General features: G+C 45.6%; 9 protein-coding genes, 1 long non-coding RNA gene, 1 other non-coding gene and 1 pseudogene across 33 annotated transcripts in view; 5 read left to right on the top strand and 7 right to left on the bottom strand.

Moving 5' to 3' along the window:
- The first annotated feature begins 6,960 nt into the window (after positions 1 to 6,960).
- IHO1 (interactor of HORMAD1 1) lies at positions 6,961 to 30,354 on the top strand. 2 transcript variants are annotated; one of them, XM_086368082.1, is made up of 7 exons: positions 6,961 to 7,016; positions 11,674 to 11,848; positions 13,223 to 13,386; positions 22,163 to 22,211; positions 22,400 to 22,487; positions 27,879 to 27,982; positions 28,325 to 30,354. In XM_086368082.1, the coding sequence occupies exons 1-7, from the start codon at positions 6,961 to 6,963 to the stop codon at positions 29,480 to 29,482; spliced, it is 1,794 nt and encodes a 597-aa protein (XP_086224208.1). In that variant the 3' UTR covers positions 29,483 to 30,354. The 2 variants fall into 2 exon arrangements, with proteins under 2 accessions (XP_086224208.1, XP_086224207.1); XM_086368081.1 differs by lacking the exons at positions 6,961 to 7,016; positions 11,674 to 11,848; positions 13,223 to 13,386; positions 22,163 to 22,211; positions 22,400 to 22,487 and adding an exon at positions 26,498 to 26,627.
- LOC147348518 (uncharacterized) lies at positions 17,968 to 26,218 on the bottom strand. 2 transcript variants are annotated; one of them, XR_015151699.1, is made up of 2 exons: positions 26,091 to 26,218; positions 17,968 to 18,006 (listed from the first exon to the last, which is right to left on the bottom strand). It is a non-coding gene; the product is annotated as an uncharacterized LOC147348518 (long non-coding RNA). The 2 variants fall into 2 exon arrangements; XR_015151698.1 differs by lacking the exon at positions 17,968 to 18,006 and adding an exon at positions 18,915 to 19,128 and having other exon boundaries at positions 26,091 to 26,216.
- Positions 30,355 to 32,248: 1,894 nt separating the features above from the next.
- C22H3orf62 (chromosome 22 C3orf62 homolog) lies at positions 32,249 to 40,155 on the bottom strand. 2 transcript variants are annotated; one of them, XM_086368094.1, is made up of 4 exons: positions 39,355 to 39,902; positions 38,607 to 38,698; positions 36,880 to 37,141; positions 32,249 to 33,628 (listed from the first exon to the last, which is right to left on the bottom strand). In XM_086368094.1, the coding sequence occupies exons 1-4, from the start codon at positions 39,762 to 39,764 to the stop codon at positions 33,547 to 33,549; spliced, it is 846 nt and encodes a 281-aa protein (XP_086224220.1). In that variant the 5' UTR covers positions 39,765 to 39,902; the 3' UTR covers positions 32,249 to 33,546. The 2 variants fall into 2 exon arrangements, with proteins under 2 accessions (XP_086224220.1, XP_086224219.1); XM_086368093.1 differs by lacking the exon at positions 32,249 to 33,628 and adding an exon at positions 40,095 to 40,155 and having other exon boundaries at positions 36,589 to 37,141; positions 39,355 to 39,802.
- Positions 40,156 to 40,772: 617 nt separating this feature from the next.
- On the bottom strand, positions 40,773 to 80,459 carry USP4 (ubiquitin specific peptidase 4). Of its 12 annotated transcripts, XR_015151665.1 has the most exons (24): positions 80,339 to 80,459; positions 78,439 to 78,566; positions 74,217 to 74,347; positions 72,732 to 72,858; positions 71,992 to 72,137; positions 71,800 to 71,861; positions 62,407 to 62,547; positions 61,269 to 61,386; positions 59,958 to 60,131; positions 58,079 to 58,237; positions 56,688 to 56,912; positions 55,658 to 55,741; positions 54,684 to 54,778; positions 53,089 to 53,400; positions 52,645 to 52,734; positions 51,821 to 52,012; positions 51,047 to 51,135; positions 47,821 to 48,048; positions 46,220 to 46,290; positions 45,850 to 45,968; positions 45,367 to 45,516; positions 44,237 to 44,340; positions 41,736 to 41,824; positions 40,773 to 41,338 (listed from the first exon to the last, which is right to left on the bottom strand). XR_015151665.1 is itself a non-coding variant. In XM_086368050.1 (22 exons), exons 1-22 carry the CDS (start codon positions 80,437 to 80,439, stop codon positions 41,180 to 41,182), a joined length of 2,892 nt encoding a protein of 963 aa, XP_086224176.1. In that variant the 5' UTR covers positions 80,440 to 80,459; the 3' UTR covers positions 40,773 to 41,179. The 12 variants fall into 12 exon arrangements, 6 of the variants coding, with proteins under 6 accessions (XP_086224176.1, XP_086224180.1, XP_086224179.1 ...); XR_015151666.1 differs by lacking the exon at positions 52,645 to 52,734; XR_015151667.1 differs by lacking the exon at positions 53,089 to 53,400.
- Positions 80,460 to 87,349: 6,890 nt separating this feature from the next.
- On the top strand, positions 87,350 to 87,452 carry LOC147348514 (U6 spliceosomal RNA). Its single transcript, XR_015152030.1, has one exon. It is a non-coding gene; the product is annotated as a U6 spliceosomal RNA (small nuclear RNA).
- A 2,042-nt stretch (positions 87,453 to 89,494) lies between these two features.
- Positions 89,495 to 90,622, bottom strand: GPX1 (glutathione peroxidase 1). Its single transcript, XM_086368095.1, has 2 exons — positions 90,315 to 90,622; positions 89,495 to 90,053 (listed from the first exon to the last, which is right to left on the bottom strand). The coding sequence occupies exons 1-2, from the start codon at positions 90,573 to 90,575 to the stop codon at positions 89,697 to 89,699; spliced, it is 618 nt and encodes a 205-aa protein (XP_086224221.1). The 5' UTR covers positions 90,576 to 90,622; the 3' UTR covers positions 89,495 to 89,696.
- Positions 90,623 to 92,076: 1,454 nt separating this feature from the next.
- On the bottom strand, positions 92,077 to 141,991 carry RHOA (ras homolog family member A). Of its 2 annotated transcripts, XM_086368098.1 has the most exons (6): positions 141,812 to 141,991; positions 137,806 to 137,884; positions 101,669 to 101,826; positions 97,361 to 97,481; positions 93,496 to 93,626; positions 92,077 to 92,990 (listed from the first exon to the last, which is right to left on the bottom strand). In XM_086368098.1, the coding sequence occupies exons 3-6, from the start codon at positions 101,822 to 101,824 to the stop codon at positions 92,817 to 92,819; spliced, it is 582 nt and encodes a 193-aa protein (XP_086224224.1). In that variant the 5' UTR covers positions 101,825 to 101,826; positions 137,806 to 137,884; positions 141,812 to 141,991; the 3' UTR covers positions 92,077 to 92,816. The 2 variants fall into 2 exon arrangements, with proteins under 2 accessions (XP_086224224.1, XP_086224225.1); XM_086368099.1 differs by lacking the exon at positions 137,806 to 137,884.
- A 394-nt stretch (positions 141,992 to 142,385) lies between these two features.
- Positions 142,386 to 145,296, top strand: TCTA (T cell leukemia translocation altered). Of its 2 annotated transcripts, XR_015151693.1 has the most exons (4): positions 142,386 to 142,639; positions 142,981 to 143,035; positions 144,013 to 144,753; positions 144,879 to 145,296. XR_015151693.1 is itself a non-coding variant. In XM_086368102.1 (3 exons), the coding sequence occupies exons 1-3, from the start codon at positions 142,417 to 142,419 to the stop codon at positions 144,053 to 144,055; spliced, it is 321 nt and encodes a 106-aa protein (XP_086224228.1). In that variant the 5' UTR covers positions 142,386 to 142,416; the 3' UTR covers positions 144,056 to 145,296. The 2 variants fall into 2 exon arrangements, 1 of the variants encoding a protein (XP_086224228.1); XM_086368102.1 differs by having other exon boundaries at positions 144,013 to 145,296.
- A 288-nt stretch (positions 145,297 to 145,584) lies between these two features.
- AMT (aminomethyltransferase) lies at positions 145,585 to 149,925 on the bottom strand. Its single transcript, XM_086368083.1, has 9 exons — positions 149,826 to 149,925; positions 149,555 to 149,722; positions 148,945 to 149,025; positions 148,504 to 148,635; positions 148,037 to 148,115; positions 147,608 to 147,753; positions 147,341 to 147,521; positions 146,572 to 146,727; positions 145,585 to 146,470 (listed from the first exon to the last, which is right to left on the bottom strand). Exons 1-9 carry the CDS (start codon positions 149,913 to 149,915, stop codon positions 146,292 to 146,294), a joined length of 1,212 nt encoding a protein of 403 aa, XP_086224209.1. The 5' UTR covers positions 149,916 to 149,925; the 3' UTR covers positions 145,585 to 146,291.
- Positions 149,926 to 150,397: 472 nt separating this feature from the next.
- NICN1 (nicolin 1, tubulin polyglutamylase complex subunit) lies at positions 150,398 to 154,674 on the bottom strand. Of its 4 annotated transcripts, none has more exons than XR_015151689.1 (6): positions 154,498 to 154,674; positions 153,072 to 153,248; positions 152,689 to 152,802; positions 152,187 to 152,258; positions 151,768 to 151,983; positions 150,398 to 151,693 (listed from the first exon to the last, which is right to left on the bottom strand). XR_015151689.1 is itself a non-coding variant. In XM_086368096.1 (6 exons), the coding sequence occupies exons 1-6, from the start codon at positions 154,627 to 154,629 to the stop codon at positions 151,652 to 151,654; spliced, it is 642 nt and encodes a 213-aa protein (XP_086224222.1). In that variant the 5' UTR covers positions 154,630 to 154,674; the 3' UTR covers positions 150,398 to 151,651. The 4 variants fall into 4 exon arrangements, 2 of the variants coding, with proteins under 2 accessions (XP_086224222.1, XP_086224223.1); XR_015151690.1 differs by having other exon boundaries at positions 153,072 to 153,188; XM_086368096.1 differs by having other exon boundaries at positions 151,768 to 151,872.
- A 90-nt stretch (positions 154,675 to 154,764) lies between these two features.
- Positions 154,765 to 163,080, top strand: LOC147348508 (NEDD8-conjugating enzyme UBE2F pseudogene; annotated as a pseudogene).
- An 18,284-nt stretch (positions 163,081 to 181,364) lies between these two features.
- Positions 181,365 to 222,635, top strand: part of DAG1 (dystroglycan 1) — a 48,681-nt gene continuing 7,410 nt past the window's right edge. Inside the window, exons 1-3 of one of the 4 annotated variants that reach the window (XM_086367995.1) lie at positions 181,365 to 181,507; positions 208,714 to 208,987; positions 214,306 to 214,707. In XM_086367995.1, coding sequence (XP_086224121.1) covers positions 208,766 to 208,987; positions 214,306 to 214,707 — 624 coding nt within the window. In that variant the 5' untranslated portion in view covers positions 181,365 to 181,507; positions 208,714 to 208,765. Of the gene's footprint in view, positions 181,822 to 205,917; positions 207,227 to 208,713; positions 208,988 to 214,305; positions 214,708 to 222,635 lie in introns of those variants that run through there. The other 3 variants (XM_086367993.1, XM_086367994.1, XM_086367997.1) reach the window with 3 other exon arrangements.

The following is a 222,635-nucleotide window of genomic DNA, read 5'->3' as shown; positions in this document are numbered from 1 at the left end:
GATCTTTTTACTATCTTCATAGTTTTGCCTTTTCCAGAATGTCATACAGTTGGAATCCTGCAGTAGGTAGCCTTTTCAAGATTGGTCTCTTTCATTTAGTAAATAAAATGTATTTAAGTTTCCTCCATGTCTTTTCATAGCTTAATGGATAACTCTTTCTTAGTCCTGAATAATATTTCATTGTCTGGATGTACTACAGTTTATTTATCCATTTACCTACTGAAGATGAAATCTCAGTTGCTTCCAAGTTTTGGCAATTATGAATAAAGCTGTTATAAATATCTATGTGCAGGTTTTTCTGCATGCATACATTTTCAACTTTTTTGGGTAAATACCAAAGAGCATGATTGATGGATCATTGGTAAGAGTAAGTTTAGTTTGTTTTTTTTTTTTTTAACTCAAATCTGGCTATATTTCACTCCAAAATGCTGTGTATGACTATTATTTTCTGTTTACAGTTGATCTGAGTTCCATTTCATTTGTGGTTATACAAAACTACCTGGCATTCATTGAGCACAGACATAATGACAGGGCAGACAGATGATCCAGAAATGCGGACACCCAAAATAAATGACCCTGGGGTCAAAAATTGGCCTGTGGATACTGATATCCTTCTAAGAACTCAAAAGAGAATAAACTTATTCAAACTGCCGTTCCCTCCTGTTTCTTTCCCAAATTTAATAAATACAATGATACACATAAAAATTATTCTCTCAGCAGAACCTCTTAGACGTTAATCAAGTCAAATTCTATGACAGCCAACATCAACAGATCTTTTAATGGAGCTAGAATTTCACACAGTTAAATGCTGCTTAAAGTAAGTGGGCCTACCATTAAAGCTATGTCTGTGGCAGTGATCTGACCTACAATCACTTCAATATACCTTTGCATTTTTATCAGGTAAACCTCTCAGGAGGGGACTATGACAAAGGGGGAAAAAAATTCTAAACAATCTACTTTACCTAAGCTCAGTGTGATTCCAACAGTTACTCAGTGTGACTATCACTGCATTATTTTTCAAGAAATACTGAAAACTTTCAGCAACTACAGTCTGTATTTCTAAGGTTCAATGAAGAAGTGAAGTCGCTCGGTCGTATTCGACTCTTTGCGACCCCATGGACTGTAGCCTACCAGGCTCCACCCATGGGATTCTCCAGGCAAGAATACTGGCGTGGATTGCCATTTCCTTCTCCATAAGTTTAGTTTTATAAGAAACTGTCAAAATGTACTCTGAAGTGGCTGTACATTCAGCATTCCCATCAGCAATGGATGAGAGTTCCTGTTGCTCCACGTCCTCACCAGCATTTTGTGTTGCCAGCTTCTGGGTTTTGGCAATTCTTTTTGTTGCTGGGAAAGATTGAAGGCAAGAGGAGAAGGGGGTGACAGAGGACGAGATGGCTGGATGGCATCACCAACTCAACGGACCTGAGTTTGAGCAAACTCCAGGAGATAGTGAAGGACAGGGAAACCTGGTGTGCTACAGTCCATGGGGGTCACAAAGAGTCAGACATGACTGAGTACTTGGACAACTGGTGCACAGTGGTATCTTTTGTTTATTTATTTTGTTTCTCTAATGACATACACTGTTGAACATTTTTCCTGTTTATTTGCCATCGGTGTATCTTCTCTGGAGAGGTGTTCTATCTTCAAAGTTTTTTCCTATTGTTGAATATTTTGAAATACATTTTATGTACCAGTCTTTTATCAGCTAAGTCTTTTGAAACCACATACCAATCAGGTTTTTGTCCCCTCTACATTACTAAAACTGCTCCTGTCAAGGTCACCAATAGTTAATTCTCATTTTCCTTGATTCATTAGCAGCATCTGACACTTAACTTCCTCTTTGATGGATGGTCCTGGAGGCTTCCACAACTCCTCAGTCACTGCTGGTGTTCCTCCCCTATCCCTAACCACTCCTACTCTGACTCCTTTGCTGCTTTTTCCTCATTGAAGCCTCTAAACTTTGCGTGTCTTGGGACTCAATACAATCTGTTTTCCATTCATACTCCTTCATTGGTGATCTCAAGCCACTTCACGGCTTAGACAGCCATCTATAATTATCTGAGAGCGTCTGCATCAGCGAGGGGATTCAGGGCAAGGTGTGGGTGGACAGCAGGGTATGAGTATGCAGGTGTGAGGGTCCATCTCGTCAGGTGTGTGTAGGCTGGGTGTTGCACAGCAGTATGTGGTGAAATGTAGGTCAGCGGACCTGGCCCAAGATTAAAGGCTTCACAAACTATTAGGACCGTTAAAACCGTTAGCAGCTTGCTGTGGCAGGAGCGGGCCTCATTGGTCAGAGCGCATCCTGGGGGCGTGGCCACACAGCTTAGGCAACCTCCTCGGGACCAAGCGGCCTCTAGATCAGGCGCGTGCCCTCAGAGGTGGAGGCCGGAGGGGGTTGGGCAGGGCAGGCTGGAGTGTGGTGGGTGGGGGGTGGGGAGTCGGGGGATGGAGGATGGGGGGGGGGGTCGGAGGACGGGGGATGGGGGCAGGGGGGTCGTCGGGGGACGCGGGGGGCGGGGTGGTCGGGGGATGGGAGGTGGGGGTGTGGTGTTGGGATTAGGGTTAGCCCTTTCTTTCTCTGTGAGGAAAGACCACCCTGGCTCTTCAAGGGACTTGACTTCAGCTTCCCTGGGGAGCTGTTTTCCTCAGGTTCTTTGGGGACGAAGGCTTCCCGGCCTGCCTCAGAGACCAGGAAGAGAGTCCGCCCCCGAAGTCAGGGTGAACCGGAACCCAGGGAAACCCACTGGGATTGGTCATTGATTATTATGACGGGAAATCCCTTGGAGGGGTCTGGAAAGGACAAGGAATGACTTATTTAGTCTACGATCCCAGAGCATGTCTCCTGGTAAAAGAGACTGAAAATGAGAAAGAGCGACTGAACCGAGGTTGAGGCAGGCCTGGTGGAGGCCAGAAAAACAGACTAGTTTTCCCTGTGGCCAAGTAGGGGCACTTGGAGGACCCTGCACTGCGATCTCAGGATTCTCTTAGTTGAAGATGGGGTCAGATGGGAGGGCTCGGAGCCCCTTAGGACACACCCTCTTCAGCCCCATATGTTCCTCCCTGCACATAACCATGCCAAGGCCCTTCTTGTGGAAATAGTCACTTGCACTGAAACCTTTCCCTTCCTTTTCTGCTTCCTTTAATGGGATTGGAGGATGAGAGAGGGAGGGAACTCAGCCCCTGTAAGGTGTTAATATGTGCATTTCAATTTTCATTTACCTTAAAATAGCTAAGGTCCAACTAAGAATGACTACCTCTTCATTACTAATGTTATACTAGTATCTGTGAGGAGAGGGATTTTTGTAGATGGGATTTCTACCCTCTGAGAATATAAAAGCATGTATACAGATAGCATGGTGACAGGTGAATGCACAGAGGACAGGTAAACTGAGACTCTTGGCACATAAAGCACCAGGTGGCCGTTAAGCACAATTGGTATAACCATAGAATTTCTAAAACCATATTTAAGAAACCTCTTAAGAGTAAGTTAGGTCTGGAACCTGGGGAGTAGTTATTCTAAACTGCAAACAACAGGTTATATAAATTACTCTATCAGCATAAACAGAAGTGAAAAACAATAGAGGATTTATCATCTATATGTAGTTATAAGGACCTTGTTAAAAAAAAAATGACCTTGTAGTGATATGTGTAAAAGTGTCTAGATTCTAAATCTACACTTTAGATGGAGGAAATTCTGCTAGTGTGGATGGAAGAAAAAAAACACAGACTATCAAAAAAACTCGGACATACACACCCCATAGACTGTAGCTCGCAAGGCTGCTCTGTCCATGGAATTCTCCAGGCAAAAATACTGGAGTGGGTTGCCATTTCCTACTCCAGGAGATCTTCCGGACCCAGGAATCCAACCCAGGTCTCTCCTGCGTTGCAGGCAGATTCTTTACCATCTGAGCCACCAGGGACCCCCAAACATGAAGATCAGGAATCCCATATTTACTTTATCTCCTTTATTAAAATATATAATAAAGTCTGTGATGATCCAGGGACTTAAATGTAATAATTGAAAACAATGTTTTAAATTTATGGATATTTGGAAAGTTTTGCTCCATTGTCCTAATTTAGTTCCCATTTACTCATTTAATAATATTTTGTATTATTTGCCAGCACTTATTATTTGCTATGCACAATTTGTAGATTTTGAGGGTATAGCAGTGAACAAAACAGACAAAAATTCCTATCTTCAAAGAGCTTAAAACTACATTCTGGTAGGCATGGGTGTGCATGCTGAGAGACAAAATATGATAAATTAATAAAATGTATAATATATTAGGATGATAGGGTAGAGAAAAAGCAGGGAAAAGACATAGTGATGATGATGATGATGATGATGATGATGGTTTTGGCCTCACCACTTGGCATGCAGGATCCTAGTTCCCTGACCAGGGATAGAACCTGTGCTCCCTGTAGTGGAAGCTCAGAGTCCTAACCATTGGACAGCCAGGGAATTCCCATATAAGGGCTTTTGTGTTTCTTTTACTGTGAACCATTGGCTCAGATGTCCTGACCATTTTCTGTAAGATTTGTAGTGTGATACAAAATTTTCTTTTTAAAAATGTTATGTAGTCAGATTTGTCAGTTTTTTTCTTCTGGACTTTTTGAGTCAAAGTTTTCCCCACTTCCAGGCTATAGAGAAATTTACGTTTCCTCCACTCCAGTGCTTTTATGGTTTCATATTTATTTTATCTCTGATTCATTTGTAATATTTTGTGACATATGGTGAACAGACTAGATCTGATTTTTTTTGATATATCTATTCAGTTATCCCAACTCTACTTTAAAATGTTTATCTGTCCCCAACAAATCTGAGATACTACCTTTATCATAAACATACATTTCCATTTCAGAAAGATTTATTGCTCTGTTCTACTGGTTTGTCTATCTAATCCTGTGCTAATTTATGTGATGAGATGTGAGGAAGCATCTTGCATTGTTCCTGATTTTAGTGGGAACGTTTTTAGTTTCTGACCATTAAGTGTAATGTTAGCACAATATTGTAAATCAACTATGCCCCAATGAAAAATTTTTTTAAAAAGATGATGTTAACTTTGGGTTTGGGGGTAGATGTTTTCTATAAAGTTGAGGAAATTTCTGTTTTTTTACTTTGCTGAGAGTTTTTATCATGAATGGGTGTTGGATTTTATCAAACGCTTTTTTGTATCAATATGGTTGTATACTTTTTCTTCTTTAGCCTGTTGATGCAATGAATTAGCAGTTCAGTTCAGTCTCTCAGTCCTGTCTGACTCTGCGGCCCCATGGACTGCAGGATGCCAGGCCTCCCTGTCCATCACCAACTCCTCGAGTTTACTCACACTCATGTCCATTGAGCCGGTGATGCCATCCAACCATCTCATCCTCTGTCATCCCCTTCTCCTCCTGCTTTCAATTTTTCCCAGCATCAGGGTCTTTTCCAATGAGTCAGGTCTTCGCATCAGGTGGCCAAAATATTAGAGTTTCAGCTTCAATATCAGTCCTATAATCCTAATGGATTATATTAATTGATTTTCAAATGCTGAACTAGCCCTGCTTGCATCTCCTGTTGTGTATAATTCTTTCTATGCATTGTTGGATTCAATTTGCTAATAACTTGATGAGGACTTTGCATCTATGTTCATGAGAGACACTGGTCTGTAGTCTTCTTTTTTTGTAATGTCTTTGGTTATATTATTAGCATAATGCTGGCCTCATAGAATGAGCTAGAAAGTGTCCCTTGTGCTACCTCTTGGGTGAGGTTATACAGAATTAGTATGGTTTTGTCTATAAATGAATTGGTAGAATTTACCTGTGAACCCATCTGGACAATATTGCCAGTTTTTAAAATGAATTTTCTTCAGTTTTCATCTCAATGATCTAGCATATTTATCAAGAATTATTTAGAATTTGAGCTAATTATTTAGCCTATCTGAATCTTCACAAGCTTTTAAATGGGGATAACAAAATCTGCCTCACAAAATCATTAAGCTTATATTCTGCAATGTGTCCAGCACTGTGCCTAGCACACAGTAGATACTGTGAAAGTAGTACTACCTTTAGCCCCTTGATTCTGTGGTCTATTGACTTAACTTTCTTGCAAAACAAATGCTTATAAACACACAAATGTGTGTAATGTTTTAGAAAGTTAGAAAACTTCAGTGTAATACATTTCTCTAAACAAGGTTAAATTATATTAATGTATACCAAACTACCTGTATTTGTTCAGAACTTATGCTTCATCTTATCTAGATCTATACTGGGGATCTCATATGTGTGGGTATCATTTTCTGATGCTCTCAGTGGTAATATACAATCTGATACATATGAATGTTCTGTGGGATCAAGGAGACAAAATTGAAAATTGGGCTTGTTTCATAAAATCCAGGCACTATGATCATCATATGAACTGTATTATGTAGTATGTTAGATTGGCAGTGAGCGGAATAGGAAACTGCTGTAAGAGGTGTGGGAAGACACTTTTGCCCATAGCACTTATTCTTCAACCAGCTTCTTACTGCCTAAATTCCACAGCTTTCTTGGCATTCCAATATCCTATGGGCTGAGAAGAACCAGTCTTTTCGGGAAAGGTTATAGATTAAGTCATTCTTTGTATCGGGCAATGAAAGAGGGGTTTATTGGTCTTTTTCTAAAAGCAGATTATTAGTAGAGGTGGCAGAACAAGAAACAAGAAAGCAAAGGATGGCAGGCAAATTTACTTTTTTACAGGTGGCTGGGTTTGGGCTCTGATATTGCGGGGAATTTGCATGCAATTTAACTGCAAGGAAAAAAAAACACAAAACCTATTTCTGGCAGATATGTAATGGGAATTTTCACCAACTGGATGAGAATATAACTGCTGAAATGCCCTCATCTACATATAACAGTCACTGTAAAGTAATCTTTGGAAAAGTACTGTATTAACCTTTTAAATGAATGTTCCTCTCTTTTTAAAGGGAATAATCATAAGACATGAATTTTAATGTCTGGAATATCAAAGATATGTTCAGTATCCCCTCAGGCTCTGGGTAAGTTTTCTGGTTATGTATTCTTCTACTTGAGAAGATTGATTTCATGAAAACAGGCTCCCCTTCATATGGGTTTATAGTAATAGAGTTACCCCATATAGCTTCTTCCCCTCGCTTGTCAGCACTGTAACCCCCTCATACTGTCTTCTCCCTTTGCCTATTTTCTGATTATAAAATTAATATCAATTCAGCTATGTGTGCTAATTGAACAATGACTGTCCAGCACCAGACCTAGGGACTATGAGGCCTGTGAGAGTTAGACATGGTCCAACATCTAGAAACTCTAACCTCATTTGGAGCAATTGCTATTGAAACAGCAAGGAGCAAACTCAAGACAATGTATTCAGCTGTATCGTACAATTTGTAGGTATCCACTCCAACTGCTAACAGGCCTCATTGAAATATTGTTCCCTCTACCACTCTGCTGAAGTACTTAGATTGGTGTCCTCTAGCCATGCAGAAGGGCCTGCTATTGCTAGTTTGGTGGGTATGCCCCAGAAGTGGTATATATGGAGGGATTTCCAATTGTTTTTGGCATGCTTTAATCTTTGAATAGTTTTTTTTCCTCCTAACACCTTCCTAAAGACAGCAAAAAACCTAAAACATTGTTCTTTTTGTTTTTTCCTTGAAAAGAAAAAAAAGGCTTACAGTTGATACAGAGTAGGGGAAAAAATATATGTTTAATTCCAGATCGTAGCTTGAAGATACAAATCCTACATGACTTCTGTAGGCTCACAGAGCTGTTTCTTTTCCAGCCCAGCTAATTATTCTCTTTGACCTAAGAATGGAGTCACAGAGAGCTATTTAGCTATTTTGAGCAATGATTATGCAAACCATATTATAATATATGTGTGTAGCCCATTACCTTAGCTAATCTTAGAAAATGATTCTATGAGTCAAAATAATTTCTCTTCTCTGTTCTGAACAAGTAGGGTTTATTTCTTTCTTGTATTAATATATAATGATTCCTTTGGCTTAGAATATGTACTTATGTGCTATCTATTTTAAATTTAGCATTTGGAAAAGGAATGATCTGCCTGTGTGTTTTAATGAAAAGGATGTTTTCTTGGGTTATACAACAGCATTAAGTAACATAAACTGTTATTGAGATGTCTTTCAAGTAAAAACTTGAAGACTATATGTTTGTCTATCCACTTATGTGCTATCTCTGTGTAGACTCAGTACACTGTATTCAAGTGTGATTGTATCATTATCAATATCATTATCCCCTTCAAATGTGAGATTTAGACTGGCATAGGTATCCATGGGAAGCAAGTTGGGGGTCCACAGCTAGAAGTATATAAAACAATCAAGGATAAGACACTAAAGTGTAAAAGGGAATAATACAGTGCTTAATGGATCTTTCTGTGTGCAAATCTGAGTTGATCATATTCTTCAGTCTGTATGAGACCTATATTAGTCTGCTTGGGTTGCCACAACAAAGTACAATAAACTGGATGGCTTAAACAACAGAAAGTTATTTTCTCACAGTTCTGGAGATTGAAAAGTCTTAGAATTGAAAGTCCTATGCCAGCATGATTGGTTTTTGGTGAAGACTCCCTTCTTGGCTTGCAGACAATTGCCTTTTTCTGTGTCCTCATATGATGGAGAAAGAATGAGGGTAAGCTCTTTGGTGTCTGTTCTTATCAGGACACTAATCTCATCAGGAGGGTCCCATCCTCCTTACTTCAGTCGCTCAGTTGTGTCCGACTCTTTGCGACCCCATGAATCGCAGCACGCCAGGCCTCCCTGTCCATCACCAACTCCCGGAGTTCACTCAGACTCACGTCCATCAAGTCAGTGATGCCATCCAGCCATCTCATCCTCTGTCATCCCCTTCTCCTGCCCCCAGTCCCTCCCAGCATCAGAGTCTTCCAGTGAGTCAACTCTTCGCATGAGGTGGCCAAAGTACTAGAGTTTCAGCTTTAGCATCATGCCTTCCAAAGAAATCCCAGGGCTGATCTCCTTCAGAATGGACTGGTTGGATCTCCTTGCAGTCCAAGGGACTCTCAAGAGTCTTCTCCAACCACAGTTCAAAAGCATCAATTCTTCAGCGCTCAGCCTTCTTCACAGTCCAACTCTCACATCCATACATGACCACTGGAAAAACCATAGCCTTGACTAGACGGACCTTTGTTGGCAAAGTAATGTCTCTGCTTTTGAATATGCTATCTAGGTTGGTCATAACTTTCCTTCCAAGGAGTAAGCGTCTTTTAATTTCATGGCTGCAGTCACCATCTGTAGTGATTTTGGAGCCCAAAAAAATAAAGTCTGACACTATTTCCACTGTTTCCCCATCTATTTCCCATGAAGTGATGGGACCGGATGCCATGATCTTCGTTTTCTGAATGTTGAGCTTTAAGCCAACTTTTTCGCTCTCCACTTTCACTGTCATCAAGAGGCTTTTGAGTTCCTCTTCACTTTCTGCCATATGGATGGTGTCATCTGCATATCTGAGGTTATTGATATTTCTCCCAGCAATCTTGATTCCAGCTTGTGTTTCTTCCAGCCCAGCATTTCTCATGATGTACTCTGCATATAAGTTAAATACGCAGGGTGACAATATACAGCCTTGCCGTACTCTTTTTCCTATTTGGAACCAGTCTGTTGTTCCATGTCCAATTCTAACTGTTGTTTCCTGACCTGCATACAGGTTTCTCAAAAGGCAGATCAGGTGGTCTGGTATTCCCATCTCTTTCAGAATTTTCCACAGTTTATTGTGATCCACACAGTCAAAGGCTTTGGCATAGTCAATAAAGCAGAAATAGATGTTTTTCTGGAACTCTCTTGCTTTTTCCATGATCCAGCAGATGTTGGCAATTTGATCTCTGGTTGCTCTGCCTTTTCTAAAACCAGCTTGAACATCTGGAAGTTCACGGTTCACGTATTGCTGAAGCCTGGCTTGGAGAATTTTGAGCATTACTTTACTAGCATGTGAGATGAGTGCAATTGTGTGGTAGTTTGAGCATTCTTTGGCATTGCCTTTCTTTGGGATTGGAATGAAAACTGACCTTTTCCAGTCCTGTGGCCACTGCTGAGTTTTCCAAATTTGCTGGCATATTGAGTGCAGCACTTTCACAGCATCATGTTTCAGGATTTGAAATAACTCAACGGGAATTCTATCACCTCCACTAGCTTTGCTTGTAGTGATGCTTTCTAAGGCCCACTTGACTTCACATTCCAGAATGTCTGGCTCTAGGTCAGTGATCACACCATCGTGATTATCTTGGTCGTGAAGATCTTTTTTGTACAGTTCTTCTGTGTATTCCTGCCACCTCTTCTTAATATCTTCTGCTTCTGTTAGGTCCATACCATTTCTGTCCTTTATTGAGCTCATCTTTGAATGAAATGTTCCCTTGGTATCTCTAATTTTCATGAAGAGATCTCTAGTCTTTCCCATTCTGTTGTTTTGCTCTATTTCTTTGCATTGATCTCTGAGGAAGGCTTTCTTATCTCTTCTTGCTATTCTTTGGAACTCTGCATTCAGATGCTTATATCTTTCCTTTTCTCCTTGCTTTTCGCTTCTCTTCTTTTCACAGCTATTAAGACCTCCTCAGACAGCCATTTTGCCTTTTTGCGTTTCTTTTCCATGGGGATGGTCTTGATCCCTGTCTCCTGTACAATGTCACGAACCTCCGTCCATAGTTTTTTTTTTTTTTTTTTTCCGTCCATAGTTCATCAGGCACTCTATCTATCAGATCTAGTCCCTTAAATATATTTCTCACTTCCACTGTATAATCATAAGGGATTTGATTTAGGTCATACCTGAATGGTCTAGTGGTTTTCCCTACTTTCTTCAATTTAAGTCTGAATTTGGTAATAAGGAGTTCATGATCTGAGCCACAGTCAACTCCTGGTCTTGTTTTTGTTGACTATATAGAGTTTCTCCATCTTTGGCTGCAAAGAATATAATCAATCTGATTTCGGTGTTTCAACGTAAATTTGGGAGGACACACACATTCAGTCCGTATCTAGGTCTATACTGTGATTGTGTATTATAGCGTCTTCTCTCCCTCCAGTCCTGCTCCTTTCCTTCCCGACAGACACACATTCTAGGGGAGTTAATCTGTATCCTTCCCATTAATCTTCTACATATTCAATTACATACTTGTTTAATATGTATGATGTAGGCTTATAAATTACATTAATACATGAGAGAGTTCATTACATTTTTATTTTTCTTCACTCAAAATTATGTTTCTGAGACTTATCCATGTAGTTATATGTAAATCTAGTTTATTAATTCTGACTACTGAATCGGCTACATGCATAAGCTGTATTTTATTTTTAATCTGTTCCCTTACTAATAAACAAATTCAACCTTTTAAAATGTTCTCTTAATCCCTAAAGATTTTCTGACCTTTGATCTCCAAAATGGTGTTAAAGCCCATAATCTTGTTGTACAAGAAATAATGGTGTTAGTCCTTAATGTTTGAATTTCCATCTGATTGTTCCAAGGTTGTTGTAATCAAAATGTCTGGCATTCATAATTTCCTTCTTTCTTTAGAGGTAGTACTGGCAGTGTGCAGGGGACTGGGAGGTCAAAAAAAAGCTAGCATTCTGCCCAGAATATTCTGAAATAATTTTGAATTATGGTTTTCATTTGTTCAGGATGTTTGTCTACTTGATATACTTTTATCGTCTTGCTTAATTTCAGGGCCACTAAGTCATCTAACTGGAATAACAATCAGACTGATTACTCCAGTCTCAGTGATTCCCAGTTCCTTTTTGGATCCCAGTTCTGTCCAGAAGGTTCACAGACCCTGTCAACACCCGTGGACTCTGAAGTCCACTTGAGACATCCAAAACAGTCACAACAGAATTCTCTGGATGTGAGTTTGAATTCCAGAATTTCTCTGCACATGTTTCACAGTCATTATGGAGATAAACTGTAAAGATGACTTATTATGCTGCACTATATTTTAGAATTGTACACCTCTAAGGATCACTGCCCTAAATAGATTTGTGTTTGATTGGTGATTCATTTGACTTGGTAGTCTGAAATGGAAAACATTTAATTTGCATTTTCTTCTATTACTAAAGCAACACAGAATATTTCCAGTACTTTGACCACTCCTAGGGAGTGCCAAATATTACATGGCATTTTCTAAGGCTTGTCATATTATTGTTTGTGAATATTCAATAAGAAAAAAGAACTTTAGAAATAGGGACAAAGTAATATAAATATTATTCTATATGGACATTTTTTTCCTAAGAAACATCAGATGCTTTGTAGATTTAGTCATTAACTCCTTGAAGGAGGAGATGAGGATACTGAGGCCTAAGTTGATGAATAAGGGCCAGAAAGTGTGAAAGTGAAAGTCACTCAGTCGTGTCCGACTCTTTGCAACCCCATGGGCTATACAGTACATGGAATTCTCCAGGCCAGAATACTGGAGTGGGTAGCCATCCCCTTCTCCAGGGGATCTTCCCAACCTAGGGATCGAACCCAGGTCTCCTGCATTGCAGGTAGATTCTTTATCAGCTGAGCCACACGGGAAGCCCAAGGGCCAGAATCTCTTGATTTTTTGGAGATCAGCTTGTTTTCTTTTGTGAGTCAGAAATATTTTTTTTAATTTATTTATTTTGGTCTAGAACCAGATTTAACTTTATACACAGACTTAACTGCATCAGATAGACTTAATAAGATTAGGTCACTACTGTAACTTAGCAAGGTATGCTCTGAGATAAGTATTTTAGTACAAAAATTGGTACCCAGTGATGTGAAGGAGTAAGTATACTACCTGAACGTTTCAGAGTAAGTTTTGCTTTGGAATGCAGGAAATGGCTTACCATGTGCCATTTACATTACATGTCAAACTTATCAGTAAGTCTAGTTCATCAGCAACTGAGCAACAACAACTTGAGTTAAACTTATTAATATAAAAACTTTAACACATTATCTCAACACAGCGTAATTTTCTGTTGTTCCCTTTAAACTTATATAATTGATTTTAAGCCATTTTAGCTGACATTTTAAATATCTCTGGGCTGGTAAAGCAGAAATTATATTAGTAAAAAGAGTTGCTTTTCTTTAATATAATTTTCTGGTGCATATGAAATAAAAAGGAAATACTACATGCTGCATTGGATTTTAGTATTATAGTTTGCACTTAAGTGTAACTCTGCTTTGTATAGAAAATAGTGAATGCTATAAATATTTTTATGTGTGAAAGGCTATGATGTTTTTCTTTTCCACTGAACAGAGTGAACCTAGTATTTTCACAAAGTACCAAACAAAACCCCAGCTGCTTGGAGGAGATCCAAAAGATGGAGGCTTGTTTCCTCTTCCTTTGTCTCTTGGAAAACCAAAAGGCCTCTTGGAACAGTTTGAGGAGAAAAAGAAAAGTGCAAAAGACAAATGTGACAGGTACACAAAAACCTTTCAAGTGGATGAGACAGCTTCTCTTTTCTGAGTGAAATAGCAAATGGAATGTCAGTAGTTGAATAATTCAGTTTCAGCATGATAGCATTCTTACTTTTACAGCTCATCTAGTAATTACTCTTTATTTGCTTTCTTAGGCTGCCACAGTTTTGGTGTCTCTGAATATTAAGCTAAAGGACTTCTTAGAGAAATGCAATATTCAAGTAATGTTAGGTTTATTCTGCCTAAAATTCTGTCCTTTTTCTTCAGATCATCAGACTTAGGAACTTAGTTAACATTTGTTTCAGAGTCAAGAATATAGCACATGAATTCTTAAATCATAATTCAGGCTGATTTTCTCACTTTGAAATGTTGGTATTTTTAAAGATATAGCCTAAATTTTATACATATTCTTATTTGTTTTATATATATATAATATATATATAAGCAAATTTAGGACTATACATTAATTTGTAAATAAATAAGTTGCAGTCACTGAGGAAATTAACTTGTTCATTTCTCCATAGTAAGTTAAGAGGACATCCTTAGTTATCACAGAAATTGTAACACCCAAGCAGAAATATACTTTATTATTTCTGTCAGTAAAGATGTGTCATTTAGCATCACCACTAATGCTTTTATGTTGATTTTGTTGTTGTTCAGTTGCTCAGTCATGTCTGACTCTTTGTGTTCCCACAGACTGTAGCCCACCAGGTTCCTCTGTCCATGGGATTTTCCAGGCAAGATTACTGGAGTGGGTTGCCATTTCCTTCTCCAGGGGATCTTCCTGATCCAGGGATAACTCATATCTCCATATCTCCTGCATTAGGAGCCAGGATTTCTTAAAGAATTCTAGATTAGGAATTCTTCAAAAGATTAGGCATATTCTCCACCGTATACCTATACTCCTTTAGTGAGAAAGGCAAAATACTCTATTTGAAGTGTTTGATTCTGCTGGTAAGTAAACATTTCCCAGATGCTGACAGATTTCTTTCCTCTAGGAATCTAGGCTCTAGGATTCATAACAATGGTACAGTACTACACGTGAGCAGGTTCCGCTCATCTTACTGCCTCAAATTAGTCTTAAGGTTTTTGTTCTCTGGGCTTTTGGATTATATTATTTTGTTTGATCACAATTTCTGTAACTAAAAAAACTTTTGGAAACATTAAGTTCTTGATATTTCTTTCTTCCCTCTCTTTCCGTCCCTTCCTTCATTTCTTTATTTCATTTTTCATTTCCTTTGCTGTTTTGGTAGTGAAATGAGTTTATTTTCTTTTCCTTTTTTTTTTTGTTTGCATGGCTTGTGGGATGTTAATTCCCAGACCAGGGATTGAATCGAGGCCCTCAGCATTGAGAGCGTGGAGACGTAACCACTGGACCACCAAAGAATTCCCAGAAATGAGTTTCTGTTAACAATTATTTACAAGATGGAAAAAAAAATAGTATTTATACAGAAAGAATAGATGATAAGGACACTGAAGATCCTCTTATCCATTAAAAAAATTTCAAGTTTATGATATTGATTTAAATGCTAAGCAGAAAATCATAATTTTCACAAATTCTGGCAAAAACAAACCCCATTTTAGATTGCTGTTTTCTGTCAATAAGTGCTTGTCAGAAATGTGATGAAGAGTGAGAAAAGTTTAAATGAGAGAGAGAAAGTATACCATTGTAAATCTGGAAGCAGGAAAATGATAAGGCATGGTACAGAGTTAACATAAGAGATGCTACTAATCAATAAAACATGTATTTACATATTGTGTTTTGAAAGTACATGTTTTCCCAAATGAGTAGAAAGAGCACATGAGGTTAAAAAAAATCTCACAAGAAGCCTTACTCATTCACGTTGCATTTGTTATAACTCTTTTGATAGCAAATAAACTAGCCTGGATAAAAAGGAGGATATATTAGTCCTCTTAACCAATCTGGGAAGGACAGGGAATGAAATGAAATAAAAATCTGTCTCTTTTCTGTGCTTCCCTCCCCATCTATGCTTCATTCTCTTCTACTAGAGACCAGCTTCCTACTAACACAGAAAAAGAGACTCTCACCCCTTAGTTACAATTTGAAAATCCTAGTGAAAGCTTCTGATGGATTTGTTTATTTGGTTATTGAGGGGTGAGTGAAGAGGGGGGTATGACTTGAAGTTCTCATCGTAATCACTTTTTGGATGCAAAAAGAAACAATTCTCCATTAGAGGTGGATGCTGGGCATACTAGACAATGGGATGTTCATTACCCAGATTATTATTATTTTTTAATCAATCATGTTTGAGAAAACAGATTAGTCTCATAACTAATGAATAACCTAAGGAACACAAGGAAATTATAAAATGAGCCATATTCTTTCAAGATTGGGGATCACCACAGTGAAATCTGTTCATTCACTCACTCAGTAAATGCTGTGCTAGGCCCAATAGGGCACACTGGGGATCCCAAGGGGAGGAATAATGGTACCTGTCTTTGAAGTTCTCAGTCTTGTTAAGGAAACAGGCATGTGATGGATAAATTAACAAGTGAGCCAGAGTTAATAGTTGTGAGCAACAGAAATAACTATTTAAATGAAAAAGGAATTTATTAAGAGGGTATTGGAATGGCTTCTGGTTCTGAGTAAGACAGAATAAGTATATAACATCCTATTGCTCCCACTGAATGCAACCAAGCCCTGATGGTGTGCATGTAGCATCTGAGGACTCTGAAAAATAAATAGTAGCAGATAGATTAAGGAAGGGAACTTGAATTTGAAGTATGATAGCCTACCCTTAAGATTTCTGGGGTTTTGTTTTTAACCAAAATGTAAGATGTTTGCTCTGTGACAGACACTGTTAAGAAAATGAAAAGACAAGCTACAGACTGGAAAAAATATGTGCAAACCACATTTTCAACAAAGGACTTGTATCCAGAATATATCAAGAACTCTTAAAACTCAACAGTAAGAAACAAGCAACTGAATAAAAAAATGGGAAAAAATTTTAGCAGACACTTCATCAAAGAAAACATATGGATGGCAAATAAATACATGAAAAGTTTCTCAACACCATTAGCTATTTTGGAAATACAAATTAAAATCACAATGATATTACTAATATGAGCAGATGATATTACTACTCATCTATTAATGTGACTAAAAATAAAACAGACAAAATTTGACAATGCTGGGCAAGAATATAGACCAAATGGAAATCTTGCTGGTGGATATGCAAAACGATACAGCCCCTTTGGAAAAGTTTGTCAGTTTCTTATAAAATTAAACAATTTATTGTCTGCCTCTGCAGTTCTACTGCTAGATATATATCCTAGATAAATGAAAACATGTTTTCATAAAAGTCTATACAATAAAGTTTATTGTAGCCTAGTTCATAATCACCAAGAACTGGGCACAACCCAAATGCCCTTCAATGTATGAATGGATAGACTATGGTGTGCCCATACAGTGGAACACTACTCAACAACACAAAGGAATGAACTATCGCTACACAGCAACACAGATGAGCCTTAAAGGCACTCAGTTCAGTTCAGCTCAGTTGCTCAGTCGTGTCCCGCTCTTTGTGACCCCATGGACTGCAGCACACCAGGCTTCCCTGTCCATCACCAACTCCCGGAGCTTGCTCAAACTCCTGTCCATTGAGTCGGAGATGCCATCCAACCATCTCATCCTCTGTCATCCCCTTCTCCCGTGCCTTCAGTCTTTCCCAGCATCAGGGTCTTTTCAAATGAGTCGGCTCTTTGCATCAGGTGCCCAAAGTGTTGGAGCTTCAGCTTCAGCATCAGTCCTTCCAATGAATATTCAGGACTGATTTCCTTGAGGATTGACTGCTTTGATCTCCTAGAAGTCCAAGGTGCTCTCAAGAGTCTTTCAAAGGCACTATGCTGAAAGAAACCAGTCCAAAGACTATATACTATATGATTCAATTTATGTGACATTCTGAGAAAAGCAAAACTATAGGGATGGGTATTAGGTCAGTGATTACCAGGGATTAGGGGTGTGGGCTGGTCTTTACCACAATGAGACAGCCTGAAGGATTTGTTTGGGGGATACTGTCTCATATCCTGGTTGTGGTGGTTGTTACATGAATCCTAAATTTGTGATAAAACTCACAGGACTGTGTACACATACATATACAAATTTCCTATGTTAATTTAAATTTTTTAAAGTGTTAAACATTATTGAAAGATCTTAAGTGGTTCATTTTATTAGGATTATGTTCAACTGCATTGACATGTACTCTCATTCTCGTAATAATAATAGAAGTATTTAAAAGATGATTATTTTTCTTTAATGCAAAAAATCAGCCTGAAGTGTGTGGTCCAGGGCTAGAATGGTAGCTCCATGGACCTCATGGCTCCTTCTAGAAGCGTGAATCTAGCAGATCCCTAAAGTATGATCCCTCTCAGTCCTCACAGTGCTTGGAGCTTTTATATCAGATTTCCAGACAGTTGATGGATGAAGGAAGGAAGAAGGGTATTTTCTGTTCCCTTTAGGACTTTGTTTTTCTTGGTCATGCCATGTGGCTTGCAAGATCTTAGTTCCTCAACCAGAGACTGAACTTGGGCCAACGGCAGTGAAGGCATGGAGTCATAACCACTGGATTGCCAAGGAATTCCCGAGGATGGAATGTCATCTACCTAGGTGGCAGGACATGGCGGGTGGAGATTAGGAATCCAGTTTGCAAGGAAGAAAATGAGGCCAATTTAAGTTTTTGCCACAGTCATACAATTGCCAACAACTACCTACCATGGGCAACTTTCCAAACAAAGTCTCAAAATCAGTCCCGTGCAGATTCTGCTGCCTTCTAGCCTCTGCCCAGAGTGCACTGGACCCTTCGCTCCATTGTTGTCAGTGTAGTCCACTTTCATCAATCCCATGGAGCTCCATCTTTCTACCACGAGAGCCACAGCCACCAGAGAAAGAGGTCACAGTATTTTTACCCTGACTCCCAATCTGACAAGGTGTATGTGAAAGGAGAGCCCAAGTTCAGGAAAAGCTCAGAAAGCAAGCCCTGGCACTCTCAGCCTCAAGAGGAGGAAAAGGACTCTGCTTCTTCCCAAGATCCCTGATCTGAGGAACTCCTCAAACAGTAAAGAGGATCAGATGGAGAACAACCTAAAATAAAGAAACTAGACTTTTCACTCTAAGTACAAATTTGTAAATGCTGTAGTAGAGGTTTCATCCAAATGCTTTGGGAGCCCTGAGGACAGGCTTCCAGTTCTGACTGGGGGCGTGAGGAAAAACTCCATCCAAGGGAGCACATCTAAACTGAGTAGGAGTTTTGGGCAGAGATCTTGGGTCTGTCAGATTCTCAAGTCTGCCTCTGAATCAGCCTATTCTGTGAACCACCATTAACACTGTTTCATATAATTCTGCTCTATTTTTGCATACTTTCAAAAAATAAAAATGGAATTGTTTCCTATGGATTATTTTCAATCTGTTTTTTAATTTAATAATATTGAACGGTTATATTTCTATTTCATCTATAAAATCATTTCAGTGGCTGCACTGTGCTCTTTTATATGGATCATTTAGAGGGTTAGGGTTTTTTTTTTTGAGGGTTAGGTTTTAAATGTTTAATACATATGAGAAATACCAAGAATATACAGTGAGGTAATGATAATCTTTCAACAAATGATGTTGGGAAAACTGAATCCCTATGCAAAACAATGGAAAAGGATCTTTAACTTATACCATTCACAAATATCAACTCAAAATGGATTAAAGACGTAAATGTGAGACTTGAAACCACAGAACACCTAGAAGAAAACATAGGGAAAAACATTCTTGACATTGGCCTTGGCAATGATGTCTTGGATATTACACAGGTAACAAAAGCAAGAATAGACAAATGAAATGACATCCAAGTACAAGCATCCCTCAGCATCCACAGAAGACTAGTTTCAAGAGTCCTTGCATATACCAAAATCCAATGATGCTCAAGTCCCATAGTCGGCCCTCTATATCTTCAGTTTTGAATGCACAGATTTAACCAATTGAAGACGGAAATTTCTGTCCATGTTTGGCTAAATCTGCAGATGCGAAACCCTGGAACGTAAGGGGCCACTGTATTTATTGAATGAAAAATCAGCATATAAGTGGACCCATGCATTTCAAACCTATGTTGTATAAGGGTCAACTGTAAAAAGTTTCTGCACAGCAAATGAAATCAACACAGTGAAAAGGCAACCTATGGGACAGAATATACTTGCAAACCATACATCTGATAAAGGGTTAATATAAACATTAAAGGAATACCTACAACCCAGTCGCAAAAACAAAATAACCCCGAAATATCCTGATTAAAAGATGAGCAAAGGAATTGAATGGACAGTTCTCCAAAGAAGACATTCAAATGGCCATCGGTTATACGAAAAGATGCTCAGCTTCACTAATTAACAGGGAATGCTAATCAAAACCACAATTAGATATCATCTCATACCTATCAGAATGATTATCATTTAAAAAATTAGTAACAACTGTTGGCAAGTATATATACACTGTTGATGGGTGTGAAAACTGGTGCAGCTACTTTATTTATTTTAATTTTTTTGCCACATCGTAAGGCTTGGGGGATCTCAGTTCCTCGAGGTCACAGCTGCGCCCTCGGCAGTGAAAGCTCAGAGTCTTAACCACTGGACCTCCAGGGAATTCCCTAGTGCAGCCACTTTAGAAAACAGTATAGAGGCTTCACAAAACATTAAAAACAGAACTACCACATGATCCAGCAATTCCACTTCTAAGTATATACCCAAAGGAATTGAAATCAGGATCTTGAGGAGATATCTGCACTCTCATGTTCATCACAGCATGGCTATTATTTAAAATAGCCAAGAATGGAAGTAACCTAAATATCTATCAATGGATGAATGGGAAAGAAAAAATGGTATGTACATACAGTGAAATATTCTTTAGCCTTAAAAAAGAAGGAAATCCTGTCACTTGTAACAAATGAATGAACCTGAAAGACATTATGATAAATGAAATAAGCCAGACACAGAAGGAAAAATACTAATTATATGCTACCACTTATACGAGGAGTGTGAAATATTCAAACTCACAGAAGCAGAGAGTTGAATGGTGGTTGTCGGTGGGGAATGTGTGGGGGAAACAGGAAGTATTACTCAAAGGGTACAAAACTTCAGTTTATATAAGACGAATAAATTCCAGAGAGCTACTATACAGCATAGTGTCTACAGTTAACAATACTCTATACTTGAAATTTTGTTTAGAGGGTGGATCTTTGTTAAGTGTTCTTATCACTAATAACAATAAAGAAAGAGGGTAGAAGGAAACTTTCTGAGGTGGCAGATGTATTTATGGCATAGATTGTGGAGATGGTTTCATGGTTGTATACTTATCTCCAAACTTGTATATGTTAAATATGTACAGCTTTTTGTGTGTTAATCATACCTCAGTGAACTAATTTAAAAAATTGAGTACTGACCACTGAGAAGAGATGATGACTACAAGCAACTGGCACAGCTGTCATTGTACAAGACTAGGAGTTCTTTTTGTTCAAAATTTCTACAGTATTGCTCCACTACCTTATAGATTTCTGGGTGCTTTTAAGCGGTCTGCTGCCATGCAGATTCCTAAGCCTGTATAAATCACCTGCTTTATTTCTGCAAATTTTTAGGACCTTCTCATTATCCTTAGAGTTCTGAAATTTTACAGCACTATGGTTTGATGTGGCTCATCATGAACCCTTGGCATGGAGGAATTCCTTTTGCCCTATAAACTTGTGTCTTTTGGTTCTGGGAATTTTTCTTTTATTATACCTTGGAAAACCTCCTATTTTCACTCTTCTTATTGTCTGGATCTCCAATTTTGTCCAAGCATTGAATCTCCTGCATTGATTCTCTAATTTTTTTTTTTTTTTTACTATTTACTTGTTTTTCATCTGTCTTTTTTCTGTTTTCTATCACATTTCCATACTGTATCTTCTGGTTAATTCTATTTGTTTAATTTCTGCTATTTTAATTTATAAGTACCTTTTGTTATTCTTATTATCTACTTTTATAATTTAATATCATTCTGTTCTTATCCTTAGTTCACTAAATTTTTCATTTTAGATTTTCATTGTTTTCAGGTCATGTCTTAATCTTATTCATAAAACTGTATGGTTTGTAAGACTCTGAAATGGTACTATCAAATTCCTCTTTTAAAGTCAGTCTTATGGAGCATCCATAAGACTGTGGCATGAAGAGCTGTCCTATTGGGGTTCAAAAATTGATATATGCATTGTATAAAGAAACAAAATCTGTAAAAAATTTTAATGATGAACCTTGTCTGATTTTTTTCAAAAGTGGGATATTTGAGGAATAATTATGATAATTTATTTTTCATTAAAAATCAATATCATTCCCAGAATTATCTCCATTCTTACAGACAAAATAATAGTCATTAGACTAATATGTGTCCAAGAATTTTTGACTATCCATAGGAAGTCACTATCCTCTGAAGCCATGTTGCCATAAAAATGGAAGCTGGTGTGTTCTACTATAGAAACCACTTGAATTGCTAAAATTCAACCTCATTTAAGATCCATATAGAGTAAATTTTAAAAAACAGAATAAAGTTTTGTTTCACTTTGGAAATGATCACGAAAAGTCAGTGTCTCCTTTTCTAATCTGGGCACTAAGATTTCTCAGGGTTAAGTCTTCAGCTCTGATCAACCACTGTTTTGATGTTGCACCGGTAGAATCCTGCTATGTTCATGGAATCAATTTTGTTACCTACTGCTTAAATATTTTGCAAAGGTTCACTTTCCTTTTTTCTTTCCTATTTTAGTGAGACTTTATACAACTTCATTTCCCATATCAAAGAAAGCATTCACAAGGTAAGTGTGCCACATTTCAAGGTGTTAAAACATCTTACATTTTAAGAAGTTTAATAATTGTATTGGTTTTTGTTCATGTAAAACGGCAGTATTTTAACTACCCTTTTTTTATCATTAAGTGACAGTTTGCCAAGTTAGTAAAATGAGGCAACAGTCTGTGAATTATTTCCTAATTTGGGGTTTCTTAGTTACAGACGTCAGTGGAAGAGTCTGAGGAACATCTCAGTTCCAGAAGTCAGTCTATTGTGGATTCTTTGGAAACTGTGGCCAAGACATGTGAGTGTCTCGTGTTTGAGGTTATCAGCAGGGGGCACTGGTGAGCAGTGACCGTGAACTTGCTGACCCTAGTCAGGTTTCTGCCAGTGGTGAGGTTCCACAGAGTGTTTCAGATGAGAGAATGGGTACATAAGATGAGCCCTGAAGGGATGTGGAGCTGAACTGGGTAGCAGGCCCCAGCCCTGTATGGGAATGCCTGGTCCCTCCATGCCTTTTTTGAAGCACCAATCCCCTACCCAGTAACCCAGCTGCTTCAAGGCAGATGGTTCTGCCAGATTTCTAATCTCACCACCTGAAGTGAATCAACGGCAGCCCTGAGTCTCAAATGAACTGCTGACTGTGTTGTCTATAAAGGCTCCCTTGCTCCCTTAGGACTTAGAAATAAAGATACCACTCCTTCAGGAGTCAGAAATATTCCAGTCACCTACTGTTTTGCTTGCTGCCTTCACTTCAATGACAGCTGTTTTGTAGTGAATCACAGCATCTTTCTCAATTTCAGTTACAGTCTGTGGTCTGTAAAGTCCTCTGTTCGGTCAATTAGTGATTTACGTTTAGGTGAAACCATGGTTTAGGCCCTTATTCATCAGAAGGGAGCCATGACACAAGTTTCCTTAGATGAACACTTCCCCTGGAACCAACAGCTTTTCAGCTCAACAGCAAGCTGATGACTGCATCTGCACTTGTTTGCATTTGTCTCTGTGTTTATTTTTTTTACTTTAAACAAATTGAAGTCAACTTATTCAAATGCCAAGGGATGGATTGCTCATGATTTACAAAAATTAATGCCTTTGTGTAACTTTGAAATTAATCCCCATCTGTCTGCAAAGAAGAACTGTACTGTCTGCTGGCTTCCAACCTGAGTATGCCACACACGGGGCCTCTGTGCATTTGTTTAGAGACCAGTTCTGGAAGCCCAGACTGTTACCCTCACAACAAGATGGGAGACAAAGAGCAGAAGGAAAAAGGCGGCTAACGGTGTTTAACATGATAAAATAGCTCACTGTAAGTGCCGAAAGGCAGGCACTCTTTTTACTCCTCACATTTAAAACTGGGTGAAATACTGATACAGAAAGGAGGACTGCAGCAGAGGTGTGGCATTTAAGGCCCAGAACAGGGAATGGAAGTGCTCAAGGCCACAGCACAGGGTCAAGGCAGAGAGAGGAGAACTGAGTCTGCAAAGGGAGACATAGGGATGCCTCGGTAGGCATAGGGATCCTGATTCTGCACTCCTGACAGTTCCTTAACTTTCAGAGCTTAAGACTGACCAGGCAAACAGTAAAACACTGTGGCATTACACTAATTAAAAGCCAGGTCATTCTTAAAAATAGGCACGCAAGTAGCCTGCCCAGAACCATTCCCTTTCTTGCTAGGTAGTCACTTAGGAACCAGGTAAATCTGCTGTCAAATGGCTAGGCCCAGTCCAGCTCACCTAGAGCACCGAAGCTGCCAGTCAGTGCATTCTGCAGGCTTTCACTAGGCACTCACTGTGCTTGGAAGGGGGAAGATACTATGTGAAAGCACTCTCTTGGTTTATTATGTAATTCATGCCTTCACAGAATGAGGTCATAAAGTCTTTCCCCAGTCACACTATGCCTGTACAACCAGAAGGATCACTCAAAGCCATCTAATCTAACTCCCCTTCTTCTTCAGTTGAGGACACCAAGAACCAGACGAACAGAATGAATTGCCAAGGCCATTCACAATCCACTTTACCTTGGGTTTAGGTGGGGTAATTAGTACACAGCAGTACTTTCACCTAAGATGTATAAATTCTATTAAAAAGTATGGTCATTAGGAGAATAAAAAGGAGAGGCCACTATCAAAATCAGGAAATATCTCTTTTGGAAAATAGGTAACTCCATACATCAAAATTCATTCCATAGGAATCAACATACTGTGTGGTGATTAAATCATAAATAGAACTATAAGAAGCATAAGCAACATTTTTATAATTTTAGAAGGAGAAATGCCTTTCTGAGCAAGGCACAAGAAGAATGAAAGCCATCTATATGAACCATGTTGGAATGGAAATATTTATTAATTGGTAAATGAAGATAGCAAGGTGCTTGTGTTCACATGGCTTGCTCCAGGACACATCTTATGGCAGAGAGAGATCAGTCAGTGAAAATTGGGAAGGGTACCCTATAAAAAGGGAGGCCTGAGCAAACTCCTCTTGTACATGGAGCCTTCCAGACCTTTACTCAGGTGGCTTTCATTAGCACAGCAGGGAGAGCAAAACTATGAAGGGGAATCACTGGCCGTCAGCGGAAAAGCATCAGCATACAACCTCATCTCAATGGAGCCCTTGTTGAATCTCTAAAATAGAAATAAAATCTTTTTTGAGGATGGCAACAAGGTGATGGGGAGTAGAAGGACCTTCAGTTCACCTCCTTTTACAAGCATGCCAAAATCACAAGTAACTGCTGAACAACCACCAATAAAAAAGACTGGAATCTACCAAAAAAGGGGGGGTCAAATTCAAAGACATAAAAGAGAAACCATGGGATGGTAGGAGTGGCACACTTACAATATAATCAAATCCCATCCCACCCAGGTGGGCGACCCACAGTCTGGAGAATCATTATGTTGCAGAAATTCTCCCATATGAGTGAGAGCTCTGAGCCCCGTGCCAGGCTCCCCAGCCCGGGAGTCCGGCACGGGGAGGAAGAGCCCCCAGAGCATTTGGCTTTGAAGAGCAGTGGGGCTTGACTGCAGGAGCCCCTCAGGACTGGGGGAAAGAGAGACTCCATGCTTGGAGGGCAAAAGCAGCGACTCCCTGCTGGTCTTGGAGGGTTTCCTGGAGAGGTGAGGGCAAGGGCGGTGGTGGGGGACTTAGCAGGGTCCTGCATGAACTCTGGCTGGAGGCGGACATTCCGGGTCCCTGGTACCAAGACCCGGCCCCACCAACAGCCTGCAAACTCCAGTGCTGGGACGCTCAGACCCCACAGAATCATCTTTATAAGAAAACAGAGAGCTTCCCTGGTGGTCCAGTGGTTAACAATCCGCCTGCCAATGCAAAGGACACAGGTTCAATCCCTGGTCTGGGAAGACTCCACATGCCAAGGGGCAACTAAACCTGTGCAGCACAACTACTGAAGCCAGTGCACCATGCGCTGAGAGCCTGTGCTCTGCAGCAAGAGCCACCGCAGTGAGAAGCTGTGCACCGCGACAAGAGAGTAGCCCCCAGCTCACGGTAACTCGAGAAAGCCTTCGAGGCGAGGAAGACCTAGTACAGCCCCCAAATAATTAAATAATCAATAAAATTATTGTAAAAGAAAATAGAAATATTGGCTGTATACTGGCAGTGCACTCAGGGGTCCTGCGGATCTGTCTCTTCCTTCAGCAGTATTTGGATGGAACAGACCTAGGGATGCCCTTTGCTCTCGCCTCTGACCACCCTCCAACTTTTTTTCCATTCACAGATTTAAGAGTCAGCCACTCAGCTATCCTTGGCCACGAGGCCCAACCAAGACCATTTTTTGAGATTAACTCCTTATTACCCATCAACCATGTGAGCTCCCAGATTTGTCACAATTATTCCATCAAGGTGGAGGCCGCTGTCAACTGCCTGGTCAACAGGCCTCTGCAGGCCTCATCTCCTACCTCTCTCTAGAGGGTGCAGGACACTTTTTTCCGCATATTGGATGAGCAGAAGCACCAGGGTGTTAGTGTCTCTGGAAAATGCAAAACCAGTGTGGTGGCCACTCCCTGTTCCAGGACGTGCCAAAGCCATCTCAAGAGAAGTGGGTAAGGCCCATGACGCTTATGGAGATGGCTATGTTCATGGAGAAGAACCGGAACCAGGCCTGTGTTGACCTGCGCGCCCTGGGCTCCGTCGCGCAGAACCCGCCTGTGGCTTCCGGGAGAGCCGCTTCCTGGAGAGGCAGGTGAAGCTCATCAAGAAGATGGCGACCACCTGATTAACCTCTGTGGGCCGGCTGGTCCCCAGGCAGGGCTGGGCGAGCATCTCTTTGGAAGGCTCACCCTCAAGTCTCCCTGTGGTTTCCGCGCTTCTGCCTGAAGCCCCTCTCTGCAGCCACAAGGCAGCTTTTTAACCACCCTGGAGCCCTCTCCCAAGCCTTGGACCAAGTGTAAACAGGAAACCTTTTTGAAGAAAAAGAGATTGTGCAGAGTATGGAGGTGGGCTTTAAATGGCATATTTTTCTTAAAAGCTAAAAATACTGTTTATAACCAAAGCAGAAATGAAACGAGTCCTCTTCTCTGGAAGACACACACACACAGGATCTATAACCTATACGTGGGTATGTGCATATATTAATACAAAACTCCAGAAAATGCTCATAATGCTAAATCCAGGAAGCGAGAACAAAGTCTACACGGGAGCGATTTGATCATTTTTCACTGGAAGCATTTTTATACTGTTATAGTTTTTAATATATGTTTATTGGCTGTGTCAGGTCTTAGTTGCCAGCACTTGGGATCTTTCCTTGCCGCAGAATGGACTCTCTGGTTGTGGTGCCTGAGGTTGGTTGCTCCAAGGCATGTGGGATCTTAGTTCCCCAGGTAGGGATTGAACCCGTGTCCCCTGCATTGCAGGGCAGATTCTTAACCACTGGACCATCAGGGAAGTCCCTATGCTGTGATAGTTATTAAAACAAACAAAAAAAAATGGATAGATTTTGGAAGTAATGTGCTCAATACAAAAGCTCTTTAAGAGAAGACACTAAAAAAATAAATAAAAAAGTAAAAGACCCTGAATGTGTTTCCTAGGGACAAAGAAAGAATATGTGGGATCACAGACTGATGCTTACTGATTGCTGAATCTAGACTTGAACACTTTGCTTGCCTTCTTCATTCTCTGCTTTTGTGGCTGGTAATGTTCACTGTTCCTAAGAAACATTGCTATTCATGAACTCATCTAGGGTAGGATAATTACATTTGCTTTCTACTACAAATATCAACATAGATGTCTGGAAAAATATTTCATTAACTGAGTTTAGGAGCAGGGATCCAGTGCTTGAAATACGAGTAAACAGTCTTTTTCTAATTGGTCAACACATGGAATTTACCATGATCATAACTGCATTCTAGAAAGATCACTCTGGTGACAGAGCCAAGAAGGCAGGTCAAAGATGACTTGGTGCCGTCACTGGGGGAGTAGGTTTCAGAGTCCCAGCAGGTGCTGAGGTTGAGTCTGCTTTGGCCAGGATGTCCTCAGGGAGGGAGGGAAGAAGAAACAGTGGGGGAACCACCCTGCTCTTGCTTTATCTCCTCAGCAAGGTTGATCCAGATAGGTGCTGGCAGAACAGGCTCAGGTGGCCCATGCCAGCTTCCAGTTCCTCCTCCCCCCCCGACCCCCCAACAGCAGCCTAGGCAGGGTGGAGCATACCACAGTCTTCATGTGGTGAATTGTCATTGTTTTGTATTTAGGGCAGGAGACTGCAAAAGCTCAGAGTGGTCTGATGTTGGAAATAGTGCAGGACAAAGGCAACGTGGACCAGGCCATCCTTGAGTTGCAAAAGAGACTCGAAGCTGTAAGTGTTAGACTCTGACCCCTCTCCCCAAGTGTGTGTTTCTGGCTTTGTTACTAAGACCTAGAGACATCTTTAAAATTGCAAATTTTCAGCCAAGAACAGAGGCCACCACAGGCCCCTTGGTATCAGGTCGGGGGAGAGCCCAGCTTCCTTTCTCAAGGTTCTCTGGCATGTGGACCCTAGGGCCCCTGCTCCAGAGTGTTGCCATGCTTCCGCTCATAGTACCCAGCAGGGTACAAGGTTCGGTTCTGCTGGCCCATCCTTTGTTTTGTTCATACATTTTATTGTGCCTTCTGAGTTGCACTGTCCATAACTCCTTACTTTTTCACTGCCTTTGTTTAGAGACAAGCAGAGTTTACAGAAATGAAGTCCGACCTGAAGCACCTTGAAGTTTTGGTTATCCAGCAGAGTAAAGACTTTCAGCAGCTATGTGAGCATCTAGGTCAGCTGAATATGCCCAGTGTTCTAGCAGAGTTAAAGCGATTGACCTCCATCGCTCTGACACCCAAACACGTGAAAGACAGTGCCTCTCAGACCTCACCACCTCTGGCGCAGAGCCTCAGTTTCCCCAGGCAGGACAAATATACCTCTGAGAAGCCAGTTACGTGGCAGGCCCAGGCCCTCCCTGCTGCATGCAGTCTTAGTGTGGGCTCCCCGAGGCCCAGGGAGTTTGCTGTCTGGGGTGAGGGATCAAAGAGGGATGCTCTCCAAGAAGAGGCTGTGCAGCCGGCAGTTGGAACCGGCAAAAGAAACAGGCAAATCAAGGGCAGGGCCGTGAAGACTAACTGCCAGAACTCTGTTACTAAAACAGGCTCTGAGAACTGTGGCTCTGCCATCCTGGGTCACAAGGTTCCTAAAGATAGGGACCCAGTTTTCCAAGGAGACTCGCAACTTATATCTCGAGGATATAAGGACTTAAACAACTCTGCAACCAGCATTAAGAACACCAGCCAAAAATGGCAAGCTAAAGGCGCATTTTCATGTCACCCTTGTGAGCAAAGGTTGGTGACTGAACAGAAAGGCGTAACTGTAGAAAGAGGGAAAAAAGACAAGCAGCAGCCCAGGAAAGCCCCCAGGAGAAGGTCCCTACGCAGGAAGCAAGAACAAATGCCCAGCAAAACCTGTGTTTCTAATTCTAAATGTCCTCGGCCTCCAGTTTCCAGCCCACAAAGTTCCCCCTGGGGGCAGCAGGAAACTCTAGCTCAGCCCCTGCAACTTTGGGGCCCTAGGAGCCCCACAAATCTAGTCTGCTCTGCTCAGGGAGGAACAGTCATGCCCAGTAAGACCACGAGGGCAGAGCAAGGGAACCTCGTGCAGTGTAGCGGGCATTCCTCCCAAGACAACAGCCTGCTTTTTCCCAGTTTCCAGGGGGACCACAAGATGAGCTGGTTCAGTGATCTCAATGACCTCAACCCCAGGGCAGAGTCCCTTCAGTCCCAGGAGTCAGGGAAGAATATACTCTATGACCTGGGTTTTGATAGCAGCGATGATGGCTTCTGACCAGCCCATAATGACTTTGGCTGATGGTTTTTGGTCTCATTGGAAAGACAAATCACAGAACATTTCGGGTGGCTGATGGCAGAGTTTTCAAAGCCTGCCTGGAGTCTTCAGGGTCAGAGGCTGGGCTTGGATGGGGTGGTGGTGGGGGTCAGTGGAGGGCTGGGGAGCACATCTGGCATTCTGGGTACCGGGCACTCCCCAAGACAGAGCATAAGGGAAAAGTGCATCCTTATTCATGGGAGTGAAATGTGTGAAGAGGGTGTGAGGAGAGCTGGGGCAGCAGCCCGGGAGTGGGGCATCAGCAGGAGGGTATTGGGTCTGGTACAAGGAGAACTGCCCTCCATATGGAACATCCAGTAGGAGAAGGGCTCTCACAAAACTGTTGTTATGGCAGCAGGACTCCCAAACACATCTTTTTGGTCTTCAAAACATTTCCTTCAGATGACTAAGATCTTTCCGGGCCTCACGATTTTTTAAAAAATTGTATCCGTTTTTGCTGTGAGAAATGTCCATTTTTGGGGTCAGTGGATGTATTCGGGGCACACACTAGGTCAGACTTCTTGTGAACAGAGAAATAACAGTGTTAAAGCCACGAAGGAAAGACAGGTGACTCACACTGCATGCTGGGAGCTGCACTTGTCACAGCCACGGAGTCCCAGTCTTCTCCCCAGCTGTTTTCCCCTGCCCTGTTTTCCACCCCTTTTGAAAAGCTAATGAGAGCTGCTGCAGGCCCTGCATCATTTCTGGAGAACAGTGGGCTTATATGAGACTTTGGCTTTCCATCTGTATCTTGTTAAAGTTTTTGAATTTTTGCAACACATATTTCTTTTGTAATTCAAAATGATCAAATAAAGATAAAACTTTAAAAAGCATGTTTTTTTCATTAAGTTTGTTGATCTTCAGTTTACTCAAGATCAAGATGCATACCATCTTTTTATTCCTTCTCATAAGTTTTAATAAACCACACCCTACTCAAACTGTTATGAAAGTAAAAATGCTCACGGATGGACAGCTTCCAGAATTTGCCCATTTTCAAGCCAGTACAGGGTTGAAATAGGGCTTTTGTGTGTGGGGGGGTGGCGGGGAGGGGTGCTGTGCCAGGTGGCTTTTGGGGATCTTAGTTCCCCAACCAGGGATTGAACCTGGGCCACTGCAGTGAAAGTCCTAACCACTGGACTGTCAGGGAATTCCTGAAAATGGGGCTTCTAGGTGGACCATAATAGCTCCTGATTTTTATTTTCAGGGGTACATATCCCACAAAAATTTGGTAGAGTTTAATTTGCCTGTGATACCTTTGGCAGGGCTACCAGGCAACCTAAGCTGCTTTCAGTCTCATTTCCAGACCAATGGCCTCCTGTGTTCTATGGCCACAAGCAATGGCAGCAGCCCTCTGTAAGGGCAAGAAAGTGAGACTTGGGCCCTGCCTCAGGCTGCCCTGGACTGTGCGCCCTCTATGGATCTCTCGGGGTTATCTGTTCACCCCTCTGCTAGCCTCCACTGCCTTCCCTGCTGGTTTTCTTTGCTTATGCCAAGGTGGCAAGGGGAAATGGAACCCAGCCCTTCCCAAAAAAGCTACAGGCGGCTGTGCAGCAGTTACTCTCAGGCTTGTAGAGCAGAGCAGTCTGCATTTGGAAATGTTTTATTGCTCTAAGTTGAAAAGTTTAATCATTTTACTTCAAAGCTGAGACCCTGTTGAGAAAACTCCACCAACATTTATGACTGTGGCCTTCTCATTGAAGTTTCCTTCCAACTTTAGAATGCCAAGGCAGGACCCTCTATTCCTTAATTCTGCTGTGTTATGAAATCCTGTATTTCTTTAGAAGTATTTTATTTTGTTTAAAGTCAAAAGGCCAGAGTGACTCAGTGTTACATGAGCTGGGTGTTTTTGTAGAATAAGCAGTACATTTAATACCTAACAAGGCTGGGCTAATTAAAATTACACTGCCTGTCTCTAGTAATCATCAGGAAAGGATATTATATTTCTTATTTTATTCCTAAGGGTTTTTTTTTTTTAAAAAAAAAACAAACTATTGTGTTCCTGCCAAATTTGGTGAGCATGACACAGCCCAGCACATCCCTGAAGCAACATTTTTGGTTCTTTGGATGCTGATAGAGATGTATGTAGCTATATAGGGGCGGATGTGGTGGGAGGTCTATTGGCCCAGGGCCCACCTAGGGGCTCCTCTCTCTATACAACCCCAGCTACAGTCTGAGGATGGAAAAGAAGCCACTCGCAGCACCTGTCTCGACAGTCAAGTATCAATTTAAACATCACCTACAGAGAGCCCTCTGAAGGGGCCTGCCCTCCTCATTGCCCATTCCCTTAGCCTGTTTTCATTTCTCTCAGGTAGTTCCATCTGAAATGATACTTTAAATCTGTATTTTTGCCCACCTTGCATAGTGGAATATAAACTCCAGAAGCAAGAACAGCAGCTGTAAAAAATAAAAGAACAGCATCCATCTCATCCCTACTGTATTCTCAGCATCCAGGAGCGGTGTGTCACTAGGAGACGCCTGACAAATATGTGCTGAGGGCAGGGCCAGCTTGCTTTTCAAACAGCTCCTGGCAGCCTGTCCTGAAAGTTGGGTCTCTCCAGTAGCCTTCTGCAACTTCCCTTTTTGTCTCAGATGTTCCAAAGGGCTCCTGACGACAGGTCTCCTATAAGATGCCCATTCCTTTCTCCCAGGCCAGCTCCCACCCAAAGTACCCAGAAAACCACAGCCTTTTTGCCCTCAAAAAAGATAGCTGCTTCCTACAAGAGCTGATTAGGTTTTAAAATTATTTTTCATGCCAGGCCTTAGGCCAAAACTCTTCATCAAATCAGGCATTTTCCAGCTGGCCTAGCACAGAAAGTCCTTCCCCACTAGGGCTGCAATCCATTGTCAGTAGATTTCCTGAGTAAAACTTTGTTCCCTCTATAAATATTTAGCAGGAACCTAAAATATTAATGTTCTCCCACGTACCCCAGGGAGAAAGCAAATTACCAGAGGCTCAGATTGTCACCGGATGACAGCCTTTTCAATAACGACCCACAAGCAGGTTCGGTGGCCTCTCGAGTTCCCCTTTCTGGTTCACTGGCCTTCTCTGCCGTATCAAACATCTTGTGCCTCGGTTAAGAGGAGGCTCCCTCTGGTAGCGGGTGAGCCCCTGGCCAGTCATTCAGGAGGAGGGAATCCTTTTCACCAATTTCTTTGACCATTAACAGCTCACGGCTTCTCCTGTGGCAGGATGGTGCTGCCTTACCAGCACATTCCAGGATGCCAAGGTGAGAGGCACAGATCCCCCAGGTGGTCTGTCTCCATCCTCCTGGTCTCCTGACCCCCTTGGAGTCTTCCCTGGGCTTGGAAATGCAGGGTCCAGCAGAATGTTAAGGAGGCAGGGCAGGTGGGCCAAGAGGTGGCTCCCCGACTCCCCTGGTGAGGGGAGCAGGGGGCGGGCAGCCCTGAGACTCAGAGATGAGAAGGTAGGCTTGTGTGCCTGATTATGCTGGCTGGAGCCACACTGAGGCAGACGCCTACTGACCATCAGTGCCCCCAGAGCTTACCTGGCAAGAATTCAGGCTCTAGTCTCAATCTCTGTGGCTAGACAGCCAGGCCCAGGAATGTAGGGAAACACTGAAATCTGGAAGGGGCTAAGGGCGGGGTCACTGTTTCCAGTCCTTGGCCACCCTTGAATCGTCCTCTTGAAAGAACTGCTGCTTTACTCTCAAGCCTCAGCTGTGGCCTCTGCTCCTTGCTGGACCTTCACTTGGCATTTACTCATCTTTCCTCTTTTCTGTCCCTTCTTCTCCTGTCTTTTCCTCCAGTTCCCAGCCTCTCCTTGCTTCTGTAGACCACCTTCTGCCCTAAGGTTTGTTACAAAGTTTACCAGTACACCGACAGAGCTGGTTTCTAGTGATTTTGGCCTCGACCCTGCAGGCAGGATGCAGCCAGAGGACCTGGAAACCCCTCCTTACAGAACTGGATGGGCCCAGCTTCTCACATGCCTTGTGCTGTAAGTTGAACTCGCAGTTGGCGACTAGCCGGTTCCAAAGCTCCTATTTATTCTTGAAGCTGCCTTGTTTCTATTTTGATTCTGCTAATCCAAACTGCAGTTTGGTGTTTCCACGGAAACAATCCAGTGATTGTTTGGCTTGCCAAAATGAACTGCGGGGGAGAGAACCAAATGACGTAAAACATTTTTAGTTTCTCAAATATCAATGTCTCCCCAAGAAGTCTTTGGTCTCAAGTTTTATTAAAATAAATGTTCTAGGCGAATTAAAAAAAAAATCTAGGCTCCTGTTATTCCTCCATCTCAATCCCTAGAGACTGGCTCCCCAACCCTCTGCTCTGAGCAGATGAGCACGCTTCTGCCTGCTGCCCTGAGGCACATGACAGAGGCAGATGTCCCTTGGGCACCTTGGGGAGCCAGGGAGGCAGAGACGAGAGACGGTGTCACCAAGGCAATGACCATGTGGCCATCCCAGCTACTCTGGGAGTGGCATGCCAGAGGCTCAGGGCTCACCTGCTTTACCCAACAGCTGTTTCTACAGTGAGGAAAAGTTCCTCCTTTAAGGAGTCCAGGCTGGATTAGTTCTTTGGTAAATCTGAATTTTCACACAAAGGCTTTGCTAAGCTAGAGGTATACTTGTCTATCCAGCCAGGAGAATCTAAAGCCTCCCTTCTGCCCCACCCCTAACCCAGGCTCAGCCCTCATTCCCAAGTGCCACAGTCCATGTCGCAGGCAGAAAAAAAGTCCTCTCATTTCAGTCTTGTAGGGTTAGCACTGGATCTCTGCTCCCAGCAGACACCCCCTCTGCAAAGCCTCTCCAGGGAGAACTAAGTGCTGAGAAACAGCTCTGTGAGACCTAGAGCTTCTGGCCCTGAGGGTCCAGCACTGCAGGGAAGGGTGAGCCACTAGTGAGGGTCCTGCCAAGCCTCCCGTGCCAGCCCTGGGCCTGCTGCAGTTCCCGAAACTGTGAAGGTCACCTCTGGGCAGGTATCTGGTGAGGGATGCCCACGGCTGGCTGGCGGAGGTGAGGGTTTTAAAAACAACTCTAATTTCTTCTTTCTGCAGATGTGATTCAGGTCCACTGCAGATAAACTGAGAAGCATAGACAAAAAAGACTAAAACCCTCCTTGTCTTCCTCAGTAACAATGTCACAAACTTGGGATCAACTGCATTTAAAAAATTTTTTTTTGCAAATTTTGGAATAAATTCAGATTTACAGGAAAGGTACAAAGATAGTAAGTTCAAATATATCCTTCACTTAGCTTCTCTTAAAGTTAACCTCTTGCATAACTGTGGTGTACATGTCAAAACTAAGAAACTAACATAAACATATTAAGAACTAAACTTGAGCTTGTATTTGATCTATTTTTCCATGAGCGTCCCCTCTCCATTCCAGGACGCAATCCAGGATACCACTGGATTTAGTCACTGTGTCTCCTCAGTGTCTGCTGCTGTGTGACAGATTTTGAGTTTTTCCTTGCTTTCCTGACATTGACAATCTAGGGTACTGGCCAGGCATCCAGAGAATATCCCCCAATCTGGGTTTAAAATGAAGGCCCCATCTCGTTGCATCCTGTCAGGGCTGGGTGAGGGGCACACCTGAGGACAGCATGGGTGGGATGCACCTCCATCACCTGGTTAAGTGGTGTCTGCCAGGCTTGTCCATGCCTCTGCTCTCTTCCCCAGCTCTCTCCCTGGAAAGTGAGTTACTAAGTCCAGCTCACTCTCCATGGGTAGTGATGGGCAGAGACTGGGGAGGATGGGGATTACTATGCCTCACCTCCTCTGTGGGAGACGATCCACATCAATATATATTATTTGGAACTCACTGTTGGGAGACCTGGTGTTCTGAATATCAAGTCGCCTGACATGTATCCATCCAGACAGCCCCTTCTCCCGAATGCGGCAGCCAAGAGGCTGTAAGCATTTCTTCTCACCTGCTCCTGTCCCACCGGCTCAGGGACTAAAAAGTGAACCTCGACACCACCGTCTGTGAGTGTTTATTATCCACTGCAGGGACTGTCAGGTGGCTTGGGAGGAGCCTCTGGTTAGCCCCTCTGCCCTTCACCCGGCAGTGGAGGCCTGTCCCTTGAAGTGGCCAGAGGCTAGTCCTCAGGGTCAGGCAGGTGCCTGGCTTTGCACCACTAGGAACTAGGTGCCAGGTTTCCACCTGTGGGCGCAGATGAATCTCTAGGCCTGTGGTGGTGACGGGGTGTTGCCGCCAGCCCTGCAGCCTGCCTTATGAAAACACAGCCTTGTGGGGCATCTTCGGCCCCTGGGCCTTCCTCCCCAGCTCCTTGAGTTTTATGTTACAACAAACAGCTCTGCACCAGCCTTGTCGCCCCCATCCTCTCCTATGAGCCAAGCGGGTGAGCAGTTCCCTGACACTCAGCTTCTGGGAGATATCATACCTTACTCAACAGTTTATTAGGTTTCCTGAAAGAACATCATGGTTTTGAGAGATGGGTCCAAATAATCCCTGATGGTGTCCTTTCTCTCAAGTGGTGGGGCTGGAGCCAGCCCTGCTGAGCGGCTGCCGCCACGCTGACCTCAGAGGGCAGTGGGTCAGCCCCTCCCTGCCCCGGTCCATCTTATCCCAGTACAGTCACTGTCATGGGAACCACCTGTGGCCTCCCGGAGGTCCAGTCCTGGAACGGGATGGATGAGGTTCAGGTACGAAGTGAGTGAGCAGGACCTGTGTTCATCCCTTCCTTCCCCCCTCAGCTGAGGACCCAGATGTCTGATGTGAGTGTATGGTGGGCTGGCCTCACGGGAATGTCCTGCCAGAACAGGAGCTGGATGCTGCCAGCTCCCTGGACACTAGTAGGAGGCCTCTGATCTGGGCAGGGGTGAGGATGGAGGGGCTGAGGCTCTGGCCATGAGGAGGGCATGATGCCAATGCAGGGGACAGGCAGCCATGTGTGTGGTGTGTACAAATGTGGCAGAGGGCCTGGGGCCAAGGTCCCTCTTGAGGCCAGTTCCTCCACTGAGCTGGCCTGGGATGGGGGGGGTCCCAGGGGATCAGAAAGCCCACACTGCTTATGGAACTTGTATGTTTTCAGGGGCCCATGGAAAAGAACATCAAGAGACACAGCAGAGGCCCACGACCTGCACCTGCCTTGGGTACTGCGTATATTGAACAGCAATCCAAAAAACAGTCAAGACGTTGGGGGGAAAAAAAAGTGAAAAAAGAAACATTTTAAAGCAACAGAGTTAAAAAACAACAACAACCAAAAAACTGAGCTGTCAGCTGAAAAAGGGACACCACTAGAAGTTAAAAGGTCATGGTAATTTGGATTCTGCTAAGCCTTTGAAGTGGCCCCTGGTGACTGTGACTAACCTGCACAGACATCCTAACCTCAGTCTCCTACTGTAAGGAATCAAAGCTGAAGTCAACTGTCCTTACTCAATTTGGTATTTAAAAGAGGTCATCAAATTGTAGTCCTCTTCCAAGTCCAGAACAGTCTCCACGATATTGTGGTCATCAAAAGCCTGCCTGAGGCTGCCAGAGTCTGCATCCGGGGCCTTCTGAGGGCTCTCGTCCACCAGCAAGGCCCAGGCTTCCTCCTTGAAAGGCGAATCTTCGCAATGGCCACACACACGGTTCAACTCGTTTTCAAATTCTAGTTTACCAGCCAATTCTTCAATAGTTCGGATGCTTGTATGGTCTTAAAAATAAAAACATTCAGCATTAGAATTCCAGTGGGAGAATTCTGAAGACATTTCGGGCAGAAGTTAAAAACCCAAATGGGTGGCCGTGTCCTGGGAGCGTGCAAAGCCGGTGCTCCTGACCCGGGCTGGCACGCTGTCGCACTGTGATGTGGGCATGGTGCCCCCCTTTCTAGTGCAGGTATTTACTGAGTCCCAAACATCCACTGGTCTCCAAGGAGGGTGTACATGGGAGCATACAGAGATGCGTGTGCTTATTCTGGCTCTTGGGGAACTATTCCCTGACCTGAGGACACAAGACACTGTGTGGGGTCTTTTGAATAAGTAAAATGCTGCCTATTGGGATTTCCCTGTCGGTCCAGTGGTTAAGACTTCATAACCTCCACTGCACGGGGCGTGGGTTCGATCCCTGGTCAGAGAACTAAGATCTAACCTGTTCAGGTGGCACTGGTGATAAAGAACCCACCTACCAGTGTGGGAGAGATAAGACATGTGGATTGGATCCCTGGGTCAGGAATATCCCCTGGAGGAGACCATGGCAATCCACTCCAGTATCCTTGCTTGGAGAAACCCATGGAGAGAGGAGCCTGGCGGGCTATAGTATATGGGGTGCAAAGAGTTGGACATGACCCAAGCGACTGAGCACAGCACTTAGCACAGACAGCCATGGACCACAGCCAGAAGGGAGAAAAATGCTCCCTGTAGATGTTAGGGGCCATGCAAGGAGGTAAGCAGAGGCAGTGATGACTTCTGTTCGCCTACTGGGACCATGGGAGGAGGCTCAGGTCACTAGAGCAATGGCAGGGATCTTGCTTTGTGCCCCAGGGCATGCACCACCCCTCACCAGACTGCCTCCTTTCCTGCCCCATAACCTGGTGACCCTTCAGAGCCAACAGCTTTGGGCTGCTCCCAAGGCTACGTATCTCTTAATTAGGAGTTGTCTGGCCACTGTGCCTTGTGTAAAAATAGGGCGCATGAAGTTCACATACAGAATATACAGATGTGCATATAGCAAAAGTGTCTACGCCAGGATATACCGCACTATGTCGCCTTTGTGGTGGATGGCAGAATTAAAGGGGAGCTTTCGGCTTCTAACTTTTCTTTCAATCTTGTGTTGCCACCACCCACCCGAGCTGGACTACTCCCCCTCTCTTCATCTCTGCCTATGTCCTGTTTCCGTCACAAATAAACTCATCCACCAATAGCGGCTGCAGTCCTTGGCCTCTGGGGATTCACTCTAACTGTACATTTATGAAACATTTATGAAATAACTTGATGGATGTGACTCCTCCAGGCTATCAGCTCCACAAAGGCTCTCTGCATGGAGCCTGCTGTGAACCAAACAAAGCTACCAAGCCGATGGAAGAGACATTAAGTATTTTTTATAAGACACTTGCTGACCTGGGGGCTTGGGTGAAGGATCTATCCTTTCAGGGAGAGGATGGAGCAGCCCTCTGAACTCACCAATCATATCAAGCAGATCCTTTGTGACCTCTTGGCTGGAACCACTGAGTGGGATGCCTGTGTCAACTTTCAAATCCTTCTCTGTATCATTCCTGCAGCCCCCGGGAGAAAAGAAAAAGGCAGAGGATTAGATCCTCTTTCAAGAAAGTATTGGAGGTGAACTCAGTATTAGATAATCTTAAAGGCAAACACTAGTCCTTTAAATTGCCATTTATGTTGTGATTTGAAAACTGGGAACCACTAAGTCAGTGAAGTTGACTAAAAGCATCCTAATGCCCATTAATGTCTGTGAATAAGGGAACAGATATTTGTAATACTGAAACAATTAAATGGCTTCTTCAGTCTCTGCTTCCAGGGCAGCCAAGATAGCAGGAACTGGAAATTTCAGCCCACATGGTCCTCCTTGCTAAGAGATGATGCAAAAATAAACTTAAATTTTAATTAAGCCTTTAAAAGGTACCTAAGACCGGGCAGTTTGCAACCACCTGGGAGAAGACAAGGCCCAGGGAAGACTTAGAGCCCCCAGTGAGTGAAGTTGCTCAGTGGTGCCCGACTCTGTGTGACCCCATGAACTGTAGCCTACCAGGGTCCTCTGTCCGTGGGTTGCCACTTCTATCTCCAGTAGAGTCCCCAAGGGGAGGGAAAATCAGTGTTATGAACCCAGCTTAGGATTTTCAACAATTTTCCCCCCCTCCAGATAGGCGATTCCCCCTAATTGTAGCTGTTAAGCCCATGAGATTGGAATCACCTTAGACTGTCTTTTCTCCAGATCTCCTCATCTCCTGCTGCTCGCCAAAACTGTCTTTCGGGTGCCAAAATGGAGGAACGCATCAGGATGTTTTCCTTGCTGCTCAGAGGTTTTCTTTTGGGGCAGAGCGCCTGGGGCTTTGCATTCACGGGGGCATGGTTTGGTGCAAAAGCCACATTCTCATTCTCCGGAGCGCCAGGGACCGGAGAGAATGGAGCCGCAGAGGAGCAGGCTACCAGTGGGTGCCTCCGGCAGAGGAGCCGGTGCACCGGGAGGGGGAAGGAGAGCGGGGCGGCGTCGAGCTCCACCCGCGGGCGGCCCGAGCACTCCTGGGAATGGCTGACTCCTTCAAAGGCCCGGTCGATGGCTGCAGTCAGCTCCTTTCTGCATCTCCTCAGTTTCTCAGACATCTTCCCTACAAGCGACCGTGTCTTTATTATGTAATACACTGGAAATGCACAAAACAATGTGAGAATCGCGGTACAGATGAGGTTGTAAATCGCCCACGAAGGGGTATTTGTCACCGTTTCCTTGAGCCACGCCACAGGTCAGACCCGAGAAACCCACTCTCAGGAGATTTTCTCCTCGCGGGAACAGCTGCGTCCCTACTTCTCCACCGGAGAGGGAGGAACCCGCGATCGATTGAGCCCGGCCCTCCTCCTCGGCTCCCGGCCACCCCTACTCCTCTCAGGCCCCACCCCGCGGCCGCCCAGGGCGGAGATCCATGGCCGCGTCCTCACCCATCAGCCGGAGAAACCGCACCGCCGACGCCGCCAACGGTCGGTAGGTCGGTCGTCGCGCACTCTCATCATCTGATCGCGCGTGTCCGCGACTGACGAGCCCAACCCCCACGGCTCGGGTTAAAGGTCAGACAAGGGACACACGGATGGCCTCGGTTCTTTGAACCCACGCAGCGTGATGGGGAAGCAGAGGGTCCACGCACGCACGGAGGGGACAGCGACAATGGCCGTGAGAGCAGGCCCGGGGAAAGGGTGGGGAAATCAGACCACGGTGGCCGTAGCCGAGGGGCGGGGATCTCACTTCTAACCAAAGTCCCGGGCAGAACGGGAGCCCTTTCCAAGCCCAGGAAAGTTCCTCTTCTGAAGCCAACACGGAGAAACGGCTCCAGGAGACCTGGTACCCCGCAGTGTCCTGTCCTGATATTTAAGTGAGACCTAATACAAGCGCCACACGATATCCAACTGCCTCAATTCATCAAGGATGCTGGGAACAGAACTGCTAGGTTCCACAGGAGACTGAAGGGCAGGAAACCCCACCACCAAATAGCATTTGGGAGATGGAAGCTGGAAATTCCTAGGTGACTCAAAGGGAAACAGGAAGGGGCGTCAGTGGCAACTTTTTAGGGTTATTATAAACCCATCTCAGTGCACAGCAAGGGAAAAGGGGACGACATCAAGTTTACTTGAGGTTGATTTACTGTGGGTAGACCACTGGGAGGACCAGCAACCAGCACCAGAATCCGAAATCCAGGAGGGCAGGGCGGCCCCAAACTCCATGACAGTGTGTTCCCCTCCACTCTTTGGAATCCGTCAGACATTCTCCACTGTGTGCTCCCCACCGCCAACCCCAACTCTGCAGCTCTACCTGTTTTACAGAAAATTTTTACCACCTGTATAAAAAAAAATAATTCAGCCTCTTGACATAACCCTTCTGACAAACAGGGTCTTTTTTTTTTTTTTCTTCTGCTCATAAAAGAAGGAAATTTCCTCATCTGGTTTTTAGACAGAACACTAGCAGTCTTCAGTGCCAAAGGTGTTCTCCTGGGGGACGGCACTGGTGCTGTGGTGCAGGGTCACTGGGCAGGTCAGTTGGTGTCCATGCTGTAAGTCTCGTCATCCCCCGTGCCCTGCTGTGAGCTGCTTGGTCTTGCACCTCCATCAGAAGAGCCAGGAAAACTGAGTGACGGCGTCTTATGAAACTCATCGTCTCGACGCTGGTAGAACAGCACGTAAGCTGCTTTCGTCTAAACACAAGAGGCACAACATCCATTCACAGGTTCGAATAATCACCCATTCCCCCCAAGCTTTGCTGTCTGTTCAAAACACACCACCCTCAGGGATCTGCTGTCTCGCCCTGCACATCCACACACTGAAGTGATGGTGAAAACCGTACCACCTACGGCTGGCTCATGCTGACCATGCCCAGGGAGTCGGGAAAGGTAGGAGCCCTGTGACAGACTCAGGAGAGTCAAGTGTCTCGTTTAGGAAGGGTCCCGGAAGGAATGGTAGTGAATTCTTTCTCCACCACATTTAGCTCCCACTGTCCCAGCAGGATGACTCAATAACCAACCGCCTGGGAGACTCTTCCTAGCTCTAATCCCTAAAGGTAAGAGTGGGAACCAGATATGAGGGCCTACTCACCACTATCTGATCCTCACAGGCCAGGGACACATTGCTATCATCAAAGTAATACCACTTCCCGTTCAGTTTGTTCTTCGCGTACGCAGTGTCTGCCAAAGCAAGAGAATATGCTAGTTGGTCATCAAGAGAAATGATCTGGCTAGCTCAGTAGGCTGGCACTCAACAGCTCCAAAACATGACACATATCAAGAGTCTGAAATTAAAGGTAATTTACGCTTGTGTCCTAACAACGGAAAAAGAACTCATCCTTAAAAAAAAATAAGATCTTCCCTTCTCAAGAAGGCACTAAAAGGGTAAAAATGGAGCTGCTGGGGACTAAGGCTTTAAACTGTAATTTTGGGGAAAACAGCTATGAGCACTAATTCAGAGCTAGGGGACCCATAAAAGGAGCTGATATATTTTAAGATTTAAGCAAAAGAATATTTGTCAAAAACATGCCAAGTCAAACATTCCCACTGTATCCAGGAATGGCTGTCTATTGTTGTCTCTCACTGCTTCTGGAGCCTGTGGGGTTATCCCAGTGAGAGACACACTGGGGGCTTGGGTTGGCAGAGCTGGGATGTGAACGAGAAAACTTAAATTTATCTGTCTTTGAAACTCTGAGGCAAGAATCTGTGGCTCAGTAACAATTCCTCACACCAGTCCAAGTATTTTCCAGAGTGAACACTTCCGGTTTTGATTTTACACTTTCCGAGCAAGATGTGTTTACAACAACAGTCCCAGCAGTGATACCCGATTGCTGCTCTACTCAGACTCTCAGAAACGACTGAATCTGATGGAGATCTGGTTTCTGGTCTCGACCTGCTGCATGGCTCTGGCAAGCTGTTTAACCATTCTTCGCTGCAGTGCTTACTGTACCAGGCGGTGGTGAAGAACACAGGACAAAGTGACAGAGAAGGTGCCAAGGGCCTGTCCCTGCTGTCCATGCTTGGCAGAACAGTATCAAAATCACGGTGTTCCAATTGTGGACCCAAAGTGGGTCTGCACACAACCAGCCTAACCTGGATAAGGAAACTGAAGCATATGGAAGCTAAGTAACCTGCCCAAGCAGTACGTTTTTATGCCAAAAGAATTAAAAATGAATACATGGGTCCAGTATGAATGAATACAGATATCAAAATTAATTTGCACAGAAAAAAAGTGCTATAGGATGCGGTATGATCACAGGTATTCCAAGTAGCCACTCTAGAAGAGTCCCAATTTTTAGACAGGCACAATTTTTCTTTCCCACCCATTCCTACAGCTAGTTGGTAGTCCTGTGACCAAGCTGTAGCCAATGAGACGTATGTAGAGGAGTTGAGGGGGATTTCTGGGAAGTCTACTTAAAAGGGAAGGTCACGCCCTTTTTTCCCCTTCTTCCGATGGCCTGGAATGTAGACCCGAGGGCTGGAAAATGAGCAGCCATCCAAAGGCAGGAGGTGATATGGTAAGAATAGAGAAGCAGGAGAACCGACTTGGGCCAACAGAAAAAGCTTACCAGTACAGGGGAAAAGACTGGGGTTTGGGGCAGTTCATAATCCACTGTGAGGGTAAATGGAACTAACACCTCCCATGGTGTCATCTCTTGGGATCCTGACACGGGGTGTAGTGGCAGTTCTCATGGTGCAGATGCAACAGAGGAGACGTGAGGAGACCCAGCTCCTCACTTCAACATCACTAAGACCTTTCCATGAACAAGTAACCAAACAGACTAGTAAAAGTATAAATGTGAAATTAAACCCACACATTACAGACATTTCGCAAAATAAAGTAGAGCAAAGTAAAAAAAAAAAGTAAAACGAACATTCTGGTCCCTCTCTTTCTAGGCTGTCCCCTCTCCTATCACAGTTTGCCTTTTGTTTCAATGTACATAGTTGTGATACTACTTTCTGTAATGATGCGATTTTGTGTAGCTGTTTCCCCTGAACACATCATGGGCATTTCCCCACGGTATTAATAATTTTATTTTGCAATGGCTGTGTGCTCTTCCATGAAGCACATGGAAAATACTGCCAGCTGCTGATCACCAATGCTGTTACTCATTTTCCACTAGTGAAGTGAAGTCGCTCAGTTGTGTCCGACTCTTTGCGACCCCATGGACTATAGCCCACCAGGCTCCTCCATCCATGGAATTTTCTAGGCAAGAGTATTGGAGTGGGTTCCCATTTCCTTCTCCAGGGGATCTTCCCAACCCAGGGAGCAAACCCAGGTCTCCTGCATTGTGGGCAGATGCTTTACCGTCTGAGCCACCAGTATAAATGGGTAAATATCTTTGTATATGAAGCTTTTCCCCAAAGTCCAGTAATTTCAGAAGAGTAGATTTACTGGAAGTGGATTATTGGATTAAAGGATATGAAGCACCACCCTAGCAAAACAACTGAGGGGCAGCCTGCAACTGGAGGCCTGCAGAGCTGTGTAAGTTAAGTCCTTAGGGCAGTGGCTGGCACACAGGGAAGGCTGGTGACAGATGAGTGGCCAAGGGCGTTTCAACATCTCAGAGGGGAGCAGATGCCAGTACTCACAGTGGCCAACCCCCATGGCTCCATAGTGATTGGACACGGCGATAAGATCGTACACATATGGCCTCGCTGACGGGTCACAGACAAACTCCGACATGTTCAGACCTCTAAGCACAGAAAACAAAAAGAACCCTTCAATACCTTAAACTGTGAGAAGTCAGAGCGATCTAGCCACCCCTTTCATAGCAGGAGGCCCTCAGAGACTGCAGAAAGAACAGATGAAGAGTCCAGACAGAAGGCGCCCTGGGGTCTTGCTCTGACCACGGACATGTTAGGCTGGAGAAGGGAAGCCTCCTGGGGAATTCCAACCCCTGACAAGATGGCAAGGAAGGGCTCTGGGCACAGACATGAGGACTGTTGCAACTGTGTAGAAACGGCTATTACTGTCAGAATCACAGTTAGTGCCATAAAAATGTAAGCTAAATACCAAAACAGGCCCCTCAAAGCATTTTTTCCCCTAATGTTTTATTTCTAAAATTTTAAATATACAGAAAAAAAGAATTTGACGACAAATACCTCTATTTGTTGACTTACTGCCATCTAGGTCCTCCCACTGATATGTCTTACACTGCATCTATCTGTCTACCCGTACACCTGCCCCTGAAGAAAGCATTTTTAAATCTGCATGTTGTGGGCAACGCCTACCTTGCTGACCGATTGTGTCACCTACACTCTGTACCCTGGGACCTGAGAGGACCCAAGCAGACAGCCAGTCCCAGCCCCTGCCCCAAGGACAGGACTGCGATGGATCTGCACCACCAAGGGCGGCCCCCAGCAATCCAGTTCTCCCCAGCAGATTACTCCCCGGTTCCTTGTGCCCCTGCATTAACGTGGTGCAGCACATTCGTGTGCTGTCCTACTGAGTCTGGGCTCCCAGGAACCAAGGTAAGAAGACAGGTAAGAAGACCAGGTCAGTCAAGCAGCATAGGGACTCAAGAGGGGACGTGGTTCTACCAGAGAGACTTCCCCAAACAAGGAGGAGAAATGAGCCTAAAATCTTAACTGCCCAGAGCCCAACAACACACACATCTTAATGCAGAAAAGCCTTTGGTGGCAAAACACTCTATCAGTGCCCAGATGGTCTGCCTGGTTTTTAATTTTCCCCAAAATACCACTGCAGCCCAGGGACCCACCTGACTGGGAACTCCACGACTGTATCAAGCTTATCCCTCCAGTATCTATTGTAGGAGAAACGTTTGAGGTGGACCACCAGGATCTTCGGCAAGGACCACAGGTCAAACTTCTTTGTGGCCTGCTGGTGCTTCTTACAGTTGGGACAGTACCTGAAACAAAAACCTCTGCTAAGTGGGGAGGCGGGGAGCCAGGGAGCCAGGGCCACCTGGGCACACAAGCCTGGGGGTAACCCCGTAACATCCTGTCTTGCAACCATCAGACTGCTTCAGGGCAGCGAGGTCTCTAAGCCACCTTCCCACAGAGGGTGATGGCCTTCTGAGGCTGGAAAGCACAATTCACGCAGAAACACCTGTGTTTCTCTGTCAGCCATGTACAAAAGTGACGGATCCAAATGAAAAGGTTTGTGTTACACAGATGGCCCCAGCAGATCTCGGAGCCCCAGGGTGCCTGGGCGCCCCTGCTCAGAGTGGGGAGCTGCCTACCAGGGGTCATGTTCCCCAAGGGTCTCCATGGTAGTGAAGAGCTCGATGCAGTCCCTCAGGGCCACCGCTGTCTTCTTTTTCTTCTGAGGTTGCAACATGCTGACGTGCTTCTCGTACGTCTGTGAGGAACAAAGTGCTGAGTTGGCTGAGGAAACAAAACCTCACCAGGCTGAGCCACCACCTCATGAGCTCTCATGCCTGGAATATAACGTACTTTCTGGAGCTGCGAGGATTTAATAACAAAATCTTTTGCTGCTTTTCATTCTCAGTCTAAAAGATAAGCTGTGAAGCCGGCTGTGGAACTGGTGAGAGAGACCTCCCCAGAGCAGAAACCAGCACTTCCCCTGACCAAGAGTCCCGAGTGACCTACCTCAGATTCCTGTTCGTTGTAGTAGCAGCTCCGGGTCTCACTGTCCCAGTCGATGGCTAGCGTGGACCGAGCTGTGGAGGAGGACCAAAGTGTCACTCGCTACGGAAAGGCCAGCAACAGGAGAGGCTCTGCCAGCGACGGGGGGGAGGAGCAGCACGCTCAGGCTGTGTTCTAATACCTGCCCACCCAGAAGCAGCCACCGCCGAGAGCAGCGCTCTGTCTGGGGCCAGCCAACCCGGAACCCCTGGGCCCCAGAGCCTCTGGCAAAGACTTCCTCCGTATACGCTCTAAAGACTGTGATATGCTCTAAAGGCTGTGATACACTCTAGACTCATGGAACGACACAGAATTCTGAAAGGACGCAGGTCGAGATGGAGTAACAGTGATTGGCTTCTCCTCTCTTCTTAAACCACAAGAAAACCTGACAAGATACATAACACGACTGTTTCCAGACACTGAGTATTAAGCAAAGCAAGAGTGAGATCCCTGAAAGAAGGCAGAAAATAAGGTGATGCCCACATGGCCCACGCTTACTGCCTGAAGGCATCTTCCAGGCCATAGCATAGAAGGAGACAAGGGAGATTTGATTCCTGGGTTGAGAAGACCCTCTGGAAAAGGGATAGGCTACCCACTCCAGTATTCTTGGGTTTCCCTAGTGGCTCAGCTGGTAAAGAATCTGCCTGCATTGTGGGAGACCTGGGTTCGATCCCTGCACTGGGAAGATTCCCTAGAGAAGGGAACGGCTACCCACTCCAGTATTCTGGCCAGGAAAATTCCATGGACTGTGTGGAGCTGGGACACGACTGAGCGATTTTCACTTCACACTAAACAGAAGAAGCTGCCCAGACACCATGGAGCTACAGAAAGACTGACAGACATAGAGATCCAAAGCGATCTCAATAAAGCTGTTTCAAAAACTCAGTATTTTTAAGTTTTTTGTTTTTTTTTTTAAGGGAAGAAAGCAAGGTAGCTAGCTGGAGAACATGTAGCAAATCTCTTCTCTAATGAAGAAAGTTAAAGACACGAGATGCTTTTGCAGCTCCCTTCCTGACCCTGGGCGGGCACCTTCATCATCCACATGCACTTTCAACACACAACACACACTCCATGTGGATGTCCCTTCTTGTCTACAGATCAAATCAGGCTCCAGGTAACAGCCTGTGAAATCCATGCGCATCCTCTAGACTGGCCGCATCTCTAGAGTATTCTCATGGAACAAAAGAAATCTGCATTTATTCTCCTATGTCCGGGGAAATGCTGCCACCTAAGGAGGGTCACGAGAAGTGTTATCACTGACAGCAAAGGTCCCGAAGGGTGGTGGGACTGAAGGGACAGCGTACTTCATTCTGAAGTCATCAAGGACTGAAGAGAAAAGCCTGACAAGAAGGCCGAGGAAGCGGCGGCAGGAAGGGCTAGAGCCAGGTTCCGTTTCTGAAATGGTCTTTGGGGAGCTGCCAGCCAAGGATCACTCAAGTGTCTGTCCCCGGAGTCACATGATGACACTACAGAAGCCCAATGTGGTGAGCGCTGAGTACAAAGGACTTTCCAGTAGACCCTAAGTCCCCCAAAGCCGAGTTTGCAAAGTCAGAGAAGGTGCTTACAGTTGAGTTTCAGTAGTTTCCCATCAGTGGCAAGGGAATTTATGTCAGCTGTGCCATAGGAGTTCACGAGGCTGAAGGTAAAAAGCCTTCTGGGGCAAGGCCGGCCTTTGTTCTTCTTTTGGGTGGCCTCGCCGTGGTCACTTCCCGGCTCATCGTCCCCACTGCCCTCCGTTTCTGAGAGCTGCTCTCTGCCTTCTTCCTGATGCTCCATTTCTTCTTCATCTTCACCTAGCACACAAATGAGAAAGAAAAAAAAAACAGTGTACGGAACATGCCACTGTTTCAACGCTGAAATTTGTACTTCATGCCTAAGTGTGGTGCTTCCTTCCAGGTTCTGTCCTGTGCATGGGAAACTATATACACTTCTCTGCATTCACAAGGCACTTAAATTCACGCGTGACCCTCTTCACAACCTGGTCAGCAGGCAAGAGGGCACTGCTATTCCACGAGGAGGACGCAGGGGCCCAGAGAGGTTCAAGGAATCAGGCAAAGGCACAAACCTGAGTCAGCAATCCTGCCAGTCCTAAACTTGGGCCTCTTAACACTTGGTTACTTTACTGGGCTTCACCTGACACAGTCTGACTCTTTAACTTGATCATTAGGCCAACAGAGAGAAAAGGACCAAATATTTATTTTTTTTGGCCACACAGCATGTGGGATATTAGTTCCCTGACCAGGGACCGAATCTTCGCCCTGTGAAGTGGAAGCACAGAGTCTTAACCACCGGACCACTAAGAAAATCACCAAAAGACCAAAATTAAACACATACTCAATACTCAGGAAGACAGGCTGGTAAGAAACAATTTAAATGCAAATTTTTAAACATGATAACACAAATATTAAGTGAAAATCTTCAGTTCCTCCACAAGGAACCTGCTGACTCTCTCAGCAAGTATTTCCTGAATGTCCTCCAGGTGCAGCTGCCATGACAGGTCCCAGTAACAGGGCATACAGGATCCTCCCCTCCTTTTTTCTCTTTATTCCTTTGGATTGCCAAGTTTCAGGAGTTTTAAGAAGGGGAATTCCCTGGTGCTTCAGTGGTTAGGACCCAGTGTTTTCACTGCTGTGGATCAGGGCTGAATTCCTCAGCAGGGAAGTAAGATCCTGTAAGCCAAGTGGCACTGCACAGCTCTCCCCCACCAAAAACGAGAGAGAGAGAATTAAAAAAAGAGAGAGAGAGACAGAGCTTTAAGAGGCACTGTACAGACATACACTGATGAGTATTTTTCCCAGAAAACTGGCTGGTACATATGGCTGCAATAAAAAGATCCATGATCATATTTTTTGCTGTTGGGCAGCCAAAGGGGAAAGCTTAAGGTATCAGGTACGTCATTTCAACAAAGATGGGGACAACTCCAAAAGGTGATGTAAAAGTAACAGGGGAAGAAAAGATTCAAAGTAAGAAGTTTATATAGTCAGGGAAATAGCAGTAGAAATGGAAACTGATGAAAAGAGGTCAGATGTATATTGTCCATAAAAATTCACTTTCAAGGACAGTGTGTCTTGGGAGTGTTCATGAGGAAGGAAAAGTCGGGCCCAGGATAATGCAGCACAGTTCCCTGCCAGGCCCCAGGAACAGCAGAGCCATGGATGAGGGTGTGACATGGGTCCCCATGAACAGGGCTCTGAAACAGCCAGTGTGCACGAGACTGCCAGTCCCAGCTCTCACAGAGGTTCCTTCCCTAACCAGCTCACTTCACTCCTGGAGCAGTGGCACTGCGCCGTTTACACCCAGCCCTGCCAGGGATTCAAGACTCAGCAGGGCAGCCACCATGGACCTAACAAGCAGCCATGACAGTAAAGAAGTGAGAATTATTTCAACATTAAACAAGAGTTTGAAGCCTACGCACCAAGACTCACTGCTCGGATTTGAAAGAAGGCAGTAATTCTTCCTAATTAGGAGAATGACAGATGGAATGTCTAAGAAACTAGGCTAAGTGTGTAACAACAGCAAATACTTACATGGTGCTATTATTAACTGAGCATCTAGCATGTGCCAGATACTCTAACCACACTACCTCATTAAATTGTAACTTCAACTTTGTGAAGCTGTTGTCATCATCCCATTTTGCAGATGGATAAACCAAGATTCAAAGGTATGATACAGTGACTTCTTGAAGTCCACCTCCACACCTCAAGCTGGGAGTCACAGTGCCACAACTTCCAGAGCACCAAGAACCTACAAGTCACCGCAGGTCTGCTAAGAGAATACCACTATCCTCAAACATCTCTGCTTGTGGGACTTCTACACAAAATATGCTCCTGTTCGTCCCTAGTGGGATGAGAACATGATATTCTGGGCAAGAATAGGAGTATGATTATAATAGACACATAAATCACTAGGACGATTTGGAACATCCTGCCAGGACCAAGTCTATGGTTGTTACTTTTTTAATGTCAATTTCTCACTTTTCGAGACCCTTCATGTCATGCAGAAATGTGGGCATTTGCAACTGAGAATTTATATATTCAGCTCTTTGCGAAGCATAGCAATTGGAGGACATTTCCAGTTTTATAGGAATAAAGCCACCAAATCAGTCACCTAGGCCGCCCAAAGCAGGATGACAGCCACAATGCAGGTCAGACACAGTTTACTGTTCAGACGAGCTTGCGAGCACAAGGCCACAGGAGGACGGCAGCGAGGGCTCTGGGTTTCCTACAGTATGGTTACCCTACTGCTAATCCAGCTGTGGCTCTTCACTCTCACAGCAGGAGCTGTCCAGAGCTGGCCACCACCCGTAGCTTCCTGGGTAGAAAGAAACACCCAAGAGAGCCTGTCTCTGCCTTCTGACAGGCTGGGAGGACGCCTGGGGCAGCAGCTGCAGCACGGTGATGGGGAAGGGCCAGATAACAGCTCTGCAGACAGAGCCGGGCTGTGGAGGCAGCCGAGTGTGTATTCAGCAATCCCAACAGAGCAGAGGCAGATCCTGGCTCTGCTTCAGGACCATGGGCAAGTCACTTGGTCCTATTAATGCTTATTGTCTCCCTGAGGTGAGACCCAGCCTCCACGTCTAAATTCCATGAGGCGTCCAAGGCAGACAATGGGCTCTGCCAGAGCAAAATGGTGCAGACACGGCTGTCAGGTCTGCTCTCTGGACTTAGCCCCCAGCACCCTCTTCCCCCTGCCTGCTCAGAGCCTCCCTCTCCCAAGTGTACAACACCTTTAGAAGAGGGAGGCCAGGAGGGGTTTGACTAGTCACAGCCCCACACCGAGGCACGCGCTCACCTGCACAGCCGCTCCTGGAGCCATTGCAGGCTCCCAGCTCCAAGGGCGAGCTGCCTGACTCATCAGGCAAAGGCTGTTTTATGTATCGGCTGGAAAGAAGAAAGAAATCGTTAGTTGCAACCGTTCACTATTTTTCTCCTCTCCTCAGCTGGAAGTTGTTCCTATATATTTGGGCATTATATATTCCTATATATTATATATTCAACTATTCACAAAGCAATTTATGTAAATAAAAGGGCCTTAAAAATCATGGTATGGCTTAACACTTCAAGAAACTGAGAGGAATCCAAGAGATAAGATGCCTAACTACCAGGTCACTGAAGACTCTCAGAAAGTCTGTTCCTAACCTTTGATGACTGTTACATGGCACCCTCATGTAAAAAAAAAAAATTCCCAGTAATGTTAACGATCAGCTTCAGAATGATGGAGTACTTCGGAAACTGTACTCAAAAAAAAAAAAAAAAAAAAACAAAACTGTACTCAAATATAAAATACCATCAAAGCACCAGACTTCCTCAGGCAGGTGACTGAGAAGTGTGAAGACATGACTCCAGGGACCAGAGGAGCCTGAGGTGCTCAGTGTCATGTGCTTCAGGTATGCCCGTGGCCTGTCCCAGAAGCACCTGCCCCTGCCCTCCCAAGGGTCACCACGATGGTATTTCTGAGAGAAGGGAGCACAGCAGGGCCACACTGGCACTCTGCAGGGGGCAGTCGCTGCGACTACTGGACATCTCTGATGTTAGAGAACCAGCAAATGGCATTCCCCCCACCAACCTGATGCGCTCACAAACCGCCTGGTACAAAGACTCGAGGGTGAGCTTGTGCTTGGGGACAGAAACCAGCAGTGGCTGCCCGTACAGCACTGCCCCGGTAGAAGTGCTCGACGGCCTAGATTTCCTCTCCCTGAAGTACACGGGAAGCGTGACACACTCAGAGCCATCCGGGGAGGTGCTGCAGACTTCGTACCTGTGTCAATCACACGAGAGAGCACTTTTAATGGCAGGCTCCGATGAGCGATGGAGATCCGCACTTCAGCTACATGGCGGCCAGGACTAGGGCTACTAGAACAGAGCGTTCTTCAGTACAGAACGTGAATAAGGCATTTCCAAGAGGATGCTAGAGGCTGGGTCAGGAATTTCAAGAGGGTCACTGTCTGTCAACACGTGAACCTATACCACCGAGGCCCTGGGGCTAACGTGATCCTCCTTCCCACAGCCATGGCCTTCAAGTCTGTGCTCCTTCAACTGGGACTCAACACAGACTGAAGCTGGCATCCAGACCATCACCTCAGACACAAAGGCACATGGGGGGCCCAGCCACCAAGTTCATCTTCCGTGACCCACCAAGGAGCTCAACTTTTAGAAAAGGCATTCTTAGTGCACTGCCCTTTGATCAAACCAAATACTGTACAGGACGTATACCTAAAATAGAAAGCCAAAGACTCTTCATTTCCAATGAGAAAGCAAATTTATAAATCCGTTGGCCATCTTTGTTCAAAAACACTCAAGTAAAAGACTCAGATTTAATTTTTTCAAAAATCAAGATAACCAATGAAACTACTAAAAGACAAACCAATGATTTTGAAAAATGTGTCTTACTTAGCGAATACATGGGAGATTTATAGATGTTTTATCCTGGAACAGATGTTACCAAAATTGCTGGCAACCGACTGTAGTCTTTCCCTCTTCCTATAGGGGGAGACACAAACTTACTGATTCAATTCTCGAAAACTAAACACACACACATACAACCCTCCCCAGATGCCTGACAAACAGTCCTGACTGCAATATGTGCAGGAGTTCAAAGAAAAACTCACGAAGACGGCTAAGATGTGCTCTAAGGTAAGAACCCTAGGGTCCAGCAGAAAGGTCAAGAACGAAGCCTTGAACCGGGAGGCTGGCTCGGGATCCAGTCCCCCTTGCCTCTCGCTGGCTGCGGGGACCAGGCCAAGCGCCTAAACCTCTGTTTATTCAGGGACAATGGGATCTACCATCTACCGTACAGTGTGGAGGTAGTAACTAAGAAACTCAGTCTCACAGTACCTCACATGCTCATGAAGTATTAAGTGCTCCAACTGTGTTTTCGTAAGACCATTATCAACTTATCATAACAATTTGCTTTCATAATGACTGGCCCTCAAGCCCTTGGAAAAATCCTCTGTGGGTGGTTCGCCAATCTTTCCACAAGGTGATGCCCCAGTTCTTCTCAGTTTAGCTATGTTCGAACATTAGTCTCTGGAGTTGAGGGAGACTGTGTTGAGGACTTGGGGTCAGAAGTGGACAGTCCCAGCTCTGTGGCCCCTCCATCTGTGAAGTACGGGAAGGTGGCTGGGAGTAGGGCAGCAGCCTGTGCTCCTGTGTGAACGGAATTAAGAATCTTGGGTGTGGTTAAGAACGCTTCCTTTTAGAGTGACCAGAAGTTACAGGCCCCAGAAACATAAAGGGAAGGAAATGCCTCCCTTGTGGACTGTATTCCTCAACCCAAACCAAAAACCAAAACGAAAACCAAACCCTGAAAACCTCTCTCAGCAGAGACAAATTTCTGAGTGAGAGGGACTGAGGAATATGCAATGCAGGTGTGGTCCCCATGCAAACTGCTCTGACAAGCGGCTGCTGGGGGGTGCAGGCAAGCTTCCGCTCCACCCCACCCCACCCGGAAGAGGGATGGACACACACACAGTCACACACACAGTCACACACACAGAGACACACAGTCTCACACACACACACAGTCACACACACACACACAGACACACACACACACACAGTCACACACACACAGTCACACACACACAGTCACACACACACAGTCACACACACACACAGTCACACACACACACACACACACACAGTCACACTGAGCAGCCCTGAGGCAAGAGGACTTGGGAGGGGCTGAGGAGATGGGCTGCAGTTGGAGTGCACTGTCCCCAAAGGGATGAGAAAATTCCATCTGCTGCTGCTGCTGCTAAGTCACTTCAGTCGTGTCCGACTCTGTGCAACCCCACAGACGGCAGCCCACCAGGCTCCCCTGTCCCTGGGATTCTCCAGGCAAGAACACTGGGGTGGGTTGCCATTTTCTTCTCCGAAGCATGAAAGTGAAAAGTGAAAGTGATGTCGCTCAGTCCTCCGACTCTCAGCGGGCTCCTCCATCCATGGGATTTTCCAGGCAAGAGTACTGGAATGGGGTGCCATTGCCTTCTCTGACTTAAATCGACTTTCCCTGTTATTCTGAGATGGCACCAGTGTGAGGACCCACTACCTATGGCTTGGAGAAAGAAAAACCCCCTTCCTGTACTGTGTCCCTTCTCCTGTCTTCCCATGACCCCTCACAAAGCTGTGACTCTTCTTGAGAAAAGCATTTCTGACAGCAGTATCATCTGCAGGACCACTGAACAGGCTTTCTTAACAAGGAGCAACTGCTGACAAGAGCCTTGCCCACGCCGAGAAAAGGTATCTGGATTGCCTAGCTCTGAGTGCCTGTAGGCACTTAGCACTGGTGGCTGCCCACAATTCTCTGAATGTCCATCTCATGCGCTCAGGGGTCAAGGCAAATCCACCAGCTGCCAGATCTTCACCAACTAGGCAAAGCCTCTGGAATTTTTCCACTGACCCCACAGCAGAAACCCCTAAGTACTCACACAAAAATGTCATCCCGAGGCATGATGTGGTTTAAACCTTCATCCATTTGGAAAATCTTGTGGAACCGGTGATTATACACATCTGTGACCACCATCTAAGAATCAACAGGAATAGCGTACTTAATACTCAGGTGCAGATGAAAAAAAAATGTGCTGCAGGGGTGCTGCTTCCAGAGAGATTACAATGTGGCCAGGCCCAGAGCTCAGGCGTCAAGGGCTAATGGAGAGCAGCAAGGCTGTCGCCAGCAGAGAACATGCCGGTAACACCTGTCCCAAGGTTTATGACAGGATCTGCCCTCCAGTGGTGGGAGTGGTGGGAAGTGGCTGCGGACCAGAGACCAGTCGTCATCCAGATCGATCTGGGGTGTTCCCTGGGGCTGGAGGTCCCCAAGCCATCCTCACATACAGAGGAAAAGAGCAAACCCCAACCACCAAGACCTACAACTTGACACCAGCAGGAGGTGCAAGGGGAGTGGGGAGAAGGGCATTGACCAGGGCTGGGACAGGGGAGGGGCTGGGGGGTCTCCAGGAGGAGGGGTCCTCATGCATGGAGAGGTCTTCACTTTCCCCACCTCCACGTGGGGCCAGGCTCAGCAGAAGGGCCAGCATGAGCAACTGTTTTAAAATAAAGATTTCCTTTGCGACAGGAAAGAAGGTGAAGCTTCTCACAATACAGATGAGGTCAAGGTCAGGTAAGAAAGGGAGGGGAGGTGACAGCAGAGTCCCACTCCTGGCCCTCTGACCACAGCCAGGTGTCCTCCATGATGGAAAGACTGTTCCAAAGGCCAGAAGGGACAGTCTCAGCCACACTGAGCACAGTGAACAGGGACCAGGATGTCAGAGGCATCCAGATACAATCACATGTGCTGGCCATAAGAACCAGCCCCCAAAAGTGACTAAAAGTTTGAAAACTAACTCCAAAGGACTATGAAATGCCCCCAATAGGCAGAGAGCTACAAAACACCCCGCCTTACGTTTTCTGCAGCAATGCCAGACAGCTTGGAGAGAGCCTCACACAGGTCGGACACGGCCCCCATCAGTGGCACAACCACACGGTACTGCAGAGGAGAGAGAGGAGGGGTGACGAGGGTGCTCTGGAGAGGAGCGGGGAGATGAGCTGGGAGGAGCAGGCACCATGGAGGGTGGAGGTGCCCGTGGTGAGGACAGGGCCAGATGAGCTGCCAGCAGAGCGAACGTGGAAGTCTTTGGCCTCAATGTCTGTCTCTCTATTCAGGCAGCACCACGTAGAAGCTGGGCCATCTCTTTCTCTGCTACACATGGCTTCGTTTTTTTAACTTTTTGGAGATGGTCACTACTTCCTTTTAAAAAAATGTTAAAATTCTACAAATTGCCAACCAGTCTTTGTCATCTTTCTTTAGACAGAAGAAAATAAAACTAGAAGCAGCATGCAGTGAGCCGCCAGCTGGGCTGAACACCTTTCCATCTAGCCTTTTGCTCTGGCCAGGCTCTCCCAGTTGATTCAGGGGTGAACATGACCAAGGAAAGTACTGTTTCTAGTTCCTTAACGTTCAGATTTAAGTATTTTGTAGCAGATCAGCCAGGTTCCTTTAGACAAATGAATGAAGCATGGGGGAAAAGGTGACAGCAGAGCCCAGAGGACCTCCACAATACACATTAAAAAAAAATTCTTCATTCATTGGGCTGTCCCGGGCCTTAGTTGTGGCACACAGACTCTACTTGTGGTGCATGAGCTCAGTGGCCCTGTGGTATCTGAGATCACAGCTTCCCAACTAGGGATTGAACCTGGGAACCACACACTGGAAGGCGGACTCTGGATCACTACCTGGAAGTCCCCATGATGTGCTGGAATGCCACGGGATTACACAGAGGTCTGATGGAGGACACAGGCACACGCTCAAGGCAAGCACCAAGGGATTTCAGAGGCAGCTGATGGAGCTCCTGTCGTAACAGATGGAAGCAGCCCCACTCTGGGTCTGCAGGCCTCTCACAACAAGGTATACGTGAGGGTGCCGACTCTCTTACCTGGGTAGGCCTGCAGCGAGGGTCGGCAGGAACTAGGAAGATCTCCATAACTCGGTCTTTCTTCAAGGGCAATGGGAGAGTTAGATAGCAAAATGGGTCAAAGGTCACAGAAACCTTAGCACATTCTGGGCAAACCAATGTAGATTTGAAGAGGCCATGGAACGTGTCCACGATCACAGAATCATTCCTCAACCTATGATTCTCCCAGGCTTCCTTTGCCACCACCTGGAAGAAAGGAAAGCGGATAAATAAAACATTCTCAACATCTCCCAGTTCTTAACCTCTGCACCCGGAATGATTCACAGCAAAATCTGAGATGGACTGTGAGGCAGTCTGTGTAGCCAAATACTGGGTCCAGGCCAGTGAGGGCCAAGACTGCTCTTAGCACACCAGACTCACTGCACATGCCAGCCCAGTCCCACATGTAACAAAGTGCGAGCACAGGTTCTGGGACAGAGACGAACTGACAGCACTGTGGACACGTGGGCCTGCCGGGGGGGACTGTCTCCTAAAGCTCCCAATAATTCAAAGGCCCTTCAGGGACTTCCCTGGCGTCCTGGAGTTCAGACTTGGCCTTCCAAAGCAGGTGAGTGTGGGTTCAGTCCCTGGTCAGGGAGCTAAGATGCCACATGCCTCTTGGACAAAAAAATAGAAAAACCAAAAACAGAAGCAACAAGTTCAATAAGAATTTTTAAAAAATGGTTCACATTAAAAAATACCACTTGAATTTAAAATTAAAAAAAAGCTGCTTCATGAGCTAGCTCATGGTTTTTCCTTTAAGATGTGAATTCTACTTTGAAGTATTCACATTGAAGGGACTTCCCTGGTGGCCCAGTGGTTAAGACTCTACATTTCCACTGCAGGGGTGCTCCAGCCTTGAGCCCTGGTTGGGGAACTAAGATCCCACAGGCTACACAGTGCAGCCAAACATTAAATAAGTAAGTTAATTAAATAAAAATTTAAAGCATTCATATTGATCACACCAATGTGATAGGATAACTTAAATACTAAATTCCCTCTTTAGAGATCCGAAAATCAAGGCAAAAAAAAAAAAAGTGCCCTAAATAATATTATTAACAAAATACTTTTAACAATCATAGTTGGATTTTAATGAGAGGAGTAATAATCCCAAAGGCCCACACTACAGGCACTTTTTTCAGGGGCTTCCCTGGTGGCTCTGATGGTCTGGTATACCAACAAGGAGCATCAGAGGTAACCAGAGTTAGCCCCTTTGTAATCTGCAACACATTTCTCTATGAGACTGCATGTCCATGTCACCAATAACAGTGAGAGAAAACCAGAGCCCCGCCACCAATACTCTGAGACCAGAAGAAGGCCCCTGGAGGTGGCTTCTGTGGAATATTTTTGTCCAAAAGTCTCTAGTATCATACCGCATCTGGCCGCCCATTGGCATCCTTCAGCTCTAGGTAGGGTTTTTTCTTCACACGGTTCAGATCTTCATGTAAGCCATCTAGAAGAAAGGCTAAAAGCTCCTGAGAGTCTTGTTGTTGGTAGCCAGAAAACTGAGGGGCAAAACGTCCCACCTGAGTCTACAATAAAAGCAACCATATTAGAAGGTTTTCAGTTATAAAGAACCAGGGAAGTCAGATGGGAAACTGTCATCAGAAATAACTTTGCCGTCACCTAGGACCAGAAGGAAGAAGACCCTTGGTCCAGTAGTCCCATTAACTTCGCAAGGGCCTAAAGGCAGGTAGTTCTCACCGGAGAGAAGAGGGCTAAGATCTGAAATTCAGGATGACTACAGATTGGGAACCTGAGCCACCACCTTACAAGTAGAGTAAACACTGACTCCCTAACTACATCTCCATGAATCTTTCTCCAACTTCCTCCTTTGGTTCAGTCTCCCTAAGAACTTCACAAATGGTACCTGCATCAGCCAAAGGAATCCTCCTGTACGTAAGAGCCCTCCTAAGGGATAGAGAGCTTGGGATGGACATGTACACACTGCTATATTTATAATGGAAAACAAACAAGGATGTACTGTATAGCACATGTACCATGTTTCATGTTAAGTGGCAGCCTGGATAGGAGGGGAGCTTGGGGCAGAATGGATGCATGTATAGGTATGGCTGAGTCCCTTTGCTGTCCACCTGAAACTATTACAACATTGTTAACTGGCTATACGCCAATACAAAATAAAAAGTTTAATTTAAAAAAAAAGAGAGAGAGAGCCCTCCTGGCCATAAATGTCTGCCCTGTACTGTTCTACGTCACTGATCCTCAGAATGCAGTGCCCAACCAGTGGCATCAGCAATACCTGAGCACTTGACAGAAATGCACGTTCTCAGGCCCCAGCCCAGACCTATGGAAACAGAAACTCTGGGAATAGTCATTTACACGTGTTGCCCAGGGATTAATGTGACCAAGAGGATGGAAAGAATCTGTTTTCAATTTTAATAAACAATATAAGGTTTTAATTTTCTCCTTGAGCTTAGGTGCTATTTTTTTCCCTCTGTGAATCAGATGCTTCATTAAGTCTCCTTGAACCAAATAGGATTCCCAGATTTCACCACATGGAGGCAAGCCACGTCTCCCTCGGCAGGAACATTCAGAGCAAAGGAAGAAGGAGCTGTTTCAAGTGCCCACTGCAGTTCACCCACCTCCCCATCTCCCTAACTGATGGATCCAAGTGAGAACTGCCCCTCACACCACCTTCCCAGACTGTCAACCGAATTCCTGACTGAAGGGGCTAAACTGAAGCCACAGTTGGTGTAAGTTCCAGTCTCAGAGAATCTGGAAGAACATCTCAGGTAATACTGGATATTAGGTTGAATTTTTATGGTCTGGTTTAGGGTACCAGCCATTTAAAGTGGCTCAGCTAGTAAAGAATCTGCCTGCAATGTGGGAGACCTGGGTTCAATTCCTGGGTTGGGAAGATCCCCTGGAGAAGGGAGCAGTTACCCACTCCAGTATTCTGGCCTGGAGAATTCCATGGACTGTATAGACCATGCGGTCGCAAAGAGTTAGACACTACCGAGCGACTTTCACTTTCACTTTTTTCACGGTAGAATACGGCATTCTGAGCAAGCAGCTTACAATACAAATGGCATCTGAAGAACCCTCATCCCAGAGGTGAGGGTTAAGTCACTTAAGATAAGTATGTGCTAAACGACTGAACAGAAAAGAAGGATCTGACCATGCAGTCTCAGAGCCCATCTTAATGCCAAAGTGCAAGTAAGGGAATACTTCATTACAACATTAAATCACTCTCCCCAAAATAGGAAAAAGGAAAGACATATATCAACCCACCTTGAACATGCGAGGTGCCACGTGAGCATCCCTGCCAGACCACATCTGCTTAATGAGCTCTGCGTAGGCCTCTGCAATTTCCCCTTTCATTCCCAGGGGGTTGTCCCTGTTGATTTCGGCTTCGTATTCATCTTTGAGAAAGTAGTCAGTCAACGGTGCTGTGTTGCTTAAGCACTGAAAGAGAAATGATCACAGCTCACACGCCTTCTGGAAAGCACACAGACACACAGGAAAAACCCAGTTCTAAATGAGCAGTGAAGGTCACTCCACAAAATGAAGGTCACTCCCTTCAGATTCTCTGGAGGGCTCACAACAGGAAGGCACAGTCTCTCAAAGGCCAAGGCTGGTGGCCACATAGTGATGAACCTTCCAGGAACACTGTCTTGAGACAAGCTCACCACCTAAGAACTGTCTCTGAGACAAGCTGAGAGCAGAGGCCATTGATCCCAAGTGCCTGATCACGCAGTTTACTCCTTCACTCTGTCAGTATATTTACAGACACTGCTTAATTTTTCAGGTGTTTAAAGCAGTCTGGTTTTCCTAGCACAAACCCCTCCCGCTTGTTATGTGTTACTTTTACTTAGACCTTACTGATTTTGATTTGCTAAAATGTTATCTACATTACCATATCTCACAAGTATAGCAGCAAGTAATCTGTATTCTTTCCCTATAATATACTGTAACTGTAAGGAGAATTACTTTCAAGTGAAGTCTATGAGTCTGAGCAAATTAACAAACTGAGGGTCATCTTTAGGGACCCCCAAACTTGCAATGGTGTCAGAAATGAAGGCAGTTATTAGGGACTGTGCCCTCTTAACTTTGTAGCTGGGCTCTAACTCCAGCCCATGACCCCAACAGTCCCATTACACAGTAAGCACCCAATAAATATTTGGTGGATGAATAAATGAGGTTTCAACCGGCATGAGCTGAGATAGCTCACTGGTGAAGATGGTCAGCCTCAGGCAAGAATACAGTGGCACGGTACCAGCTGCTCTGAGATCTCATCCCATTAGAAACCAACCAGGCATGTATTTCAGTACTTTTTGAGATCATTCTCTAAGGGTCAACAAAACTCAAAATATTTTCACTATAAAACCAAACCAAACTGAGAAGACATTTTGAAGCCAGGAACACTGATGAGGCCATTCTGTACCACCCAGTGGCTATGCACTGGCAGATTCCTGAAGTACTAACCATGGGTCGTTAGGGACCCTGGAGAGGATCCTCCCAACACCGCAGAGGCCACTCCCACCCCAGCCTCAAGTACTGTGGAGACCCGGTGTTAACTGAGATGGCAGCTCTCCCCCTTACCTGCAAAGCGGAGTTCATGAAGCAGGTGTTCCCCAGGTTTCCAAGTCCGCAGAGCCCAGGTTGGACGTGAGTCAATGGGGACTCCTGACAATTATACGAAGCAGAGAAGCCAGATCCACTGGAAAACACAACCCACACCAGCAATCAAGTGAGTGCTGCTCACATGCCCTCAAGATGCCTCTTGGGGCTTCACCTGGGCCTCTAGAATTCTCACTTGATAATGACCCCATGATATAAATTCTCTTTACTCCCCTCCCCAGCCCTCCAGCTCCCCCAACCCCCACCTTGACCTGACATGCTGCTGCTGCTAAGTCGCTTCAGTCGTGTCCGACTCTGTGCAACCCCATAGACGGCAGCCCACCAGGCTCCGCTGTCCCTGGGATTCTCCAGGCAAGAACACTGGAGTGGGTTGCCATGACCTGACATAATAGGTGGTAAGCACATCCTTAAGGGGAAGAGATGCCGTTTGAATCCTCTGCTCTCTAGCTTTATTATGGAGAAAGAAATGGCAACCCACTCCAGTATTCTTGCTTTGGAAATCCCATGGACAGAGGCGCTTAGTGGGCTACAGTCCACGGGGTTGCAAAGGCTTCAGCAAATGCTAATTCTATATCCCTCCAGAGGGCTAACTGCCAGGTGATTTTGGGGAAGAGCACTGTGGTTACCAATATGGAAGCCTGCGCCTGCCAACACCCACCCGGCCACGCTTGGTCTTGGCAGTGCCTGAGTGTACGTGCACTCTCTCTCTCGCCTCACCTTCCTCTACCACTCTATCTGCACTCTACGGGAGGTGCTCTGACACACCTGGAAAAAGGATCACAGACACACAGAGGAGAAGCAGGCAGTCCATGCCCCACCCCCCCAGCAGCTGACAGTCACCCTGATAACCATTCTGCCAGAAGGCCAGCCCATCCCTTCACAGACAAACGCAGTGATGGGAAACATCAGCTGGTAGGAAGACAAGAAACGTACACCAGAACTAGGAAGCACTCTTTACTGGGGGGATGAAATGGAACGAGAAGCCACGTGCAGCGGGTTCTCACGGGGAACCTGAGTCCTGCATGTGCTCAGGGCAGCAGCAGAGGAGCTGGGAGGGAGGGCCCGGGAGAGGAAGGAAAGTGAAAGGACCTGCTCTTACCCCCTGCTGACACCGGAGCTGTGCATCCCCGAGGTGTTAGTGCTATCACCATTTGCAATGGGAGAGGCAGACACTGAGGAATAGGGACTTGCTGATGATTTTGGAGAGGTAGTAAAATTTCTGCTAGGCGCAGTGCTTGATCTGGGAGAGAGAAGCAGAAACAATGCTACTGACTTTGTGCACAGAAGCAAGTCCTCTTTAAGGCTTGCTTGAGAAGAAGGTGTCTTCTCAAGAAACACATGTTCTCCACATTCAGTTATTTAAAATTAATTGCAAATAGCCCGTTTTCATGCTACTTCAAGGTAAATTTTTATTGACGTGAGAGTAAAGAAATTAATTGGTCTTCCTGTCTCATTCATCCACATGGTCATACACTGAATCTTTCAGTGAGATAAACCACAAGGCTGACCTTCAGGGCATCCTGGTTTGATTGATAAATCATCAGCTTCCCTGAATTATAAGAGTTGCCAGTGAAAGAGAAAGAAAAATGGTGATAAGAGATGAATTATCTCAAAACGCTAGACCTAAATTAAACAGATGGCTGTAAGTACACCAGAACACGAAAATGGCAATTTAGTGTCACTGTGCTATTCCAGGCAACTGCTTTTGTTTCCTGAAATTTACCAAAGTGAAAAACCTCTCTGTTTCAAACTTCTGTTTCAGTATTTTTCAGAGTGTCTTATTTTAGATTTATTCATAATTTTGGACTAATTAACTCAAGGACTAATTGCCCCAAATCTTAAATTGACAACAATTTTATCAAGTTTTCTACCAAAATCCACATAAGACAGGTAGAAGAAAATGAGTTATCTGCAATGTTTCAAATACGTAGTACAATGATGATTTTCCTTCCAGATTGGGAGTTATTTTTAGAATAGAGAAAATAATTAAGCTGGGTTGTCCCTGCAGAGTGCCCAGCCTCATTGGATCTGATGTCAACCAGGGCTCCCTGTGAGAAGAAAGTGGGGTGTAGCAATAAAGATGAGCGATCCTGTACCCACACTGCAGGCAGATGTCAGGGACTATTGAGGGGCCTCAATGGGTGTCAGGAACTGAGTTCTGCTTCACACTCTGAAGTTACAGCAAGGGAAAGGGAAAGAGGGCTCCCCAGGCTCTCAACCACCCACAGAAATGCACCTTCGCTAATCCTGAAGAACATTTGCTTCACTGAGCCTCATCTTCATGCTGCAGAGAAGTCCAAGAACTATGGCAGCTCCTTAAGTGAGGCCTGGCAGAGCCAAGGGACACACTCTTATGGCACACAGGGGACTTCAACAAACATCTAAGGCCTGTCCCAGGTGCTGCCAGAACGCCCAACCTCCTATGCAGACAAGTCGCTACCCAAGGCTGGGCTCATACAGCAGATTCTGTTAACTCAGGTCTACAGATACTATAAGACAGTGAAATTCAATTTCTGACATACAAACCTCAAGGCACATGGCTTAATACTCCCTTTTTTAGTCATCGTTCACTGGTAACTTATTTTATTCTCTGAACTTAAGAGGGCAAAAATCCATATAAGGCCATTACACGTATTCAGCATCTGTCAACTTCTTAAACAGACAACCCTTCTGGTTGAAATGAAAGAAAATGAGAAAAATTTTATTTGACATTCATATACAATGTTTCAGAAAATAGTGCCAGTAGTTTTCAGAGTAAACTCAGTCAAAAAGAAACCCAGGGACTTCCCTGGTGGTCTGGTGGTTAAGAATCTGCCTTCCACTTCAGGGGATGCGGGTTCAATACCTGATCAAGGAACTAAAATCCCACATGCCTTGTGGTCACACGCCGCAATGAACGATGACCCAGCTGAGATCCAACACAGCCATAGGTAAATAAAAAAAAAAAAAAAAAGAAACCTAATGATGACTATCTAAGGATATGTTTTATATGCCTGAAAACTTACATAATACAAAGTGCTCTTTGTTGTTTTTTAAACTCTACCTTCGAAAGACAAATCAAAAAGTAAGACCTCTGTACACAATGCCTTGACCTGTACCTGGGAAACGCTTGGGCGCTTGTCACTTGTCAGGCAACTTGCGAGCACACCCGAGGGCACTGCGAGCTGGGAAGCAGGCAATGGTAGGAAGGAGCTGACATGGGGCAAGACCTCACTACCAACTGTGACCGAGTCTCATGCCACGAACATTCTGAAAACAGAGGCTACGTCTCCAAATAATGGTCCCCCTGCTCCCAAAAGATACTCTGGCCAAGCCTCTGGTCTCCTGGCACCTTTCTCCTGAGGCATCTCCTGATCCCAGGCACACCAGGTCGTTACCATCACACGGAAGCAAGCACTGACCAACGGCTCTGTAACACTCACGCCTGCCCTCCTTGCTCCGTCGCGCTCTGCCTGCCTCTCAGACGCTCTCCAGGCTGAATGCTATGCGGAGGAGTCCACTCTTTAAGTCTACCCTCTAAACCCAGAGCCCAGCATCTGGCATTATCCTTAAGACAACAACCAACTAGTAGCCACAATCCTCACCGCCTTCACAACATGCTAGGCTGTGATCTTCCCCACACACACCAACACTGTTAACAAGAGCTAGAAGGAGATGATGGAAAATAAATAAATAAATAAAGGGGACGGTGGTACAGAGCTAACTAGGCCTTATAGATATCAGGCAAGTAAAGTTAGAATTAAGAAAGAGACAAAAAAATTGCGACCGGATCTACAGAAAACCTTGGCAGAACAGAGAGGTTGGAGTAATCCACAGAAAAGGGAAAAAAAATAATTGCAGATGCTCACAATTAATCAGGTGGCTTTAACTGGTGAAAAAAAAGCTGAATGGAAACAATTTCATTATGCTTTCCTCTTGCCAGGATACATGGAAAACTGATTTTATGAGTGGGTTGTTTTTTTAAAAGAAAAACAGTGATTAAGCCAATCACTGACATTCCCTGGATGATATATTGACTTGACATACTTTTCACATTCCCTCAATTTCATCCTACATCTTCTCTTACAGACAACACGTTACTGAACATTATTTTTAAAAAAAATTCGATTTGTCTTTTGAATAAGCTGAACGCATCCATAGGTATTCTAATTACCGTTATAGCTGGACCTAATTCAGTCTATGTTTTTTAATTACCATACTTTGCCGTTGTTTTTTCCCCTCATTCTTGCCTTCCATCTCAATTTCCCTTTTAGATGACAGTTTCCTAGCTGCATCCTATGGTGCTGTGATTTAGAAGAGGAAATACATGCTTTGGTTTGGTGCAAGGTTCTTGGTACACAGCTTCTGAAATTGTTGCAATGTCTCAAGTGGTAAGAGGAATGGGAACATCTTTCGTTACATTTTGGTCTTCTATCTTTGGCTCCTGAAATTGCTCCAAAGTGATAAAGGTGAAAAGTGTCTGTTGTTCCTCCGGACACAGATCTTTCACCCACATCTCAATTCATGCATATGACTTTTGGAAAGTTCCAAAGGATTGGTGGGGGTGGGGGGCGGCTTGCTGCTGGCCAGGGGAATCAACCTTGTGATGAGAAGGTTGGCTCTTTTGCCCTTACCCCCCCACACCCACCTCTGGAGAGGGGAGAGGGGCTGGGGATTGAGTTCTGCCACCAATGGCCAAGCAGTTGAATCAATTCTGCCTGCTTACTGAAGCATCCACAAAAACCCCTGAAGTATGAGTTTTGCTGAGCCTCCAGGTTGGTGAACACACGGAGGTGCTAAAAGGGTGACTGCCTGGAGAAGGCACACAAGCACCTCACTCTTCTCCTGCATCCTGGCTATCCATCTCTACCACTTCACTGTTCCAGAGTTATACATTTCCATAATAAAGTGGTCAAATAGCAAGCTACCTGAGTTCTGTAAACTGTTATAGCAAAGTATCAAGCCCGAGAAGAGGGTTGTGGGAACTTCTGATTTACAGCCAGTGGGTCATCAGAAGCACAGGTTAACACCCTGGCTTTGGGAGTGGCATCTGTAGGGGAGGCAACCTGGTGGGACTGAGCCCTGAGCCTGTGGGGTCTGATGCCATCTCCAGATGAACAGCTGCAGAACTGAGTTAAATTGCAGGACACTCAGCTGGTTTCAGAGAACTGATTAGCATGAGGGAAAACCCTCACATACTGGGTGGCTAGAAGTACTAGTGGAATAAAGTTGTTGTTTTGGTTTTTTCACCTCCCAATAGCTATTCTTCCATTCTTCTTTAGTTTCTAAATTCCGAGTTTTAGCTAGACCCCTTGCAACTGCTGAAAGGCATTTCCCAGCCTCCTTTGAAGCCAAGTGTGGTCACAGAATTTGCCAGAGAGGTATAAAGGGCCATCTTCTATGTGATTTCTGAGAAATATCCTTACAAGGGAGGGGCACGCCCTTTCTCCTGATTCCTCCTCAGCTACCTGAATGCACATGGGATCGGTTCAACTACAGCGGTCACCCTGGACCCTGAGGTGACCACCTTGGGAGCTGAGCCCACACAAAGCAGTCACATGGCAGAGCAGCCGGGTTTCTAACAGCAGCAGTACTGCACTGTCCTCCTCAGAGATTCTTTTTGGAAAGATGTGTGTGTACCCTACTTAACAGACTAATTTTCAGGTCTTTCTTCACTGCTAGCAAACCTTTCCTAATCAATACAACATGTTAAATAAAAGACATAAATTCTACTTTTGTACTTCTGGTAGTTATTCCATTAACTTATTAGGATCTGTTAACTATTTTTCTCTTTCCCCATCAATTACTTCAACTTACTAACTACATTTCCATCTCTCTTTACTGCCTCCTCTCCTCACCTGTCTTCCATGTCAGGATTATTCGGTATTTACTTCTGGATTGCTATTGATGCAGGCTTTCTTAAACCTTTCTTCTTAACTATTACTAAACTTTTTATTGAAGTGTTACATACAGAAATATATAAATCATGAGAGTACAAAAGTGAAGACTTTCTTGGGAATTCCCTGGTGGTCCAGTGGTGAGGACTTGGTGTTTTCACTGCTGAGGCCCGGTCTGATTCCTGGTTGGGGAATGAAAATCCCACAAGCCATCAGTATGGCCAAAAAAAACCCCTCAAAAGACGTTCTTATCAAATGATGGCAAAAATGTTAATTACTCAGTCATGTCCAACTCTTTGCAACCCCATGGACTGTACAGCCTGCCAGGCTCCTCTGTCCATGGAATTCTCCAGGCAAGCATACTGGAGCCGGTAGCGATGACCTCCTCCAGGGGATCTTCCTGACCCAGGGACTGAACCCGAGTGTCCTGCACTGCAGGCAGATTCTTTACTGTCTGAGCCACCAGGGAAGCCATGCACCTATATAATCACTACTGCACTCTCCCCCAGACCAAGAAGCAGGACAGCACTACCTCCCACGTGTCCTCCTCACGCTCCCTGCAGTCACAATTCTTTCCAAAGCTAACCTCCATGGTGACCTTGAGACGCACAGATCGGTTGTGCCTGTTCTTAAGCTTAGTATCAGGGACTCATACAGTAGGCCATGTTTTGGGTCTGGCCTCTCTCATTCAACATCACTGATGAGCCTCAAGGCTGTCATGGCCGGAGAGAATTCTGTCACATGCACACACCACAATTCATTCTATTTTGGGTGGCTATTTGGGTTAGCTCCAGTTTGTGACTATGACAAGCTGTGCTGTCATGAACATCTTTGAACGTATCTTTAAGTGAATGTGAGATGTATTTCTGTTGGTTGTAAGCCTAGGAGAGGCTCGCTGGGCTGTAGATGCACACAATTATTCATTTAGTGCTTGCTGCTAAATCTTCTAAACTTGCTATACCACTTTATACACCCCACCAGCAGGGTCCAACACCTCAACCACACTTGCTACTACCCACCGTTTTCATTTAGCCACGCTGGGGATGTGCAGAGGTGCCGCATTATGGCTTGAATTCACCATTTCTGGATGCTTGCCAAGGCTGAACGCCTCTCCGCATGCTCACTAGCCACAGGGATAACTTCTTTCTTCAAGTCACTGTTACAGGTTTTCTTGTCCCTTTTTCTAAAAGGGGTGTCTGACTTTTTCTCACTGACCTAAAGGGGTTTCTCTGAAATTCTAGGTATAAACAATCTGTCAGACATACGCACTGCAAATACCTGTCTCACTCTGCGGCTTGCCTTTTTACTCCACCATGAACAGTTCTTAATTTAAATCATCCAACTCGATTTCCTCCTCTACAGTTTGTGGTGCTGTGTCTTGTTTAAGCAATCTTTGTTTCTCCCGAAGTCCTTGCTTTCCAGTCAAGAGCACACTTTACTAGCTGCACGCCAGTAGATCTGTATGCTGGATTTTACTGCCTGCTCCCTACCGCCACTTCTCCCAAGAGGTTTCCAAGAGGACCTCTGTGTAGAAAACCTTCCAAGGTCATCTTCAGCCAGAGAAAAAATTTACTTTATCCTCACATTTAGATAATAGTGTAGTAGCTTGTAAATTCTAGTTTTAAAGTTATCCTACTTAAACATGAGTTTGAGCAAGCTCCAGGAGATGGTGAAGGACGGGGAAGCCTGTCGTGCTGCAGTCCATGGGGTCACAGTCATACGTGACAGCGACTGAATGACAACAACTTTGATACTGAAAAAGTATTCCTTAGGTCCACAGATGCCACTGGGAAATTTGATATCAATCTGCTTCTCACTCATGACTTTCTTTTTCAAACAGATTTGACATTTTTGCTACATCTCTGTTGTTACATTTCAATCGAACCTGTCTTGGTGTGGGCTTTCTTTTATCTGTCCTGTTTAGCACTCTTTACATTGAAGATGTTTCCTCTTTCGTGATTATGAAAAACTCATGGCCGCTCCTTCTAACGTTTTCTTTCCCTTGCCCATCATTTCCTCTCTGCTCCTGAAATTCCTATTATCTGGACATGGGCAGTTCTACTCCCAGCCTCCATAGTATGCTTTTTTTTTTTAATTTACGTTTGATTCATTTACAATGTAGTGCCAGCATTTTTCTATTATCTTCTACCTCCTTATCCCCTAGAATTCTTCAACCTGAGCTTTCGACTTCTACCTTCAGTCTTCAGCTACATTCCTTCTGCAACTCAACCCCGCCCTGAATTCTTTGTTCCCATGTTACTTCTCTCCTTGTTTCTGTTTCATATACCCATTTCCTCTTTTTCATGAGGATTTTCAGCATTGACTGCGTTCTCCTAAGCAGCTGGGGCTGTGAATTCTGCTCCAACTAGCACCGCCTGTCAATCTATCACTTTCCTTCTATTCTGACTCTGGTTGTCAGCTTCACACTGTGGCTCCCTGTCAGCCTTTGGCCAGGTGAGATCCACCCGTTCTCATTTACCATAGCCCTCCAAGGGGCTCCCAGAGGCAGAGGTGGAATCCAGCATCCCACACGGCTCACCTCAGTCCTGTCACTCCTCTGAGCCCAGCCACAACGAACTCCTGCTGCTCTTCAACCAGGCCCACTCGGCCCCAGGTCTCTGCAGCTGCTGTCACCTCGGCCTCACAAAACTGTCTGCTCAGGAAGCACCCACGCCCTGCTGTTTCCCTTGCCTCCTTCATGACCCTGTTCAAATGGCACCTCAGCGGGGCCTCATTATCATCCCGTTTATGCCCAAAGCCTTAGCACTTGCTCATTTATCTTCCTTGATTTTTTTCCCAGAGTACTTGTAAATCTACAAACATGTGCCTTTCTTATTTTCTGCTCCTTGAGGACAGAAATTTTGTTCCCTTTATTGCTGCATCCCCGGCACCTAGAACAGTGCCTGGCACTACTGGGGGAGCAGTAAGGTGAGCTATGCCTTAGGAATTCTGCTCTGAGCTCATTCAGGACTGGACACCCTCTACCAGGAGACTCTAACGTTAGGGGTGTCTCAGTGAGGCAGTGCTCTTTTCCAAAAGTGGTTTCCCTTCCCTGGAACCTCTTAGGTCTGAGGCTCTGGAAGGAGTAGGGAGACACAACAGGAGGAAGAGAAAAAGACCCAGTAACTGCCAACAGTCTGCCTTGGCCCATACACTTGGGCTCTTTCACTCCAAGCTGTCAGACCTACCTCAGAGACTAGAATCCAAGTACCTTCTGTCTCCTAAGGAGGTTGTCTCAGTTTTTATGTTATTTTCTCTTAGTTCTGTGGCATTTCCAGTTCCAAGAAGGGAGTGAGAAGGCTGCTGGGCTACTGTTACCTGTTTCTTAGGCTGCTGTCACAAATCACCACAAACTTAGTAGCTTAAACAACACAAGTTTATTATCTTATGGTTTTGGAGGTCCGAAGGTCAAAATGATTGTCACCGAGCTAACTCAAGGTATGGGCAGAGCTATGTTCCCTGGTGAAGGCTCTAGGGACTTCCAGAGGCTGCCCAGCTTCCCTGGCTCACGGCCAGTCGACTCTGTCTCACATTTCATTGCTCTGACTCTGCTTCCACCTTCACATCTGACTCTTCTCTGTCTCCCTCTTCTGTTTATAAGGACCTTGTGATTATGCTGGGCCTACCCAGATAATCCAGGATCATCTCCCATCTCAAGATCCTTAATCACATCTGCAAAGTCCCTCCTGCCAGGAACCTAACACATTCATAGGTTCTGGGGATTAGGACATGGACTTTGTCAGGTGGGGGAGGAACACAATCACTATTCTGCATGACACAGCTATTCCGTCATCTTTTCAGGAATTGGGGATCAGAGTTTCTTACACTGAAGTCCATGGCTAAGCTTTAGCGGGGGGTCTATAAAACCCTTGAGATTGTTGGCAAAATGCTGCCTCTTCCTGTGTTTCTCAAGAGAGAGCTCACAGCTTTTGTAAATTTCATAGAAGAGCTATGAGCCCATTACCACAAAACACTCACTGTCCAAAATCTGACTGAGGAAGACAGCAAAGACCAACATCCTCCCAATAACTACTGGAATACAGACACGATTCCCCAATCTTACAATGTATGAAAAATCCACCACTCCTTTCTGTCCCCTTCTCAGAACATGCATTAACTCCACACCACACAAGAACGTCTCCTGAAGACAGGGGTGCCTGGAGTCCCAGTTTAGTACTAGAGTAATTCCCCCAGGAAGTGACAAGGGCAACTATCAGAAACACTCCCTGGGGTAAAGAGTGGGATGGAATGGAACTATTACCTTTAAGTAGTTAAGACCCTATGTCTGAGCCCTCTCTTCCTCCATCAAAGCCCCTGCCTATAGGTGGAAAAAATAAACGCCCTTGACAGAAACAAAGCCACATCTTGGCAGGGCAGCATCCCCAGATCCCGGCCCCTCCTCTTCCCCATCTCCTCCTCAAAAGCAGAGGCTCAGTGCCTGGTTGACAAGTCTGACAGCTTTCCCTGGGATGGCTGCCCAGCATGCTGGTTACCAAAGGCCAGGATTACAGACTTTGGATACAAAAGCAAATGTTTTCCATCTGGTTTAAATGTTTTTCTTTGGCGTCTCTCTTATACCCGTGTGCCCGGCCACAAGAGAGAACAAGTTCACTTACTTTGATTGCTGGGTCTGCCTTGGCCATGTGCCATCTTCATTTTGGGGCTCAATTACTAGCACCTGAGTGAAAGAGGAAACCATATTAGGAACGTGCAAACCATCTCACTTGCTGACATGCTCAGGACCAAAAAGGTATCTGTCCACACATCCTGGTGGAGCTGTCTGAGGGGGCACGCCTGGGCCCTCCTACCTGACCCTGGTACAGCCCGGCATCCTGCACAGTGTTGTCCAGCTTGCTCAGCTGCTCGTAGGTGTTGCTCATGTATTTGTTCCACAGCCGTGTCTCACGCTCTGCAGGGATGTTGAAGAGCTTCCTCATCTCCTTCTCGATGGTTGCTGGGGACAGGGAGACACATCACTGTGGGCTTTCTCCCGGTGCAAGGACAACAGCCGCCACAGCAAGCTGAGGCTCATCTTCCGTCCTTTTGGACGGTCATGGGATGCTCAGGATCAAAAGATCTGACTGACCTCAGCCCCTTGGTGACTCCTAAGGCCAAACATCTTGCATGGGGCGTCTTTTATACTCAAATACCCAAAGACAGCCCCTAGGCTTCTCATTATTCGATGATGTGGGTCCCCGTTTACAACACAAAAGCAACATGGTATAGTTAGAAAACTAACCTCTGGAACTAAGACAGATTTGGTTTCAAATACTAGGTCTGCCATTTTCTCACTGAGATTTCTTCACCTTTATTACCATACCATACGTTAAGTAAGCAGAGAACATGTGTAGTGCTTCTTACAATATGATTGCCAGGCTTAGCTGTCCACAAGAGAGCCCTGGAAAGCAGGCGCCCAGGTCAGGACAGGTAACCATAATCCGAGACTATCTGGGTAACAAGTCTAAAGAGGGCGCCCCACCTGCCCAGTCATTAGCCACCATGCCCTGCACACTCACTAGCTTCCTGGAATGCCAGCCAGGGGACTCACCGATGGTGTCTGCCTTGCTGAAATGGCAGCTCAGCACGTTGGTGGGGTCACTGTTCTCACAAAGCTTCAGTTCCAGCAAATATACCTCCACCTTGCAGTGCTTGACAAACAGGCCATGTTCTACCACCTGCAAACGAGAGCGCGGGTGAAGGAGCGCTGGCCCCACACCGGACAGTCTGGGGAAGCAACATGGCTCATCAGTGACAAAAGGCAGAGTACATATGACAACGAGTGTGAGCTTTAAAGTCACCGGCGTGTGTCTCAGGAGTGTAAAAATCTTATTTCCAATGGCCCCAGATAGATGAGGTGCCTAAGAAGAAATATTTTCAGTGAGCCCAGACTCTTGCATATTCCCATACAGAAAAGCACTAAATTCCTTCACTTGAGATTATGTGGTTTTCCTTTACTTAACAATAATCTTTCAATGTTCAGACTACCTGCCCTTTGTTGCAAAACTTCTCTATAACCTGGCTCCCCAAGCCTCGCCTCCTCAGAGGAAGTCTCTCAGGGTCACTTGAGATACTGTCTCCTGGGGGCTTGAAGTTCTAAAAATTTCCACCAAATAAAACCTAACTCTCAAAGGAAAAAAAAAATCTTATTTCCACTCATTAGGACCAACCAAGAGCATCGTGATGGAACCAGAGCTAACAACAAGAGGGCACAACAGGAAAGTCACTGTTCATCTCTAAGTGGAGATCGTGATGATTCCCCTTGCACGGTCTGTGGAATCAGGGCCTGGAGAACACAGTTAAATCCTTGGGCAGTATGCTCACCACACAGCAGGACTGTCGGCATTAGGGGACACCTGTGAAAGCTGGCCTGCCCCTCACCATTTGATTCCTAACCCCTCTCAGAGTCCCAGGTTTCAGGTTGGAGAAAGAACGTATTCCAGCCCTGAAGAGTGACACTTAGAAGCTTGACCTCAGCACTGCAGCCCTTCCCTGCTCTGCTAAGAAGGGAAACTGCACACCATGCAGAGTGAGAAACACACCCAGTGCCTACTCCTCCACCAGAGGAGATGTCCCCCACGATGGGACAAGCAAACAACTGTGGCAGTCAGGGTGGTGGTATTCTTGTGAGTTCTGGCCACCAGAGGGGTTGACAAGCTGGGTTTCTCTCCCAGGGCCTGCCTTCCCGTAGATATTGTTCTTTTCTCGGCTATTAACACCTGTTTTCCGAGGTACTCAACAATGTGATCAGAGATTCCTAACTACAGGCGGAAGAGCAGTATCAGAAAAGTTAAGTTAAACAAGAAGCAGCACATTACTATGTGTCCATATGCCAAGTGAACTTTCCCTCAAAGAAGCTTCCAGAATGCGATCTCACTGTACTTCTGGACATATCCCAAGCCACTGGGCAGCTGTGATGTTTGGAGGCCTCCATTCAACAGCTTAGGAACGTCTGTACCCCAGGAAAGCAAAAGCAGTCAGTGCCAGGGAGCACTCACGGACACTGACCAGCGGGTGGGACAATGCAGGTACTCACTTTTCTGACAATGGGCTGCTGGCCTTCTACGCAGCCATACCAGTTTAGTAACTTATTCCAGGCCTCTGCTGGGACCAAAACATAGTCCAATTCATCAATTAAATGTTCCTTTAAGGTCTGACTCTCAGGATCTGAAAAAGGAAAACAGCACATAGCTCACTGCTCTTCTCCCCAGAAATGCTTGTTTTACATGATTTTCATCTACTTTTCAGAAACAAGAAAAGTATTTATGGGAACAAGTACAAAACTCCAAAATTCTGTCACTGGCTATAACATAGAGCAGACCTGGATGATTATCTTTAGCTGTGATTTCTGAGCAGTTTGTGAGGAACTTGTATTTCTTTCAAAATTGGAGGGAGAAGGAAAGAAAGAAGAGAAAAACCCCGATTTACATTTTCAAAGTGCGTCCAGCTCCACAATTAAAAATGTTTTATTATGAATATTTAACAATATTCTGCTGAATGAAACTGCATTGAAATCAGATATCACCTTTCTTTGAAAGATTTACTAAGCAAGCAAATGAACACGTCAATGAAGTTAAATTTATTTTTACCAAGAGTCATTTACCATTCTTAGTGTCCAAAACTCCAAGACAAAAACTCAGCTGGACACTAGCCATACAGAGAGAGGATTTCTTTAACATGTGAAGCATCCATCTTACACCCCCACATGGAGGCAACTGGGATTCAGAAAAGGACATCCATGGACTTCCTTGGTGGTACACTGCATAGGAATCTGCCTGCCAATGCAGGGGACACGGGTTCCATCCCTGGTCCTGGAAGATTCCACATGCCACCAAGCAACTAAAACCCTCGAGCCACAGTTACTGAGCCTGCGTGCTACAACTACTGAAGCCCAGGTGCCTAGAGCCTGTGCTCTGCAACAAGAGAAGCGACTGCAATGAAAAGCCGGTGCACCACAACAAAGAGTAGTCTCTGCTCACTGCAATGAGAGAAAGCCCATGTGCAGCAAAGAGGACCCAGCACAACCAAAAAAGAAAGAAAAGGACATGCACGGTTTGAAATACACTCTCTTAAGGGAAGCCCACAGGACTGGATCAAGGGAAGACTGACCACCTCCCACCCAGGGAGCGCCCCTGCTAAGCCTGTGCACATCAGCACCCACTCCTGCAACAGTGCCACTATTCTCTCCCAGACAAGCGAAGCCACACAGCCAGGGGAGCAGACAGTGCCCACAATGGTGTAACTCACCTGTACAAGGCAGGCAATGTTAAAAATAAAAGCCAAAAGCAGCACTCACAAGATGACCAGGGCTTCCTATCTGGTTCACCTTTGCCTCTGTCATTTCCAAGGAAAAAGGAAAGACACTAAATAGCCTTGGAGAACAGGTATCCCAAAATGAGAAGGATGCATGGATAAACAAAATGCTGTGTATAAGCACAGTGGTGTATCATTTAACCTTTAAAAAGAAAGAAATTCTGACAGGCCATAATATGGATAAACCTTGAGGACCTTATGCTGAATGCAAAAAGCTGGTCAGAGACAGACAAATACTGTATGACTCCACTTATACTAGGAATGAAGAGTAATCAGAGACAAAAAGTACAATGATGGCTGCCAGGGTCTGGGAGAAAGGAGACTGGAACTACTGTCTAATGGGTATGGAGATTCAGTTGCTGCTATTTTGACATTTGTATTTATTTCTTTAGGACATGCTGGGTCTTCACTGTGGTGTGCGGGCTCTCGCTACTCCATGCGTGCTTGGTTGTGGCATGTGGGATCTAGTTCCCTGGCCAGGGATTGCACCCAGACCCCTTGCTTTAGGAACGCAGAGTCTTAGGCACTGAACCACCAGGGAAGTTGTGAGATTCAGTTTTACAAAATAAAAAAGTTCTGGAGATTGGCTTCACACCAATGTAAATATACTTTATACTACTCAACACTTAAAAATATTTACATAGTACAACTTTCCTGATGGTCTGGTGATTGAGACTCTGCACTTACACTGCAGGGAGCACAGATTCAACTCCTGGTCAAGGAACTAAGTCCCCATATGTCACAAGGCAAGGCCAAAATAACAGTAACAATAAAATAAATTTAGATGGTAAGTTTTATGTGTATTTCACCATAATTTAAAAGGGAAAAAAAAAGTGGCTCCTCACTGATGAGCCAACTGTTTTCCACAGCAGCTCTGGCACAATTATTCACACTGACAGATCATACGTTTTCTATTCAGCAACAGAAGGATGATCCAGGAGGAGTACTTGAAACGAAAGCTTCACACCTCAACTCCAAGGTCTTCTCTGATTTGCAAATTAAAACTCACGAACGTTCTTCACCAATCTTACCTGGAGACATATACCTTCTTCATTTCTAACACTAAAACTATGCAGGTCTGGCTACCCATGCTGTGCCCAACAGCAGCCACAGACCTTTAAAGGTGGGAAAGGAGCCAAGAGCTTTTAGCATCATTAACCCCAAGTACATCAGTTCTACAGGGCTTTCTCCTCTGAGGCTCAGTGACGATTTTCTCAAACATGTCATTCTTATGACACTCAAGGCAAACACAGGAACTTAACTGGAATTTTCAATACAGTTCATCATTTTTACTTAAAATTGCATCAGTCAAAGGGCATCATAGTAAAAAGCACACAGGGGTTTTGCAATAAGGACTGAGCCTTTGCAAATTTCTTCAACAGAGCAAATAAAGGGGAAAAAATGAGAGCACAACTTGGTCTTGGCATAAGGGTTCCCTCATATATACAGGAGGGGCAGAAGTGGAAAATGAGAGAGGAAATGAGCAGACTGCATTAGTGAGGATATGCCCTACCCACTCCTTCCCACTCCTTCAAGAGCCCCTTCTATAGAGGCAACTCCCATGACCGTAGGCGGCAGGCAGCCAGACTGGGACTGGCAGGTGACTGAGAGTCCAAGAGCTAAGAGGGCGGCCCTCATTGGCTAGAGATAGGCCATTCCTGCTCTGTCAATGTTCCAGGGTCTGAACGGAATGTACTTCTCGCCTCCCAAGCACACAACAAATGTTTCCAGCCTAATCCAGTGACATCGAATTGAAAGACAACAGAAGAAATGCTTGCCCTCAGCTGAAGGTCATAGCAAATGACTTGAGGGTCCCTCCAGCTCTAGGATTCTCAACACCAATACTATTAAGAGCCTTAAGTGGGATGGGAGGTGGGATGGAGGTTCAAAGGGGAGGGGACATATGTATACTTATGGCTGATTCATGCTGATGTATGGCAGAAACCGATACAATATTATAAAGCAGTATCTTTCAATTAAAAAAAATTTTTTCTAAGCCTTAAGAATTCTCCTTCTCAAATAAAGATGGAAATGAACAAAGTGCAAATACAATACAATGATCCTTTGGGGCAACTTCATGGTATACTTCCACCTACAACAGGAAGAAAAGCCTGTAACATTACTATGTCATTCATATCTCCCAAAAAATAAGGTATACACTGAAGCACTGCTCGTTTTTTTAAAACACCCAGGATGGTGTTAGGTACCTGAATCAAGCCTCATGCACCGTCTGCCTTCCTGCTGCCTTGACTGTGGGCCCAGGCAACAGATCATCTGTCATGCTCGCACGGGAGTCTAAAAGCAAGGCAGAAAAAAGGCCGAGGAAAGGCCAACTGCCGTTTCTATGCATCCAAAGGCGCAAGCCAAGCTCGGCCATGTCACACTTCACTTTTTCAGTCACTTCTTCCATGACGAGCTGGTCTGTGTTCCTAACTCTACTAAACTTCCACCTCCCCTCACACTACTTCTCTGACAAACATGGCCACCACAGCAATGCCTGATGAATGTTGTCAGGTCTACAATTTGTCCCACTGCAAAGGTAACAGAAAATTCTGGTTCCTAAATTTCAGATTCCAGATGCAGTTTCAAAATAATATCCTGTTTCTTTCCATTCAATATAGTAATCTCAAATCTCTAGCAGAACTTGAAAAAAAGAAATGATAAAGAGGGACAGGCAGACATTCCTCCAGACATTCCTCACTAGGACATTTCTGCTTTTACTAAAAGGAGTTAATTCAGGAAAAAAGCAGCTTCACTTCTCTGTGAGGGCCTGCAAACACTTCTGCTATAGGCCCAAGTCAAGGCCCCTTGTTTCTATCCTCTCACAGTAAGAAAGTCAGGTTCATGATACCTGTGGCAAACAGGTATGAACACAGCCTCAGGCCACCATGACCTCAGCTGACCCCAGTGGACACTGCAGTTAGAAAAGCAACAGGGTACTGTACCTGAAAAGAGGCCGGAGTTATCTATCGGGCCAGGATACAGATTCTGCTCACCCACATCGTACACATCCCAGCTGTCGAAGCCCACGTACTTCTTCCACTGCTTGAACCACCGGCTGTCAATAAGATACCTAGAGACAGACAAAGGGACTGTACCCGAAAACCTGAGGTTCTACGTTTCTGCAGCTGCTCCCTACATTTTTTAGGGTCCTTCCACTTGGGGAACAAGCAATCCCTACTAAAAAAACACACTCTCAAGAGCAGGAGCAGGCCAGGCCCTCTTGGGCCTGGAACAGAAAGCCTGGCCCAGGGGATGCACTGACTAAGTGAAACGGCTGTTAAAAGAATAAGTAAAAGGAAGGAAATGGCTAGCTTCAAAAATGCTTGTTTAAAGAAATTCTTTCTATGGGGAAAACCTTATTTGCTAATGACCATGTCATTACTTTCATAATGATCTTTACAGAGGTCCTTGTCCAGGCAGACAGTTTGGATACACTGCTTTGCTTCATGTGAAGAGCATTAAACCAATTTTCTTTCTAAAAATAAGGTAACAACATAACACACTTCAGTTTTCCTTTGAGGACCAAACGTGTGTGTGTGTGTGTGTGTGTGTATATAAATATTATGTATATATACAGACACGTGCACATATATACATACAGACTTACATAGATATATACACACATATATACATACAATGTCGTGGTGTGTTTATCTTATCAAAAAGCATTATGTTGACCTGGTTATATTTTAAAAGTATCATCATGCTGTTTTATTAATACAATTAAGACAGAAGGAGGGGGAAACCTCTGTAGGGGAACAAAGCATAACAATTACATTGGTGAGTCCTTCAAATTTTATAACCAACACACTTCAGAGACCAGCCAGCTTCCCTGAGGCCACAAGGATCCATAAATATATCCACATCTCTAAAATGCTCTCTTCTCTCCGAACACTTTTACTGTGTGATTTTAGTCTATCTGAAACCTCCTCTGCTTCTGCTGACTATTCTTCACGTGTCACCACGATTCGGGATATCAAGTACTTCTGCCTCCTCTGCCTATCACAGCTTGGCCAGCTCAAGGACACTGTAACGACTGAATTCCTAGTTTCTCTTCCCTGTTCAATTTCTCTGTCACTGTAATACAGCCATTATCACCACCACCATCGTTTCTTAAAAAAGGGTTGCTCAACCACATTCAGTGCAACGCCAAGCCCCAGTTTCTGTTTCCACACAATAATAACACCCAGGAATCTCTTCACTAGCGGAAGTACTGTCCCTGGTACTAGATAATTTATTAAGAAAAACTTACTCAGACTTGCTCGACTAGGCTCTAGGCTAACCCGCCTCTTTCACTCCCGAAACGCTGCTGCCATTATTTTTAACATTTGCTACCAAAATAACCTGGGACTCTCAGACAATTGTTCAGCTACTGACCTTGACGTCTGTCCAGCAGCTTACAAGTTACAGAGTATCTACTTATCTACACCTCAAGCACCTGAGGGCGAGGGCACCAAATATCGTTATCTTGATCTTAAAAATAAGAAGCCAGGGTCTCTGAAGTGTGAACGCCTTCGCCCAAAATCACAAAGTGAATTCTCAAAGGTAAAGGACTCTCCTCAACCGCAAGGTCCCCGGGAGTACTCCCCTTCTTTCCATCTCGTAGCCCCAGCCTCCGCTGGATACGCCCCCTGGGGCTCCAAGAAGACCGGACGACCCTCAGCTCCACCCACGCTTTCATCCAGTGCTCTCTTCCCTAAGGGGCGGGAGTCCAGCCACTCTCAGAGTCACCAACATCTGCCCTGCCCAGCCTCTAGCCAAGCCGGGCAAGAGGGGCCGGGCCTGAACACCCGAGCGCCGGCCCCTGGCCCAGTGGGGCAGAAAGGCGGGCCCGGCGCTCACCACTGCGCCCCTCGCTGGAGAGTGGTCCTCATCAAGGCCCCGAGCTCGGATTTCTGGGTCTCCGCATCCGGTCGCTCACGGTACCCTCCGCCTTCCGCCATCTCGTCCGCGGCCCCAGCCCAGCCGGCCCGGACATCCGCCTCGCGCACAGCGTGCTGTGGACCGCGCCCACGCGCGCACGCACGCACTCACGTGCGCGCACGCAAGCCTCTCCTCTTGCGGCGGCCGGGGCCGCCGGCCCGCCCCTTGCTTTCCCCCACCCCTAACGGCGCACCACCGCAACCCCCACCCGCCCCGGACTCCTCCGCGCGTGCGCAGTGGAGCCGGGAGCGGGGCCGGAAGAGGAGGCGGGCGTCGGGAAAGAGCTGCAGTGTTCTCAGCCAGGCAGGCGTCGCGGAGCCGGCGCCGTCCGGCACACCTTTTTGAGTCCAGCCCGGCGATCTCGAGGAGTCACACCACAGGCTCCACGACCCTTCGGGTACCTCTTCTGGCCTGCGGGGTTATCCTGGTCTTAAATCAACGCAGCGCCAGGTGCGAGGAGTCCTGAAACTAGATTTTCTTGTTTTCACTCCAGCCATTCCGCTTTCAGCGGAGACCTCAGGCGAGCCCTTATCTGCCCAAACGTGAACTCCTGATCCCTGTCCGGCAGGCGCTGCGGGAATATTCTCAATCATCTCTGTCTGAACCCCAGAATCACTTGGCCCAGGCCGAATTCCACAAGCCCTCCAATGAGCTACCTACTTTATCGGGCAGGCAAGCAGCCACAGGGGGGCGATAGCAACGGGGGTGGGAGGAGCGGTCAAGGTATATTCTCCACATCAGGTACCCAGGCTGCTGCTTTGTTGTTGCAACAAAGTGCAATAGCCTGAACACGTTATGGCTCCCACTCGACCGTGCCTACAAGAAACACAGCCCTCCTTCTGGAGGGCTAGACTATATGTGTCTAGCACCTCCTGCCCTCAGAAAAATTAGACAAATATGACTCAGTACCTGCCTTTATCCAGTAATCCCTTTTTTTTTTTTTAGTTCTGCCAGTTTATTGCTACCAACCCATCACCCTCCACCCTCATGCACACATGCTCAGTCATGTAACCCCATGGACTGCAGCCCGTCAAGCTCCTCTGTCCATGGACTTTTCCAGGCAAGAATACTGCAGTGGGTTGCCATTTCCTTCTCCAGATCCCCATTTTTTTATGCACCAGGGGCCTATTTCGTGGAAGAACTGTTTTCTTGAGGTGGGAGGCGGAGTGTTGGGTGGCCTTGGGGAAGATTCAAGCGCATTACATTTCTTGTGCCCTTTATTGTTTTTACACCAGCTCCACCTCAGACAGTCAGACATTAGATCGCAGAGGATGAAGACCCCTGCTTTACCCAATCTAATAGAGAAGAGGAGCTATTCCACAAATAAGCACCAAGTCAAGTAGTGTGTGATAAGCACCATTAAAGGGTATAAATCAAAGACTGAGACCCCAAGCTGTGAAACGGAGCCTTTCACTTGAGTACCTTTTGAGTGTGATCTTGAAAGCATAGAAATGATGGTGCATGTTAAAGGGGAGGAGACTAAAGGGGTTAAAGGAAATTTCTGGAACAAGCAGGGAAACTCATAGAGTGAAGATTAGGCCAGTTGAGCTGGACACAGACTACTGAAAGGGCCTGAGATCTCTGGCTAGAAGGGAGGCTGGTCCCATATATCCTACATACAGATATTGTAGGAGGTTTGAGAACAGAGAGAAATAGCTGAGGGTACTTTGCACAGAGGTACAGCCCACAGTAGGTCTGGTACAGCCCAGACCTACTAAGAACCCTTTGGAAAGACGTCTGTGAGGAAAGAGAAAAAACAGGTGCAGAAGAAAGAACTGGCCTGGTGAAGTTGAGGTAGGTCATTTGAACAGAATTACTACTTTTTTTAGGTTGAGTTTTGGCTAATTGAAATTAATATATTAAGCACTATCTGCTAACAGAGGCCCCTTGGCAGCTGGGTAGATAGTGGGGCAAGGTAATTTGGAATTAAAACTGCCTTGAGGGACTTCCTTTGTGGTCCCGTGGTTAAGACTTTGAACTCCCGATGTAGGGGGACCGGGTTCAATCCCTAATCAGGGAACTACATGCCACATGCCACAACTCGGACCCATAGCAGCCAAATAAATAAATAATAATTGTAAGAAATGCCTTGAATAACTACATAGCAGTTAATCCCATGTGCATAAGAATTACCATCAAATGATGATAATTCTACATCTCGATCTTGACACCCCCAAGTGCCTGTCTGTGGAAATTCTTTTAAATTGTTAAAGTTGTTAACAAACTAGAACCACTGCTTTTAGTCCTATTTATGGAAAATGAAAGCTGGGTTAATGGGCATGACTGAACCTACATTACAGTGTCTGCTTCCCTCTTCCTTTTTTAGCAGTTCCTCCTATACCATTTATGGCATGGGTCAGATTCTTAAGGAAGTAGGACAAGTCAGCACCACTAGAAAGGGGGACAAAACCTAATTATAAAAATGAAAACTTTGGAAAATCTTTTTTGAGCCTGGATCTCTTCAATGCTATTCAGTAGCTGTGAAAAAAAAAAAAAAAAAGTACACTAATTATGAGTAGTTCCTAAAAATTTATGTTCAAATAACCAAGTGTTGTAAGTTAAAATGCAGGGAATAAAGTGACATTTCATAAGCAGAAGATCACCATTGTTTCTAAAGTTTTCAAACTTTCATAGTGCGTTTGATTATTACACATTAAAAACAGAACTAGAAACCATGAACATTGGCGTGCATGTTCCTGCTATTGTGGGAGTGACCCACGGATTTGGGAGGGAAGGAGTTGAGTAATTCAACTCAGGACACACCCTGGCCCCAGGACTGGATTCTCTGTTGGGCCGTTTCCCCTAGGGGAGGGGTATAGGCCTGGTAGGCCCCTCTGTTGGCCCGGTAACCAAACCTCAGAACTGAACAACTCACCCATTGCCATGGGACCTTGGAGCACAACAACAGGAAGGAAAGCAGGAAAGGGAACTAGAGGGAACAGGCCTGACTGACTGGTCACATACCCGCGGTCTTGGATGGGGATGATCTAATTGAGGGTTTGTAATGTCTGGGTGTGTAAACTTTAAGCTTTATTTGGTTTCAAATCATAAAGTCCTTTCCTTGGCTGGTGCTATGGCTTACTCTAAACCTCCTCCCCAGTCACCCTTGGTCTACACCTGCCTAGCAGTCACAGAGCACGTGTGGCTGTATTCACAAATATTGAGCACCTTTGGATTAGAGGTGGCATCAGGAGAGAAGTATTTTTTGTTTCCTCCTTGCCTGTGCTTTTTTTTTTTTTGCCTGCTTTTTTAGCTTGCCTGGGGACAGTGAAAAAGAGAAAGGCTCTAGAGATACATTTTAGAAGACTTAAATGTCTTATCAGTGACACTATCACCTCTGTGGTATAAGGGGTAGATTTACTGGGGGAGGGTGATGTTTCCAGGGTGGCTCAGTGGTAAAGGATATGCCTGCCAGTACAGGAGATGTGGGAGACATGGGTTCCATCCCTGGGTTGAGAGGATCCCCTGGAAAAGGAAATGGTAACCCTCTCCAGTATTCTTGCCTGGAAAATTCCAAGGGCAGAGGAGCTTGGTGGGCTGCAGTCCATGGGGGTCACAAATCGCTGGACCCAACTGAGCAACTGAACACATACACCGAGGAAGGTAACAGAGGCAAAAAACTGAAGGAATCTCACAGAGGATGTGGGGTCATTTTTTCCCATGTTGGAGACTCATGCTGTTGCACAGATTCCATTCTGGTTATGCCCCTGTCAATAGGCAGCCCTGATTGGGCAAGGAAGGTGTTGCACCCTGGGCCTGGGTGTGGCAGTGCCTTCTCTTCCTGCTTGAATTCTGTTACCATCAATATCTGAACCTTAAAAAAGTATTTAGGTATTAATTGTGTGTGTTTGCCCTTTGCACAGAGCAAATTCTCAGTAGGCATTTCTTGGGTGAATGAATGAAAGAATTATCCAGATAGTAGTCATTTTTTCCTTTGAGTAATAGTCTATTATGTACTAACAGCCCCTACCCTCCAGGGGTTCACAGCCATCGTGGCTGGGGAAGATGTTTTCACGTGTAATTATAGTGCATTGTGTGATAAAAGTGCCGGGGGGGGGGAAGTGCTAGGGGAACATGAAGGGTGATGCTGTAGACACTTGCCTAGGAAGAAAATAATGTAATATAAGCAACTGGTGTAGGAAACAAAGGTATGCTTAACATCCCTCCTGGCCTCTGAGGATGCATAGTGAGTCTGCCAAGAAATCCTCAGGGGCCAGGGCTTCTTTATTTTTCATTTTTGGACAGACCAAAGAAAAGATATTATTCTTTTCTCTAAACAATTTAAGTCCATTTCTCATCTGGTCACCTTTTGTTTATTAGATGCCAGTTGAACCATATGTTAAGACTAAGAAGTAGAGGATATTTGCTGGATGATATGAGCCATTGGGCATTTAATGAGGGAAATTTCTGTGGAAATAAAATAACTACAAACCTTAAAAAAAAATTAAAAAAAATTTTTTTTAGAGAGCTTAGGAATAGGCTGTTTTATTTTATTTATTTTTTGAACCACGCCTTGGGGCATGTGGGATCTTAATTCTCTGATCAGTGATGGATCGAACCTACACCGCCTACATTGGAACAACAGAGTCTTAACCACTGGAGACCGCTAGGGAAGTCCCAGACCAGGGCTTCTTTAGATTCATACACAGGTACCCAGGCACAGTCACAAGCTGGGGACAGAGGCCGGGGCAACAGATAGGCAGGACTGTAGGACGCCATCCAAGGTGGGCTGCATGTGTGCCTGGATACTGCCTGACCCTAGGCAGTTGGATTAAGTGCGCCTGTTCTTGGGTCTCCTGTCTTGGCCTTGCTGGCCACGGCTACCCTAGACCTGGCAGGGGTGCTGGGAATAGGATTTCTGTCTGCAGGATGAATGACGGCAAGGCTGCTGGACCTCTGCCCAGTACATCACTGTCATGTCCTGTCAGTTTCAATGCTTCTGGATGCAACTTACAGAATGCCCACCACCAAGTGACCCACCTGGTGATTTTGTTTTTGCTTTTTCACGTGACAGGTCTGGAGTTGAGCTCTTGGGTAGGTCAAAGCTGAAGGATGTCCGATCTCAAGTCGGCTTCCCTGTTACCCTCAGGGCCAGGGCCCATGAGCCCTCACTCCTTGGGCAAGAACCTCTCTCATCTGAGCTCCCACTTCCCAGTCCAGCAGTTCCCGATGCCCAGTAACTTGCTGAGCAGCGCCAGCTGGGTTTTATTTTAGTGCCAGCACAGGTGTGTCACACCTCTATGAAAGCACGCTCTTCCAGCCTATTTGGTGACCATAGTAACAAAAACCTGCCAAATTTGGAGTACTGGACCTGGATCCCTGTTCAGTCTTTATAAATCCATGCCATGGATGGATTTATTTCTCCTGGGGAAATTGTTAGCCGGTATTTTTCACTCAGTATTACCCCAAAGTTAAAACTTATGAGAGGGACTTCCCTGGTGGTCCAGTGGTTAAGACTCTGTGCTTCCAATTCAGGGGACACAGGGTGGATCCCTAATCTGGGAACTAAGATCCTGCATGCTGCAGGGTGTGTTTCCCCCCCCCCAAAAAAAAAAAAAAATAAGAGAAAAGATTGATCAGGCCAGGAATGCCTCTCTGAAAATAAACTTGTTTTAAGTGTTGTCCGTTAAACTCCATGGAGACCGAAGAAGGAAGTCATCTGATAAAGGGCTAATTGTGCAAGAAGGGCCTGACCAAATGGGTTGTATCAGATTTTGTTTTTTCAGCTTTGCTGGGGTATAGTTGACAAATCTGTAAACTATTTACTATTTAAACTATTTACTGTGTACGTAATGGTGCAATATACACATACGTGATTTATCAGATTTAATGTTTAAAAAAAGTTTAAACTAGCCTTTCTGGAAGAGCTTCTGAAATGGAGGCTTCTGAACCTGTTGCATAACAGCAGGGCCCAGCCCTTCTCGGAAGACCTGTGGACTCAGTTCTGCTGCCCGCTCCCAGATCAGGCAGTGTCCCAGAGGCAGTACTACCTCAGGCAGACTTGCTGGGATTCCTTCACTTTTACTTGTTAATTCGAGCTGCTGATTCATAATGGGGTGGAGTGGGTACAGGTCCCAGCCAGTAGCAGTAGGGTGGTGTGTGTTTTCGGGGAAGAGGTCTAGTTTATGCGAAGAAAGATGAACCCTTAGTGGAGCTTTAAACTGAGTCTTCCTGAAAAAGAGAGAGTTGGAAAAGACAGTTAAAGGAGGCGGGCAACTTCCAAGTCTGAGGAGGAGTAGTCACCAGCCAGGCTGCGTCAGCTACATGGGGGGATCTCAGAAGTTCCTTTCTCTTAGAGCTCAAGGCATAAACTGAAGAAGAAAAAAAAGTAGGTGATGAGGGGTGAGTCACTGGGCACCCAGACTCTCACCCTCTGAGGTGAGACAAGTCATTCACAGATGTCATCAAGTCTTGGTTCTAAGAGGGGCACAGATAGGGTGGGGTCTAAATGGGCAATGGAACTTGGCCTTTGGTCACCTCAGAGGGGACTCAAAATCTGAGGTGGAGGGGATTTCCCTAGCAGTTTAGTGGTGAAGACTCCGTGCTTCCAATGCCAGGAACACAGGTTTCATCCCAGGTTGGGCAACTAAGATCCCACACGCTATGTGGAGCAGCCAAAAAGTAAAAAAAAAAAGCTGAGGTGGAGAGGCCTTGAAGCCAGAGGGAGGTGGTAGGCCTGTTGATGGAGGAAGAGGGAGCCAGAACAGTTACTGCCCTTAATGAACTAAGGGCAGACGGAGGGGGAGAACAGCAGCAAAGCTTTCTGCTTAGGGTTGGAAGAGAAGTTCTTCAGAGTTGATTCCAACACAGCAGGGACTTGAGTCACTGATGTGACCATGAACACTGGGACCCCAGAATCTCTGGACCACATTCTGGAGTGATAAACGAAGTATCTGGGTGCTTGTCTGTCCAAACAGAAGCTTCATTGCAATGCTCACTTCGGGAGCAGATATACTCCAATTGCAGTGATAAGAGATTAGCATGACCTCTGTGCAAGGATGACATACAAATTCGAGAAGCGGTCCGTATTTTAAAAAAAAAATTGAAAAAAATATAGAAGCAGCTTCACTGTGTATACCCCTGCAGAGTCCCTTGTGCAGTGATAGGAAGTGGCTCCAGATCTGTCTGTCTCAAGAGATTACTGACAGCAGGGACCACAGATAGAGGGGCTGGAACTGAGCCACACCTGGGAAATGGCAGCTGGCCTCCAAGATATGCCCGGCCCTGAGCCTGGCTTTGAAATTGCAACTGCTGGGCAGGGTCAGAGCAACCAACTGTGTACTCTGTTGACTACCTGAGTGGCAGCAACCAGTAAGCACAGCTTCAGAGCAGACAGAAGCGCTGGGTAGACCTATGCAAAGATCTAGCAGTGTTCTGGGGAAAGTTATGTCACATGAGCTACCAACTGTGTAAAGTAGACTTATATGGTCCTAACACCTGGAGAAGCTATTACCAAAAACAGGACTGGCTGCCTGATGGGCATAGAAGTACCTACTTCTTTTATGTCTGCACTAGATCTCAGTTGTGGCACATGGGATCCTTAGTTGTAGCACCTGGGTTCTAGTTCCCTGACCAGAGACTGTACACTGGCCCCCAAGTTGGGAGCTTGGAGTCTTAGCCACTGAAACACTAGGGAAGTCTCTGGCATCCAGAAGAAGAGTTTTACTGGGAGGTGACCTTACCTGGGAGGTCAATGGGCAAGGACTCAGGAGGCAAGACTCAAATCCGTGTCCCTAATCCAAAATCACTGCAAATGATGACTGCAGCCATGAAATTAAAAGACGCTTACTCCTTGAAGAAAAGTTATGACCAACCTAGACAGCATATTAAAAAGCAGAGACCTTACCTTGTCAACAAAGGTCTGTCTAGTCAAAGCTATGGTTTTTCCAGTAGTCATGTATGGATATGAGAGTTGGACTATAAAGAAAGCTGAGCGCAGAATTGATGCTTTTAAACTGTGGTGTTGGAGAACTCTTGAGAGTCCCTTGGACTGCAAGGAGATCCAACCAGTCCATCCTAAAGGAAATCAGTCCTGAATATTCACTGGAAGGACTGATGCTGAAGCTGAAACTCCAATACTTTGGCCACCTGATGCAAAGAACTGACTCATTGGAAAAGACCCTGATGCTGGGAAAGATTGAAGGTGGGAAGAGCAGGGGATGACAGAGGATGAGATGGCTGGATGGCATGACCAACTCGATGGACATGAGTTTGAGTAAACTCTGGCAGTTGGTGATGGACAGGGAGGCCTGGCATGCTGCAGTCCATGGGGTCGCAAAGAGTTGGACACCACTAAACTGAACTGAATCTGGAGTTTGATCAAACTTTATTGAGTTAGGGGAGGATGGGTTAGTATGCAGAAGCGCTAGTGTGGCAGGTTTTGATTGGAGGGCATTAGAACTTGGCCATTTAAGGTATGGTCTTCCTGGACAATGGACCTTTCACTTTTCAAAGTGTTCAGGTTATGGTTATGTCCAGGTTCTTTTGATTCTATGTCAGGGAGGAGGGGTGGAGGTGGAGAAACTTTGATTTCAGGCATTATTAGAGGTTAAAAATTTTCTCCTCTGCACACGCTCTGGGCTGCATTTGTGGTTTTGTTCTGTTGTCTCTGAAGAACAACTCACTATCTTGGTATCAACAGAGGAGGGCCAGTTTGGGCTGGCTCTGCAGTTACAAGGCCACAAACTAAACAAATGTGAATGGCAGCTCAGGGTGTTATTTGTGAAGGTCATTTTGAGCTGAACAGATACTCAGAAAGGAGAGGCATAACTCCAGGGAGGGGGTTAGGCAGTTTCAGCCCTTGACTCATCTTCCTCTTTTTTAAATAAAGACTTTCTTTTGTAACAGGGCCTCAGGATGGCCTTGCTGAATGTCTTGGCAGAGGGAGAAACACTGGGAGAGAAGCCTGGATTCCCACAAAGGAAAGAGTGGATTCCACTGCAGACAAAGTGTTGGAATATTCATGTTTGGCTAGGTAAGGCCAGCTAAGAAATGGGGGCTTAAGCTCCCAGCCCTAGGACAATGAGATTAGTAGGAAAGGTGTCCCCCACTGACAATGACACAGGACACACACAGTTCTGCTCACATCTGGCACTTTATTCATGAGGAGCTGTGGTCTGGGAAAGGGGAGGCTGGGATGGATAGGACCAGCGCCCACCTCAGGGGATTTTCCTGGACATCAGGCATTCCTCCACGTAGGTTTAGAGGGAACACCTTCATGGGCAAAATCCCTGGAGAGCAGCGCTGACCGCCAAGCAGCAAGGGTGGGAGGGGCACCCTAGGCAGAGGCCCCCTGGGACAGCAGGGTTTCAATGTCAGGCTCGATGTCGATGGTCAGAAAGCGGCGGCTGTACCTGCGCACGGGCACACCGTCTGGGCCCACCAGGAACTTCTCGAAGTTCCAGGAGACGTCGTTGCGGCACACCGGGGACCAGGTGATGAACTTAGGGTCGGTCATGAGAGCAGTGGCGTCGTCACTTGGCGTGGGCAGAACCTCCCGAAGGAAGGCGAAGAGCGGATGCGCCTTCTCGCCATTCACCTCGCACTTTTCGAAGAGCATAAAGTTGGGCTCGAACCCGCCGCCTGGTCGGACGTACTTCAGGCAATTCAGGATCTCCTCGTTCTTGGCGTTTTCCTGCGAGAGGGGAGAGCAGCTGGGAACCAGGGCTGCGAGGGGGAAGGGAAGCCTAACCGCAAACCTGGAGTTTTCCATGAGTCACCCGACTGTGACCTTTGTTGCGTAACTCCAGGGTGGATTTGAACCTCAGCCGGGAAAAGCGTCGGAGTGCTGCGAGGCGAAGGCCCGCCTCTCCGCGCCCTGGGACCCGGCGGAGCACCAGCGGGCGCTCCTAACCCGGGTAGCACGCCCACCCCCGCTCCGCCCGGTTAGGCGCACCTGATGCCCAAACTGGTTGCAGGGGAAGCCGAGCACGACCAGGCCCCGGGGTCCAAGGCGCCGCTGCAGGTCATTCATCTGGGTGTAGTCCCGCACCGTTGTGCCTCAGAGCGATGCTACGTTCTCAATGAGCAGCACCTTGCCCCGCAGGGAGGACAGGTTGAAGGGCTCCCCGCCGGCCAGAGGGCGCGCGGAGAAGGCGTACACTGTGCGCGGGGCTGCCGCCGCCAGGGCGGCCGCCGAGCGCTGAGCGGCGCACATGGTATCCGTTCCCGAATCGAGAGGAGAGCGCCGCGGACTTGAAGAACAAGGGGGTCGGGAAGCGCCTGCTTTTAAAAGGCGGGCGACCGGGGGGGTCACGTGGTGCAGGCACTTTTCCGGCCGCGGCTCCTCCCTGCCTGGGTCCCGCCTCATCCGGCCTCCGGCCCCCAGCTGCGGGCCCACGGGGCGGGAGGGTGCGGCCGTGCCGGATGCGGACACCGCCCAGACCGTGCGGCGGCGCGGGCGCGTTTGGTCCAACCCAGGGAGTGCAGCGCGGGCACTGCGGTAGTGGCCCGAATGATTCCCGCCCAGGGCCCAGACGGGCTCCGGATTCTTTCTCAGTGGTTCTTCAGGGATTGGACCTGGCCCCGGGAGGGTGACCAGCAACAGGAGCGTGTGCTGTCTGTGGCTGCACAGCCCACCCCACCTGTGCTGTATCACTACTCCTGAAGAACGAGCCCTATTGGCAGGCGCGGGGATGGTGCAGTTGGCGGCGTCTGGGAACTTTGAAGGTTAAATTGCAGGAGGGTGGGCAGTGCTGCGGAGAAGGGGGCAGGCAGTCAGGGATGGGACTGCAAAAGCCAGCTTTCTCCTAACCTTGCATTCTGGCGCTACCCTAGACTGTGCTCTCATCCTAGCCTCCGGTTTCCCGCCTACTTTGACACCCCCAGCGCAGCACTGCCTTTACACAGGGTTTCTGGGGTCACTGTTAAGGCCCTGCTCCAGACTCCTGGAGGGGAGCCCAAAAGCATGCAGGGCCAAGGAGACTGAAGTGGATTTCAGACCATCCTCGTACCTAGTCAACTTCATCTGGAGCTCAGGCTTGCCAGTAAAAGACACTGAGAATGGACAGGTAGTAAGAAGAGTAAAGTATCACACTCCTGAGATTTGTATGGAAGAATGACTGCTTGGAATACCTCCTACTCCTCAGTAGGCTGTATTCCCTACTCCACCCGCCTCTGAACTTGAACGTGACAAAATACTCATTCCCACCTCCTTGGCTGAAGTCAGGTTAGTGCCGGTTTGGGGGAGTGGGTGGGCAAGCTGGTACTTTGCCCCCTGAAGGAAAGGTGAGCTAGGCAGAATTCATCCTCCCACTCCCAGCCCTGGAGAGAGCAACACAAACACCAGGATACAGGAAGTTTAGAAAACTGCCTTTATTCTATTAGTAGTTGGAAAAATTAACTGGTACAGAAAAAAAGTTTAGTCAGCTGGAGAGGAGAGAGAAACTGAGGGCCGCCCAAGAGAACTGGCGGCTCCTCTGGGAGGGAACCTGGATACAGTGAGAAGAAAGAGCACTGTGAACTACAGAGCCAGACCCTGCAGTCCAGGTGAGACAGGTTATGCCACCTTCTGAGTGTCTAAGTGCCTCAAGCAGAAGACTGAATTCTTACTTACTTAGCCCAGCTCTGGGGAAGGGGGTACTGGAACATGTGGGGCCGAAATGGGGGGACATGGCCATCTTTTATCCGAGAAACTGACAAAACGGGAATTTAAAAAATGAATTTTCCATCTGACTTTATTTTCAAATACACTTTCTTTAAAAAAAAAAAAAAAAAAAAAACCAATACACTTTCTGTGAAGATGACAAATATCAGTATTAGGAAATCCAATTATACAAAAAATACTACATCTAGTCTGGGGTAGATATATTTATTTTTGGTAACATACATTAAGCGGCACTAATTACACAGTAACTATAAGGTAACTAACATGAAACCACAGAACTGTAACTTTACCACAGCTGCGTGGATTTGGGCCTTTCTGGCTGAGCACATTTTCAAAAAACTGGATAGCCACCCAGAGCTATGCCAATGAAATCTGTTAAAAGGAGTAAAGCTCTGAAGTGGTGACTCACCAGAGTACCTTGCAGCTGATAGATGACAGACAGGACATGTTAGTTATAAAGTAGTTACAGCCTAATTCACAAAAGTTACCAATGGTTTCTCTTTCTAGAAAGAAGCAAGAAGTTAAGAAATTCCTTGAATTAGCGCCTGGTGTGTCAGGTGGGAGTGCAGAGGAGGGCTGTTAAGAGCAGTGTCAGAAGGACCCTGGTGGGTCAGGTGGGTTGGACATCATTAATAATCATGGTTGGCTTCTAAATACTGGTAGCAAGATGACTTCTGATTTGTAATCTTAGGTAAATTATAGATAAATGAAAAAGGCCAGTAATCATACACTAAGATTAATAAACAGCACTTCAAAATTAACCGCATGAGGGCTGTGCTTGCAGCAGGGGTTTCACAAGACAAGGCACCCAGATTTTTTCTTCCCACGTCTGGCTTGCAGAGCAGCTCTCGTGGCCATTTCAAAAACCTCCCTCACTCCATCTTTGGTCTTTGCTGAACACTCCATGTACCCAAAAGCACCAATCCTGTTTGCCATATCTCTGCCTTCTTCGGGTTTTACTGGCTCCTAGCAAAGAGAAGAGAGCACTTTAGTTAACAGTGTTACATATAGTAAGTAGGTGCAGAGCATTTTAACTCCGCTAAAAGACTTCAGAAGCCAAGGTGTCAGCCCCATCACTTTTAAAAGGCTATTAGGGGCTCTCTGTTTGGACTCCCAGGTTGCCTGATCCTTCAGTTGCCACCAATTTATCTCTAGCCTCATGTATACGAAGGTAATAACTGGACAGGGAGACTGAGAGCCTGATAAAGCTCCTGCATCTGACACACTGACTACTGCTGTGATGGTCCCTTCTCAGGGAGGCAATCTGCACGAGAGAGGTCCCATCTTACAGGACTAGGGAGCCTTAGGGACCCTCTGTGCAGGCCCCAGTCCATGAGGCACAGACAGAGGCTTCTGGGACTCTCTCTGAAACAGCCTGGCCTATGTGGGTTTCTGCCTCGTTCCCTGAATCTCCCATCGTGGGTCCAGGGTCCCCAATGCTACAGAAGACAGAGCCCCACCCCAGACCCACCTGCTTCATCTTGGCCAGCTCCCGCCTTGTGTGCTCGTCGTTTCGAAGATCCTTCTTGTTCCCAACCAGGATGATGGGCACGTTGGGACAGAAATGCTTGACTTCCGGAGTCCATTTTTCTGGTATGTTTTCTGAAAGCAGCAAAATACACATAATTATCTTGAAGAATCTCCAGAAGCCCTAGTTAAATTGTGAAGAAACTTCAGAATCATGCTGGACATATAATGGAATTTCACTAGTTTCAAAACCATGAAAAAGGCAAAATCTAACCCCCTTTCTCTTAAGCACAGAATCACCAGCTTTTCTCAGTCATACCAAGGAGCTCATCTCCTGCAGGTGGTGCCAGGTGAAGGCTACAGAGGAGCAAAGGATTCAGAACACGGGGTGGCTCCACAACGGTGCCCCCTGCCCCACCGGCCAGCCATCCACGTCACTGTTGGATGATTCTGACCACAGCTTACAGGAGTCCCCATTCTACGGCTGTGGCTACAGCTAGCCCAGGGTTCACACACTTTCTCTACACCTTACTCATGGGCCTTCAGAATGACCTACCCTTGGGTTACTGGAATTTCAAAGGGCTTCAGTGGCTTCTGAAAATGAATCATGACCAGTTGCAGCTTCTTGCCAATACTAATTTAGATAAGGTGGCCTGAGTTCAACCTCCCACACCCACCACCTTGAGCATCTCAGAGTCAGGGATGACGTTACAAAATGGAGATAACTAAGACTCCACATGAGGTTATTCTGATTCAATGTGTACAGCATACTTAGTATGATGATCATTTAAATGGTACTGAACATAATTTGGCACTATGTTTTAGGCGTAAACTGTTCACTCTATGACTTCAACACCAAAAGGCAGGAGTTACAATATGGAAAGATGCCCTGCCTTCTGGCTAGAATGTAGAGAAATTATATGAGTAAGGTCAGAAAACTCAATTCAATGCTCCACTCCTCAGCCCACAAGACAGATACTTTCCTCCTTTGCTAGAGCAGCTACAGCAGCTACAGTCAATCACTAATGTTACAACTTAAAACTCAAAGCCTTATTCTAGAACAAAGGGTTCCTTAAGAACCGCAGAGCAATAAAGACACAAGGGCCAGCATATCTGACACTGAAGCCCAACAGCCTGGGTGGTCAATCTTGCTCCTGGCTCTGCACCCTGTGGTCAGTTTTCAGTGAAGCTGCAACAGTGATCACTTTAAAGAGTAGGTGAGATCACACACATCTCTCTTGTGTTCAAACCATCTGAGAGTTCCCATCTCTCTCATGATCAAAGGAGAGGTCCACACCATTAACCACATGGCTCTGCAACCCTCGCTCTCTGTACAGCACAGCACACTGGACTCCTTCCTTCCACCTGGGGAGTCTTTTGTTGGCCTCTCTCACCTATGCTCAGAGGTCTCCTTTTCAGTGAGGCTCCTGACCAGCAGCATGTGGTCATCTTCTAACACTACATACTACCACAGCCTATTCCATTTCCACCACCATGAATGTTATTTGTAACCTTTCCTGCTATCAGATTTAGATTTTGGCTCTTCTGTCTCCATCTAGAATATAGGTTCTATAAGTAGGTGCTCAATAATTATTTGCTAAACATACAAAATTATTACTCTAATAGTCTCCCCACCTCCAGAATACAGGACATGTAAAATAAAATGAACTGCCTCTCTTATGTTCACTTTTCATGAATAATTTTAAAATTTAATTTTTTTACCTTTTAATTCAGTAATGGCAATCACCTATAATTGCTCCTACCCTCAAAGTAATCTGATCATATCAGGACACATCACTTTACACAGATTTACAGTGGAGTGCTTTGGATGTCCTTGTGAATTCCATTAATTCTTATCTAGATCCAGAGTCTACTTTTATAAGTCAAGTTTTACTGGAACAGAGCCAAGCTCATTCATGGATATATTTTTTATGACTGCTTTTGTGTTACAACAGTATAGCTGAGTAGTTATGGCAAATTCAGGAAATGCAACAAGAGAACACACGGCTGACAAGCCTAAACTATTTACTATTTGGCCTTTTACACAGGATCGGCCAGCAACAGGGCTGAAACCTGCACACCAACATTCTGATTGCTGATCAAACTTGTTATTCTATACCCAGACTCTGGGCTATGGTCTAACATCCAACCATACATAAAAAGCAAACTGCAATGTTTGGTTGACATTAGCTTTTCATTTTCTTGATATAAACTTTGAGTTCCCAAGACACATTTTACCGGGGCAAACTACCAGTGGAATTCTCTGCTACTCCCTAGCCAAAATGAGAGAACTTTTAAAAGGCCCTTGGCAAAACTAAGGTAACTCAGGTCAGCAAAGGGGCCCTACCTACCTATGATACTCCTGCCAAGACCACCAGTGAAGGCACAGCATCAGCCCCACCCCACCCCCAGGTGTATCCTGAGAGGGAGCTCAATCTCCCTCTGCTTTCTACCTCTGTGTTCCTCCCTAGAACCTGCTCTCTGGGTGAGGGGATAGCAAAAAACAAGTCATAGTAAACAGACAAGAGGTCAAAAGCAGAAGATTTCTTGAGACCAGGAGATATACAGTGTTCAAAAAAAAAAGTAAGACAGAATAAGAGTAATATTTTGCTCTGAAGGTACTCTTGTCCCTCAAGGATTATACCCTGGATGAGGTGGCAAAGGGTGCACACTCCTCATTCCTACAGGATTTAGGCAAAGTTCATCATGTGTGTGTTTCAATGGAAGGTGTCCATTTTCTCTCTAAAGTTCAGCCTCAAGGGCCTCCGCAGAGTCCCACCAAAGGAAGCCAGATTAATTTGAAAACCGAAACTAAAACACAACTGTTGAACCAAAGTGAGACAATGGCAGGCAGTACCCACAGTCTCAGTCCTGGGAAGTATCACACAGGAGGCTCCATCTCAACTTGGTTCCTTGGGCTGCATGACGCTGAGCAAACGGATCTAAGTCTCAGAGCACCCCTCAGTATTGTCATTTACGTGAGTACAAGCAGGACACACAAAGAGTCACTCCACCCTAACCCTGCAGGAACAGCCCAGGCTACCAGCCAGCCCTCAACTGTCATCTGTGGTAATAATGACAGTGTCTTTGCCCCATCCACTGCCCTGTTAAAACAGGGCACCACAGCACCGAGCAAGACGTTTTATCATCTTTAGTACAAACCGAAAGCAAGTTCTGTTTCAGGCCCCGGTGCTGTTTTGCAGAGTAAGAGATCAGCATCTTTCACACATTTTTTTTTTCTTTGGAGGAAAGCAGCTTCTGTAACATGTGACCAACTGAGCCAGTGTAATGTCAGGTTTAAGTCTCTATCCACTAGCTGAGGGGCTTTATATAAAAAAGGGCTAAAGCAGGGGTTTAAAAACACCACTAGGAATCAGCAAATCATCAGTCTAGATGTTGGGAGGCAGCAGGCTCAACATTAAGTACTGAAAAAAGATGTGGACACCCAAAAAAAGCCTTCCCCAAATCTCAGTCCAGAAAATAGCTTTGGGGAATGCCCTGGATATCCAGTGGTTAGGACTCCGTGCTTTCACTGCTGAGGGCACAGGTTCAATGCCCTGGTCAGAGCATGCTGCATGCCCACCCCCAACCCCTGTCCCCTTTAAAAAAAGAAAGGAGGGCAAAAAATAGCTTTCTATTGGAACCCACCTACTTTACAAGGTGAACATGGCAGTCAAGGGAGACCAAAGCTGAAAAGGGATTCAGGGCTCAGGGTCTACAGTCCTGAGACTCTAGGACTCTGGCCACTTATGATCTCCTCTGAAACTCATGTATGCTTTTCAGCCACTTGATGTCCAGAAAGGACCTGAGAAACCAAAAACTGACCACCACACAGGCAGTGACAAACGTCAGGCTGCAGGGCTACTCACCTAAACTATCAGGGCTATCAATGGAGAAACACATCAGTATAACGTCGGTATCCGGGTAGGAGAGAGGCCTCAAGCGATCATAATCTTCCTGCCCAGCTGTGTCCCATAAAGCCAACTCTACCTATGACAGGAAAAATGAACATAAGAGTGCAGGTTAATCCCACTACTTACTTTCAGAAGAAGTGAAACCACTGTACCTTCAAATGATAGACTGTCCACATAGTAAAATACAAAAATGGTCAGTTTTATTAGTGTCAAGTCAAAAGTAATTTTGTAGCTTATAAGTACTTATAAGTACACAAATAACATTCTACAGAGGAAAGAAAGTGAATGAACCATCCCACCAGGTATACAAGGCAAGACAGGGAAAAACCAGAACAAGTAACTTTTCTTAATACAGTCTCACTCAACCATTTCCTTACCTTGTCTCATCACTCTGCTCCAATGAGGAAACAAGATTGTATCTGAATTGATGGATAAGAAAAGTGACTGTCCTGGGTGTTGGGCAAGGTCTGAGCTGACAGGAAAGGCCTATGGCTCTGCTTTTACTGCTCAAAAAAAATGTCTCAATGAAAGCATCATATAGGTAGGGGGTACTCCTTTCACCTTGGGAACCTGTTCACTTTCCAGTGGGAGGAGGGCAGACACCTGGACTTGGACAGGATCCACCACCCCCACGCCTGTCAGAGACTGTACTCAGCCCAGTCACTTCTTACAGTCACAGTGGTTTTTAGCTCTTGTGGCCCAAGGAGTTCTCCCTCCAATGCCTCGAGTAGCCTTCTCCTCCTAACACCTTCAGAGTGTTCAGTATCTAAATATTATTCCTACCTTAAAGTTGATGGCTAATTATTTCTTCCACCCTCAACCTCTGCCCCAGGATGTGTCACTCACAACTTCAAGTCCCACTGTGCCTCTGTCACGCATATTACCATCAGCTTGGTACAGGAATCCATAATATATTGATGCCCAACCCTCACAACTGGTCTGACCTCAGGATGCTACAGCTCATTCTCTCACAAATCCCACTCCCCTGGCACCCCCACACCTCATGAGCATTCAGTCAGACAGAAGAGCTAACTCTGTCTCCTGATAAATGATTCCAGGGTGCCAAGCCTGTCTCACGTCAGGGCCTTTCCATTTTTGGCACACCTATTCCCTGGCCCATAACCACCTAGAATCCTGGATGGCTCCCTGGGATCTGTGGGTGCATACTCTTATGAGAACATTCGCACGAGGCGCCCTCTCTCACCCTGGGATACTGACTTGCTCTGAGGCAGGTAGCTAGGATATGATACCCTCTTCCAGATCGAGTACCCTTTTTTCAGGGTTCCTCTCCCTGGTTCAAGGGCTTTCATTTTGCCAGGGTCAGGCACAGCAAGAAAGATATTCACTGATCATTCCTCAAGGTTTGTAAGTCAAAATCCCTATACTTCTTAAGGGTAAAAAGATCCTGGTCATTCCAAGACCCCAAGGCAAAGATGATGCTTCCAAGAGGACAGAAGAGCCAATAGTACCCCCCAAACATATACTGCCACAAATGGAAAAGACTTTCCCAACTTCTGACTGCAGACACATCGCAACCAACAGCTGTCATTCTCTAAATGACAAGATAAACATATAAACAATATACACAATATAAACTTATAAACAATATACATTCAGTACACCTTTTGAGAAATGTGCTATGAAAACACCAACCTAAACCTGTTTGTTTCCTTCAAGCCACTGGGTCTTTCTGTGTATGTGTGTGTGTGTGTGTGTGGGGGGGGCCATCTAAATTGGGTGAGAGGTCTGGTATGTGACAGCAGGCCCAAATTTTCACCAGCTTGTCAGAATTGGGCCCTGTCTCTACACAAAACCAATCTTCCTATGAAGCCCACAGAAACCTGTACCCAAGCATCCACTCAGAGAACTGACTGAAAGTTGAACTGGCAACACTTATGGGCTACCTGCAGGGTATAGGACCCAGACAAAGTTCTCTTAGGCACGAATTCATTGTGGTTTTTTTCATCCATTCGTGACCAGAAGGGCGCCATGGGGCTCCTGATGGCCTGAGAGCAGCCACTGTGGCCCACATGGCTACTGGGGACACTATAATAGGGGGTGTTGAGTATGTTCTTGTCCAGTCCAATATGTCAAGTGCTTTGGTGCTTCCAAATGCCTTCAGTCACTTCACAGACCCTTGCTGTCAACCGTAAAATGGCTTAAACCACTTTACAAATCAAAGTGGCTCCAAGATTAGACAGCTTACTCATGGTCATAGAAGTATCAAGGCATCCTGTAATGACGAACCCTAGAATTCGAAGCAGCTGGCCTAATGTGCTTTCCACACACAGTCCCACAAAATGAGGTTAGGTAGTACTAGGACAGAAAGGGACAGCAGGAAAGCAAGAACAGGAGAAGGAAGAAAGAAGACAGAATTGTGGAAGCCAATAAATTAGGTGCTAGCACCATGAGACATGTGACTGAATGCCTAAGAGGACTGTGTTGGAAAATAGCCCGTTGTTCTACTTTTCTTTTCAGCTAACCCATTTGCAATGAGAATTTCATTTCTCTTCAAAAGATGGACAGGGACCTGGATATTATTTTGACAACAAAAGGGAGGAGAAGAGGGAGAGACAATTCTAATTTCAGCAGTTTTGCTCCAGTCTTGCTGGTGCGCTTTCAGGGCAGACAGGAGGAAACACTGTCCTCACGGCCAGTGACAAGTAACTGAAGCAAATGCAGCAGCCTGTTTATGTTAAAGTCAAAAGACATTAAAAAAAAAAAAAAAAACCAAACCCAAAACCTAAATGTGAGCATGTTGTTTAAATGTCACACTGTTGGTGGTACAGAGCCGTACAACCCTTTGAGAAGCATAATCAGCAAGAACACATTGACCTAGTAATCTCAAACTTCAGCACTTAATGAAATACTATGACAGAACCATCCATACAAAGGTTCATTTTAGTATTAACCATTTGGCAACAAACTAAATTTCAAATATAAAAAAAGCTGGAAAGAACAAATATTCTAAGGCTTCCTCATGTGAAATACGCATGAATGTGGACATAATCTAGATGATAATAATTTAAAATGAATAAAATTGGACTAAGCAAGAGAGTTCCAGGAAAACATCTACTTCTGCTTTACTGACTATACCAAAGCCTTTGTATGGATCACAACAAACTGTTGAAAATTTTTAATGAGATGGGACCACCAGACCTGCCTGCTGAGAAATCTGCATGCAGGTCAGAAAGCAACAGTTAGAACTGGACCTGAACAACAGATTGGTTCCTAATAGGGAAAGGAGTATGTCACGGCTGTATATCGTCACCCTGCTTATTTAACTTATATGCAGAGTACATCATGAGAAACGCTGGGCTGGAAGAAGCACAAGGTGGAATCAAGACTGCTGGGGAAAATATCAATAACAGATATGCAGATGACACCACCTTATGGCAGAAAGTGAAGAACTAAAGAGCCTCGTCATGAAAGTGAAAGAGGAGAGTGAAAAAAACTGCCTTAAAGCTCAACATTCAGAAAACTAAAATCATGGCATCCAGTCCCATCACTTCATGGCAAATAGATGGGGAAACAACAGAAAGAGCGAGACTTTCTTTTTGGGGGCTCCAAAATCAATGCAGATGGCAACTACAGCCATGAAATTAAAAGAAGCTTAGTCCTTGGAAGAAAAGCTATGACTAACCTAGACAGAATATTAAAAATCAACAAAGGTTCGTCTAGTCAAAGCTATGGTTTTTCCAGTAGTCATGTATGGATGTGAGAGTTGGACTGTAAAGAAAGCTGAGTGCCAAAGAATTGATGCTTTTGAACTGTGGTGTTGGAGAAGACTCTTGAGAGTCCCTTGGACTGCAAGGAGATCCAACCTGTCCATCCTAAAGGAAATTAGTCCTGAATATTCATTGGGAGGACTGATGCTGAAGCTGAAACTTCAATACTTTGGCCACCTGATGCAAAGAACGGACTCATTTGAAAAGACCCTGATGCTGGGAGGGACTGAAGGCAGCAGAAGGGGACGACAGAGGATGAGATGGTTGAATGGCATCACCAACTCAATGGAAATGAGTCTGAGTAAACTCCAGGAGTTGGTGATGGACAGGTAAGCCTGGCGTGCTGCAGTCCACAGGGTTGCAAATAGTCAGACACAACTGAGCGACTGAACTGAACTGAAAAGGCAAGAACAGATTTCTCATTTTAACTTTTTGTTGTTATGTACTGAAGAGACAAAGAGACCTAATTCTCTCAAGGCTCTATGAATAGCCTAACATAAAAAACAGTAGCAGTTATTCTGAAAAGTATACTCACCTGCTTTCCATCCACTTCAATATCTGCCACATAGTTCTCAAACACCGTAGGGACATACACCTCTGGGAACTGGTCCTTGCTAAAGACAATGAGCAAGCAAGTCTTGCCACAGGCTCCATCTCCAACAATCACCAGTTTCTTCCGGATGGCAGCCATTGCTGAAACAAAACAAAAGTGTTGTCTAAATGCATGAGAATCCATGATAGCTTTAATCTATAGCACATACTTTCTGCCCACGGGGCACAAGACTCTATTAGCACACGAAAAATATAAGATAAAATGCTAGTAACACCTTTCCACGTGGCATCAAAAAGTCATACTAAAACCCCATAACTAACATTATACTTGATGGTGAAAATATTGAAAGGTTTCCTTAAGAACAGGAACAAAACAAGAAAGTCCACTCTTGCCACTTCTAAGGGGGTTGTGGCAATTAGGCAGAAGACAACATAAAAGACATCCAGACTGGAAAAGAAGTAAAATTATAAAGAGCTATTAGAAATAATAAATTCAGCAATTTACAGGATATAAGATTAACATATAAAATCAATTGTATTTCTATACCCTAGTAATGAACCTGAAACTGAAATTAAGAAAGCAATTTCACTTACAACAGCATCAAAAAGAATAAAATATGAATAAGTAACAAAAAAGCATGAAGCATACTCTGAAAACTTTAAAAAACATAGAGAGAAATAAAAGATCTAAATGGGAAGACATTCATGTTTAAGGACTAAAGGCCAATACTGTTAAATGGCAATACCCTCCAAATCAATCTACAGACTCTTACGATCTATCAAAATCTGAGCCAGCTTCTTTGCAGAAACTGACAACTGATCAGAAAATGCAAATGGAAATTCAACGGACTCAGAACAGCCAAAGCAATTTTGAAAATGAAGAGTAAAGTTAAAGGACTCAGCAAAGTTAAAGGACTCACACTTCCTGATGTCAAAACTTACTATTTAAGGTACAGTAATCAAGGCAGTATTGCACTGTTATAAAGATATAAACAATAAACAATTCCCTGGTGGCTCAGACAGTAAAGAGCACCTGCAATGCAGGAGACCTGGGTTCGATCCCTGGGACGGAAGATCCTCTGGAGGAGGGAATGACTACCCACTCCAGTATTCTTGCCTAGAGAATTCCATGGATGGAGGAGCCTGGCAAGCTAGAGTCCATGGGATCCCAAAGAGACACGACTGAGCAACTAACACGTTCATAGATCAATAGAGTAGATTTGAGAATCCAAAAATAAGCCCTCCCATTTAGGGTCAAGTAAATTTTCAAAGAGGATGCCAAGACAATCCAATGGAGAAAAAACAGCCTTTTCAACAAATGGCGCTGAGACAACTGAACAGATAACATGCAAAAGAAGGAAGTTAGAACACTACCTCACATCATATACAAAATTAACTCACAATGGATTACAGACCCAAATGTAAGAGCTAAAACTACAAGATATTTTTTAAAATGCAGTAAAATACACAGAAAACTTGCCATTTAAACAATTTCTAAGTAAATACTTTAGTGGCATTACATATATTCAACACTGTTGTACAATTATCACCATCATCCATTTCCAGAACTTTTTTCACCTTCTAAAACTGAAATTCTATATTCATTACACAATTATCACCCCATCTCCCCTACTTCCACTGTTGGCAACCACCATTCCACTGTCTACCTCTATGAATTTTCCTGCTCTAACTACCTCATGTAAGTGGAATCATACAGTATTTGTCATTTTGTGACTGGTTTATTGCACTCAGCATGTCTTAGAGGTTTCCTCTCTTTGTAGCATGTATCAGAATTTCCTTTCTTTTTAGATTGAATAATATTCCATTGTATGTACTGATATATACCACATCTTATTTATCCATCTATCTGCAAACAGACGCTTGGGTTGCTTCCATCTTTTGGTTAAAAAATACATTTCTCACAATGTATTGTGAACAGTGTATTCACAAATATCAAGAAACAAAGAAGAAAGATAAATTGGACTTCATAAAAAATTTTAAAGCTTTTGTGGTTCAAGGGATAGCATCAAGAAAATGACAAGATAATCCACAGAATAGGAGAAAATTATATGGGACCTATATCCAGAATATATAAAGAACTCCTACAACTGAATAAGAAAAAAGCAGCTTAGGTTGGTGGTCTGACTTGGGATCTCTCGTTGCAGTCAAGGTTGATGTGGACCCACAACATGTAAAGAACTCCTACAACTCAATAATAACTAGACAGACAATCCGATTTAAAACTGGGCGAAGGATCTGGCTATATCTATGACCCAGCAATTCTACTCATAACTCCAAGAGAAATAAAAATGTATTCACACAAAAAATTTACATGAATGTTCACAGCAGCATTATTCATCACCATCAAAAAGTAGAAACAAACCAAACATCTAACAACTGATGAATGTACAAAATGTGATTTATCTACACAATGGAATATTATTCAACAATGAAGTGGGGGGATACTAATACATGCTACAACATGGATGAACCCTGAAAACATTACAATTTGTGAAAGAAGCTAGTTACAAAGAAACACATGTTGTGTCATTCCATTTATATGAAATGTCCAGAACGGGCAAATGCAGAGATAGTAGACTCGTGACTTCCAGGGGAAGGGAACTAGAGGAGGGAGGAATAGGGAATGACTACCAAAAGAATAGTGAGGTTTTTTATAAGGTGATAAATTTTTCCAAAATGATTCTCAGATGGTTATGTAACTCGAATATTCTATATACAACTGAATTGTAAACTTTTAATGGGTGAATTATAATGTGTGTGGATATTACCAAAGCTGTTACCAAAAAAAGGAAAAGCATGAAGACTCCCTACCTCCACTTGCTACAGCCTAGAGGTCAACCCGAACTCTCACCATTACCTCTTAGAACAGCACTCCAATTTTTAATTGTGCACTTTGCTGCCCAGCTAAAAGACATTTCTTAGTTTCCCTTAGACTAGATACAGCCAGGTACAAACTTCTAGCCCCTGAGATGTAATCAGCAGTATTCTGTGGGACTTCCAGAAAATCTTCCTTAAAGTTGGAAGTCCCTGCCCTTCTTCATCTCCTTCCTCCTTCCTGCTGCTTAAAGCTGGAGTCACGGCTGCTTTCTAAACAGTCATCCTAGAATATGAGTGCCACACCCTGGAGTTGAAGGAATAAAGGATGGAAGGCACCTAGATCCCAGATATCTTGGGAGCCACCGTCTCAGCCCAAGACTGCCTACTTCCATACTTCTTTTATGTGAATGAAAAATAACTGTCTTGTTTAAGGTAGTATTTTTCAGGTCCCCATTATCTATAGTCAAACTAATCCTCAACAATACATTCACTGACAAAACCATACTGTCTCAAGGGAACGTTTCTCAAACTGGAGTGGGTGACACAATCCATTGGGGTACATACATGAAGTAAACATCAGAAACTATTTTTTTTAGTCTGGAAAACATAGGAAATTTAGCTTTAAAATTTAATGCACATAAACTCATAAGGTTCTGTAATGCGAAGGGCTGACGCTGCTGTCGCTCATTTGTGAGTTCTGAGAACATGTGGTGTAGTGCAATGAATATGTGGCTGGCTAAGAATATACATATATATTATGAAGTTTTAACCAACTCACAATATTATCTAGTAATAGTTAAAGACTTATTTTCTGTGAAAAAGCAAAATAAGGATTAGGGATAATACTCCTAATGCAAGCATAATAACCAGCATATACATAAAAGGGAAATGTGTTCAATACAATTCTTTAAAACATAGGACCACACAATGAAAACAGTACTGTATAGAGACTAGCCCTTTAAACTATAACTCAGGGACAGAGGAGCCTGTTGGGCTGCTGTCTGTGGGGTTGCAGAGTCGGACACGACTGACGCGACTTAGCAGCAGCAGCAGCAGCAGCACTTCTGACACCCATTCAGCTCCTTATATCCCTCCATTTTTGTTTTTGATTCCTACTTGATTCACTTGTGTTTTGTCTTCCAACCAGACTGCAAATCACCTCAGAGCAAAGGAAATAGCTTCTATTTCTTCACAGCCCTATGTGGCTCCATACTTGAGTGGACATGTAGTAGAATTTAAGCAAGTGAAGGGTATGAAGCAAGTGGAAATGTATAACTTTTCTTTGAAACAGACCAGAGAGAAGAAGGTTAGTAGAGGAAAGCACGGACGTGGGGAGGTTCCTTGTTTTAAAATAGGCACCCTGCACTTTATGGTAGACTCAAAGAAGGAGCCAATAGACAGGAGTGATGAAGGGGGGTGTGGGATACGTATTAAGAAAATCCAAAAACAAAACATTTTTTCAATGAAAAAGGAGAGACAGACTACTTCATTTTCAGTCTCCTATGAAATAATCCAGGGCACAGACGCTAATTTACCTTTTTTAAAAACTCTTTCCTCTATGTTCAGTCTGACTGCTAACATCTTGATAGGATTCACAAATCATTTTCTGTTTTTTTTCTTATGTTCTCAAATTCATGTCACAATTTTACCTCCTAGGCCTATCTTGGTATTGGTGTATGCCCAAAGTCCAGCAATCAGGACCTTATAGGATGCAAACAAAATGTATCTGTAATTCCCTAAATTATTAAAAAAGACTGCCATCTTTGAATAGTATCCTTCCTAGAAAGTACTCAATTTTTAAGAAGTAATTCCTGTAAATCAAATACAGTTAAGGACACAAAATAAAAATTCCAGGGAGCGACCAAAAAGGCTCTTGAATATTTCCCTTAGGGAATATTCTGCCCAGGAAAAATATAAAACCATTCAGCTTCTACTGATGATAAAGAAATCACAAGTGATTATGGGACAAAATGAAAATGAAAGCCTATAATTACAAGGTGATTTCTGGGATGCTGGGAGTCTGGCAACACAACCAGAAGTTGTTGACAAGATGTGAAGAGTACAAACATCAGAAAATGAAACTCCCTACTTTTTTTCCTGAAATGACCCAGGAATTTTTTTTTACTCTAGTATCTTTCCTTTCCATGTTGTTATAATCCAGCATCTTTTCAAGTAGATGGCTTGCCAGCTTGAGAAGGAAAATCATATTGAGCTCTCTCTGCAGTCTCTCTGCCAGATGTGTTATTTTCTAGACTCTGAATTGTTTCAGATATAATTCTTAAAAATTTTGAGTAGAGGTTTGTTTTTCCAGTAACAATCAGCTGTAAGATATCTATTTAAGTCACCTGTAATAGCATGCAAGTGAGTGTATATTTCTTTAGAGGAGTTATGGGAAATCTCTACATCTCTCACAGGGTCTGGCATAAGACAGAGGAATGCAGTGAGCAAGTTACTCCTACTAAGGTCTCTCCTGCCCAGGCCTAACCTTACGGCCTCCAGCACCTTTCAATTTATAGAGTATTGCCACCTGGGGTATCCCACACACCCCCTTCATCTCTCCTGTCTACTGGTTCCTTCCAGTCCACCATAAAGTGCAGGGTGCCTATTTTAAAACAGGGAATCTCCCCACATCCATGCTTTCCTCTATTAACCTTCCTCTCTCTGGTCTGTTTCAAAGAAAAGGTATGTATTTTCAGTTGCTTCATACCCATTCACTTGCTTAAATTCTACCAATGTGCATTCTGCCCAAACTTCTACTGAAACTTTCTCAAAAGTCACCAGTGACCTACCTTCACAAAATCCAGTCCTGATTCTCCTTGATATTTTTTACCACCTTACCTTCCTGTCCTTGAACCTCCCTGACAAAATATGCTAAAATAAACACTGATTATAATAGCCAAGACATGGAAGCAACTTTAATGTCCATCAACAGAGGAATGGATAAAGATGTGCTACATATATACAATGGCATATCACTCAGCCATTAAAAAGAATAATGCCACTTGCCACATCATAGATGGACCTAGAGTGTATCATACTGAGTGAAGTGAGACAGAAGGAGAAATATCATATGACATGCCTTATATGGGGAATCGAAAAAGAAATGATACAAATGAACTTACTTAAAAAAAACAGAGAGACTCACAGACTTAGAAAAGGAACTTTACGGTTGCTGGGGGGGGGTGGGGGTGGGGAGGAATAGTTAGGGATTTGGGGAAGGTCATGTACACACTGCTATATTTAGAATGGAAAACCAACAGGGACCTATTGCATGGCACACAGAACTATGCTCAACGTTATGTGCCAGCCTGGATGGGAGGGGGCTTGGGGGAGAATGAATACATGTATATGTATAGCTGAGTCCCTTCACTGTTCACCCGAAAGTACTTTGTTAATAGGCTATACCCCAAAACAAAATAAAAAGTTTATAAAAGTCTGGAAAAACAAAAGCCCCCAATTTTAAGTACATACTTCCTACCACCACTGTATAGCAGTTGGATCCTTCACATCTGAAAACAGCCCTGTAAAATGCCATCAGAAAGCCAAGTAGCACCACAGCAAAGATACCTGCTGTTAGAGATTACTATTCACAGGGGACAGTGTACCAAGTATATTGGGCCCAGTCCTGCCCTGTGATTTTTAAGGGCTCGAAAATTCCCAGGATGGGAACTACGGCAGTATCAGTGGTTGCTGCAACCTCTCAATATCAACCACAACAATGACAAATTAAGGTAACCTTGACTTACATGAAGATATTAAGAAGAGGTGGCCAAGAATACACAGAAGAACTATACAAAAAAGATCTTCATGACCCAGATAACCAAGATGGTGTGATCACTCACCTAGAGCCAGACATCCTGGAATGCAAAGTCAAGTGGGCCTTAGGAAGCATCACTATGAACAAAGCTAGTGGAGGTGATGGAATTCCAGTTGAGCTCTTCCAAATCCTGAAAGATGATGCTGTGAAAGTGCTGCACTCAATACGCCAGCAAATTTGGAAAACTCAGCAGTGGCCACAGGACTGAAAAAGGTCAGTTTTCATTCCAATCCCAAAGAAAGGCAATGCCAAAGAATGTTCAAACTACTGCACAATTGCACTCATCTCACACACTATCAAAGTAATGCTCAAAATTCTCCAAGCCAGGCTTGAACAGTATGTGAACCATGAACTTTCAGATGTTCAAATTGGATTTAGAAAAGGAAGAGGAACCAGAGATCAAATTGCCAACATCCACTGGATCACGGAAAAAGCAAGAGAGTTCCAGAAAAACAAATACTTCTGCTTTGTTGACTATGCCAAAGCCTTTGACTGTGTGGATCACAACAAACTGTAGAAAATTTTTAAAGAGATGGGAATACCAGACCACCTGACCTGCCTCCTGAGAAATCTGGATGCAGGTCAGGAAGCAACAGTCAGAACTGGACATGGAACAACAGACTGTTTCCAAATTAGGAAAGGAGTACGCCAAGGTTATATATTGTCACCCTGCTTATTTAACTTATATGCAGAGTACATCATGAGAAACACCGGGCTGGATGAAGCACAAGGTGCAATCAAGATTGCCGGGGAAAGTATCAATAACCTCAGATATGCAGACAACACTGCACACCGCCTTATGGCAGAAAATGAACTAAAGAGCCTCATCATGAAAGTGAAAGAGCAGAGTGAAAAAGCTGGCTTAAAACTCAACATTCAGAAAACTAAGATCATGGCATCTGGTCCCATCACTTCATGGCAAATAGATGGGAAAGCAATGGAAGCAGCGAAGAGACTTTATTTTGGGGAGGCTCCAAAATCACTGCAGACGGTGACTGCAGCCATGAAATTTTTAAAAGACGCTTGCTCTTTGGAAGAAAAGCTGTGATCAACCTAGACAGCATATTAAAAACCAACAAAGGTCTGTTTAGTCAAGGCTATGGTTTTTCCAGTAGTCATGTATGGATGTGAGAGTTGGACTATAAAGAAAGCTGAGTGCCAAAGAATTGATGCTTTTGAACTGTGATGTTGGAGAAGACTCTTCAGAGTCCCTTGGACTGCAAGGAGATCCAATCTGTCCATCCTAAAGGAAATCGGTCCTGAATGTTCATTGGGACGACTGATGCTGAAGCTGAAACTCCAATACTTTGGCCACCTGATGAGAAGAACTAACTCATTTGAAAAGATCCTGATGCTGAGAAAGATTGAAGGCGGGAGGAGAAGGGGACGACAGAGGATGAGAAGGCTGAATGGCATCACCAACATGATGGACACAAGTTTGAGTAGGCTCCAGGAGTTGGTGATGGACAGGGAAGCCTAGCGTGCTGAAGCCCACAGGGTCATCAAGAGTCGGACACGACTGAGTGACTTAACTAAACTGACTTAGATGTGGAGTCTGCCTTGGCTCTGCTGCACTGCTTTTGTTTGGGGAGTTCTCTGTTTGCTTTTTTGGCCATGCCAGGCGACTTGTGCGATCTTTGTTCCTCGACCAGGAATCAAACTCAGGGCCCTGGCAGTGACAGCACCAAGTACTACCCGCTGGACCTCCCGGGAATCTTCCTGTTGCTTTGCTGTGGTAACAGTTACTATTCTATAGGCAACAGGAAAGAACCACAGTCTTCCATATATAGTCTCATTCACAAAGTTACTGATAACCACATCAAAAAAGCCAATTAGGCCTTCTGACTGTGTCCAGAGGCTTGATACTTTAAGTTATAGCAACAAGGTGAACTCAACAAGGCCACACAGTGGGGCTGTCTGGGCCTGGCACTCAATGATTTAGTGGTTAAAACATAAAATACAACTAAAAAAATATTAATTCCTATTGTACGGTTTCTATTAGGAAACTTCTGTTTTATTTGTTCAAAGACTCAGCACAGGACTGGCTGTGCTGCTGAGCAGCAGTGCTGGGAGTGAATTTCAAGAGGTCACCCTTCTGGGAAACCACCACCTTCCTTCCACAGGAGGAAATAAGGGCTGTCTGCACATAAACATCCTCCCTTAACAGCACTGAGGACAGAGGGCAAGAATATCTTTTTTGTAATGTGCAAATCCTGGCTGGCACAGTCTTAAGTACTTGGACCAATGCCCCATTCAAGGGTGACTCTTCTGCTGGTACTGATGATGAAGCACTGTCCACAGCAGACTTCACTGGCCCATCAGAGGCTTGGGCTTTTGGAGGACAACCACTGAAAGACACCTCACTGCCACATGTGACAGTGCTGCCTACCGCTCATCACAAGCTACTCCATTTCTGCCTCACCCCATGACCTGACACACAACTTCTTCAAAAAACACACTACGCTAATCATTCTTCTGGTTCTCCCTTTAATGATACAGTGTTGTAAGTTTCAAAATACACTATACTACAACAGATCTTACACTGTTTGATCAGCCACCATGGTCCTTTTCACTGGTGTATCACAAATCACTTGCTATACATTTGATAGGAACTGATTTGATTCTGAACTTCTCCAGAGGCAGATATAATTATCATTCATTTTACTAAGGAGAAAAGAAGCTTAGAGTTACTATTTTACTGAGTAAAAGGCCACTAAGTTATTAAAATACATTTTCAAAACTGGAACACTGTTCTAGCACGAGGTACCCAGTTTTTGGAGAGGTTACTGAAATGTAACTTGTGCAACTGGGACTGACAACAAAGGATTTACTCATTGCTGAAGAGCCTTACAAATCAATCAAACTCCATTAGCCTAAATTTCTGCCAGTAAACATATAAATCAGGCCAGGTCTACTAAGCAAACATGTCACAGAAACCCTGTACTGATACCCAATGAAAGGCATGTGGTGTCCAACTGTCAGGGGGCAAGTGGAGAGGGAGAACACGACACATGTGAAAAGAAGCTATTCTACAGTATGCATTACATGTGTGCATTATATAGTGGATATATGTGTGAGCAACACACATATAAAATCTTTCTTAAAAATATCTCAATTGAAATAAAATTCACATACAATTTATCCACTTGAATTCCATAATTCTGGGTATCTAAGGTACAGCATAATGATTATAGATTATGATACTCTAACTTATATGCAGAGTACATCATGAGAAACGCAAGACTGGAAGAAACACAAGCTGGAATCAAGACTGCCGGGAGAAATATCAATAACCTCAGATATGCAGACGACACCACCCTTATGGCAGAAAGTGAAGAGGAACTCAAAAGCCTCTTGATGAAAGTGAAAGTGGAGAGTGAAAAAGTTGGCTTAAAGCTCAACATTCAGAAAACGAAGACCATGGCATCCAGTCCCATCACTTCATGGGAAATAGATGGGGAAACAGTGGAAACAGTGTCAGACTTTATTTTTGGGGGCTCCAAAATCAGTGCAGATGGTGACTGCAGCCATGAAATTAAAAGACGCTTACTCCTTGGAAGGAAAGTTATGACCAACCTAGATAGCATGTTCAAAAGCAGAGACATTACTTTGCCAACAAAGGTTCGTCTAGTCAAGGCTACGGTTTTTCCTGTGGTCATGTATAGATGTGAGAGTTGGACTGTGAAGAAGGCTGAGCGCCGAAGAATTGATGCTTTTGAACTGTGGTGCTGGAGAAGACTCTTGAGAGTCCCTTGGGCTGCAAGGAGATCCAATCAGTCCATTCTAAGGGAGATCAGCCCTGGGATTTCTTTGGAAGGAATGATGCTGAAGCTGAAACTCCAGTACTTTGGCCACCTCATGCGAAGAGTTGACTCATTGGAAAAAACTCTGATGCTGGGAGGGATTGGGGGCAGGAGGAGAAGGGGACAACAGAGGATGAGATGGCTGGATGGCATCACTGACTGGGTGGATGTGAGTCTGAGTGAACTCCGGGAGTTGGTGATGGACAGGGAGGCCTGGCGTGCTGCGATTCATGGAGTCGCAAAGAGTCGGACACAACTGAGTGACTGATCTGATCTGATCATATACTTGAAAGTTGCTAAGGAAATAAATCTTAAATGCTGTCACTTCACACACAAAAATGGTTGTTATGTGACATGATGCAGTCGTTAGCTAATGCTTTGGTGGTAGTCATTTTGCAGTTTAGGTGTATCAAATTAATAGCATGCACCTTAAGTTTATACAATGTCAATTATATCTCAATTAAGCTTGGAAAAAAGTACAAAATAGTTTTTGGCATTTTACAGTATTTTTAGAAGTTGTGATAATATATAGCAAAATTTGCCATTTTAACTATTTTATTTTAAATGCAAAACTGTGATATTATGACTTACAAGAAATATATATATGGTCTTTGTCCTAGCTCCTGGCACATAGCTACTAAAACCTTAGTAACTTTCTAAGTGACATGAGCAATGTAGAGTTATTTGTTACAATATTTGGTCTTTTGTCCTCAAATAGCTTCAGTTCCTGAAATAGCTCCAGAATGATCAGGGTGAAAAATGTCTTGTTATTCATAACAAGCGCTTTTCAATCATACCTGTGTTTAAGTTAATGAAGTGACTTTGGAAAATCCCTAAGGATGGGGGCTGATTGCCAGGAGAATTAGGTTGCTTTGTAAACTCCAGGGGATTAGTGTTGTAACTTTCAGTCCACCTCCCATCACAAGCAGGAAAGAGCTGCTGGAGGTTGATCAATCAACACTGGCTGTTGATTTAATCAATCATACCAGCATAATGAAGCCCTTCCCAAACCCAAAACGGTTCAGAGAACATCCAGACTGGTGTGAGAGTGACACACCCTAAGAGGATATGGAAGCTATGCCCCTTCTCTCATATCCTGCCCTATGCATCTGGCTGCTCTTTCTCTAAGAAACTGGTAACCTAGTAAGTTAAATATTTTCCTGAGCTGTGAGTCACTCTAGCAAATTAACTGAACTTCAAGAGGGGGCTGTGGGAACCTGGGGTTTATAAAGCAATAAAAAGAGAGCTCTTTGGGTGTAAATGACAGATTCTCAAAATTAAAAGTTGACTTGATTCAGATACAAAATCTGAAACTTTAACCCAAACTTTGCTTGCTTTGGTAACTAAGTCAAGTTTCTTTCTAATTGAATTACTCACTCAACAAAATTCTGTTACTGTTTGTTATCTTTAACCTCAAAACATTAGGAACCCAAATCTAACTAACCAGCTTCACCTCCATATGTCTTACAGAGTGATTTACATTTCTTCAAAGAGATGAGATCTATATTTGGCCCAGGTTAAGGTCTCTGCAAGAATCTACTTAGAAAACCTGCAACTTAAACCATCTCTATGTACACAGGACAAGAGCTATTGAAGGGTGCTGGTGCTGGTAAGTCGCTTTAGTCGTGTCCGACTCTGTGCGACCCCATAGACGGCAGCCCACCAGGCTCCCCCGTCCCTGGGATTCTCCAGGCAAGAACACTGGAGTGGGTTGCCATTTCCTTCTCCAATGCATGAAAGTGAAAAGTGAAAGTGAAGTCGCTCAGTCGTGTCCGACTCTTCGCGACCCCATGGACTGCAGCCCACCAGGCTCCTCCGTCCATGGGATTTTCCAGGAAAGAGTACTGGAGTGGGGTGCCATCGCCTTCTCCGTATTGAAGGGTAATGGAAGACTAATTTGGCAACTGCCATTTAATATTACTAGTAGCCTTTAGCAGAAAAAAAAAGCTTTCTTGAAATTCATTTCCGGGCACGATCTATAGGAGTTCTCCCCAAATAAAGTACCTTGAGGTCTTACTGCACAGGACGTCCAGGCCAGGGTCTAGCATTCCAACTTTTTTCTGGAAAATCCCATAGGCAGTCATCAAAGTAGCAGCAAGATAATCGGCTTACTCAAGCCACAAGCTAGAATTTTTCAAGCTCCTTGTGAAAGCCCAGATTCGGCAGCAGAAGACATGAAGTGATGCCCAGTAATATCTCTGGGAGATGTGTTCTGCTCAAGGCCTTATATGTAAGAGTTTTAAATCTTAGTTGAGTTTTAAACCTTATAACCTAGGTGTACTTAGACAATTTAGGTTATTCCAGAGTTCTCTGGCTTTACCAGATTGTCTACATAAGGACCTTTCCTTATGACACAAATGGAGTCAAGTGGAACCCTTGAATACATACCACAGCCTTACTCCTGATTCTTTAAAAAACTTTAACAATGAAGCGAGAACCCCTACAAAGAGGGAAAGTCATTTTCTCAGAGGGAATGAAAGCAAACACACAAGCCTGCAGGCATTCTGCTTTTCTAAAAAAAATTCAGCCCCCTTCCCCCAAATCAATTCTTTTAATACAAATTTTTGATTCCTTGGGTCATGCTGTCAGCTAGGTGTGAGGAAAACCAAGAGTATAGTAATAATATATGAAGTGAAAACACAAATAAATACCTAGTAGATGGTTACTTCATGAGAGATGAACCTTCCTTGACTATTTCTCAATAACTCTCAACTTAAATTGTACATGCAAAAAAAAAAGGGGGCGGGGTTACAAAAAAAAAAGAAGAAAACCAAATCTCAAAAGGTCTTGAGATGTCAGTGGGAGGCAATAACGAAAACTGAAACAAAGTAAAGGGAAAGAAGTTAATTTGGGGGTGGTGGGTAAAAAAAAATTTTTTTACAAGGAATTTCACAAAGTGAGCATATCCATGTAACCACCACCACAATCAACAGCACAGCCAGCATCCCAGAAGGTCCCTGTGTCTCCGTCCTCCTAAGTCATTCCTGGACTAGTCTCGTTTCTTTCCTTGTGGATTGGTTTTCGCTGGGTTTAAATTTCTTTGCTGGATTTTGAACTTTCTTTGGAGTTACTTTAACAATCTTTCAGAGATTTCATCCAGACTGCTTCAATAGCATTTGGTTTACTTTCACTGCTGTGCTGTATTCTGCTCTTAACTGATGATTTCTGCCTTTTAGGAATAAATACTGTTACGGCAAATCTTGCACATGGCTTATATTTACTAAACAATTTTGTGGGTTTATACCTAAGAGAAGGTTTTGCTTTAGTACATACTACTAAACAGCTTTGCAAAGTAGTTGTACACACCCACAAGCAGTAAGTGCTTTCCATTCAATGATTTTCTTCAAATTTCAGCCAACTTGGTGGGTGTGTAGTGATATCCCATTGTGCTTTAATTTGCACATCTCTGATGATTAATGGTGTTGAACACCTTTTCCTGAATTTACTGGCCATTTTACAAAGCTGCTTTTGTGAAAAATGATTACTTTGAACTAAGAAATTTAATTTTACTAGGGAAATAAGATAGCTATGAAACATACGAAGATATAGGCTGAATTTTTTTTTTAACAGAAGCCAAGAGTAACAGAGTAGGTCAGACTATCAATCACTGAGAAGCAAATAAAACTATTTCAGACTTAGATTCAGTAAAAATTACTCTGGGGTAACTGGTAAATGGTGCTTCATTTTACTCCTATAGCACATACACTGATTAAGAGGTTCTCAAAATGTGCCTTGCATCAGCATCACCTGGACAGAGGGCTTGTTTAAACCCAGACTAATGGACCCAACTCCCACAGGTTCAGATTCAGTAGTTCTGTGGTAGGGGCTGAGACTTTGCATTTCTATCAAATTCCATATGATGCTAACACCACTAATCTAGGGACCACTTTTGAGAACCACTGAAGGCCGAGACAGTCGCCTTAATAGGATAATTTCATTAATTGAAGTCTGAGACAGTCACCTTAATAGGACGATTTCATTAATTGAAGACTAAAAAAAAAAAAAAAAAAAAAACCAAGGGAGAACTAAACCACTCATGAGTGCCTTACAATATCTGCCTGCTAACCTTCAGTTCACAGTTATTTTTAATTTTCAATTCAATTTAATCTAGAAGACTCCAGAATGTTGCATACTAAACTCAAGGCACTAAAACAGCTCCAGAAAGCCTTCAGGAAGCTACTCAGACAAAAGTGAGTCAACATCATGGTTATACAAACATGAGGAAATCTCGGAAGACTGCTGTGTGAAATGGAGAGAACTGAATGTTAATGCATTGTTGTAGTCTACCTACCCAAGTGCAGGAAGCAGCTGAGAAATGTCTGAAGGACCACTCCCACACTGCAACAAGGTAAGCGTGACAGGCAGGAGTGCAAACAGGCTGTAGTAAGCAGAGGGAATCATGAGACTTATAAAAAGAAGTGTGAGAAGAGCTGGCCACCACTTATCAGTCTAACTGTAGCAGAGCTTCCTGAAAGTCAGAAAGCTGCTACCCTTGCTTGACATCATCTGTCTCCCAAAGACAGTAAACAGACTAAGATACACTAGAACTAAATCAATGACTTTACAGCAACTCAAACGTACTTGACATTTGGTAGCTCTCTTCCTCTGGTGTGTAAATGATAGTCTAAAAAGAATATGTACAAAAAAATAATAAAAAAGGATAGAAAGATGGTGAAATGTGAATTATAGTGTTTACAACCCCAAGACTTTTGATCAAATATATAAAAAAACTCAGTTAAGGAGAAATGATTCAGAGTAATCAATCACTCTGAGTTACAGATTAACTGATTCTTTCACAACATCAACAAGATTTGCTTGAAGAGGCAAGAGAAAAGGATACTAAAACCTGCAGGATTGCTTCTTGATGCTTGTGGGGCAGAGAGGAGGGTGAGAAGAGCGTGTTTAGAAATACAGTCTGTGGAACAAATTTGTTTATTAGTTCAGTGCCTTGTTCTGCCCCTTACTGGTTAGCTGTGTGACTCTGGACAAGTTAGCCTTTCTGTGCTTCAATTTCTTTTTCTGTAAAATAAAAATATAGACTCTAACCCGTAGGGCTGTTATGAGAGTTAGATGTGTTCATATAAAGGAAACAGTCTATAAAAGTATTACTTAACTGCTTCCTATTTCTTGCAATTTTCCTTTTATTTTCTATAAAGTGGTGGAAGACAAGGCTTCTTTACCTTTAACTCAATGCCTATGTTTCTGGGTACAAGTATAGAAAAAAAGAAAGTTGGGAGAGTGGGTTGCAAAAATGAAAGGTGATTTAGATAAATGGAAAGACATCTGTGGTCATGTAATGTAGGTGGCAATACTCCTCAAATTGATCTATACATTCAATGCATTCCTTATCAAAATCTCAGCAGGGTTCTTTGCCAGAAATTAAGAAGCTGCTCCTAAAATTCATATGGAAATAAGGGACTCAGAATAGCCAAAACAATACTGAAAAAGAAAAATTAAGTTGGAGGATTCCCTACTTTCAAAACTCACCACAAAGCTACGGGAATAAACCAAAAGGCAATGTGGCACTAGTATACAGACAGACATTCAGACAAATAGAAGAGGCCAGAAGTACACCTTCACATATATGGTCAGTTGATTTCTAACAAGGGGCCATTCTATAAGGAAAGGACAGTCATTCCAATAAATAGTGCTGGGGGAACTGGAATATTCACATGCAAAAGTCCATTCTGAGTTTACACAATAAAAAAAGTTAACTCAAATAGGTAAAAGAGGAAAACCATAAAAACCTTAAAATACGGGGGAAAAATCTTGTCATTGGATTTAACAATAATTTTTTGGATATGACACTACAAACAAAGTCAGTAAAAAAAAAAAAAATGTTAAACTGAACTTCATCAAAAATAAAAACTTTTGTATCTCAAAGAGCACCATCAGCAAGTAAAAAGATGACCCACTTTTCAGGAGAAAGTATTTACAAACCACGTATCTGACATGGGATTAATATTCAGAATATATACAGAACTCCTGCAAAAAAATAAACAACCCAACTCAAAACTGGGCAACAGAAGATATACAAATGGCCAATAAGCTCATGAAAAAGATGGTCAACATCACAAATTATTAAGGAAATACAAATCAAAACTACAATTAAAGACCACCTCACATCTATTTGGATGGCCAATATTTTAAAAAAGACAAAGAAAACAAGTGTTAAACAGGGATGTAAAATGCTACAGCCTCTACGAAAAACAGTATAGAGGCCTCTCAAAAAATTATAAACAGAATTACCATATGACCCAGCATTCCACTTCTGGGTATATACATCAAATAACTGAAAAGCAGGACCTTGAAGAGATAGTTGCACAATCATGTTCATAGCAATATTATTCACAATAGCTAAAACATGAAAGCAATCCGAGTGCAGCCACGTAAAATGTGGTATATATACATACAAGGAATTATTCAGCTTCAAGGAAGGAAGGAAATTCTGCAGTCTGCTACAACATGGAGGACATCATGCCAACTGAAATAAGTCACAAAAAAATAAATATATGATTCCACTTATGTTTTAGTCAAAATCATAAAGATACAAAGGGGAATGAGTGGTGTTTGCCTAGGTCCATGGGGACAAGAGAATGGAGGATTAATATTAAATGGGTATAGAGTTTCAGATTTACAAGATGAAGAGAGTTATGGGAATAAATGGTAGTGACGGGTGCACAACAATGTGAGTTTTATTTGGCTGGCAGGATCTTTATTTCCCACCAAGGGACTGAACCTGGGGCAGGGCAATGAAAGCCTGGAATCTTAAGCATGAATCCACCTTGGAACTCTTGACATGAATGTATTAATGTGTAATACCCCTGAACTGTACACTTAAAAATGGCTAAGACAGGGACTTCCGTGTGGTCCAGGGGCTAAGGCGTCGAGCTCCCAATGTAGGGGCCTGGGTTTGATCCCTGGTCAGGGAACCAGATCCCACAAGCTGCAACCAAGACCCAGAGTTGCCAAGTAAATAAAGAAATAAATATTTTTATATTTAAGTTTCCACGATACTCTCTTTCCATACATCTTACCCTCTCCTCCCCTCTCCCTATGTTCATAAGTCTATTCTCTATGTTTGTTTCTTCACTGCTGCCCTATAAATAAATTCTTCAGAACCATTTTCCTAGATTCCATATATGAGCGTTAGAATACAATACGTTTATCCTTCTCTTTCTGACTCACTTCACTCTGTATAATAGGTTCTAGGTTCATCCAGCTCATCAGAACTGACTCAAATGAGTTCCTTTTTATGGCTGAGTAATATTCCATTGTGTGTATGTACCACAACTTCTTCATCCATTCATCTGTCCATGGGCATCTAGGTTGCTTCCCTGTTCTAGCTAAATAGTGCTGCAGTGAACAATGGGATAAGTGTGTCTTTTTCAACCTAGGGTATATGCCTAGGAGTGGGATTGCTGGGTCATATGGTGGTTTTATTCCTAGTTTTTAAGGCATCTCCATACTGTCTTCCATAGTGGCTGCATCAATCTACATTCCCACCAACAGTGCAAGAGCGTTCCCTTTTCTCCACACCCTCTCCAGCATTTATTGTTTGTTGACTTTTTGATGATGGTCATTGTGACCTGTGTGAGGTGGTATCTCATTGTGGTTTTGATTTGTATTTCTCTAACAATGAGCAATGTTGAGCATCTTTTTATGTGTTTGTTAGCCACCTGTATGTCTTCTTTGGAGAAATGTCTGTCTAGGTCTTTTCCCCACTTTTTTGATTGGGTTGTTTGTTTTCCTGGTATTGAGTTAACCAATACCAGTAAATAAATAATTAAAAAAAAAAAGGCTAAGAAGGTAAATTTTATGTTTTGTGTAATTAAAAAAAAAAAGGTGACCAGTAGGCTCCAGTCTTCACACTGATTTAGAAGACAGAAGCAAATCAATTTTTTTTAATATAAATTTATTTAATTGGAGGCTAATAATTTACAATATTGTATTGGTTTTGCCATACATCAACATGAATCTGCCACGGGTATACATGTGTTCCCCAACCTGAACCCCCCTCCCACCTCCCTCCCCATACCATCAGAAAAGGAGGCTTCCCTTTCTATCTATAGAGACCACAGGCTGGCTATCAGAGGCAATCAGGCTAAGGGCTCCTGTCAGGATTTAGGAAATCTAATCTGTTTCACTTTGGAACAGGCAACATGTAACAAAAAAATACAGATCAAACAAAAGTTAGACTGGGAAAACATATGGCCTATCCTAGGCTCAGGATTTCAAGGAAGAGTTACAATGGCAGCCTTAGAAAAACTAAATAAAACTCTTTCAGGAATAAATAAAAACAAGTCAAGGTTATTAATATGAAAGAGATAATCAAAGGGGAAAATGGGGAATCAAAGTGAAAAATTTACTTAACAGTGAAAAAGTTACCGAGCAGTTCTTCAAAGAGCCCAAAGTGACAAGTGAGTGCAGCTAACAACTGTTGCAAATATCACTGATTTGGGATTTTAAGAAACATAGTTTAATTACAGTTTATCCGGAACAATGCTGTCACTAAGTCTCATCAGACTCTTTTGTGACCCCATGGACTGTAGTCTGCCAGGTTCTTATTTACACTTTATCTAGAACTAAGGCAAGTAGAAAGATGCTTGAACTAAGGTACCTTCAGTATTCATGAGACATTTCAACGACAATATAGTAAGCACCTATATATGTTTATATACCAACAGTTAATTCCGCATAACTTCCTAAAAAGTTGGCTTTACTAAGCAATTAAGTTAACGGAACAAGGACTTCATCTAGAATTAGGTAAGAAGGGTCAGAGGACAGAAAAATCAGTTTATGGATCAAAGTTCAGAGATTTAATCCTGGATCACAAGGTCACCCACAGACACACACTTGGGTTTTAAGGACTGCACTGCAGAAGCAACATTCTCCAACAACCTTCTGACATTAAAGGTGTAAACGGTCCAATCCACTCTAGGTCTATTGCGTTAACACTTGCACCATGATAAAATTCTATAAACAGTAAAAGCCTATTCTGGTCCTGTATATACTTCCCTTCTGCCCAAGAAGCCTCCCTACCTCTTCTCTATCAAATATTTACCTCTCAAGATGACAAAGTTACTTCTTTCCTGATCTCCTCCTCCATTTCCTTTTCCTTCTCCACACAATCTCCTTTATATATTTATAATATATATCCTCATACCTATTTATCATTCTTACTTAAATAAGGGGCTTCCCAGGTGGCAGAGTGGTGAAGAATCTGCCTGCCAATTTGCAGAAGACAAAAGGAAACGTGCGTTCAGCCCTTGGGTTGGGAAGATCGCCTAGAGTAGGAAATAGCAACCCATTCCAGTATTCTTGCCTGGAAAATTCCTTGGACAGAGGAACAGAAGAACCTGGCGGCCTGTAGTCCATGGGGTCGCAAAGAGTCAGACACAAATAAGACTCCTCCTACTGACTGAAAGCTAACTTAGAGCAGGGACAGTCTTATTCATTTTTAGATGACCAAGGCCAAGCCAGACACTAGTAGGCTCTCCACGTGTTTGCTGAATGAATGAACGAAAGCCACCATATAATTTACCACAGGGGCTGCTACACAAGAGAAATAAAAACTTGACTTCAACCCGACTTTGAAAGAAGTACTAGTGAAGCTCTCCTCAACATGCTTAAGTAAGACTTTTCTCATATCTAAATTATTCATAAGCAGGAAGGATGTCAAAGACTTCAACAATAGTTATCAACTGGAATACAAAAACAATGAAAAAATATGTTCAGAGAAGCAGAGTCATTGCCTGAAGCATGAATATATGAGACAGAATGTTTGGTTTGCATTTACTCCCAAAACTGGTACTGTTACACTTTCAACACCTAACATGATAGCCACAGTCACATGTGACTAATTTTTTTAATATTTTAATTAAATTGAAAAACTCACTTTGGTCACACTGGCCACATGTCAAACGCTCATCAGCCACATATGAGTACTGTATGAACAGACAGATACACAATATATCCATCATCACAGAAAGTCTACTAGACACAATGATTCTAAACAATTCTCCCACGGCTATTTGGTAGACACAAGATTCTTATTCAGTGTTCTGTATTTTTGCATGCTACAAGGATAATTTCATGTTACAGATTTTTCTGGAAAACATTACAGAAAAAGTATCAGGTCATTTAAAGATAAATTCTAGAAGGCACTCCCATCCAATCCCCAGTTAGTTACTCTTACATCCTTTAGTACCCACACTCTTACTACTGCAGCACAATGGTGATCACGTCCCTGCCAGATCCAGTGGCCTTGTCTCAATTCTTATTTCCCTTACCTTTGATCAGTCTAACCGAAACCTATAGTTTTCTATGGGCCATTCTCTATTGTAGGTACTAGAGAGCAGACTTATTGAAAAACACTCTTATAGAAAACACCACAATAACTAAACGTTTAAGAGAAGCGTTATGCTCTCTGGTTTAAATGGAGAGAAAAGCAAGCAATTCTGCCAGAGGGCTTCACAAAATCTAACATCTGACCCAGACCTGGAAGAATGAGGATTAGTCCCCTGGGAGGAGCTGAGAAGAGAGGTGGTGGCTCAAGAATACTTTCTAACATGAGGGAACAGCCTGAGCAAATGACCTTAAACTAAAGCAGTCAGAGAGGAGACAATAAAGCTGGAAAGATGAGTGATGGTTAGACTGAAAGGTCCAGAATGTCATTTATGGCAACCTGACTTCTACTCTGTAAACAAGAGAAAACCAATGGAATGGCACCATCAGATCTGTGACTAACAAAGAGAGCCTTGCAACAGCATGAGAAACAGCTAGGAGGTGAAATGAGGGTAGAAATGAGAAGACCATGGTGAGGGTCTGGAATGCTTTTTTCCTAACCCTACGCACATTTTCTCCCAACCTGATGAAAATGACTGGCACTCAGACCAAGTTCTAATTCCAGGTAAAAACAGCACAGCCTTCAAGTGTGTGGAATAGGGAGACAGTGATCTATCCATCCACAGAGATCGCTGGCAACACGAAAGAGGTGGACATGAGGAAGTCAGATTTTTGAGCAGAGAAGTCAGAAAGCTATGACAGAACCAGCACCAAGAGAAAAAGCATTTCAAGGAAATGCTCCATATTATACAACTAGCAAAAAGGGCACAGACACAGCCATCGGTTCTCCAGCAGCACAGGGGTAGAAACCTCTCAACTGGCCCAAGGTGAGGATTACACTGGCCGCACTGTGGTAGACGGAGATGAGGGCACTGAGGAAGGCAGGATAAAATGCTCTTTCAAGTTAGAAAATACATGTTACAGTATGGACAAACCTTAAAAACTTTATGCTAAATAAAGGAAGCCAGTCACTAAAGACCAAATATTACGTGGTTCCACTTGAAACATCCAGGACAGGCAAATCTACAGAGATGTGGTTGCTTAAGGTTGGGGACTAGTGATAGGGGGACTGGAAGATGACAGCTGGAGAGTACAGGAGTTTCTTTTCAGGGTGATAAAAGTGTTCTAAAGTTGACTCCACAAATAAACGAATATACTAAAACACACAGACTTATATACACCTTTAATGGGTAAACTGTATGGCATGTGAATCATATCTCAATAAAACTGCTGCCAGCAAGAGGGAAGAAAAGTCTGGAAAGTGTGGCAGACCCTGCTCAGTGCTTCCCTCAAATCAGCCATTTTCTTTCCTGGTCAAATGGCTACCAACAATAAAAACTACATTCCCTGCCTCTGTGGCTGCTAGGTGGGGTATGAAGGTCTCATCAATAGACCGAATGTAGAACTGATGCAGGGGAGGGGAAAACTGCTAAAGCAGAGTTCTGAGGAGATCAGAGGGGACTAGCACACAAGCGGAGGCTAGTCCTGGAAATGAACTATGGACTCCCAAAGGACCACGCCACGGGAACAGAGGAGGAAGCAGCCCCTAACAGCCAAGTGTAGGTAAGTAGGTGCAGTGGTGGACTCTTCTAATTGCTTCCATTTTCTCAATTAAGGAAGAGGCAAGATCACTGGTTGACAGTGAGGCTGGAGAAGGGAAACAGGTTTGAGCTAAGGAGGTAGTGCCATATTGTCCTGAAAATAAAATAAATGGACTAAGGAATCTTAGTGGGATGGCTAGTCACTGTTTAACTTAGGAAAGAGCCACTTTTGAGGTTATGGATCCTGAGTTCAAAATGAGACCAGTCAGCATATCTTTCTCCTGCTCCTGACAATCAGTGAAAGGGTAGAATAAATGAAGAGGTGGATTCAACCAGGGCCGAGGTTTTGCCAGATAAGATAAAGTGAGAAAGGGTATGAGTTAAAAATATATAAAAGGAGGTGACTACAGTGAACTATGAACTCTGAGGAGGAAATTGGGAAGTGAAGAAGATTGAAGGGCAGTAAAAGGGTAGTAAGATCAATGGACTGTAAACCCCAGTGGAATGAAGGATTTCAGTATCTGAGTAGTAAAGGGATTAAGCCATAAAAAGAACACACTATTAATGGAGAGAGCAACTTCTCTCTAGGGTTATTGGCAATATTAGAATTTAAACTGCATATATTGGGAATTCCCTGGAAGTTCAGTGGTCAGGACTCCACATTTCCACTGCAGGTGACATGGATTCGATCTCTGGTCAGAGAACTAAGATCCTGCACACCTCAAGGGGTGGTCAAAATAAGTAAATAATAAACTGCATATACATTGCTTGAACCAGCCAATTCTACTTACAAGAATTTATCTCATATATATATTCACATGGATGTAAATACTTATGTTCAAGAATGTCTACTTCAGCAATAGCTTTATTATTAATATATTAACAAAAGATTAGAAACAACTTAGGTGTCCCTTTTGAGGACTGATTTAAGTATGTATACAATAGCATAGGTATGGACCTAACAGAAGCAGAAGATATTAAGAAGAGATGGCAAGAATACACAGAAGAACTGTACAAAAAAGATCTTCACGCCCCAGATAATCATGATGATGTGATCACTGACCTAGAGCCAGACATTCTGGAATGTGAAGTCAAGTGGGCCTTAGAAAGCATCACTACGAACAAAGCTAGTGGAGGTGATGGAATTCCAGTTGAGCTATTTCAAATCCTGAAAGATGATGCTGTGAAAGTGCTGCACTCAATATGCCAGCATATTTGGAAAACTCAGCAGTGCCCACAGGACTAGAAAAGGTCAGTTTTCACTCCAATCCCAAAGAAAGGCAATGCCAAAGAATGCTCAAACTATCACACAATTGCACTCATCTCACATGCTAGTAAAGTAATGCTCAAAATTCTCCAAGCCAGGCTTCAGCAATATGTGAACCGTGAACTTCCTGATGTTCAAGCTGGTTTTAGAAAAGGCAGAGGAACCAGAGATCAAATTGCCAACATCTGCTGGATCATGGAAAAAGCAAGAGAGTTCCAGAAAAACATCTATTTCTGCTTTATTGACTGTGCCAAAGCCTTTGACTGTGTAGATCACAATAAACTGTGGAAAATTCTGAAAGAGATGGGAATACCAGACCACCTGATCTGCCTCTTGAGAAATTTGTATGCAGGTCAGGAAGCAACAGTTAGAACTGGACATGGAACAACAGACTGGTTCCAAATAGGAAAAGGAGTACGGCAAGGCTGTGTATTGTCACCCTGCTTATTTAACTTCTATGCAGAGTACATCATGAGAAACACTGGGCTGGAAGAAGCACAAGCTGGAATCAAGATTGCCGGGAGAAATATCAATAACGTCAGATATGCAGATGACACCACCCTTATGGCAGAAAGTGAAGAGGAACTCAAAAGCCTCTTGATGAAAGTGAAAGTGGAGAGTGAAAAAGTTGGCTTAAAGCTCAACATTCAGAAAACGAAGATCATGGCATCCGGCCCCATCATTTCATGGGAAATACATGGGGAAACAGTGGAAACAGTGTCAGACTTTATTTTTGGGGGCTCCAAAATCAGTGCAGATGGTGACTGCAGCCATGAAATTAAAAGACGCTTACTCCTTGGAAGGAAAGTTATGACCAACCTAGATAGCATATTGAAAAGCAGAGACATTACTTTGCCAACAAAGGTCCGTCTAGTCAAGGCTATGGTTTTTCCTGTGGTCGTGTATGGATGTGAGAGTGGGACTGTGAAGAAGGCTGAGCGCCGAAGAATTGATGCTTTTGAACTGTGGTGCTGGAGAAGACTCTTGAGAGTCCCTTGGACTACAAGGAGATCCAACCAGTCCATCCTGAAGGAGATCAGCCCTGGCACTTCTTTGGAAGGAATGATGCTAAAGCTGAAACTCCAGTACTTTGGCCACCTCATGCGCAGAGTTGATTCATTGGAAAAGACTCTGATGCTGGGAGGGATTGGGGGCAGGAGAAGAAGGGGACGACCAAGGATGAGATGGCTGGATGGCATCACTGACTCGATGGAGTCTGAGTAAACTCTGGGAGTTGGTGATGGACAGGGAGGCCTGGCATGCTGCGATTCATGGGGTCATAAAGAGTCGGACACAACTGAGCGACTGAACTGACTGAAGTGACTGACAATGGCATGTTATACAACCATTAAAGATCTGTTAATGACTGATCTCAAAGATAAGACTAAATTAAAAAAAATAAGATATTAAGTATTTACAGTCATGCCATTGTGTATTAGTGGGATGTACAAATATACAGAACAGAACCTGGCAGAGAGACACAATTAACATTCACCAGAGACAATGAACACTGGTATATACACAGACTTTCTCTCAAAAAATACACAAGAAATTCTTAATGGTTGCTTCTAGGAACCATACATTCTTTTGCACCGTCTCAATCTATAAAATGTATGGTTTTTCCAGTAGTCATGTACAGATGTGAGTTGGACCATAAAGAAGGCTGAGAATGATGCTTTTGAACTGTGGTGCTGAAGAAGACTCCTGAGAGAGCAAGGAGATCATATCAGTCAATCCTAAAGGAAATCAACCCTGAATATTTTTTGGAAGGACTGATGATGAAGCTCCAATACTTTGGCCATCTGTTATGAAGAGCCAACTCACCAGAAAAGACCCTGACGCTGGGAAGTATTGAGGGCAGGAGGAGAAGAGGGCGACAGGGAATAAGATAGTTGGATGGCATCACCGACTCAATGGACATGAGTTTGAACAAACTCCAGGGGACAGTGAAGGACAGGGAAGTCTGGCATGCTGCAGTCCATGGGGTTGCAAAGAGTCGGACACAATTTAGCAACTGAGCAACATGAAATGTATGTACTATGTTTTTTAAAATGATTAATGAATTTTAGTATTGACTGACTTGGAAAGGTCTAGGTAGTATATTAGGCAAAAAGGGCGGGGGGCAAAGCAGCACATGTGTAAGACCACATCTTGGAATCTGACTTCCTGTATATTGAATCGAACAGAAGTATATTGCTCCTCTCTCACTTAACTTCCCTAGGGTAACCAACACTGTCCACCCTCTCTTCCCTACAAGGAGGTAAAACAAGATTATCTGTGTTCAAGCAGTTGAACACTGCCAAGGGCTGATTCACACTACTCATAACACTCCTCTTTATCTCCTTTTAGGCCAAGTTACGCCCTCCCCAGAGATGACACCCTGGCTACTCCAGCACAAATTCTTCTTTAACTTCAAACCCTTACAGCTGTTTCCCAAACGACTGTGTAAGCTTGCATCACTTGATGCGCTGCACTTGATAGAGAAGGCTTCTGAAATCAGGTGCCTAGGGTACAAAGCAACTGTCAATCTCTGAGTAAGTTACTCAACTCCTCTGATCTTCTACTTCCTCATCTGGCAATGGGGAAAATAATGGCTCTTACCCTCATAAGATAGTGCTAATTACTCAGTTAACACAAGAAACTACTTAGAATAAACAACACCCGGCACACAACAGCCAATGCTTCACTACTGGATACTATTATTTGTAAGCTCCAATTTAAAAGAAAAAATAAAGAATACGTAGTCAGCCCCCCTCTACGGTCCCCCTCTATCTATATGTTCTTCATCTATGGATCCAAAATATTGGGGGGGGGGAAAAAAGTCCAGAAAGTTCCGAAAAGCAAACTTGAATTTGCCATATGCCTCCAACTATTTATATATCATTTACATTGAATTTGTGCTTCCCTCATAGCTCAGTCGGTGATACACTGAATTTATGTCTACAGCTGACCCTTGAACAACACAAGCTTGAACTCCCCAAGTCCACCTATACTTGGCTCTTCAATAAATACGATACCACCACACGACCTATGGTTGGCTGAATGCAACTAACTGGGACTTAAGTATCCAGATTTTGGTATTCAGGTCAGGTCCTGAAACCAATCCCCATGTAAACTAAGGAACAAGTATTTACACTGTATTAGGTATTATAAGTAATCTACAGATGATTTAGAGCAAGAGATGATTTAGAGTATATGGAAGGATGTGCACAGGTTATATACAAATGCTATACCACTTTATACAAGGGATATAAGCATCTACAGGTTTTGGTATCTGTGAGAAGGCTGGAGTCAAATCTGTGAGGGATAACCATGTTCATTTCTATATTCCCTACAATCCCTAGCAAGGTCAAAAATATCACTGAACAGAAATGTGTTCACCAAATGAATTAATAAGAAACGTAGCCTTCCTAAGTTCATAGATAGAAATGTGTTGGTATAACAAAGGGTTAATTTTCTAACTTTTTGAAAGGAAACCTTTAAAAGCCCAAGTTACTAAAAATAGACATTACCCTTCAAATTTACTTCCTCTTAGTTACTTGCCTGCTTTCCTGAATTAGTCTTAAGTCTCATTCTTCAAGTAGGAAGTTATTTCTTTTCAAACAAGACTTACAATTAACAAACCACTGTATATAAAAACTGTAGCTAGCCCCTACATTCGTGCATGAAACAACACCGTAAAAGGAGAAAAAAGGGCTAGATGTCTATCTTACCACATGAGGTATGGCAAAAGGCCTTTAGCAAAAGCCCAATGCTCTGGTAATATTTTAGGGGGCATCAGTGTTCAACCAGGATGAAGAGATTCATTATAGGGGATCAGAAATAATTTGTTAATAATAGCTAAAATACTGAAGATACAAGAAATTTATTTTTTCCATAAATTAAAGCAGAGTCAAGGTTACCTGAATATAGTGGTGTTTTTTTCCCTAAAATGAAAAATTCCCTAATTCAGTACATGTTTTAAGGCCCATAAGCATTCCCTCCTTGCATTCTATTGAGTCCTTCCAAGCAGAAGGGGAAAAGGCCTGGAAACTGTGCATGTCCACTGTTATGTTACCTTATGAATAATCCTGATAATTCACTGTAGTTGGAGGAAGGTGTAAGCACATGCACTTTAACCCTTCCACCATCCACAGATTCAGGAAGGGGACAGCTGACACAAGCTCTCAGCATCCCAGTGATTCTGATCCACCACCCCTCCCAACCCAAAACACTCTCATCAGTGTTATTTGACCAAACGTTATTTTGGGGGTTCAAAATCAGAGTCCCATCCTGGGTGTGTCTCACAAGCATACAGCATCTACTATATGGACTACTACATAAAATGAGAAATATTCACTACATGGACAGGTCCCACACAGACTAGCCAAAGAAAAGGTTCTTCGCGAAATTAACTTCCAGTTATAGGAAGCAACTGAGTAGAAAAAAGGCAGTTTACAGTAGCAGTAAAGGAGCTACATTACCTGGAAGTTATCTTACTAGCTTTGTGCCCCTTTACAATTTCCTTATCTGTCAAGTGAAGAATGGAACCTTTCAAACAGGACTATCATAAAGATCAAATAATATATTATACAAAAAGAGCTTCCATATATGGAAAATAGGTCAATGTTCAATAAATGTGTGTCATTATTATTTAGGTCTTATTTTATACAAACGGCAACTCTGTCCCTTCAAATTCTATCTGTCCAGAATTTGAAGAACAGTTTATAACATGGCCTGATCTGAAAGGAATATTTTTCCTAAAATGAAACTTTAACCAGCTCAGCAAATAATTATTTTTCCAACGTGCATATCCCATCCATACTTCATCCTGCATTCTCCTTTACCATTAAAGAAAAAGACTTAGCTTTTCCCTCACTGCCAAGAACTACAGATCCACAATTCTTCAACCAACAGTCTTGCGGTTAGATGTTTCTAAATTCAGAATTTTTCATATTTAGAAAGGCAATATGGTACAAATGCCAAATATTCTGTAACACACACACTGGGTTAACAGTTCTTCAGTAAAATAAATCAACAATCACACCAAGTTGGATGAAGACTACACAACTTCTCACCAGTTCAGTTTAGGTTTTGCCATCAAATGAGTCTATGATTTTTATAACTTTCTGAATGGCAACTATGAAATCCTTAACCAATGTCAATCTGCTATAAACACACAATCACATTCCTATTAATACTTTCTAAGCACCTTTTGTAATGCACTAAAGTCTGATTTTTCCATGACCAATAACCATGCTCTTATCTCAGGGAAATAGATTGAGCGCCTCCTGATATAAAAACAAAACAGGCTTTAAATTAGGTGAGGAGGGGATTGGCTGAGTTATGACTTCAAGCTAAACTGTAGGGGCAGACAGCAATTTGAATGCTACAATGTAAATTTGCTAAATAATTTTGATAATTTGGTTAGGGACCACACATTTTTACAAAATTTTTTTTCTTAGACTCACAGGAAATCTGCCTCTGTGCACAGTTTTTAGCATATAAGGAGCCACCAAAGACTTTTAAGATAATGCTACCAGATTATAATGAATGCATTATATACACAGACGTTTATTAGCCAAACATTCATTATAAGCAGGCACAAAACACTTCTCCAGCCAAGAAAGAGAAGTAGAAATAATTCAACTGAGTAACTGTACTGCTTCTGCTGGATCAAGATCTTTACAATATTTTGGAAAGATAATGAATAAATTTCCATGCAGAGAAAATAATCACAGCTTGAAAAAAAATCACTAACTCAGCATACTTGAGAAAATTATTTTACCTCGTAATTCTTCAAAGGGATTAGTTGCATAAAAGAAACAGTGATGACTACAGTAAGCTTTCTACAACCTCTCAATCACCCAAGAAATAAAAGCATTTAACACCAGCACAGCTTTGGACATGACTTAATTTTTACTTTTGTACTGCATTCATTATTTTAAACACAGAGGACACAACAGATTAGAAGTTGAGTTCATAAGACTTACCTTGTTGGCATCCCTATGCCTCAATTATGTAATCCAGTTGAAATTTTATATTATTTCTCTAATTAAGTTACAAATCAGTTTTGTACATATTACTATTATAAAACCAAAACTGTCTAGTCTTTTGGAAACTAAACTTGAAATTTTACAAGGAAAATTTAAGACTCATAGAAATCCTGTGAATTTCATCATGAAGAACAATGATCCTAGTGTACATAATAACTTACCCCCAACTTTATCCAAGTTTTGTCAATGTTGGTTTCTATGGAAGGGAGTAGTGTCAATTCAAGAGGTGTAAAAAATATTTTGGATGAAATATGGGTACAAAATGTCATATTGCAGATAAGAAAAAACTTCAACTCCCAAACCACTAACATAAAATTATAAAACCCAAAGCATACAACCACCCTCAGCCAAAACAATATCCTGTAATTCAGGATATTAAGCCATGTTTTCTTTACTCTCCCCTGGATGTACATCATCCACCCTTCCCCCACCTAGATAACCTCATACTTAAGGCTAAGTCACTTTCTCTCAGGCCTTCTCTGACCCAATTTAGATCAGGCCCCTTAAGTACTCTGAATCCGTAATATTTCTCTCTACCTCACTCATCACACCCCTCCGAAGTTTCTTCCTGCCAAACTCCAATTAGTTTAAGAATCACATCTCTTATTCATCATTGTTGGACAAGCAGAGGCCCAAGCATGTAATAATTAAGTGTTCAAATAACAAATATGAAAAAAATACATTTCACAAAGAAACTTTACATAACCAATTTGCTCTATACAAATTTTTAAGAAAATGGTTACAAAAAGATCAGCTGTGTACACCAGTGGTGAGCTACCTTCTAAGACACAGTTGTTGTAATTTAAGAATATAGAAACCCCTCATAAAATCAGGAACTGCAATTATCTATAGAAGGAGTGTTAAAACTCAAATCCTCCCTATGAACTTATTTGTTCTTATTTTAGCCAACTCCGTAATTCTAGTTGGGCAGCAACTAAGTGCACAGTAGTTTACGAAAATGCATGCGTGAGTGAGAAAGAGGTGTAGCCTATGACAGGGAAGCAGAAAACCCTGTAAATCAGGCTTAGAAATGTAAAATGGGGAGGCAGAGAAGTGCCACTCAGGCCAGGCCAGAGTCCTAAAGCAATTCAACATACTCTAAGGACAGACCTTAAAAATCCTTTAGGAGGAAAGGATTACACAGGAAACCTCATTACACAGGAAAGCTTAAGGCCCAGACACAAAGAGAGAAAAAGATATTCACTACAGGAATAAAACAAGTTGTAAAGCTTAAAGATGCAAGCTTCAGTTATCCAGAACACGACGATACTATGTTGGTTTAGGATCTCAATTTTTCTACACGAGCCATATTTCCTGTCCTTAAACACACACAAATGAATGTTTACAGGATGCCCTGCAATGCACTCTCCTGAAGCAAAGCTATCAGAGCTATAAAACTGAAAATAAAAGTCAAAATACAGGCTTTCCTTCAGATAGTCCTAAAAGTAACAACCAAACTAGAATCAGATTTTTCTTCAAAGAATAAACCTGGCTGAAAACAAGTGTAGATTTTCATAATAAGCACTCCCTTCTCCACACTGCTGTTTTGGTCTTTTTGTTAAAATACACATACAAATGAATATAATACAAACTTCTTCCTTAAGTCAAAGGAAGAAACTATGTTTCAATGCAATGAGCAGAAATTGTCTTATCAACAATCTGGTTCACCCATATCTAGGACTGTGCTGAGCACACTGGAAACACCAGTAACTACTTGAGGAAGTAAACTGAAAACAAATGCATTTATGAACTACACTGGAAACTGGGTGGCAAGGAGGCCCAAACTACCATCTGTCCATTTGCTCAAAATGAGCTTGAGCCTAGTACTATCAGTATTATTTAGCCATCCTGATCAAGCAGTTGCCAAGGGTCAATATCAGTTCAAGGGACCTTGGAGACCAAAAGCAGCAGGCCTAAGGTACATAAGCAGAGGAGAATGACAAAGCCTCCGAAACACTGCCAACAAGGAATCATCCCAGATTTAAATTCTTTGCAGGGTAGGCGGCCAAGAAATACTGGGAGAGAACATACCTCCTGGCTTCCTAATAGGATCATTGTATCACTGACTTCAAAATGTAAATATTTCAGGGTGAACTTTAAATAAATGCACAGAATCAGAATTGGACTTTGTGCAACCTAATTCTCCACTGACATTGTCCCCAAGACAGTGCCTGACTTGAGAAATGACACACAGAGGAAAATGAAGCAAGAGCCCCAAGCTGCTCATGGCCTGTGCAGATGTTTCAGCAATGACACTGCATAGCCAGGCACACTGCATTTTGGCCCAAAAATCACTGTTCTTCTCAAGTTTCCACAACTAACAAACTGAAAACTCTTCAGGATCAGGCCTCAACATATATTTTAACAATTTTTTTAGTTGAGGTGAAATTCACATAGTATAAAGTTAACTTTCTAAAAGTGCATCATTCAGTAATGTTTAGTGTATCTGCAATATTGTGCAACCACCAATTCTACCAAATTCCAAAACATGTTCATTTTCATCACCACCAAAGAAAATCCCATACTCATTAAGCAGTCACTCCTCAGTTTCCCCTCCCCTCAACACCTTACAGCCACCAATTTGCTTTCTGTCTCTACGGATTTACCTATTCTAGACACTTCATATAAATGAAATCATACAATATGTGGCCTTGTGTGTCTGATTTCTTTTACTTAGCATAATGCTTTCAAGGTTTATCCATACTACAGCATGTATCAGTGCCTCATTTTTAAAAAATATTCCATTGTATGTATGTATACTGTTTACCCATTCACCTGTTGACGCACATTTGGATTATTTCCACTCTTTGGCTATTTGAATAGGACTGCTATGAACATTTATGTACAAGCATTTGTGTACCTGTTTTCAATTCTTTTAGGTATATACCTAGGAATGGAATTGCTGGGTCTCACAGTAATTCTATATTTAGCTATTTAAGGAACTGCCAAACTATTTTCCACAATGTATACTTTCAACTATCTTGTCAAATAATTACCAAGACATATTGTTAAGGGGAAAGAACAGATGTATAACAGTGGGATGTGCATTAGTCTTTATATAAAAAAGGGACAGAGTATGACTAGAAGGATACATATAAAACAGTTACTTGGTTTATATACAGGAAACAGGTACAAAGGTTTTCTCTGAAGTGAGAACCTTGGGAGGCTGAGATGTGAGAAAGGCTTGTTGTTTTCAAGCTCAACCCCTTCTGCTCTGCACTGAATATCCACACTTTACCAACCCGCTTGCCCTAAAATACCTTTAAAGCTCCAACAGAAGCCCGAAGTCTGAGAGAAGGACTGCACAAAGTTTACTATCCTAACCATTTTTCAGTGTACAGTTAAGTGGTATTAAATACTGTCATAATGTTGCACAACCATCACCACAGTGTATCCACTAACTCTCCATCTTGTAGTCTAAAACTATACCCATTGCACATTAACTGCCCTCCCCTACTCGACTATTCTTCACCCCTCCCCAACCCTCGGCAACCACCATTCCACTTTGTCTCTATGGTTTTGACTACTCTAAGTACCTCATATAAGTGGAATCATATAGTATTTGTCTTTTTGTGACTGGCTTATTTCAGTTAGCATGTTCTCAAGGTTCATCTATGTTGTAGCACACTGCAGAATTTCCTTTCATTTTAAGGCTAAATAATACTCCATTGTATGTATATAGCATAGTTTGCTTATCCATTCACTGGCTAGAAGACACTATGCTGCTTCCCTGTTTCAGCTCCTATGAATAATGCTACTGTGAACACACCTGTACAAATATCTCAAGACTCTGCTTTTAATTCTTTGGGGTATTAACCCAGAAGTGACATTTCTGGGTCATATGATAATTCTATTTTTTAAGGCCCTTTATACTGTCTTCCCGGAGAAGGCAATGGCACCCCACTCCAGTACTCTTGCCTGAAAAATCCCATGGATGGAGGAGCCTGGTAGGCTGCAGTCCATGGGGTTGCTAGGAGTCGGACAGACTGAGTGACTTCACTTTCACTTTTCACTTTCATGCATTGGAGAAGGAAATGGCAATCCACTCCAGTGTTCTTGCCTGGAGAATCCCAGGGACGGGGAAGCCTGGTGGGCTGCCATCTCTGGGGTTGCACAGAGTCGGACACGACTGAAGCGACTTAGCAGTAGCAGCAGCAGCCTTAGGGACTATGGTAAGGATGCAAAGTGAGAACACTTAATTAATGGAAAATAATACTTCTAAAGAGTAAGTCTGAAAGATAAATGAAGTTTGCATATAGTTCGTACAGGATAAATAAATGCTTTGTGATTGAAGATTCTTCAGCTACAATTAGACACATGAATGTGTATGAGTTGGCATGGATTAGATATTGTTCAAAACCCCTTCAGTTATAAAAGGCAGTGGCAGCAAGTAATAGAAAAAAATCTCCACCCCATGGATCTACTTTTCTGTCCATTTCTTGGAGAGTGCCATCTCTGCTGCTACTATTTACTGATGCTTAAGCGTAAAACTAAATGATTACATCGTCAGATAAAGGCAGAATCACTACTACAACCCAAGAATGAATCTAGACAACTTGTGATTAACATGGTCTCATGTTTACCAAACTATTATTCACGATGTCAGTTAACATGTATAAAAATGATGGTGAAACCTTAGTCCAACATACCAACTCCTACAGTTAAACAAACAAAAGACAACAACAAACGTGTGCTTCTCCTATACGGTCAGGCAGCAGTAAAGAAATTCATATAACTAAGCTTCCTATCAAAATCCTCATCATTCTGAAAGCAAACAGTCACTATATAAATTCAATGCACTGATATCCTAGAAGAAAAATACACCTGAAGAATCTACCAGAGTTAGAACAAGTATTTCCACCAACGGAGAAAATTAACATGTATCGAGCACTATGCTCTTCACATATTATTTCATCTAAAATTCCTATGAAAGGGAATCTTCATTTCACAGATGTAGGTCCTGAGTTTCAAAGAAATTAAATAATCTGCTTAAAGACAGATGGATAGCTAGCTAGACAGGCAGGCAGGTCATCTTTGGCAGAATTCTTTTGTAATTATAGGGCCATCAGCCTTCCCAGTTTAAAAAAAAAAAATTCTGATTTAAGCAAACCTACAGAGCAAAAGCATAACTTTACTTTTGTTTTTAACTCAATAATGTAAAAACTGAACTGAGAAAACCCTGAAACATAGTATGTCCTTTTTTAAAAAGAGGCCATCAATCAAACCACTTTAAAGCATCACTCAAATCTGCTGAAAGGAGAAATTTCAAGCCTCATGGGACTGCAACAGAGCATCATGCCGAGCAGTGCTAGTCTAGCTGTCATCCTATGTCCAGCAGTTGCACTGGCTAATCTCTTGCCATAGGTCATCAGTATTCCCTACTAGAATACAAATGGGCAGTGCTACTAATGTTTTTGTGACCATTAACCCTGGATGTGCTTTCTACTTTATCATCAGTGATACTGAGAAAAGCAGATGAAATGATTCAAAATGTTAATGTTTTTAGGAATAAAGAAGACAATGTAAAAGAAAGAAAAAACTATCTGAGGGCAGGGACCGCCTTTGTTTTCTTCAAATGTGTCCCAAGACAGCACCTGGCACATAGTAGCTATTGAGGAACTATTTCTTCAATGAATGAAAAATGACAAGCTAGCTTGGCCATTCCTCTTACCATGCTAAGAAGTTCAAAGCCAACCCAAACCATTACCATTATGTGACTTCCCTGCCAGGTAGCCCATCTCACCAAAAGAGAATATTCATCCTCTTAAGAGCTCTCTTCTTTATATATAGAGTTCCCTCCGACCCAAGGAGAACAAGAAAAGGTAGTCAAAATAGTACCAAATCAGGATACTTGGTATCAATTAAATTAGACGATTCTATTTCCTTTATTTGTAATCAGTTTAAAATACCTGAATAGCCCCAGAGTGGGCTGTTACACCTGCTATTAACACCGCTCCCACTCAAACCAGTACTACTGCTGACTCCTCTGGCAAGAGGAAGAATTATCCTCCAATCTTCATTCTCTGACTGAATTATTTTTTATTGACAATCAGACATACCCATAGCACAGGCTGTGGTAAGATGTGTGTAAGGTGACCAAACTATAGAAAAAGTGAAAACGTAAAGACATTAAAAAAAGAATTAAGATGAGAGTGAAACAGAAGTGAGAGAAGTATGTGTAAAATGCGGTAAACACATCTTAAAAATTAAGAGGTTAGAAAATATACTGTCAACTAAGGAAGAAATACTGGTAGAACAGAAGAGAAAAACGAAGTTATAGGAGTATTGTATGGAGAGACATAGGGAAACAAGACCAGAGGGGAAAGTTATGGAGTAAGATAAAGATCTCAAGGTTGGTGGAAAAGAAAATCAAAACAGTACTGCACGGACATTTCCCTAGAACTTACGTTAATATGTAATACATAATAATTTCTCTTCCATGGAGAAAGAGGAATGAAAGTTATTTACATACCTTACAAATGTGCTGCAAGACCCACGGCCTGTATGGCAGAAGTTCTACAAAGTGCCCTGAACTTCTCAGATGAAAGGCACTATAAAAACACACACAAAATAAAACGAAATCAGGAATTATGTCTATTCATTTCATGGGGGAGAAAAACAAAGCACAAGATGTAAAACGGGTTTGCACAAAGACCTGGTAAGTAATTCAGAATCCAGAGGAGGAATAAATGCAGAATTTAATTTTAATCAACATACCATGAAAGTGACCACTTTTAAATGTTTTGGCCTCTTTCACTCAACAAAATGCACAGTATCAACCTTATTTTCTGAATGTTATAATGTTGCCCTTTTGAAAGTTAAAATCAAAAGCAGATGAATTTTATGTAAAATTTCCAAAATTATAGACATGCAACACACAGCATTATCAACACACAGCACAGGTAAAAGAATTTTACACTGAACACCTGTATGCCTACCACCCAGCCTACCATGAACATCTGAATGACCTGCTTTATCAAATTACATTTCCTTTTTAATACAGGCATTACAGAGACACTGCAGGCTAAAAGACAACTGTCCAAAAGCCAATGGCTTCAAAAACATAGGTTGAAGTTATTAGGCTAAAGACATTAATAATATGAAATCCTTCTGATACTTTTGTCAGAAATGAGCGGTATTAGTTTACTGTTTTGAAGGCAGAGTGGATTCAGACATATCCCCTGCTCTTGGTAAATGATTCTAACTGTTTAATGTAGGATCGTATCATCATCCTCATTTTTAAAAAAAAATCTGATGATTAAAATAAAAAATCCAAAAACATCCCATATCCTAAAAGATCCTACATGATGTGGTCCCTGCCCACCTCTCTAATTTCATTTTACCTCCTACTTTTCCCTTCACTACACTGCAAACTTATTTCACTGGCTGTTTGTGTTCTCTTTCCCTTTCCTGGAATATTAAGATGCTATTATAAATATGCTTAAGCACATTTACTTTACTCATCCTCTTAAAAAAAAAAACCTCATTCTGCTATCAACTACAAACTGGCTCAGATTTAAGAGTATCTCATGTTTTTGATGATTATTTGCTATAAAAATCTTTTCGAATCACGTGGAGGAAGCACCAATAAACTCAGACCAACACTCAGAATGAGCAGCTTCGATGTCTATCTGATTTTTGGTCACATGACTACCATAATTATGAGTATACAAGGCCCTTATTTAATACTACAGCACCACAGATTAAAAATGAGTCACTTGAAATAGGAATTTTGCAGTAATTACTAACTTCAAACTGTCTTGAAAATTTTAATTTATTAATCTCACAAGTATTTAACAGTGAGCATGTCCCCAGAGAGCAGACTATAGGAAGATACATTAACACAAGTTTAAAATTTGGTTACATTAATGTCAAAGTGCAAGCATAAAGGTATAAACTAAGTGGTAAGGGAAGAAGAAATTCCCTTAATTCCTTTTTTCTCTTTTTAATTCCCTTTTAAACTACAAATATGTGATAAAATCCACTGATTATGTTCAATCCCGTTTAAAATTATCACTACCAGCCACAATGCAATTAAATCTGAGGTGCTATCTATAGAAGCCCAGCAAATCCAAATTAGTGCTCTTAAAAGTTGAAAATATCAGTCTTTCTTCTGGCAAAGTTAACATAAATCTCTCAGCTCCAAGACAAAGTAGCAACCCACCTCCTCGAGTCACTGCCTGGACTCCACCCTCTGAACAAGAAACACCTGAAGATCTATGTTTTTACTCTCCTAATAACTTACACCCCCACATAGCCAGGTTAAACTTTTTTCTGCCACACCATGAAACATCTGGGATCTTAATTCACTGACCAGGAATTGAACCTGTGCCCTCTGCACTGGATCTGCAGTCTTAACTCTGAACCACCAGGGAAGTCTCCCAGGTTAAACTTTTAAAAAGAGTTAACTGACAAACAAGGAATCAGGGCTGAAAACACTCCAGCAAAACCACTACCACATACATATGAAACTATATTCTTGATATATGCTTTTTCTCCCCATCCCACCTCAAATCAAGAGCCCACAGTTGCCTATTAGAACTTACCAGGGCATAATTACATTGGATTTGGAACAGGGGAGCCTGGTCCTGCCTCTGGAATAAGCTGGGTCCCTCGAAAAGGCCATAACATCTAAAACCAGAAACTACACCAGGCAGAGACCCTGTATATTCATTTACCTATTTCAATCAACTGCTATAGGACCATCCAAATTACAGAAAGGAGAGAAAAGCTAAAGAATTGAACTTTGCTTGAAAAAACTTTTAGATTCTCTCAATACATTAAAAAAAAAAAAAACCAGCAATACATAAAAGGAGAAGCACTGGAATAAGCTGAAAGTCCTGACTTTTAGCTGACTCTAAGCAAGCTGTTTGGGAGGACATGGAGAAGATCTTACAGAGAAATAGTTCTGGCTGGCACCCGACTAGACATACAACTGTGGGAAATTTACTGAAGTCTCTGGGACTCAGCTTCCCATCTGCAAATAAGGTTGGGAATACAAGTCCTGAAGATTGCTTTCAGGTCTAAAATTCTTGATCAATGAAAAAAATTAGTGGATTCCTAATCTCTTCTTGCCTCTAGTATGGATTTTTATGAGAACAGAGGCTATAAATCTAGGGCTAGACGTTGACTAAAACCAAATTCCATGTTATATATATTTTTGTTTGTTTTTAATCTTACACATTTTATGTCTCCAAGAGCCACCCACCAGTGCTCTAAAAAAAAAAACAAAACAAAAACAACTACCTAAGGCAATTTATCAAAAGAGATCTTTCTTAATTGTCCTTTACAATTAAGAACTAATCTTGTATTTCAGTCCAAACAATGTCACTTGTGCCAAATGCTCAAAACAACATCTCTCGCAATTGAGCCATGTCTAAAGTGACAATCAAGCAATGGTACATAAACATTACACATCTGGGTGTGCGACACTAAGTGGCAGAAAAATTCTCACCACAAACAACATTTAAAAGAATTTTTTTTGAAGTATTTTCCCCCCTTCAGATCTGGCAGGAATATAATCCCATTACACACCTGCAAGAAAGATTTATTTAAAAAGACTTAAAACACAGAAAGAGTCAAACAAGTTACCAACAGAGGTAAAAATGTTAAATCAGGACTATTAAGAAACACGAGTGAACCAACTCCAGGTAGAAAGAATGCCAATTTTCCATTATAAACTACTAAACATGGTTCTGACCAAACTGACTGCAAATAGTGCCATTTAATGAACTTGTAACTGGATCTAATAGGTAACTAAGCACAGATGTTTAGCTGATTCCTAATCAAGGTAGCAACTTAGACTAAGCAAATTATTACTTTATTGTGATCCCACAGAGTTTAAATCATGAAAAAAAATGTTCCTTTCAACCGGAAAATTCCCTTCAATACCGAAGAATCCTAACCTCTAAGATTTCAACACTATGCTTTACTTACAAAATTTCAAAGAATACTGCATTAAAAAAGAAAATACCCAAAACATAACTGGACTTCATGCAGTATAAAACGGTGATTCATGTTTCATATTAAATGAAAAAGCCAAAATGGAGTTGTAAAGAGTTTCTTTCCCATTTCAACTCCGACAGCCACGCGCGCTTCACAGGGGCCGGCTGCCCGGCGGGTCGTGGGGCCCGGCTCAGAGCCCCCGCCCTGCCGGCTCGGCCGAGAGAGGAAGCGACGGGGACCGCGGGCGGGCGGCTTGGGCTCTAGCAGGCCTGGCCGGGCGGGGGAAGGGGCGCGGGAGGCCGCGGGGCGCGCTTCCGGGGACTGCGCGGGCGGGGCCGCCGCTTTGGGAAGCCGGGCCTGGGTCCCCGGCCTGGAGTCGGGGTCAGGGGCCAGGGTCCTGGTGCTGGTGCTGCCGGCCAAGAGCAGCAGGTGGGGCGCGGCCGCGGCGGGGCGGCGGCCGGCGGGCGGCCGGAAGAGTGCCGGGCGGGCGGGCCCGCGGCGCCGCGGCGCTAGGAGGGAACCGTCTCACTCACCTCAGGCGACGACTCCGAGTCCGGCCTCTCCGCGCTGAGGACGCTTGTCCTCGAGTCGCAAGCTCGAGGACTACGGCGGGTGGTTGAGGAGGCGGCGGCTGACTAACGAGACAACCGACGGAGAGCGACGGGCGGGGAGCGCGAGAAACCAAGAGCGGGCGGCGACGGCGGCGGGAGGGCGGGGAGCGACGTGCGCGCCCCCGCGTGCCCAGCGGGCTCGAGCCGGGCCCAGTCGCGGCCCCGCGCACGCGCGCGCACTCCCTGCTCAGCCACGATTGCTCAGGAGCGCGTCCACACCCTAAAGGCAAGGCGCTTAACCAATCATTGCAGCCGCGTGGGGCATCACGGGAACTCCGGGGCTATAAAAGACCTGGTTGCTATTTTATACCCCTCTAGTCACTCATCCTTTAAGTTAGTAGGGTGGGGCTAGGTGCGCGTGCGCGGTTTTGATACTCCGCCCCAAACTGCCAACTCTTCGCGCAAGCGAGGTAGACGCGCCTTGCTTAGGTTTACGCGTGCGCACTAGAGGACCTGGGCCCGGAAGACCAGACGCTTGCGCAGTGGGGACAACAGTGACAGTCCCCCGGGTGAGGCGCCGGCCAGTCATGGCGGAACCTTGGTCTGGGCAGTCCTTGCAGGCTCTACCGGCCACGGTGCTGGGCGCGCTGGGCGCCCTCGGCAGCGAGTTCCTTCGGGAGTGGGAGGCGCAAGACATGCGCGTGACTCTCTTCAAGCTGCTGCTGTTTTGGTTGGTGTTAAGTCTCCTGAGCATCCAGCTGGCGTGGGGGTTCTACGGGAGTACGGTGACCGGGCTGTATCACCGCCCAGGTGAGACTCCCCACCAGCTTCCGTGGGCCGGCCACACTCCCTCCGCCATAGAGTGTACCTTTGGGCTCTCCCGAATCCCCCCCAGATTACCACTGATCCCTTGAGAACCTCATCACAACTTAATGCTGTACCCCTGACCCATGTCAACATTCATTTCACACCGAAAACCCCACCAGTCCACCCATAACGTATAAATTCCTTTGAACCCCCCATCAGACAATACCACTAGTCCCTTAGGGCTTCCACTACTCTGTCCAGCAAACTACCTCTGACCTGGGCTGATAACTGCTCGGATACCCACCCCCAGCCTGTTGCATTTCTGGATGTGTTCCTGCCCCCAGGTCTGGGCGGCCAGAACGGATCCACACCTGATGGCTCCACGCATTTCCCTTCCTGGTGAGTAAATCTATTCTGATTTCTACTCCATGCGCTTAGTAGGCAGAAGCCACTCCTGAGCTGAGGACAGGGAAAGGGAGTTCTCAAGGTAGTCCACCAGCTTAGTGGCATTCGCAGCACATTCCAGGGCCTGCAATAGACCTCAGGCTTCATGACACTGATGTCTTTATAGCCATCCATAACCTGTTCAGTAACCTGTGGGGCAGATGGTATTATTGTCACAATTTCAGAGATGAAGTGGCAAGTCTGTAGGATTCCACTCCACTGTAAGCCCCTCAGTTGGAAAGGCAGGACCCTCTGTCCTTAGTGCCCCGACTGGCCTCCTCAGGATCAGCTCCTCATGTGTAAAACATGAAGTCACTAGTTAGAGCATTCATTCAGGTGATCTCTGAGCTCCTACCGCATGGCAGGGTCCCCACTGGGTCCAGAGAAGAACAACCCAGGCCCTGCTCAGAGGGGGAGCTAGAGATTTAAAGGAAGGGCGGGCAGCAGTGCAGAGGTGAGGGCTGTCAGAGCAGGTGTCTTCCAAGTCAGACACCTAAACAGAGAGCAAAGGCAAGGCGGTGTACCAAGCAAAGAGAATGGACAGAACAACGCCCGGAGGCAAGAACAAGGGTGACATATTGGAAGGATAGACAAGGCTGTGACGTCTGAGGTCAAACATGAAGGCGTGGAGGGACTTGAAACACCCTATCCAATAGAGAGGGCACAAGGCCAGTTAGGAGGCCTGCCAATGCACAGGTTTCTGTCCCTGGCAACTCGTGAAGGATGGGAGCACCATGCACAAAGTGGAGAAGCAGGAGGAAGAATAAGCCTGCAGGTGAAAGGTGGGACTCCTTCCCACCACAGTGAGGGCTGTGGAAGTTCAGCAGAGAGATCTAGGTTATAGTGTGGCCTTACTGAGCCCAGCTCAGCCCCTGTAAGTAGACTGTTGTACTGTCCGTGGAGTAACTCCTCTTCTCTTCTGTCATTTTCAGGGAAACAGCAGCAAATGAACCTCTCAAAACCCACAGAGAATAAGGGAAGCCAGCAGAGGGGTCTCCACGGGTATCACCGGGTCTCCTGGCTCCCACACTGAGTCCTGTTGCTGCCCAGACCCCAGGGACGATGGCAGAAGGGATGGGTTTGGGGGCAGGGTGTACCCCAGTGTTTGCAGGGCTGGGCCTCCACTGCCCTTGGCCTTGCCTTCAGCAGCCCCAGGCATTGGGCCAGTAAAGAATTTGCCTCTACCCTGATCTGGGTGCCTTAAGGAGAGAAGACCTCCTCCTCCTTTCAGGGGTCAGCTCAGAAGCTTCTGCGGTTGGGGAGGCCAACAGTCCATTTTCTGTCTTGGCTTCTTCCTGTTCTTCCTCCCATCCCCCGGAATGTGATCCTGTAGAGATTTGTCCCTGAGAGGAATCCTGAGGTTGATCACCTCTGAGGTTTTTCAGGCAGGTCTGTTTTCCCCTGAACCTTGAGGTTGCTGTATTTCTTTGCTTTTGCTTTGCTGGCAGGGAGCCAGGGAATCCTGGCCTGGACACAGCCTTATATTCTGTGGCTACTTAGCTGTCCATTTAGTATAAGACAGGGGGCAGCTGGCACCCTCCAGACATGGAGGCACCAAACACCCACCTCCTTTGACCTCTCCAGGTGGGAGTCGGGCTGTGTAAGTTCTTTTCCCAAGCATCATACTCATCCACCTAATCCCTCCCGGAAGGAAGCTGGGTACCTGAAAGAGGGTGAGTCTCAGGGGTGACTTCCCACCCCCACTGCCTAAGTGCCCATGGGGTTGTGCATCTGTGCCCTGCCAGTCACAGGGACAAACTAAGCAGCTAGTGCAGAGCAACCCCATTGTGCCCTGCAGCCTCCCCACTTCCCATCTTTACCCGGGACCAGAGGAGCTTCATCCTGCCCGTATGCTAAGCAGCCCTGCAACTTCCACAGTGGGCCACACGAGCTCCAGATGAGCAGTGTGGGCCTGGACCAGCCTCCCTCCCGGATGGTCGTATGTCTGCCTGCTTCTGCTGGGCTAGCAGCTATCTCAGTGTCCCACTGCCTGCTTCCTCTCTGGTAAATGTCACATTGCCATCTGGCAGCCTAGGCCATCTTTGGAGTGTGCACTGGAGTAGGGCTGTGCTGAGCTCGTGCATGAGGACTGGTGGTGGGATGATGGTTCTGCAGCCCCAGGCCCGCCTACTGACAACAAACACCACACTCACAGTCGGTCTCACGTTTCACCCCAGGCTCAACTGAGGATGTGGCTTATTAAACCTGGAAGTGCATCAGGTGTGTGGTTATTCAGACAGGACGGAGTGCGCATGCACAGCAGAAACTGGGGAGGGAACACCCTGGGGGCCGCTGCCCCTGAGCACCCAGACTTGCAGAGGTGGAGAGGGCATACCAGCTTCCTACCAGCAGTGATGGTGTCCTATAGGGGCACCCCTTTAGTTCTTATAGAGCTGTTTGTCTCAAGGGGAACCCACTCTGAGCCTCGGCCAGGCAGGCCGGCATTAGACTGGCACCCCCAGGAAGTCTGTGGACAGAGAACAATGAAGCTAGAGACTCTGGAGAACAAGAAGGAAGCTCACTTATTTATTTTTTAGTAGTCTGTGGAGTCCAATAATAAGTCCCAGGGGTGAAGGTCAGCTCAGGATAAGGCAAGCCGGGGAGGAGGCCCAGCCTGTCCACAGCAGCCCTGGGACTCAGAACAGCTGGTGAGCCTAGCCTGGCGTGGCTGACTACTGGGCAGCAGACTGGGCCAACTGGAGAATGTGAAAGAGTGGATCCATGCCCACCTCAGCCATCCCCAAGTTTACACATGGGCCCTGCAGCCCTCCTGGGCCAACCCTCTATAAGTCGGGAATCACACCCCTGCCCGGAGAAAGCCAATGGCTTGCCTTCATGGCCAGTGAACTAGAGGAGGTAGCTGGCACTGCAGTGTGAGAAACCGTGGTGAGGTAGGTTGGGCAGGCTTTCTCTCCCCTTGAAGTAAGCCTTTTGGAAGGATGAGATACCAGAATCAATCTTCTCCAGCAGGCAAGAGAGGGGTCACTGGCACGTGGGCTGGTCCATCACTCAGAAATGCGCTCTTGAAGATACAGTGGCAACGGGATGAGGCAGCAACGGGTGGTGTGTCCCCGCTCACCCAGACAAGAACCAGCATCCACCTAGCCACCCACCTTGGGTGTGTTTCTGCCTTAGCTTCCTGACTAACCCCTGGTAGAATGCCCTTCAGTGTGAGGCTCCTGGAGGGAAAGGCCCCGTCCCCCACTCATCCTCACTTAAGGATGTAGTAGTTTGTGGACACAAAGGGCATCTTGCTGACCACGGCTGGCTGCTGCTTCCGCCGCACCTCTACCAGCAGTGGGGTGCCTGGCCGACTGTACTCATAGGGCACATAACCCATTGCCACATTCTTTTTCAGGCAGGGTGAGGGGCAGCCACTGGTCACAGCACCTGTCCGGGCAGAGGCCGTGTGTCAATACCCCCCTGCCAGCCCAGGGCCCCTGCCCTCCTAGGGGAGGGACAAGGCTCTCCAGCCTCCCTGGTCCACCTACCGATCACAGTACCCTCTGGACTCAGGATGGGACTCTGTGCCCGTACGGGAGCCCCGTCACACATTAACCCCACACGCCTCCGCTGTGCCTTGCTCTTCAGCTGGGGAACAATGACCGAGGCTCCTGGGAAGTCCATAGCAGCTCGGCGGCGCTTCCCTGGAGCGTAACACAATAGATTTAAACCATCGTCCATCAGACCTCTGACCACAGAAGGTCCCAGCAACAAGGACCCCAAGTAACATCCCTCCAGGGCTTCCCAGGTGGCACAGTGGTAAAGAAACCACCTGCCAGTGCAGGAGACACGGGTTTGATCCCAGGGTTGGGAAGATGCCCTGGAATAGGAAATGGCAACCCACTCCAGTATTCTTGCCTGTAAAATTCCATGCACAGAGGAGCCTGGCAGGCTACAGTCCTTAGGGTCGCAAAGAGTCGGACACAACTGAGCATGCCCGCCTGTACAACATCCATCCAGCATCAAGGCCCCTTCATTCAGGCCCCCCCTGCACCTGATTCCTTTCCTTCCCCTGCAGTGCAGTTAGTCACCCACCTCCTGCCCCTGGTCTTGAAGGCTCACCTGCCCACCTCACTTCTGTTGAGAGTCCTCAGCCTCTACTGGGCAAAGCCACTGTGGCACCTTCAGAGAATGAAGGCTCAGGGAGGCTGTGTCCCTTGCTCTAGGCTACACAGCCTTGGAAGCAGTCCTGGGCTGGTCTCAGTGAGGGTCCCTCCAGCCTTCAGGATCCCCTCCCTGAGTGCTAGCCCAGCTCACCGAGTGTCCAGCTCAGGCTGCCTTCCACCGGTGTGGTGTGCTCATCAATGTCGTTCCCATACAAGCAGAGGCCTGCCTCCAGGCGCAGGCTGTCCCGGGCTGCCAGTCCTGCCAGCTTCACCTCAGGGTTTTTCAACAGAGCTGCTGCCAGGCGGACGGCTTCCGCTGCCGGCACTGAGATCTGCAAGGGACACCAGACAGAGCAGGTGGGCAGCTGGCCCCAGAGTCCAGTGCCCGGCACCACCCCATGCCCACTTCTTGACAAACCTCCACACCGTCCTCTCCTGTGTAGCCACAGCGGGTCACACGGCAGCCAGACACGCCAAACACCTCCATCACAGCGCTGGTCATGAAGGGCAGTTTCCGCAGATCATCAGCCACGCCAGCCTGTAGCACCTGGGCTGCAGTGGGACCTGGGTCCAGGGAGCCAGTAACCAAGTGTCCGGGTCCCAGTGCCCCCAGGGAGCTGGATCACAGCCCTCCGGGATAAGAACAAGCCCCGAGCAAGCCCCACCCTGTAGATGGAAGGAGATGTTCCTGCCCACAGAGCCTCATGGCAGGTATAAGGAGGGCATGATACCAAACACAGAATTAGGTTCCAACACCCTCACCTTCCCCCAGCATGGCCTTCATGCCAAGCCGTAGAGGAAACCTGGAAGGCAGAAGTCAACTGCAAGCCCAGCCTGGCCCACTTACCTTGCAGGGCTAGCAGAGCATTATCCATCACCTCCAGGGCCACATCACTGCCCTTGTTCTGAAGCTCCCTAACCTTGTCCTGAAAGGAAAGAAATATCCCATTAGCTCCGGGATCCCTTTCCCTGAGCACCTGCTGTGGGCCAGGTGCCACAGAGCTCAGCACAGTGGGCTCTCGTCTTCCAAGGTCATATAACTACTAAATGGTAGGGATGACTCTAGCCCTGGTTTGCAAGCTCTAACACCAGGTTCCAGCCCTCCATCTTCACCAGAGGATGCTCACTTAGGGGCCAGGATCAGCTTCACCTCCCTACTTGCCCCCCACTTCAACACTGGAGTGCCCACTGGCCTGCTTTCTTTCACACAGTCACTGTCTGAACCCCTTATCCATTCCAGGTCTGTCCTGGACAAGGATGCAACTCTGTGACTTAGGAGGACAGGGTACCTAGAACACAACAAGAGGGGCTTACCTGCATGAGGGTCAGGTCCTTCTCCCTGCAGCCAGCATTGGACACCACATACAGGTGTCCCTCGGAGGCGCTGGTCACAATCAAGTCATCTAAGATGCCTCCAGCCTCGCTGGTAAACAGCGACAGTGTTCCCTAACATCAAAGTGGAGCATCATTGCCTCCAGCTCCAAGAGGCCAAGGTGAAGTGTGAGGCAGACCACCCCTGGCCCCACCCCGCCACCAGAGACTCATAAAGCCTCATGTGCAGGGCTGAAATGGTGGTGCAGGGAGCAAGCTGGGTCAGCCCAGGCCCCGTAGGTACTCCATCCCCCAGGAATACAGGTCCTGAGAAACTATGTCTGCTCCAGCTCTGTGCCCCCAGGCCTGAAGCCAGGACTCAGATGGGTTTGCTGGCTCATATCTAAGGATGCTCACTGAGCAGAAATAAAAGAGGGGCCCCACCTGGTTTGGCTTCAGCTCTGCAATATCTCCAACCACTAGACTCTCCATCAGCTTCACCCGGTCACAGCCAAATATCTTGGTCTGGGAAAGAGATCAAAAAGCGTCAGGTCACTGCAGTAGCTAGTCTGGAAGGCAATGGACAAGGAAGCATCTTCCCTCCCCCGAGGGCCCGGGTCCAACTCAGCCAAAGTGCCTGACTAGTCTTTTTGTTCTGCAAGAGGCAGAAGCCCCCCTTTAACTCCCCCACATCCGCCAATTCAAGAGATGCGCTGAGAGAAGTTAGGGAACTTGAAAGGGCCTGGCACCCTCCTAAAATACCCCTTCTTCCAAACCAACATCCAGAATGGTGGATGACAATGAGTGGTAGCCCCAGCAACCCCCGGGACGTTGAGGTACCCCTAAGTGGGAGCAGGCTGGAAAGATGAAATGGGGAGATGAGCAGGAGACCCTCTAAACTGGTCTGGCCATAGTCCATTATTACACCGTCGAGACCTCGAACTCTTCTGAGAGGGCTGCTCTGGGTATCCAGCTCCCAGCAAAGGCCAGGGGTTGCACAGCTGTGGATGGCAAGGACGCTAGGCTTGGCAGTCGGCGCCCTCCCCCAGCTCACCTGCAGCATGTGGGACACGTCAAAGAGCGAGCAGTGCTGCCGTGTATGCAGGTGTGAATTCACGTGGCTATCCCGGTACTGCACGGGCAGGCTCCAGCCCGCGAACGCCACCATCTTCCCGCCGTGGGCCAGGTGGAAGTCATAGAGCGGTGTCCTGTGGAGCACGTCCTGCGGGCGGCCAGGCTCAGTGCCACCAAGGCCCCAGACCCCAGCCCTCTCCCCTCCCCCACCCTCCAAGATTGGCAACACAACCCAGCAGCCTCCGGCCCACCTGCGCACAACTGAGCGAACGGCATGGGGCCGAGGCCAGAGCTTGCAGACGCGAGCTCAGACGGGATACCATGCTCCTAGCCTGCTGCATGTTTGCCTACAACTGGTACAGCCGACGCACAGAGGCCACCACTCTGCCAGGCACGCTGGGAGATGTAGTCCGGGCCCTGCTTAAATAGGTCTCTCTCCCCCCGCCCTGGGGGAATTACAAGAGAGAGTGGGCAGCCCCAAGGGCAGGCGGGGCCTTAGCACACACAGTGCCTTGACTCCTCTAGCAGGAAAATAGCCCCGGGCTCTTCTTCCATCTGATCAGAGCCAAAAATAGAGCTGGGGGCTAGACCTCCCTGGGCTGACCGCCCTGCCTCCAAAGGGCCAAAGTACTGCAAAGGGCTGAAAGGCCTGAATTACCAGTTTGGGAAAACAGGCATGTAAGGTCACCTGGGGGGAGGGGAAGGGGTGGAGAGGGCACAGGAGGGTGGAGCCAGCCTGGTAGGTGGAATACCACTGTAACCTGGCCTCCTGGGAGGGTCTCCTGCTCTCTCCCTGGGCGAACATAGATAGCCAGCACAGGGATGCATTCCACAGGTATTTATTGATCTTGCTGCACACTAGGCCCTGTGCTGGGGACACAGCTGTGCAGGAGGTCTGCCATCCCAGGGACCTCCCCGCTCCCACCCATATACACTGAGGGCTGCTACTCCTTGAGCACAAGACTGCGATCGTTACCCTCTTAGCAAAAGCTGAATGGGGCTAAGTCAATGACCCTGCAGGCAGATTCCACTTGCAAGAACTCTGATGGTGGAGAGCAGAAGGTGACCACAAAAGGTGGCTGACCTTCCCCCAGAAAGCTGTTGAACCACACAGACATCCAGTTGGCCAGGTCCAACACACATTGCCGAACTGCCTCCCAATAGCCGCCAGAAGAAAGCCACGAAAAACCAGAGAGAAGCAGGATTTTCTCATAAGAAAACAGCCTGTCTTTTTCAACTGCTGGCCTGGGGTTGTAGGAAACCTCAGCTTCTCAAAAAGCACCATTGAGAACCCTCACCCAGACCCACCACCCCACCAAAGTTGATCCCTCATCACTCTGAGCATGGCTTGTAGAAGGGGGTGAATGGAGGAGGGGCAAGGATATGCTTTGGGCTCCGTCAGATGGCAGCCAAGTCCCAGGACTCATTTTCAGGCCCCAGCCTTGCTGGAGGCACCCGCCCAGACCCAATAGGTGGACAGACCCATTTGAACACACATCCAGGAGCCAGCTCAGGGACCAAGGGACTCAGGCTGCCCCACTTCCCAGCCCTGTGTGGCTCCCAAGGTGAGCAGCAGAAGGGTTTAGACAGGAATTTTTTCTTTTTGTGGGCATAACACAAAGGGAGAGAGACCATTAGGAGGTGCAGAAGGAAGAAATGGGGTTCTTGTTTCTCCCTCAAGCTTCCAAGCTATTAATTTAGCCAACTTCCAAGGTTCTGGGAGGTGACCCTAGCCCGCTGCACTCTGGGGTGAGAGAGCAGGCAGAAGACAGGAATGTGCAGCTTGGCAGAGAAACAGAGGGTACAGAGGGATTCTTAGTAACAGAACTGGAGTGTTTTTAGGGAGGAGGAGGAGTTTCGGGTTGCAGTCAGCTGAGGACAGAATGCATCCCCTCTAGGAGCTCATGCTAAAGCAACACAGTGAGCCCCCAGGAATCTTGACTCTGTGAAAGTGGTCCTGACAGAAGGTGCATGCAGGCAACACTTGGAATGCATGGGGACAGCACTTCAGCCTCTGATGGGGGTCCAAACTGGGCCTAGGTGGGCACGGACGGCCAATGTCTTGACGAGCCACGGCTCAAGTGTAGGACAGCAAGTTCAGGTCATAACAGCCATCCACCTGCAACACAAAAGACCATCAGACCTGACCCACTCAGGCCAAAGGGAGCCACTCACAGGGAAGCGATCACTCACGTCAAAGCGGCCGATCCTTGTGGAGGTGTGGCTGGCCCGGATCATCTCTGTCAGCGCCCACATCTGCTGGACCTCGGAGGATACCCTGCTGGGGTCTGGGAGACCCTGCTCCAGAAGGAGGGGTCAGTGGCCATGGGTCTCTCCCCAGCAGTGCCCTCAGAACTCCAGAGAGGCCAAGCGGGGCTGTGGGGCCCTCCAGCTGACATTCCCAGATGACTTGTAAAACAGGACGATAGGGCCTGATGTGCAGTAGGTGGCCCAGCCCCACAGAGATGCCTCAGATCCCAGAAGGGAGGTCCCACAGGGTGAACCAAGGGCCCTGGGTCCAGCCCCAGATTCTTGCAGAAAGGTGTCCCCTTGGGCTTGTGCTGGACACCAAAGCTGTTCACACATGGTTCTCACCCAGGGCGAGGGCTTACCTCAAGAAGGGGAGTGGGCTGTTCACAAGGCACTGGATGGGACAGCCACTTGGGGAAGGTCATGGAAGGGCTCTGCAAAGCAAAGGATACTGCCCTGAGAAGGGCACAGTAGGAGAGCCCTGGAACCAGAGCCCAAGGTCCTGACGACAGAAGAAAGGCCACTGAGCCCCAGACACTGAGAAAATCCTTTTCAGGACCCACGGGCACATAAACTGCCTAAATTCTGCTGCAGAAGGAAGCCCCATAAAGACAAGGGTCAGAAGCAGATTCTGGTCCATGAAAGTTCCAGATATGAAAGAGGCAAGTAGCCCCCAAAGTCAGGAAATATGAGGGCATGCCCTCACCGCTCATCATGAGCTTCCAGAATTCCCACCTGGCTAATTTCCCTGTGAGTCTCCCCATCCTTACCCATCCACTGCCACCCACACCCCCAGGCCTTCCAGCCATAGCTAGGAGCCCCGTGGAGAAAGGGCCAGCCAACAGCTCTGAGCTGGTCACTCACCTTTGGTCCCTGCTGGAAGATCTGAAGCTCCTCCACCGTGAAAGACAACCACAGTGGTGATGGCTGTCGCAGAATCAGGCGCAGTTCCAGTACTTGGGCCATGTCACACAGCATCTGACGCATAAACACACAGACACACACACACACACACAAGGACCCAGAGAGGCCCCAGCTCACTGCCCAGGAGCCAACCAGCAATGAGCCAAGGGGCCTTCTCCCCAGGCCTTGGAGAAGAAAAAGTAGTTCCTCCAAGGCACTCACCAAAGAACCACAGCCCAGACCAGCCTTGCCCACCCCTCTTCGCGCATGTATCCTGGCCCAGACCCCAGGCCCCTTGGGAGCCCTCATTTGGGCTGCCCTGGCCACGCTGAGTCCCAGCTGACCTGGTGCTTGAACAGCGATACGTACTCCTGGGCTCCCTCCTCACTGTGCGGATCGGGCATCAGGCAGTAGTCCCGCAGGCAGGTCACCCACTTGGCTGGAGTGTGTGTTGAGGTGTGCTGGCGAACACGGATGGTCAAAAAGGCTGTGTAGTAATTCTTAAACATGATCTCCTGCAACTAGGGCACACACAACCCACCAAAACAAATCAGACCAGGGTCCAGGGCTGGAGGGGTTTCAAAAGCACCACCTCTTCCTCCACTGAGGAATGGACTCTTGTACCAATCTAACAATTTCAATAAGAATCCACAGGTGCTTTGCTTTCCTAGAAGAACTCACAGTCTAAATAAGCACATCATGCTAACAAACCATGATCTCAGGTCTCGCCGCATGTCCTTGATGCTGCCAGAGGTCAGAGCCCTACCTACCTCTAGAGGAGTCAGAAAATGTACAGATGAGTTCCTCAAGTGGACGGTCAAAGGGTAGAAAATGTAAAAGTAGCACATACAAAGGAGCACCAAGAAGCGAACCTGGCACATGCCTGTGCCAGAGAGTGATTCAGCCTAGTTACAGTAGTTCTCATCACTGCATAGTCATCAGAATTAATCAAGGAGGGGATTCCCTGGTGGTCCAGTGGTTAGAACTCGGCACTTTCACTGCCAGGGCTGGGATTCAATCCCTGGTTAGGGAACTTGGATTTCACATGCCACATGATGCAGCCAAAAAAAAAAATACTGAAGGAAAAATTTTTTGAAGCATAGGTGTACAGGCTCCACCCCAGAACTACTGAATCAGGATTACCAGGGTTGGGCACTTTAATGAAGTCTCCCAGCCTAGAGAAAGGAACAGCTTGAGTAAGAACCATACACTACAGAACAAAGTGGGTGGGGCCGAGAGGCAAGGAGGGCAAAGACACAAAGTGGCTCTGAACGTCAGGCCATTAGAAAGTGGACTTTGTCCTGTGTTGAGGGCCTGAGGTGTCCAGTTACTCATGGTAACTGGAGTCTGGAAACTGCAGCCACTGGGAAGATCCTGATGAAGTTTGAGTTGAACAGCAGGGTCTGTTGGAATGGGCAGGCAGCAGGTATGGGGGTAATTCATTGTCAAATGATACCTAGCCAGTGGCCAGGGACAAAATCACCTCGCACCTCTGTTTGGTTCAAAACTGTTATTTCGAGCACCTAGCCTACTATTCTGGCACTTCCGTGTTAACACCGTTCTGGACATGGGGGAGAGATGTTGAAGTGAACAGAAGAGGAAACTGCACTCTAATATGTGTTAACAAAAGGAATAAAGAAATGGTTAACTGACTATTACGGGCGAGATACCGCAGAGGCTTTCAGCAAACGATTCATTGCCTGGGACACGCCCGAGTTCCCAGATAAGCCCCGCCCAGGAGCCCCGGTCGCGCCCACAGGGCTTGCTCACCTCGAAGGGCGCGACGCTGGGGAAGGTGACATCGATGACCAGAACACCAGGCCGGCCTTGGGAGGTCCGCACGTCGCCCACCTGCAGGGCCACTGTACCTTTCACATGGCAGGGGACCGACACGCGGGACATGGTGGCAGCGGTCGCGACTACTCACAACCGCCGCTCCTGGCCTCTGCCCAATGGTTCTTCCCGGCGTCCTCAGCAGGGCCTCAGGAACTACAACTCCCGAGAGGACTCGCGCTAGGCCAGCCCGGCCAGTCAACGATGCTCGGGGCGGGCCGGAATTCGGAAGTGCTTGCGGAAGTGCTCCTTCAGCCAATCACTGAGCGAGCGAACCGTAGAGGTCAGCCGCAGACCACGCCCAGGAACGGCCTAGCCGTCTGGATAGAATCTGTGCTAAACTCTCTAGGCGCCTGAAGTCTTACTCCGTTTCTGCCTCTGTGCGGGGCTGACTTAATTTAGCGCGTAAAGTTACAAGCATGATATTGATTGCAGAAGTAGATATTACTTCCCTTCCCCTTACTGCCCTTCCCCCCTTTTTTTAAAGGGCAAAGGATTTGAAGAGATAATTCACAAAAGAAGATAAATAGCCAATATGCCCATGAAAAGATGCCTAACATGAGTATTCATCAGAGAAATACAAATTAGAACTTCCCTGTACCCACTGCTGCTGCTGCTGCTAAGTCGCTTCAGTCGTGTCCAACTCTGTGCGACCCCATAGACAGGAGCCCACCAGGCTCCTCTGTCCCTGGGGTTCTCCAGGCAAGAATACTGGACTGGGTTGCCATTTCCTTCTCCAATCCTGCACCCACTAGACAGGCTACAATTAAAAACTGAGGAGATTTGCATGAGGTGGCCAAAGTACTAAGAAAAAACAAAAACAAAAAAAACTGAGGAGAATGTGGAACTCTTATCCACTGATAATTTCCTGCCACTTTGAAAGCAGTTTGGCCATTTTTTTATGGACTAAATTTATACCTAAAATATGATTCAGCCATTGCATTCTTTAAGTATTTACCCAAGAGAAATGAGTTAAGCGTCCATTCAAGGGCTTTATTCATAATCGCCAAAGTTTGGAAATAATCCAGATGTCCAACAGATGAGCAAATGAACAGATTAGGTAATTGTGGTATAGCCATACAATGAAATACTATTCAACAATAAAAAGAAATGAACAAATCCACTTGTCTATCAACAGATGAATGGGTAAATAGTGTAATTACACAAAATGGAATTATTCAGCCTTGAAATGAAGTTCTGGCATAGGCTTCAACATGGATAAACATTGAAAATATTACACTAAGTAAATAAGCCAGATATAGAAGAGCGAATATTGTATAATTCCGCTGATGTGAGGTACCTAGAAGAGGCAAACTCAGAGAGACAGAAAGTTAAATAGAGGTTGCAGGAGCTGGGGAGGGAGAAATACAGAGTTGTTGCTTAACAAGTACAGAGGTTTAGTTCAAGATGGATGAAAAAAAAAAAATCTGGAAATAGTGGTGAGAAGTACACAGCACTATGAATGTACATAAGGCCAATGAAGTATGTATACAGTTAAATGAATAAATGGTAAATTTGATGTCATGTATGTTTTACCACAATAAAAAACAAATGAACAACTGTTATACACAGCACCACGACTAGATTTCAAATGTACTATATTCAGCAAAAGAAGTCAGACTCAAGTGAGTTCATATGGTATGGTCCCACTTATGTGAAATTCTAGAAAAGTGACAATAATGTAGAATAATATAAATCAGAACAGTTTTCCCTAGGGCTATGACTTGATTGGCTGTAGTTGTATTTCTTTAGACTTTTGTCATAGTTCATTAAATAATCCTTAAGATATGTGCATTAAAAAAAGTTTGTTTTTTTTTTAATTTTTTGTCTGCCCCACAGGGCATGTGGGAATCTTAGTTCCCTGACCAGGGATCAAACCTGGCACCCCTGCATTGGAAGCATGGAACCTTAACCACTGGACTGCCAGGGAAGTCTCAATATATGTGCATTTTATTATATATAAATTATACTGCATTTGGGACTTCCTTGGCTTCCAGTGCTTAGGGCTTGAGTTCAATCCCTTGTCAGGAAAGTAGGATCCCACAGGCCACACAGCAGGGCCACAATAAATAAATATTGATTTGTTAAAAAAAAAAAAAAAGCCTCATTAAAGAAATAAAAAATAAGATAATAATAAGAAAAAAGGGGTGGGAGGGAGGTTCAAGAGGGTGGGTACATATGTATGCCTATGGCTGACTCGTGTTGATGTATGGCAGAAACCAATACAAGATTGTAAAGCAATTATCCTTCAATTAAAAATAAACAAATTTAAAAACAAACAAAAGTAAGTTATACCTCAAGGAACATAATTCAACAATAAAAAAATTCACCGTCATATTTATCATCATCACCATCCTTCCAGATACCCGTGAAACAATGCCCCAGAAATTGTCAGTTAAGCCTGCTTTATGGAGGCCATAACAAAGCTGAGGCCAGACACAGTTCAATGATTTCTGAAGCCAAGAAAGCAGTATGGAGTAGAGCTGGAACCAGAGCCTCTTTTGCATTCCTTCCTTATAAGTCAGAACCCTCCAGACAAACCCTCCACCTTTGGTGACCCGGGCCTTATCTGTGTGAGGTCTCCAAGAGACACAGGCCCAGTGTAGCCCATAGAATTCTTATAGTGGGGCATCAAACAGACACAAACCACAATTCCAGGCCAGTCCAAGGAGCAGTCTGGAGGAGCTGAGCCTTCCCAGCCCAGACCTAGAGGCCTCCAGTGACAGAAAACCCTCCCTCCTTCATTGTAATTTGGAACCTTGGGCTTTCCAGACTGCTCCCTGCTATCTCCGTTTTGACTCAGACTAAAGACTCCTCGCCTGGGTCCTTCCAGGTTCCTGAGGGTTTCCCCTTTAGGGAGCAGCACTCCCTGCCCCATACTGGAGCAGTGGCTTCCCTACATTCCAGAGGACTATAGGCCTCCTGAGAATCAAGAGGACACAGGCAGGTTGTGGTCTTCAGGACTCAGCTCTGACAGCAGACCCATGAGGACCCTCATCACAGATGAGTCTCACGTCATATCTCTCCAGTAGACAGCTGCCTCTGCACCATATATGTATGGAGAGAGAGCTCAACTGAAAGATTAAGTTTATGAACTTACAGACTGTTGGTTCCCATGAGTACAGAGGCTGAGAGCTCCCACGATCTGCAGCTGGCAGATCTGAAACCCAGGAGAGCCAGTGTATAGTCCTTCTTTTAAAAATAATTTATTGTTATTTATTTGCTTCTGCCAGGTCTCAGTTGTGGCAGGCAGGGCCTTTGATCTTCTTGTGGTGTGTGGAGTCTTCATTTTATTTTATTTTTTAGTTCACACAGCATGTGGGATCTAGTTCTCTGACTAGGGCTCGAATCCCAGGCTTTGGGAGCGCCACTGACTCTTAGTCACTGGACCACCAGGGAAGTCCCACCAATGAGTAGTTCTAGTTCAAGTCTGAAGGCGTAAGAACCAGGAGAGCTGATGGTATAAATTCCAGTCCAATAGCTGACAGGCTTGGAGACCCTAAAAGAGCTGATGTTTTGGTCATAGCCCAAAGGCTGGAAAAAAAAATGTTCACATTCAAGCAATCAGATGTGAGGGTTTCCTTTTATACTCAACCTTTTTGTTCTATTCAGAAATTCAATTCATTGGATGAGGCCTGCCCATATTAGGGAGGGTAATCTGCTTTACTCAATCTATTCAAATATTAATCTCAAAAACTAAAAAAAAAAAAAAGGAGAGAAAAGAAATAAACCAATGTTAATCTGACACAGAAACACCCTCAGACACACACCCACACACCTAATAAAGCTTGGCTAAATATCTAGATACTCCCTGGTCATTTCAAATTGATGTATAAAATTAATCAGCACACAGTATGGTTTTTTTTTCCAGTATGTTTTTAAATTTCCACATATATAAGATTTTTTTTTCAGTTTTCCTTATCTTATTGATATCTAGTTTCATTCCATTATGACTAAAAAGGAAAAAATACTCTGTGTGATTTCAATCTTTTTAAATTTATCTAGACTTGTTTGTGGAGAAGGCAATGGCAACCCACCCCAGTACTCCTGCCTGGAAAATCCCGTGGGCGGAGGAGCCTGGTAGGCTGCAGTCCATGGGGTCGATAGGAGTCGGACACGACTGAGCGAGACTTCACTTTCACTTTTCACTTTCATGCATTGGAGAAGGAAATGGCAACCCACTCCAGTGTTCTTGCCTGGAGAATCCCAGGGATGGGGGAGCCTGGTGGGCTGCCGTCTATGGGGTCGCACAGAGTCAGACCCGACTGAAGCAACTCAGCAGCAGCAGCAGCAGACTTGTTTGTGGGCTAACACATGACTTACTCTGGAGAATGTTCCACGACCACTTGAGAAGAATGTGTATTCTGGTATTGCTGGATAAAATGTTTTGTACGTCTCTGTTAGGTCTCGTTGGTTTATAGTATTGCTCAAGTCCTCCATTTCCTTATTGATTATGTCTGGTTCTATCCATCATTGATAGTGGAATACTGAACTATTATTGGAGCACCGTGTATTTCTCCTTTCAATTCTGTCGATTTTTGCTTCATATATTAATATTTTGGGGCTCTGTTGTAAGATGTATGTACATTCATAACTGTTATATCTTCTTGTACCTTTTATTAATTTTTTTCTTCTTTGTCTCTTGTAATCTGTTTTGACTTAGGTCTAATTTGCCTTACAATCAAAGAGCCACCCAGCCCTCTTTTGGTTACTATTCAAATGGAATATATTTTTCCACCCCTTAGTTTCAACTTCTTTGTGCCCTTATACCTAAAGTGAGTCTCTTATAGATACATATAGATAGTATGTATCTATATGTATACATAGATACAAAAAAAAAGTCCAATCTGGGAAAAAGTCCAATCTGGGGAATTCCCTGGCGGTCCAGTGGTCAAAACTGGACTCACAGCTCTGGGCTTCCCAGGTGGCTCAGTGGTAAAGAATCCGCCTGCCAATGCAGGAGATGCAGGAGATGTGGGTTTGATCCCTGGGTTGGGAAGATCGCCCGGAGAAGGAAATGGCAATCCACTTCAGTATTCTTGCCTGGAGAATCCCATGGACAGAGGAGCTTGGTGGGCTACAGTCCACGGGGTCACAAAGAGTCAGACACAACAAAGCAGCTGAGCATGCAACTGTTTTCACTGCCAAGGGCTTGGGTTCAATCCCTGGTCAGGGAACTAAGATCCCACAAACTGTGCAGCATGGCCAATACATACATAATAAAAATACTATATATGTCATCTGAATGACCGAAATACATATTTCTCATATATATTTGATCTTTACCCACAGTTTCTGGTTCACAACCTTTCAAAACTCTTGGAATTTCCTGAGAGATAAGAGCAATGGGATAATACTTGGCTTCTTGTCCTCAAATCCTGAAAACCCTTTAGGGAAAGTGATTTTTGGGTCCCACCCAAGGGTGGGGGCTGATTGCAGGAGAAATTTTAGTCCCACTCCCAGACCCCAAGGGAGGGGAGAATGGCTGGAGGTTAAGTCAGTCACCAGTGGCCAATGATTTAATCAATCATGTAATGGGAAGCTCCCATAAAGACCCCAGAACGACAGGGTTCAGAGACCTTCCGGGTTGGTGACTATGTGGAGATGGGCAGAGAGTGGTGCCTGGAGAGGGAATGGAAGCTCCACACCCCTTCCCATGCCTGGCTCTTTGTATCTCTTCTTCTGGCTATTGATGGCTATCCTTTAATAATCCTCTTAGGACAAACCAGTAATCTAGTAACTAAGATGTTTCACTGAGTTCTGTGAATTGTTCTAGCAAATTAATGGAAATTGAGAAGCAGGCTTTGGAAGTTCAGATGTACAGCCAGCGGGTCAGAAGTACAGGTGACAAAATTTGAGATTGGCAGCATAAGTTGGAGAGGGTTATTGTAAACTCAATATGTAGCCAGTTAATCAGAAGCACAGGTAACAACCTGGCCTTGTGACCTCTATCTGCAGTGGAGCGCAGTCTTGTGGGACTGAGCCCTTGACCCATGGAATTTGATTCTGTCTCCAGATAGATATTTGATGATGTTTAAAGTCTGTAGGAGTTTATGGAATAGCTAACCAAGATCAACAAACAAGTTCAGTCTTTATGACCATCCGTCTCTAGAATTGACTACTGAACTCCCAGTGAAAAGTGTCAGGATAAAAAAGGCACTAAAAATTAATCAGATCTTAGTGATAATGGCTTATTATTCATTGAATATCGTCTTTATTTCTAATAGGATTTGTTGCATACCATTCCTGAAATGTCTGTCTTAGAAGTACAGTTACAATGGAAGTATTTAATTCATGATAAAGATCAGTATATGTTGAAAACATGTAGTTCAGTTTGTTTCAGATTAATTTTTTAAGGAAAAATTGTTTTAAAGGTTCAAGGAAGCCATAGTTATAACTGAATACTATTATAGTTTTATTATTGTGATTTACATATTCTTTCTAAAAAATACGTTGATCCTTTAATTCCCAAAGAGATGGAGACCTCAATAATAACCATATTTACAAAATCCATGTCTTAAAACAAGGCTTATTTACCAGACATAACTGAATGTAGAAAGCCCTTTTTCAACACTGTATGCAAATTAGTTAGGTTTTTGCATGCATATTTAAGACTATACTTCAGCTGATAGTGTTTGTGTCTTCAGCGTGTATATTAATCAGGTGGTGAATTATTCTTTCAGTCTTTGGTAGTAACTGGAAGTTGTCTTATGCTTTTGGTATTGCTTTGTAAAAGATTTTCATTTCAGAGAGGAGTGTTCACCTTTACCATTTAGCACAGTGATTTAACTGTTGATCATTCCATTCAAGGAGAGTCATACTTTTTAATGGTAACTAGGAGAAGGAACGGAGAAGGCAGTGGCACCGACTCCAGTACCCTTGCTGGAAAATCCATGGACAGAGGAGCCTGGTGGGCTGCACTCCATGGGGTCACTAAGAGTCCGGAACGACTGAGCGACTTCACTTTCACTTTTCACTTTCATGCACTGGAGAAGGAAATGGCAACCCACTCCAGTGTTCTTGCCTGGAGAATCCCAGGGATGGGGAAGCCTGGTGGGCTGCCGTCTCTGGGGTCGCACAGAGTCGGACACGACTGAAGCGACTTAGCAGCAGCAGCAGCAGAAGCAGCAGCAGTGAGGTTTTGGTGGCTCAGACGGTAAAGCGTCTGCCTACAATGCGAGAGACCCGGGTTCAATCCCTGGGTTGGGAACATGCCCCTGGAGAAGGAAATGGCAACCCACTGCAGTACTCTTGCCTGGAGAATCCCATGAAAGGAGGAGAGTGGTAGGCTACAGTCCATGAGGTTGCAAAGAGTGGGACCCACTTCACTTTATTTTCAATGATGGTTTCAAGTTACATTGTGTCCTTTCCATTAAACCTGAAAGACTCCCTTTAGCATTTCTTGTAGGGCAGGTCTACTGCTATATTGTTGCTTATTTTAAATAAGTAAATAGGGACTTTCCTGTCTTGTGGTTAAGATTCCACCCTTCCCCAGCAGGGGGCACAAGCTGGATCCCTTCTCAGGGAGCTTAGGTGGCGCTAGTGGTGAAGAATCTGCCTTCCAACGCAGGATACACAGGTTTGATCCCTGGGTCAGGAAGAGCCCATGGAAGAGGAAATGGCAACCCACTCTAGTATTTGTGCCTGGAAAAGTCCGTGGACAGAGGAGCCTGGGGGGCTACAGTCCATGGGGTCACAAAGAGCTGGACACAACTGAACGACCTGAAGAGCACAGGGAGCTAAGATTCCCATGTGCCTGGCAGTGTAGCTTAAAAAAAAGTTTAAAGTTTCCTGTTTTATTTTCGAACACATAAACATCTACGCGAGAGAGATATAACTCATATAAAATCTCTCTTGAGTTGTCCTCAGTTATTTTAAGAGTGTAGGACAGAGGAGCCTGTCATGCTACAGTCCACAGGGTCACAAAGAGCTGGGCTCAGCTTTGAAAAACCAACAACGATGTTTCACTACCAAGCAAATTGAAGCAGGGTGGTGGGCTCAAAGAGTCCTGGGTGCCACTTACAGCCTCTGACTCCACTCGGTGGGTGTCCGTGAGACAGGCTGCTTGTTAAAGAGGCGGCAGAAGCTGAAGCTAATTTACCTTGTACGTGCAAAGTGCGTTTTCCTAATCTGAACAAGTTCCATCGCTTTCAGCTGTCACTCCGGATAAGGGTTACTACCAGGGTGGCAAATTTCAGTTTGAAACTGAAGTTTCTGATGCATACAACATGCTGCCTCCCAAAGTGAAATGCTTGTCCAGGATTTGGCACCCCCAACATCACAGAGACAGGTGAAATACCCCTAAGTTTACTGAGAGAAAACTCAATGTTCTCAACATTTTTGGGGCACTGGCTGGACTCCCACGAGGACACGGAAGGATGTTGTTTGGGGATTAAACTGTTTACTAATATTTTGAGTTTCGATGATCCACTAAATATTGGAGCTGCAGAACATCATTTGTGGGACAAGGAAGACTTCCGGAACAAAGTTGAAGACTACATTAAGCGTTAGGCCAGATGACAGGAGTAGCAGACTGCAAGGCCATGGATCGCGCATTAAGAAGTTTATCTCCAGGCTTCCGCAGTGGCTCACTGGTAAAGAATCCACCTGCCAATGCAGAAGACACGGTTTCCAATCCCTGGTCTGGGAAGATCCCACATACCAAGAAGTAACTAAGCCTGTGCTCCAAAACTACTGAGCCTATGCTCTAGAGCCCAGGAGCCACAACACCTGAGCCCACACACCGCAGCTACTGAAGCCCGCTCGCCCTAGAACCCGCGCTCCGCAACACGAGAAGCCACTGCGATGAGAAGCCTGTGCACTGCAACTAGGGAAAAGCCCATGCAAACAGTGAAGACCCAGCACAGCCAAAAATAAAAAAAATCATATATTAAAAAAAAAAAGAAGTTTGCCTTCAAACTTGGCAATCAGAAACACGCTCCAAACTGTGATTGCACGCAAATTCTTTTCGCTCCTTCCACGAATGTTGGTCCTGCCTAGATGTTATGAAGCTTCCCAGAATGCACAGTAGATCCCTTAATGAAATGCATATTTTATTTAAGTATATTTTGGGACAGATTTGTTATTTGTAAAATTTTACACTGTATTTGTTTTTTGGTTTTCATTTAGTTTGTATTTTCATTGTATAGTGCAGACAGAAAGATGTTAGGTCAAGCAACTTTTTGGGGGGGAGATTAAGCAACTTTTGAGAAAGAATACAAAAAAATATGAAAGGCAAAAAATAAAAAGAGTGTATGTGTTCTCAAAATAAAAAACTTTGAGATCCGCTGTTCTAGGGTTTATAAAGTGTTAGATCATGGCTGTGAGAGAATGAATATTCTTACATTTAATCAATAACATCAAACTTCTTCCCCAAATGGTCCTTTGCTTCCCAAAATAACAATAAGCAATAATCTTTTTAAACTGCATCTCTGGCCCTCTCTTCCTCATCTATCTCTTACACTATTCTATTCCCTGCTCTGGCCACGTTATCCTCCACATTGTCCCAGGCTTACGGGTTTACTTCCACCTGTTTGCTCACTCTCTCTCCTTTCTCCTTCTCAGCCCTGATACCTCCTTCAGTTCATTTCAGTTCAGTCTCTCAGTCATGTCCAACTCTTTGTGACCCCATGAATCGCAGCATGCCCGGCCTCCCTGTCCATCACCAACTCCCAGAGTTTGCTCAGACTCACATCCATCGAGTCAGTGATGCCATCCAGCCATCTCATCCTCTGTCGTCCCCTTCTCCTCCTGCCCCCAATCCCTCCCAGCATCAGAGTCTTTTCCAATGAGTCAACTCTTCGCATGAGGTGGCCAAAGTACTGGAGTTTCAGCTTCAGCATCATTCCTTCCAAAGAAATCCCAGGGCTGATCTCCTTCAGAATGGACTGGTTGGATCTCCTTGCAGTCCAAGGGACTCTCAAGAGTCTTCTCCAATACCACAGTTCAAAAGCATCAATTCTTCGGTGCTCAGCCTTCTTCACAGTCCAACTCTCAAATCCATACATGACCACAGGAAAAACCATAGCCTTGACTAGACGGACCTTTGTTGGCAAAGTAATGTCTCTGCTTTTCAATATGCTATCTAGGTTGGTTATAACTTTTCTTCCAAGGAGTAAGCGTGTTTTAATTTCATGGCTGCAGTCACCATATCTCCTTACCTAACATCATATTACATGTTCATTTATATGTCTGACCACCCTTTGGAACTGCACTGTTGAACAGAAATAAAATGCAAGCCACAAATGTGAGCCCCATATGTAATTTTAAAATTCTCAGTGGTTATGTTATAACATTAAAAAAAAAGTATTTTTAATATTTTATAAATGAACGTGCAAGAGATAGATTGGAATGGCCTGCAGTTGGCACCCTTCCCTAGAACAGGTCCCAGGAATCTGAGAAAACATCTCCTGGCTGGCAACCCTCTGACATAATAAGGACACCACCACCATCTGGATGAGAGTGAGGGGCAATGCACTCATGAAAATCACGTCCCAGCTTTCTGCGAACACATCTCCGAGGCTGGCAGTTCAGTTCAGTCAGTCAGTTGTGTCCGACTCTTTACGACCCCATAGACTGCAGCACGCCAGGTTTCTCTGTCCATCACCAACTCCTGGAGCTTGCTTAAATTCATGTCCATCAAGTCAGTGATGCCATCCAACTATCTCATCCTTTGTCGTCCCCTTCTCCTCCTGCCTTCGATCTTTCCCAGCATCAGGGACTTTTCCAAAGAGTCAGTTCTTCGTATCAGGTGGCCAAAGTATTGGAGTTTCAGCTTCAGCATCAGTTCTTTCAATGAATATTCAGGACTGATCTCCTTTAGGATGGACTGGTTGGATCTCCTTGGTGTCCAAGGGACTCTCAAGAGTCTTCTCCAACACCACAGTTCAAAAGCATCAATTTTTCGGCGCTCAGCTTTCTTTATAGTCCAACTCTCACATTCATACATGACTACTGGAAAAACCGTAGCTCTGACTAGACGGACCTGACTGGCAACCCTCTGACATAATAGGGACAACAGCACCATCTGGTGGGGAATGGGGGTAACACACCGATGGAAATCGGGTCCGGGCTATGAACATAGCGCCTTGCTGGCAACCCTCGGACATAATAGGGACAACACCGCCATCTGGTGGGGAATGATGGGTAATGCACCCATGAGAATCAGGCTCCTGGACTCAAGGCTGGTGGAGGGGATATAAGGTGGAGGTGGGCTCTGGAACGTTATTCCTTACCTGTGTTTTGGACCCTCAATTTTCCAAAAATCTTTCTCATACCTTATCTCTTAGTATTACCAAAGTAACTATCATATTAAGAATTCTATCAATAATCAAAAACAAGGAGACTATGCCAGGCTCCCTTTTGCCTGGTCTACTCCTGAACTCTGGAAATTACTGTCTGAAAGAGTATCCTACAACCCAGCCCTCTGCCAAATCCTTATTATCATTCTTTTCTTCTTCTTTTTTTTTTTTTTGGTCAGCCTTGGCAGATTGTATAATCTTAGTTCCCTGACCAGGGATCGAACCTGTGTCCTCAGCAGTAAAAGCCAAGAATTCCAACCACTGAACTGCCAGGGAATACCTTGCCCAGTCACACACACACATACATACACACACACAAGCTGCTCTTGCTTGTAATGTTTGGGGTTCCAGAAAGAGTCCGTATGTATAAAATTGTGCTGAATGAATGGTACCCTTGTCTAATGGCATAGTCTCCAATAACAATCAAGTTTCTGATCCAGGTGGGGAAAGCACCTAGCAATGTTGAGTAAACAAAGGAGAATCGTAATAATAACAGTAATAACAACCACTAACATTTAGCATTTACTAAGTAAGGGCACTGGTCTCTTTATGCTTGTGTTCTTCCTTCATTCCACTCCCCTTCAAGGTAGAAATCACAATTATATATTACAGGTAAGAGAAATGAGTGGCAAGGTTGAAATACTTGCCCTAGGCTATATAACTGATGAGTGGCCAAACCGGGTTTCAGTTTTGGCAGAAGGACACCGTGTTGTAAACAGAATCTGGCTTCAACTCTATGATTTTGGTAATTTAATAAATACAAACTGAGCACATTTTTTTTAACGTGGGCATACAGCAGTGAACAAGTCTCTCCTCTCATAGAATATTCATTCTTGTGGAGGAGATAAGACAAATAAATCAGTTTACATATAATGTCTACAAGTGAGAAGCACTCTGAACAAAACAACAAGTAAAACATACAACACAGTCTTGCTACGATTCAGCTAGGCTTTCTGTTAAAAGCCTTCAGGGGCATTCCCTTGTGGTCTAGTAGTTAGGATTTGGTGCTTTCACTGCTGTGACCCGGGTTCAGTTCCATCCCTGAAGGGGGAAGTGAGATGCTGCAAGCCCCGTGGCAAAAAAAAAAAAAAAAAACACAAACAGGCCACCTGGACCCTAGGGAAGACAATAGTTCTTTCCCCATTTCCTACCCTGGGTTCAGCATTTTGATTGGCAGCAGGAAAGAAAGTTTGTGGCAAGAAAGTGACTAACAAGGCCAGGCTCTGCTTAAAGGTGACCACACCCAAAGCCCTGAATGAGTAGATGAGGGATTCAGTTTCAAGATGAACCAATTGGGAAGGCTGTGCTGAGTGGGCAGTGAAGGTTGGGAGGGTCTGAGACTCAGGCAAGATCCAGAAATAAGGCATGATTTAAACTGAGCTTAGCTTAAGGCGTGGTACATAATAGGTGCTCAGGTAAGGTAGTCAATGGCTGACTGATAGAGCTGATAATCGAAAGGAATAAAACAAAACCCCAGGAGGTGTGTTGATGGGTGTGTGTGTGTAAATGAGCATTTAGAGCTTCCAGAATTCTTAGAGGCCCACAGGTTGGTGGCCAGACCCATCTGGAACCAGGCAAGCGGGGAGCAGATTCTATTGGGGTGTAAGTGTAACCAGTCCAGCCCTGGTGAGTGCAGCACAAAGTCCTCAGCTGAGTTTGAAGCTGCCCTTTCTTTCGCACCAGGCGCCCCCAACCTCTGGGCTGAGAACTGGTACCTCCTGTTAGACCAGCGACAACATTAGAAAAGAAATAAAGTGCACAGTAAGTGTAATGCACTTGAATAATCCCCAAACCATCCCCCCCACCCCCACCCTCAGTCCGTGGAAAAATTGTCTTCCATGAAATCAGTCCCTGATGCCCAAAACTTTGCGGACGGCTGTTTTACTGTATCTCCAATAAGATAATTTGAAGTTGCTCCAAAGAGGTGGCATGGCAGACCAGCCCCTTGAGTCTCCCTGGTCCAGCCTCTCAGGCTCTAGAGGGCAGTGCAAGTCAAGATGGCCAGGAGTTGGCCCACGGCTCAGCCACTTGGGGCGGAACCAGACTGGCATTTCTCTGACCTTAAGCACACTGCAGGGCTTTCTAGCCTGGAGGGCCTGCAAGCACTGATGTTCAGGGCCTTCTGTATTTTCTTAAATTATTTTATTTATTTATTTTTGGCCATAGTGGGTCTGGGTAGCCGCTGCCAGGGCTTTCTCTAGTTGCAGGGCAACTCTTTGTTGCGATGCGTGGCTTCTCACTGCAGTGGCTTCTCCTATTGTGAAGCATGGGCTCTAGAACAGGGGCTCAGTAGTTGCGGCACCTGGGGGTCTTCCTGAACGGGATCCAACCCGTGTACCCTGCACTGGCAGGCAGGTTCTTATTTGCTGGACCACCAGGGAAGTCTGGATCTTTTTAAATGAGAGGCAAGATTGTGCGTTTAGGGAGTATTTGGGGGAAAATGTCGATAGTTTTTTTCCGATTACGGAGGTGAGGAAGGCTGGGGACTCTGCCACAGGGAATGAAATCCATGGTCTCCACTTCCCAGAGTTGGTGTGCACACTGGTTCTACACTTTCTTCCTAAAGGTTGGCCAGTAGCCCCAGGTCCTTTGGGGCCTGTGGAGGACACAGCTTCTCTCATCCAGGGAGCCTGTGTCCAATGGTAGGAGGGGGTGGCAGGAAATAAGACTTTCTCTAGTCCTTGGGAGCTGCTGGGTACAGCTGGGCACTTGGAGCAGCTTCCTGCAGCTGCTAGGGACAAGGAGCCAGGGAATGCTTGCCCGTGTTTCCCTGGCTTTCCTGGGACCCGCTCTCTTGACACTGAAGTCACTGGGCCCCACCAGGCCCCACTCTGGCCTCACCGTTGGTACATTTTATCCCATTATGAAAGGAATCTGGAACTAGATGACTCTAGTGCTGGGCAATGCGAGACCGACAGGAGGCTGCCCAGAGGTTTGTCCGGTCAGTTCCCTTCCCTCCTTCCCTGAGCTCCTCTGTCTCAGCCCCCACCCTCCATCCCATCCCAGAACCTTCTGTTTGGAGTCAGGCAAGTTTCAGCAGAGCCTGCTCAGGCAGTCACCTCTACCCCATTCTCATCTACGTGGCCAGGCCTGGACCGGCTCTGATGCGGCCGAAGCCCTCCTGGGAATTCCCCAAGCCAGCAGGAAAGACCCAGCTTCAGTGACCTCTCCTCCAGGTGCACTCCTAGCCCGGGCCAGGCCGCCTGATGCCCCCCTCCTTGTTTGCAGCTTTCCCAGGGGAGTTGCAACACACACTTCTCTGTTGTCCTGGCTGTGACTTGTAGTTCTCTGCCTTTGACCTTCTTGCATGTCTGGGAAAACAGTAAAGGACTTGGGGATATTTTTTTTTCTTTTTTGACCATGTAAGAAGCATGTGGGATCTTAATTCCCCGACCAGGGATCGAACCTGCACCCTTGCATTAGAAGGCAAAGTCTTAATCATTGGACTGCCAGGGAAGTCCCTCTTTTCGCCCTTTGAAAGGGGCTGGCTGAACCTAGAGTCCTCTGCCTTTTCCTCACTGATTTCTCCCTGCCCTCCCTAGTCCCTGATCACTCCCACGACTCAACACGGTCAAGACCCCACCAAGGCGACTCCGTGCAAACAAAGGGAGAAGAAGACAAAGACCTGGGCCTGTTCTTCCAAGTCTGGAAAGCCCTCCCTCTTGGGAGTTGAGGTTTTGACCCAGCTGTATCCATCTGCTCACTCATAAGGGGAGCCTGGTGTGCTGCAGTCCATGGGGTCGCAAAGAATTGGAAATGACTGAGCGACTGAACAACAATAACAGCTCATTCAGCAAGCGCCAGTGGAGCTCCTTATTCTGGACTAGGCACAGTGAAGGCTATGACAGTGAACACAGATCCGCAGCTTGGCTATTTACTGGCTGCGTGACCTCTGGTGACTCTATCCTTGGGCCTCAGTTTCTGCACCTGTAACACGGGGCCAACAATAATAGCCTCTGCAGAGCGTTGTCAGGAGGCCAAGTGAGATTTTGCACGTCCAGGGTGCAGGACAGAGGTCAGCGATGGCAGCTGTCATTATCGGGGGTATGTTTGTCCTCCAGAAGCCTGAGGTCTCCCTGAAACATAGGGAGTCAGGTGCTGAGAAGGCTTGTGGATGCTGTTCTTCTATGGACTAGGCAGGACTTGAGTAGGTAGAGGAAGAGGGGCCCAGGCAGGTGGCATTCTGCAGTGAGTTGAAGGAAAGCGGTGAGACTGGCAAATCTTTTTTTTTGCCTGTGCCAGGCCTTAGTTGTGGCATACAGGATCTTTAGTTGCAACATGTGAGATCTAGTTCCCCGACCAGGCATTGAACCTGAGCCCCCTGCACTGGGAGTGCAGACTTTTACCCACTGGACCACCAGGGAAGATCCAAGACAGGGGCATCTTGATCACTTGGGGCAGGTCCCTATAGCCCAGGGTGGTGTAGAATGGAGTGCAAATTTACTCTGTAGGAGGCTAGAAGTCTCTGAAGATATGTTGGTTTGTAAGATTTGGGCTCCAAAATGCCAATTGGACTCACTGGGAGGTCTCTTCAGAAGGCTCCGGGTCTCCAGCACAGTTTTAAGGCTCTAAGAGGCCTCTGATTATACAGTGGAAGTGAGAAATAGATTTAAGGGCCTAGATCTGATAGATAGAGTGCCTGATGAACTAAGGACTGAGGTTCATGACATTGTACAGGAGACAGGGATCAAGACCATCCCCATGGAAAAGAAATGCAAAAAAGCAAAATGGCTGTCTAGGGAGGCCTTACAAATAGCTGTGAAAAGAAGAGAAGCGAAAAGCAAAGGAGAAAAGGAAAGATATACGCATCTGAATGCAGAGTTCCAAAGAATAGCAAGAAGAGATAAGAAAGCCTTCTTCAGCGATCAATGCAAAGAAATAGAGGAAAACAACAGAATGGAAAAGACTAGAGATCTCTTCAAGAAAATTAGAGATACCAAGGGAACATTTCATGCAAAGATGGGCTCGATAAAGGACAGAAATGGTATGGACCTAACAGAAGCAGAAGATATTAAGAAGAGATGGCAAGAATACACAGAAGAACTGTACAAAAAAGATCTTCATGACTCAGATAATCACAATAGTGTGATCACTGACCTAGAGCCAGACATCCTGGAATGTGAAGTCAAGTGGGCCTTAGAAAGCATCACTACGAGCAAAGCTAGTGGAGGTGATGGAATTCCATTTGAGCTATTTCAAATCCTGAAAGATGATGCTGTGAAAGTGCTGCACTCAATATGCCAGCATATTTGGAAAACTCAGCAGCGGCCACAGGACTGGAAAAGGTCAGTTTTCATTCCAATCCCAAAGAAAGGCAATGCCAAAGAATGCTCAAACTATCACACAATTGCACTCATCTCACATGCTAGTAAAGTAATGCTCAAAATTCTCCAAGCCAGGCTTCAGCAATACGTGAACCATGAACTTCCTGATGTTCAAGCTGGTTTTAGAAAAGGCAGAGGAACCAGAGATCAAATTGCTGGATCATGATCAAACATCCTCTGGATCATGGAAAAAGCAAGAGAGTTTCAGAAAAACATCTATTTCTGCTTTATTGACTATGCCAAAGCCTTTGACTGTGTGGATCACAATAAACTGTGGAAAATTCTGAAAGAGATGGAAATATCAGACCACCTGACCTGCCTCTTGAGAAATCTGTATGCAGGTCAGGAAGCAACAGTTAGAACTGGACATGGAACAACAGACTGGTTCCAAATAGGAAAAGGAGTGCGTCAAGGCTGTATATTGTCACCCTGCTTATTTAACTTCTATGCAGAGTACATCATGAGAAACACTGGACTGGAAGAAGCACAAGCTGGAATCAAGATTGCCGGGAGAAATATCAATAACGTCAGATATGCAGATGACACCACCCTTATGGCAGAAAGTGAAGAGGAACTAAAAAGCCTCTTGATGAAAGTGAAAGAGGAGAGTGAAAAAGTTGGCTTAAAGCTCAACATTCAGAAAACAAAGATCATGGCATCTGGTCCCATCACTTCATGGGAAATAGGTGGGGAAACAGTGGAAACAGTGTCAGACTTTATTTTTGGGGGCTCCAAAATCACTGCAGATGGTGACTGCAGCCATGAAATTAAAAGATGCTTACTCCTTGGAAGGAAAGTTATGACCAACCTAGATAGCATATTGAAAAGCAGAGACATTACTTTGCCAACAAAAGTCCGTCTAGTCAAGGCTATGGTTTTTCCTGTGGTCATGTATGGATGTGAGCGTGGGACTGTGAAGAAGGCTGAGCGCCGAAGAATTGATGCTTTTGAACTGTGGTGCTGGAGAAGACTCTTGAGAGTCCCTTGGACTGCAAGGAGATCCAACCAGTCCATTCTGAAGGAGATCAGCCCTGGGATTTCTTTGGAAGGAATGATGCTGAAGCTGAAACTCCAGTACTTTGGCCACCTCATGCGAAGAGTTGACTCATTGGAAAAGACTCTGATGCTGGGAGGGATTGGGGGCAAGAGGAGAAGGGGATGACAGAGGATGAGATGGCTGGATGGCATCACTGACTCGATGGACATGAGTCTGAATGAACTCCGGGAGTTGGTGATGGACAGGGAGGCCTGGTGTGCTGCAATTCATGGGGTCGCAAACAGTCGGACACGACTGAGGGACTGAACTGAACTGAACTGAACTGAAGAGACCTCACTTTCCATCAAGTGTTCATTCACTCATTCCAATTTTACTGGGTACCTTCTAAGTGCCAGGCCCTGTCTCCAGTCCTATAGATTCCCAGGATGAAGCGCATAGCCGGACACAGGAATGATCTCTGGTGCTGCTGCTGCTGCTGCTAAGTCGCTTCAGTCATGTCCGACTCTGCGCGACCCCATAGACGGAAGCCCACTAGGCTCCCCCGTCCCTGGGATTCTCCAGGCAAGAACACTGGAGTGGGTTGCCATTTCCTTCTCCAATGCATGAAAGTGAAAAGTGAAAGTGAAGTCGCTCAGTGGTGGCCGACTCCTAGGGACCCCATGGACTTTGCGGCTGCCGCTCAAAGGCTGAGTTAGCAGTGGACCCGGCCCCACAGCGCCCCCTCCTGGCATGCCACCGTGGATTTTAAAAATTATTTGTCTATTTTTATTTTTTTTTTAATTTGGCTGCTTCAGGTCTTAGTTGCAGCACGTTGATTTTATTTGTGCCATGTGAACTCTTAGCTGTGGCATGTGGGATTCAGTTCCCTGACCAAAGATTGAACCCGGACCCCCTGCACTGGGAGAACGAAGTCTTAGCCACTGGACCACCAGGGAAGTTCCCCTGGGGTTTTATGGGAGAAGGTGCTCGGGAGACCGAGGCCCAAGAAGACTAGGGGGATGTGAAGGGTGGGGGTTGGCACCTCACCATTGGGCCGACAAGGAGGCAAGGGGACCTTGGCCCTGGAGGAGCCTGGGAGCAGCAGCAGGCAGCCCACAGCTGTGACGGGTCCCCAGAATTTTAGGTCAAGGACATCCGAACCACAGGGCTGTGGGTGGGCTAGCAGGGCCACCGGGGCAGGGGAGGAGGAAGTCGTGGCAGTTCAGCGGGAGGCAGTGTCCTGCTCTGATCCAGCTGTCAGGGAACAGCTGCTGGCCCGGAAGAGGGAGGGACGCAGGGCAGCAGCAGGTGAAGAAGCCCCCTGGCTGCTGGGCTGTGGGAACGGAGGTAGAGAGCCAGTGAGGAGTGGGAGGGCCTGGGCGGGAGCGGGGGGGGGTGGGTGGGGTGGCGGGGGGCGGGGGGGAGGCGCAGCATCTGCTGCCCACAGTGGCCAGCCTGGCTCCAGGCTTTCAGAGGCAACTGGAATTACTCTGAAAAGGAAAGGTTGGGCTGAGTTTGGGGGTAGGGGATCATGGCCAAAGGATCTCCTCCGTGTTCCAGTTGTTTCCCCCGCACCCACTGCCCAGGCCATTCTCTTGGGCTGCACTAGCTCCCTCAGGAAACCTCTAGAATCCTCCCCCTCCCTACTCCCTGTTTTTTTACCTGTGCCTTGGCCCTTCTTCTGGGAAGGAAAGCAGACAACCACAACCAGCGTCTTTCAGAAAGCTCCGGCCCATGGGTCATGGAGAGAAAGGAGTTTGCCCAAGGTCCCAGTCAATCAGAGGCAGGTGCCAGGGCCCCTGCCTGTGTGGCCCTGGCCCTTGGGGCCTCAGCTCTAAGGATGTTGAGCAAGTAGGCCTGGTATCCACCCCCAGGCCAGGAACTGCCTCCTGTGGATTGGAAATTAAGGGGGAGTGAGGCTGGTCCCAGCGGTTGTAGGTGCAGGAATGAGGCCTGTTCGATCCCACTCGTCTGCTCACCTCAACCCCAGGGCCTCAGGACCGCCACCGCCATTGAACCAATGGCTGAGGGTCCGGGTAGCGGGGTGGGTACATGGAAGTTTCAGGCAGTGGGCAGCCAGGGGGTCAGTTGAGGCCAGTGTTCTGTCCTGGGGCCCCGCAGCCTGAGAGGAGCAGCTGCTTGGCGCTTCTGTGAGGTCCAGACTCCCCTTTGGGAGCAGCCGTCTCTCCACCTGAGGTCCCCGCTGTTGTGTTTTTCCAGCTGCCACGTTCCCTCAGACACTTAGGGGCACAGAGTTGGGATGGGGAGGAAATGTTTCTTTTTACCTTTTCTGTAAAAATTCTCCAGGGATCATGAATGGGTCTCTGTAGGGCTCTTAAGTCCTGTCAGGGTGCAAAGAGTTACCGCCATGCTTACAGCCAGTCGTGCCCACAGCCAGAGGTCCAGCGCCCTGGCTTCAAGCTGGGGACTCTCTTACTTCAAGGGCCCATACTGAGTCCAGTCCCCAGTCTGTCCCTTTCCAGGCCTTCCTGATCCCTGGGGTCCCCTGTTAGGTTCAGGCAATGGAACCCATCCCATGAATACAGATCCTCTCCTGCCCATTTCCGGGTGACCCCAACCGGGCCCTCCGTCCATTCTGGCCAAGTGGCAGCTGCAGGGAGGGACCTTTGAAGGTTATGGGTCCTGAGTGGTGAGCGGAAGAGAGGTGGATGGGACAGCTGGCCGAAGCCTTGTGCATTTGCCAGGTGACACCCCGCGTGTCCTGAGGGCCTCCTGCAAGCTGTGTCTGGCAACAGTCCCAGGGGAGTTGGGTGGGCGGGTGTGTGTGTGGGGGGGGGGTGGGTATTGCCCCCCTGTCTTGGGGGGGACATCCTCCCCTATTCCTATATTCTCTCCCCGCCTTCACCTGGACCCAGTCCACGGGCTTCCCTTCCTCAGGGAGAAGGTTCTAGGCCCTTTGGTGGGCTCTGCAGGATGTCTCCTAAAGCCTGTAGGGTAAAACAGGAATTGCTCAGGCCATTCCTCACCCCACCGGCATGCACACTCCCCATCCTTCCTTCTCTGGGGCTGGAAGGAGAGGATGCTGCTGCCTCTCTGGCCTCGCTGCATTCCGGTGGAAGGTGGAGGCAAGGAAAGGGAGAAATTTGTTTTCTAAACACTTGTTCTGACTTGACTTCCCTGGCGCCTGGTGCCCCTCCCCCGAGGGACCCCCATCTCTGCCCCATCCCTGCCGGCTCACCCACCTCCTTTCCCACGTAAGGGAAGGACGGGCTCTAGGGCTGGGGCCAAGCTGCCGCCTGCCCGCTCCTTCCTGGCCCCACTGCATTCCTTCCAGGAGGCCTGAGGGCACAGTCCCCACTCCCCTCCTCCTCACTCCCACCTCCAGCTTCCCTGCTGCTGGCTTCTGGGATCCTGTACTTCTTTCAAAGCCTAGCCTGGTTCAGTGCAGCTCCAGCGCCGGCTACCTCCCCCCTCCCCCAATCCCCGGTCACTCTTTCTCCCTTGTTTTGTGTTCCATTCACTGGTCAGGCCATGGTGACCGCCTGGTTTCCTCAGACCAGTCTGGCCACTTTCTCCTGTGCCTTCACCTCGGTGGCCTTTCCTTAGAATCGCCCAGGACTCCCTCCTTCACCGCCTGTGGCCTCTGCCTTCGAAGAAAGGGCGTTCCTGATGAGCTGTAGCACACAGCAGATCCCGGCCCCTCCCGGGTCTCTCATCCCCTGATGACTACATTTTTGTTTACTGTAGAGCTTGTTACACTAGAATCTGGGTCCCACAAGAGCAGCTTGCTCCTTCTGTCCTTTGCTGGGTTTCCAGCATACAAAAGGCTCAGCAGATACCTGCGGATCAACAACACACTGATGGATGTTTCACACTGGTTCTGACTCAGTCCCCAAAAGTGCTGTTTTATCACTCTCAGTGAGCAGGAGGTCTGAAGCCCACATAGGAGGGCACCTGGTGATGAGGGACAGGCTCAGAGAAGGCAAGTAGCTTCTTCCAGGTCACACAGTGAACTTAGCTCTGGGTCCCAGCGGGGGCTTATTCCTCTTATGGACACACCTGGAGATTTGGCCGATATGCTAACATTCTCTCTCTTTTTAAAAAAATATTTACTGAGTTTATTTGACTGTGACAGGTTTCAACTGGGGCATGTAGGATCTTCAGTTTCCCAATGTGGATCTAGTTCCCTGACCAGGGATTGAACCCAAGTCCCTTTGCTTTGGGAACATGGAACCTTAGCCACTGAACCACCAGGAAAGTCCCATCGCTCTTTACCCTTATTTATTTTTTGGTTGTGCTGGGTCTTTGTTGCTGTGAGTGGGCTTTTCTCTAGTTGAGACGAGCAGGGGCTACACTTTGGCACGGTGTGTGGGCTTCTCATTGCTGAGAAGCTTCTCTTGCAGCCTCTCTTGTTGTGGAGCACAAGGGCTTCAGTAGCTGTGGCTCGTGGACTCTAGAACCCAGACTCGGTAGTTGCGGCGCACAGGCTTTGTTGCTCCGTGGCGTGTGGAATCTTCCCAGAGCAGGGATCGAACCTGTGTCCCCAGAATTGACAGGCGGAATCCTATCCACTGTACCACCAGGGAAGTCCCACTGTTTATTAGTGCCCCTCAAGATGTTTGGATGAATCCCTCTTATTCTTCCTCGCAATGCTGGGGATTTCCCAGACCACAGGTGAAGTTCCCAGGGGCTCTGCCTGTATGTGTCAACACAGCTTAGAGCAAAGGCTATCTGTCCACTAGAGGTTCAATGCTTTCCAGTGTTCTAAGGACATACACATCAGCCATGAGTGCAGAGTCAGAACCCATGGTTGTAGGGTAGCCTATTAATGTCTCTTGACTAAGAGGCCACTGAGAGGAGCCCAGGCTGATGACAAGCACAAGCCCAGATCACAGGCCTCCTCTGAGAATAAGAGGTCTTTCTGTCCTGGAGAAACTCTGGCTGAGCTCGGAGCCAGACATGGACATATGACTAAGCATGGGGAAGGGACTCTCAATCTGGCTTAACAAGAAGAGTGTGGGTGGTGGAAACCCCCTGGTGGTTCAGTGGTTTGGACTCTGAGCTTCCACTGCAGGTGGCACAGGTTCGATCCCTGGTGGGGGGACTGAGAGCCCAGAAGCCACTCAGTGTGGCGAAAAAAAAAAAGAATGTGAGCAACTTCCCCTAAGACTCTGGGTTTAGGGACTAGCGGGTCAGTGACTGAAAAGAATTAACAAATGGGTCCCTCAGCTTTGCTTGCCTCCACTGGCTGCTCGGCCAGACGAGAACTAATCTGGTGTTTAGTCCAGTGCTCAAGGCCACAAGCCCAGCGTTTTGAGAATAATCACCCAGAGTTGGCCTTGGGGGACTATCTTATCCCTGAGTCAGAAAGGAGTGGAATGTGGCTAAGGGAAAGGGCAGCAGACATGTGTCCTTCCAGGGGAGAGGTGACTTTTTTTTTTTCCTTAAGTCTTTATTGAATTTGTTCCAATATTGCTTCTGTTTTATGCTTTGTTTTTTGGGGCCAGGAGGCATGTGGTATCCCCTGCTCTGGAAGGCAACGTCTTAACCACTGGACCACCAGGGAAGTCCCGAGAGGTGACTTTCATTCATTCGACCAACCCTCACCCTTTCCATGGAGTTCCTGTCCCCACAGGACGGCGTGTTCTTGGAAGGCCAGCTACCTGGCTGGCTAGAGGAAGGCCCTGGCCAGACACGTATGAAGGGGTCAGGTGGAAGCGCTGTGGTAGAGGGTCCTACAAGGGTAGGAACTGCATTCTGGGAAGGCTGGTAGTGACCAGCAAACACGCCTACTGGCAGTTTCTCCCGGATAAACTTATCAGCCCTTTCTTTCTGCCAGAGCTGCTGGACAATCTGCCTTCTGTTAAAGCCAGACAAAAGGGACCCCTCCCTTGCTCTGATTTGGCTGTTGCTGCTCGCCAAGCCCACGGCCTCCGGCAGGCCTGCAGGCCCAGCATTTGTATCATCGGGCCTCCACCCTCAGCCAGCACTGACCCCTTCTCTTCTCCTTGGGGGCCTTGGGGGAGTATCAGGAATACCAGCCTCCCTCTCTCTGGAAAAGTCTGAGGCTGGGCACTGGCCCTTGGCCCTCAGTTCCTAGGGAATATGCTAGAATAATAAAGGTCTGGAAGCCTAGGACCAGAAGAAAGTTTGGTCCAGGTAGATGTTTGCTGGATTTCACTTGAGCTAGAACCAAAGCCCTCGCTTCAATCATATCAGCCCCAAGTAAGCACTGGGTCATTTGCCGTGGGCCTTGTACAAGGCTTAGACTTTTGGGGAATAATTGCCAACCAAGAGGCAGCCAGCACTCCCTGATTCCTACCTTCCCAAACAAAAGTTGAGCCTCTATTACGCGCGTGATGTTAGGCGATCATTGCGACTTGGGATCAGGCAGGTGCACGTAACTGGCCTTGAGGGCTCTTAATCTAGTGCGGAAGACAAACCTTACTTAATCTGATAATCTTCCCAAAGCCTCTGACTGGGGGTCTAAGTGGAGGGTGGAGGATGCACAGGAGGCTATACGGCCAGGCGAGTTGAGGGCCGGCTGTCACGCCTGAAGGGTCTCATTCTCCATCTCTTGATCAGTTCTCTCTGGGCGCATACCACGTGGGGCCTTTGGGCAGCTGTTCCTGGGTGTGCCCTGGGCCTCACTCTTGGCTGTGCTTTCCAACTGGCTGTGAATACCAGGCCTGACCTACGATGGCTTAGGCACTGCTGGGGTTCCAGTATAATCTCCCAAGGGTGAATCACTGGGGACCCTGTGCTGAGCCCTAGGGTGAGCCGTGAGACCCCCCGGGAGGGGAAAGGCTTCAACTTTCAGGACTCCAGGAAATAACAGGGCCTTGACTTTACAGCACCTGACCAACCTATGGGCCCATGAAGACTGTCGGCCTCCCTTCTTACTCTGGGGTGGTCTCCATGTGGGCTGGTTGGGCTCCAGTGCGGACTGGCTAGGCCCCAAGAGGCTGGCTGTCCAGGCCCCCTACCTTCGGGGCCTGAAGGAATAGGAGGTTGGGGGAACCCCACCTCCAGGCAAAAATAAGAAAGTCAGCAATGAGGCCCAGGGCTTGCAGCTGTTCTGGCCTTGTGGGAGGATCTGCCAAGGCTGGAGGACTGGGGGAAGGGAAGAGCATCAGAGCCAGCCTGGGACCACAGCATCACCAATGAGCCCCAAACCTGGAGAAGCAAGGACTGGAAAGATTTGGCTGTAAGGGTTTCAGGCAAACTCTGGCTGTTGCTCCTTTCCTCCTAGGACTAGGAAGGGCCTATCCCACCTTTTGGCATCAGCTAGTCAAGGTAGCGAGACCTTCTCTTGGTTGGAGCTCTGGGGGAGCTTGGGCATGGATGGGGTGCTGGGACTCTGGAGGCCAGATTGAAGCCTGGTGCCTCATCTAGCACGACCAGTGCCAAAAATGAAGAAGGACTGTTACTCTAGCATCCACTGCTGGTCAGTGAGGACCAAAGAGCAGCTAGTAGTCTTTGGGCTCCTCTGGTGGCTCAGATGGTAAAGGATCTGCCTGTAACACAGGAGACCTGGGTTCGATCCCTGGATCAGGAAGATCCCCTGGTGAAGGGAATGGCAACCCACGCCAGTATTCTTGCCTGGGAAATCCCATGGACAGAGGAGCCTGGAGGGCTACAGTCTATGGGGTCACAAAGAGTTGGACATGACTGAGCGACTAACACACACACACACACACACACACACACACACACACATACACAGCAGCTTCTGTGTAGATGCTATGAGGGATGAGGCCTGTACTCACTGCTGTCTTTTGTTTTGGGAAAACACACACACACGCACACACACACACACACATATATGTAATTATATAGTCAGACACTAAAATACGCAGCAGAATCTCAAGCTGCAAAGCAGTGTCTGGTGTGCCTTTTTGGGTGGGTGGGAAACTCTGTAAGCTGAAGGAGTGAATGAAAGAATGTATTTTGTTTATAAACCTGAATAAATTCCTGCATTTTTAGCCTTTATGAAGCAGCAGAGTTTTAAAACTGGATTTGAGAGGCCATCCATTTTTCAGGCTTAACATCCAAGGGATGATCAGGGAATTGGGGACTTTTTCCTGGTTTTTAGTTCTTTTTCCAGTTCATTTCCAGTGAATGAACCTTGGAGCCTCTGCATTTAAGTATAAAGAATCACAAACAGGTATGTGTGCTGGAGACAAGGCGTTCTTTTTGCTCTCTGAAATTTGCTTCTTCCAGTTCTCCCTATCGAGGGGGAGAAAGCAGGGGAGACCAAGAGCTGTTGGGATTCTCTGGGAGGAATCCGAGGCAGGCAGCAGCCAGTTCTGTGTTCAGAATGTACTTGCTGACAAGAGTGCGGGCCTGGAATTCCAGGCTGGCCCCGGGCCCAGAAGGGGATGGAACCATCCTGAACAGGGTTTGGGGAACAGAGCCCACCTCAGGTCACATCCCCAGAGTCATCCCTTATCTGTGGAGTCTGGGGCCTTTGAGATAGTGGGTCTAGGTAAGCCCTGGGGAGAGTGAGAGAGTCTTTAGGACCCTCTCCTTGAAGGGAGACAGACCTCAGCAGTAACTCCCAGCCCTTTATTCACCCAACTCCCTGAAAGAATGTGGGGCCTCGAGCGAGTGACCAGTGCCAGCGGGTCAGAGCTATTTCTGGCGGCTGAGGAGGCATTGGATTCCGGGTGTTCAGGGCAGGAGGAGGAGGAGGAGGATGGAGGAGGGTCAGGCCTGAGGCGCTTCCCGGACGCGCCGGCCTGCTGGGGGCTAGGCCCCCCGGAGAGGGGCCGGCTTCCTGTTCTTCCGGCCCTCGCCTCAGTTTCCCCATCAATATAAGAGTCGGGCAACGGGGCCATCATCGTTCCAATCTGGAGGACGCTTCCTGATTGTTTTCTTGGTTTACAAATAACCTGATCTGAGTTTGAAGGAAATCAGGAAGGCGGAAGGCAGTCTATGGGTGGCCAGTTGCGGCCGGGCCAAGTTATCCAGCCTGACCACCCGGGTAGGCTGGATGTCTGTCAGACGCCCAAATGCCTGAGGTAGGGTGGGGAGCCCCTCCCCCACCGCTAGTCCTGAGCTCTCCGGGCAACCCGGACGGGCCGAGGCGTGTCCCAGGGACCGACCCGGCGGGCCGCGGGCGGGATTTCCAGGATGGGGGCGTGTCCTTTCGAGCGGGGGCGTGGCGGGCCAATGAGCGGAGCGGCGCGGACGGGGGCGGGGCCTGTGCGCGGGTGCGGCGCGCTGCGGGGCGGCCGACGCAGGCAGAAGCGGGCGTCGCGGGGACTGCCGGTCGGCGCCGCGCGGAGCTGGCCGCGGGATTGGCTGCGGCACTCGCGTGTCAGGGGGTTGCTAGGCTTCGGTCGCGCGCCCCGCCCTTGCGCTCCGCGCCCTCTCGCCGCCCGGTACGTGCTCGCGCGGAGGCTGCGGTGCGGCGCTCGCGCTCCTGGGGCTCGGCGGCGGCGGCGGCGGCGGAGGCGGGAGCTTCGCGCCGAGTCCCCGGGGAGCAGCGGCGGCGGCAGCGTGTCGCGGCCGGAAAGAGCGAGCACCTGCCGCGGCCCGCCCGGCGGCGCTCGGTGTGTGCGCCGCCCGTGCACTGCCGCCGAGCCTGCCAGCCCAGGCCCCCCCATCTCCGTCGCCGGCGGAGCCTCCCGAGGAACACCTGCTGCTGCTCGCTATTTGGCCCGGGGCGGGGACACGGTCGCAGACGTCCTTGCGGGTGAGGCGGCGGCGGGGCCCGGGTAGAGCCGCCCCTTGCTCTCGGCCCCTCAGGCACAGGCTGGGGGCGTCCAGAGTCCGGGCCCGGGCTGCGCGCCGCGGCGATGGGCCAGGCCTCAGCCCGGCCCGCGCTCCCGGGAACGCGGGGCCTGCGCGTCGGCCGCGGGCGTGTGCGGCCGGCCTGCGGACTGCCTCCGGGGCTTCCACCGAGGGTCGCGCCTCCCAGCTTGGCCAGATCCCGAGATTGGGGCGTTGAGCCCCCTCAGGAGGCGGGGAAGGGCGCCGCAGCCGCCGGAGCCTGAGCTCAGAGGCTTGGGGTCACCCCTTCACACACAGACACACTTGGGCTTCTTTGGAAGCCTGCTGCTACCTTTTCACCTTTTCACTTAGTCTTTGGAAAACGATCTTCACCTGCAGGAATATTTGGAAAAATGTCTTCGGAGAAATGGCTTTCTGGGTTTAGAAGGCTTCTGCTGTAAATTTCAAGTTAATTTCACACCATCTCAGCTGCTGATTTAAACTGCATATTTTAATCTCTATGACTTGAGAAGCTCTAAGACCTGTGAACTTCAGAATGAGTTTTAATGGTGACCATAAAGTTTGGCCTTGGTGAGAGCTACACGGCCTGGGACAGCACGGTTATAGCCTAGAGTTCTAACTTAAGAGCCCGGCCTGCTGCTTCCCTAAATAAGCGAGTAGACGTGATTCCTGGCTTGGAAGCCAGACTTCTGTGCAGGGAGGTGGTGTTTACAGGACATCAGTTCAGAGGAAGAGTTGAATGTGCTACCAGGTGTTTGGGAGTTTGGTGTAGATGGGTTGTTGTAACTTTATCAGGTTGTTCTATGCTTAGCTCTTGAGAGAGGTAATTTGGGGATGTGCTTTTTTCTTAAAAAAAAAAAAAAAAAAGAATTCAACATGGGAGGCATAGTTTGAATATGGAGAAGTTGAATTGAACTTTGCTGGCCTTGGAGCCAAGTAATCAGAGCTCCTGGCCTGCGTGCTTAAAGGAGATTGAGGAGCCATTTCTTGGAGCAGTGAGATTTGGGGAGGGAGTTCGATGAGCCTATTGAAGGCTTGCAGGATACTGTGTGAAAGGAGATGCAAGCAATGCAATTTGAGCAACAGACATCTGATTGGAACATGAAAGCTTGTGTTGCTGTGTACCTCTGTTGAAAGAGGCAGAGAGCCAGCCTTCACTGTTCTGAAAAAGTGATTTGGCAAAGTACATTCATTTATTTAACAAATACTTGACTTCACTACTTACCAGATTCTGTGGTAGGTCCAGGGGACCCATGTATTGGGTTGGCCAAAAAGTTCATTGAGATTTGTCCATACACTTTTCCAGAAAAGCCCTAACAATTTTTTTTATCCAGCCCTAAGAAAGAACCTGGTTCTGCCCTTATGGAAGTCAGTATGGTGGGCAGTGGGGGATGGAGGACCTGTGATTGATAGTGTCTGCCCACTCAGTGTGCTCAGATGGTTCTTGGGAGCCTGAGGAGAGAGGGAATTCCTGAGCCAAGGCTTGCAGGGCCAGCAGAAATTAGCTGGGGGACAGCAAGGTCCCGACTCAGGGAACCACATGTACATGAGTGCCTAAAATAGCACCTGTGAGTCCTCCAGCTTGAGAGGTGGGGGCCCCTGGCCTTTCTCTTGTGCCAAGGAATTCAGACTTCAAATTCAAGGTGCCAGAGTCTGGGAAGGGTTTTCCTCGGTGGAGTGGTGTGGTCCAGACCTATGTTTAGAAAGGTCTTGTTGGTGGCCACATAGGTGGTGCAGGAGAGGATGGGAAAAGGACCTAGGGCTCTGAGTTAAACCCTTAGAGGACAGATGAGGGTGAAGGAGCCAGCCTAGGAGACTGGCTGAAAAGTTTGAGCAAAGGGAATTCCAAGCTGTGATGGGGGAGAAGGCTCTATTCAGGAATGTGTGGGCCAGAATATTTAACATGACCAAGGCTTTAAATCACCTCTTTTGTAAATTTGCTAGTGTCTCTTGAACATTGAATATGGTGGAATTTGGAGGGACCCTTGGGCCACTTAGACTGGGGTTGTTGTTTATGAAAGGAGAAGCATAGCTTTTTTTTTTTTTTTTGTTAACCTTAACCTTATTTCTCACTTGAACTGGGAGCATCGCAGTTTTTCTTGGGCAGGGCTGGTATATTAACCCCTGAAGTAAATAGATACGTGTTCATCCTTGTTGAGGCAGATGAGCGCATGTTCAGTCCTTTAACCTCACAGTCATTCCAGCCTTTCCTGAGCTCTAGATCAGTGATGCGATGGATCTACACCAGCACAGTCTAGGGCCTTCGGAGTTTCTGCTCTACATGCACTATTGTGAATGCTTCTGAGAGTCCTTTCCAGTGGCTTAGCAAACTGAGTCACAGATGAAGGAATGTTCCCAAGGTCACACAGCTGTCATGTGGCGGATTTAGGATTTGAACCCTGGTTGGACGTTTGGCTATACCCATCTGTGTTTGTGTTGTATCAGACTAATAATGGTCTCAGTTGGGTCCTTCTCTGGCAAAGACCAAGCCCAGGTGTTTGGTGGTGGGCAGAATGCTGGGATGATATGAGAAAGGGATCAGTGATCCCACATGGAGCTCCAGGAACATGCTTTGAGGGGCTATTTTCAGAAATCTAGGGTTTATCAGAGCCTTCTTGAGCCCTGCGCTGGTGGCTCTGGGCACTGTACTAAAGTAAGCCAGTGAACTTGGGTCCTAGGCTGGAGAGGGCAGACCTTAGGGGAGAACTAGATTTGAGCTAGACCTTCAAGAAGGGTTAGTGGTTTGATTGGTGAAGGAGTGGTGGCAAGAAGGTCACAATTGCGTGGAAGAAAAAGAAGTGAACAGAGGAAAGGGGCTGGGGCGGGGAGAAGGCTGGGCTGTTTTTCTGTATGTTCTGGAAGGTTGAGTTGGAGTCAGAAGGCCACATGGAGAAGTTTGATGTTATGGAAGAACAGGAAACCTTGGCGATCTCAAAACACACTGTGATGGGATCAGCTCTGGGTTTTCAGAAGTGAGCCCCCATTGTGAATGTTGAGGTTGGGCTGGATTAGAGACAGGTTGGTTAATTACTGCTGTGGTCCACTGGGGAGATAGTGGCTCTGAACTAGAACAGTGGTCAGCAGGGCAGTGGAGATGAAGAAGGTTCAAGATGAGCCAGTTCAGCAGATGTTAGGGACCTGAATGCTGCTGGTACCAGGAGGGATCTACCACAGACTGAGGCAGGAGGTTGACAGTGAAAAGATGAGGATATGAGGCTGCATTAGCCAAGCACTGATAAGGACTTGAGAAACTCCGAATAAAGAAGGGCCCCTAGGGAATTCCCTGGTGGTCCAGTGATTAGGACCCTGTGGGTCACTGCGGAGGACTGGGTTCGATCCTTGGTCCGGGAACTAAGATCCCACAAGGTGTGTGGCATGGCCAAAAAAAAAAAAGAAGGGCCTCTAGATTGCCTGAAGTGGGGAAGGCTTGAGTTTCTGTGGCAGGCAAGCAACAGGGCAAAAAAGAGGTAAACTTAACGAGAGAGCACAACTTGTTGACCCACTTGGTAGGTAGAGGGAAGCATCTATACTTTCAGATACTCAGAATCATGGTGGGTGTAATGTAGCTTTAGACTGGATTTCAGGTAAAGAATTGCCAGTGACTTGCACATTTGACCTGTGCAAGGCAAACTAAAGGTGTCCCATGATGGTGTGACGTCAGAGCCCCTTTACCCCATGCTTCCTTTTTAAGTTGGTTTTTTTTTTGATCGTAGCCTTCTTGATAAGAGGCACATAACTAGTCGAGCTGAATGGCAAGTGGTGATAGACTGATTTTGCGGGTGGGCAAGAATAAGAGTGAGGTCTTCCGAGTTGTTTTTTTTTTTAAGATTTTGTTTATTTATTATTTTTACTTGGTGTGCCAGGTCTTAGTTGGCGCATGTGAGATCTATTCCCCAACCAGGGATTGAACCCGGCCCCCCTGCGTTGGGAGAGTGGAATCTTAGCCACTGGACCATTAGGGAAGTCCCGTCTTAAGAGTTTTTTCCCTAACCAATGTAGGAAGTCAGCATTGAGAAGTTTGACTCAATATTCCAGGTTCCGGGGTACCTTGTTTAGGTTTGAGCGACTGCAAGAGGGTAACGGCTTGGAGGCTGGAGGCTTCCAGAGTATCAGAGAAGTAAGAAATGCGGGTGTGAACATGGAAGGGGACCCAGAGGGGGACTAGAGTATTGAACCATAAGGGAACTCTGAGTGAGAATACAGGTAGTGTGGGCTTCTAGGTGCTCTGTGTATTGGTCAAGGATTTCTCCCTCCTCCACGTTCAGGAGTATTTCTGTGCTTTTCCAGTGTTACGGTTTTGTTGCTTAAGCCCCCATCTTTCTCTGCTGTTCCTGGGTTGACGCTCCAGTCCTGGAATAAGATGTTGGTGGTTTTCAATATGCAGGTAATTAATCTGGTCATTTCCCAGTAGGTCTGTGTGTGCCCATGTTTTTGGGCACTAATTTAAAGTAGTCTTCCTTTGAGTTGCATAACCTGCTTCGCCTTTTGACCGCCACTCTTCACTCTGATCATTAGTCAGTGATACTGCTCAGATAGCAATTTCTATAAATAGGATTTTAGAGTAGTTTACAAAATTACACCAGCCAGAGGGCTTAATTTAGCCCTAGTGAATAGGGTTTCCTATTTTCCCATTCCTTGGGTTTGAGAGAGCTAAGCATTTTCTTAGCTTTGCTCTGGGTCCAGGGTGGAAGGATGGATGGCCTGCCATGGTACAGTATCATGAACTGAGTGTGTCTAAGTTGATGAAACTGTCCTGTGTTCTCTGTTGGAATGAAGTAAATCTGAATGAACTTTTGCAGTATGTTGACTTAATTTATATTTTACAAGTAGAATCCTAATGGGAATAATCAGCTGAATATAAAAAATCATTTTTATAACAGTGTCTTTAACCTACACATCCTGTGATGCATTTAATAGTGTTTAGGTTTTGCTTCTCAGTTATACCTTCTTGAGCTAATTATTTTTGAAAATACCCCTGTCTAAATTTTAGACATCGAAATTAATTTTGTATGTTTTGAAACTGTTTATAATTTTTTGATCCTAGACTGACTCTACAGAAGACATTTCATTTTCTTTGTCATCCTTTGGCAATAAAGGGTGACTGGTGGTGTGGGCAGATTGAGTGGCACGCCCCACTTCCTTTGGAGGTGGTGGTTGTGGTGTATGTAATGCCGCCTTGGTTGTGGACATTCACCAATATCGGTTCCTTCTTTTCCTGTAGGGCTTCTGCTCTCCAGGAAGATAAGGCTTTTTTTTTTTTTTTTCTGTCCTTGCTGCACGGGATGTGGGATCTTAGTCCCCCTGCAGTGGAAATGAGGAGTCTTAACCACTGGACCACCAGGGAAGTCCCCTTAAGATAAGGGTTTTAAAGCAGCCTGGCACTAGAGCTTGAAGAAAGGTACTTGGAAAGGGAGGTTGCTGCTAAAGCAAGAGGAGGGATAATCACATACTTGGCAAAATGATCATGGAATTTTAAAACACTGTAGTGGGGCAAACGCTGTATTAAATAATACATGTATTTAAAAAAAGAAACGTGGACGATGAAAAAGTCGAAAGTAAGGGGAAAATCTCTTGTCTTCCCCAACTTTATTCCTTCTTTAATGCTAACAACACATGGTTAATCTCAAAAAATTCTAAAGGATTTTTGCACAGGGGAAAGAAATCTTTCTTCGATCTATCCCCTCGGTCACTGCTTCCCCTCCCTAGAAGCAGCCGGCATCCCCTGATTCCTGGGTGTCCTCCAGAGATGGCTCTTGGGCAGCACTTTTACTGAGTTAAAATTTAATTTTTAATCTTGCTTTTGCCCTCCCAGCATTATAGTATTCATTGTTCTATAAATATAACATTTCTGATGGTTAACCTGTCTTTAGTTCTTACACGGTTGTTAATCTTACTTTAGTTATAGTAGATAATATTGCAGTTGACATCTTTGTACGTAGTTTTTTTTTTTTTTTTTGCGAACCTTTTTTTTTTTTAAGAATCTTTTTCTTACCTCCACAATATTAAATATAAAACTTTTGGGAAAAGTGCAGTGTGACTTACACTTTTGAAGGAGCCCATTTATAACATCAAGTGAGGCAGGTTTGTATTGAATGTCATTTTTTAAGCACTGTGTACATTTTCCCTAGTCTCTTTTCTGTGACTTACATGTGTGTGCAATTTTTGGAGCTGCCTGGAGGCCAAGACTCGATATTCCCTGCCATTGGGGGTATGTGTAGCCACAGATTCATTCCTGAGGCAGTCACAGCCCTCAGATACCCTAAGTATAGGGGAGTGTGCCAGTTGAGGGAAGCTTAAGGACGAGTGAAGCCCTTGGAAGGATGTGTCATACTCAGGGAAAAAGAGGCCAGTGCCCATTTTCGTCTGTTTTGGCGTTTGCTCTTCATTTCTGTGGATGTTGAGTTTTTGTATATGGAGTATGGGAATCCACAAATAAGAAGCACTGCTTACAGAGTCCTTTCTAATAGCTGGTGTTAATGTATACGCATTGAAACAAATTCGTGGAGTTGGAAGATGCCTGTTTTGGCAAATGTTAGAGTTGTCTCTGTTTTACTTCTCACTGCACTGGGAACATTTCCCCCGGGAATTCCAGGGGTTGATAAAGGATTACTTAAGGAGGCTCCCGAGGCTGTCTGTGGCCGAAGTGAACCAGTTCTGCCTTGGTTTTCGGAAATGCCTCTTTTAAGTAGCCTAGTTGTTCTCCAGGGCTGGGTTGATTCTTTAGCTGGTTTTTGCCAAGGAAAATGATGAAGTCAATGATAGAATTGCAAATACTATTTTCTTTTTATTTGGCTGTTAATCAGCACGTGGTACACCATCCATTTTCTGGGCCCTCACTATACAAGAAATGCTTTCATAAAGCGTTCATCTCTCGTCGCTGTAAATATCCTGTTCCTGCTTCTGCTTGGGCTGGTGGGTTGTCTTTGCGTTGGATCTGCTCTGACCTCAGGGAGCCTCACATACTGGATTTTTGAGTAGTAGAGACTAGCCTGATGAGTAGTCCTTGAACAGGGGGGCATTCTGGGTCTTGTGGAAAATGAGGAAGTGTCGAGAACTTTGCCCCACCTGTTATGTTAAGCATCCTGGACTAAGTGTCTTTTATTTTTAGACTTTTGAGCAAGGTTGGGAAGACTGAATTGCCTGAGTAGAGAAACTTGGTAGGAGGAGACTAGAAACTCTTTATTAAAGATCTAAAAACAGAATTCATTAAAGTCACAGATAACAGAATTCCTGTCTCCTTTCCTTCTCTGGGTTATTCCCAGCTGTTGTGTCTGCTTACCTGGAAAAGATCACAGTATTTTGTCAGGAGGGTCAATAGTACAGACTTAACACACTGCATTTGCCAGTCTGAGTATGTGCTTTATCCAGTTTTAAAAGTAGTCTAAAAAGTGACTGGATTCCTGGGCACTGGGAAGAAATCTTTAGCGGGAAAGATTGATTGTTCTTGCAGTACGAGCCCTGGGCTGACGGGGACCGTGGGGTGCCTGAGCGTTTGTTTATTTTTTTTTTCCTTCTGGTTGGACACTGTTGACCAGAGAGAGGACACCTGTGTAGGCCACCTCATCCACATGACTTAATCAGTTGGCACCTCAGGACTCCCTTCTGGTTTTTCAGGAGGGGTCCTTTCTGGCTAGCGCAGCTAGAAGGGAAAATGGCTGCTCAGGCTGTCTTCTTCCGCAGGCCTCTGCTGCCCTGGGCTGCCTGTGCCCTTTCCCTCCATGTGAGGGGGTGAAGGAATGTCCCGGCCTCCCCTCTCCCCTCCTGCCATGCGCTTCCAGGGAGAATGGGGCCCATTGTGGGCTGTGCACAGCCCTCCACTTAAGTGTCCGGCCTGCCGTGGCCTCTCTTCAGTCTGCTGTGGCAACGGGATGCTGAGGGGGCCACGAGCCCGACGAGCCGTCATTTCCTCACAGGCTGCCCTGCCATTCAGGAGTGCTCTGAGCCACGGTGCCGGTGCTGTTTGCCCTCGGGGCTGCGCTCTGATTTTGTTATGTCTTGGTCAGCATTCTTGTGGACCCCTTTCCAGGGCTGAGCTCACTCTTGCGGCAGATCTCAGGCCATATTTGGAGAGGCAGGCCTGCTGCTCCCAAGGGTGACTGAGTGCTGGTCACACGAGGCTGGGGAGTTGCTCCGGGCCTTTGTTGTGTTTTGAATCCACTGGGAAGCATCGGATTAATCTATTTGTGAATGAAACTGGACTTAGATTCTTGCTTTTCAAATTTATTCTGGCCTTCAGTTGTATCTCAGTAGAGCTGGGGAAAAACTTACTTTGGTGTTGAAGATGTGAAATGCTGGAATATGGGATAGGGGAAGCCAGAGAGACTCAACTTAAAATGTGTGTGTGTTTTTTTAAATTTATCTGACTGCACTGGGTCCTGGTTGTGACATGCAGAACTCTCAGTTGTGGCGTGCGGGATCTAGTTCCCTGAGTATGGATCGAACCCAGGCCCCCTGCGTTGGGAATGCAGTCTAAGCCACTGGCCCACCAGGGAAGTCCCGAGATTCAGCCTATTAAGAAACAGGTTTGTTCTGGATACGGGAGCTCTCTCTTGATACCAAACTGCCTTACCCATCAGGTAGTTCTCCTGACCCCAGGCCAGTGTGTCCTTGGGAAAAAAATGTAAGAGATACTTAATGATTTAAAGGAGACCTTAAAGACTTAAAGAGTGAACAGATAGAGGTCACTGGCTGCTTCTCTTTCGAGGGTGTTGGCATCAGATAAGGAGCCAGGTTTGTCATCAGCAGTTGTTTAGCAGGTTCTGTGAGCAGGGTAGTTGAGCGAGCTGGTAGTGGAACGGGAGATGGAGAAGGCCCAGTCAGGCCTTCCTGGAGCTGGCGAAGGCCTTTTCTACATGAGGTCTATATTGATTGCCTGGAAGGCCACTGAGAAATTTGCTCCTCTAAAACCCAGGTAGGTTGACTTTGGAACGGTCCTGGAAGTTGTTCTTGGAAGGCAGCTAAGCTACCCACTATACCACGAATGCCTCGATTTGAAATTGTTCTTGCTCATAGTAAAAAAAAAAAAAAATCCATTCTTCCCATGATGCTTCAACATGCACAGTTTCTTTGTTTTCTGGGAAGTGTCTTGTGAAAGGAGCAGCTGGTACTTGCATTGCCCTGGATGTTTGCCTTCCTTCTACTTTTTTTTTTCTTTTATTACAGAAAAAAAAAAAATTTCAAGCCTATTTTAACCTGCTACCTGAGCAGAGTGATCTGCTTCCTTCTCCGTTTTAAGATTGGGAGTGGCACTCGTTTTTATCAAATAAAGGAATAAAACTTGCTGTGCTGAGATAATACTGCAGATGCCAGCTCTTTTTATAAATGATACTGAGTTTTCTAAAGGAGAGTTGTTCTTTCAGATAGTGCCTCATCATGCTATGGTCTCTTGGGTCGTGACCTCCCAAGAGGTGAGGTCTATCCACTAAAGGCCCTTGCTTTTTAGCAAGACAGGCAAGGACCTGTGGTACAAGTTCGATGAGGTTGGACAGTGAAAACACTGAGTACCCTCAGCAGTAGAAACCTGAGCCTGAGAAGGGAATATACCTTCTCAGGTATATACCAAGAGAGCTCAGAGGTCCTGAGCTCTCTTGTCCCCGCTGCCTCAGGAAAATCAGGAATCTCATCCCTGTAGGCTGCTGAAGAGAAAGTATAACTTTCTGGTAGTGAGTCCTACACCTCTCCGTAATTGGTACCTGTTATTCTTACACTTGTACCTTTTTCTGGTATAAACTTGAGAGTCTAGTATTTAATAATTAAAAAAAAAAGTGTTAGTTGCTCAGTCGCATCTTGAGTCTTTGCAACCCCTTGGACTGTAGCCCGACAGGCTGCTCTATGAAATTTTCCAGGCAGAGTATTAAAGTGAGTTGCCCTTCCCTTTTCCAGGGGGGTCTTCCCAACCCAGGGATTGAACCTGGGTCTCCTGCATTGCGGGCGGATTGGTTACCATCTGAGCCACCAGGGAAGCCCAATAGTTAATAAAGGCTGGACATGTTTCTTAGGCTAAGTGATTGATTCGGGCTTTTTTTAAATTGTGTTTCATTTTACATATGTAATTATATTTTATGTGTACCAAGTAGTATCATATATTTTTTTTAAAAAGCCTTAGGCTGTGAGCACATCGTGCTAAGTCACTTCAGTCATGTCTAACTCTTTGCAACCCTGTGGACTTCTGTGTCCAGGCTCCTCTGTCCATGGGATTCTCCCATCTGTGCTTCCCAAAAGGCAGCACTGGCTTGACTGCTCGCTGACCTGTGGAGCTTTGCGTGCTGTGCTGTCTCTCTTAGAGTGGCTGATCCAGGAGGGACTGGCCCCAGCAAGATGAATAAAAGACAAAAATAGTTTGAGGATCAAGGATTTTGGTAGCTGGACAGTGGTGTTTGTGAGGAGCTCCTTTGGCGATTCTTCGATGGGCCCAGCTTGTTTTCTCGAGCCTCACTAGTGTGGTAGAAGGAGCTCAGCCTGGCAAGGTTGTCATATGAATTGATTGACTAGAAGGGCTTGGTTTCCTTTTTTTTTTGTATAATATTTATCTCTGAATATTCAATTGCACTGCATGCCTGGTTTGAAAAGCCCTTGGTTTTCAAAGGGCTACACGTATGCTTATTTTTTTTTTTTAACATATACTTATTTTTTCCCCATGTGACCATATGACTTCTTGACTAGGGGACTTATAAAACTGACTTTTCAGCTAGCAGATGCATTTTAAGAGACTTGGAGCCAGTGGGCGCGCCTGGTTGAATGTTGGGCAGTAGCAGTTTCTGTAGCTGGAACATACAGTCCAGCTGAGCTGTAGGGCTGGAACTCTTTAGAACAGGAATTTTAAGTCTTAAAATTAGTGTTCTTGCCTGGAGAATCCCAGGGACGGAGGAGCCTGGTGGGCTGCTGTCTATGGGGTCGCACAGAGTCGGACACGACTGAAGCGACTTAGCAGCAGCAGCAGCAGCAGGATGAATTTAGTCTGGAATGTCAGAACCTTACTCTGTAAAGTCAGCATCTTTCCTAGAAACCTGAAGTGTTTGGGGCTTCCTTGACTCCCTGAGGGACAAACCGAGCTTAGAGCTGCTGAGTATAAGGAAGATGAGGGTACAGGCACTGTTGCCTGATTTCTGAGTGGAGGATAATTATCCTAAAGACAAAAATTGGGTTCCAGCCTCCGGATAATGAAAGCACCAGGCTTTATGATTCTGTGTCCAGAGGGAGCTGCCTGCCTGTGGGTTCCTACTGGAGAAGGCTCCAGGTGATTTCCAGATAGTGAAGGCATTTGGTCTCTGACCTTTGTTTTAGAGGCATTGAGGATAAAGCTGTTGGCCGTTATCAGATAAGAAAATGACCTGATACCCCCCAGAGGGGAGCGGAAAATCTCTAAATGGTCACTAAATCCTCTGAAAGGAAGCAGAGCCCACAGGGCTTCTCCCAGCCTGAGAGTAGCTCTGGGTCAGGGAAGGGCCTCACAGAGGAGGCCACTGTGAGGAGTTGATGCTCAGGACAAGAGAAGGAAACCCTGCTGTGGAAGTAGTCCATTTCTATTGCAGGCACTACAGACTCCTTATCATTGTAGGGGGATCATCGACCTTGGCAGTTTGATTTCAGATTTGGGTCTGGGGTGGAGAAAGCAGGATGCCCAGCGGTGTGCATAGTGATGTCCACATTCCTTCGCTAGGCTGCTCATTTAGGTTGTCTGAAGCACAAAAGTATTAAAACTGTCAAGAGATTGTGGGTGACTGGATTAAGGTCATTTGTATTTTGTATATATATTTTAAGGTGTGTGATGTGAGGGATCGGGGAGAGGACCTCACAGAGCTGGCAGGCAGTAATAGGTTATTTTCAAAGCCAGGCTGACATTCAGGTGCACACTGACGTGTCTGTGACCTGTGGGGCTCTTTCCTGACCCTGATGCCATACCTTAGTCGTGATTCTGGCGGGGCCTTCAAGGTGAAGTTTCAGGGAGTTGGCAGAGTTGACTGTGGGGAGCCATTTTGGTGTGGTGCTGATATGCATGAGAGTGTGTATGTGTGTGTGTGGGAGGGTGCTTTGGGGATAATTGGGGAAGCTGCAAGAGGAGATGGGAGAGGAATTAGGGAACGTGAGCCTTAGCAAGAGGTCGGGAGGGAAAGGATCACTCCCAGTGTGTGGAGGAACCTTGCTCTGTTTGCGTTGTTAATTCCCAAGTCATCGGAGGAGGTAGGAAGCAAGGGTGCGAGGGGTTACTGTCTGGGGATGGTGAGGGGTGGGGACTGGAGGCCATCATGGGCCAGGTCAGCTAGTGGTAGCAGTGGGAGACGAGTATAGTGACTTTGGCCAATCCTGAGGTGACAGACTTCTGGCCGCATAGATAGAGCCAGCTGAACAGAAACAGAGGCTGTGAGGGTGGACTTGCCCCGAGTTGGGGGGCCTGAAAGGCAGTGCTGGTGTGCTTTGCCAAGGGAGCAAGTTAAAAACCCTTCAGGCCCTGGGAGTCAGGAAAATCTGCTGTGAAGGGACTAATGACTAGACATGTCGGGATTTGGGGGCACCCAGTTTAAAAAAACTACACTACCTTTACCCTGCCCGGGGGAACCAGTTATGGCTGCAGTGCCAGCTTAACAAGCAGCAGAGAGTGAGCCGCCAGTGGGGTTCCCAAGGCCGAACCCCTGAATTAGAGGAGGTCCCCTCCCAATTGCCTGTGAGGCCACCCTCTCTTTTCCAGGCTTCCTGGTGCGGTTCACTTTCTGCAAATGCTGCTTCGCAAAGCCCTCAAGCTCTTCCAGGACTGGTTTTATGTTTGAAAGTGAAAGTCACTCAATTGTGTCCAACTCTTTGCGGCCCCATGGACTATACAGTCCAAGTAGCCATTCCCTTCTTCAGGGGATCTTCCCAACCAGGGGTCAAACCCAGGTCTCCCACATTGCAGGTGGATTCTTTACCAGCTGAGCCACCAGGGAAACCCAGTTTTGTGTTTACTTCATCTTATTTATTTACTTAATATATTTTTGACTTGGAAAAAACTTCACTAGTGTAAAAAATAAAACAAAAATGGAGAAAACAAGGCCACCCCCCTTCAAAAAAAGTAGAGCTTAGTAAATTATAAGGTCAAGAAAAGAGCTTTATCTGTTCCCCCAGAGACTTCTCGGCACGCTCCAATCCTGCCACAGCCTGCTCTTTCCCTTCCTTCCCAAGGTGACCCCATCCTGTCCTTTTGTAGCTGCTTCCTTACTTTTTTTTTTAAAAATAGTTTTATTCTCCCAAATGTCTGTCCTTAGGCACTGCAGTTTAATTTGTGCATGTTTTGTTAATTGGCGTGTGTTTTAAGTTTCTTTATCTATATTTCCCTGCTCTGTCCTGTTTCCTGGCAGTTATCTGCTGGAGAACCTGGGCCATTAGACCTGTGGGGTCTCTCCCAGTCCAGAGTGAGCAGTTGTGTCCCAGGGTGCAGAGCAGCACACCCTTCTCTGTGTTTACTGTGAATGGGCAGCTGGATCTAAAGGCTCGATCTGCCTCAGCTCTGGGCCTTCTGGCAAGGCGGAGGTGGTTTGGGCCTTTGCTTTCCTTTGTTCCATATCTTGCTCATAGGCAGGGATCCAGAGCACCACTTCTGTGGCAGGACAGTGGGGCCTGAGGAAAGGTCAGGCCAGCTCAGCCTCTCAGTGGCTCCACCGTCTTTGTCAAACCAGTTTCCCCAGCATGGGTGTGACAGGTGTGGCAAGGGGAAAAGGCTGGATGTGTTCTCTGGTCTGATTCGCTGATGGGACTTCCCTGGTGGTCCAATGGTTAAGAATCCGCCTGCCAGTGCAGGGGACATGAATTCGATCCCTGGTCTGGGAAGATGCCACATGCCACGGGTCAGCTAAGCCCGTGCACCACAGAACTACTGAGCCCCACTGGAACCCTTGAGCCGCAACAAGAGAAGTCACCAAAATGAGAAGCCCATGCTCTGCAACTAGAGAAAAGCCTGCACTCAGGGACGAAGACCCAGCACAGCCAAAAGTTAGTGAATAAATAAATAAATGCAAAACAAGAGTCATGACTTTAAAAAACAACATAATTCACCAAGGTGGGTTCACAGAGGGCCCTCTCAGGTCCTCTCTCCTTCCTCCACACTGACCCTTCTCCCCAAGGCAGAGCCTCTGCCTTCTCCACGTAGGGCACACACAGCCCCAGGGGTCAGAGCTTAGAGAGCAGCCAGACTCCATAGTCTTTCGCCATATCTGCGCCATCAGGCCACGGAGGTTGGGAGGATAGTGGGACCCTTTGTGGGCTGTGGTCGTGGCCTCACCTGCTGGTCTCCAGCCCTGGGTGCAGAGACTCGCCTGACAGGATGGGGAGGCATGTCAGCTGCCAGTGTTTTTGGCTGGCAGCTGGAGAGGGGGGCATGTGGAGGGCCAAGGTGAGTGTTGCTTCGGTGTGAGGGTAGCCTCAGGGTTCAGGGCCAGGGACTTGTCCACTAGTCCTGGCTTTCTTGTCTGAAGCCCACCCCAGCTTACCCCCAAAATTTGATGAGCAGCCTGAGCCAGGGTCTGGCGTGGGGCCAACCACGTGGTCACCTCAGAGCGCTGCTGCCGGGTGAGCTGTTGCTATGAGGCCCTGGAGGATCAGGGCTCTGCTCACGGCTGGCCTCTACCTGTGAGTGGGGTTGGCTGAAGAGTTTGTTTGGGTTTTTCCATACGCTGTAATGGAAGAACCCATATGAGCTTTTTGGCCAACCCAATATATAGCAAGCTCATTGCCCTTCAGATGGTAACTGCCTCTGAGAAGAGGTGTCTTGTGATTGATGGGTCAGAATTGATCTGGCCTTCCCCTGCTAGGACACTTCCCATGTGCCTGTGGTGTTTTCATTAAAGTCACACATTAAAAATTCCATTTATTTTTACACTTAAATACTTTTGAAGCCAGGTGCATTCAGATTTTTGCATCCTCTGTATGCATCAAGGTTGCTTAGGCCTAAGGAGGCTGAGCAGGCTTTGTTTTCTTGCCTTGAATCCAAGTTTTCTGAGGGTTGTCCTTTGGGGAGGAGAATGTAAGGAATTCCAGAGTCAGGGAGGCGTGGGCTGTGCTGGTGGAAGGGCTGGAGAGGCTACTGGGCACTGCTCAGGGGCTGCCGGAAGGAGCCGATGTCAGCAGCGGGCATGGCGGGGAGGGGAGTGCTGAATTTTCTGTATTCGAGATCTGTACTACTACATTTAAGAATTGAATTCCTTGGAATTTGGTGAGGTCCAGACCGCAGATCTGGCTAGTTGCTTAGGTGGTGAAGCAGGAGTTAAAGCCATGTTTTCTGGTGTTGGCTGCTCTGGTGTCCTTCACTCCTAAGAGTGAAGGTCCTTAGAGGTAGTCCTTGCTTTTACCTCAAGTGTTAACAAGTGGCAGGTAAGTAGCAGACCCCAACCAAAATGGTCCCAGGCCAGAGCAGAGTCATCTCATTCTTGAAAATCTATTCTGTTATAGATGTTGTTTCACTGAATCGCCTGCTGACTATTAGTGTTTAATTTTTTTTTTTTTTTAACGCTCACTGTGAAAAACAGCTGAGGCAAAATTTACGTGTAGCAATATGCATAAATCATAAATGTACAGCTTGACAGTTTTATATATGTATAGACCACTGAGATTAAGGTATAGAATATTTCCAGTAGGTTCTCTCATGCCTTTACCCAATCAGCATCTCCGCAGAGGTAACCACTGTTCTGGTCTTGAGCCTAGTTTTCTCCTCATGACCTTTATTTGTTTGGCTGTGTTGGGTCTTAGTTGTGGCATAATTTTAGTTCCCCCACCAGGGGTCGAACTCACATCCCATGCATTGTAAGGTGAGTTCGTAACCACTGGACCACCAGTGAAGTCTCACACTTTTCTTGACCTTTATGTACGTCAATGGTATAGAGTATGTATGTACTGTATGTACTTTGAGGTGCCTGTCTTTTCTTGCTGAATGCTAGGTCTCTGACATCGTTGTGGGTCTGTACAGCAGTTTGTTCTCTTTTGTTTAGTATTTCACACATGAATATACCACAGTCTACTGCTTTTCCTGTTGGTGGACATGTGGGTAGTCTCAACTTTTGGCTATCATGAATAATACTGATAAAAAGCCATCCTTTTCCATGGCTTCTAACACCTAAGAGTGACTTAGGTACACTTCACATTTAAACTGCTGGGAGTTTTCTTGATATGCCTTTGTTGTGTTTTGTTTTTGGTCTTTTTAAAATTTTTTTTTAAATTTTATTTTATTTTTAAACTTTACAATATTGTATTACTTTTGCCAAATATCGAAATGAATCCGCCATAGGTATACATGTGTTCCCATCCTGAACCCTCCTCCCTTCTCCCTGTTTTTGGTCTTGTGGAGAATTTCAAGTGCACTCAAAGACAGAGTAATGTGAATCCTATGGGCCTGTCACCAGCCCCAGCGTCCATCAGCTTCCGTTCATCAGTGGGCCAGTCTTGCGCGTTTGCACTCCTGACTGTTGTCCCCCTGCAGCCGCCACTGTTTTGGAGCACATCTCAGACGTCGTGTCATTTCATCCCTCAGTATTTTAATGTGTTCCTGTAAAAGGTAATGGAGCCACAGCAGCTGCTGAAGGGCTTCCTGCTCCTCTCTGTCCTCACGGTAGAGTGTGGCTCCTGGTTCCTGTCTACCCTTCATCTTGATCGAGTTGCCTGTGTCACCTGCTTTTGCCGGCAGTTTTTGAACCGGGAGCCAGCATGGTGTAGAGCTGGGAGGGTCATCTTAGGACGTTGGTATGTCCGTCACTGTGGTGGGCACCACTTTCTGTTGGATTAATTGTCATGTGTACAAGTTAGGCTGATCCAAGAGGAAGGTGGGAATGGACTGGTGAGTACTTCTTTGGTGCTCAGATACACAACTGCCTCTCCCAGATGGCTGCACCGGTCTGGGACAGATGGTTCTTCCGCAGTGCTGCTAGAGTCTGGAGGGTGTGACCCCCAGGACAGCTGGGCTCCAGCATTCCTCCGAGACCGTGCCCCTCAGTTGAAAGACAACAGGCGTCAAACTTAGATTCAGTGATACGATTTAGAAAAGGTTAATGTTTTTCAGAAAAGTGAAGCTACAGTATGAAGATTAGACTTGGGAGCCCCCAAGTGCCCTCTAGCGTCCCTCTCCTGTCCTCCTTGGGCTCAGCACTAGTATTTGTGTCCCCACTACCCTGAGCCCAGAGTTGTTCTGGGATGGGCCCAAGAGGCACCCTGGCCCAGGGCTGGCCCACAATAGGAGCAGAGAGCACCACAGATACCTTATTATTGGGAGTAATTAGCTCGTAAATTTTCCATAGCAATTTTCCTGAGGTAGTCAAGTCCGACTAGAAAAACAGTGCCATGTTTTGATTCATTAGTCATCTGGACACTCACACTCCCCTGTTTTCACACTGGCTAACTATGAAGCACCATTACTCCCAGCTTGAATTTATGACACCTGCTGCCCACTCTGCCCATTAATCCAACAGCATGAGGGGGGCAGGCCGTCTCATGCTCTTTCAACCAGTCTCTCCCTCCTTCCTCTTCCATCTCATGTTATTAATAAAGGAGTTTAACGGTAACTCAGTTTTAGTGAAAGTAAGGGGAAAGTTACTCATCTCTTTCAGTTGGAATGTACATAGAAGGGTATTTTGCCAGTCTCTAGCAGTTCTAAGTAAGGTACATAACCTTTGACCCAGCAATTCTACATCTAGGATTTTATCCACCAGTTTCTTGCCAGAAGCATGCATGTCTGAGAGGGAGAGAGCACCCTTCAGACCAGAACACGCAGGATACTTGGACAGGTCTGTGCCACAAGCAGCAGTAGAGGGTGAGGAGGTGGATCTACTCGAGCTGAGGTCTTCCAGTTCTAGTAAAGTGTAAAAAGTATTAGTTAGGAGCTATGTGATTCCATTTGAACTTTGTAAGAATGAAATAAAAAGAGATGTCCTAGTTTAAGTGTTTAGAGATACTTTAAATGTGTCATTTGTGGAAAGCTACTGAAGAAACCCAGCCTCTCATGTACGTACGTCGTAGGATATTGGTGAAATCTGTTTCACCTCCATGTGAATTACTTTTATTGCAGTAAGTCCAAAGGACCTGACAGCTGATGGCGTCATTGCGAGGCTTACTGTGTGTCTTCTCTGTCATGCCCGGGGATTGTTAGTGGGAAATCTGATACTGGGAAACTCTGGTTTCAGCCTGCCCAGAGCTTGTGTTTAGCTCTGGGGCCTCTGAACTTGGTGAAGGTCTGGTCAGGGGTTTTTTCCCTCCAGGAGGGAAGGCTCCTGGGAAGGAAGGATGAAACTATTTTTAATCTTGAGCAAACATAGCCCAGTGTAGTAATTTCAGGCCCCAGTGTGACATTTTCTTCCATTATCATCCGAGTCACTTTTAAAACAAATAAACAAAGTCCTTTTTTGGTATACTTTGTATTTGTGGTGTTTCTAGAGGGAAATGGTTTTAAGATACTCCCATTTCGCCTCACAGAGGAGGACGTAGGGGCCTGGTGGGCTGTGTTCTGAATCACGTAGTCACGGAGCTTGGGGCCTGGGGCGCTGGTTGACAGAGTGCAAGGGTGTGAGGTGAGTGGTCGGATGGGGGTTGCTTAGGCCCTCAGTGCTCACAGAACCCATCTACTGCTGACTTTGCCTCACGACTGCTGATGAACATTGCTGCTTTGTCGGGGAAGAACTGAGGTCGTGAGACGAGAGGCAGACCATGCCCCACCTTCCTTTCTCTTAGCACTTATGTTCATGTCACATAGCTTATATTTTTGTAACTCAAAATTTGGATACAACTTCAGACTGGCAGAAAAATTGCTAGAGTGGTACAGGAAACTCCTAAATATGCTACCTTGAGTCGCTATTTGTTTCTATTTTGCCTTCTTTTTGCTTTGTCATTCTCTTTCTTTTCCCTCTCTATACGTTTTTTCCCCCTGAACCATCTATGAGTGATTGGCAAACACCATGCCCCTTCACTCCTAAATACCTAATCATGTATTTCCTAAGAATAAGGATCTTCTCTTATATGACCACAATATGTCTGTCAGTATGAGGAAATATCATATTGGTACAGTGTCTAATCTGTTAATACATTCCATGTTTAGATTCCTCAGTTGTCCAACAGTGTCTTTGATAACCAGCCCCATGTGAGTAGGTACACAGTGCTGGTTTGTCCTGATGATCAGCCCTGGCTGGGAAGGTACCTAACAGTTTTTTCCTCTGTAAAGTTGCCATTTTTTCCTTTGCAATTAATAAGTAATTCATGGGAGGACACTATGTAAATATCCTGTTCCTTTTCAGACTTGGACCCTCTGCTTTCAGCATGCAGTGATGCTTCTAAGACCATCATTCCTTCTGTATTGTCATCTCACTCGAAGAGCCTTCTCGCCTCCATTCATTGCTTTGTGTATGTGATTTCACATTGATAACTTAGTGTGATATCACCCATTCTTGTCATTATTCATTTTGAGGCCCAGATTGTCCCAGGTTTGGCTAGCAGGAACACAGAGGCTGGCTCCTGTGTTCTTTTGACATGTCTTCTTCATCATGGTTTGAGCACTTCCTGATTTTCCAGTGCAGCAAGATGTTTCAGGTTTCTTTCCCTGGCCTGTCGTCAACCCTTTCCACAAGGAGCCTTGGTTTCTTTTAGTTAAAGTAGCAGTTAGAAACCAGGATATGGATACATATGGTACATATGTTTATTTACTAAAGTCTTTTAAAATAAATCTAATTTTGTATTCAGTTACTTAATCTTGTTGCAGTTCAATAAAGGCATTTCACAAACTGAATAAAAGAGTTCCAGTTCTTGATTTTTGCTGTAAGTGGAACAAGTAAACACACGACATTAACAGAGTGAGATGGACTTTAGCAACAAAATAAAAGATTTCACCTGCTCAAAAATAATTTATTTCTGCTTAACTGTTAGAGAAATTAGCAGAACCACTGAGCTAATTTCTGAAGAGGAAGGATATACCTGAACATCGATGCTAGGGAGCCTTGTTCCGGGCTGTAGGCTGCCTGAAGCCCAGCCCCACGAGGCTGTGCCCTTCCCTGTTGTCAGAGCTTTGGAGTAACGGCGGTGTCCATCGAGGCAGTGAAGCCCGTGTGTCCTAGAGTGTCAGGTAGCCTATGACAGAGTCCCCCAAGTGGGTTCTGCTGTCGTGGGAGGACCTGGATCTGGCCTGTGTTCCTCCTGTGCCATCGTTAGGACAATGTGGACAAATCACATACGGCCCCTGGGCTGTCTCTATTCTGAGGATTTAATAAAGAAGGGAAACCATAGTGGAGGGTTAATTTGTTAAGGGAGGACTGAGATGGGTGGGTTTCTCGAGGAAGCAGCATTTAGGAGGCTGGCAGCTCTCCACTCTGGACCGCTACGACCTTTGGTAACCACTGACCTCTTTCCTGTCCCATCCGCAGTGTTGAGGTGTAGATGAAGTTAGAACATGTTCATTCTCCTTGAGAATGTTTCAGGTGTGATTCCTTTAAAGCCTGTTGTGCCCCTTCCCACACCCCACTACAGTACTCTTGGCTGGAAAATCCCATGGATGGAGGAGCCTGGTAGGCTGCAGTCCATGGGGTAGCTACACGACTGAGCAACTTCACTTTCACTTTTCACTTTCATGCATTGGAGAAGGAAATGGCAACCCACTCCAGTGTTCTTGCCTGGAGAATCCCAGGGACGGGGGAGCCTGGTGGGCTGCCGTCTATGGTGTCGCACAGAGTCGGACACGACTGAAGCGACTTAGCAAGCAAGCAACCCCTTACAGGCTTCAGTGCCCAGGCCCTCTACTCGTTGCTGTGGGTCATCCCGCAGGATGTGAGCTGCAGCGGAGTAACCAGTACCAGGCAGGTGCACCTCAGTCCTGTGTGAGGTGCTCACTGAGTCTCAGGTGCCTGTTGAGGTTCAGGCCTTGTTGATTTCCTGGCTCCACGGTCAGTGTCAAAATCAAACACTTAATCGTCTGTAAAAGCAAGAGATAGCTGAGGTCCCTGGTTGCATTGCAGGTAAACCAAAAACATATGCACGCTTTAAATTGCTCTTCTTTGAACTAGCTGCGGTCGTTTACAGGGTGGACCCTCTCAGAGACCGCTGCTCAAGTTTGCAGCTGCACTAATCTTTGGGGTATGAGAGGTGGCAACTCTGGTGTCAAGAGCATGCTGGGTGACTTCCTTCTTCTTAGCTTTAGAGAGCTTGAGTGACTTGAGGTGTCTGAGGAGCATGAGTTTATAAAGAGAGCTTGACTTGAAAACAAAAAAGCTACGCTGTAGATAAATGCTCCAGATAACTGGTGAATTTACTCTCGGTTGTTCTTTGTCACAAAGAAGTCAGGATTTTCCTCTACTCATTTGCTGAATACAGCAGGCAGTGATCCAGGCAGTGATTGTGGCACAGGACTGGAGGGCTGCTCTCTCCCTTCAGATGAGAAGCATCTCCAAGGAGCTCGAGGCTCCGTTTGCTCCATGTCCAGTTCTGGGTCACGTTGATGGTGAGACATCTACTTGGGTTGTAACAGTCAGTGAAATCCCAGAAAGGCCCCTACAAGAGTCATCTAGAGAGTGAGGACTGCGGTCTTTGTGGCCATTTTCTCATCTCACTAAAGTGTCTCCAGCCTAGCTTGCTGCCTTAGGATAAACAGCTTGAACAGGGTGTGGAGGGCACTCTTTCCGCTTCCTGTTGGTTGTTGTCCTGACTGTTTCTGCTTCACCCACTCCCCCGTACAGAAATCTTACCAAGGGATAACTAGGTGACGGGACACATGGAGAGGCAGAGACCAAGTCCTCACTTATCAGTCAGGCTCTACGGGGGGCAGCTTGGGTCTGAGAAGATAGAAACAGAGCTCCATCTAGTTTACTCACACTTTCTCTTTTGCCTGTGACCTTTCTGCCTTCCTGTCTCCTTTCCTGACCAAGGACGTTCTGATGGGTGGGCAGCGGCTATCCCTGTGGTTCTTTGAGGGGCCAGCCTGTTAGAAGGACTGTGTTGCCATGAATCCCTCACAATGTCCGCTTTATCCCTGTGTAAGATAAATGCAGAGGTTCCTGACTCTTGATTAGCTCTGTTCTTAAGGCCGGCAGAACTTTTAAGGTTCACTGGATTTGGTATACAATGAGAAGACATGAAATAAATGTCATTTATAAAAGGGGCAGTTAGCTCCCAGCACAAATGATTTACCTAGAGCCTGGGAAGGGTGCAGGGTGCCTTGGTGCTTGCATCAGAAGCCAGTTGAAGATCCTTGGGAAAAGAATATGTGAAGAGTATCTGAAGAATGAAGCTATGGGCTGGTGGGAATCTCTGTTCATTCGTGCTGTGGGAGTCCACTCTTGCTTGATGGTGGCCCAGCTTGGAAATTTAGAAGATCTTGGCTCTGGAAGAAGAAAACAACACCTTTGTACATTAGGAAAGGCTGGCCACTGCTGAAAAGTACGATACGGGGTAGCCTCTACTGTCCCCCCAGTACTTGGGAAGAGGTAAATTGTGTCTGCACCCTTTTGATAAGACAGACGGTCCTCTGCATTTTTCCTCTCCTTGTCTGTTTTTGCTTTTAACTTTGAATCCTTGAGTTCTAAAAGTCAGGAAGGAATTTCCAAATAATTACTACTGAGTGGACACCCACTTCTTCCTTGGTGCTCAGGGAGGGATCAAAGCCTGCAGAACAAAGAGGTAGAAGCAGTGGGAGGTGAGGACAAGGGCGTCCTCAAGGGTTTCTTCAGCTGTGTTCAACCCGGATGTAAGTCCGTTCCACTCCAGGCCTGATTCTGAGGTCACGCATGGCATAACCTTCTCAGCATTGGTCTTCTTCATTGCTTGACTGCCTGGTCACACAGTCACTGTGGCTTTCCAGCGCAGGGGTTCCCAGAGTCTGCAAGGCCATCTTCTGGCTTTTTTGCTCCAGCCTTTGGAAGCATACCCCTAAAACCAACCAGAGAAGTTTGTGATGATTTAGATTTTGTAGCTGTGGCAAGGCTGAGGTAGGTAGAAAGCCCAGTTGGACAGAGCCATATGTGGGAGGGAAGGAATTCTGCTAGCAAGAAAGTCTGAGTGAACGGAGTGGGTGCTACTTGTATCTTGTCCTTTTGTAAACAAGGTTTGTTGATCTGGCCATTTCTGGCGTGATTCAAATGTTCTTGATGGTCGGGACTTAAGAATGTGGCCCCCCAAAAGATTATGGTCTAAAGCAAGTCATAGCTTTATTTTTTTATAATTATGTCTTTTTAATTGGACGAGAATTGATTTACAATATTGTATTGGTTTCTGCCGTGCGTCGACATGAATCAGTCATTGGTATACATATGTTCTCCCTCTTGAACCTCTCTCCTACCTCCCACCCAGGTCATAGCTTTAATGCTGAAGGTTGCGTATTTGCCCAGATAAACACCCAGAACAATGGCATCTTCCTGTGAAGGTGCAAGAGCTCCCAGTCCCAGGGGCTGGGCTGGGATTCCCCTGTCTGGCTCCTGACGCCTGTATTGAGAGGTTGCTGGCGGGGTCAAGGGGGCTGTGGGAATGGGGGACCTGAGGGGGGAGCTGGTAGTGGCTGGGGTCTCCCGAATATTTCATCTCACTCCTCTGTTCTGAAATCTGATTAGCCAGTTAGGTCAGGAAGGCCAGCAGTCAACTATCTTTTTCTAACCTTAATTCACTGAAGCCTAATTAGCATGTTAGTTTTGAGCCAGGGTACTTATTTTTAGTCTTTTGTAGAACAATGGAAACAAATATCAGAAAGCTCAGCTTTTAACGTCAAAGTGTGAAGTGAAGTGAAAGTCACTCAGTCATGTCTAACTCACTCTTTGGGACCCCATGGACTATACAGTCCGTGGAATTCTCCAGGCCAGAATACTGGAGTGAGTAGCCATTCCCTTCTCCAGGGGATCTTTCCAGCCCAGGGATCGAACCCAGGTCTCCTGCATTGCAGGTGGATTCTTTACCAGCTGAGCCACAAGGGAAGCCCTCAAAGTGTGAAGTCAGAAGATTATTTGCTTTGTGCTTGGTGGATCATTTTGGGGATTCAGTGGAAACCTTGTCACTATACCCTGGTATCCGCTGAGGGCCTGCTAGGCGCCAGTGGGGGAGAGGGCGGCAGAGCCTACGTGGCCCCAGACCCCTCCAGGAGGGGGACCTCTGCTCCTGCCTTTCCTCTCTGGGCAACTCTTGGCGTCCAGCCTTGACCTGACAGGTCCCAGCCATCCTGCCCTTACAATGTTATCCCAGCCCTACCTTTGTCCTGAGATGGGTTGGATAGCCAGAGGAAGTTTGGGGTATCATTACAACTTGTATTTTCTAGTAAGCACCTACTTGAAAAACACTTGTGCTTAGTTTATTGCCTCTTGTGTATAACATAGAAGTATTTCATTTATTACCTCTTATTAGTAATGTATGTAAATCTTAATTGACTATTTTTGTATGCAACTTGGAAAGACTACGTGCGTAGCAAATGAAGCCGCACACATAGTACAGGGTAGGTAGTCGGTAAACATGCACTGACGTGTTAATTATTGTTGGGCTGTTTTGGGATGATTGTAATTTAATTGGATTCTTGGATGCCACAAGGGTACGTGAATGGAGTAATTCACTCCTGCTTGTTTCTGCTGGGTCTGGCCCCCACCTCTCACACTTCCTCCACTGCTTCTGCCCACCTGCAAAGTCCAGCTGCCGCGGCCAAACGGACACTTAGGCCTGGTCCTTGTGTTTGGGCGCTCGGTCTACCCTTTTCCAGCCTCGGAGCCTTACCCGAGGCACTTGTATTGATTTCTGGCTGTACCACACAGCTTATGGGATCTTAGTTCCCCAGCTAGAGATCGGACCCAGGCTTTCGACAGTGAGAGCGCAGAGCCCAGACCACTGGACCTCCAGGGAGTTTGCCTGAGGTGCTTTTAAGCAATAATTAAAAGTTGATCTAAGGCTCATATAAGTGTTTTTCCTAAAGTCTAATTGGTGTAACTCTTGAGTGATGTGGAGTTTCAAAAAATATTTATAATTGTAGTAAAATATATATAACAAAGTTTGCCACACTAACCATTAACTTTTTTTAAATTGTGATAAACAGCATAAAACTTAACCATCCTAATTGTTTTCGGTGTGCACTTGAGTACTGAGTAATGTTTAACTGCAGCATATGGAGTTCAGTGGAGTATAGCAGGAGCTGGTTTTTCCGTGAGCTCTATCACATAGGATGTTAAAAATCTACCCAGGTTTGAAATCACAGTCTAGTGGAGAAATGGCCATTTGGCCCTGGCTTCTGAACCTTGTCTTTCTCCCCTTCCTCTGGGATGTGTTTGCACCTGAATGGGTTTGTGCCCAGGTAGAAGACTTGTACTTCCTTCCTGCCTTTTTGAGAAAACCACACCACCGTCAGCAGAAACCACTGCCCTTCCTGGACCTCCGCTTTTGGTATCTGTGATCACTGAACGTCTGCAAGAGTTCTCTGGGTGAGAAAGGCCTTCACGTAGTGTGTGTTTGATAGACTGTTGAGTAATGCTTGCTTCTCACAGGTGGTCATTTTTTCCTCCCACATTTTCTTTACTTTTACTCTTGCTGTGTATGTGGCCCCGGACGCTTGGTGCATTCCTGAGCTCCCTGCTGGTGTCTTTGCCAGGCTGCCCCCACACCTCTGGTGATGCTCCCATGGCACAGGCCAGACAGGAACCTGCCTCGGGTCAGGGGAACCTCTCCTGCCTCCTGCGCGCTGTGAACAATTTGAAGGTGACACCTTGCGTCTTCACCACTGACGTGGCTCAGCGCCTTCCTTATCTGACCAAGGTGTGAAAAAGGCCTGTCTTAAACTCAGAGCAGAGGAATCTGCCCATCTTTTTGGTATTTAAAACCCAAATAAACAGTGACTTCACACTGTTGTTTTACATTGTGTTAAGTACATCTTGCTGGCAGTCAGATTGAGCGGTTTTAGACTGGTTAACTTTCCCGGATTTTTAGATTAATAATAGACATGTAACGTTTACTTTTAACTTCAGAGTGTCTGGGCAAAAGCCTTCTTGCTGGATGGAACCTAAAGTGGTGGTTTCAGTTAAGATGATTCCTTTTCACCATTTAAAATAAAGTCATGGGATGTTATTACTTTCATTCAGTTTTAAAAAGACAAATCCCATTTTCCTTACATGTCTTTTTTTTTTTCCTTACATGTCTTAATTACCGTGGTGAATGGTAGCAACTGGGCGGTGGAGCCAGTATTTTTAGGTAACTAACTAGCTGTGGGAGATGTGGGGGTTCCTGCCAGCGGTGGGGTAGGCTGCCTCTGCCTCATTTTGTGTGCTTAATAATGGGTTGAATCCCGCAACTTTTCCTTCATTCCTAGAAAGTAAAAACTAGTAGGGAGCCATTCTCTCAGAGACGTTAGTTAAGATATTTTAAAGTTTCATTCTCTGTGGGTTTTTCCTGCATGTGAGGAAACATTGAGTTCACTATGAACTGTGTTAGTGCCAGGTATGCATTTGTTCCTCGAGTTTTTTGAGTGAAAAGTTTCTATTGCCTGAGCCTCCTCTGTGTTGGCGGTATTTGGAGGTCTGGGAGATAATCTTAGTGGAACAGAACTGCTTCCTTGCTGGGGCTGGAATTCCAGAGGAGGTCCTCTAGTTCCCAGGGATCCAGGTGTGTCTGGACAGGGTCACAGGATGCTCTGCCTGCCCCCTCCACGTGCTTCATTTGCCTAGAGATAGAGATTAGTGACAAGAGGGAGGCCAGAAGTATTCATTCCTGGTGAACTCTGCCTCCGGTGTCTGGGGCCCTCGTCTGTCATCGAGTAATTGCTGTTGATTCTCTAGTTGTGTCCCTGCTGCCTGATGTGGTCAACTTGAAATGCACCTGCCTCCAAGGCAGGTTGGACGCATTTTGGTTCACAAAGGACACCACTTTGTAGACAGCTGCTGAAAACTTGGCTTTCTGTTTCTGCCCATCACTGCAGAGTCCCCAGCGTCACAGCTGGAGAAAGGAAGTGTGCCCCTTTCCCACACTGTATGCCGTGGCTGGCCGAGCGGGTGTTCAGAGTGCCAGGGGCTTCCCCCGGGCTCTGGGAAGGCCCTCTTCACAGAGGGGCTTTGCTGGGGTCTGGAGCAGTGCTCAGCTCAGACTCGATGGTGGACATTGCACTAGGGGCTGGCACAGAGGAGGACGTTACCCAGAGCCACTACCCACGTCTCAGCAGGAGAGCTTCGGCAGCCTCCATCAGCCACACGGTGGTGAGTTGAGCTAAGACGTATTCTTGGGCTACTGTTAGCATTTCCTGGTCCGGAGGGTATCCTGGGAGTGTGCATGTGCAGTGTTGAAATGAGCAGCTGTGTCAGGGAGGCTGGATGCCTCTGACCACAGTCTTTCTCTGGCTCCTGGGCACCTTCTCCTCCCACCATGTTCTGACCTTAGGCTGTATGTGATCATGGTTGAGTGTTTACCTGTCTTTAGGCTTTGCTTCCGAAGAATGGGGAGGAGGATCTCTGTAGTGCCTCCACCTCTGGATGACCTACTATATGACTCTGTCTAAAAACCTCTGGGAGTTGGTGATGGACAGGGTGGCCTGGCGTGCTGCAATTCATGGGGTCGCAAAGAGTTGGACACGACTGAGCCACTGAACGGACTGAAAAACCTCCCAGAGGGATGTCCTAATCCTGGTGTTTGGATCCAGCCTGACAAGTTCCGAGCACAGGGAGACTGACCCTTGTTTATAGGAAGCCAGTATCAGAACGATGCAAGGCCAACTTTCAAGAAGACCTTTTCTCCCCAGAACATGGAAAATCAGCACATAGCAGCAGCTGGAGCTGTGCCCTGGTCATTGCCCGCTTGCTAAATGCAGAGCACTTAGTCACGCTCATGAACCAGATACCCCGTGTCGTCATATGTCCGCAGATAGCAGACTGAGCCTGTGTTCCTGCTAGGAAAGGGTGTGTCTCATACTGTTGGCTTGTTTTCACATAAGCTGAGAATGTTTAAATGGAGAATTGGATCGGAAAAGTAAAAGATCGTCTGGATCTAATAAATAGAAAAGTAAGTGCACAGAAGAGTGAAGACATGGGAACAAGATTTAAACAAACAAACAAAAAAACACCTCTTGTATCCTCTCCATTCGTGTATTAGGCGTGAGCTTGGCACACATCAGTGATTGCATCCCCGCCCTTGCCTTCCACAGCGTACAGTCTTGTGGGGTGTTGATGAAGCTGCACCATTTACTAAATAATAATTACTATGTATAAGAAAGGAAAAGGCCATTGGAGAAAGCACTATGGGACAGTAAAAGAAACTCTAATGTTACAGTTTAAGATAGTATAAAACAGAAGACCCAGAAAATTTTAAAAATTAAGTGATAAACTGTAAAAGGGGTACAGAAGCACAGACAGTTAAGAAACTGGGAGATAGTTAAAAACAAACTAGCAAACAAAAACTCAGAAAAGAGCTTCAAGAAAAGCTTTTAATTTGGGGCAGTTTATAAGGGTCTCAGGAGAAGACCTCCACCCAGGGTGCAGTGAACACCAGCTGTTGGAGAGTTTGGGTGTTCCTACTTTGCCTTTCCTGGTAGAGAACCTCACTGGGAGTTAAGTTGTTCTTGGCACCAGTGCCTGCAGGACCCCAGCTTCTAAGTCCATGGTGGTTTGGTATCCCCCTCAAGAAGTATGGCATTTAATACTGCTGGCAAGTCTGGTGGGCAGACGTGTTTTTCACGTTGCTTTAATTTCCTTTTCCTTGATGACTAGGGAGGTTGAGCATCTTTTTGTATGTTTGTTGCTGTTCAGATTTTCTGTAAAGTACTTGTTATCTTCTCAACCCATTTTTATTGTTTTAGGGTACCTGATACATTTCGATAGGAACGCTTCAGCTACTGTATGCCCTGAAAAAGCTCTCTCCCAGGCTGTGGTTGGTCGTTTTTACTTTCTTTATGGTATCCTTTTATTGTACAGAAATTTAAAATTCTAATTCCGATTTCTTTTTTTCGGGGGCAGGTTAAAACATTAAAAAAAAAATTGTAAATTCATATGCAGTTGTTAAAAATAATACTGAGAGATCCTCTATGCCCTTTACCCATACATATTTCCCCCCATGATAACATCTTAAATAATATTACAATCTTACAAGCAGGATATTGATGTTTATATAGTCAAATACAGAATCTTTTTGTCACCAGAAGGATCCATCACGCTACCCTTTCAGAGCCACATCTGCTTTCTTTATGTCCTAACTCCCTCTTTAACTCCTGGCAACCACTAATCTGCTCTCTAAAAAATTTTGTCACTTCAAGAACATTACATAAATGGGGACTTCCCTGGTGATCCAGTGGTTAAGAATCCACCTTCCGATGCAGGGAACTTGGGTTTGACCCCTAGTCTGGGAAATAAGATCCCTCGTGCCATGGGGCACCTAAGCCCCTGAAATGCAATTGCTAAGCCCATGCACTCTGGAGCCCGCTTGCTACAACTAGAGAAAACCCTGCACACTGCAGCAAAGATCTGGAGTTCTAGTTCTGTGGGCCTCGCCACTGCTGAGCAGTGATTATAAAGTTCTGACTTTGACCAGTCCTCCTCTGACACCATCCAGCAGGGAAGGGGAGAGGCTGCTGCTTCTTACTTGGGTGGGAATTTATAGAAGTCTAGGTTCCCAAGTAGTTTCCACTGATACCGTGAGGCTGGAGGAAGAGGGTGGTGCATTGTTACTGGCCAGTGGGGATGAAAGTCCCAGCGCCCTCCCCAGTGGAGATATTGGGGGGTCTTATTACAGCCTCCTGAGGGTGGAAGTCTAGGCCCCCCACTTGGCCTTCGCCAGCATGGGTAGGAGTAGGGCCACGGTTTTTTTCTGTGGTGTTTGGCTCGAATAGAGCTTTTATTGTCTAAATGTTTTCTGTCTTGCTAGCCTACCCCTTTCCTGCTCCTTTGGCTAAAGAGAACAGACTTTTGTTAGAATGTTTTTTGCCTCCTCTGTTGGCATTTCTGGGTTGCCAGCTTCTTCAGCTCCCAATTCTGGGATATATGAGTCAAAAAGAAGACCCAGGGAGCCCACTACTTTTATCATTTCTTGAATCCTGGGGTCCCTAGCTGCTCTGCCTTCTTCTCTTGACTTTTTTTAAGAGTCTGATGTTAAAAAAAAGTCTCATGTTTATTTTTTCTATATAGTGTCTAGAATTTTCCCTTGTATTTAGTGGGAAACTAAGGAGAAATACACCTCCTTCATCTTCTTGGAAGTGAAAGTCCATTTTGTCTTTTCAAAGTTTTGTGTTTTGGGATGTCTTTTAAAAATGAAATCTTTCCTTATGCTGATATTCTACTATATTCTAAAAATTTCAGAGTTCTTTTTACATCTGTGTATCTAATCCACCTGGGATTTGTTTCATTTTCGATGGAGAAATGACAGAAGAACCTAACTTTTTTTCTATATAGACGGACACCTGTCCTGGCGCCTTTGAACATCTCCTTTGCGAGCTGGTTTTGGCTGTCCCTCTGCTTCCCTGGTGGCTCAGCTGGTAAAGAATCCGCCTGCAATGCAAGAGACCTGGGTTCGATCCCTGAGTTGGGAAGATCCCCTGAAGAAGGGAAAGGCTACCCACTCCAGTATTCTGGCTTGGAGAATTCCTATACATGGACTATACAGTCCATGAGTTTGCAAAGAGTCGGACATGACTGAGCAACTTCCACTTTGACTGGTTCCACAGTCTGCTGTCTGCTCTGCCCCACCTGATACAGTAGCTTTGTGATAAGTCTTGGTTTGGTAGGATAGGACTTCCAACCCTCAGGATTGTTACACTCTTTTGGCTTTTGTCTCATGAATTTTAGTTCAACAAATAAGAACAAGAATAGCAAAATCAACATTGAAAAAATCCTTTTGGCTTTGGCTTGGACTTACACTGACTTTAGAGTATGCTGGCTGTTGCAGTGACCTTGTTTTCTTCAGCGTTTTTATTTACTTTTCATTACCCACGTCAGAAAGTATCACGTGGCCCTGAGACAGCTTGGCTCGGGGCAGGGCTTCTTCCTTTTTCAGAATGGGAAATTGCTTGTGATGGTTGTGGCCATCTGTGGGCACCCAGAAAGCCCCACAGTGCAGGTCATGAGCTGCTTGAAGCTGGTGTGGCGGACAGGGGACATGTGCAGGGTTTTAGGCACTGTTGGGGGTGGGGGGTAAGAGAGTTCAAGTAAATTTTGTTCACTAGCACTGAGTGCAAATATAGGCAGTATTGGGGGTGTAAGAAGTGGGCAGTTGGCCACACTCCTCTGTGCAAATGCTTGGTATTTCAGCTTTTCCAAAAGTATTTGTGGTGTTTGCCACATTGTCTTACCTCATTGTATACGTGCACACGCTTTACCCCCGTGGGCCATTTCAAAATGAGTTGCAGAGATTTGTGACACTTCATCTCTGAATACGTCAGAATTGAGGATGGTATTATCAAGCCACACTGCCATATTTCGCCTAAGAAAATTAACAATAAATTTAATCTCCAGCCCACATACAGAATTTGTCAGTTATCCCTTTGGGAGCTGGTCTTGTGTGTGTTTTTTGTTTTTTGTTTTAAAAGTAACTCCAACACAAATGAACCTATCTTTGAACCAGAAATATAATCAGGGACATAGAAGATTGACTGGTGGTTACCAAGCTGGCGGGAGGTGGCAGAGGGTTGGATTGGGAGTTTGGAATTAGCGGATGCAAACTGGTATGTATAGAATGAAACAAGAACAAGGCCCTGCTGTATAGCACAGGGAATGGTATTCAGTATCGTGGTAAACCATAATGGAAAAGAATATGAAAAAGAATGCACATTTACGTAAAAGTATATGAGTCACTTTGCTGTGCAACAGTAATTAACACTGTAATTTAACTGTACTTCTATAAAAAATTAATTAAAAACAAAAGTAAGTCCAGGGTCCAGTCAGGATGTACACACTGCATCTGGTTGCAGTCTTCAAGTCTAGAATAGTCCCCTTATATTTAGAGGTGTCAGCATTTGGAAAGACCAGATCAGTTATCTTGTAGAAGGTCCTGTCATACATTCCAGATTTGTCTGTGTCTTCATGGCCCTGTGTTTCCTATAAATTGGAAGTTAGGTATAGAGCAGCACTACCCAACAAAAATATGATGTGATCCACTATGTCATTTAATATTTTCTGGCGGCCATATGGAAAAAAATAAAAATAAGCAGGTGGAGTTAATTTTAATCATGTATTTAATATTTTTATTATATACTATTTATTAATAGTTACTTAACTATATTAGATATTTTTATATCCAAAATATTATTTTAATATGCAATCAATATTTTTAAGGTATTAATGAGATATTGTACATTCCTTTTTTATACTTAGTTTTCAGAATCTGCTGTGTGTTTTATACGTAATGGACCAGCCACGTTTCCAGTGTTCAGGAGCCACGTGTAGCTGGTGGCTCTCACCCTGGGCTGTGCGGGGGGAGACTTAATCCAACTCAGGGTAGATATTTTGGGCAGGAACACTTAGAGGGTATTAACTGCCTGTGCTCAACTTGGAAACCGTGGAAGTTGCTGAAGTCTAAGTCTTCTCTTCTTTTTCAGGCTCTGGGTGCTCTGGGATGGAGCAGGTGTGCAGAGGGTGAGGACCCAGTCCTGGGACCACGTCGCTTGCTTCTTTTCTTGGAGAGACTTATCTGCCTGAACAGACTTGAACCGGGGATGAGGATGTCTGTGGGCTCATCGCTGCCGCTTCCCCTCTGGGGGAGGACCTTTCTCCTTCTGTTGTCTGTGGCCGTGACTCAGTCCCACTGGCCCAGTGAACCTTCGGAGGCTGTCAGGGACTGGGAGAACCAGCTCGAGGCGTCCATGCACTCAGCACTCTCAGACCTCCACGAGGCTGTTCCCACCGTGGTTGGCATTCCTGATGGCACGGCTGTCGTCGGACGCTCATTTCGAGTGACCATTCCAACAGATTTAATTGCTTCCAATGGAGAAGTCATCAAGGTGAGACTGGATAGAAGCTGTAACTGAGGAAGAATTCTCATCTTGCAGTTTAGTTTTGATTTTAGTCTTAGTTTTAGGTTATTTTAGTTAAAGTTTAGTTTTTCAATTTTCCGGCAATTCTGAGCTAAGTTCTTTCAGGACCTATTAAGTGTTCCTTCCTTAAGAGAGGGACAGCTGCTGACATTCACTAGAGGGTCCCCATGTTCCTCAGAGTAGCATCCGAAACCTTTATTCTTACTCCCATTTTGAGAGTGTCACTATTAAAAAGCTTTTACATCTGTTCTCTGGAAGACTTTTTTGGTCATCAATTAGGGATTTGATGGAAGGGCTTATGTATAAGGAAGCAGTCCCCTTTCATTAACCTAAGAAATATGGAGCTTTTAAATGCTTTGAAAATATTTTAAAAATATAAGGTATAAGTAAATATCAAGAGTTTTGCTGTGCTTGGGTGTTCTATGTTTACTAATATATTCAGTCCCTTAAGACCCAAAATTAGTACATACGTTTTAGCCTCGCCTCATCTCCTTTGTTCTCAAGCAACCCAGAGAACAAAGGAGCCTGAGATCTCGGTAACAGAAGAGATGGCCAATGAAGGATGGGAACTTGGTGCAACCGGAAGCTTCTGTTGAAGAAGGACCATCCCTTTAGGGTTATGGAATTTCCCCTAACTCCTGAGTGAGTTTGCAAGGTGGCAATGTGGGTGGGTGGGGTATACCCCTCAGGCTATGAGCATCTCCTAGAGCAGAGGTTGGCACACTAACTTTTTAAAAAGTCAGAGAGTAAGTATTTTTTTGGCTTGGCTGGCTGTCCGGTTTCTGTTGCAGTTCCCCATCTTGGCCAGTGCAGTATGAAAGCGGTTGCCGACCCTGTGCACACGAATGCGTGTAGCTCTGTTCCAGTAAAACTGTACTTTTAAAAACTTGACTGAAACTGAAATTTTGCTTTCATATAATTTTCACATGTCAAGTAATGCTGTATCTTTTTTTGATTTTTTTCCCCCCTCAGTCATTTAAAAATGGCAAAAAATATATCTAGCTCATGGGCTGTACAGAAATGGATGGCAGCCCAGATTTGACTCATGGCCATAGTTTTCTGACCCTTACGCTATAGCATACTTTCCTCAGGGACGTAACTTGAATATGAATTAAAAATATCCCAAGATCTATACTTTGTTATGGTAGTTTTTATATAGGTTTTGTATTTAGACTTCTGCGTACATATAGTGTCCTGGAGATTTATTGGTATATTCAAAGGATCAAAAATAGTGGTTTGAAACGGCCAGTTTGTTTTGTGCACAATTTCGTGGCCAAGAATTCAGGGCTTTAGAGCTCATCTGGGGATCTCATCTCTGCTGCACTAATTAGAGTGGCTCACCTGGGCCTGGAGGATCCATTTCAAACATGAGGTTCACTCATGGCTGGCAAGGTGGTGCTGCCTGTTGACAAGGAGCTTAGCTGGGGCTGCCCATCAGAGTCTTTGGTTTCTCCCCATGTAGACCTTTCCACGGTGCTTGGATTTCCTCACAGGTACAATAGCTGGGTTGTACCTGTGTACAGGTATTCCTTGGAAGACTGAGTATTCCAAGATACAGGAAATGAAAGCTGCCCATCTTTTAAGGCCTGGGCTTGGAACTTCCTTTGTACTCTGTTGGTCAAAGCAGAGTGAGGCTCTAATGAGTCTTCACCAGCTTGCCTCTCTCTGACCCACAAACCCAGGGCCTCTAGATTAGAAATGGTCACAAATTCCATACCACTCTTTGCATTGAGAGGTGTGTCTCTGCACCTTTGAATCTGGGCAGACTCACTCCTCCCCTGACCCTCCCTGTGTTCTCTTCCTTTTTGGCCCCCTCTCTTTATGTCACAGCTTGCTCTTAGGGTGGCCTCGTGTTCTCAGAGGTCATCATACTTCTGAAGATCCTAGCTCACTTCCGTGGAGCTCCTTCTGGCTTTTAGAGTCTTTGCAAAAGGTTTCCATGTTATCTTCATAATAGCCCAGTAAGCCAGATTCTAGTCTCACTATTAGATGAAGAATGGCAATTTTGGTAGTACATTTCTTACCCAGCATCACATTTCATCTTCGGAGTATCCAAACCCTGTAGTGATTGATTACCTTTGTTCTGTTGACCACTGGAATGTTGTACATGGATTAGTCTGGACCAGAGTTGCCTTGAGTTGATACAGCAAGCTGGCTATTTGCTATAGCTGGCAGAGAGATGTTTAACAGGCTTACTCACCAGGGGAGCAGAGATTTTATTAGGAAAACAGGATTTTATCTGAGCGTATTTATCTGTGGAAAGCAGACCATTTAGTAGCTGATTAACCTGTAGAAAAACAGATGAAAGTGTGTGACTCTTTGTCCCAAACAGTCTTAACATCAGGGTTGTGTGGGGTGGGAATCAGATCAGAAGGCCTGACTTCAGGGACTTCCTTGGTGGTCCAGTGGTTAAGACTTCCTTCACCTTCCAATGCAGGGGGTGTGGATTGGATCCCTGGTTGGGGAGCTAAGTTCCCACATGCCTTGCGGCCAGAAAACCAAAACAGAAAACAGAAGCAATATTGTAACAAATTCAATGAAGACTTTAAAAGTGGTCTACATTAAAAAAAAAAAAAATCTTAAAGCTTGACTTCATTCCTGGAGCTTTGGTTTCCCTGTGTGTAAAACAGGATTGAAAAGCCTTTACAGTAAAGGAGTTTTTTTCACGCCGTTAAAATAACAATGTATAAATGTATAGGAAAGGGAGGAAAAAAAAAAACTCTGGTGGTTCCTACCACCAGTGTACTTGTACATCATTTTCTGCATTCGTCAACAAGTATCGATGTCACATAGGCACACAGACATTTTAGACAGACCTGAAATCATATTTTTTAACCTTTTTTCATTCACTGTACTTTTGAGTTTTTCTCCTTTGTTATTTAAGTATTCTTTGGGAGTGTAACCTTTAATGGCTGCCCAGTATTCTTGGGTATGTGAGGAACATTTCAGATCTTGGTCCCAAGGAGCCTTGTTGGGGTGACCTCCAAGTCATATCCATCAACATTGCTATCAGCCAAAGTAGCACTCGCTCACCTCTTCCCAGGTGCCCTGCCTCTGTTCTTAACCCCTCAGTCTGTTCTCCATACCAAGGCAAGAGACATCTTTGTAAAGTTCGAGTCTGCTCAGAACAGACCTCCCAAGCCCCCTGCACTTAGGATTAAGCCCTGTTTGATCTGGCTTCTGGCTCCTCTCTCCCCTTGCCCTGTGCATGCCATGTCTCAGCAGAGCAGCCCCTTTCTGCCCCACAGATACGCCAAGCTCAGGACCCACCCCAGGCCTCTGGCTCATTTTCTCTTCTGTCAGCACGGGTACAGCCGCCTCTTTCAGGCTGTTTTAGCATTGGAGCCCTTTTCCTCCACCCTGACGCAGGCAGATTTCTCAGGTCCTGTGGGGAGAGGTCCCACAGAAGCCAGCTTTGCCTTCGCTGGGCAGATCTGAAGCTGTTCCAAGTAGGCCATAGTATAAGTGACCTTCCTGACTTCCCGCAGGATTGGCGCCGGCTCCCTAAGGGCACCTGTCCTCTGAGTTGAGTGAGTGTAGGGATGGCTGAGGGCTTTCCAGGTGGCGCTAGTGGTAAAGAACCTGCCTGCCAAATGCAGGAGACGTGAGACGTGGGTTCAGACCCTGGGTCGGGAAGATCCGTTGGAGGAGGGCATGGCAACCCACTCCAGTATTCTGGCCTGGAGAATTCCATGGATAGAGGACCCTGGCAGGCTACAGTCCATGGGGTCGCAAAGAGTCAGACACGACTGAAGTGACTAAGCATGCACATAAGCAGGAACAGCTGAGGAAGGTGATTATATGACAAGACCTTCCAACCCCTCCTCTCTGGGGTGGTCAGAAGTCTTTGCGTCTCACACAACGATTGGGCTGCCCCTCTGGGGCCCCCCTCGGATGTTTCATTTTGGTAGTGCCCTCGAGGATGGCTTTTCATCCCTGCTTCCCTTCAGTCTCCTTGTCTGGAGACAATGTGGAATTTCTCCCAGCCCAAGATGTCGGCAGACTGGGAGCAGCCCTTCCTGGGACTGTGCTCTCAGCCGTTGGCATCGGCCCCCAATTGTTCCCCGCAGAACAATGGCCACTCTTTTTGGCCAGGAAGGGGAGCTCATGAAAGGAGCATTTCTTTGGATGCTTGAGAGCTTTGCGGCCACCCCGCCTGCGTGAGATGAACTGCAGTTTCTTCCTGCCTCAAGTGGGTGTTCCCTGGCTCTGAATGGCTCCCTTGTGAACAGGGCACACCGGGAAATGCGGGTTGGCGAAGGCAGGCATCCTTGGGGGTGGGTCGTCAGAATGGCATTTGCCCAGACACATCAGCTCAAATACTTACTGGATATATAGGCTTCTATGTTTTAGGAGGAAAAAAAATTACTGATGATGACTGAAAGAACATGACAGAGTGAAAATGGTTGATCTCAGGGCTTGGGATTGATGGACTGATTCTGAGAATTTACTAGTGGCTATAATTATGCTCAGCTGTCCCTTAGTTTGGGGGGAAAATGATGAATTTTTTTTTTTTTAAGATGAGAACAGTTAACATCAGGTAAAATGCTTCATAATTCAGACCAGAGGGGCACCGATTAGGCTGGACAAGTTGTGTTCAACATACGATCCCGTGGCCTTGGCCTTTGTGGTATTGGACATGTTCTGGTGTGAGCTTTGAATGTCACGCAGCAGGACCGATGGTCGTGTTTCAGCAAAGCAAAGTGTGTCCACCCTGGTTCCTTCCCCTATGTGGGGGCAAAGCCTTGGCCCTTTGACCTCCAGCCAGAGGCTCTTCCTGTTGGCATGTGCCATCTCCCCACAGCCTAGCCATGTGACTGCCCATGTGCATCATTTGCAGAAGTTGAGCTTGGCCGCAGAGCAGATTTGTCTCATTGTCATAGTCCACGGCCAGACACAGGCTCATCCTGAACGTAAGTCAGTGCCATGGGGTGGGGCGGGGGGTGGCTCAGAAACTGGAAGCTGAGTCCATCACCCCAAACAGCACAGGAACCCACCGCACAGTTGCTTCATGTGCCAGGGGTATTGCCTGTGGTTCCCAGCCATAGACAGGTGGTCTGTAGCTTTTCTGAGGGGAGAGGGTCTGCAGGGTCCAGGAGCCAGTGACCAGGTCTGAGGGAAGGCGGGGGCTTAACCAGGGCAGGCTGCTCAGGGGCCCAAGCAGTGTGGTATCACAGGGCAGCAGTTTGTGCCTCTGTGAAATGGGCCTCTGAGAACACCCTCTGCTGGCACATCGGTTAGGTATTCAGGGAAGGGCCCAGGCCGATCCCCTGGGACTGTCCTGGCTCAAGGTGTTGGTTGGAAGGTGCCAGAGGACCCTCCAAAATGTTTGTAGTGTCAGGGACTTCTCACCAAATGAGGAGAAGTTTCTTGATTATACTTAATTCCTAAGATCCCTCTTTGCTGGCTGTCATTAGCCCCTCCAAGTGACATGAATATGAAAGTGCTCATCCATCTTTCTGGAGTCTTTGCTTGCTGTTTATAAGTCTCGTGACACCTGCATGGATAAGATACCACTTGGTGGGTTCTGAATGATAAAACTTAGGTTTTCTCAGTTTAGGAGCCAGTGATCATAAGAGTTAATTAGGCCCTAGTGAGAGTCCAACTCCTCAGTTTTGTCTTTCAGTTCTGCCTAGCTCCACGGCCCAGACTGTGGGCAGATACCTGCTCTTTGATGAAGCGCGAAGTAGTAGAAGCTCCTCTGCCCGTTTCTTATTGTTCTAGGTGCGGAAGTTGCGTTTTGGGTTGAGAGACTCTACGTATGTTGCATGGTCTTACCTGCAACACAGGTCTTTTTTCATACTGCGTGCTTGACAGGCTACTGTGCAAGAGAAGGTACCAGATAAGCAATTGGAGAGAATGTCTGAGAACTGAACAGGAAGTCAGTTACTAGTCATTTGCTAGTATAGACTGAGGCGTGACCAAAACCTCTCTGTTTGGTAGTTCCCCAGTCCTTGGTTGTGCTGATTAATTTCGGGCATCACAGGGCAGGTAGTCTTTAGAACTCCTTGTGGGTCTGCTCAGGTTTTTTGATTTTGATTCAGTGATTTGATTCCAATGTTTTTGGATGGCTTTATTGGTCAAGACCTCTAAAACTGGGTGTATAGCTGTTCAAGATCTTGTTTTCCTCCGTGCCGGGCTTAACTTCCATCTCAGAAGTGTGGTCTCTCTGAGGGTTGCTGAAACCGACGAGGTTTCTGGCTCTTTCTGGGTGACCTGTGATCTGGAGCCTGTGATGTCAAGTCAGGCTTCCTCCTGCCGTTTCTGCCTCCTGTTCCCATTGCCTGAGGTCTCCTTACTCTCAGGCTGTGCCGGTATTTAATGGGGGGGGTGAGTTTCATGTCCAGGACAGCCTGTCACCCTAAATACATGTGCTGCTGCTATGAGCACTTCACACAGAGCTCTGATTCCTGCTTCTTGCCTGCCATTCCTAGCCTAGCAGCTCTTAGGGGTTAGTCATGGCTGGCTACAGTACAGTGACGACAGAAATTTCTGTATGAGTAAACGAAGGTTTCCAAGGATAGTCAGAATCTCAAGTGCAAAAGAGCCAGGATCAGTCGCACCCATTTTAGACTTAGAGGAGGTGAGTGCTGGCTGTGGGCTGTCACTGACAGTGGGTTCTCCCCACCCCCAGGCCCCCTCGATGTTTTCATCCACTCTTAGCAAACAGGTCTTAACAGGTAAGCAAGTCCCTGAGGGTCCCCAGCCTTGGCCTGCTTCCCTTAGAGGGTCCTGGCTTCCTCTTCCTCTGGCCTCTCTGCTCTCCTTTGATGCTTTGAGTTTCTGCTTTGGGCTATGAGCAGGGAGACAAGGCCTCAGTGTCTGCTGGGTCTGAGGCCAGTTGGGCAGGACGATTGGGGAGTGGAGCCTGGACACACCCTGGACCCATTCCTGTGGCTGTGAGCCTCACAATGTGTGCTGTGTCCTCTCTCAGCTCAGAGGGGTGGGCAGGGAACCAGCACTGACAGAGTCCAGCGTGTGCCTGGCCCTGTGATCACACAAGGTTGGCATCTTCCCCCTGTTTTTAGATATGAGAAAACTGAGGCTGGATGAAGCTTTAGACTGCCTGCAGCTGGGAGTCAGCCAAGAGCTCCTGAAGATGGGGCTTCCCCTTGGGTAGGGTGTTATTATAGAGATGAGTCCTGGCTTGTCATAGGCACTGTGTCTCTGAGAAGGAACTTTCACATCCTGCTTCACCCTCAGGCCCTAAGAGGAAAAGTGGTCTGGAACTGGGAAGTTTTGAAAGCTGGGGAGGATATCCGGAGTTCCTGTGGACTGGGCTGGGGGGTCTCCTGCTTTGTCAAGGTAGAGCAGGTGTTGCATCTCAGAGCGTTTCCTTGACTGAGGGCCCTTGAGGGGAAGGAGCAGCTGGTGGAGTCCTTGGGGACGTGGACACTGCCAGACCTTCAGGCATGTTCAGACTTCCCAGTTCAGGGACTTTCCCTAAAATGGCCTTGAAAATGTAGAGGTGCCAGCTTACCTGTGTCTTGGCTAGGTTTCTTGTGGACCTTGGATTTGTTTTGCTTCCTGTAGCCCCTCTATTAAAATGAATCAGTGCCAGCCAAAGTGCAGCCTGGATCTGATGTTTGCAGCGCCAAGACGCTCAGAGATGCATGGACTTCAGTTTGTGCACGTTAATGTCTCTCCTTCCTGTCTGAGGAGGACCCACGATGCTGGGAACTGTTTGCTTTGGTCTCTAGATATGGGAGGAACACCTGCCCTGTGGCCAGGGCTCTGGGACTCCGAGGAGCGAGAATTTGCAGATGGGAAGGCAGGTGCAGGTTGGAGTGACTTGGCTCTGTTTTTCTGACTTGGCTTACCCCACATGTCTATAAAGCTGTGGGTAGACTGTAGTGAAAGAATTCATTTCCATAACCAAAATAAAGCTACACAGT

Source organism: Bos grunniens, chromosome 22 (genome assembly GCF_055505025.1).
Source record: "Bos grunniens cultivar Pamir isolate PY7600 chromosome 22, Bosgru_T2T1.0, whole genome shotgun sequence".
Classification (NCBI taxonomy): Eukaryota; Metazoa; Chordata; class Mammalia; order Artiodactyla; family Bovidae; genus Bos; species Bos grunniens.
The sequence above is the reverse complement of the archived record's forward strand: the minus strand, read 5'-3'. Positions and strand labels throughout refer to the sequence as shown.

Coding starts and splice junctions, on each gene's coding strand:
- TCTA (XM_086368102.1), top strand. CDS start 142,417: ATGGCGGAACCTTGGTCTGGGCAGTCCTTGCAGGCTCTACCGGCCACG. Junction 142,640..142,980: donor CGGGCTGTATCACCGCCCAG/GTGAGACTCCCC, acceptor TCCTGCCCCCAG/GTCTGGGCGGCCAGAACGGA. Junction 143,036..144,012: donor TCCACGCATTTCCCTTCCTG/GTGAGTAAATCT, acceptor TGTCATTTTCAG/GGAAACAGCAGCAAATGAAC.
- USP4 (XM_086368050.1), bottom strand. CDS start 80,439: ATGGCGGAAGGCGGAGGGTACCGTGAGCGACCGGATGCGGAGACCCAG. Junction 56,913..58,078: donor CCAATGGGCGGCCAGATGCG/GTATGATACTAG, acceptor CCTTTCTTCCAG/GTGGTGGCAAAGGAAGCCTG. Junction 46,291..47,820: donor GAAACTACTGAAACTCAACT/GTAAGCACCTTC, acceptor CCTCCTCCACAG/CTCGGTCCACGCTAGCCATC.
- AMT (XM_086368083.1), bottom strand. CDS start 149,915: ATGCAGCAGGCTAGGAGCATGGTATCCCGTCTGAGCTCGCGTCTGCAA. Junction 148,116..148,503: donor AGGACCTGACCCTCATGCAG/GTAAGCCCCTCT, acceptor CTTTCCTTTCAG/GACAAGGTTAGGGAGCTTCA. Junction 146,471..146,571: donor TCCAGAGGGTACTGTGATCG/GTAGGTGGACCA, acceptor CTGCCCGGACAG/GTGCTGTGACCAGTGGCTGC.
- IHO1 (XM_086368082.1), top strand. CDS start 6,961: ATGAATTTTAATGTCTGGAATATCAAAGATATGTTCAGTATCCCCTCA. Junction 7,017..11,673: donor AGTATCCCCTCAGGCTCTGG/GTAAGTTTTCTG, acceptor GCTTAATTTCAG/GGCCACTAAGTCATCTAACT. Junction 13,387..22,162: donor GCAAAAGACAAATGTGACAG/GTACACAAAAAC, acceptor TTCCTATTTTAG/TGAGACTTTATACAACTTCA.
- C22H3orf62 (XM_086368094.1), bottom strand. CDS start 39,764: ATGTCTGAGAAACTGAGGAGATGCAGAAAGGAGCTGACTGCAGCCATC. Junction 38,699..39,354: donor TGGAGAAAAGACAGTCTAAG/GTGATTCCAATC, acceptor CGGGGGCTGCAG/GAATGATACAGAGAAGGATT. Junction 37,142..38,606: donor GGATCTGCTTGATATGATTG/GTGAGTTCAGAG, acceptor TTTATTTTTAAG/ACCATACAAGCATCCGAACT.
- RHOA (XM_086368098.1), bottom strand. CDS start 101,824: ATGGCTGCCATCCGGAAGAAACTGGTGATTGTTGGAGATGGAGCCTGT. Junction 97,482..101,668: donor TTGAAGTGGATGGAAAGCAG/GTGAGTATACTT, acceptor TTCCTGTCATAG/GTAGAGTTGGCTTTATGGGA. Junction 93,627..97,360: donor TGATAGCCCTGATAGTTTAG/GTGAGTAGCCCT, acceptor TGCTGCTTTCAG/AAAACATACCAGAAAAATGG.
- NICN1 (XM_086368096.1), bottom strand. CDS start 154,629: ATGTCCCGCGTGTCGGTCCCCTGCCATGTGAAAGGTACAGTGGCCCTG. Junction 152,259..152,688: donor TCTTCCAGCAGGGACCAAAG/GTGAGTGACCAG, acceptor TTTGCTTTGCAG/AGCCCTTCCATGACCTTCCC. Junction 151,694..151,767: donor CAAGGATCGGCCGCTTTGAC/GTGAGTGATCGC, acceptor TTTGTGTTGCAG/GTGGATGGCTGTTATGACCT.